This window comes from Chrysemys picta, chromosome 3, assembly GCF_011386835.1.
Source record: "Chrysemys picta bellii isolate R12L10 chromosome 3, ASM1138683v2, whole genome shotgun sequence".
Lineage (NCBI taxonomy): Eukaryota > Metazoa > Chordata > Testudines > Emydidae > Chrysemys > Chrysemys picta.
In genome coordinates this window covers 92,087,445-92,375,802 of record NC_088793.1, presented here as the reverse complement: position 1 = coordinate 92,375,802, position 288,358 = coordinate 92,087,445, and the positions used below count along the sequence as shown (strand labels likewise).

General features: G+C 42.9%; 2 protein-coding genes across 28 annotated transcripts; both read left to right on the top strand.

Moving 5' to 3' along the window:
* Window positions 1-25,956: 25,956 nt before the first annotated feature.
* Window positions 25,957-28,472, top strand: LOC135982329 (uncharacterized). The gene is made up of 2 exons (XM_065588405.1): window positions 25,957-26,926; window positions 27,921-28,472. The coding sequence occupies exons 1-2, from the start codon at window positions 26,350-26,352 to the stop codon at window positions 28,394-28,396; spliced, it is 1,053 nt and encodes a 350-aa protein (XP_065444477.1). The 5' UTR covers window positions 25,957-26,349; the 3' UTR covers window positions 28,397-28,472.
* Window positions 28,473-114,321: 85,849 nt separating this feature from the next.
* FAM184A (family with sequence similarity 184 member A) lies at window positions 114,322-275,423 on the top strand. Of its 27 annotated transcripts, none has more exons than XR_010599608.1 (20): window positions 114,322-114,649; window positions 168,673-169,527; window positions 179,478-179,613; window positions 182,714-182,895; window positions 183,968-184,165; window positions 187,950-188,072; window positions 197,506-197,667; window positions 199,527-199,648; window positions 199,844-199,994; window positions 214,449-214,490; window positions 228,543-228,755; window positions 231,328-231,481; window positions 243,928-244,055; window positions 250,253-250,437; window positions 250,906-251,052; window positions 263,581-263,693; window positions 267,487-267,591; window positions 273,130-273,329; window positions 274,295-274,388; window positions 275,072-275,423. XR_010599608.1 is itself a non-coding variant. In XM_065588415.1 (20 exons), exons 3-20 carry the CDS (start codon window positions 168,817-168,819, stop codon window positions 275,139-275,141), a joined length of 3,147 nt encoding a protein of 1,048 aa, XP_065444487.1. In that variant the 5' UTR covers window positions 114,372-114,649; window positions 137,788-137,829; window positions 168,673-168,816; the 3' UTR covers window positions 275,142-275,423. The 27 variants fall into 27 exon arrangements, 18 of the variants coding, with proteins under 18 accessions (XP_005280222.1, XP_065444478.1, XP_005280223.1 ...); XR_010599604.1 differs by having other exon boundaries at window positions 263,576-263,693; XM_065588415.1 differs by lacking the exon at window positions 274,295-274,388 and adding an exon at window positions 137,788-137,829 and having other exon boundaries at window positions 114,372-114,649; window positions 263,576-263,693.
* The last annotated feature ends 12,935 nt before the right edge of the window (window positions 275,424-288,358 follow it).

Below are 288,358 nucleotides of genomic sequence, written 5' to 3'. Positions count from 1 at the left end.
CCACAGATTCAATAGTCATGAGCTGTAATGAAGTCCCACTAATGAAGAACCTCACTACTTTTATTAAATGTATTACAGAACATTTACTAGCATGGTATGAAAGATTATAAATTAAAATAACTACATTTTGTCAAATAAGTGGACGAAGATGACTGTGATGCATTATTAATAACAATCATTTATGCTGTATCACACCATCAGTTTAGATAATTCTACAGACAAGTTCTCTCCCATGAAGGTTTTACATTTGTAGACAGATAAGACAAACGGAGGTGAGTCACTGGACAATTTCTAAACAAGGGGGAAAGCATAGGCAGATTATTGGTGAGAAGAACAAGGTGGGGAGTGTTCATGGAAAACATGTGTTTTAAAGGGGGATGTGAAGAAGAGAGAGTACAATTTGTGGACAAGGTGTGGAAAGATTTTTTCCAAGCTTCAGAATGAAATCAAGAAGCCATGAGTGAGGTAAAGAGAGGGCATAAAGACCACCAGTAAAAAGACAATTAGGAGAGCAGAGAAACAGAGAGGAGGAATAGTTTCTAGGGGACAAGTGTGTCTGTACCAAAACTAGTACACTTACAAGAAGCCTTGAGAAGAGGCTCAGAAACTGAGCTATCCTCAGAGATGGTTTCTCTAGTCCAGGATTGAAGCTTGCTGGCAGATGGAGAAACTTACACTGCTGCTGTTTTAAACAAGGGTGTTAATCCGACACCTCTCAGAAGCACTAACTTTGAAAAAAATGTCAGTAATAACTTGAGACAGTAGAAAATGTTTGGGTTTTGCTGCTTTCTTTGCTGCAAGTGACTATGGTGTCCTTAGCCTCTGTTTGCAGAGGGCAGAGATGGCTGGCAGGAGAGAGATCACTTGATCATTACCTGTTAGGTTCACTCCTCTGGGACACCTGGCATTGGTCACTGTCAGTAGACAGGATACTGGGCTGGATGGACCTTTGGTCTCACCCAGTATGGCCATTCTTATGTTCTTATGTAGGAGTAAAATTTTCTTTTTGTACCTTTTAGAAGATGAGGTCAGATGGGAGGCAGAGAATCATAGAATCATAGAATCATAGAATATCAGAGTTGGAAGGGACCTCAAGAGGTCATCTAGTCCAACCCCCTGCTCAAAGCAGGACCAATTCCCAGCTAAATCATCCCAGCCAGGGCTTTGTCAAGCCGGGCCTTAAAAACCTCCAAGGAAGGAGACTCCACCACCTCCCTAGGTAACGCATTCCAGTGTTTCACCACCCTCCTAGTGAAATAGTTTTTCCTGATATCCAACCTGGACCTCCCCCACCGCAACTTGAGACCATTGCTCCTTGTTCTGTCATCTGCCACCACTGAGAACAGCCGAGCTCCATCCTCTTTGGAACCCCCCTTCAGGTAGTTGAAGGCTGCTATCAAATCCCCCCTCATTCTTCTCTTCTGGAGACTAAACAATCCCAGTTCTCTCAGCCTCTCCTCATAAGTCATGTGCTCCAGACCCCTAATCATTTTTGTTGCCCTCCGCTGGACTCTTTCCAATTTTTCCACATCCTTCTTGTAGTGTGGGGCCCAAAACTGGACACAGTATTCCAGATGAGGCCTCACCAATAAAAGGTCATTGAGTCCAGCCCCCTGCCTTCACTAGCAGAACTAAGTACTTGTCCCAGATTCCTAAGTGGCCCCCTCAAGGATTGAACTCATAACCCTGGGTTTAGTAGGCCAATGCTCACACCACTGAGCTATCCCTCCCCCTAAGATATGCAACAGTTGGGAAGAGGGCACAAGTAGTTCCACACCCTGCACCATGCCTAACCAGACTCCTCGGGGGAGTATAGTTTCTGCTATTGGCTGGCATATGTATGTTCTCTCTGAATGGATTGGGTTGAGGGTAGAGCAATCACAAGCCAGATGCGGAGTCAGGATCTTGCTTTGTCCTCTGCACGGTTAGCAGAGCTGCTGCTCCAGCACCAGAAGTGCTCAGGAAGAGTTGCAAAATCATTCTTGCACAACTCTTCTTCCCTGACTCATATCATGTTGCATTTTACATGCACATTTATCTTACAGTGTTTTAAACAAAAAAACAGTGCATTGATGGAATTGCTTTCTCCACCTTGGGATGCCTGTCAAGGGGCTAATTACTCAGCTGCAAAGATACCATTTGGCAGCATCCCCAGGCACTTACAGAGCTGCCTCTGGGACTTGTGCTTAGATACAGCTTGGCCTTGTGCACTTCAGAGCCTGCTTAAACCCTGTTCTTCTTTTATTTCTCTTTGATGGTTAGAAATTTACATACTTTCTTCAAGCAAATCCCTAAGAGAGGTGCACACACAGACCTTTAAAAGGTTATGATAGAAAAGATTTCTCACAAGCCCTTATGGATGTTTTCAAGATATTCAAACTAGCTGCAGAGATGCTCATAAGCTGCCTAGGGTGCATCTACACTAGCAACAGTACATGTGTCGTGTGTGATTGTGCCATAACTCCCCTGTTGTACACACCTAAACCGCCAGAAGCACATGTCTGAAGGTGAGTAGAGGGCAAGTAAGCTGGCATGCCTCAAGAGTCAGGGTAAGAACACGCCTCATTTGTGGCACTACCCCAGAACCATGCCAGCTTTCAGCGTGGACAGGGGTTAAGGACAGGTACCAGGTCTCAAGTTTCAATAGTCCTCTGCCCTATTCCCACAATGCACTCAAACCTTTACTTCCAGACTCTTAATCTATAAGGGTTCCTGTCCCCCCATTTTCACTGGTAGTTGCTTGCAGCACTGACCACATCAGAACATCTTTCCACGGCACTCTTTAGAGATCAATACAAGTGACAATGGATCCTGCTCTGAGAGCACCACTTGGATTATCAGTGAGCTATACAATCCTCTGACTTCTCCTGGAATGGTAGGTACAGTGTGGCCCAAGAACCCCTCAATGCCAATTAGCAAAAGGTTCACTGTTGTGTAACAGCAACTTCTAATAGGCCTGACAAACTCACATCTTGCACACCCTTTTCATGGTATTTGTCTGAAATGATGTAATGTGAAGTTCCTAACAAAAGCTTGTTTACTGAACTTTATAATGCTCAGGTTTCTTCCAGACAGAGGTAAGATGTGTATCTCTGTTGAAATGTAAATTAAGCATTGTAAGCCAACACAATGGAAGCCCCATTTACATTTGAAGTCAAAAGGGGGATGGGAAATCAATGGGAGATGGGGAACAAGACACCAGAAAGTGAAGACACGGGGGTTGCCCTGTCACTGGATGCAGATAATGAACTTTGGGAAATGTAAGGAGAAGGCAAAAAGACAGCCTGTATCCTGCATCTGAGGAGGTAAATGGACAGCATGTTTACATTCATGAAAACTGAATCCCAACCAGCCTCGGTTGGAAATGCTGCCCAAAGGACATTTGCGGTGAGATAAGCTTCCTTAGATAGGCTAGCCTGCTCTGTTAAGTTTAATCTCTAGAAAGCATGTTATGATTTGAGCTGTAACCCTTCCATGTCCATTATTCTTACTCACTAGCTCTTAAAACTTCATCTTTAATAAACTTATGATTGTTTTCACTACAGCTATAAATCAGGGATGCGATGTTATCCAAGAAACTGATCCTGGGTTGAATCATTCAAGCTGGTGGGTATCCTGTTCCTATGGGGACAGCAGACCCAGTGTTACCATGAGTGTTCAGTGGATAAGGGGCTGAACGCTACCGGGGAATGCTTCAAAGGGGCTCAGGGGGTGGGTGCTCCTATTGTTGACCGGCAAAGTAAGGGCTGGCATAGCCCAGAGGAGATTGTTTGGGTGGCTAACAGACTGGAGTGGTCCGGGAGCTGGGACCCAGTTAAGCACCAGCAAGTTGCTCCCTCTCACTGGAGGCAGCGGGTAGCAAGGTGATGCACAGTTCTGGGCATCCTGAGAAACATGACAAACATACACCTGATACAGGTGGCTGGAGCAGGTGGGCATTCAGCAGACTCTAGTCTAGTGCCAGGAATACATCCAAGCTCCTGAGGCTCCTCTACAGGAAGGCTAAAGACTCAGTCACTTTGGAAGGGCTTGTCATGCATGCCCCTTCTATGAGGAACTTGACAGAGTGCTGTGAAGGACTCCCAGTACAGAACCTAAAGTGGCTTGTGAACCTCTCCTCAACCCCGCCAGCTTCATTGTCCAATGGGATGCTGATGAAGCCCAAGCAAGGATGCATCAGGGACCAGGGAGGAAGCCCAGAAAGACCCTGAGGATGAGGAGTATGTGATTCTGCACCTATACCCAAAGAAGCAGGTTGAGGAAGCCCCCTGATGAACCTGAGGAGGACCCCGAGCCTCGGTAGGAACAAGAACCTGAGACTGGTAAGTTACAATGGACCCCCAGCCTCCCCACCAATAACTCCTCTTGCTCTGGAACTAAATTCCTGATTTTAAGATTCCAGCGCATTTGAAGTACTCTGCACTGACTTTTCCTCCCTGCCTAGATAAGCCATGCATTGCTATGTCTGTGTGTTTGAACTACAGTGCTAAAGCCACAGCATTGTCATACCTCTTCCCCTTACCAAACTCTTCCAACTCCTCCCCCTCCATCCAGCCCCTGCTCCCCTTCACCCCCAAAATAGTCCCTGAGCAAGACATGGTTATAAATCAATAATTTTACTGATTTCTGATTAACCACGATTATGTATTTGGCTTCTAAAGCTATTTCTTAAAAACAGATTATTAATGAAAATCATTGTGCCCCTGGGTCTGTGCGTTTCTTGGCTGGCAATCAGGTAGGGAAGGTTCTGGTTGGGGATGGGACCATTGTAGAAAACTTAGTTGATTGTCTAAAGATAGTGACAGCTCTTCTGTTCCTTGGAAGATTAGAGTCTGTGTTTCTCCCACCCTGTCAATCTTAAATCCCCTTCCAAATGGGAGCCACACGGAATGGAAGGGGGGGTAGAAGGCATCCAGGAAGGGGAAGGAAACGAGACACAATTAAGGAACGCTTTAGTTGTCTGAAGAAAAGTTACTCACAGCAGTCCTTTCTTCCTTGGAAGATAACACAATTTTTACCATTCCTGTCCCTGGCCTCTACCTACATTGAGGCATATTGCACAAGTTGGGGATACAGAGATGGGCGAAGGATCCAGATGGCAGCTGTGCAAACACAGTATGACGTCCATTTGCAGTGGAGAGGCGATGGGCTTGTGGTGTGAGCTGAAGCTTCAGGGAACCAAATAAAGTTGTAGTGTCTTTCTTTCCCAGTCCATTTCATCATTTGTAGGCAGGCACAGAGTTAGGATTTTCTTGTAATGCTGGCCATCGGGGCTGAATGGTTCACATTTCCCTTTGCACAGAAACTCCAAATGCTAGTTGAGAATATAGTCATTTTCCAGTTGAAATGCCTCCCAGCCCTGTAAGTGTACTTTAGCAAATTTCTGGTGTAGCAGAAACTCCAGCTGAGTCTTGAAGTGCAAATCTCCTTGGTCCACCTTCACGGCTGATCAAGCCCTTCCATTCAGCAATATGTAGAGGGGTGACCATAAGCAGAAACCTTTCTCTGGCATCGATGGCCAGATCTCCTCCACAGGACTGGAAAGTCACCTCTCTTTTTCATTCTGGTACCTTGAAAACCACTAGTTCTCCAATTGTTGGCCAATTCTTTTAAAAAAGAAATTGCAAACTGGTAATATAGCCTCTAGAAGGATAGTCTAATAGTCACTTTCCTGGAATGCTGAAAAGTATCCAAATCATGGCCTTCCACTGCAAAGGTATGTTATGTGGGGGCATGTCTCAGCTGCTTCCAAAGGAAAAATACATATAATGCCACCCTTGTCTTTGAACTGGCAGGATCTTAGCTCTTCAGAGGGAACCATTCCATAAGGAGGGCAGGAGCAGCACCTCGCAGACAGCAAAGGATGCTGGTGGACCTGCTCATAGGGATAGACAGAGAGAACCAGGAGCAGTTTGAGTTCCTCAGGGCATGGGAGGATCAGGCGCCTCAGCAGGAAGAGACACTGATGAACCGGTTCATAGAGCAGGAGACACACCTTAGGAAATTCCCTAATGGAGAGGGTCATAGACCTGGTGGCCAAACGAGTTTGGAGTCCACCTGCTGCTGGAGCCACTGCATCTGTCCCTGAACTGCCACCACCATCTCGCCCTCTATCTGCTGCCGAGCCAGAGGATCCTGTTTTAAGGACCACCCCCAGCGACTGACCAGGAGGAGAACTTGGAGCCTGCAAGACTTCTGAGACCTCATCCTGAGCGACCCAGAGGGGGATGATGAGCCAGTGGGAGTTCAGGAACCCCACCTAGTGTCCACTTTCCAAACCCTTAGTCCCCGGTTTCCCCCTGTTATTTCCCCCCTTGTCAGGCGGTGGGCAAGAAGACAGGTGCGGAGACATTCACATTTGGGTGGTGTTCCCCATTGCATTCCATTTGTACAGACTTGTTTTTTTAAATATTTCAATTACATGTTCTATCTTATACGTTTAATAAATGTTATACTTTCCTTAACTTTTGGGTGGCCCCTCCTTCCTAAGTATGATGAACTGAAGAAGTTTTAAGGTTCGGGATTGGGCCCCCCGATTCACAGCACATTAAATCGAATGTTATATAACCAGCTAGTTCCATGATACTGCAAACACTTTTCTGTCTGTCCCCAGCCTCCACTTCAGGTTCAGAAATATTCGAAGTCCCAAGGCTACAAGGGAAGGCTGGGGACAGTGCAATTAGTGTTGTGCTACTAACTATTAGTTTTCAACACAGAAGTCGTCTAAAAGGGGCAGATGAATGTCTTTATGGCTTAGTTCATATACAGAAAATCAAAACACAATTATAGTAACAATACAGGCAATTGCAGCATGTACCATTGCCTTATGCGGAAACAGCACATCTCACGCCCCCACCCGACCTTAATCAGTTTCAATTATAATAGGGATTAGTGCTCTATAATGGCCACTGAGTGCAGTTAGCACTGCTGACAACAGTCAAAAAACAGACTGGTTGCAATCATTATACGAATAGCATTTGCCACATTGGCAGACAGTGCCAACAAGTTTTCAACCTACGAAATGCACACTCCATGCAGCTACTGAGATTGTAATTGAATGCCCTTTTTCCAGGCTCATTGATGTCAGGGTACATTTCATGAGCCAAGACAGGAAGAGGTATGCAAGGGTCCCACAAAATAATAGTCGGCACAGACACACGGTACAGAACAACCTCATTTCTGGGGAATAAAGTCCCTTCTTCCTCCTTCAAGTATAATCCTGATCTCCTCAGCACCCTGATGTCATGAACCTTTCCAGTGTTTCCCATGTTTGTATTCATGGATCTGCCTCTGTGGGCCACTAAGCTTTTGAGAGCAAGTGAATAGTACCCTTTTCGGTTCACATATTCATTTGCCCCTGGTGGTGGGGAAAGTACTGGAATGAAGGTGCCATTGACAGTCCCTGCACAGTTCAAAAGCCATGTCTTCTGAAATTGTTTCCAGAGGCAACACCTGGGGATAGATCAGAGTGTTAATTGCCTCACAAACCTGCACAACCAAGACCACAAGAGTGGACTTTCCAACCCTGGTTTGCAATTGACCTATAGCTGTCTGGTGTAGCCAGCTTCTACAAGGCAATAGCAACTCACTTCTGGACCAGTATGGCTTCCCCAGATCAAATGTTCTGGTTCTGAAGGTTTGGCGCATGCTCCTCCCACTGCTCCATGAAGGTCTGTTTCCTCATGTGGCTGTTCTGAAGCCCTTGCTGGCCATCCCAGGTTTCCAAAATGATGTGATCCCACCCTATCATCTTAGGTTTTCTGCACCAGAAGCACTGTCCACCCACAGACATACAGTGGCAATACCAGCATTCACCATACAAGCTGAATGACTTGTCACTGATCTTCAAGGTCAGCCATCTTCAACTTGTCAGAAAATTCTGCCCGAATTCCATCCGCCATCTGACCAATCACCTAGTCCACTGCATAACAAGAAGTGTCAGCCAAACTCCCATCCCAAGGAGTGTCAGCCAACCAGAATCAGCCCATTGCTCCATCTCTTCCACCCATTTTTCCAGGCATAACAGGGGAATGGTGATGTGGAACAGTAATCAGCAAATGTGTGAAGACTGGGGACAGTACCAATGACACACTGCAAAGCGGTTCATAGAGTGATGCACAGAACCGTGACTTACCGTTCCTGAGAGGGTAGCGTTAATGTTGTGTAACAATGGCAGCAGTATGAATGCAGGTATGTGCATGTACCCTGTGTTATACCCATGTCCAGCACAACACATGTGGACACTCAACATGGGATGGGGAGTGTCGGAGAAAAACTGAGTTCTCACTATTGAGTATGCACAATCCAGTACTCGGGTATGCACACCAGCATAGACATAACCTAAATCTAAACATGTTTTGTAAGTTGAGGCTGTATATAACAGCCCATGATGTAAAATGATTGATAGATTTAGTACCCTGCCTAGCATGATCAATGTGCATTTCAGTGAGTCCCATTTTCAAATAGATGTTTACAGAAACATATCAAACTGGTGTTTACAGATGTTACACGTGCTCTTCCCTAAATGATGTTACTTAGTGTTTGTAACATGATGAACTGATTAATAATACAAAGGCAGCATGCCACATCAACCTCTTCAGAGTAACAAAGAGGAGTATTTTAAAGAGGCATGAGCACATTCCAGTCTGCACAGCAACAGTGCCCACAGAATCAACAATCCCACTAAAGTGAAAAGTGAAACAGGGTGATCATTATACTAATTAGTAATAATAAAAACAATTAAACTTTGCCAGTTTGATGAATGCTACAGGCTTCAGCAGCACCAGTTTAGACCATAATACCCTGGCAGCTCCAAGATGATTGATTGTAAAGACTTTTTATTAACTGAACCGCCAATAAGCATAAATCAGTCTTGTTTCATGTCCTACTTATAAGAGCATAAAAATGCTGGAAGCTAACGGGTTAGGCAGAAGACGGATGTTTCTGATATAAAATCTGTTCACATCATTAAATAAATAGTTACTGCACTATGGAAACACAGGATTTTTCTGATAATCCCAAAGAATTATTATGATGCTTCCTCCACAACCTTCCAAAGTGAGGACTACCCATTTATCCCCATCTAACCCAGCAGTATGCTCCTTTTTCCGAAGTGCAGGGATTTAGCCTCTGGTTAAAGAGGTTGACTTGGTTACATATTTTCAAGGAACCGTAAGAAATCTTTGCATATTGATTATGTGATCCACTTTATCTTAAGCCCTTCTTTCTCTCTCTCCCCAGTGCCCCACCTCAAGAACACACACACACTTTTGAGTTCATTTTACATCTCTCCTTCACACCGGAGAACCAACCACCTGCAAAATAGATTTGCGCAAAAGCTTGTAGCTGCCATCTTACATATCCTCCCATTTCCCATACGCACCTCAAATCCTCAGGCAAGTTGGCCTAGTGACTCAGACAGTCTCCGCTGTCGCAAAAGAGAGGGAGTTTTTGGACAGTAGCACCATGCCATTTCAGACTATGATTCTGAGATTTTGTTCAACTGAGACAATGGAACAGCCCTGCGAGAGCCATTAGCTTAGAGTATTTCAAATGTTCCTGCTGACAATGGGGGAAAGGCTCAATTTTGGGGTATGTCTACACGGCCTGCTTGTTTTGGCAGCATGCAGTGTATGGACCTGCATAGCTCCCCCAGCATGGGTATAAATAGCAGTGCAGCTGGTGAGCACAGCTTGGTCGAGTGATGTAGCCATAGTCTTACACAGTAGCACACACACTCCTCCCTCACTATGTATTTGGAGTGTTAAGGGAATGGAAAACAGTGAGCGTTTGGGGCATAGTTCATTTTGTAGCTTTGTGAGTACATCAGTCCAGTTTATCATCCAAAGTATTACATTATAGGATCCCATCAATAACATTAGCCTTGTAATTCCACACCATGTAGAACTTGATCTGTTATCTTAGTTGTATTTTTAAACCCCTGGGATGTTTTGCTGTCTTCTGGATTGCATTTGAATCCTTTTTTTTACTCTCTGTCTTGGGCAGAGTTGAAGAATGAAATGTACTCATGGAACAAACACTATGTTGGATGTGGGAGCAGAGCTAACCAGAAGATTCTTATTCATCCATTAAAATAACACTTTATATTCTATGGTGCTTTTCATCTGGAGATCAAAGCAATTTACAAAGGTGGCCAAGTATGAGTCCCATATTTACAGATGAGGACACTACAACAGCAAGGGGAAATGATTTGCCCAAGGTCACACAGCGAGCCAGTGGAATCATTGGCACAGAGCCCAGATCGCTTGACTCCATCCTGTGCTCTAGTTACTAGACAATGTTGTTTTCTTATTGTAAAAGCTCCTAAGTTTTTAAAGTTCTTTCATAAATGACATGAGCCTAAGTGATTTCTATTGATTTCCTGTCACATTAAGTAGGAGACTAGTAGACTCACCATTTCTAAACATGCTATTAGTGTAAGGATTTGATATTTGTACTTACATTTTATCTATAATATAAAGAAATATGTATTGCTTACATCAGTGTCCAATGATAATTTCCTTTGTATTTATGCATGTCAGCTATGAAAATACATAAAGCTGTGACATAAGCTCTCAAGTGTTGAGGAGGATGCTGTCTTTACTGAGATGGGGGCAAATGATGGAAATGTAGGGACTGGGGCTGATATTTCTTAAATAAATACAATTGAAAATATCCCAAATTCTATGGAAGCTTTCTGGGGAATTCAGGTGTAGAGGCAACCCTGAGTACAGGTACTTCTCCCAGCACAGTACATGCAGGACAAGAGTCACGCTCTATCTACTCTGTCCCCTTTCTCCTACATGGACAGCAACCTGCTAGTAGACCCAGCACTCTCCTGAGGTGTTTGAGATGGGACCATCTGGAGTATGTAAGGTACCGGGGATGGTTCTTCAGTTTTTCTGAGGTCTTTCTGCAGAGCTGTTCAGCATATTTGGAGTTGTATGTAGTGGCTAGGGGGTTATAGATAAGTCTTCTGAGGATGTTTTGTTTGTTGCATACATTCAGGTAGTTACCAGTTAGTCTGGCTTCTTTCTTCAAATTGTAAAGTTTCCATTTTAAATGGCAAAATTCGATATCTTCCGTTGTTGTTTGCCGTGTTGTATTTTTTATTGAACCAACTTCTGTTGGTGGAAGGTACAAGCTTTTGAGCCACACACAGCTCTTCTTCGGGTCGTGAAATTGGGCCATTAAAAGATATTACCTCACCTACCTCGTCTCTCTCATATCCTGGGACCAACATGGCTACAGCAACACTGCAAACTGTGGAAGATATTGAGTCTTTTTAAGTCTAGTCCAATGCTTAAAGATGGATCAGCCAGGAGATGGGGAAGGGATGATTCAGACTGATACTGAGGTGGTGAACTGAGTTGACAGCCCAGATATATGTTGTTTAAATCGTTTACTGTGTTTGTAGAACATACATACAAATCACACAGCAGTTTGGACAGCGTCTGTCAGGGAAACTAACATCTGGTGGTTTGGACACAGCTGCTTTCTGGAGATCTGTAACTTGTGGACTCTGCTGATGCTTTCTCTCTTTGATGGCTATCCCTGACCAGAGACCTGTTGGAACTATGGCAATAATGTGACTGACTGTAAACTTGGAGGGAGTCTCTTGAATCTGTGTCCACAAAGCCTTATGATTATTTATATTGCAATAGTGTCCAAGATGTGCTAAGTGCATTCCAAATGCAAAGGAACACACAGGTACTGCCTTGAAGAGCTCACAGTTTAAAAAGACAACAAACTGGGAATTTTAAAAATAAACAAATAAAACTCTTTGATATATGTTCAGTAGATTGTTTCCCTGGCATATGACACCCTCCCAGAGTTCAACTCTTTTCTGGCCATTCAGAAACTATTACCATGTTATCATACATCTCCTGCAATAGCCAAAATAAACAAGCACTGTTTGAGGAGTTTATAAAGCAGGTGAATCAGTAATAACTACTTTGCCTATGCTAGACAGAAACATCAAAGGCATTATTTTATTTTATTTTATTTATTTACTAAAGCTCAATGGACTTTGATTCTCCATGTTTATAACCTATCATGACCCGAAATAATGATGAAGGACGTTGTCCCTTTCAGCTGCTGACTAGAAAGCCTGGGTTTAATAGAGAACCTGCAGCAGCCCAGATGAGGCTGGTAGCTTTTCAAAAGGATATCACTCAGAGATCCCACAGGGGATGAGACAAGTACTGCACAGCCCTGCTCAACCAGCTGGGCCATGAAGTGGCTTTTATTTCCCTGTGTGAGGGAGCAGCAAAGGCATAGGGAGGACAGATGCTGAAGGAATAGAAGGGACAAAAGGGTGGAGGGAAGGGGTTTCATAAAAAATAATTGAATTACTTTTAAATTAAACAAAATAAAAGAACAGATGTGAAGGGAGTTGAAGCTCCTCCTTGGATTGTGTCCCCTAAATTTTCCTGTACTCACATTCAGTTTGAATGTCACCTTACTTATTCATATTATCAAAACCACACTAACTAAGCAACAAAATACTCCAGGCATTTTATTGCTGGCAATTATTTACATAATGTGTGTTGTGATAGACCCAGACCAGTTGGGAACAGCAGAGTAGCAGAAGGGAGATATACTGGCCACTGGATAAATAGTTTTCTGTTCCCTGAGTGACCACAGCAGGGGCTGCTCCAGGCTAATAGACCACCTGACTCCAATTAACCTGCTAAGAGTCAGGTGAGGCAGTTAAGCACCTGACTCTAATTAAGGCCCCTCTGATGCTATAAAAGGGCTCACTCCAGTCAAATCAGGGAGCCAGAGGAGAGGAAGTGTGTGTTAGAGGAACTGGGAGCAAGAGGTGTGCAAAAAGCTGAGAGTGAGTAGGTGTACTGCTGGAGGACTGAGAAGTACAAGCGTTATCAGACATCAGGAGGAAGGTCCGGTGGTGAGGACAAAAGGTGTTGGGAGGAGACCATGGGGAAGTAACTCAGGGAGTTGTAGGTGTCATGCAACTGTACCAGGAGGCACTCTAAACAGCTGCAGTCTACAGGGCCCTGGGCTGGAACCTGGAGTAGAGGGCGGGCCCGGGTACCCCCCGAATCTCCCAACTCCTGATCAAACACAGGAGGAATTGACCTGGACTATAGCTTCTACCAGAGGGGAAGGTCTCTGGACTGTTTCCTGACCCACAGGGTGAATCTGTGAAGGGAGCAAATCCGCCAATAAGTGCAGGACCCACCAAGGTAGAGGAGGAACTATGTCACAACGTGTTATTGGGGGGTGGAGGGGAAGAAGGGGAGGAACTTATGACTTCAACCACCAAAGAGGTGACTAAATGCTGAGGAAACAACAGTTTGGATTTCTATAATATCTTGAATAACTGCTGCACTTCTATAGCACTTTCCATTGCAGGATCTCAAAGAACTGCTCCAAACACCAAGAAATGTACCCATATGAGCAATCATCAATATGAAGAGAGGTAAATATTGTTATCCCCACCTCACAGATAGGGGAAACTGAAAAACAGAGAGAGAACAAGTGACTTGCCCATGGTCACACAGCAAGTGATGTCAGAGTTGGGAAGAGCACTGAGCTCTGCTAATTCCCAGTTCTGTTTCTTAATGACAAGATGATGATTGTTGCTGTGGAATATGAATGCAAGGCTGGTTCAAGCTCAAAAGGAGGTTGTGCCTGGAGAGGTCGTATAGTCAAGCAGCTCAGGCACTAGGCTGGGACTCAGGAGATCTGGGGGCAGATCCTCAGCTGGTATAAATTGTCACAAATCCACTGATTTATATCAGATGAGGATCTGCCTCAGGGTTTTATTCCCTGCTTTGCTACTGACTGGGTGGGCAAGTCACTCTCTGTGCCTCTGTTTGCCCATCTGTGAAATGGGGGCCAAATACTATATTTGTCTGTCTTGTCTAATTAGATTACAAGCTTTTGGGGGCATGAACTCTCTCTGACTCTGGCCTGGTTTACACTAGGAAATTAAGTCAGTATAACTGTCGCTCAGAGGTATGAAAGATCCACACCCCTGAGTGACTCAGCTAAACCTATCCAACCCCCCAATGTAGACCGTACTAGACCCATGGAAAAATTCTCCTGTCAACCTCTCAGGGATGTGGAGTACCTACACCAACAGGAGAAGCTCTCCCATTGGCTTAGGTAGTGCTTTCAGTGAAGCAGTACAGTGGCACAGCTGTGACGTTTTAAGTGTAGACGAGCCCTTAGTGTTTGTGCTGCACAGTGCCTGGTACAATGGGCCTCTAATCTTGCCCGAGACATCTAGTATTACCATAATGCCAATTTTTTAAAAGGTTCAGCATTTGGATGCTTATCTGAGTGTTTGAGCTGCACAAATAGCAGGACAAGTCACTCCTACCTTCCTCACACAATCCCCTTGCCTCCAGGCTCTCCTCATACCTATGTTGTCATCTAGGCTGGGGGACAATAGCTGGAAGTTCTGGCAAGGCCTGTTGTGGCCCCTGCTCTCACTTTAGAATTGAATTCAGTGTTGAGGAAGGTCACTCACCACAAGAGAAATGTTTAAAAATTGCTAAGAGATGTGTTGGTCAGGACATCTTCATCATCCATATGAATTTACTAATGAGACAGCTCTATTTATGTGCCAAACCTATTTCTTAATTGTTTTCCTGCTAACAGGAAAACCCTGCCATCGCTGGAGCTTTGCCTACACGCTGCTGTCAGCCAGACATTTCCTGTCAAGCAGGGGTGACAATGCTGGCCTAACCCCAGCCCCTACAAGAATACACACAGGAATGATGAATACAGCATGGAGAGGGGAAGTTGGGCCCTTAGTGCAATGCTTTTCATGAGCTGAACTCTCCACTCACTATAAACATTAACATGACAGTAAATCAAAATGCTCAACCTTTTCCTAAATATTATTTGCTTAACACAGATCAGCCTGCATTTTAATCAGTAGCTCCACAGACAATTTCTGATTCTACATGTACTTTAGACAGGGTACCAAAGAGAAAAATCTGTAAACATAAACTGTCACACATTTTAAATACTCTGCCCCATTTGCAGTATTTATTATTCTAATAAAACTTGCCTTTCTGTTGGGATTGGAGGTGGTGTAATATTTCTATCTTCCACCCCCTTGACTGTCTTATCTATTTAGAGTGTAAGCTCCTTAGGTCAGGGACTAACTTTTATTGTGTGCACGTAAAGTACCTAGCCCCAAACATGGCCAAGGCTTGTAAAAGCTATTGCAACATAATTAATATAAATAACAATTACTTTCTCCATTTTTTTTTCTCCTGTGGGAGGGAACTATTTTATTGATCTGTCCCAGAGACTAATAGAACCAATAAGGTTTCAGAGAATTGCTAGGAAAAAATGCTGTTCATCCAACAGACCATTACTGATGATATGGTAGGACACTGCAATTATTTTGTCTTTGACACAATGGCTCCTAAAGGCCTGCTCCCCTGGACTCATTCTCACAAGTATTCCAGTTTCCTTCCTTTTTTAAAATCAATTTTTAATTGAAAACCTGATTTAAAAGCTGCATAAGTATAAACAGAATGGTGCTGTACAGACAGCAATATAATTACAGAGAAAGACTGGTCTTGTGGCTAAGGCAATGGATTGGAACACAGGAAATCTGAATGTAATTGGTTATAAAAGAGCATGATATTCCAGGAATGAAGAACCTCTATCAAAGCAGTTTTTGCAACAGTTAGAGGAGAATTTTAATCTAATTACCTGGAAGGGGTAAATCTGAAATGCTGTTTTAAGTTGTGTCACTAGACGCAATAAGGAATTAGAACAATTCAGCATGTATAACCTAACCTTGTTACAGTCTTGATTAGGAAAAAATGATTTGCAGGTCCCTTCACTACCTTTCTAATAATCCTTATATCTGGCTGAGCAGTACTCAGTGCAGATCCCACTTCTGCAATCCCCTACACTGCTAGATGCTGCTTTGGCCCTTGGAACAAATTAGAGCCACCCCAGGACTGCTTTGACTTTCATGAGATGTTAACGGTCCCCAGTTATGCCTCCCGAGGATTGCCAGAGCACAACACTAATCTGACCAAACCCCTGACATTCTTCTACGTCACCTGGTGATTTCCACCTGTGGGGAAATCTCAGCTTTCATCTGCATCTGACGAAGTGGGCATTCACCCACGAAAGCTTATGCTCCAATACATCTGTTAGTCTTAAAGCTGCCACAGGACTCTCTGTTGCTTTTTACAGATCCAGACTAACACGGCTACCCCTCTGATACTCAGCTTTCAAGTTAGGGAAGCATTATTGTCCCTGTAAGCCACCAGACTGGTGCAAAGGGGCTGTGTCAGAAGCCAATTATGCCCAGTGTTCCTTCCTTTCATAGGAGGTTTTTCAGACCTGTATATTCTTGACATAAACCCTTTCATAGGACTTTTGCCCCAAAACAGTATTTCCAATCTCCTTTGGTGACCTGCAAATTTATTCAGAGCTTGATTTATATGTGGCATAATATTTCATCTGCAGATATGGGAAAACTGGACATATTTCTCCTTGACACAGCTTGTATATTTTGTGGAGCTCTGAATATGCTGTTAATAAAGAGTTGTGATAAGACACATGGCCGCTGCTATGTAAAATTCTGAAAAGGCTGTTAGCACAACTGTTTGAGTTTATAGCATTGCTGTCAGTGGGGATGCAGGCAGACTTCTCTAGTGATATTTCAGGATCTTGTCCCACGTATAGAGTGTAACCCTCCTGAAAAAGTGTGCCTGTAATTTTCATGGGTCAGGTTTTGACTTGTCCATTACATTTTTACAACTAGAAGAAGTTTAAATCCATCTCTTTAAGTCTGATCCACTGCCCCTCAAAGGGCTTTTTTACCAGTTTGACAAGGCCCAGAAAGCTGTCAACCAAAAGTGGTTGAGGTTGGGGAAAGCAAGCTCTTTTCTACCTTTCATGTTCAAGAGGGTGGTACAATTCAAAGGGGGACACCTTTTAGGTCAAAGTAATTAATAATGTTTGAAGTTTAAAAAAAAAGTAACGAGGTGTGTAGTGAAATCATAAGCATAGAAAGATGGGATGGAGAAGTATCTTAATATTTATTCTCTCAGTGCAGCCAATATAAAGTTTATTAAGGTCACTTGCTACTTGATTTAACATGGCAATATAATTGGTTTATATATAAATCACATATCTTGGCAGTCAAAAAGTTTTCAGATTATCATTTCTTGAAATCAGAAATAGGCTAATCGAGGACAGAAAGTAAGTTCCTTTTTGACCTAACAAATTTCATAGACTCATAAACTGCATTTCCAGATGGGACCATCATGATCACCTGGTGTGACCTCTCCTCCGCATTGGAGGCCACAGAACCTCACCCACCCACTCCTCCATTAGGCCCATAATCTCTGGCTGAGTTACTGAAATTTTCAGATCTTAATTTAAAGACTTCAAGTTACAGAGAATCCATCACGGAAGGGTTGGCACTATTAATTCTATGTTCGGATAGAGCTACTCAAATCTTTTGGCACCATAACAGAATTGAAATAATCGCTTCTGGGTTTGTCAGAAATAAAATAATCTCATCTGCATGGATATACACACACACACACTGTGTTTTATAGTACCTGTTTTGATACCAGAAAGAGTGAGGAGAGTCTAGATTAAATGAAATAGTGGGCAGAGGATGAAAGTCAAACTTGCCTCGTGAATGAAATTAAATGTTCAGGTAGCTTCACCATTAACCAAAAATGATGAATGGGATGAGGCATACCTAGAGGTGCCCCAGGTTTAATGTTTTAAAGTCTTATGTTATGACTGTACAAGTGGAAAAGAAGGGGTCTTTTGAGTCTATAAATTTCCAATTAACAGTCGCCACTTGGTTGAATATTTCACAGTGTGAGCAATTTTCAATCTACAACATGGACTAGATCACTCAGACCAAATTGTAGCATTCATAGAATGAGAACCATGGAGAAAGCTAATTTCTGTCCTGCTTGAGCTTTGTCCAGTATAACTCACTGAGGTTCTGGAAGTGCTCCAGAATCTTTGGATTACCACCAGCAACTTGGACTCATGTATTTCTTGGCTGATAAAATCTAGAGGAGAGAGACAGTTTTTTGTTAATGCAGAAAATTGTCAGTTTTCTTTTTGAGATGCTAAATTTCCAGGATCTTTTAAAGAAGCTATTCTTAGGCTCATGCTGCAAAACCCATTTATTGATATTGAGAACTCTGACAATTATTGTCCTCTCTGGGTGGTTGTTTTTTTTTTTTTTTAAAGGAAGATAGTGAAATTTGTGCAGGAGACAACACTAATAACACTTGGTGCGCTCAGATTCTCTTGAGCCCTATTAATTTGATTTTAGTTCTCTTTATGGCAGAGAGAATGCACCTCCTCTCCTGTTGTTTAAAGAATTAGCATAGACCATCAGCTGCCTTTGAGTCCACAAGCTTTTGTTGACATGCCTGAAGGTCCTAGCATAGAGTTCCTTAAGTGCCTCTGCTCCTTTGTATCTTAAAAGATCCAGAAGGTAGTACTGGGAGACTGCTTTTCTGCCCTCAGTGGGTTTCTCCTGCAAGGTAATAGTGTTCTGTTTCATTATAGGTTCTGTATGTGAGTATGTCAGTGGCTATAAAGAGAGGTGTGAGTTGTGTTACCTTGCAGATAACAGCCAGTTCTTCTTCGAGTGATTGCTCATGTCCATTCCACGATAGGTGTGCATGCTCGCCACGTGCATCGGTGCTGGAAGTTTTTCCCCTAGCAGTACCAGCAGGGGAGTGCCCTGACCCCTATCGGCCCCTGGAGTGGCGCCTCTATGTCATGGCATAAAGGGCTCTGTGCACTCCCCTCCCCACCTCGGTTCCTTCTTGCTGCCAGTGAACGTGCATCAGAACTGCTCTGCTCCAGCTTGGCTGCAGCTTTCCTCATAGACTTTAAGGTCAGAAGGGACCATTATGATCATCTAGTCTGACGTTCTGCACAACGCAGGCCACAGAATCTCACCCACCCACTCCTGTAACAAACCCCTAACCTATGCCTGAGTTATTGAAGTCCTCAACTCCGTGGTTTAAAGACCTCAAGGTGCAGAGAATCCTCCAGCAAGTGACCCATGTCCCACGCTGCAGAGGAAGGCGAAAAACCTCCAAGGCCTCTGCCAATCTGCCCTGGAGGAAAATTCCTTCACGACCCCAAATATGGCGATCAGTTAAACCCTGAGCATGTGGGCAAGACTCACCAGCCAGCACCCAGGAAAGAATTCTCTGTAGTAACTCAGATCCCACCCCATCTAACATCCCATCACAGACCATTGGGCATATTTACCTGCTAATAATCAAAGACCAATTAATTGCCAAAATTAGGCTTTCCCATCATACCATCCCCTCCATAAACTTATCAAGCTTAATCTTGAAGCCAGATATGTCTTTTGTCCCCACTATTCCCGTTGGAAGGCTGTTCCAGAACTTCACTCCTAATGGTTAGAAACCTTCATCTAATTTCAAGTCTAAACTTCCTCTTGAACTCTTGTCCATTCATAGTTAGTAGTACCTGTAGTTAAAGTAGTTTAGATTAGTGTTAGTTTAATTTCGTGCGCCTGAGTCGGGGCGTGCCCCGGGCTTTAAGTCAGCAACACTTGCAGATGGCCGATGCCAGTGAGTGATCCGCACATGGACTGTTTACGTTGTCTGGGGGAAACCCATCTCAGTGATCACTGCAAGATTTGCAGATCTTTCAAGCCTTGGACCAAGAAGGAAAGGGACATTCGGCTCCAAGCAATTCTGATGGAGTCAGCGTTGACCCTGACTCCCATGCGCTGCTCCGAGTCGGCACTGGATACCGCGGTGTTGGTGCGCGGCGACCCTTCGGTGCCTTCCACCAGTCGGCACTGCTCCCCATCCACGGGGCATGCCAAGGAGGCTAAGAAGAGGCCTTCTCCGCTGAGACACCGGAACAAGACCGGGGGAGAGACTAGACCCACGTTGGGCAGTATTCAATCCCTGTCGGCTTCCAGGCCTCCGACTCAGGTTGAGTGGAGTAGCCCGGCCCACTTGGCGCAGGCTCCCCCGGATGTCCGGGTGCCCTCCACACTGGAGGCCCTGCAAGCGGCCTGGGACGTTATGTCTCTGCCAGTACCAGGGGCACCACCACAATTGGCTCCCCGGTCCAGAGGCAAGCCACTGCTTGGATCTCCGCAGTCACCGCCTAGTCGGTACTGTTCACGGTCGAGGGAATGTTCCCGACGCTGTTCGCCACTCAGTGACAGCTCGTGCGCAGTCCACGCCGGTCCCCGTCGACCCCCACCAGGTTGTCTGGCTGGGTTCCGACTGCCAGGGGTTCCAGGCACTGCTCCGCCTCGAGAGACTGTAGACCTCGTGAGGGGAGCAGGCCCCGTCGAGACCAGGACAGATGGCACCGGAGGTCCTCGTTTCCAAGAGACCACTGTAGCCCATCGCGATATGGGCACCGACACCATTCCCATTCTTCATCTCGCTCCAGGACCACGCCGCGGCACCGCTCCCGCAGCCCCAGGTGTTGATGGCCGGCACCTCGCCATCGCGGATCCGCTCACCGGAGCCAATCGTGGAGCAGCTGCTACTGGCAGTACTCCTCCTCCACGTCAGGATCGCAATCTCGTGGCCAGCACTGTTCCTGACACCACCGCTCCTCCCGGTCCTGGGACAGCAGCAAGTTGTACACCAGCCCGGCCTCCCTTCATAGTCGTCAGTCGATGGGACAGGCTAGTCAGCCTGAACAGCCTGCTCCGCCGGTGCCACAGCAGGGCTCCTTGGCCGGCACTGTGGTACCAATGGGCCCCGTGGCCCCTGACACAGCCCCCAGTGGAGACCGGCACTGTGGTACCAATGGGCCCCGTGGCCCCTGACACAGCCCCCAGTGGAGACCGGCACTGTGGTACCAATGGGCCCCGTGGCCCCTGACACAGCCCCCAGTGGAGGCTCGCTCAGTGGCCAGAGCCTTGGCGAGACCGTCGGCCTCCCTATCCCAGCCTCCCAGAAAGGAGTTGGTGGGGTGTGCATCTTCGGTTCCGCACTCAGAGGGTGACCAAGTGGTGGGACCTCCGGTACCAGTGGGTATGCAGAGTACCGCACCCCCATCCTCATCTCCCCCTGATGAGGTGATTACAGCCCCTCCTCCCCCTGTTCTGCAGAAGGACTCTAAGGCCCACCAGGAACTATTAAAAAGGGTGGCATTGAGCCTCAACCTTCAGGCCGAGGAGGTAAAGGAACCCTCGGACTCCCTCTTCAACGTCCTCTTGGCCTCGGCACGGGGCAGGGTAGCCCTCCCACCCCACAAAGGGGTGGCAAAAATTTCAAATGCCTTGTGACAAACCCCAGCTTCCTTGCCCCCCATCTCTAAGAGGGTGGAATGGAAGTACTTTGTGCCCGCTAAGGGGCATGAATACCTGTACACCCACCCTGAACCCAACTCCCTGTTGCTTGAGCTGGTCAACCACAAGGAGAGGCAGGGTCAACCAGCCCCTACTCCGAAAAATAAAGACTCAAAGAGGCTGGACTTATTTGGGAGAAAGGTTTATTAGTCCTCACGTTTCCACTTATGGGTGGCAAACCATCAGGCCCTCCTGGGTCGGTATGAGTTCAGTTTGTGGGGCTCCTTACCCAAGTTTAAGTACTCCCTCCGGGAGTGTGACAAGAAAGAGTTCAAGGCTCTGGTGGAGGAGGGTACAACAGCTGCCAGGGCAACCCTGCAGGCAGCGTCGGATGCCACGGATACGGCTGCAAGGTCTATGACCTCCGCGGTATCCATGAGGAGGGCATTGTGGCTCCTACTATCTGGGCTGTCCAGTGAGGCGCAGAACTCCTTGCAGGACCTTCCATTCAATGGCAAGGCCCTGTTTGCAGAACAGATGGACACGAAATTGCACGGCTTGAACGATTCCCGCACAATGCTTAAGACACTTGGATTCTATGTCCCGTCTCCAGCCAGGGCCAAGTTTAAGCCTCAGCAGGCTCCCATCCAGGCCACCCACTCTAACTATGAGCCCCCTTATAAAAAGTCAAGGAACTATAAGAAACGCTCCCAGAAGCAGTCCTGGTCTGCCTCCCAGCCTGGGCCCTCCAAGGGCAAACAGGTGGGGAAACGTCAGTTTTGACGGGACGCCCAGGGGTGACTTACCAGTTCATACCAGGGATCCACCCACAATAAAGCTTCCCTTCTCCAACCGGTTGTGTGCTTTTCTTCCAGAGTGGTCGTGGCTGACTTCAGACTGTTGGGTCCTCAATACCGTCTCCCAGGGCTACACCCTCCAGTTTTCCTCTACCCCGCCCAACCACCCTCTGTCCCTGTCCCTCCTGGGGGACCCCTCTCATGAGGCCCTGCTCGAGCAGGAGGTGGGGCAGCTCCTTGGCTTTGGAGCGGTGGAAGTGGTGCCAGCAGAGTTCAGACGCAAGGGGTACTACTCCCGCTATTTCCTTATCCCGAAGGCCAAAAGGGGGCTCAGGCCCATCCTGGATCTGTGATGCCTGAACCAGTACATGGTAAAGCTTAAGTTTCGCATGGTCTCTCTATCCTCCATCATCCCCTCCCTGGATCCTGGGGACTGGTATGCCACTTGATATGCAGGACACGTACTTCCACATATATATTCGAGGGATACAGGTGTTTCCTTTGTTTCACGGTTGGGCAGGAACACTACCAATTTACAGTCCTCGCATTTGGCCCGTCCACTTCTCCTAGGGTATTCACAAAGTGCATGTCTGTGGTGGCGACTTACCTCAGATGTCGTGGGGTTCAGATCTTCCCCTATCTCAATGACTGGCTGGTCAAGGACAGCTCCAGGTCGCAGATGCGGGATCACGTGGCGTGCCTCCTGTCCATGTGCGCCACCCTGGGCCTGTTGGTAAACGACACCAAGTCCACATTTGTCCCAGTGCAGTGCATAGATTTTATTGGGGAAGTCCTAGACACAACATCGACCAGGGTCTCCGTCCCACCAGACAGATTCAAGACCCTGAAAGGGCTCCTCGACACAGTCACAAGGTTTCCCGTGACCACAGCCAGAGCATGCCTCCAGCTCCTGGGTCACATGTTGGCATGCACATATGTGGTTCACCATGCCAGACTCAGGATGAGGCCCCTCCAGCTCTGGTTGGCTTTGATGTTCTCCCAGTCCAGAGACAGGATGAACAAAGTCCTCACTGTACCCGAGCCGGTGATCACCTCCCTACACCTCCCCACTGTACCCGAGCCGGTGATCACCTCCCCAGGGAACATGATCCATGGGGTCCCATTCAGGGGCAGGCCCCCTTCGGTGGAGCTGGTGTCCAACACGTCGGACCTGGGGTGGGGAGCCCATGTGGGGAACATTCAGATCCAAGGTCTGTGGTCCGTGCAGGACCTTGCCCTGCATATAAATGTCAAGGAGCTCAGGGCGGTCTGGCTGGCATACATAGCCTTCTCCTTGTACTTGGAGGGCAGAGTGGTCAAGGTTCTCATGCACAACACAGCCTCGATGTTTTACATCAACAGGCAAGGCGGGGCCCACTCCTCTGCCCTCTGCCAGGAAGCCTTCAGTCTGTGGGACTTCTGTATAGGCCACGACATTTGCCTACAAGCCCACCACTTACCGGGTGCCCGGAACTCGCGGGCTGATTACCTGAGCCGAGACGTTTCCTCTCAGCATGAGTGATCTTTACACCCAGAGGTGGTTCACAGGATTTTCCAAGAGTGGGGAACTCCCAGGTGGACCTGTTTGCGACTCAGCAGAACAGCCGGTGTCCCCGTTTCTGCTCCAGGGGGAGGGGAGTTGGGAGTGGATACCATATCCAATGCCTTCCTCCTATCCTGGTCAGGCCAGCTTCTCTATGCCTTCCCCCCAATTGGAAAGGTCTTAGAGAAGATAAAAACGGACAGGACCCGGGTCCTCCTGGTTGTCCTGGCATGGCCCAGGTAGCATTGGTACGGGACTCTTGCGAGCCTAGAAGTCACCCCGTCATGGCCATTGCCATGCTGCCCAGACCTGCTTTCCCAGGACCAGGGCCGCCTCCTCCACCCCAACCTAGCAGCACACCACCTCATAGCATGGCTGCTCAATGGTTTGGCCAGGAGGAAAGGACGTGCTCAGAAGGGGTTCAGTACATCCTCCTGGAAAGTAGGCAGCCCTCCATGCGTCGGGCCAACCTGGCAAAGTGGTCTCGGTTTTCCTGATGGGCAGCTGAGTGGGGCATTTCGCCCGTGGCTGCTCCAATCCAACTCATTTTAAACTACCTCCTTCACCTTAGAGCTCAAGGCCTAGTGCCCTCATCCGTCAAGGTGCACTTGGCGGCCATATCAGCCTTCAACCCGCCAGTGCAGGGGCAGACAGTATTCTCCCATGCTACGACTGGCCGATTCCTTAAGGGATTGGATCGTCTCTTCCCATATGTTAGACCCCCAGTCCCACAATGGGACCTGAACTTGGTGAACTTGAGATGTGTTGCTCATATCCATTCCACATCCCACCCTCCTTCCCCTCTGTCAGAGTTGTCTGTGAAGAAGGAACTGAGGGTGGGGGGAGCGCACAGTGCCCCTTATACCGTGCCATAGAGGTGCCACTCCAGGGGTTGCTAGGAGCACTCCCCATGGGTACTGCTAGGGGAAAAACGTCAGGCACCGGTGCACGTGGCAAGTACGCCCACCTATTGTGGAATGGACATGAGCAACACATCTAGAAGAACACCAGTTACGGAAAAGGTAACTGTCTTTTCTATGTCTTTATCTCACTGGACCTGCACATTACAAAGGGGGGATAAAGATTATGCCAGTTGTACAGGGAGGGAAACTGAGGCATGGAAATTCTATTCTCTGTAGGTTCTCATTCTGTGCTTATCAACACACTATTTGAGCACCTGCCAGTATATTAAGCATCTGTTACATGTTTGTTGTCTCATCCTTTTCCCAGGAGGAGAAATGCATGTGGTGGAATGTTTTATTTTGGAATTTTCTGTAAGGCACTTGGCCAAGGTTATAGAGTAAGACCTCCGCCACACTTTTTCCACACAGTGAGACCTGGATTACCAGAGATTTTTTCCTATACTTAAAACAGGTGATAGCTTTGGTATCTCAAATATCACTGTATGGTAGCTACATACATGCTAAGCATTATTAGAAAAATGTCATAATTACATAAGGTGTAATGTATTAAAGACCCAAGACCATCTTCTCAGATCCAATGTTCACCTGTGTATAAGTGGAGTACCTATGCAGCTAATTGGTTAATATGGTTTTGGTGTCACTAAATATGTCACAAAGTAAAGAGATAAAAAGCAATTACACAGGGGGGAAATCACCAAAATTATACCAGGCAAAGGGTAGTTATTTTTCACCCTCTTGTGAAACAGAACCAAAAATATGTACATTTAACTAGAACCAATTGTGTGTAAAATGTACACCAACACAACGTTATTGAAGTCTGTAGTGTTTGCTAAGCTAGTGAAAAGACTGATAACTCTATACTTCCACCCTCTGGTCACTCAAAGGTCTGCAAAGCCTCAGCAATTAATATTTCTGAAGAGTGACATTTGCCTTTTCCTCTCTCTTGAACGTCTTTTAGGATTGAAATCTGTGTGATACAAACAACTAATGAGATCCGTGTTTTGATACTTAATAGCAAGTGGCTTCTTCTCTTCAAGAGTTCACTAACCCTTGCTGAGTCTTCCTGTGTAGAAGTTACTTTCTCACTATTAATATGGATATTTGGGAAGCTGTTATGTAAGAGGCAACACTCATCCAGGGAACCATTCCCATTGAAATAAGCTTATGTGAATTCTTGGTGCATATAAAGCCCAGCAAGCTTCTGCACAAGAAAATGTCAAGCTGTCTCAACAAAAATATTCAGTTTTTAAATATAACCCTTCTGCCAGGTGGAATTGGCAGCAACAAGGCCAGGCTCGATATCTGGGGGTTCCTCTTAACAATACAAAACAGAATCAGCTCAAGCCCCTACCCGGTAATCTGAGAAAAGTTACTACCACCCTTGAGTGCCTCTAAGGCCTGGTCTACATTAGGCGTTTATGTCGAAGTTAGCGCCGTTAAATCGAATTAACCCTGCACCCGTCCACACTGCGATGCTATTTAGTTCGACATAGAGGTCTCTTTAATTCGACTTCTGTACTCCTCCCCGACGAGGGGAGTAGCGCTAAATTCGACATGGCCATGTTGAATTAGGCTAGGTGTGGATGGAAATCGACGCTAATAGCTCCGGGAGCTATCCCACAGTGCACCACTCTGTTGACGCTCTGGACAGCAGTGCGAGCTCGGATGCTCTGACCAGCCACACAGGAAAAGCCCCGGGAAAATTTGAATTTGAATTCCTTTTCCTGTCTGGCCAGTTTGAATCTCATTTCCTGTCTGGACATCGTGGCGAGCACAGCAGCACTGGCAACGATGCAGAGCTCTCCAGCAGTGATGGCCGTGCAGTCTGGGAATAGAAAGAGAGCCCCAGCATGGACTGATCGTGAAGTCTTGGATCTCATCGCTGTGTGGGGCGATGAGTCCGTGCTTTCCGAGCTGCGATCCAAAAGAAGGAATGCAAAGATCTACGAGAAGATCTCTAAAGACATGGCAGAGAGAGGATACAGCCGGGATGCAACGCAGTGCCGCGTGAAAATCAAGGAGCTGAGACAAGGCTACCAGAAGACCAAAGAGGCAAACGGACGCTCCGGATCCCATCCCCAGACATCCCGTTTCTACGAGGCACTGCATTCCATCCTCGGTGCTGCCGCCACCACTACCCCACCAGTGACCGTGGACTCTGAGGATGGGATACTGTCCACGGCCGGTTCCTCGGACATGTTAGGGGACGGGGAAGATGAGGAAGGAGATGAGGAGGGCGAGGCAGTCGGCAGCTCTCACAACGCTGATTTCCCCGACAGCCAGGATCTCTTCATCACCCTTACAGAGATCCCCTACGAAGCGTCCCCAGCCTTTACCCCGGACACAGAATCTGGTGAAGGATCAGCCAGTAAGTGTTGTAAACATCTAAACATTTATTTTTAACAAAACAGGAATATTAACAATTAAAAGAATGGGTTGTTCATGATTAGTGTGCCCTAGGCGCTTAACGGTTTAGTAATGGGCAGTGCAAGTTTTGAAAAGAAATCTAGCAATGTCCGGTTTTCAGTGATTGTCCTGCACAAGCCGCTCTACTGTTTATTCCCTGCTACTGCAGCTACAGTAAAATGCGGTCTATGTGTCCGGGGATAGAGCAGTAATCCTCCTGGGACATCTCGATGAAGCTCTCCTGGAGGTAACTTGAAAGCCGTTGCATGAGGTTCTTGGGGAGAGCGGCCTTATTGGGTCCTCCGAAGTACGACACGTTGCCGCGCCACGAGATTATCAAGTACTCGGGGATCATTGCTCTGCACAGCAGGGCGGCATACGGCCCTGGTCTTTGGAGGCTTTCCCGGAGCATTCTCTCTTTGTCGCTCTCGGAGATCCTCATCAGGGTGATGTCGGCCATGGTGACCTGCTTTTAATTAGGTAGGGGAATGTTAGTGTTGGGACTGCTTTCCCGTTCCTTTACAGAACTGTAACCGCTGGTTTGCAGCCACGCGGTGGAGGCGGGAGAGGGGCAGCCGAAAGGGATCGTTCCCGGGGACAGCCGCGAGGGGGTGGGACAGGGGCAGAGTTCCCGCTTGCTGGATTGCTGGCAGCAGGGACTGACATTGATTTAAATGTGAAATGAGGCCAGTGGTAATATAAAAGTTTTAAACTGCCACAAGTGTACGGCTTACCATGTCTGCCTGCAACAGAAATTCCGTTGTGCTGCCCCGCTTCTCAAATGTGCTGTGCAAGACCCCAGGCACTGAATGCGAAGGCCGAGAATTCGACCTTGTGCTGAGTGCGCATGTGAAAGGTGCTGTGCATGGTCTTGTTCACAGAGAAAGACTATGTTCTTTGTTCACAACTACATTTATCTTTCAGAGGAATTCACTCCCTTTTTCCCATTTCCACAGCCCCGTCTGCGACTGTCTCACAACCTAGCCTGGAATCACACTCCCAGAGGCTAGCGCGGATTAGGCGTAGGAAGAAGAGGACACGGGAGGACATGTTCTCTGAGCTTATGGCCTCTTCCCAAGCCCAGGCAGCACAGCAGACCCAGTGGCGGGAGAACTTGACCCGAATGCACCAAGCCAACATGGATCGGGAGGAGAGGTGGCGGCAGGAAGACCAGCAGGCGACTCAAACGCTGCTTGGACTACTGAGGGAGCAAACGGACACGCTCCGGCGCCTTGTGGATGTTCTGCAGGAACGGAGGCAGGAGGACAGAGCCCCGCTGCAGTCCATCTCTAACCACCCTCCCCCGCCACCAAGTCCCATACCCACCTCACCCAAAGTGCAAAGAAGGAGAGGCGGCAGAGTCCCTGCTAAGTCTCACTCCACCCCTGCAGAGAGCTCTAGTAGCAGAAGGCTCTCATTTCCCAAAATTTGAAAAGTTCTTTCCTTCCCGCCTGACACAAGCCCCCATCCAAGTTTCACCTCCCAATGCCATGTGTAGTTGATAATAAAAAATTTGTTTCTGTTAACTACTGTTTCAATCATGTTCTTTTGGAGGAGGAGGGGAAAGGGGGTTGGTAATTGGACAGGACAGTCTCCTTTGGCAGGGTACATAGTCGGGGGCAGGCACAGCAGCAGGGCACATACACAGTGCAGTGATGCAGTGACTAGTTGCCCCGGTTAGTCTGGGAGGTTGTTTTGATGTAATGTTGGGGGGGGGTGGGTTGCTCTGTGACTTTGTGGCGGGGGAGGGCAGTTACAGATCTTAAGCGCCGGTCCTTAGGCAGGATGACAGAGCCACACAGCATGGGATCTGTAACCGTCCTCCCCCTGCCACAAAGTCAAATAGACCCCCCATACACACAGTCCCGATCAGGAGGGTTGACAGGCTCCGTTGAAACAAGCATCCCACCGCAGCGGAGCCTGTCAATCCTTGAGTTTAGAAGCTGCATTCGCGTCACAACACTACACCCGCCCCGCACCACAGTCTGCGTCCCAGTTTTAAAAAATTCCCGCGAAAACAGTATTAAAGAAAACAGTGTGCTTTAACAAAGTATAACTATTTTTATTTCGACACGTGTGTTGGAGGGGGGGTGAAGGGGGTATGTAACTGGACAGGATAGTCAACATTAACTGGGTAAAGAAACGGGGGCAGGTTTAGCTTCTCAGTACACAAACTATAAAGTCACAGGTTACCCTGCTCACTCAGGAACTTTGCTTTCAAAGCCTCCCGGATGCACAGCGCTTCCCGCTGGTCTCTTCTAATCGCCCGGCTGTCTGGCTGTGAGTAATCACCAGCCAGGCTATTTTCCTCAACCTCCCACCCCGCCATAAAGGTCTCCCCCTTGCTCTCACAGAGATTGTGGAGCACACAGCAAGCTGCTATAACAATGGGGATATTGGTTTCGCTGAGATCACAGCGAGTCAGTAAGCTTCTCCATCTCCCCTTGAGACGGCCAAAAGCACACTCCACCACCATTCTGCACTTGCTCAGCCGGTAGTTGAAGAGTTCTTTTTCAGTGTCCAGGGCGCCAGTATAGGGCTTCATGAGCCAGGGCATTAGCGGGTAGGCTGGGTCCCCGAGGATGACTATAGGCATCTCCACATCCCCAACAGTTATTTTGTGGTCCGGGAAGTAAATACCTTGTTGCAGCCGTCTAAACAGACCAGAGTTCCTGAAAACACGAGCGTCATGAACCTTGCCCGGCCATCCCACGTAGATGTTGGTAAAACGTCCCCTGTGGTCCACCAGTGCTTGCAGCACCATGGAAAAGTAGCCCTTTCGGTTAATGTACTGGGTGGCCTGGTGGTCCGGTGCCAGGATAGGGATGTGAGTTCCATCTATGGCCCCACCGCAGTTTGGGAATCCCATCGCTGCGAAGCCATCTATGATCGCCTCCACGTTTCCCAGGGTCACTACCTTTGGCAGCAGTACATCAACGATTGCCTTGGCTACTTGCATCACAACAACCCCCACGGTAGATTTGCCCACCCCAAACTGGTTCGCGACTGACCGGTAGCTGTCTGGCGTTGCAAGCTTCCAGAGGGCTATGGCCACTCGCTTCTGTACACTCAGTGCAGCTCGCAACCGGGTGTCACTGCGCTTCAGGGCAGGGGACAGCAACTCACAAAGTTCCAGGAAAGTTCCCTTCCGCATGCGAAAGTTTCGCAGCCACTGGGATTCATCCCAGACCTGCAGCACTATGCGGTCCCACCACTCAGTGCTTGTTTCCCGTGCCCAGAATCGCCGTTCCACGGCATCAACATGACCCATTGCCACTGTGATGTCCTCGGCGCTGGGTCCCCTGCTTTCTGACAGGTCTGTGCTACTCTCAGACTTCAGGACATCACCGCGGTGCCGTAGCCTCCTCGCCTGACTTTTCTGCATCTGCCTCAGGGAAACCTTTATGATAAGCTGCGAGACGTTGAGAGCGGCCACAACTGCAGCGATGGTCGCAGCGGGCTCCATGCTCGGAGTACAGTGGCGTCCGCGCTGTCAATGACTGGAAAAGCGCGCGAACTGTTTTCCCGCCGGCGCTTTCAGGGAGGGAGGGCGGGAGTGATGGACGGATGACGACAGTTTCCCAAAAGCACCCTCGACTCATTTTGTTACCCAGAAGGCATTGCCGGCTACACCCAGAATTCCAATGGGCAGAGGGGACTGCGGGAACTGTGGGATAGCTGACCACAGTGCACCGCTTCGAATGTCGACGCTATCACCGTTAGTGTGGACGCACAAAGTCGAATTACTGTCCTTAGTGTGGACACACACGTTCGACTTTGCAATATCGATTACAAAAATTCGATGCAAGTAAAATCGAACTACTCTCGTAGTGTAGACAAGGCCTAAGAGGCAATACTTCCCCACTCTCAAGAATTGAGTCTGTATAACAAAAGAAAACTTTTATTAAAAGGGAAAGAGAACCAAGCATTAGTCTGGGAAAACACTACAACTACATTCAAAAGCATACAGCCATAAACAAACTTAACCCCACAGTGCATTGGGCAATGCCCTTTACCTCAGTTTCTCACTTTCCAGGGGAAAAGTCCAATGAATGAATGTCCCTTTAACACATCACTCCCCTCTTCCTCCACTGCACTCCACTCACTGTTGGCTGTCCTTCATTAGCGAGGACCCAGAGTTCAGATGTCTGTTCACAGGGGTTTCCCCCCAACTCTGAAAGGGAGAGGGGGTGTCTAGCAATGTCTCTGTGGTTGCTGGGCACCTCTGCAACTGGCTGTTTGCTGCTGCCTTTGATGCTTTTTTCTCCTGCCACTGGTCACTTGCTGTGACTGATTTTCTCTGCTGCCACGGGTCTCTGTGCTGCCATTATTGGATGCTCACTGCCACTTCTGCAGTCCCATGTTCTGAGGTTCCACCACTTAACGCAGGTCTTTCGTGATTTCAGCTCTTATGACTTCACCGAGTAGCAGGAAATCTCACTGCCAATACAGTCTATGCATTGTCTTTCATTTCACAGCTGTCCCTACACCAGGCCTAAGGGATAGCCTCTAGACCTGACTTTCAGTGACTGAACTCTAGTAATCACTGAACAGAAACAATGATTCTCACTTGAGTCTAAGCAGCTCTGTCTTTAAACACTGGAGAGGGGAAGGTTAAATGGTATCTAGACTCTTCAGGCTGAGTTCCTACCCCTTAGTGGGAACACCTGTCCCCACCTTCCATCTCCACTGGGATTTGGCATCTCTACACCCTGCTTAGCGAGTGAGGTTCAGTTTAGGGTGACACCCTCAATCATGACAGGCTAAGTACAGTTCTGCTGCCCTTTACTCATACAATAAGGATAGCATTTCATTACCTCTGTACTCAGTACAGTAACATCTCATTTAACGTCGTCCCGCTTAACATTGTTTCCATGTTATGTCCCTGCTCAATTAGGGAACATGCTCGTTTAAAGTTGTGCAATGCTCCCTTATAACGTCATTTGGCTGCCTGCTTGTAAGATTCTGTGGAAGAGCAGGGACTTTACAAGGGAGATTGCACAAATTCCCCTTCTCCATCTCCTCCCCCTCCCAGTGCTTCCCCCACTGCCAAACAGCTGTTTGGTGGCACTTAGGACTTTCTGGGAGGGAGGGGGAGGAGCAGGAAAGCACTGCGTCTCCACTCCTCTCCCTCCCTTCCAGAAAATCCTAAGCGCTGCCAAACAGCTGTTTGGCAGCGCTTAGACCTTTTTTGGGGGGGTGGGGGTGCTCCGGAGAGGAGGTGGAGTGGGGGTGGGAAGAGGTGGGCCTGGAGTGGAGCGGGGACAGGAAGAGGCAGGCCTGGAGCATTCCCGTCAAAGTCCGAGCCAGTTCTTCTCTGGGGAAGCTGCCGCTGCTGCTGCTTCAAAGGTGCTTCCTAGTGTCCTTGTCTGCAGCAGGCTGTGCCTGTGTGGGGTGAGCCAGGGGCACTTCCCAACCACAGTACAGTACTGTACAGTATATGTCTTTTGTCTGCCCCCCAAAAATTTCCTTGGAACCTAACCCCATGCATTTACATTAAATCTTATGGGAAAATTGGATTCATTTAACATTGTTTCACTTAAAGTTGCATTTTTCAGGAACATAACTACAATGTTACGTGAAGAGTTACTGTACTAAAGTGATTTGTAACCCAACAGCAGCCCAAAGTGATCATTTTGGCAAAGCAGCTCCATCAGGCTGTGCACCTAGGCATGGTGGGAGTGTCTCTGCAAACAGTCTGTCCTGAAGTCTTTCCCTCCAGCTCCTCACTAGATGTCGGGGGAGAGCTCATTCAGCCTCTGTTTACATAAATTAAAGAAACGTACACAGACTGGGACATTTTTATCATTGGCCGTTGCTTTGAAATCGTAGCTTTTACCTACAGTAGTGTGCACTTCAGCTATAACAATGTAGGAGAACAGATGTAAATGCAGTGCGTTTATACACACACATTTCAGAAAAGACAAAGTTGATTTATTTAGAGGCCAGCAGCATTATTCATCTTTTGGGCAATATGAGGCACTTTTACCTCATGCCCCACGGTCACAGGGCACTACCTCCAATACTTTGCAAGGTCTATCAACCTAGGGTGTGCAAGGTTGGAATGATGGCATTCCATATGGCAGTTCAGAGCATCTCCCTTGGGCTGGTACAGGAAGTTGGGAAGTAGATTTATTCTGTATGATGTCTGGACACTGTGATTTGGGCATGTTTTAAGAATATTTATTCCTTATTTCCACTGCCATTCCTTTTCAAGGTTTGTTGGTTTTCGCATAGCTCGGGCTCTTTTGCCACCATATGGGACTCAAATGAGCACTTAATCTAGCAGGAGAGCCAAAAAGCATCAGAGTTTAGGGCCATATGCTCCTTGCATCTGAAAAGGCAGAGAAAAAATATCATAGTAATCCAGTGGAAAGTATGTCTTGGGAAAAAGGCAGTTACCTGGTATCTTGAGCCCCTTCACCCACTCTGCGTGTGGCCCTTGTCCCTTCAGCTAAAGGTCAGGGTGTTGAACAGTCACTTTGTTTACCATGTTCCCCTCTCAAGAAATCAAACATTAGGACACGATAGGCAGCATAAATTATTACTGCTCCAAGCATGGTAACTTATATACACCCTGGTTAGGCCATAGAGTGTGTGATAGACCCAGACCAGTGTGGTACAGGAGTCAGGTAGAGGGCAAATATACTGGTCACTGGATGAGTAGTTTTCTGTTCCCTAAGTGACCAGAGCAGGGGCTGCACTAGAGTAATCAGGAACCTGCTAGAACCAGTTAAGGCAGGCAGGCTAATTAGGACACCTGGAGCCAATTAAGAAGAAGCTTCTAGAATCAATTAAGGCAGGCTAATCAGGGCACCTGGGTTTTAAAAAGGAGTTCATTTCAGTTTGTGGTGTGAGTGTGAGGAGCTCAGAGTGAGAGGGTGTGCTGCTGGAGGGCTGAGGAGCACAAGCGTTATCAGATACCAGAAGGAAGGTCCTGTGGTGAGAATAAGGAAGGTGTTTGGAGGCGGCCATGGGGAAGTAGCCCAAGGAGTTGTAGCTGTCATGCAGCTGTTACAGGAGGCACTATAGACAGCTGCAGTCCACAGGGCCCTGGCTGGAACCCGAAGTAGAGGGCGGGCCTGGGTTTCCCCCAAATCTCCCAATTGACCTGGACTGTGGGTTCTTCTAGAGGGGAAGGTCTCTGGGCTGTTCCCCAACCCACATAGTGAATCTCTGAGACCAAAAAATCCACCAGTAAGCGCAGGACCCATGAAGATACAGGAGGAACTTTGTCACAAGTGGCAGAGATAACAGCCATGCTGCTGGTGGAATAGGGGACCTGGATGAAGTGCAAACAGCCTGACTATTTCTCAAGAAATTTCCAAGCATTAAAAATATTCCTCTGTAGAGCAGTGAACTTATTTTGAAAGGATTTTACACTGTGCTAGTCAATGTAACAGAGTGTCTTGTTAAACCTAGCACTGGGCACATTGGAAATATCTAGATAGAAATCTATAAACTCCAAAGAAAAATTAATTTTTCAGGGTAAGATAATCTACTATAAGGCATTTGGATGCCTTTGGAAGCTAGCCTTCCACCATCCCCCCTCCCTTTGCGTGCTGCTATTTCTGTTCATTTTTAGCTTGGCTCCCACACAGCACTTATTTTGCCTTATGATGTTTGTAAGTCTTAAGTGCCCTTTTGCACTCATTAAGCTCTCAGCAGAAAACCACTGTAAGTATAAAATGAGTTAGAGTGCCAAAGGGTCTGGCAAGGAAAGAAAGTATAGTGTGAGTGCAAGGAAAACAGGAGGACATGTGTCGGCCTTTTCTTCACAGGGCAGAGGGAGTGTTAATAAATGGGCAAGGGGTCACTACACAATGCTAATGCAAAATGGCCTTGCCAACTGGTAGGCTCTTGGGGCGGGGGGGAGAAACACTGTTTGTGGGGGGTGAGACGCAGTTGTCTTAATTTATAAGGGTCACTTATGCTGGTGCTTGGGGCTTTATTTTTCACAAGCCAGGGCCAGAGTGGACTGCTGCACACACATGCACAAAATGGAGAAGGGTGAAGGGGAGGGTCTTCTGCAGAAAGGCGCTGCGTCTATGCAGACATTTTTGAAAGGCAGCGGAAAAACTGCACAGAATATAACAAGGAAAATGACACCACTTGGAAAACTTGATGCTATGGCCCTCCAAGAAGCTTTGCACAGATCACAGGCTGTGCATAAAGTGAGCATTAGTATGGACTACTATTGGCCTGGAAGATCTTCTGAGGACAAAAATCTTCAGTTTCTTATGCACTAAAGTCATATTTTTTTTTCTCTACCGGCATAACGTTAGTTTGCCCTTATGAAAGGCTGAACGTGCTGACAGATGGGCTGCACACACTGACCCTCTCTCAATTAGGGACATTAATGTTGCTTTTCTCCTGCTACTGCTCACCAGCAGCTTCACAATAATTCTATAGAATGCAACTGCCCCAGCAGACACATCCAGGCTCCCCTTTGGACCCCATACTCTCCCCTTCCTTTGTTTTTCTCTTTACAAATGTGTTCATTTTATAAATGAAAATGGGAAAAAAGACCAGTAATATTGAATACATGTTAGTAATGCCTCTCCCTCTGCCTTAACCTCAATTTCTTCCCTGGTTGCTTTCTCTCACAATACAAGCATATTCTGCTCTCCACTGTCCTCTAAAAGCTCTCCCTGTAGCCTCCAATACAACCTCATTTCTCTTCTGCCCTTTGCCCCTGAACTCAGTGAATGTGCTGTGTACAATCACTGCCTCAACTTTCTCTCCAACCCAACATTCAGTCCCCTCCAGTCCAGCTTTCAGCCTCTCCACTTTACTGAAACTCCTCTTGCTAAGGTCTTGAATGGCATCTTCCTGCTCAACGCTGAGACTCTGCTCTAGCCTCATTTTCCTTTATCTTGTGCTTTAGCTTTTGACAGTTATCCCATCTTTGTCCTCCAAATCTGGTCCTCCTTTGGCTTTCATGACTCCTATCCTCTTTTAGCCCTTTGACATGTCTGGTTGCTCCTTCAGTCTATCATTGGTGGGTTCTTTACCCCTCACACTTTCCTTGGTGTTCCTGCAAGGCTCCATCCGTGGCCCTCTTCTTTTTTCTCTCTCACTATACCCTTTCATTCGGTGATCTTATCTGTTCACCAAACTCAGCTACCACCTGACTAGTAAATCTATTTATCCATTCCTGACATGTAGTCCTCTATCCAGTCCTACATCTCACACTTCCTCTTGGATGTCCCATAGAAGGGTTTCAACTCAGCATGGATAAAACTGAACTCCTGAATTTATCTCTGAGGCCTTCTCCACATCCTCCCTTCTATTTGGCTGTTGACCCCACCACCCTTCTCCCTGACACTTAAGCCCAAATATCATCTTTGACTCCTCCTTCTCCTACACATCTAGACTGTGTCCAAATTCAGTTGCTTCTTCCTCCATAATGCTGCTAAAATCTCATTTTTTTCTCTCCCTACTCCCATCTCTAGCCTCCAAGACATCCACATGCCATCAGCCAACTTCTTTTCATCCGTACACAATGCAGTTGTTAAGCTCATTTTCCTGGCCTAATATTGAGACCCCGTCTCACCCCTTTGAAGTTCTTCACTGGCTCCTTCTTTGCTATCACATTAAATTCAAGATTCTTGTACTCAGCCTGAAGACCCATCAAACTTCACCCTTCACTACTTATCGCCTCTTGTCTCTCATTGCATCATTCCCTCCTTTACTCCAGTGACAACACCCCTGAATGCCCATTTGTCCACTTCTCCTGCCAACTAATGGTGTCTACATTGCTGAAAGTCAGCGATAGCTGATATTCAGTTACAAATTTTAAAACCCCTCACAGTTCAGTATAATCAATTTGTACTATTTCTAATCCATTTTACCATTTCATTTTATTACTGTTAGCCTTGTCCTCCCTCCCCATCTATTTCTTGTTGCAGTCACTTTCTGTGTCTTGTTGAAATTAAATTACATGTGCTTCCAGACAGGTGTAGCGTCTGTCTTTGTGTTTGTGTAGTGCCTCGCATGACAGGAAGACCAATTAAGACAGACAATCCTTCTGGGTGATTCTATACCAGGGGTCGGCAACCTTTCAGAAGTGGTGTGCCGAGTCTTCATTTATTCACTCTAATTTAAGGTTTCACGTGCCAGTAATACATTTTAACATTTTTAGAAGGTCTCTTTCTATAAGTCTATAATATATAACTAAACTATTGTTGTATGTAGAGAAAATAAGGTTTTTAAAATGTTTAAGAAGCTTCATTTAAAATTAAATTAAAACGCAGAGCCCCCCAGACCGGTGGCCAGGAGCCGGGCAGTGTGAGAGCCACTGAAAATCAGCTTGTGTGCCGCCTTCGGCACGCGTGCCATAGGTTGCCTACCCCTGTTCTATACCAAGAAGAATGGAAAGAATGTTTTGCAAGGGACATGTGGACACCAGGATGGTTAAAGACTGGATACATTTCTGAAGTTGGCGGATAAGGAGGCACTGGTGATGATGCATATCAGCACTAATGATACTGCGTCATGAGATAGCTCATAGATAAGGCCCTACGTGAATCGCTGGATGACTGTCAAATAGTTGTGGCTGAGTTGCAGACAAGACATGGAAAATAGTGGAAAAGTAATAATGGGCTTTTATTAATTGCGGTAATTTGAAAAGGCTAGAGAAGACCTATCTGTTTAAGAAAAAATTGCTGAAACAATATAACTCATGTATTATGTTATACCTGCTAATTTTTTTGATAACCAGACATTTTTTTGCAACTATATTACAGTCATTAATGCGCGGGGCTGACAGTGGGAGCCCCGGCCACCAGCCACCGGGAGCTGACAGCCAGGGCTCCTGTGTCAGCCCCGGGTAGATGGCAGCCAGGGTTCCCACTATCAGCCCTGAGTGGCTGACAAAATTGCGGTGGAAGCCTAATATTGTGAGCTCTGCAATTTCCACAATATCACAAATTAAGTAGGGCCTTACTCATAGATTATTAATTACCTCAGGGAGTTTGCAAGGGTGCAGAAGGAAAAGAATGTCTAAGTGAGCTTCTCAGAGATCTTTCCTGTCCCACGAGTGAAGGAAGATGGAAGATTCTGGAAGTGAACTGCTGGCTAGGTAAGTGATGTAAGGTAGAGGGTTTTGGTTTTGTGGTACATTGCTCCATCTTCTATGGGGAGAGGTGGCTATATAGTTTGAATGGCTTCCACCTCAGGGGAAGGAAAACTGATCTTTTCAGGGACAGGCAGGCTGGATTACTCATGAGGGTGTTAAACAAATAATGTTAAATGTAAAAAGAGGGAACAAATGATCACTCATTTAGCACAAAATCATGATGTTGAGAACAAAATTAATCAAGAAACTAAAAGATGTTAAGAGAAGTAATTCATTAATTGCCTATACACCAATGTTAGGAGCCAGAGTAACAAACAAAAGGAAATGGAATTGCTCTCTTATGACCATAAATTCAATCTGGTTGGTATTACTGAAACCAGGTGGCATGAATCATCTGACTGGAATGTTAAAATCAATGGTTATAACTTATTTAGGAAGGATTGAGTGGGCAAAAGGGGCGGGAGAGTGGCATTTTATGTCAAAAATGACATCATCTGTTTCTGACTCACTGATAATTTGGAAGCAAATGATCTTGAATGCTCATGGATCAATGTCTTAATAGAGAAAGCACAAGATGGGATATTATTTGGTGTCTGCTACACACTACCAAATCACATTAGGGAACAGGCTGACTGGCTCCTTAAGCACATATCTATAATGTCTAGGGGGAAAAACAGCATGATCATAGGGCACTTTAGCTGAGTGACGTATGCTGGAGATCTCATGCTGCCAGTACTAAAACACCCTTGGAATTTCTAACCATAACAGATGAAAATTTCCTAACTCAAAAAGTGTTGCACTCAACATGAGGGAACTTTATATTAGACCACATCTTGACTGAAAAAGAGGAATTGATTACAGAACTAAAAATAAGTGGTAGCTTAGGTACAAGTTGTGACCCAGTGTGCCTAGGGCAGCCCTCACTGGAAATGCAAAGGTCAGGGCAGGCTGCAAAAGGGAGAGCAGATACTCCCAAGAGTGGTGGGTAACACTGAAGTTAAACTCCCCAATCAGTCACAAACTGTGCTTCTGATCCCCACACTGGTTATCAAGAAGCAAAAACAGATCATACAGCCCCCTTATTGCATTCCAATTCTCTGGCTCCCAATCAGCACCTAAGTCCAGTACAGTGAGAAGTTATTTTAAAACTCTGCTCACATATACAAAATGGTCTTCTGATCCCAAAAGGTCAGCCATGTTACCAGGTTAATATGAGTTTGGATCTTACCCAAATACCATGCTGCCAGCCAATCCTTTAGTATCTAAAACTAAAGGTTTATTATAAAGAAAAAAGAAAGAACAAGAAGAGAGTTGTTAAATGGTAAAGCAATCATATACATACAAAGACTTCAAAGTCCATATCCCAGGTTCTTAGCAATATTGGTGTTTGCTGGCTTGAAAGTCCCTCTGGAACACATCCACAGTTTGGATGGGTCATTCAATCCTTTGTTCAGAGCTTCAGTTTGTAACAAAGTTCCTCCAGAGGTAAGAAGCAGGATTGAAGACAAGATGGAGATGATGCAGCTGCCCTTTATAGTCCCTTTGCCATGTGTTTGGTACTTCCTTTTTTCAAATATAAACTTCCCAGCACATGACATTGAAAGGCCTTAGAGTTCTCTCCATAGGCATGCTGACTCATAAGGTGTAGTTCTTGGCTCCTTTCAACAGGTTCATTGTACAGCTGATGTCCCTTGATAGACCATCAAGCAGGCCTAGTGCTGATGCCATTCTGTCTGGGGGTGTCACCCAGAAACACAGCACAGGTTTGGAAATACAGATATACCCTGCATAGCTATAACTCATAATACATAAAAACAAGATTATCATACTTTGCAAATCATAACCTTTTCACTGACACCTTACATGGCATATATGGTCAGTTTCCTTGCAATTTTACAATAATGGTATCAATGATAACATAAAGTGTTCCACATATTCCATACAGCATCACACAAGTGATCATGTTGACTTGATCGCATTTGTTATAGGCACAGAATAAAGTCCAAACCAATAGTATATATACTTGGTGTTTTAAAATGGCCAATTTTATAAAGCTGAAAACAATTATGAGCCAAATCTGTTGGGAGAAAGCAATTAATCAGAAACATTTAAATGATGAGTGGAAGTGGTTTAAGAATATCCTATATATAACCAAAAAGCCACAGCCTTGAGAAAGAAGATTGCATCAGCTAAAAAAACAACCTGGCTTAAAGAAGGGTAATCTAATTAATATCAATCAACATGGGTTTATAAAACTGGATCCTGTCAAACTAAGTTGGTGTCTTTTTTGGATAAGTTTATAAGTTTGGTTGATAAAGCTAATAGTGTTGACTTAATATACTTAGACTTCTGTAAAATATTTGACTTGGTACTGCATAACATTTTGATTAAAAAAAACTAGAGTGATACAAAACAAACTTGGCACACCTTATATGGATTAAAAAACAGCTACCCGATAGGTCTCAAAATGTAATTGTAAAACCATAATTGAGCAGGTGTGTTTCTAGTGTGGTCCTTGCAGTTCCTGGTCCTAAGCTATTTAACATTTTTATTAATGACCTTGAAGAAAACATAAAATCATCATTAATAAAGTTTGCAGATGACATTAAAATTGGAGGCATGACAAATAATGAAAAGGACAAGACACTGTTACAAAGCAACCAGAATTGATTGATAAACTGGGCACAAGCAAACAGTATGTGTTTAAATACAGCCAAAGGTAAAGCTATACATCTAGGAACAAAGACTGCAGTCCACACTTATAGGATGGAGGACTATCCTGGGAAGCAGTGACACTGAAAAAGACTCGGAGATCATGGTGGATAACAAGCTGAACATGATTCTCAGTGCAAGACTGTGGCCAAAAAGGCTAATTTAATATTTGGATGTATAAACAGGGGACTCTCCAATATGAGTGGGGAGGTTATTTTATATCCGTATTTGGCACTGGTCCAACCATTATTGGAATCCCGTTGTCTACAATTCAAGAAGGATGTTTGTAAATTGGAGGGGGTTCAGAGAAGAGCCACAAGTATAATGAAAGGATTAAAAAAATATGCTTTAAGATCATCTAATGAGAAACATTAGATAAGAGCTAGGGGGTATTTGACGGGGTGTCTGCCCAACACTGGCCCATGAGGGGTTAATAGAACCCTAGGGAGGCTGTACAGGAGGCAGACGATTAGAGAGGGGCTTCAAGGAGTAGCCAATCAGGGCTGGGCTGGCCCTTATAAGAACGGTTGCAGAGCAGAGCAGCTTCAGTCACTCCCTAAAGTTCAAGGAGCAAGAAGGACTAGTTGCCTTACAGGCTGAAAGCAGCAAGTACCCTGGCCAGAGTAGTGCTGCAGGCAATGACCCAGGGAGCTAAAGGAAGCTCCTGGCAGGCTGCAGGGATCTGCAGGCTGAGGTCCTGAGGCAAGGTCAAAGAGGGTGCTGGGTCTGTGGGGAAGCGGCACAGGGAAATCTACTGAGGATTTGGAGGGAGCACTACAAGCAGAAGTCTTCTACAGGGTCCCTGGGTTGGGACCTGGAGTAGTGGGTGAGTCTGGGACCCCTCCATCCCCACGCACCACTGAGAAAGTGGCTGGACTGAGGGACTGCAATATTGTCCCCTGGAAGTGGAGTACAGTTAGAGAGCTGTGTCCTGAAGAGGATGCCATGGTCCTTGGAGTGACATGCTTCCTGGAGCAGAAGAGACAGTGGCAAGACATCACCAGAAGTGGGTGTACTGGTGAGCAGAGTTAATCCCCAGGACAGCCAGCAGGAGGTGCCATAGTGGTGAGTCACACCCTGTCAAAGGGTATTATTTTTGTTCTTATTATAATGTTAAAGGAGCTCAATCTATTTAGCTTAACAAAGAGAAGGTTAAGGGGTGACTCCATCATAGTACGAACATGGGGCTCAAATATTTCATAATGGTCTCTTCTGGCCATCAGAGAAAGGCGTAACTAGATCCAAAGGCTGGAAGTTTATGCTAGACAAATTCAGACCGGAAATAATGTGCAAATTTTTAACTGTGACGGTAATTTGAACAATTTAGCAAAGGTTATGATGTATTCTTCATCACTGGCAATTTTAAAATCAAGAATGGATGTTTTTCTAAAAGATATGCTCAGTTCAAATTGGAATTAATTTGAGACTAAGCCTTCTCCCCCCCCCCCCTCCCCAAGGTCATCCAAGCAGAGGGAAAATGCTGCAGATGTAGCGTGGGTCACCCCTCCAGAGGTGTGTTGGCCTGCCACTGCTGTTGGCGTGCTGGAAGCGAAGCTCCATAGAAGTGTGGGAGGCCACCGGCACCCAGACTGTGGCCCCTTCCATGCTCTGCCATGCCCATGCTCTGCCTCTTCCCTGGAGGCCTTGCTTTCACTCCCCCTCTTCCCATGAGGCCTCCCCCTACCTGCCTGTGCTCCACCCTGCCCTGCTCAACCTTTTCCCCTGAAGCCCCGCCCTCATTCTGCCTCTTCCCCTGAGGCCCCACCACTTGCCTGAGGCAGGAAAAAGTGATGGGGCTGTGGGCCTGTGGTGGCAGGCCCTGTTCCAGGAAGAGGGCGGAGAGGAGCAAGCAGCAGGCAGGGGGAGTCCTCAGGGGAGGGGGTGGAGCGGAGTGTGTGGTGGGGGGTCCTCGGAAGAAGAGGCAGAGAGGAGCATGTGGTGGGAGGGCGGGACCTCAGCAAGGGGTGGAGGGGAACAGGTGGGAGGGGCCCTCTGGGAAAGGGACCCTCGGGGGAAGCGGGTGGGAGGGGCCCACATGGGAGTGGGAGGGGTTGTTGGCCCCCCTCCACACCTCTAGGGAGCTTCCAGCACTTGCATGTGAGCCTCATGGGCAATCTATAGTGTTACTGCAATACTAATAAGAATAATAAAGAATCTCAGATTCATTGCTTAGGAAGCTTATTATAGATTATAAATGACTTTTTGCTGTTAAGTGAATTTATTTTTCCTACTCAGGTGCATAAACTGCTCTTTCTCATTTCATATGCCAGTGCACAAGAAGTATTGCACTCATTATTCATTGACTCAGGCCCTAGATTCCAATTAGATTAATGTTGTTCTCACGTACGCAACAAATTTCAGCTCTGAATGACTGGAAAGGAGGAAAGTGCCTCTGATTGCCCAAGTTTTCTTGTAGGGGGTAAGTCTTTCCTGAAGGATACAATAATTGTGAACAATATATACTGGAAGATCTTATGGGCCTAGAACGCAGGCTTGCAGCACTGTGGTAGGTAGCATCTGTCATTACCTTCTGTTCCACCACCCACAACCTTCTTTAGGCACAGACTATGGGAAGTCCTGCCTCAAGGGGTCTGACAGGCAGCAGCCTCATGGCTCCTGATTGGCTCCCCACTCTATATAAAACTAAGGAGCAGGAAGTGTCGAAGCAACAGTGTAGATTTCCTATAGCTGCTATGACCATTCCTGCTCTTGATTTGGATTTTGCCTCCTGGCCTGGAGCCTGAAACCTGGCCTGGAGTCTCACCCTTGGTTGTAACCTAGCCAGGAACCTAACTATGAGCTCGTCTACTACTCCCAGTCTCAGGTTTGACCCTGCTCTGACCTTTGGTCCTGGCTGCACTTGTTAGGATTGAGGGCATTAGAGACTGAAAAGACCTCTATTGGGTTGTCTTCTCCATGCCCCTGTAACAATACAGGATTGTTTCCCAGATTCTCAAGGGCTTGATCTAGATTATAGATCACTTTCCTCAATGTGGAAGGCAGAATTATCAGTTGGATTCTCTTCTTTTCTTAATCCTCTCCCCTGTGGTTAACATTACATTTAAAGTTGTATATACAACCAATGTTAGATGTACGGAGTTCATAGAAGATTAGGGTTGGAAGAGACCTCAGGAGGTCATCTAGTCCAACCTCCTGCTCAAAGCAGGACAAACCCCAACTAAATCATTCCAGCTAGGGCTTTGTCAAGCTGGTCCTTAAAAACCTCTAAGGATGGTGATTTCACCACCATCCCTAGGTAACCCATTCCAGTGTGCTTCACCACTCTCCTAGTGAAATAGTTTTTCCTAATATCCAACCTAGACCTCCTCCACTGCAACTTGAGACCACTGCTCCTTTTTCTGTCATCTGCCACCACGGAGAACAGCCTAGCTCCATCCTCTTTGGAACCCCCCTTCAGGTAGTTGAAGTCTATCAAATACCCCTCACTCTTCTCTTCTGCAGACTAAATAAGCCCAGTTCCCTCAATAAGCATCTCCTCATAAGTCATGTGCTCCAGCCCCCTAATTATTTTCATTGCTTTCCGCTGGATTCTCTCCAATTTTTCCACATCCTTTTCGTAGTGGGGGGGCCCCAAAACTGGACACAATACTCCAGATGTGGTCTCACCAGTGCCTAATAGAGAGGAATAATCGCTTCCCTTGATCTGCTGGCAGTGCTCCTACTAATGCAACCCAATATGCTATTAGCCTTCTTGGCAACAAAGGCACACTGACTCATATCCAGCTTCTTGTCCACTGTAATCCCCAGGTCCTTTTCTGCTTAGCCAGTCAGTCCCCGGCCTGTAGCGGTGCATGAGATTCTTCCATCCTAAGTGCAGGACTCTGCACTTGTCCTTGTTGAACCTCATCATTTCTTTTGGCCTAATCCTCTGATTTGTCTAGGTCCCTCTGGACCCTATCCCTATCTTCCAGCGTATCTACTTCCCCCCCCCCCCAGTTTAGTGTAATCCACAAATTTGCTGAGGGTTCAATCCATCCCATTATCCAGATCATTACTGAAGATGTTGAACAAAACCAGCCCCACGGCTGACCCCCTGGGGCATGCCACTTGATACTGGCTGCCAAGTAGACATCGAGCCAACTAGACATTGATCTGTTGATCACTTCCCATTTAGCCCAATGATCTAGCCAGCTTTCTATCCACCTTATAGTCCATTCATCCAATCCAGACTTTTTTAACTTGCTGGCAAGAATACTGTGGGAGATTGTATCAAAAGCTTTGCTAAAGTCAAGATATATCACTTCCACCACTTCCCCATATCCACAGAGCCAATTATTTCATCAGAAAGGCAATCAGGTCGGTCAGTCATGACTTTCCCTTGGTGAATCCATGTTGACTATTCCTGATCACCTTCCTCTCCTCCAATTGCTTTAAAATGGATTCTGTATACTGTTACTGTATACTTGCATCTCCAAGCCTTACTGATATTCTTTTAGAGTTTCTTTTTTTCAAGCTGTCAATATACTATCCTTATAAGAAGGGGAAATCCTCTGACACCTCACCTCCATTTTCTTGTTTTTTTGAACACTTGGGCAATCCCTCTATATGTATCTGGGTAGTGGCTGACCTCAAAAGACATGCATTGTTTCCAGCAATCCTATTATATAATAGAATCCCCTTAAGTACAAGCAGGCTGATTGCCATGACAAGTTTATGGACAGTAAATCCTGCAATCACTATTTAGCAATAATACCAATTAAGCATCCAGGCTCATTTAACATGAAGTGACATTGCTGTTAGGCTAGAAATCTCCCTATGTCTCAAATCCACTCTCATTTCTTTTGCCATTGTTTAGAGGGATCTGCTCGCACCTATAGTTATTCTAGGTACACTTTACCACTTTAATTTCTCCTAGCAGTCATTAGTACCTGGCAGCACTGCAGAGGAGGCAGCAGCCTGACAGCTCTCTGTCAATACTAAGCATTGCCTAATGCACCCGATATTGGAGGCAATTTTATAGAGACGCCTGACATAATTTTTCAGTTTGCTGTCTACTGAATCAATTGCAGCTTCGTAATCAAGACAATAGCAGTAGAATGCAGTGCACAGAGTACATAAATGGGGTGGTGGTTTTGTGCTGTGAATCTGAATCTGAGAAAAGTAACAGTATTTTTTTCCTTAAAGCTATGGAAACACAGAAAAGCCTCTGGACTTGAACAGGTGGAAGCCAGTTTAAGTTTAATTGACACCTGCTGATGCTCTTGAAATGTTTAAGCCTCTGATGAAACTGGCAGGGAACTAGAGTGGGGCAAGGTTGCAACAACACTATTGTGACATTGAAAGGCATGATTGAGATTATGCACTTGTATAAGCACCGGAAGAAAATCTAGAACTGTGGGGTCTGTAGCTATGGAAATGGAAGGAGAAGTCCTATTGCATTCTTGTTACTGCACTTCAGAGATAAGCTTCTGCTACAGAGGCTGTTGTGAGGCAGCTGCCATTTTAAGTTTGCATTCAGATGAAGGAATGTTACACAACAAGTCAGTGTTCTGTTTGTAATGGAGGCTGCATGTTGGTCTTTTTGTTTACCTTACTCTTAATTATATCAAATAGATGGAGAAACACACATACTTATAGGCCTTGGCTACACTTGGCAATTCACAGCGCAGCCGCGGCAGAACTGTGAATTGCAAAGTGTAGCCGCGCTGCCAGCGCTGCAAGAGCTCTCTTGCAGCACTGTAAGTACTCCACCTCTCCGAAGGGAGTAGCGTGCAGCGCTGCGAGCGAGCGTGCAGCGCTGCAGGCGCTGATTACACTGGCGCTTTACTGCGCTGCACTCGCTGCGCTTGGGGGGGGGGGCGTTTTCACACCCCTGAGAGCAGCAAGTTGCAGCGCTGTACAGCTCCAGTGTAGCCAAGGCCTTATATGGGAAAATGTGACAGAGGCATGAAAAGGACAAACTGGGTAAGAACTACCCTTTGAACTTAATATTGATTACCGCATTATTCCTAAAATGTGCATTTCTCTAACTATGGTCTCCTTAGAGAGAAGAATTCAACCTCTTCCAGAGGAAGCCCAGACCTGTTAAGGAAATAGCTTTTCCTCTTTTGCTGAATCATTTTCACTCAGGACTCAGCCAAACCAACTTTTCATTGAAGTGGAAATGACATAGCAAAAAATAAACTTCAGCAGGCTGTGCCTTGACCATATACTCAAAACAAGGTTTAATGGAGCCTCTGCTCCCTGGCAGGTTGCAAATACACAGAAGAAAAGGAAGCAACAGTAACTGACTGGTTCATAGCAGTGTCTCAAGGCCCTGTTATGCTTTGTATAAATATTGTAAGGGCCAGTCCCTGCCCCAAGGAATTTATAATCTAAATAATCAAGACAGACAGGAAGTAGTAGTAGCCTGGGGAACTGAGGGATAAAGTCCCCAGTTCAGCAAGTTACACACATTTTTAAGCACCTTGCTGAAGTGTGAGCTATGACCCAGATCCTCAAAGTACTTAGGTGCCTAACTTCTACTGAAATCCTAGGACTTCCTTGAAATCAACAGAAATTAGGGACTTAACTTGGTCTAAGGTAGCAGTTCTCAAACTGTGGGTCAGGATCCCATTTTAATGGGGTCACCAGGGCTGGCTTAGACTTGCTGGGGCTCAGGTTACAGGGCTCAGGTTACAGGCTCTCTACCTGGGGCTGAAGCCCTTGGTCTTTGGCTTTGGCCCCCTGTCCGGGGTGTAGGGGCTCAGACTTTGCCCCCGCCCCACCTAGGGCAGCAGGGCTCAGGCAGGCTCAGGCTTCAGTCCCCCCTCTTGGGGTCATCTAGTAATTTTTGTTGTCAGAAGTGGGTTGTGGTGGAAGGAAGTTTGAGAACTTCTAAGGTCGCATACAAAAGCTATGGAAGAGTTGGGAACTGAATCCAAAATTCCTGAGTCCTAGGCTGGTGCCTTAACTACAAGATGATCCATCCTTCCTCCTTCCTTCCTAAATTACTTAAGATACAAAATGAAAAAAAGCTATTTGTATAGGAAAGTTATGGGAAACAATTGACCTTAATGTCAGCATTTTCTCCTCTCTTCCAAACACGGGTTTTCAGGGGACTTCTTGTTCAAAGGCTATCATCATGCTTGTAGATCATTAAAATGCCTTGTCAGTAATTTTGACTGTTGCATTTTGATGTGCTTTATTCAGTTTAAGGCCTGGGTATTTTTAATTGTTCCCCAATGGGGCAAGTTATAATGTATTCATCTATACTAATAGGTCAGTACATACAAGTGTCTTAAATAGCTCTGCAAGGTTTATTTGCACTTTAAAACAGTAATTCAGTTTGTTTACTACTTTGCTTGACCAAAGTCAGAACCTCTAATGGTATACTAATGTGCACAGATACTAAAGAGACATTCACACCGCAAGTTAACAGCCTTCATGTTGAAGTTCTACAGTCCTAGTGTCCTTCTCTGCTGAGATCTCTTTAGGGAAATAAAATTAGGCTTTAAAATACCTTGTGGAAATGTCTCCACAGCACCCAACTGTGATGTCACACAGTGATTGTCTTCACTTGAAGACAGAAAAGCAGGAACAAGTCTGAACAAGTCTAACTCCATAACCCCTTCTTCCCCCCCCCCCAAAAAAGCCTGTTTTAATGCAATCCACCTCACTGATAAAAATATTTTTAAAAGATCAGGAAATATAAGAAATGTCAGCATCATCTGTCTCTGGTTTTCTATGCTTTGCACATTTGTCACTCCTTCAAAATCCTTTGCAGTACCACTCTCTGCTCTTCAATGCCCACTTTACTGTTAAGAAGGAAAGAAAGCTAGTCAGGATCTCTTCTGCTTCCTCCTCACCTCCGTAATTCTACAGGGTGAGAGGTGTAAAATTAGCATGAAGCACAACAATTAACACAATTAACAATTTAATTGGACAAATTCCCAGGCAAAAATCCCCCCAAAGCTTCATTAAGTTGGTGTTAAAGTTATAAATATCAGTTACTTGGGGAAAAACAAACACTGCTGCTTCATACACAAACTGCCCAAGGAGGCTGGGGAGGAAAGGGAACAAAGAAGGTAGGGGTGCTCGGGGAGAAACTCTTATTGCTCCTGAGTCTCTGGGCAGAAGCACTAAAGCTCCTTTTTTGTTCAGCTTCCCTGATTTACCTCGGGGTAGTTGATGTATGCAGCTGCAGCAGCCACTTCTCAGTCAAGAACTACTGTGCTAGATAGCCCCACTGAACTGAGCAAGGGTTAGGCTTCTCCATGCAAAATGGTGTGGGATCTGCACCCATAATCAACATATGGTATGTTCTTACGCAACAACTCATCTTTGTTGGCTGCCTTTATTCAGCTTCCACTCAACGTACAGAGCCCTGAAACACTTGCTTCAAAACAAATCAACATAAACTTGGCCCAAGCTTCCTACTGAACTAGCAATTCCAGTCTTGGGGCAAGTCTAGACTACAAAATAAAGTCAACTTAAGTTACATTGACTTACAGCCACTGCAGTAATTGAATCGGTTTTACATGTCCACCCTATGCTCCCTGAGTCAGCGATGCACATCCTCACCAGGAGTGCTTGCACTGATTTAATTGTCAGTGTGGGGCATTGTGGGATGGCTTCTGAAAGGCAGAAACAGTCAATGTAAACAATGCAGTGTTGACCTAACTACATTGACCTAAGCACTACACCTCTCGCGAAGGTGGAGTTAAGTTGCTATAGTTGTTGAGTTACATCGGTGGGAGCTGCATTTTAGTGTATACATTTACAGAGTTAGGTCAATGCAAGCCACCTTACATCAACCTAAGACCAGGGCTTGTTCTTTAGCTTTCCCCCTTCAGGAAATCTGTCTTTTTGTCTGTGCTGAATGGGAAATAATGAGACCCACCTGGTCTGGATGGCCTGACTAAGTCAGCAGTCACACTCCTTCTCAACAGCTGTTGATCCTTTGTCCAGCTGAAGGAGTTGCCAACAAGAGGAAAGCATCTACAGGATTTCAAGGAGGCAAAAAGTGAGGCAAAATGCTGCTTTTCATAAAACCAACTGGGATGGTAGAACAGGCTCCGAAAACTGGGATACCCGCAAGTACTGAAAAATATAATCAATGAAAGGATCAACAGAGCGCGTCAGCTGCACAGATTTACCCATGTGGCAATCTCCCAATCCAGACAACCCTCAGCACCTCATTTGGTTCCATGTATCTTACACTCCATATCATGAGGAGAGTGTTACATGGGTGGGCATGTAGAGTGGATTTATTTGTGAAACATACTTTAGACTGCTATGTGGGCTGTTCTTCCTCTGACTTTCTCCCACTCTTATCTGCAGAATAGTCCAACTATGCCCTCTCCTGTTTCCCCCAGGTTAGAACTCAGAGCCATTTCCATTTAGTTTCCTGTATGCTGCTTCCACATCACTGCCAGGAGCTTATGAACTCTGCAGCAGTAACAAGGAAAATATTTTAATAATGAAATAACTCTACCAACAAATACTCTAAATCTAGTCACAGGCATTAATTCTTACCAAGATTAATGGCTGAGAATACATTTGGAGTTTCTAGGTGAAGTTGTGTAAAAGTTAATGAGCCAAAATATTTAGGCAAATATTCAAGAAATGAGCTCATTTCATTCAGTTTTAATCCTCCTATTTCCAAATACCATGCCTGATTTCCTCAACTTGCGCCCCTCTCCCACCCGGAAAAAACAACCTGTCATAAGATTATACCTGTGAAATTCCAGAAGGACTGGTTGAATTTTGATGAAGTTTAGGCAGGCAAAATGGTGGAAGACAAGCTTCTATCTTAACTAAGGATACATTAGTCTTTTCATAAAACAAAGGTTATGAAAACATGATCTTCTGTAGTCATTCCCTCACTCCTGCTGCAGGAGTATCTGCATAGTGTCAGCTGGTTGCAGTCAGTTACCCATCTATCTATCTGCCAGATTTCTGGAAAGGTCAAGTATGATGAGGGATGTCTCTAGTGCTCTTTCAAAACACTTCATTCCCACACAGAAAAGCGGATCGCTCTCTCACGTGACAGGCTAATTAATTCAGTCTTTTTAGCTGTGCTGAACTGTGACATTTATAATGTATTCTGAAAGGAAAATAAATATAATTTAATCCTTTTAAACACATCACCACTTCCCCTACCAAAATCATGTATTACACTGCTCTAGTCAGATGACGCTTCAAATTTAAATGTCCTGTTAGCATTTGGTACATATTTGTATTCTGTGTTTGTTTCACTTAAAGATGGCGCCAGTACAAGTGAGAAAAGAGCCTATATACTTTTTTTTTATTTTAAAAAGCATTACAACAATGGCCACAAACATTCCAGCAACACTATTGTAAGCTAGTATGTTATGGACAATTACTATAGCATTTCTTGCAAGTTAGGAATTTTTAGGATCTTCCTCCACCCCCAATATGGGAGGAAAATAGTGCATTGCCAACACCAGTGCTACCTCTTCCTCTGCCTACGCCTGTGGGAGCCCTAGTCAATCAGATAGGCACCCTGATCCTAGAGGCTTCAACTCAGGTCTTGGTCTTGACTTGCTGGGAATATGGGCCTGCATGTCAAGACTTTAAGACTGGCTCCCAAGAAAGCCAGGCAGAGGGATCCATTTGATGCGAGAGATGTCTGTTTATTGAGTCCTTCAGAAAGCAGGTAAGAGTGCTGCAGCAGGAGATGGCTGCTCACTGTAGCAACTTGGAGCATGAAGACATCATAGACAGGATGCACATGGAGACATCTGGGATGGGGGATGCTACTGACTAGAGAAGACTACAGAAGCATCCGAGGAGGAAGGAAAAGTGGCTGTGCTATGGGGAGAAGACTAGCTGCTGGCTACCTCAGGCAGTAGACAGTGCACCACCCCCACCCAGGTCCCCTGTCCATCACAGTCAAGAACCAGTATGCAGTACTGGCAACATGAGAAGAGGAGCAGATCGCAATGGCTGAGGAAGAGAAGCCACTTTCACCAAAGGCTGGGAAGCCCTTGGCCACCATATCCAATAGGTGGAGGCATAGGGTGGTGGGGATCAGGAGTTCCCTTCTAAGGGGGATGGAGACATCTATCCACCAACCTGACAGTGTCCTGAGAGATGTGCTGCCTGATATGACCCCACATCCAAGACATTATGGAAACACTGCTGAGGGTCATTCCCCCTACCCTATGCTGACCCTACCCTATGCTGCTCATCTTCATGGTCACTAATGCTACTGCCAGGTATGACCTTGAGCAGATCAGCAGTGGGAGGAGATCAGTAGGGCTCTGAAAGCAAGGGTGAAGAAGCTGAGGGTGCAGATTGTTCTTATCTATCCTGAAGCCATCAGCAGACACCAACACTCCAACCTAGTAAGGAGGGCTTTTATCTAGGATTAGAGATAGCAGATGATGAAAGCCTACAGATAGGTGACCTTAAGAAAGGGCTGGAAGTTGGGGTGGAGGGAATGGTAAATTATAGTAGGGTTACAGGTGCATCGAGAGAGACAATAGTAGGAAAATGTGCTCAACATCTTAGATGTGTATATACACAAATGCAAGGAGTATGGGGTATAAACAGGAAGACCTGGAAGTCATAGTACACATGTTTAAATTTTGACTTAATTAGCATCACTGAAACTCAGTGGGCAAAATCTCATGACTGGAAAATGGGCATAGAAGGGTATAGCTTGTTCAGGAAGGACAGGCCAATTAAAGGAGGAGGTATTGCACTATACATCAAGAATATACATACTTGCTCTAACCTCCAGAATGAGCTGAGAGGCAGACTAGTTGAAAAGCTCTGGGGGGAGGGAATGGGGGAAAACATCATAGTAGGGGTCTACTGTACACCACCAAATCAGGAGGAAGAGGTGCATGAGGTGCTTTTAGAACAACTAACAAAAATATCCAAATTACAGGAACTGTAATGGGGGACTCCAGCTACCCAGTTATTTGCTGGAAAAGTAAAACCAAAATCTTCAATAAGTTCTTGGAATGTATAGGGGAAAACTTACTGTTTCAGGAAGTGGAGAAAGTAACCAGATGACAGCCATTTTAGACTTGATTCTGACTTAGATGGAGAAATTGATTGAAAATCTGAAAATAGAAGGCAATTTAGGTGAAAGTGATCATGAAATGATAGATTTCCTTAAATTTAAGGAAAGGAAAGTGGTGAGAGCAGCAGAATAAGGAAATTAGACTTCAAAAAACAGACTTTAACAAACTCAGAGAATTGGTAGGTTAGGTCCCATAAGAAGAAAATCTAGGGGAAAAAGCTGTCCACGAGAGCTGGCAATTTCTCAAAGAAACAGCAAAATATCATGATGTGAAGGACAGATGGGAGGAATAGGAAAAAGGTCAATATAGTTCCATCAGGAGTCCTTTAATGATCTGATAATCAAAAAGGAATCCCACATATAGTGGAAACCTGGATAAATTGCTAAAGATGAATATAAAAGAACAGCACAAGCATGGAGGAACAAAATCGGAAAGACTAGGATACAAAATGAGTTAAACCTAGCCAGGGACATAAAAGGCAATGTGAAGAGTTACTTTAAATACATTAGGAGCAAGTAAAAGACAAAAGGAAGTATAGGTCTGCTGATTTGTGGGGAAGGAGATGACATCTAGAAGGCAAAGGTTTTTAATGTCTATTTTGCTTCAGTATTCATTAGAAAGGGTAGTTGTGACCAAGGGTATGTCTTCACTAGCAACATTGCCTTAAAGTGGCTGTGTACTTGTGGCACCAGCACTGGGAGAGAGCACTGTAAAAAAGCCACCTCCACGAGGCATGTAGCTACCAGTGCTGGGAGCGTGGCTACCAGTGGTGGTGCACTGTCTACGCTGCCACTTTACAGCGCTGAAACTTGCAGCTCTCAGGGGAGTGTTTTTTCACACCCCTGAGTGAGAAAGTTGCAGCGCTGTAAAGTGGCAGTGTAGACCAGGCCCAAGTACTTAACACAATATCAACAACAAATGGAAAGGACCTCAAGCCATAATTGGGAAAGAACAGGTTAAAGAATATTTAGATAAGTTAGATGTATTTAAGTTGGCAGGACCTGACAAAATTCACCCTAAGGTTCCTGAAGGAACTAGCTGAAAGTCTCAGAACCATTAGCAATCATCTCTGAAAACTCATGGAGGATTGGTGAAGTCCCTGAAGACTGGAGAAAGGCCAATGTACTTACCTTTAAAAAGGGGAATAAAGAAGATCTGAGGAATTATAAACCAGTCAACCTAACTTTGATACCTGGAAAGATACTGGGACAAATTATTACATTTCACTTTGTAAGCACCTAGAGGTTAATAGAGTAATAAGTAATAGACAACATAGATTTGTCAAGAACAAATCATGCAAAACAAACCTAATTTCTTTCTCTGACAGGTTTATTGGCCTAATGGATGAAGGGAACCAGTAATCATGATACATCCAGGTGCTCTTGGTTTGTTTTGTTTTGTTTTTTTGGACACAGCCCCACATAGCATTCTCATAAGCAAACTAGGGAAATGTGGTCTAGACAATATTACTAAAAGGTAAGTGCTTAACTTTGAGAATGTATCAATGGTTTGCTGTCAAACTGGGAGGACATATCTAGTGGGATTCCACAGGGGTCTTTCCTGGATCTGGTACTAGTCAACATTTTCATTAATGACTTAGATAACAGACTGGAGAGTATGTTTATAAAATCTGCAGATGACACTAAACTGGGCATGGTTGCAAACACTTTGGAGGACAGGATTCAAATTTAAAAGGACCTTGATAAAGTGGAAAATTGGTCTAAAATCAACAAGATGATATTCAATAATGACAAGTGCAATGTATGGCACCTAAGAAACAAAAATCAAATGCACAAATACAAAATGGGGAATACTGGCTGTAGCACTGCTGGAAAGGATCTGGGGGGTTATAATGGATCACATATTATATATGAATCAACAATGTGAGTGATGCATTTATGAAAGGCTAATATCAGTTTATTAACAGGAGTGTCATATGTAATACATGGGAGGTAATTGTCCCACTCTACATTGCACTGGTGAGGCCTTAGCTGGAGTATTCTGTCCAATTTTGGGTGCCTTACGTTAAGAAAGATGTGGACAAATTGGAGACAGTCCAGAGGAGAGCAGCAAAAATGATAAGTTTGAGAGAACTGACCAATGAGGAAATGTTAAAGGGCATGTTTAGTCTTGAGAAAAGAATACTGAAGGAGAATCTGAGACTAGTCTTCAAGTATGTTAAGGGCTGTCATAAAGAGGACAGTGATCAATTGTTCTCAGTGTCCCCTGAAGGTAAGATAAAAATAATTGGCTCAATCTACAGCAAGGGACATTTAGATTAGATATTAGGAAAAAATTTCAAATATAAGGGTAATTATGTACTGGAATATACTCCCAAGGGAGATTGTGGAGTGCCTGTCATTGGAATTTTTAAGAACAAGTGGACAAATGTCTATCAAGGATGGTCTAGGTATACTTGGTCCTAGCTCAGTGCAGGAGGTTGGACTACAGAATCTCTCAATGTCCCTTCCAGCCCTACATTTCTATGATTCTGTCACTGCAGAAGTGGAGGCCAGCTGCATATTCCTTTTAACCCTACTATTTATTTCAGTTTCTACCAGTGTATGTTTTCAAAGCTATCTTCACATGGGAAAAGGGTTAAAAATTACATTTAAAAAATAAGAAAACTGAGAGATTCCTTCATGGAACCTGAAAGTTATCCTGACAATCAAGTCAACGAGTGTTGCAGAGTATATTGTAGAGAAACGTATGGTCAAACATAGAGAAACTCTCAACATATAAAATACTCAGAATTAAGTGCAGATTCTTTGCCAAATGAAACCATGCTTAAACACAGACTAAATTATTGAGTCTGTTAAAGAAGGCAGCTTACTAGGATTTCAGGTTTTACAGTAACATGCTCAAAAGAGATTTGATTTTCAGCTTTGGCTGAAAGAGTCAAGGCATGTTGTAGTTTTACGTTCTCATTTAGATTCAGGAAAACACACCCAGGCCTTAATAACTCATTATCAGGCTGGGACTCTTATAGAGGCCTGGACTGGACAGAGGTGACTGGACTGTTAAGTGATTTTTCTACTTCAGATTCCATCTGCCTGTCAGATGAAGGGATCTCTGCAGACAGCCCTATCTGCCTCCTGTCAAAAACAACAAACAGAGTAATTCTTTATCTGAAGTTTGATCCAGATGAATGGCAACAGATGCCTTTCCCTGAGGCTGAATCAGGATATATACCTTTCACCCATTCACTATGTGACTCCTCATGTCAGGAGGCCATGACAGCTGTAGGGACTATGGAAAGATCATCGCTCCAAATCGTTCTGTTGATAAAACACATTTCTTTTTTCAGTGGGTCAGAACATCAAACATCCTTGGGGAATTCAGTCTTTAATATTAATGATCTGTCTTAATCTCCTTGGAGAGTCTGGGCACATCTGAGAGTAGAGGTGATTTGCTGCAACTTCTCAGCCAACTGCTCTGTAATTCACAGTCCTGTTTTGAAAGATACTGAAGTCTACTTTTCCCTTCAACATAAGGCACATTGGCCTTACCATCCAGCATGAGATTGTGCTCTAGGTCCTGGAGAGAAGTGCCACATCCATTAGGATGCCCTCTTGCAACAGTTGGCCTATGAGGCAGCACCTCTAAGATTAGGCTTTCATTGAATAGTCCTCACCCATGTAACAGGTTCTTGGGTTGGGCACAGGGCAGTTGTTGTTGTTAGCATTCAGTACAGAAGAGGGCCCCTTCCTGATCTGCTATGCCCTCCACCTGTCTGGATGGTTATTGGTGGAATGTAATAACGAATTTGCCATTTGTTTGGTTTGCAGGTTGTGTTTTGGTTTCACAGGACTGGAGATTTCCATGGGCGTCGTGAAGACTTTGAGGATTTTTGCAGTTTGTTGGCACAGGTGACTTAAGGACTCACTTGGTCTGTTTGTGTGGTACAATTTGACCTATCAGCACAGGCTTTGTTTGTTTTATTGATGTATTGTTTATTTCACATTATCACAACTCTGGGTAGTAGATCCTGGCAGCAAAGTTTGACTCTACTCTCACCAATTTTTAGAGGTGTAAGCATTGGTTTGGTGATTGGTTCTCCCAAAAACTGTAAAAGTCAGATGGTTTGGGAGAGCCCTTTCCCTATGAGTTGGGCCTCAAAACACCTTTCTAGGGGAAAAGGATTGGATTTGTGGCCAAGCCTGAAGCGTTCTGAGTATTGCCAAACTGAGAAGTTCAAAAATCATGAGTCAGACCCCAAAAATCCAAAGATTTTTGAACTCCCTGGCCATCGTGTGTGTGTGTGTGTGTGTGTGTGTGTGGCTAACTCTCCCATATTTATTGAATAAAGTGATTTGGGCCCTCTTCCAGGGTTCTTTCTGGCTGCCTTCTGATGCAAAGCTTTAAGCTTAAATCCAAACCCCCAAATTCTAATTCATTGTGTGTTTCGTCCATCCCTCAGCCCAGCAATTAATTATGCACCTCACCAGCCTCTACATCAGTTCTGCCACCTCTAAATGCCCACAATCTGCCTATCCCCACCATCCCCACCTCATCTTTCCTTCTCCTGCCATCAATGGGTTCTTTACCCTATCCCAGGCCTGAGGGACTGCAACAGGGTCCCCTCTCCCCATTTCAGGCTGTGGGGGGCAGCTCCTGGTGTTCTTCATAGCTCTCCTCCTTCCCAGTCCTGGTGTTGCAGGGATGGATGGGGAGGAAGGAGGAGCAGACAGCAGACTGACCCATTGCTCATAGGAGGGAAAGGTAGAGCCACCCTGAGCTGCTGGACTCTTTCTGCTCCCTTCTTTTCCCATCACCTGCCCTCCTCTGTGAATGGTGTCAGCTGCTCCTTCTCCCAATAAAAAGTCCCTTGGGTTCCTGAGGGGAGTGAGGAGAGCTGTGCATTCTTCCTGCACCAGCTCTCGTTGTCTGCTCTTCCCCAGGAGGTGGGCAAGTAGGAAGGAGCAGCCAATCAGAAAGGGGTTTCCCCAAGGTGGGAATGAAATTCTCTTAAGGGCTGGAGCTACTTGCATCATCATGAGACTGGCTCCAGCCCCAGACAAACTCCTGTGACTCACTAAGGAATTGCCAGAGTCGATACCACTACATCCTATGAGGTCAGAGGGGTTCCCTGGAAGTAAGCTGTTCTTGGTTGCAGGCCACCATAGCCCTTAAGAGTAATGGAAGTTCAGATAGCAGCTGCTCAAAACTTAGGCTCTAAGTCCTGACACTCTGGTGCTCAGGATTTAACTATCAAAAATGGTGAAGGCAGGTGACAGAGAGCATTGATAGCCTTCCCCCTTTCACTGTTGCCCTGAGAAGTTATCCTGTTAAAGAATGAATCAAGTTGCTACCACTTGGCTCAAAATTCCAGATGTCAGTATCTGTTGGCCCTGGCCATTCACAGTACCCTTTGAGTGCTATAAACCCTTTGGATACACCTACACTCTAATAAGACCCGTGGCACAGCCATGGCTGGCCCAGGTCAACTAAACCAAGCTTGTGGGACTCAGGCTGCAGTGTAGATGTTCGGGCTCAGGCTGGATCCAGGCTTTGAGACCCAGTGAACAGGGAGGGTCTCAGAGCCCAGGCTCCAGCCCAAGCCTGGACATCTACATTGCAATTTTTAGACCTGCAGCCCAAGTCCCACAAGTCCGAGTCTATTGACCAAGGCTCTGAGACTGGGGGCAGGTCTACACTAACCCCCCAATTCGAACTAAGATACGCAACTTCAGCTACGTGAATAACGTAGCTGAAGTTCGAAGTACCTTAGTTCGAACCTACCTCGGTCCAGACGCGGCAGGCAGGCTCCCCCGTTGACTTCGCGGTACTCCTCTCGCCGAGCTGGAGTACCGCAGTCAACGGCGAGCACTTCCGGGTTCGACTTATCTCGTCCAGACAAGACGCAATAAGTCGAACCCAGAAGTTCGATTTGCTTGCCGCCGAACTACTGGGTAGTGTAGACCTACCCTCAGTGTTGCAGGTTTTTATTGCAGTGGAGACATGATCTGAGACCAAAGAAGAGGCTCTCATGCGCTGTTTCCCAAACATCCCAGTTTCCCAAGCAAAGGGATGAAACATCTGCCTGTTAGATGAAAGGATTCAAAATACACTATTCAGTTCAGTTGTCTTTATGGAAGGATATTGGGGGGAGGGGGGAGAGAAATAGTTTGTACTGAATGTCTTGACTATTAAAAATAGTCTACTCAAATTTTATAGTAAGTTATTCGTGTAGTTTTACAGAAAGGGCTATCTTGGTAGCAGAAATTCTGTGTATTATTGAATGTACTTGTCATTAGTGATGAGATCACATAATAAACAATAATACTTTGCTTTAAAAGGACATTTTTCATCCAAGAATCTCAAAGCACTTTACAAGCATTAATTGCTAAAACCTCACCAAACATTTGTTATATAAGTATTATTGTCCCCATATTACAACTGGATAAAATGAGACACTAAAAAGAAGTTCTGTGACTTGCTCAAGGTTACAAAGCAAAACAATGGTATAGCTTGGACTATCAGATCTCCTGACTCTAACCACTAGCCTATACTCTTTCCTTTGCAGAGTACTTATCTAATTATCATGATTTGTTCCCAAGAGCAGGAAAGTGGGTTGAAAATCACTTTAAAGATGAGTTGCAATCACCCCATCTTCTGGCTGCCAGTAACCATCCCTGATTCCCTGCATAACATTGAAAAACCCTAAACCCCCAGACAATTTCCTAAAGCAGGATTGACCCTGGCTTACCATTTTTGATGTTGGGCTCAACACTGAAAACTATTTCCCATTAAACTTTTAAATTGCTGTGCTAAGCCTTCTTTGAAAAAGATGAGTTGGCAAAATAAAATCACTCTTGTTTCAGCTCTGCAACATCTGAATAAGTAACACTTTTCATTTGTCACAAAAATTATGACATTGCTTTTGTAACATTGCAAAAACAAGCTAGCAATTTAGATAGTGATTAAACTAAAGTAAATTGGTACACTTCATGCTGATGATTGTGATGTTATTCTTTTATTATGCTTGATACTTTAGGTACTCCTAATTGGGCAAAAGAGCATAAACAGTAATAGGAAGAAAGCAAACTGTTATTGGAAGCACCATATATGTGACTGGTATATTTCTAAATGTGAATGAAGTGTGTATGATTTTGTAAATCAGCTGAGGATCAGGCCCATCGTATTTATTCATTCAGTCAAGGCTTCCAGGGGAAAAATAAGGGCAGCAAAAAAGCTTATTGTGTTAGTATCTCTTTAAATCCACAAATTACCTTGTAAACGTGTTATATTAGATGAGTTGATGCTCCCAGCCAACCTTGAGAAATGGGTTTTAACTTCTCTTCTACAGTTCAAAAGGGGCATTTTAAGATTATGAAAACAGATGTTTCTCTTTCCCTTGCAGACTGTCTTAAAGAGCTCATTACAATGACACTGGTAGAGAAATTAACATTAGTTAACAGGAACTAATTGAAAAGGTGCAACAATGTCTGGCCACATCTAAAAGACCTTTATACATTGCAATTTAATTAAATGTACTCACATCCCTTACGTTCTTCTCTGTTTTATTTATTTATTTATTTTTCCCATGAAAGGGTTGCCTTATAGAACGTCTTAACATATTAAGGTATTTTAATGCAAGAATGAAGTCTACATTTATTTCCAAAATTTTGAATTCTGTGCACTATGAAGTCTGTCCTGCTGTATTGTTCTTCGCATATATTGATAGGTGGAAAATAATAAAAAAAGGTTAAGCTGTGATTGCTGTTGATCTGGTTTGAGTGTCCTACAGTATATCTACCTCTTTCTGGTACTAAAGTGCCCGGAAGCTATTCAATATTGTAGGTGTAGTCTCATTACAATTATCTATGCAAGGATTATTATTGCACAACTCTGTCATTCTGGCACAGACAGATATTAATGTCTCCCAGTTGTATACTAGGATGAATTCAGATTGTATACTTCAGTGGGAAAACCTATGGGAGGGATCCTGAGGGGAAGAAAATGATACCACAGCCTCAGTGCCAGGAATTACTACATATGTGACTGCCTCTGACTCTCAAACACACTCAAGCTGAATAAGGTTCCACAGACGTCTTATGAATAAATGATAATGCAGTTAAGGGCTAAACTAGCTTTTAAGTGGATTCCCTGCAGAGCTTTGAGGGTGTGACATTACATACATTTCCCCAGACCTTCCCCATACTGCCCCTCTCCTACCTCTTCCACATGCAGATTCCTGTGGTCCTAGGGAGTACTTTATGAATGCAGAGGTGGAGAAGGGCTATACTGTAAGATGTCTGATTCCACTTCCATGAAGGAAGGGAAGGGCTGTAGATAAAAGGTCCCCTCTATAGACGGACCCTGTTGAAATGAACCCTGCTGAGACTGCAAACAAGGGTGCCAATTGGGGTAGTGGTTTTTGTTGTGTGGACACTTATACACTAGAAACTGGACTCAAAGCATCAACTAATTTCACATAGATGACTGAAAAGCCATCAAATGGTGATCATTTTAGCTAATGCTTATTTGGGTTAGATGTGAAGCAGTATTTTAGGAATGGAAGAAATTGTCTCTTGTCATCTGACCAGTTTGGTCTTCTCATTCTAGTAGAATGAGAACACAATATCTGAGTCATAATAAGATATCTTTGGATCAACTTGCTCAGTAGCCTATTTTGAATTTGAAAGTCTTTTTCAGATACTAGGTTGTAGTATTTTAATTGGTTATGTAAACCTGGGTTAACATGAAGTTTCAACTGCAGGTGGCAGCAAACCCCTAAAGATCAATTTATATTTTGAACAAAGTAAAAGCCAGGCTAGGTTTACCATATCAAGAGTAAACAGAAATATATTAAAAAGCTATAGATCATGAGATGATTACATAGCAAATAGAAACACAGAGAACACATTTGTTAAAAACTAAACGGACATCTAATCCCAGATGTGTGATAAGCAATGACAGCTCCCTTAGAGAGGGTGGCAATCATTTGCAGGAATAGTCTCCAGCAAAGTGACATTGAGCACTGTATGTAAATTTTTCTCCTGTCATGCCCTCAGCAGATTACTGCATAGCTAGCAGCAAAAAAGAAGTCTGGTAAAACAGGGCATTTATATGTCCTTGCATAGTACACTAATGCAAGAACTGGCTGCTCCAAAACGTCAGAGCACTCTTGTTTAGGACGTTATTAACGCAGTTAGCAGAAATAATGAAGGCAAGCAGAATCCCAAATAAGGAAGTATGATTAACCTCTAAAAACTGTCAAAAGTAAAGGATGGTTTCATGAAAAATAATGGTGTGGAAATTAAAGGCAGCAAAGTGTGCTATGGAAGATTATCCACATCTGTTTTAAACAGGTGATGTGACAGGTGCATAAAACCTGGAATGAATGGGCTTAAAAGCCTAGCGCTGAATAAGAGAGGCACTACAAGTGGCTAAGCCCATTGCCAGTATTGGCAGAAAACCTAGCCACAAAAGGCAAGTGGGAATATCTGTGACACAGATATGGCAATTTCCTCCAATATCTTTGGGAGATCTTACTGTATTAAGTTGAGGTATCATTGTGAGCCAGGGATTGTACGTAATTCCATGGGGAGGGGGACTACAGCTCTCTGGGAACTAAGAATAGTGGAGGGTGATTAGGCAAACACACTCAGGTTGTAACACCTCCAGAGAGGTACCACCACTTGGAGAGGCTCACATATACTGGTTCAAACTGGATTCGCCAGAGACCAATGGACTAAGAAAGGACTTTTGGTTAAATAGATAAATTTAAACTGAGTCAGGGTCTTCATTTTGATCCAGCAAATGGACAGGACCTTCAGTCCAAGAGGTGTTGGAAAGACTTTAGCCTACTGAGGTCTCATAAGATTGATGGGTGAGCACAGGTAAGCTTTTCGCAGGCAAATACAAACTTTTAGTGTTTTTTCTTGTGGTAACTTATGACTGTTGGCAGTTACAGCTATTCTTCTGAGAGAAAGCGAAGTTCAGACACTGGCCTATTTAGACAGTCCAACTTGCTGGGGATATCACAGTGTAGAAAGGGAACTCTGCAGCCTAGAAAAACCCCAGTCAGGAGGGACAGAAAGATGGGTGTCTACCCAAGAGCAGTGATGGCTGAGGAGCTGGGTGCCCTCAAGGGACCATAGAGGGAGAATAAGGGTGCAGTTACCCTGCACTGTGACAGCCTGCACTCATCTGACAACACCCTGAGTGGGTAAAATCATGCTTAAATGTTATGTAACCCTTCTGCCCCTCTGAGTTGGCAGCAACAAGGGCCGGGTTCAGTATCTAGGGGTTCCATTTCAATAACGCAATACAAAACCGGCTCGAGCCCCCCCCCCCAGTGACCTGGGACAATTACATACCACCACCACCCCCCGGGCGCCTCTAGGAGGCAATACTTCCCCTCTCACAAGCAAGGAGTCTGAGTGTAGCAAAAGCCTTTTAATAAAGGAGGGAAACAATAGGGCATTATGTTGGGGAAACACCACAAACAGGATTCATAACACAAACCATGAGCAAAAGACCCACCTCCAAGTAAGTTTGGCAGTGTCCTTTTCCCCTCAGGGTCTTAAGTCCAATCACCCCAAAGTCCAACAACCCCAAAGTCTCTGTCCCTGGTCAGTGCCACCCCAGAGTTCAAAAGTTTATCTACAGAGTTTTAACCCCCCCCCAGCCTGGGTGGAAATGGGGGGGGGCACACAGGATGTTAAGGGGCACCTTACATGGTCCGAGGCTGATTGCCCCACCTCTCCATGGAGTTCTGCTGCAGCTTTTACCACGAATGGCTCCACTCTACCAGCCGCATCGCACCGCTCCACTCTGCTCCTCCAGCCATCCCCGCAAAAGGCGCTGCTCTGCTCCCTGTTCCATGGGCCGCTCCAACCGTCCCACAAACTGCTCAGCTCTGCCAGCCCCTCCACTCCACCAGCCGTCCCATGAACCGCTGCAACTGCCCCTGCAAATGGCTCAGCTCTGCGCCGCTCCAACCGTCCCACAAACTGCTTGGCTCGGTGAGCTGCTTAACAATATATCTTCAGGCTCCCCCACTGGTTAACACAGCACTCAGCTCAGCAATTTCAGCTTGTAGTAGGGGAGCCCCAGTGCTGGTGCACCATTGGCCCAAAGTGAATTCAATTCAGCAACTTCTAGCTAGACTCCTAATGGAAGTAAACTGAGCTCTGCTATTCAACGGGGGGGAGGGGAATAGTGCAATTGGTGTTCCAGGCCCTCAAAAGGGGCCCATGCTACCAGGTACATCTATCTGTCCCCAACATCTCCCAATTCACTGGGTTTTGTAACCCATGTCCCTTGTCTAGCGAGTGCTACTTAGTTACTGGTGACTCCCTCTGTCATACAACAGTTCCACTGGCCTTGATTCACAGAATCAGGGTAACAACACTTTATTCTTCCTGCCCCAATAACAGAGAAACTGGGATCCCACACCAGCCAAAGTAACCACTTTCAGTTGTTGTTGTCCCACGCTAGGCGGATGGGTGTGCATATGCAAACAAGATCAGCCTCTGAAGTTCTTTTCCACCCTCGCCATAATTCACCACCAGATGTCACGGTAGAGCTTATCCTGACTCTGCTTACAGTTACCACGTAAACTGGTAGTCTAAAAAAGAAGAGGTTTCAAATGAGGTCTCTCTGAGACAGGATGAAAAATGGTGCTCTTCCAGATTGTGCCTCGATGAAACCTGATAGTGTTTACTGGTGCTGAGCTTTGGAGAAAGCATGTCTCACTTGATAAATGTCCAGTTCTTTATTCCTTTATTATTCTGGCAGTATTTCCAATAGTAAAAATATCAACTCATAATTTATCACTGGTGCAAGTGACAACAAGGGTGCTGGAACAATTTGTATAGTAGGGTTTCTGAGAGCCATTGAACCAAACTGTAAACCCTGTATATGATAGAACCCACTTCAAGCCAGGGGATGCTGCCACATCCCAAGCACTGCTAGATCCAGCACCTTTGAGCGACAGTGGAAGATGTAGTATAACCAAGATCAGACAAGGTCATGTATTTTTAACCACCTGAGAAATTAACAAAGTAGAAGACAGGGCTCAGGCATTTTTATCACCATGTTACCAAACTCACCACCAGTGGTAGCAAGTATGGAAGATGTATTGCTCTCACGATTTTATCATGAGTGTCACTATATTGGTGATTTTCTTAAAGCCCTAGCTGCTGGAATCAAGAGATCACATAAGAATCTCAGCTTTCTTTTTTTTTTTAAGGAAGTTTTTGGCCTTCATGGTTGCGGAGAAAAGCTTGAAAATGTGATGCAAGTGGACCTGAAAAGTTCAGAAACCAACCAGAAGGCAAATAAAAAGAACTCGTAATTATTATTTTAAAACACTGTCATGATTTTAAGGCAGTCTCGTGAGGTTTATAGGCCTGACTCATGATTTTTGAATGCTTAAGGTTGGCAATACTGGGTGCCTGAGACATAAACAGTTGGTGGGGGGTCTGAGGCAGGAGTGACAAGCCAGGCAACTGACTTCAGACCCCAGGATAGCCTGTAAAGAACCAGGACAGCTTAATTTTATGAACTGAGCCCAGACAGGCAGTATTTGAGGGAAGGGAGCTGGTGGCAGGTGTACTACAGAGTAAGTCTTCTAGGAAGTGTAGCGATGCCATGCTTCCTGTACACTCTTAATGTAGTCTTTGGTTTCCTGTGACACACTTCCTGCTGTGGCAGATACAAGGCAGCCTAGAACAGGGCAGTCACGTGCTGCAGCTACTCAGCATAGTGGAAATTTTACCACCTCAGTTCTGTACATAGCTCTGATCATAATAAAGGTTTTATCTTTACAGTCTGCTCATCAGTGAAATACTAAATCATACCAAGAGTGGAAGACACAGCATGCTGGAAGACCCACTGAGAAAGGTAACAGTGCAATGGCTACTACACGGCTTGTGCTACTGCATGTAACTCCCCTACTAGCCATGAGAATCGGTATCATTTGGAGAATAGAAGAACCAACAGATTTCATTCACTCCTTAGTAAGTGTAGAGAAAAAAGGAGGACTATGACTGTATGTGGATCCTAAGGGGCTGAACAAAAACATAAAAAGAGAACACTTCCACTTGCCCACAAGAAGCGAACTATCTGTCTAAGAAGGCAGACACCAAATTCTTCAGCAAATTAGATGCATCGGTGGGATTTTAGCAGAGCCATGTGGACACTGAAAGCTCCAAGATATGCACTGTCAACACACCATTTGGCACATTCAACTTCTTAAGACTGCTTTTCAGAACACATTCAGCTCCAGAACTATACAACCATACAGTAAGCCAGATGGTAGAGAGTCTAGCAGGTGTGAAAGCATTCCTTGATGACATAGTAATTTGAGGCAGCACTGCCATTGAACATAAGAAACTACTGAGGAGAGTACTGGAAATTGCAAAAGCTAAAAACCTTAAATTGAATAAGGCCAAATGTCAATTTCAAACAACAGCAATAATGTACTTGGGAGAGAGACTGACTTCTAAGGAAATCCTGCCTGATGAATCAAAGATCCAAGCAATACTGAATATGCAGAGACCTGAAGATAACTAAGAAATTCAAAGCTGCGAGGCATGTATCAGCAAATTCATACCTAATTACACAGCTCGCAAAACTCACTTAAGACACCTCCACAAGGTCACAAAACGGCATGGATGCCAGGGCATGAAAGAGAGCTCAATGATTTAAAGCGCATTTGGACATCAGCTGCAGTGCAGCACATTTTTGATGCAATGAAAGATATCAAATGCTCCACAGATGCCTCAAAAGGAGCACTTGGAGCCATAGTATTACCATGTCATGGAAATGATTGGTTGCCAGTGTCATGCATCTAGAGCAGGGATCAGCAACCTTTGGCACACAGCCCATCAGGGAAATCTGCTGGCGGGCCGGGACGGTTTGTTTACCTGCAGCGTCCGCAGGTTCAGCTGATTGCAGCTCCCTCGGCCCGCGCCGCTTCCCGCAGCCCCCATTGGCCTGGAACAGTGAACCGCGGCCAGTGGGAGCTGCGATTGGCCGAACCTGCGGATGCTGCAGGTAAACAAACTGTCCCGGCCCACCAGCGGATTTCCCTGACAGGTTGCATGCCAAAGGTTGCCGATCCCTGATCTAGAGCTGTGACAGCTGCAGAGAACACATACACTCAAATTGAAAAAGAGACAGTAGGGCTAATCTACATGGCACCACATTCTGGACTACGGGTGTGTGATTGTAGACAATTCCAATGTGTTGCACTCTAACTGCCCTATGTAGGCTCTGCTTGTGCAAACTAAAAAGTATCTAGTGTGCATTAATATAGTCCTGCTGGAAACGAGACTCCATCAATGTGAACTAGGCACCATTTAATTTGTGCTAGCAGGGTCTACACAGAGCAGTTAGAGCACGATATGTTAGAGCACTCAATAGTTCACACCTACATACTTCAGACTGCAGTGCCACATAAATAAGCCCTAGGTCTGTCATATGGATGTACAAGATTTTGTTATTTTCTCTTATAGTCATAGCTTCAAAGCAAAAACTGATCACAAACCACTGATTGTGATATTTAAAAAAAAACTTGGAGAAGCACCACCAACGATACAGTGTCTGCTTTTGAAAATACAGAAGTATACTGTGACCCTGGAGTTCCAACCTGGTTACTACTTAGTAGTAGCAGACAACTAACAAAAACATATGCTCCATCTGATAATACATAGCCTGGTGATCTGGTACAAGCAGTAAACATGCGTGTAAACAGAATAAAAGTGTCACATGCTATATCTCCAGGCATATGGGATGAATTAGAGAAAGAAACAGCTAAAAACGAAATGCTGCAAACAGTGATAAAAGCAATAGATAAAGGAGAAAAGAAATCAAGATTTCCCACCGGTATATCCCACTATAAAAATGAGCTTTCAATGTTCTCTCAGGAGTGCTCTTGAAGGGGACACAGATCATGGTTCCCACAGTGTTGAGAAGGAAAATATTGAAATGGATACATGAAGGGCACATGGGAATGACCAAATTAAAAAAGTATGTCATGTAAGGTATCAATGTAAAAGTCACAATCTACCTAATATGATTATCCTGTTTATATGCATGAATCATCTTTGTGTCTGAAGTTCTGAATATTAACTATGTTCCATTATTTCAAATGTGTTTGCTCCTGGGGTAACACCCACAAGGTAATTTACATCCAGTCTGGCCAGCACATTGTGAATGAACTATTCAAGTTATGGCCCATTAAAGTTGATGGCCACAGAAGAAGCTTGTCCCCGCCCAGTGAGCCTTCTTGTGGACGCCTTAGCTAGAATATGGGTAATAGTTACTCCTGAGTCATCAAAGCATGCAAAGGCATGTGACTGGCTTATGTGACCCTGGACTCCAACTTGTGCCTGTAATTTTCCACAAACTAAAACTGAGAGCATCCCCTGCACATGAATGAAGATATAAAAGACCCTGGAAGCGTCTCCATTTTGTCTCTCTTTCCTGCTCTGATTTCTGGACTATGGGCTTACACTGAGGCCTTGGCTACACTTACCCGGTAGTTCGGCGGCGAGCGATCGAACTTCTGGGTTCGACTTATCGCGTCTAGTCTGGACGCGATAAGTCGAACCCGGAAGTGCTCGCCGTCGACTGCGGTACTCCTAGGGTGACCAGATCACCAAAGACAAATATCGGGACGCGGGGGGGGTGGTGGTGACGTGGGGGGGCGTGGCGGGGGGCGGGGCCAAAAAAAAAAAAAAACCCTTCCTCCGCAAGCGCTGGAGGGAGGCCCGGGAGACTCAGGGGAAGCGCGGGGCCGGGGTAGTGAGAGTCCGGCCTGGTCCCTTGCAGGCAGGACTCAGTTGGGTGGTAGGGCGAGGAGGGGGGCGGCCCGCGGGGCCAGGCGGTGGCTGTTCTCACCCCCGGCCAGCGGGACTCGGGAGCAGCCGCTGCTGCAGCTCCCACTGCCGTGGGGGAGGAAGCGGCCATGGCGCTCCGCGGCTGCGGCTCTGGCGCCCCCGAACCTCCCGAGCCGGGGCCTGCTGCGGGGACCCAGCAGCGTGCACGCTGCGCCCAGCCCAGCCCCTGGCCAGTCGCGTCTGGGCTGCTGCCCAGCTGGTGCTATCCCGCGGCAGCCCCGGAGTGGGGGCAGCAGGCCCCAGCCCCCCCATCCCGCAGGGGAACGAACGGGGCTGGGCTGCCGATGCCTCCGCCCCGGGGCCGCCGTGGGATAGCACCAGCTGGGCAGCAGCCCAGACACAACTGGCCAGGGGCTGGGCCCAGCGTACGCGCTGCTGGGTCCCTGCAGCAGGCCCCGGCTCGGGGGGTTCGGAGGCGCCGCAGCCGCGGAGCGCCATGGCCGCTTCCTCCCCCCGCGGCAGTGGGAGCTGCAGCAGCGGCTGCTCCCGAGTCCCGCTGCCCGGGGGGACAACAACAGCCGCCGCCTGGCCCCGCGGGCCGCCCCCCTCCTCTCCCTACCACCCAACTGAGTCCTGCCTGCAAGGGACCAGGCCGGACTCTTACTCACCCCGGCCCCGCGCTTCCCCTGCGTCTCCCGGGCCTCCCTCCAGCGCTTGCGGAGGGAGGGGGAATGGTGAGCCCGGGGAAGAGGCGGGGATTCGGGGAGGGAGCCAATCGGGGGAGGAGGGGGCGGAGTCGGGGCGGGGGGGGGGGGGGCGCGAGCACTTCCGGGCTCTAGGCTCCGGGGCATTTCCTTGTTTGTCCGGTTGTCCCGACCGCATGTCGGTCGGGACGCGGGACAAACAAGGAAATATCGGGACGGTCCCGATAAAATCGGGACGTCTGGTCACCCTAGGTACTCCAGCTCGGCGAGAGGAGTACCGCGGAGTCGACGGGGGAGCCTGCCTGCCGCGTGTGGACCGAGGTAAGTTCGAACTAAGGTACTTCGAACTTCAGCTACGTTATTCACGTAGCTGAAGTTCCGTACCTTAGTTCGAATTAGGGGGTTAGTGTAGACCTGGCCTAAGAGTATGTCTACACTGGAAACTTAAAAGTGCTGCCATGGGAACGCTTGGAGAGAGCTCTCCCAGCGCTCCTGGTAATCCACCTCCATGAGGCGATTAGCGCCGAGCACTGGGAGCCTGGCTCCCAGCACTCGGAACCTGTCTACACTAGCACATTAAAGCAGTCAGACTTGCTGCGCTCAGAGGGGTGATTTTTCACACCCCTGAGCCAGCAAGTTAGAGCACTATAAAAAGTAAGTGTAGACAAGCTCTTAAAGGAGCATTCTAACCAATAGACTGAAGACTTCCAGTCTTTTAGAAGTTACCAGAGACTTTACAAGCCAGCAGTTTAGTCCATCATGGCTTCAAACCTGATACAAGAACTTTGCAATGAGTTTGTTTTTGTTCTCCTTGACTATTTTTAACTCTCTCCTCCTTCTTTTATCTTATAAATAAACCTTTAGATATTAGATACTAAAGGATTAACAACAGCATGATTATTGGGTAAGATCTGAGTTATATATTGACCTTGCTATGTGGCTGATCTCTTGGGACTAGAAGGACACTTTGTTTGATTAAATTGGGTTTAAATAACCACTCATCATTAACTCCAGTGTCTGGGTGGAGAAATAAGGCAGCTTGGACTTCTTGTTAGCCAGTGCGGTGAGACAGAAGTTTACTTTTGTTTCTGGCTTGATATATGTAATGATAGAATAACCATCATTTTGGGGTTAGTTTACCCTATTTCTCAACAGTTTGTCCTGAATCTGGTAACCTCAGCTGTGACCCACTGAGGCATGGTGACAAACCTGAAGAGTTAAGTCAGGAAATTTTAAAAGGGAATCTCAAAAAGGGAAGATGTGCTATAGTGTAAGTTCTCCAGGAAGTGTAGAGATGCCATACTTCCTGTACGTTTTAGATGCAGTCTTTGGTTTCCTGGGAGTTAGGAAACACTTCCTACTGGAGCAGAAAAAAAGAAGCCTGGAACAGTGCAGTTGCAGGCTGCAGCTATGCAGAGTAGTAATAGTTTTGTTACTTCATTTCTGTACACAGATTCTGCTCATAATAAAGAATTTATCTTGAAACTGGTCTTCTCATCAGTAAGATCAGCAAGTCATATAATAGCATCAGGAGACATAGCTTTAGGGGTTGCTCTCTGCAGCTTAAGAGAGAGGACCCCATTTTGTGTCTCAGCCCATGACATCCAGTCATTTAGGAACACCTGGAAGTATACTGGAGCGGACAAGAGCCTCAGACTCTATATCCAGGAGGAGAGGACTTTCTGCCTTTCTCACCTGTTCAGCTAAAGGAATGCCAGGGAATGGTACACTGGGAACTGTTCCATTCAGGGAGAGGGCTGCCTTGCTGTGGGGCACCTTAACAGTGAATACTGGGTATACTTTACCTAGATAGGAAAGGGCTCTGAGAGGAGGAAAGTGTTGGTTACTGGGTGCACAGCAAGGTGAAGGCTCATCTGGAGCAAAAAAGGTGTATTGACATTACACTGCACACCAGCCACATTCAGGCCTACAATGTCTATTTGGTTATGTTAGTGGACAAACTTAATTCTATTCAGTCAGCCTTACAGTGCAGCACCTGTAGGCATACCCAGGCAAGCATTAATCTACATAAGAACGGCCATACTGGGTCATACCGAAAGTCCATCTAGCCTAGTATCCTGTCTTCCGACAGTGCCAAGTGCTTCAGAGGGAATGAACAGAACAGGTAATCATTAAGTAATTCATCCCCTGTTGCTCATTCCCAGCTTCTAGCTAGCAGAGCTAAAAATTAGCAGTGAAGATATGGCACCTTGGGCTTTAGCAAAGGCAAGAAACATAAGTATATACTCAGGGTCCTCAGCATGCATGTACAGCCCCAGCTGAAGTCTGTGTTGCCATATCTTCACATTATTTTTAGCTGTGCTAGCTAAACTAAGGCTAGCACAGATATGCCAGCCCATGCTGAAATCCCAGCTCTGATTGCAGTGTAGACTTACCCACAGAATTCTAACACAAAGAGGTGTGCGAAGACTCTGGGGGTTGCACCAACTGGCTTTTATACTCTGTGCAGGTCAGGTTACATTTAACTATTAGGGAGGGTTGACACACTGTACCCCTTCTGACAACCGGTACCTCATGTTCACCACTTTTATATAGTTATGAGTTGTTTTGTACAAAGTATGCCTTGTGAGGTATCATTTGAAAACTCATAATCTACTGAACATCATCGTCCTGTTAAAATGTATTTATAAACATTGTATGTGAAGCTATGAGATTTTTTAAAATGATTGTTACTGAAATATACTGTAGTTCTGGGTAATGCCCTCAGACCATTTTCTCAAAGACAAAGGCACACTGGCATGCCACCTAGGTGCTAAAAGGCCATTACCTGTTTAATCAGAGATTCATCAGCAGGCAAGATATAAAGAAAGTATTTACAATTCACCTGAAGGACAGCCGGCAGAGCACGTATGCAATGGAGTTGCTGACCTCATGACCCAGCAAGGACTTTTCTAATGAAAAGGGTCAGGATATAAGAAGGCGAAAAATGGCGTCTGGGCACCACTTCTTCCCCATTTCTACTCAGAGTAGCAAGACTGTTTGAAAGACAAAGAACCATCACTGAACTGGAGGGGGGAGAGCTGTTCCTAACTGGAAGGCTTTCCAGTTAGCATGGACTGCTGAATGTTTTTGCATGAGAGACACCTTTTTGCTTTCAAATCTTATTTAGCTTGGTAAAGTTTAGGAAATAGCATTTATCTTTTATTTCTTTTGTAACCAGTTCTGACTTTTATGCCTTTACCACTTATAATCATTTAAAATCTATCTTTCTCTAGTCAAGTTCAACTTGTTTTATTCTTTTATTTAAACCAGTGTGTTTTGATTGAAGTGTTTGGGGAATCTCTACTCGGGTTAACAAAGGCTGGTGCCTTTGATGGACTTTTAACGACCTTACACTGTTTGGGGGGGTCTTGAACAGTGCAAGATGCACATTCCTGGGGTGCAAGGCTGGGGCCAGGGTTGCTGCCATACCCCCTGTCTTGAAGTGGTTTCCATCATATACAGGGTTTATAGTTTGGTTCAATGGCTCTCAGCACCCCCATAATACAAATGGTTCCAGAACCCCTGGCTGGGTCTGTGGAATTTGTGAGTGTTGTCCTGTATGTAGTTCATGAGTGTCTGGGAGAGCATTCATGTAACTTTGCTAGGAGTGACTCTACATGCTAATGGCTATCTTTGAGCAGAACCTGGAGAAGCTGCTTGTCACTAGCAAAGCAGTGTAAAAGGCATTCTGGGTTGGCAATTTAAAGGGACATATTGGGTCAACAGTCTAGACTGTACCTTGGGGGATGTCGCAGGAGGTTACTTTTATTTGTGGGAGAGCCTAGTGAGGATTTAACCTGTTCATTCATGTATTTGTTTCCATTATTTTCAGAGATCAAAAATCATGAGTCAGACCCCCCAAAACCATAAGATTGGCCCAAACAATCATGAGAGTTTTTAAAAAGGCTATATTGGGGTTTGATCTTTCTTTTGATTTTTGAACTTCCCCTGTTCTTCCTGTGTGCGTCTGACAATTAGTGTTGCCCAAATTTATTGGGTAGGGTGATTTGGGGCCCTGCTAAAGGAGCTCTCACACCCACATCTGCCCATCTCCTTCCCAGCAATTAATTTTGCATCCACACAGTCCCCACTCCCATCACTTTGGCCTCTATCAGTTCAGCACTCTAGTTTAGAACCCCATCAGTTGACTCCTCTCAATGCCTCTCAGTTGACTGTGCCAGTCCCAGCCCCACAGTTCTGCTCCCCATCAATTCAACCCCACCTCCTTCAGTTCAACCACCTCAATGTCTACCCCCTAATTCAGATCCCCCACTCGTTCTGCCACCATCAGCTCTGCCCCCCCAGCTGTCCCCCAATTCAGCTCTCCCCAAGCCTCATTTCTGCTTCTCCTGGGATTCTTCACCCCCTCTCCCAGATCTGGGGGGCTGAAGTGGGGCACTTTCTCCCCTTTTCAGGCTGTGGGGGACAGCTTCAGAGGCTCTTCACCCGCTCTTCCCTTTTCCATGATGTGTGCTGCAGGGTGGGAGAGGGTGGAAGCAGAGTCACTGACCTGTCCTCCATTGTTCACAGGAGAGGAGGAGCAGGCAGAGCTGCCCTCAGCAGCTGGGCTCTTTAGCAACCTCCGTCCTTCACCCATCCTGTGAGAATTGTTTTGGGTTGCAATGGAGAATAGGAGGGGGAGAAAGCTCTGTCTGCAGCAGCTCTGATTGGTTATTCTGCCTCAGGAGGTAGGCAAGTGGAGCAGGCATCAAAACAGAGGGCTCAAATTCACTAGAGGACTGGACCTTCTTGTGTTATTGTGCAAGCCCCATTGAAATTCATGTCACTTTTGGAAAAATTGCAAGGGCTGGCAACACTGTTCTCCTTGCCATTCCCTTTCCCCTCAACTTCTATTTTTGCTACTTACTTTTCCCTGATAAAGTGTTTGTTTCCTTTTAAACGTGGTTGGTGTTTGAGCCTGTTTTATTCAAAATGAACTAGAAGTCATAGGGACTGTATATGAATTTATTCACTCAGCCACTGACTGGAGGCACCATGCACTGAAAATCCAGTTTCGCTCCAGGAACTAGTAAGCTCTAAGAGCTAATGCCTGCCATCAGACCTAGGAGCACAACGAATCCAGGGCCCATTGTTTCTAAGATGGGTCCTGGAGCTCCTGAGGAGGGACAAATGGGGCTGTACCACAGCAGGGGACCAGACATACCCCTAGCTATGGCTACAGGCCTCAGAACAGATTTTCCATTGCCTCCATGCACCTTGTGTAGTCATTTTATGCTGGTGCAAAATATGTGCAAAGTGGAGGTAAGTTGTTATCATTCTATGATAGTTTTACATCCATTTTGTTCTCACTATATCTTGGTGTAATGGCTGTATGTGGTGCAGGGCAATGAAGAATCTGGCACCTCTTCTTGTCTCTTATGGTTGTCTGTGAACCAACAACCGGCCAAGATAATGACACATAATAGCTAACTCAGACCTCAAATAAATGTACCGTTAAGAGAAAAATTAGAGTGTTAAAATTGTCAAGTAGCCAGACCTGGAAAAGGAATGAGGCCATTGAATACAAAGGTATTTATTTGAATGTCCAAGAACTTCAAATTAATTTGCAATGCATCACTCTGACATTCTGAACGTGGAAATACTTGAAATCAACAATTCTGCCTTCAGGGTAGTTTTACAATTCCTATGAGATATTCCTCCTCTCATGGCATGAAGGAGCTAGAATTATACATTCATTAATAATGGCACATCTATTTGCAGCCTTGCAGGATCTTCTTACTTTGGCATATGTGTCTTCTTACAGAGGAAAATAGAAGGTTAAGTGCAGACGGCTTTATATTACAGCCACAGCTGAGGAACTAGAAACTGAAACATGTACATGAGATATTTGATCTATTATTCTGCCACCTGTACCCACAGTAAACTCATAGTCTTTCAAGGTCATTGTATAATACTGCAGGTACAGTTAGATATAGATGTCTAGTAGTGGGTTACTGAAAAGGATGAGTGAAAAATAATGAAAATCTGCCAGTGTTCATAGGAAATGCCTCAAGGAATTTAAGAATTGTACTCTGTAGCACATGTCTGCTTGCACCCATGATTGCAACAACAAAGCAAATTGTGAAGAACAACTGTTTGTGCATCCCATTGTTGTTTAGTAACTGTGTGGTGCTTTACTAAAAAGCCTACATAGCTAGGGTCTGGGGATCTGTGGCTGAAATGTCTTATAACAAAAGTTCAATTGGAATAGGTGGAAGGAAGCTGCCACTGCTAGTTGTACTCCCACAAACTACAGGAACAAGAGAAGCAAGTATTTAAGTGCTCCGACATTTCTGCTAATTCCAATGAAAGCAGGAAAACAAGCTGTTTTCAGATGGGTTCATTTGGTAGACCAGGGATCGGCAACCTTTGGCACATGGCCCGCCAGGGTAAGCACCCTGGCGGGCCGGGCCAGTTTGTTTACCTGCTGCGTCCTGGCCTGACCCTGGCAGGATGCGTGCCAAAGGTTGCCGATCCCTGTGGTAGACCATTGACAGAGTCTTGGTCATTGTGAAGACTAATGACTGCCAGTGTTTCCACTACATTTACAGAATGGTGGGGAGGGGAGTGTTGATCACAGTGACTATATTTCCGCAACTATGGGGACAACAAGAGCTGAGGAAACTTCTGCAGATGCATGAAGCCATATTATTTAATATGTACATTACAGGAGCTAGAGGCCCAGAGCAAGACAGAAGCCCCATTATGCTAGGTGGACAAATATATAAAGACAAGGGTGAAATTTGGCCTGACTGAAGTTAGTGGCAAAACTCCCACTGAATTCACTCGGGGGAGGATTTTACCCTAAGTCCCTATCCCACGGCTTTTCCTCTCTCTTCTGTTGTTCCAACAGCCAGTGGAATGCTTCAGTGATGCTCCTGAAACAGGAGAGGGAATGGAATGCTGGAACTGGAAGATGCCATGGCAGTTAGAACTGACAGTTGGGGGCTAACATGATAGTTGGCAATTTTTCCATGACTGATGGGAAGAGCCGTTCCCAAAGGCTCCCCGTGGAAGAAGAAAAAAAGCTGCTGATGTTAGGTTACAAGTTAGCAAGAGTCCCCATTTTCTGTTACCAGTGGTGTGAAAAATGAGAGGGAGAGAATACATCTATTTATACACTGCAGTAGTGAGTGTGTTATAGGAAGTATGTTATCAGGAAGCAGGAGGTATCAACAGAACTTGCATGCTGCTGACTTCTCATTGGTATCTTTGTATGTAGGAGTCCAGTCTCTAGTTACCCTGACATTGTACATCCCAGAAGCAACCTGTCCTGCACCCTGAATAATGTAAAGATTAGAGCGGCATGGGAAATACTTTTCCTGTTGCATGAAAATTTTCATACTACATAAAAAAATTTCCTGTCCCAAATTGGGATGAAAAGTAAAAATCTCAGGAAAAAAAATAATTTCATGTCAATCGAAACTTTTCATTTTGATTTTGACCATTTTAAAATGTTTGTTGTGATCATTAGCTTAAATTTTGAAATAAAAAATCATTTTGAACAGGAAAACTAGAACTTTTTGTTCTGAAAATGTCAGTACAAAATGTTTCTAAACTTTTTTTGAAAAATTTTCAAGCTAACCCTTTCCTACTAAAAGGTTTGGCTTGGACGAATTGGCATTATCTGAAGAAAAAAAGATTTTATTCAAAAATTGTTGAGCAGCTGCCTTAAAGATTACTTAAGGGGGGGAAAGAGCTGGGACACAGCATTTGAACTGGATTGGGGAGTGATGGAGTGCTCTGTCCCTCCCACACCTATTAGTCATATAGCCTACAGCCACCCAATTTGAGTGCTAACATTGCAGAGATTCAAAAGCCTTCTTTACCCACAACTAGAGTAAAGGCATTGAATCACAGAATCATAGAATCTCAGGGTTGGAAGGGACCTCAGGAGGTCATCTAATCCAACCCCCTGCTCAAAGCAGGACCAATTCCCAACTAAATCATCCCAGCCAGGGCTTTGTCAAGCCGGGCCTTAAAAACCTCCCAGGAAGGAGATTCCACCACCTCCCTAGGTAAAGCATTCCAGTGCTTCACCACCCTCCTAGTGAAATAGTGTTTCCTAATATCCAACCTAGACCTCCCCCACTGCAACTTGAGACCATTGCTCCTTGTTCTGTCATCTGCCACCACTGAGAACAGCCGAGCTCCATTCTCTTTGGAACCCCCCCTCAGGTAGTTGAAAGCAGCTATCAAATCCCCCCTCATTCTTCTCTTCTGGAGACTAAACAATCCCAGTTCCCTCAGCCTCTCCTCATAAGTCATGTGCTCCAGACCCCTAATCATTTTTGTTGCCCTCCACTGGACTCTTTCCAATATTTCCACATCCTTCTTGTAGTGTGGGGCCCAAAACTGGACACAGTACTCCAGATGAGGCCTCACCAATGTCGAATAAAGGGGAACGATCATGTTCCTCGATCTGCTGGCAATGCCCCTACTTATACAGCCCAAAATGCCATTAGCCTTCTTGGCAACAAGAGCACACTGTTGACTCATATCCAGCTTCTCGTCCACTGTGACCCCTAGGTCCTTTTCTGCAGAACTGCTACCTAGTCATTCGGTCCCTGGTCTGTAGCAGTGCATAGGATTCTTCCATCTTAAGTGCAGGACTCTGCACTTGTCCTTGTTGAACCTCATCAGGTTTTTTTTGGCCCAATACTCTAATTTGTCTAGGTCCCTCTGTATCTGATCCCTACCCTCCAGCGTATCTACCACGCCTCCCAGTTTAGTGTCATCTGCAAACTTGCTGAGAGTGTAGTCCACACCATCCTCCAGATCATTAATAAAGATATTAAACAAAACTGGCCCCAGGACCGACCCTTGGGGCACTCCACTTGAAACTGGCTGCCAACTAAACATGGAGCCATTGATCACTACCCGTTGTGCCCGACGATCTAGCCAGCTTTCTATCCACCTTACAGTCCATTCATCCAGCCCATACTTCTTTAACTTGGTGGCAAGAATACTGTGGGAGATCGTATCAAAAGCTTTGCTACTCAAATACTTGTACACAGGCTCCATTGCTGTTCATTACTTCATATTTGTTGTCCACTGTGCTTCCTTGATCAGTAAAGGGGGATTTCCTTTTTAATTAAATTATTTGATTAAAATAATCTATTGCTGAGCCTAGTATAAGGTAACTTATAGACACACCAGTCCTAGGAGGCAGTGAAATAAATCTGTTCAAATTACTATGCATTCACAATCCTTCTCCCTGCTGACATTCAGATTTTTTGTATCTATTTGGACAACCCGTGCCTATGAGTCCTTGAAAGGAAAGGAGAGGAAAGGAAAGGATTGATAGTTGCAATGCATCCTTTCCTTTGTGTGGGAGGGCTGTATATGTCTGTGGTACTTTACATACCACAAATCTCAGAACTGCAGGAATGACAATGTTATGTGTATGTGCACATTTTGGCTGAACTGTTGAGTAAAGAGCTATGATTCTGCCACAGAGTCATGGAGGTCACGGATTCCATAACTTTCCAGGACCTCTGTGACTTCTGGGGTAGGGCTAGAGCAGTTGTCAGCCCCAGGGCTGTCAAACAACTTACTGGTGGCCAAACCCAGGGCCACCGAACAGCTGACCAGCGGTCAGCTCTGGGCAGCAGTCCCTGGCCGCTGGAGCAGCACCTGGGGCTGGGGCAGCAATCTGCCCCGGCCACAGGAGCAGTGGCAGGGCTGGAGCAGCTGCAAGCACTGGCAGTGCTGTCTTTGCGTCCCATCCCCCCCAGGGTATTTTTAGTAAAAGTCAGGGGCAGGTCGCAGGGTTCCATGAATTTTTGTTTATTGCCCATGATCTGTCCCTGACTGTTACTAAAAATATTCGTGACAGAATCTTAACCTTAGCTATAACTAGGTTTGTTTTACTCATTGTGCAGCATAAGAAGACTGCTTTAAGTAGGCTGACCAGATCACCCAGGTCAAATATCGGGACGCGGGGGAGGGGGGGGGGGGGGGGGGACGTGGCATGACGGGGGGGGGGCAAAAAAAAAGTGGCAGAGCAAAAAAACAACCACCACCTCTCCACAAGCACTGGAGGGAGGCCCCGGAGACACAGGGGGACAGGGGGAGTGCGGGGCCGGGGTGAGTCAGAGTCCGGCCTGGCCCCGAGCGCAGGCAGGACTCAGTCGGGTGGTAGGGAGAGTAGGGGGGTGGCCCGCGGGGCCAGGCAGCGACTGTTCTCCCCATCTGGGCAGCAGGACTTGGGAGCAGCCGCTGCTGCAGCTCCAACTGCCACGGGGGAAGGAAGCGGCCATGGTGCTTGGCGGCTGCGGCTCTGGCGCCCGGGCCCGAACCCCCCGAGCCCGGGCCTGTTGCGGGGACCCAGCAGGGCGCATGCTGCGCCCAGCCCCTGGCCAGTCACGTCTGGGCTGCTGCCCAGCTGGTGCAATCCCATGGCAGCCCCGGGGTGGAGGCATCGGCAGCCCAGCCCCGTTTGTTCCCCTGCGGGACCCGAGCAGGACGGGGGGCTGGAGCCTGCTGCCCCCACTCCGGGGCCACCCGCGGGATTGCACCAGCTGGGCATCCCTGCTGGGTCCCCACAACAGGCCCGGGCTCGGGGGTTTGGGCCCGGGCGCCAGAGCCACAACCGCCGAGCGCTATGGCTGCTTCCTCCCCCCACGGCAGTGGGAGCTGCAGCAGCGGCTGCTCCCGAGTCCCGATGCCCGGGGTGGAGAACAGCCGCCTGGCACTACGGGCCGCCCCCCTCCTCTCCCTACCGCCCGACTGAGTCCTGCCTGCGCTTGGGGCCAGGCTGGACTCTCACTCACCCCGGCCCCACGCTCCCCCTGCGTCTCCGGGGCCTTCCTCCAGTGCTTGTGGAGGGAGTAGGAATGGCGAGCCTGGGGAAGAGGCGGGGATTTGGGGAGGGAGCCAATGGGGGAAGGCAGTGAGGGAGTTGGGGCGGGGGGGGGGCGAGCACTTCTGGGCTCCGGAGCATTTGCTTGTTTGTTCAGTGTCCCGACCTAACATCGGTCGGGACGCGGGACAAACAAGCAAATATCGGGACAGTCCCGATAAAATTGGGACGTTTGGTCACCCTAGCTTTAAGACATGTTTTTAGTAATTTAGCTTATGCTTTTATCACTGCTCTGGTCTCATATGATGTCTTATTTTACAGTTTTCAAGATGCTGCTGGTTACAGCTCTGAGGTTATTCAGGAAGCATTCGAGGTGACTGAGTATATACCTGTTGTCAAACCTTCATAGTGAGTGCTGATGAAACTTCAGACATGGTTTTTTTACAGCCTATCATGGTCACAGATCTTTTGTCTTTCCTCTTCTTCCCAGGTTCTATGCTATAGCAGCAATGACCTTTTCCATGCATGTCTAAATATTGCCTTCAAAGTGCTAGGGGCCAGAGCACAGAGCAATGTGACTCCTTGGATGTAATACTCCTCCAGAGGGTATTCACTGGGTTGATGTGCTTAGCATTTTTAAAAATAACTTAATGTATTTGGTTTAGAAATGCTTTCTCTAAGCTGGTTTGGACCCCAACTGCATACACAAATATTCCCAGACAAAAACTAGGTTAAAATGGAGTTAAGATTGAGAGTACATACCAGTAATTTAGGGTAAACTACATTACATGGATGCTGTTATTATTCTAAAAGCAAGTATTAAAAACTCAGGAATTTCACACAACTTCAAATTTAAAGAAATCCAGTAAAATGTTGTATGTGGTCCAGAATCCTAAATTAATGGCTGATGAGTAACATCACCCTTGCTAATGATAAAGAACTACATCTAACAGTCTGAGAAAAGCTAAAGTGTAAAAGAGAGAGAGAGAGAGAGAGAGGTGTTTTAGAATATGTGCAAATAAACCTGTAAAGGAAAACTAGATGTTCGTAAATCTAAATATTAACTAAAAAGTCAACAGCATGTTTTCTCCCATGCATAATAGAATAGAACGTTGTAAAATATTTTTGTATTGATAAGATGCCTTACAATAATCTGTGATATTAATTATATCACCTGGATCGATCGGTCTTCAGCTATCATTAAGACTGTGCCGATCACAACACGTCCGCCATTTTTCTCGCACTCTTGCCTTTCTTCTCCATGTTCGTCGGAAACATTTAACAATGTCATCTTCCCATCTTCTTGAAGGCCAACTGGGTGGTCTTTTCTGTTCTCGCGGGTACCACTCAGCAATGATTGCGGTCCACCTATTGTCTGTGAGCCGTGCTGTGTGGCCCACCCACTGCATCTTGTTATATCTGCTTTCCATGACAATATCTTTCACACCGTTCTTTGATCATTTCATTTGGGATGCGATCCAGAAGGGAAATTCCCAACATAGCTCATTCCATTGCCCTTTCAGCTACCAACAGCCGCTGCTCTTCTCTCTTTGTCAGTGTCCACGTTTCACTGCCATACAGTGTGGCAGGCAGCACTCTTTTGAATTGAAGATATTTGTACGTGTGGTCTTGTCGATTTTTCCTTTGAGAACGTCCTTGATGGAACTAAACGCACACCATCCTGCCTGAATCCTTCACGAGATTTCTCCATTTAGGTCTTGGTGAATATTAACTTCCTGGCCCAAATATATGTACTGTTCCACTTCTTCAATTTCTTCTCTTGTTACCATTATTCGGGCTTTTCGTAAGACGTCTAATTGCATGTATTTCATTTTGCAGCGGTTCATTTTCAGACCAACCTGAATGCTTTTCTTGTCGAGTCTTCATAGCATGCTCTGCAGTTGGTTGGTGCATAATTATATGTTGTTGTCGTAGAGCAAAATATTGGGGCTTTTAATATAAAGATAAACTAATTTGTTGATAACCTTATATAAGTATTAAAAGGGAGGATGCAAACATAAAAGATAAGGCAATAGAGAAGAACTGAGACATTATAGGATCTGAATCCCAGTAGGTATTCATACTCTTCTGGTAAAAGTTCTGTTCATCCCATCTGGTCTATCTTTCCTCACTTGTTAATCTAATTCAGGCAATAAGTCACTCAATTCCTCTTAATTACTTTATTTAGGTTCTGTAGAGGATGAATCTATGTTTTAAAAAAAAATGCTAAATCTAATTCTAATCACTATATGTATTTGTTAATTTAAACAAATCAGAAACTAGCAAAGCTTCCTTGTGGAGACACAGCATATACCAGCAAAAGGAGGTGTTTTGCCAATATAGTTAAACCACATCCCCTAACAACATCAGCTACACCAGCAAAAGGACTAAAGGGAGGGGGAGAGGAGGGATAGGCCACCTGGAGGAGGTGGCAGGGGAAATGAGGGGGGGATTAGGGGAGTCAGCTATCAAGCTCATATTCTCCCTTTCTGTATGTATGCCAGGATCTGGGGGAACCCTGCCCCTCTGAGAGGGCTTGAGCTCCTCTCCCTTCCTGCCATATGAATCAGGAGCTGAAAGGGCCCTGTCCTTCTGGGTAGAACGGGTCTCCCCTTTATACTGGGATTCTGCCTCTTCCTCAGTGGCTTGCGGCAACTGGATGCTTTAGCTTGCATATATGCATTGGCTAGATCAGCAGCTTTTTTCATAGAATCCAGGGGTTTATCCGAGATTACTTGTCTGATTTCCTCAGAAAGGGTGCTCAGGAACTGTTCCTGGGCAAAGAAATCAAACAACTGGTCATAATTCTTTGCCCCTTGGCCCATTTTCTCATCAAATCATACAATTTATACACATATTCCATATGACTTGTCTTGTCATTCATTCCAAGAATGAATTTTATTCTATACACTTTAGGGGTAATTTGAAACCTTTGTAATACAGCTCTTTTATACTCAGGATATTTTAAAGCCTCTTCAATTGGCATTTAATTGAATACATGTAAAGCTTTACCAGAGAGTTTTGCAATCATTGTGGGGACTTTCTTGTCCTCTGAAATTTTATGTACTTCACATAGCCTTTCAAAAGTGGTACGGTATTCAATACACTCTGCTTCCTTATATGCAGGGCACAATTTATCCCAGCTTGGGGGAGGAGCCCTTGGGTAGGATTGATTATTTCTTGGGGATTGTCCACCCATAGTTCCCACATCTTGATTTCATATTGATGTTTCTTTTTGTTCTCTTTCCATTGTCAGGGACCATGGGTCTCAAATCTTAGTCCACAGGACTCTTAAGAGATAGGCAGTCCCAGCCTACCACCTGCTGCTAGAATAGCAGCTGAACTCTAGCAGAGGACTCCAGTCCTGGGATCTGATTGGTGGAACCCTGGGGGTCCTGATTGGTCCCCAGCCTCTATTTAACCCAAGCACAGGAAGAGGAAATTGTCCATGATAATAGGAGCTTCCTTCATTGGACTGTTTCCTCTATTATACCTGCTCCAACTGATGATTTCCTGGTAGGGTTGCCAATCCTCCAGGAATTACAGATGAATCTTTAATTAAAGAGTATGTCATGTGATGAAATCTCCAGGAATTTGTCCAACCAAAGTTAGCAACCCTATCTCCTGGTAACCTGATCCTGCTTGCCTCCTGACATGTGATTTTCAATTTGCCCTCTGGTCTGTTTTGGACTCTGACCTCCTTGTATCAGACCTGGCCTGTCTCCTGTTCTAACCACTAGGTCAGACTGCCCATATCCTGTCTGTGATACCCATTCATGTTGGATTTGAAGGGTTTCCAGCTGGAATTTCTCTCTCTAGCTGCATCCATTCTGGGCCCACTTTTAAGCTAGATCTGTTTCCTCATGATGCTGTAGACTCTGGGACCTCAGATGGGTCCTAATACACTGCCTGCCCTCCATGTGTTTTGCCATAATCCATGAGGCCATTTTTTGACTCATTTGGCTTTTTGGCAGCAAAGGATATGCAGCAATCTGAACATAATTCTTCTGTTTTCCAGTGCATTTGTCATGTGTTTCTTTGCTCCTCTTGCCCAGGCTTCTGTCTCTCACCCTAAATAAACAAACAGAAAACAACAAACCTTTCTTTTCACTGTTTGCAGACTTCACATGTGAGAATCACTTAAAACTGTTACACCAGTGCTTAAAGTATAATCTCAGTTAAAATAACAAGCTTTATATAAATCCTGCTTTGACTATGCCTCTGTCATATTCTGGGGTGCAATCCAGACCAGTGAGGAGTTATGTCACTGCCTGCCCATAACCTTGGGCTCCTCACAATGCTTTGCTGTTCTAGCTCTCAACCTGCGCTGCTCCCAACCAGCCTACCAGTCATACCATGAGCATCTGTGTGCTAGATGGTTCAGTAGCTCTCACCTCAGCTACAGCCCCAATCTGACTTTCACCAGTCTGTGTTACTATTTGCAGGGTGACCCCAACAGACCCCCAGTCCTGGATTTTCCCCAAAACTCGTGTTTTGCAATGTCCAGCCCTCTCCTGGACAGTTCAGAGATGGAGGTTCATTGCCTCTTTTAAGGAGTCACCAATAAATATTCACCAGTTTGTTACTTTATGTGGAGTTACCAAACAGTGCACACAGCACTGGATTGGTTTAGATTAAAAATAAAACAAGATTTTAAGTGAATTGAAGTATATGAGATAGTTAGAAATGGTTACCAGCAAATAAAAGTTAAAACATGCATCTAAAACTTAATCTAGCAGTGCTGATTCAAAGCTTTGTTTAAGATGGGCATTCTCACCCACAGTTTTCCAGCAGGATGGTGAGTGACCCTCTTGTCACGTTATTGATTTAAACTGGGACCATATAGAACACGGTTGCAACCAAAGTCCTGTAGTGGCACCAAATCTTGTATAAAAGGGGGTCAAATAAGGTGTCTAAGACAAGGTTATGGTTTGTTGGTTATGATTATGCTGTCTATATGTGTGTATCAATTTTGTAGTTGAAGTTATGAATATTGGCTCAATACTGTCTGTATTTCAAACTTATGCTATGCTTCTGGGAAACTTCCCAGACAAATTGGTGTTAGCTCTGCCTAGCCTGCTTGATGGCCCATTAAGGACCATCAGCTATACAACTGACCCATTGAGAGAAGGCAAATACGCCTTGCAACTCAGCAAAGTATGCAGGGACTGGTCCATGTGACTCCAGACTCCATTTTGCTGTAATTTTCCACAGTAAGGACAAAGAGATGTTCTTATACCTGGAAAAGACTATAAAAGGCTGAGGCCTCTCCTCCATCTTGTCTTCAATTCTGCTTCAGAACTCTGGAGGGACTTTGCTATGAATGGAAGCTCTATACAAAGAACTGATGACCCATCCCAGCTGTGGATGTACTCCAGAGACTTGATTTTAAACCTGCAGTTTATTCTATCACTGCTACAAGCCTGAACCAAGAACTTTGCCATTACTGTATGTAATTGATTCCATTTAACCAATTCTAGCTCTCATCTCTATCTTTTTCCTTTTATGAATAAACCTTTAGATTTTAGATTCTAAAGGATTGGCAACAGCGTGATTTGTGGGTAAGATCTGATTTGTATATTGACCTGGGTCTGGGGCTTGATCCTTTGGGATCAGGAGAACCTTTTTTCTTTTAAGGGGGTATTGATTTTCATAACCATTTGTCCACATAACGAGTGGCACTGGTGGTGATACTGGGAAACTGGAGTGTCTAAGGGAATTGCTTGTGTGACTTGTGGTTAGCCAGGTTTGCCTTAGAGGTGGAAAAACCTCAGCCTTGGGCTGTAACTGCCCTGTTTTAAGCGATTTGTCCTGAATTGGCACTCTCAGTTGGGTCCCGCCAGAACCGCACCGTTACACCTCTCCTCAGTCAAACTTCTCCCAGAGGCCCACGGTTCTGGTGCTTTTGTCTTGTTAGGTGAAAGAGAGAAGTGAGAGTTTTCTGCTCCTTTTATAGTCCAGTGAACCTCTGAAGTGAATTCTTCTGAAGGTTAACCCTCAAAATAAAGTTTATGCAAACAATGAGGAAGGTGGCATGGAATCTGGGGAAGGAGGTTCCATATTCTTTCTTCCCCCACTTGTGTTTGCTAAAATGCAAATTATTCTGTTTCCTGCCATTCCTTTCCTTGTTATCTTGAGGACCTTGTTTACTTATATAAATTATTTTGTTTAGGATAGACCTGTTTAACAACCAGGCCTGTCTGGTTACACATTCTAATAACATCATGCAGGGGAATTTTTAACTTTACATATAAGGCTACATACATTTTACCATTGTATTATTGACCAGCAAATCATTAGTTTTCAAATGATACCTCACAAGGCATAGTTCATACAAAGTTTATTACAATAATATATAGGGTGTGAATACAGAGGTGCTTTCAGTTACAGTGACCTACCTCTGTCTCTGAGTCTAGTAAACTATCTCTCTGTGGAGTCTCTTCCATCCCTGTAGGGTTGGCCTCCAGATGGTTCTCTCTTTCTCCATTCTGTGATCTCTGTATCTCTGTAGGCCATCTCTGCGTGTTGTATGTACTGGCTTATAAGTGTCTCCTGTTTTTTTGGATCACTTGTTTCTCTTGTGTAGTCACCTCATACGGCCTGCCACTGCATGCCCCTCACAACCTCTTTAGTCCACTCCTTTTGATGTCTCTGTAATAGCTGGATCCTCACAGGAGTGCCCGTCTCCAGGGCTTGTAGGTCCTTGGCTGACCTGTCGTACTCTAGTGTCTTCTGTCTTTACTCATTGGCCATCTTCTCTCAGCAGTGTCTCCATCCTTCTGGCTGCAATAGGTCTCCCCTCACTGGTAGCAGGGTTTTGGTCCTTTGTCACAAAGTGCCTGTGCTGGAGTGTTTTGGCACTGCTGTGATGATCCCATGTGCCTCATATTGCTGTATGACAAAAAGGTTAGCAAGGGGTCTGAATGAGAAGAAACACCTTGTGTAACAGTTACTTAGCAGTTTTCACAGCTGATTCCACTTCACCATTACTCTGTGGGTATACTTGGGAAGAGGTATGGTTCAAAATTCCTTGAAACTTCCATTGTTATGCTGTATGTATGCAAAAAGATTGATAATCAGTGTTTGCTTGTAGTCTTGCAAATTGTTCTAATATAGAAAAACACATGAGATTGACAGGTAACAAAGTACATTTTTAAAAATGCTATGGGAATAGTTTCCATAGGAAAGAGGTGGAAGCTCTATGGTTTCAATGGTTTGCAAGAAAACTGGACACAGAAATTACACAAACTGTACAGCACAATCTTCTGCATTTGCAGGGGAGAATCTAGATTATATTAAAAGATAACTCAATCTCCATTTTCTATAATTTAACTAAATAAAAAGCACCCCTTTATGTCCTTGCACTACAGAATACATCTTTAAACATATGAACACATACCATTTCACAAATAATACAACACAATTATACTTTTGTCTGTAACCTTAAATACATGTTTAGCATTTTGTATTTCATTTTTCTATACTTACACTAAATTCATTTTCTTAATGGTCCAATATATCTTAGGCTTTGTATCTAAATTCTATTGTTTCAAAGTATGTATTTAAAGTTGTCAAAATCCATGTATGATAGGGTATATACCCTCCACAGCGGTGACAAAAGGGTTAAAGTGGTGTAAGAGGTCAATTAACCTACCAGGCTGCATTTGAAGGGTGGTTGGGCCTAACTGGAGATCAGACCCAGCTAGGGAGGGGCTCGGTCTTCATAAAGGAAGGAGCAAAGGAGGTGGCCAGAGAAGAGACCTGCGTGAGAGGTAGCTTTCTCTCTGGATCTGAGAGAAGTCTGGGAGGCTCAGCCCTGAGCTGAAACCCTGACTGGACACAAGAGCTAAGCAGGGACTGCAGTTTTCCTTAGGTGCAATTCAGGGGATGAGGCAGTGAACTATGAAACTAAGTTGCATATTTAGGTGACCTATATTTGAGAGCAAATGTTTGCTCGTATTCTTTCTCTATCCTTCCTCTCTAATATGTTGTGAGCTTTTGATGTAAGTGACTTTCATGAACTCTGTCTGGCACACAAAGTAGTAAATAATACTGAAAGATGTTACATGCGTGTATCTAAGGTTTCAGAAGAAGTTGTATTATTTAAATAGTATGTGAATGTATAATTAAATAGTGCATGATAATATAGACCAGGGATCGGCAACCTTTGGCACGTGGCTCATCAGGGAAATCCGCTGGTTTGGCTGATCCCACTGGCCGCAGTTCGCCATTCCAGGCCAATGGAGGCTGCGGGAAGCGGCGTGGGCCGAGGGATGTGCTGGATCTAACTGCTGTTTTTGGTTTCCATTTAAAAGTATTCTCCAGCTGCCACTGCTTTTTAAATTTGGAAATAACCCTAAACTATTTGGCAGCACTGGAACTTTGAAGAGGGGTAATATGGAAATAGAAGAAGTTTACCTAGAGAGCGTTTACACCAGATTTGGCTCAGAAACAGTGCTGAGTGCTGCCTTTCACTCCTTTTCTAGGGAGGAATTAAATTTTGGCTAGCTTGTGTCCCCAGGTTTTTGGATTGTATCTGGTGAAGTTGGCTGCAGCCATGGTGCTTGCTGAGGGTGTACAAAGGACTGACGCTGCTGGTATTTAAGTGAGAGGCTTGTGTTTTTGTTCTTCTTCGAGTGATTGCACATGTGCATTCCACTCTAGGTGTGTGCATGCCCTGAGCACAGTCACCAGAAATTTTTCCCTCAGTGGTACCCGTCGTGGGGGCTTGAGCACCCTCTGGTGCTGCATGCTCATAGCGCCGGTATAAAGCGTCCAGCTGACCCCGTGCCCACTCAGTTCCTTCTTACCACCTGTGATGGTCCCTGGAGGTTTGGCAAGCTCTCTCAATGGTCTTCTCTTTTGTATATTTGTACATAGTTAGTTAGTTGTAAATAGTTTTATTCAGTTTTAGTGTAAGTTTGTAATTTACTGAGTTAGCAGGGTTTTCATCTGTTACCTGGTGCTGAGGCATGCCTCAGTCAGCAGGCTTCAAGCCCTGTGCCTCCTGCAAGAAGGCTATGCCCCTGAGTGATCTGCACTCAAGCTGCCTGAAGAGCCTGGGAGAAGCTCACATGGGGGGCTGATGCCAGATACACAGAGACTTTAAGCCTTGCAAGAAGAAGGACAAGAAGGCCAGGCTGAAGTTTTTGCTCATGGAGGCAGCGCTGAGACCTACCTCCAACTGAGTCAGGTCGGTCTGACTCAGCACAGAGTGCCTCAGCATCAATAAGGATTGCTTCTCCTACCATATCTGAGTCCCAGCACCTCTCACCATCCCCAGTGCCTAGGAAAAGGCACAAGAAACAGTCTGCCAAGAGGGGACAATCCCTGGCATCGAAGATGGCCAGGCTGGGGATCAGAGTAGAGTGCAAACTAAATCAGGGCACTCCTCTGACTCAGTACTGCAGAAGTCAGCACTGGTGACTCTGACACCTACGCAGGCATTGTCGAGTCCGGTACCATATAAGTCTAGGTCTGCAATATAGCGTGATACTGACACTATTTCAGTGCTGACCACGTTGGAGGCATTTGCTGCAGCCAGAGACCTTCTATCACTGTTAGTATCAGTATCACCAGCAGTGCAAGAGTCGGCAGTATTGGTACCGGCAGTCAGGAGGGAACACATTTGTTCTGGTCATCCTTCAGTACTGCCAAAAGAGAAACTGACTATGCTGACCTTGGTGCAGGTACTTTCACTGTGACACTGGTCTCCAACACTAGAGGGAACTGCTCCTCCATGGTCACCAGATAGAGACTCGTTGTCTTCTGAGTTGGATGTCGAGTCTTACTACTCTCTCGAGAAGTCATCCCTGCTATTCCCTCAGGTATTCCTACCTTCCATGGACCCGGGCACATGGTCGAGTGCCTAGTCAAGTCATCTCTTGGGGCCTATGCTGGACCAGTGGCCCTTTTGTGGGGTTTTCCTCTAGGTGGTTCTATTCTGTGGCCTTGGAACAAAGTGCATCACCATCTACTCAAGCTGCAACAGTTCTGGACTCTGGTACCAAGCCTGGCAGAGAACTTCAGGAGTCAGCTCAACAGGATTCTGCCAAGGCAGAAACAGAGGAAGAGTGTCCACAACTGGTGCTGGCCTCTTCCTAATCCTTCCTTGACAAGGCTGTTTCAGGAGCCAGTGTGTAACCTCCCCTGGATGACTATCAAGCTCATCAAGAATTGTTGAAAAAGGTGGCCTTAAATTTGTGCATACAGGTGGAAGCAGTGAAAGCGTCCTCCCACAGCCTAGTTGACATTATAGCCACTGCGAGCCCTTCAAGAGTGGCCCTCCCTCTCAATAAGGCCATTATGGACCCTGTTAAAGCCTTGTAGCAGATCCCCCGCATCCCTCCCCTCCACATCAAAAAAGGCTGAGCGAAAGTACTTTGTTCCTGCCCAAGGTTATGAGTTCTTGTATGCCTATCCTGCACCCCCTGGAATCCCTGGTAGTATCCATTGCCAATGAAAGAGAAAGGCAGGGACTTCAGAGTACAACCCCAAAAGCAAAGGACTACAAGAAATTGGATTTGTTTGGTAGAAAAGTTTATTCTACTGGGGAGTTACAACTAAGGATTGCAAACCAGATATGGGCAGATATGATTTCAACTTGTGGGACTCCATGCAGAAGTTCAAGGACTTGCTCCACAAGAGGCCAGGCAAGAATTCTCCTCACTGATGGATGAACAAAAATCAGTAGCAAGGGCCTCGTTGCAAGCGGCTTTGGATGCGGCTGACTTGGTGGCCAGGTCCATGGCTTCAGCAGTGGCTGTGCGCAGGAGTTCATGGCTTCTGTCCCTGGATCTGTTCCATAGGTTCGTCAGGTCCTACTAGGTAGTAGGAACAGGGCTGCCCGGGAGGGGGGGGGGGGGCAAGTGGGGCAATTTGCCTTACGTCCCGGCCCCCGCAGGTGCCCCACGAGAGTTTTTCGGGGCCCCTGGAGCAGGGTCCTTCATTCCGGGATACGCCGCCAAAGTGCCCCGAAGACCCGCGGTGGGGGGGTCCTTCCGCCCTGGGCCCCCTGCCGCCAAAGACCCCAGGCCTCCTGAATCCTCTGGGCGGCCCTGAGTAGGAAACCCTACACCAGGACTACTTACCTTTCAAAGTGGAAGAGGTTTTCTGTCTGGGCATCCCAACACAGGGTCTCACCCACACAGTCATCCTTACAAAAAATTCTCAAGTGTCTATTACACCTGAAGCAGTAAGGCTTAGCTATCTCCTCTATCAAGGTTCACCTTGCAGCAATCTCAGACTTCCACCCCTGGGTGGATAACCAGTCCGTGTCTTCAAATGACGTGTCTGTCCGATTCCTGAAGGGTCTAGAAACACTATATCCTCAAGTAAGAGAGCCTCTTCCGCGTGGGACCAGAACTTGCTCTTATCAAAGCTCATGGAACCTCCATTTGAACTATTGGCAATATGGTCCTTGTACCTCTCCTGAAAAGTGATTGTCTTAGTGGCCATCTCTTTGGTCAGAAGGGTCTCGGAGCTCCGTGCCCTCACATCAGAGCCTCCATACACAGTCTTCTTTAAAGATAAGGTTCATTTACATCTTTACCCCAGATTGCTCCTGAAAGTGGTTTTGCCTGATTGCTATGAAATTGCAATCTTCCTTCCTGTCTTTTACCCTCCCTGCATGCAAATAGGGAGGAACAGCGCCTCCACTCATTGGACATGAGCCCTAGCTTTCTACATAGAGAGGATTACATCATTCTGAAAGTCCACCCAACAATTCGTAGCGGTAGCTGACAAGATGAAGGGTCTCCCAATCTCTTCACAGACAATTTAATCCTGGATCACTTCATGCATTTGTACTTATTACAGTGAAGCAGATGTTCCACCTCCGCTATCCTGACTGCTCATTCCACAAGGTTGCAAGCATCCTCAGCAGTATTCCTAGCACAGATCCCTATTCAGGACATTTGTAAAGCAGTGACCTGGTCATCGGTTATCCTCCCATTATTCCATCACTCAACAGTCCAGAGATGATGCCAAATTTGGCTGAGCTGTCCTGCAGTCAGTGTGTCCATGAATTCCGATCCCTCTATCTATTCAACTGCTTGGGAGTCACTCCCAAGTGGAATGCACATGTGCAATCAGCCAAAGATTCAACAAGGACAAGTGCAGAGTCCTGCACTTAGGAAGGAAGAATCCCATGCACTGCTACAGACTAGGGACCGAGTGGCTAGGCAGCAGTTCTGCAGAAAAGGACCTAGGGGTTACGGTGGACGAGAAGCTGGATATGAGTCAACAGTGTGCCCTTGTTGCCAAGAAGGCTAATGGCATTTTGGGCTGTATAAGTAGGAGCATAGCCAGCAGATTGAGGGATGTGATCATTCCCCTCTATTCGCCATTAGTGAGGATTCATCTGGAGTACTGTGTCCAGTTTTGGGCCCCAAACTACAAGAAGGATGTGGAAACATTGGAAAGAGTCCGGCGGAGGGCAACAAAAATGATTACGGGGGCTGGAGCACGTGACCTATGAAGAGATGCTGAGGGAACTGGGATTCTTTAGTCTGCAGAAGAGAAGAATGAGGGGGGATTTGATAGCTGCTTTCAACTACCTGAAAGGGGGTTCCAAAGAGGATGGATCTAGCCTGTTCTCAGTGGTACCAGATAATAGAACAAGGAGTAATGGTCTCAAGTTGCAGTGGGGGAGGTTTAGATTGGATATTATAAAAAACTTTTTCACTAGGAGGGTGGTGAAGCACTGGAGTGGGTGACCTAGGGAGGTGATGGAATCTTCTTCCTTAGAGGTTTTTAAGGTCAAGCTTGACAAAGCCCTGGCTGGGATGATTTAGTTGGGGATTAGGTCCTGCTTTGAGCAAGGGGTTGGACTAGATGACCTCCTGAGGTCCCTTCCAACTCTGATATTTTATGATTCTATGATTTTATGTGCCTGGTGGGATGCAGGTCATAGTAATGCTAAAATAACATGTGTGCATATACAACTAAGATGTGCACGTGTGCATATATTAAATGCTACAACAGCCAAATACTCATACATAAACCTCATTATTAAAAGAGATGTTACCTTAATGCAAATCACTTTAGAACTCTCTAAGATATTGGTAGCCAAAACAGTTACTTTTGTAAATCATTTGTCTTTGACAATTACTGAACTGATGGAGATGTACCAAAATATTTGCCATTATTGACTACTAAGAATAAAAACTATTGATTTCATTGCTTATTTGTGCAATAATTAAAGTAGTTAAATATTAGGATTCCAACTAGGGCTGTCAAGCAATTAAAAAAATTAATCATGCAATTAAAAAAATAATTGTGCGATTAATCTCACTGTTAAACAATAATAGAATACCATTTATTTAAATATTTTGGATGTTTTCTACATTTTCAAATATATTGATTTCCATTACAACACAGAATACAAAGTGTACAATGCTAACTTTATATTTATTTTTATTACAAGTATTTGCACTGTAAAAAAACAAAAGAAATAGTATTTTTCACTTCACCTAATACAATTACTATAGTGAAATCTCTTTATCATGAAAGTTGAACTTACAAATGTAGAATTATGTACAAAAAAACTTGCATTCAAAAATAAAACAACGTAAAATTTTAGAGCTCGCAACTCCATTAAGTCCTACTTCTTGTTCAGCCAATCGCTCAGACAAACAAGTTTGTTTACATTTGCAGGAGATAATGCTGCCCACTTCTTGTTTAAATGTCACCTGAAAGTGAGAACAGGCGTTCTCATGGCACTGTTGTAGCCAGCGTCCCAAGATATTTATGTGCCAGATGTGCTAGAGATTCATATGTCCCTTCATGCTTCAACCACCATTCCAGGGGACATGCGTCTATGCTGATGACAGGTTCTGCTCGATAACAATTCAAAGCAATGCGGACTGATGCATGTTCATTTTCATTATCTAAGTCAGATGCCACCAGCAGAAGGTTGATTTTTCTATTTTGGTGGTTCAGGTTCCGTAGTTTCCGCATCAGAGTGTTGCTCTTTTAAGACTTCTGAAAGCATGTTCCACATCTCGTCCCTCTCTGATTTTGGAAGGCACTTCAGATTCTTAAACCTTGGGTCAGGTGCTGTAACTATCTTTAGAAATCTCACATTGGTACGTTCTTTGCGTTTTGTCAAACCTGCAGCAAAAGTGTTCTCAAAATGAACAACATGTGCTGTTTCATCCCATGGCACATCACATGGCCATATCACATCCCATGGCACATTACAGTGTTAACATTTCAGAGGGAGGTTTTTAAAGGCACAAGTCACAGTTTGGAACCCAACTTATTGAGGTTTTTCAGTGTGAGTTGTGCATTTAACTGCCTTGTGCCTTTGAAAATTTCCCCTTATATTTCTTATTTTTTATTTAGTTTAGGTGCACACCAAGGAAAAACATACAGTAATTTGTTTCAAATATATTCATTTTGTGCCCTCTTTCTGCTCCTAAGTGGAAGTTTGTCTTTATTTTTAATTACATGGTTTTGATCAATCTTACAAATGCTCTGAAAAGACAGAAATTCTTACTACTTAGGGCACATGCACCTTACTTCATAATGCAAGAGGCTGAGAGAAAATACTCCATTTTTTCCTTAAAGCTATACTGTGAATTGTCATTGAATTTACCTTCCTTTAAAGGATAAGTTTTTCAGCCTGAACATGTTCAATTTCTAAGGTCTCTATAATTAATACTGAGCTACATTTTAACCAAATTGATTACAAATGGCATCAAGTAGAAATTTTCATAATATTTTCCCACTTTCGTCTTGACTAGTACAAATAAGACAGATGAGAAGATTTGGGAAAGCTGCTAAATTTTAGTATAATAATAATCATTAATAATTAATTAATTATGTGTCTTAAAGCTGTACAGCTACAGCCTGGTCATTTTATCTTCAAGAATGCTATCAGGGAATAGAATGCTTATTGTAAAATCTTTGGAGCAGGCACTGTTTTCCTATATGTGTGTGTACCAGGACCTTTCTGAGCCCTTAATTGAAGGTACAGGATTGTTGAATATTTAACTTTATATTTTATCCAACAATTTCTCAAGATATCTGAGTTGAATATGTTTAGAGTTCTAATCTAAACAGAGTTCTAATCTAATTGCTTTCTTTGCATTCAGGTGTCATTTCCTTGGAATTTATGATGCCACAAATCTACTAGTTCTCCGGTCTTCCAGGAAAAACATGGTAGCTAGGAAGTGAGTTTCTAATGAAATATCTATCTCTACAATGCTGGGTTCATCTTTACAAAGCTATGTCCTATCCATAATATCTTAATTGTTCTTGTAAATCTCTCAATTCATACTCTGTGAAGGTCAGACAGGTATTGAGTAACTTTAATGGTTTCTAACTACACAAAAGAAATCACCACAGAAAGGAAATACATTATTTAATTGACTACTGATTAGGCATTTTAAAAATTCCTAGCAGTGAACATTAATCATTCAAAAATTTCAAATTAAAAAAGATGCTCAAATATAGTTGAAATAGGTGTTGAAATATTCTGTGTGACTCTCAATGGTGTATTCCACCATTACAAGGCTCTTAAAAATCCCTTACTATTAAGTCTATGCTAGCTTTTCTCCACACTTCATTAAATCGAATTATAATTTATTTCCCTTACTATAACACCTTCTTAAAATACTAAAAAGACATAACTCCTAGAGAAGCTGTTACACAGAAGGCACTGTGCACAGAGTCACTTATATGGAAATAACTAAAGCACTTCTGTTCTGTGATAAAGGTTAACAATGATTAGTTGCAGTCTGTTTTCATTAACTGGAAGAAGAAAAGTGGCATAGCAATATTAAGAAAATTAGTTATAATGTTCTAATCTGGAAATCAATATGCAGCTGGGTGTGAGCACACTTAGTACAATTTTGTGTTTCAGCAGTCATGACAAATTATCTTCATCTGTTTTAAGGTAGAGCTGTTTCTATCTTTACTCAATTTAGTAACTGCACCAGTTTTAGGAAAGCTTTATATAAAACTACTAGAGATGCCCTTTCATTCTGAAAATGTCAAATGAAGTTCAACAGTATTAATTAAGTCACTCTCTCCTTCTCCCTCCTCCCCCAGCCCAGTGTCTTACTGTCATTTTAATGGCTAAGATGCTACTGAGTTTTTAATATACCTTATTTAAATGGAAGCCCCTCAATCTCCAGAGTTGTCAAGATAGTCACTTTAAAACTAATCAAGTAAAAATTGTTGCAAAAGCTTATTTATTTAGATTTGAATAATAAAATACAAAGTTTTCGTTACCCTGACACACATTACAACCGAAAATAATCCCAGCAGCATTAAATAATTTGAAAAGGAACTCTGCCAGCCTGCCACCAACAAAAAAAGCTCCTTTCCACTCTTTTATCAGTCTCAGAAACACACCAAAGTTGGGCTATTTCAGTAAGTGAGTTCCAGAGTCCTGGAGCCTCAGAAAGAATGCCAGGCCAGCAGCTGCCTCTCTTTTATAATGTGGAAGACCCAGCAGGAACACTTCTCTGACTGCAGCTGTGGCAGTATGGCACCAGCTTCAGTCACCAAATGGTTTTAATGTGTAGCCCTATAGAAAGCACATTGCAATTGTCTAATCACAAGGCAACAAAAGTATGGATAACAATGGCAAAGTTAATATCTGAAAGGAAAGATCTCAAACTGCTAGCCAAAAATATCTTGATCTTAACCAAAACCTTACTTTTCTACCATAGAAGCAGACAGCCTACCCTAATCTGATCAGTCATGTACTCAAAATAACAACGGTGGAAGAGATCAGTATTATAATGTCCTACCTTATCAATGGTGGAGGAGATCAGTATTATAATGTCCTACCTAATCCATTAGGGATTTGGCCTTTTGGTGGAACAGGACTTCCCACAGAGCTCTCTGGAGCCATTCTGGTTCCATTAATCTCCCAGGGCAGACCACCTAAACATCCCTCCACCCCAACAGAAGAGATGAGCCCCCAGCCTCAAAGTGAAAAGAGGTCCATGACATAGGTTTAAGATCCAATTTCCTAACCTCCAGTCCTAATACAACAACTAAGTTCAACATGTAGCCAGCTGTATGAGTTGAGCCAGTAACTGTATGGGCTAAGCCCATGATCATCAGTGGCCAGGAAATCCTGAGCCAAGTCAGAAGATGCATTATCCATATTTCAGAGTAACAGCCGTGTTAGTCTGTATCCGCAAAAAGAAGAACAGGAGTACTTGTGGCACCTTAGAGACTAACAAATTTATTAGAGCATAAGCTTTCGTGGACTACAGCCCACTTCTTCGGATGCATATAGAATGGAACACATATTGAGGAGATATATATACACACATACAGAGAGCATAAACAGGTGGGAGTTTATTGATAATTGGGTAACAATTATCCATATTGTTACCCAATACGTATAGGTTATATACAAACACCAACATTAACAGGTATTATGTGTATGGTATTAATATGGTATAATTGGGTATACAAACCCCAGACTGGGCCTGAAGGGCTTAAAAGGCAAAAGTGGGCCCACTCCTCTGAGCTTGTTGAGCATGCTCCAACTGGAGGAGCAGGTTAAAAGGAGCTTGGAAGCCCAGGCAAAGGGGTGGTGGACAGGCTGCAGGAGAGAGGAATCCTCCTCCAGGAAGCCAGACAGGAGGTTGTGTCTAAGAGGGGACTATAGAGCAGGTAAGGCCCACAGGCACCCAATAACCATCATCCCCTTTGAGAACCAGCAGGTCCTGCAGGGCCCTGCTCCTGTGGGCTCTTCTTGTTAAGTGATTGACTGTTTGGACTATAGGGGCCACACTCAAAACTGAAGGGATATATAGGTAGGAAGTGGCTTAGGGCACCAGACTTAGACTCACTGTAGGAAGGACGCTGCTGGTGTTGTTTCCCACAGCGCCCTGGGCGGGGACCTGGTGGAGAGGGAGGTCCTCAGTCCGCCTACCATCCCCTTAAAGGCCAACGCCCATATGCAGGTGGGGACCGAAGACTTCCAGCTTAGGGTCAGGAATAGGCACCTCTACTACCCTGATAGAAGGCAAGAGGCCTGAATTTGGGTGTGCTAGCCACTAGGATGCCTGGCCCTCCGAGCAACCTATTATACATGGTATAGAATGTGGTCACCATAGTTTCCCAGGCCTGAAAGTAGGCCAGAGGAGAGCGTGGGGGGAGAGGCAGAAATGTATTTTGAGAAGTTGCTGAAGTTGTTCCTGGAAAACCAGCAAAAGCAGGTAGCCCAGCAACAGCAGACCCAATTGCTCCACCAGCTTACTGCCCAGCAACTGATTAAAGAAATTGTAGCACAGCAGCATGAGGAGCAACAGTGGCTCATCCAATAGATGGCAACACTCCTACAGCCGGCTGGGGCAGCAGCAAGTCTCACCATGCAAAGCAGAGTTACAGCCCCAGTGCCATCCATCCTGGTGAAACTGACAAAGATGGGGCCACGATGAGCCAAAGGCATTCCTTATCATGTTTGAGAGGGTCACTGCTGTGGCTCGACAGAAAGCTGGGCCACCCTATTGGCCCTCTACTTGACGGGCCTGAACCAGACTGCATTCCAACCATAAAACACATGGAGACATTTCCCTTCTTCAGTTTCCAGCCCTCTAAGGAGTCCAGGATTCCCCTTCCTGCACATGGTTTTTCCTCCAAATCATGGAATCTCTCTCCCCCTCTTCTGTAGACAGTTTTCTTCTTCCTTTGTGGGTCCTGCAGCTAAAAAGGACTCCTTTGCCACGAGAGTATGTTCCTGTCCCCTTCCCAAGCTTCCTTTGTCTCTGTGATTCCGAGTTTCTCTCAGGCTCTATGTTTTTTAAGACTTAGGCCATGTATACACTACACCAGGGGTTGGCAACCTTTCAGAAGTGGTGTGCCGAGTCTTCATTTATTCATTCTAATTTAAGGTTTTGCGTGCCAGTAATACATTTTAACATTTTTAGAAGGTCTCTTTCTATAAGTCTATAATATATAACTAAAGTATTGTTGTATGTAAAGTAAATAAGGTTTTTTAAATGTTTAAGAAGCTTCATTTAAAATTAAATTAAAATGCAGAGCCCCCCGGACTGGTGGCGAGGACCCCCTGCACTACCCCACGCTACACAATTAAGTCAACATAAGGCAGCTTACGTCGACCTAACTATGGAGGTATACACACTGCAATGCTCCTCCCACCGATTTAACTCTCCTGCTACACAGACATAATAAAACCACCTCGACGAGAGGTATAGCATTTAGGGTGACGTAGTTAGAGAGATGCAGTGTCAGTGTAGACCAGGGGTCGGCAACCTTTCAGAAGTGGTCTGCTGAGTCTTCATTTATTCACTCTAATTTAAGGTTTCGCGTGCCAGTCATACATTTTAATGTTTTTAGAGGGTCTCTTTCTATAAGTCTATAATATATAACTAAACTATTGTTGTATGTAAAGTAAATAAGGTTTTTAAAACATTTAAGAAGCTTCATTTAAAATTAAATTAAAATGCAGAGCCCCCCGGACCGGTGGCCAGGACCCGGGCAGTGTGAGTGTCACTGAAAATCAGCTCGTGTGCCGCCTTTTGCATGTGTGCCATAGGTTGCCTACCCCTGGTGTAGACACTGTGTCAGTGTTAACACCTGGCCTCTTTTTGTTCCCCTCTTTGAGGATTTTCTATTCTTCAAAACCCAGCCCCTACCTCCTACCCTAACAGAGAGGTTGGAAAATAGTGGCTTTATCTAGGCTGCAGTTACTCTTTTGTTTGATCCAGGTAAGATCTATTCAGGTCCTAACAGTCTTTAATGATTAGCAGATTCATGGACAGACATGTCCATGCCACTCCCCTGTCTCCTTAGCACAAGGCGTATGAGGCAGTACAGAGTAAACGAAAGTCATAAGGATACAGATAGTTCATAAAATCAAACTGGAATTCGTAAATTGTTCATAGACAAATCATCACATCTCTTCCTTCTTCAAAAAAAAGTGGAGTTGGGGTACCTCTCAAGTAGCAGAGCGGGAGTTCTCACATCCCTCTCTGTGATTAATACTTACTGATTTCAAGCTTCATACATTCATTCCACAAACAGTCCCAATATACCAATATAGTTTCATCAAAAGATTATAAGTCAGTTCCCATTTATATCATATAAATCTCATTCCTCATTATCTCACAGGAGGGGCACATAGGGGCAGAGTTCATGGGTGTTCCCACTATGCTCTTGTCACTTGTGTCAGTGGAGGTGTCCACAGTTGGTGCTCTAGTGCCAACAGAGAGAGCAGTGCACTGTGGGTAGCTATCCCACTGTGCAAATTGCCACCTTCTTCCTCTAGGAGTTCTGGGAATGGATCACAGTGCATCATGAGGGCAGGATCACGGCCCCGTGATGCAGTTTTCTCCGTCCCATAATTCTAAGGGCTTCCAGCTACATTTCATGCTGTTGTTCAACTGTCCCTGTAAACTTTGCACCTGACATCTCTGCCTGAAAGCATAGGTCCTGCACTACTCACCAGTCTTGTGATATGTGTTATGAACACAACGCGACAGATCCTGCAGTATTTCATGAGCTGTGAATCTAACAGGAATCCGTTGTACTTGCCCTGCTGTGTGCCATGGAAAGAAACAATTCAAGATTGATGTTGGCATTCATGGAGCAGTTGCACAGTGGACCGTTGCTATTGGGATTGGGAAACAAGTACTGAGTGGTTGGATCGGATTGTGAAGCAGGTATGGGATGCCAAGCAGTGGCTGCAGAACTTTTTATGGGCAAAGCCACCTTTCTTGAACTCTGTGCGGAGCTCACCCCTGCCCTGCCGCACAACGACACCAGAATGAGAGGTGCCCTCATGCTGGAAAAGCATGTGGCAATCTCTGTGTGGAAGCTGGCAGCTCCAGACTGCTACCGGTCAGTCATGCATCAGTGTGGAATTGGGAAGTTTGCGGGGATGCCAGTGTGCAGGGCCATTAATCACCTCCTGCTGAAGGACTGTGACTGTGGGCAATGTGCCGGAAATAGTGGATGGCTTTGTACCAACAGAATTCCCTAACTGCGGTGGGGGGATAGATGGCACGCATATCCCAATTTTGGCCCCAGACCGTCTTGCAATGAAGTACATCAAGAGAAAGGGCTACTTCTCTATGGTATTGCAGGTGCTGGTGGATCACTTGGATCGTTTCACTGACATCAATGCGGGGTGGTCAGGGAAGGTGCATTACGCACACATCTTCAGGAACACTAGCCTGTATAGAAAGCTGCATGCAGGGACTTTCTTTCCAGACCAGAAGATTCCAAAAGGGCATGTGGAAATGCCCACAGTGATCCTGGGAGACCCAGCCTACCCTTTACTCCCATAACTCATGAAGCCATAAACCAGAAACCTTGACAGCAGCAAGGAGCTTTTCAACAAGAGGCTCATCAGGTGTTTGGCAGATTAAAGGGTCACTGGCACTGCCTTTTTGTCAGGCTAGACCCAATGAGGAAAATATCCCCATGGTCATAGCAATCTGCTATGCTCTGCATAATATTTGTGAAGCCAAGGGGGAAAAGTTTCCCCAGTAATGGAGCATTGAGGTAGATCACCTTTTTTTGAGCAGCCAGACACCAGGGCTATTTGAGAGGCTCAATGGGGGGCTATTCAAATCAGGGAGGCTTTGAAACAGCATTTTGACAATCAGCCCCAGTAGTGTGTCTTTCTGGTAATGAGCCAGGCATTGTTTACTTGCCACCTTAAATGACCCCTGTAATGATTCCTGCCTGAGCATTAATTGTAGTCTGCAAATGTGCCGATTGCTGTGGTGTATGAATGTCTTCTGTAACCATCCTGTAACCATCCTGTATAGATCACAAATAAAGAATCACTACATTTTTTTTAAACAGCAATACGTAGATTAACATTTCTTACAAGGGACATGACAGTAAGCAGCACTCTCTGAAGTGAGGATTTCACAACTGTGTGTAAGTCCAGCTGTTGTTATGGAAAATGTCCCTGGGGTGGAGTACAAGGGGTCCTGCAAAGGGCGAGGAATGTGTGTGTGGGTGTTTGGGGAGGGCAAGGAAGGCAGTTTTGTATAGGCTGGAGGGGGAGTCGAGCATGCATGTGTTCCACCTGCAGCGCAATCAGGGACCTGAGCATCTCTGATTGGTCCTCCATGAGCTTTCCATCCACTTCTACCTCTGACTCCTCTCCTGGCTATCTATTTCTAGTTTTTCATTTATTGTCTCTCTCCACGCTCTATGCTCACTATTGGCCTGATCTGACAATTGCAGCACTTTGCAAAACATGTCCTCCTTACTCACCTCCTTATCTGATGGAAGAGCTGGCCCTCAAGGGCACATCTGCAGAAGCAAAAGAAACAACACACAGAGTCAGTATTATGTGTGCATTCACAGTCTTGAATCATTAAAGTTACATACACCTCTTTCTCACTGTCCCTTGGCAAACACAGCACAGCCAGAGCACTAGACATGGTGAGATTGGCCTGGGAGTGGAGTGGTGCAAGAGGGGACAAAGTTTCTGGGTGGTTTCAGAAGGGGATCAGTACAAACACCTAGGGACACTATTCTGAATACTGGCACTATTTTCCAAAGGCGGAGGTGATTGAAGAAGAAATCATACTACTGAGGGTAACTGAAGATGCAAGCCTTAGGGGCAGGGTGATCTGGGCGCCCGCCCAGGGTGCCATAGTCAGAGGGAGTTGTGGCAAGGGGTTCGGGCTCCCCCTCACTGCCTGTGGGGTGCAACCCGGTGCGGCAGGAGCACACACCTCCCTGCTCCAGAGTGGAGGCCCCATGGTCACTGCCCCGCCTGGTTTTCCAGCCTGGCTCCTAGTCCTGCCTCCACACTCTGCGAGCCGGCGGGCTCTTCTCCCCTCCACCCCCCTGAGTGAATGAGGGAGCCCAACTGAGGGGGGATGAGCTGAGCTGTATTGGGCTTATAAGGGCAGGAAGCTGATAGCAGAGAGGGCTGTAGACTGCAGTTTCACCCTGGGAAATGGGAGGTTAGTTTGTGGCTATAAAGGCAAGTAGCCTACAGTTATAGGGTTACCATATCTCTCAAATAAAAAAAGAGGACCCTCCACGGGCCATGGCCCCGCCCATTTCCCCACCCCTAGCCCCGCCCCAACTCCGCCCCTTCCCCCGCCCTAACTCCGCTCCCTCCTCCCTCCCACTCCCAGCCAGGGGGAAAGGGCTGCCCCAGTGCTACCAGCTTCACGGTTTGCCGGGCAGCCCCCAGACCCTGCGCCCCCAGCCGGCGCTTCCCCAGCGCAGCTGGAGCCTGGGAGGGGAAGCGCCCAGCCGGGGGCGCAGGGTCTGGAGGCTGCCCAGCAAACCGTGAAGCCAATAGCGCTCGGGCTTTGGGCAGCCCCTATGCCTCCGGACCCTGCGCCCCCAGCCGGGCACTTCCCCTCCGGGGCTCCGGCGGCTCTGCGTAACTTACACTGTATAAGTTACACAGAGCCGAAGAGGAGCAGAGCCCCTGCAGCTGGAGGCTCTGCTCCTCTTAGGCTCTAAGAGCCGGGCTGCCCCAGCGCTACCGGCTTCGGGCAGCCCCCGTGCCTCCGGACCCTGCGCCGCCGGAGCCCGGGAGGGGAAGTGCCCGGCTGGGGGCGCAGGGTCCGGAGGCAAGGGGGCTGCCCGAAGCCGGTAGCTCTCGGGCAGCCCGGTTCTTAAACAGAGCCTCCAGCGGCTGCAGCTCTGTGTAACTGACACTGTGTCAGTTACACACAGCCCAGGGGGCTGGAGGCTTTGCTCCTCTTTGGCTCTGTGTAACTGACACTGGGTCAGTTACACAGAGCCCAGGGGGCTGGAGGCTCCAGCCGCCCCGCTCTGTTTAAGAGCCGGGCTGCCCAAGCGCTACCGGCTTCGGGCAGCCCCCGTGCCTCCAGATCCTGCACCCCCAGCCGGGCACTTCCCGTCCCGGGCTCCGGCGGCGCAGGGTCTCCAGGCACGGGGCTGCCCGAAGCCGGTAGCTCTGGGGCAGCCCGGCTCTTAAACAGAGCCTCCAGCGGCTGGGGCTCTGTGTAACTGACACTGTGTCAGTTACACACAGCCCCGGCGGCTGGAGGCTCCAGCCGCCCCTGCTCTATTTAGGAGCCGGGCTGCCCGAGCGCTACCAGCTTCGGGCAGCCCCGTGCCTGGAGACCCTGCGCCGCCGGAGCCCGGGACGGGAAGTGCCCGGCTGGGGGTGCAGGATCTGGAGGCACGGGGGCTGCCCGAAGCCGGTAGCGCTCGGGCAGCCCGGCTCTTAAACAGAGCGGGGGCGGCTGGAGCCTCCAGCCGCCGGGGCTGTGTGTAACTGACACAGTGTCAGTTACACAGAGCCGCAGCCGCTGGAGGCTCTGTTTAAGAACCGGGCTGCCCGAGCGCTACCGGCTTCGGGCAGCCCCCCTGCCTCCAGACCCTGCACCCCCAGCCGGGCACTTCCCCTCCCGGGCTCCGGCGGCGCAGGGTCTGGAGGCACGGGGCTGCCCGAAGCCGGTAGCGTTCAGGCAGCCCGGCTCTTAAACAGAGCCGCCATTTTCCCGGACATGTTCGGCTTTTTGGCAATTCCCCCCGGACGGGGGTTTGACTGCCGAAAAGCCGGACATGTCCGGGAAAAAGAGGACTTATGGTAACCCTATACAGTTACTTCCTAGGAGGAGGGAGTTTGCAGATGGCAAACCCAGAGAGTCAGGGGAAGAGCCAAAAGGTAAGGAAGTCTGGAACAGACCTTGGCTGCTGACTAGAGGGTCCCTGAGCTGGAACCCGGAGTAGAGAATGGCCCCAGGTTCCCCTACCAGTCACTGGGGAAGTGCACAGACAAGGCAGAGGAAAGAAGACTGCCTGGGACAGTCCCCCAAAAGACTTTGGTACCCTAGAAGGAGTAAACTCATATAGTGACCTAGCCAGAGGGCCAAGTTATGATGAAAGAACAACTGGAGTCACAGAGACAGTGAGAGAATGGCAGTAGAGCATGCAGCTAGCAGCAGAAGGGGGCCCTGGACCTGGAAGGAGCTAATTCCCAGAGTGGCCAGGAGGAGGAGTGAATGGACCCCGTGAGGGACTGTGACAGGAAAACTGTTCTCCAACTATTTTATATATTTGATGTAAAGCAGGGTGGACTTTTGTACTGAGTGAGAACATGAGGACAGAAAGAGAGGAACGATTATTCAAATCATAGACAAATTTCTTCTGCTTTCCATGGCATTTTTCCTTTGCTTTTTGTGTTTTTGATATCACAGTTATGGGTATGGCTTAAAAACCTGAATATAAAATATCAACTTTTCTTTTGGAAAAGGCCAAATGCAATCAGTGTTTAAACTATTCTATAGAAAAATGATACATTTTTGACAATTGTTTCCACAGATTATGCCTCCAGTGAGTCAGTTTGTGTACAAACATCTGCACATCTAGCTGTAAACATACATTGCTCCTTTTAATGTCAGACCTGCAGTTCACAGAAAATGTCTGTATTAACTTGTATGTTTTCGAGATCCACATAGAAATCTCAGCACCAAGGATTAAGCTCAGCATCAGCAATTAGTTCTTAACTTTAAAATAGGGCACTGTGGGTTTATTCAGTAATGATGTTCTATCGGGTTTGTTAAGATCAGGATATTAATGTATGAAGGACAGAAATGTTTAAGCTTTATGGTTATTTTTAAAAGTTTTACAGTGTGCTTATAAATAGTGGAGTGTAATTTTATGAAAATGGTAACACTTGCATACAAAACAAAGAGCCATGGCATGTTATGAAAAGCTACCATTTAGTAAATAGAAGTGAAATAAACAGAAATTGTCTTCTCTTTAAGATTCAACATATCTTATTGGTATTTTACAAATAAATAGTTATTTTATTGAAACATTTACCAAAAATAAGAATTAAGGCACACTGCTGGAACTCTGACCCCTCTGCACGACAGTGACATGCAGAGGCATCACCAAGAACACTCAGATGAAGGAATCCTGATTGGCCAGCAGGTGAAATTTGTCTGTATATTGGGAGTGGTGAGCATAAGAGACTTGTTTGGTATAAGTATTCTGTGTGTATTGCTAATAAATAGATGTTTAGAGCACAACTGTGTAAGGCTCTTTCCCTGGGAAAAGGTTCTGCGGTTCCGTAGAGCCCTGAGCCCCGAGGGAAAGGGTGGGTACTTAAATTGACTAGGTTTCTTCCTGAGCCCCCTGGATAAGAATAGGTGCCTTACGCCCTGAGTCTTCAGAAGGGAGAGCGGGGATGTTTAATTTGATTGGATGAAGCCTTGAGTCCTCGGGGTGTATAGGCGGGGTGCCCTAAATTGACTGGGTCACCTTGAGCCCTCAGTAGGGTAGGCAGGGTTTCCTAAATTGACCGGGTAACAGCAGGGAGGATCTAGTGAGAAGCCAGATGTCCAGAAACCAGAGAAGCTGGGTTAAGCACAGGCTGTAGGGAAGCAACTCAAGTGGCTCAGAGGGAGGAAGTGGCAGAAGGAAACAGCAATGCATTTGAAGGCATGGACTTGGCTGCTCAATGCAAGGTGTCTGGGTTGAAACCCAGAATAAAGGGTGGGACTGAGTTCCCCTATCAGCCCCACAGAACAGGGACAAGACCACCATCAGGATTATGGAGCCCAGGATGGAGTTGAAGATCAACCTCAAGGACGGGCTGAAGAATAGCCCAAGAGGGGGCAGAAGGAGCTCTTGTGTTAGGACAAGTTGAGACTTTTAGTGGTACTTTTGTTATCCCAGGAGGGGTGAACACATATCAATACCTGTCTTGTTGGCTGAGGCAGAAGAAGAGAGACCACTGAAGTCCTGGCTTGACTTGGTTGAAGGTGCTAGAGGAGAGTGAGTCTGCTACACCATATCTAGCTATGAGAATGAGCTAATTGTTACTAATATCTATGAATATGTCAGCCTATAAAGTAAACACACCCCAATATTATGTGGGTGCAGGGCCGGCTCCAGGGTTTTGGCCGCCCCAAGCAGCCAAACCAAAAAAAAAAAAAAAAGCCGCAATCGTGATCTGCGGCGGCAATTCGGCAGAAGGTCCTTCGCTCCGAGCAGGAGTGAGGGACCGTCCGCCGAATTGCCACCAAACAGCTGGACATGCCACCCCTCTCCGAAGTGGCCGCCCCAAACACCTGCTTGGTAAGCTGGTGCCTGGAGCCGGCCCTGTGTGGGTGAGGAAATTAAGTTTGAACATGGAAGATTGGGCACATACTGCTTAGACTCTATAACAGGAGCAAACCACTATGTTTAGTGTTAGTTGTATGTTGGTTTTTCTTAGGTCTTTCTTGGCTTCGTCTATAGCTTTCTAACTCTCTAATTTCTCTTAAATTTTTCATCTCCACTTGAGCCTTGAGGAATCTGGGCCATCAGACTCTTTTGACAAGCCAGAAAATGGTCCTTTGTCTCTCACCACTAGGTTCTCAAGGAAGGGTGTGAGCCTGTTAATCTAGGAAGTGCTTATAAAAGATACCACCTGTACCTCTAGATCAGTACTATTTTCTTTTAATTCTGGGTTTGGAACTTTGATTACTTTTCCATTTATGTTAATAAATGTTAATAAAAGTCACTAAGGCTGTATTTTATTCTAGCATGAGTGTCCTTGTCATACATCCTGAGGGTCTTTGCAAGACTCCGTGTAGCCTGATTCTGGGGCAAGGATACTATTATCTTCTGGTCAGATCAATTGGTGAGCCTATAACCTATATTATATAAGCAATAATAATGATGCCTATGGCCTGATTTTAGGGGATTATTTGAAAACTCATAATCTGTTGAATATTAGCCTGTTGAAATGTGTGTAACAACACTGCATGTAAAATTGAGATTTTGCTATATGATTGTTACTGAAATATTGTAGTTCTGGGTAACGTCCACAAACCATTTTCTCGGACACAAAGACACACATGCCAGCAAGGTGCTAAAGGGCCATTACCTGCTTAGCTGGCCATTCACCAGCAGGAGGAAAGTATAAATAAGAAATTTACATTTCATCCCAGAGATGGTTTGAATCTCACATATATACAGGACTGTTTGTCTACACCCCTTTGGGTGTGGGTCTGTGTGTGTACCTCAAAGAGAGGAGGAGGATATAAAAATAAGTGACTGACCTCCACATCACCTATTTCTTCCTCCATCTCTCTGCTCACGGCATCAACGCATATCTGAAGAACACTGAACTGGGGAAGGGGTTTCTGGCTGAAAGAAAATCCAGCCTGTGAACTGTTACAGCTTATGGTGAGAGGCACTTTGCTTTTTAGCTCATTTAGGTATTAGTTTGTGGTTTTATCTTTTTTTATTTCTTTTGTAACCAATTCTGACTTGTAGCTTATAGTTGCTTGCCTCTATATTTTTTTCTTGTGGGTTTCTTATTTTTTTATGGGTTTGATTATTTGTTTTACTATAATAGGTTATATTAGAGTATTTTGGATGTAATGCAAGGGACCTACAAGCCACATCCTGTATGTTGAGCTAAGGCAAAGCTAGCGTGTGTGTTTAGGACAGGGGTCTCAAACTCAAATGACCACGGGGGCCACATGAGGACTAGTACATTGGCACGAGGGCCGCATTTACTGACACCTCCCCCTCGCCACCCTCGGCCCCGCCCCCACTGCACGCCTTCCATGAGGGCCTGCCCCTGCTCTGCCTTTTCCCACCTCTTCCCTGCCCCCATTCCAACCTCTTCCCTGGAATCCCCACCCCAACTCAGTCCCCTCCCTGCCCCAGGGGGTGCAGGAGGGGTGCAGCAGGGGCTCAGGGCAGGGGGTCGGGGTGCAGGAGGGGTGAGGGGTGCAGCAGGGGACTCAGGGCACGGGGTCGGGCGTCAGGGTGCAGGAGAGGTGTGGGGTGCAGCGGGGGTTCAGGGCAGGGGGTTGGGGTACAAGAGGGGTGCAGGGTGCGGCGGGGGCTCAGGGCAGAGGGTTGGGGTGCAGGAGGGGTGCAGCAGGGGGCTCAGGGCAGTGGGTCAGGGTGCAGGAGGGGTGCAGGTTGCGGCAGGGGGTCGGGCATCGGGGTGCAGGAGGGATGTGGGGTGCAGCAGGGGGCTCAGGGCAGGGGGTTCGGCTGCAGGAGGGGTTTGGGGGGCGGGATCCGGCCCGACGCGCACCGGGAGCAGGCAGGCTCCCTGCCTGCCCTGCCCCCGCGCCACTCCGGGAAGCTGCCGGAACCTGGGGAAGGAGGGGCGCAGGAGTGTGTGTGGCTGTTGCTTCAGGCACCACCCCCAGCAGCTCCCATTGGCCGGGAATGGGGAACCGCGGCCAATGGGAGCTGCTGGGGGCGGTGCCTGCCATGCCCCCGGTGCACGTCGGGCCGGAGCCACTCTAGGTAAACGCTGGGGGAGGGCAGGGGGCCACGAGGAGCTCGCGGGCCGCAGAAAATAACCCCACGGGCCATGTGTTTGAGACCCCTGGTTTAGGACATTTCACCTAGATAGGTGGTGATGAGCTAAAGCATAAGGACCATGTATGGTTGCAACCTTTAACATAGATAAAGAATGTGTTGAAGCAGGGTAGTAAGGGGGGCTACCTACGTTCAGACTCTCTTTAAACTTAACAGGTACACCACAACTTGGAAGAATTGAAATAACCGGTTAGGACAGAAATTACAAATGCAAGAATAATCGAATGTCATTAATATGTATGTATATGTCATCCATATGTTCAAGCATACCAGCCCATAGAGTAAGTGTACCCCAACATTTCAGTGGGTGAGAAAACCACGTTTGGTCATAGGAGTGTTCATGCTCTTTAAGAGGGGTGACTCGCCATGCCAAGCTGGCTTCTTCGTTCTTAGTTCTTTATGATCTTTTGTTTATTGGTCTGTTAGTTTTCAAGTGTACATTTTAAGTGAGTTAATTAAGTAAAAGTCTAAGTTAGCTTTTTATAGTCTTCTATAGTCCTCCCACTCAAGAATTGAGGAACCTCGACCTGAATCTCTTGGCATGCTAGAGGCAAGGCTGGTCCTTTGTCTCTTACCACCAGGTAATCAAGAAAGGATATCAGTATATTAATCAAAAGCTTTGTACATAATATTACATATCTCTAGAACAATATTATTGCCTTTGTAATTCCTGATTATTTTACCATTTGATTACTATTCCATTTATCTCAATAAAAGTTCTCAAGGCTACACTTGTCTCAGTGTGAGTGTCTTTGTGATACATCACAAGGGTCCTTGCAAACTCTGTAGCCTGATTCTGGCACAAGAACCTTATCTTCTGATCAGATTAATTGGCGAGCTTATAACCCATATCTAAAATATTAACCTCCTAAAACCAGGCAACAGGCTTATGCCTTATCACTTGTAATTACTTAAAATCTATCTCTAGTTAATAAACTTGTTTTTATCTAAACCAGCATATTTAGATTGAAGTGTTTGGGAATCTATACTTAAGATGACAAGGCTGGTGCATAATCACCACACAGTGTTGGAATGACGGACTTACTATGAGCTTACACTGTCCAGGAGAATATTGAGCAGTGCAAGATGTACTTAGGCCTACTTACTGCGGTGTCTTCACTGCAGTGAGTCGACTGCTGCCACTCCCACGTCGACTCTGCCTGTGCCTCTCGTGTCAGTGGAGAACAGGAGTTGACGGGAGAGCGCTCGGGGGTTGATTTATCACATCTAGACTTGACGCGATAAATTGACCCCCGCTGGATCGATCGCTGCTCGCCGATCCGGCAGGTAGTGGAGACATACCCTGTGAGAGACAGCCTACTGCCCTCCTTCAGTTCACTCTTCCATTCCAGAGATGGAGGTAGCTGGGCTAAGTTGAGCTTACCAAAACTTGCAACAAGAGGATAAAGTTTAGGTGAGACCAGATACCTATATACATTTGTCTTAACCTTTTTCTCTGTTTGCACTGTACTTTTGGATAAATAAACAATATGCTTGTTTTGATTTAAACTGCGTTGAGTCATTTTAATCAGCTCCTAGACACAGACTCCTGAACAGTTTTCTTGCAGGTGCCAAATGCAGTTTGGCCTGTTATGTTTTACATGGTGGGAAACAGAGTAACCCACTTATTAAGTGCCTGAATGGTAAAACTATGGGTTTCCACCCTTGAAAGAGGTGAAGGAAGCCAGGCCTGTCACCTGAAGGGTGCATTTGAGAGAAATTGCAGTGGGGCCTAAAGTGCAACTTGTCCTGTAACGATGACATTGTTAAAGAGATTGAATAGCCCTGGCCTGAAAAAAGATTTTTCTCGACCATCACTGGAATTTACTCCCTGAGAAGATGATTCTCCACTTGCCACTACTATTTAAGATTTATGGGTTAGCACGTTTAATCACTTTCACAAGTGCTGCATTGATTTTGTTCAGTACTACTATTTTAATCAGAATGTTGTGCGATACTTAGACAAATACTGTACCAGACCTAGGTCTGATGGCAGCCCTGTTAATTTTTATGAGCTACCCTGTTAAGATTTATCAAGTACAGTAACTCCCCACTTAACGTCCTCTCGCTTAATGTTGTTTCAATCTTACGTCCCTGCTCAATTACAGAACATGCTCCATTTAAAGTTGTGCAATGCTTCACTATAACATCATTTGGCTGCCTGCTTTGTCCACAGCTGGCAGCCCCCCTACGCCCTCCCCACAGTGCCTCCCGCCCGCTGGCAGACCCCACGGATCAGCACCTTCCCCCTCCTCCTGCCCATGGCAACCAGCTGGCTTGTGGTGTTCAGGATGGAGGGAGGGGGAGCCTGCGCACCGGGTCCTCGCTCCTCCCCCCTCCCTCCTGAATGCTGCAAGCCAGCTGATTGCCGCAGGCAGGAGGCAGGGGAGGGAGGGGGGAGGCGAGGACACCACGTGTGGAGTAAAGGGGGGGGAGAGAAGAGGCAGGTTAGGGGTTGGAGCTTGGGGGAAAGGGGTGTATGAGCGGGCCAAGGGTTGAGCCCCCTGCCCCTGGTGCTTGCAGAGTAGGGGAAGCTGCCACTGCTGCTGCGCAACGTGCTTCTCCTAGCCTACAGCACCTTCAGCCTCCTTGCCTGCCTCATTGTCTGCAGTGCCAGTGGGCTGTGCCTGTGTGGGGTAAGGTGGGGGCACCTTCCAACTATAGTACTGTACTGTACTGTATGGCAAAAAAAAATTCCCTGAAACCTAACCCCCCCATTTACATTCATTCTTATGGGGAAATTGGATTCACCTAACATCGTTTCACTTCAAGTCGTATTTTTCAGGAAAAAGCGACAAAGAGTCCTGTGGCACCTTATAGACTAACAGCCATATTGGAGCATAAGCTATTGTTGGTGAATACCCACTTCGTCAGACACAGGTATAAATATGCAGGCAAGAATCAGTCTAGAGATAACGAGGTTAGTTCAATCAGGGAGGATGAGACCCTCTTCTAGCAGTTGAGGTGTGAACACCAAGGGAGGAGAAACTGCTTTTGTAGTTGGCTAGCCATTCACAGTCTTTGTTTAATCCTGAGCTGATGGTGTTAAATTTGCAAATTAACTGAAATTCAGCAGTTTCTCTCTGGAGTCTGGTCCAGAAATGTTTTTGCTGCAGGATGGCTACCTTTAAATCTGCTATTCTGTGTCCATAGCAGAGGGGCATTGCTGGCACATGATGGCGTATATTACATTCGTGGACGTGCAGGTGAATGAACCGGTGATGTTGTGGCTGATCTGGTTAGGTCCTGTGATGGTGTCGCTGGTGTAAATATGTGGGCAGAGTTGGCATTGAGGTTTGTTGCATGGATTGGTTCCTGAGTTAGAGTTACTATGGTGCAGTGTGTGGTTGCTGGTGAGAATATGCTTAAGGTTGGCGGGTTGTCTGTGGGAGAGGACTGGCCTGCCTCCCAAGGCCTGTGAAAGCGGGGAATCGTTGTCCGGGATGGGTTGTAGATCACTGATGATGTGTTGGAGAGCTTTTAGCTGAGGACTGTAGGTGATGGTCAGTGGAGTTCTGTTGGTTTCTTTCTTGGGCTTGTCTTGCAGCAGGAGGCTTCTGGGTACACATCTGGCTCTGTTGATTTGTTTCCTTATTTCCTCATGCGGGTATCGAAGTTTTGAGAATGCTTGGTGAAGATCTTGTAGGTATTAGTCTCTGTCTGAGGGGTTGGAGCAAATGCGGTTATACCTCAGTACTTGCCTGTAGACGATGGATCGTGTGGTGTGTCCGGGATGGAAGCTGGAGGCATGAAGGTAGGCATAGCGGTCGGTGGGTTTTCAGTATAGGGTGGTGGTAACGTTGCCGTCACTTATTTGTACCATTGTGTCTAAGAAGTGGACCTCCTGTGTAGATTGGTCCAGGCTGAGTTTGATGGTGGGGTGGAAGCTGTTGAAATCGTGGAGGAATTCTTCCAGAGTCTCCTTCCCATGGGTCCAGATGATGAAGATGTCATCAATGTAGCGTAGGTAGAGCGTGGACGACAGCTGAGGAAGCGTTGTTCCGGGTCAGCCATAAAAATGTTGGCATATTTTTCAGGAACATAAGTACAACGTTAAGTGAGGAGTTACTGTAGTAAGATATGCTCTCCTCTAGCAACCTGTCTGCCACTGTAAGAGGTATAGGACTCTTTACAAGGAAAAAGAACTGGAAAGTTATTTCTATCTGAAGACTGGGAGAGTGGGGCCCGGTTCCTGCCTTTGCGTGTTACTGCCCTCTAAAGACTCACATAAGCAGCTCCCCGAAGGAAGAAGGAGTGGCTCTGTGGCCAGTAACTGCTGGAGATAGGCTGGGGCAGTTGCAGAACTTTTGATCGCGTAGTGGCAGCACCGTGCAGAACCACGTGCAGCAGTGGGAGAGGAAAAAGAACAAGGTGGGAATAAGAAGAGCGCCACCTGCTGCTGGAAAGGTACGGGAGCAAGTGAGCGAAGCAGTTGCGGAAGGGGGCGGGGGAGTACGCCGCCAGTTACGCACCTGCTACTCGGGAACAGCGCCTAGCGCGCACCAGCAGCCATGAAGACTGGGGGACACTGCATATGCACCTGCGGGGGGGGGGGGGGGGGGAGTTTTCCAGCTGATACGCATGCGCATGGCTCAGGTTGCTTAAAACCTGTGAAGGCTGGGATTGACAGGGCCAGCAGTGAGCAGCCGGAAGTGACGACGTTGTTCAGCGTAAACAGTTTAGCCGGAGCCTGGTAACCGAGTGGCGGCTGCAGCAACAGTCACCGGCTCCTCCGCGCGGCCGGGCGGGGCGAAGCGGCAGCTCTGCTTGGGCTGGGCGAGCCGCGGCCGGAGCCCCCCGCTCCCGAGGGTAGCGTTGTCAGGGGGCCTTGCTGCCAGCCCGGCACGGGGCGAGGGAAGCGGCGGCGTGCCCCTCTTGCTGCCCCGGTGCGCAGATTCTCCCCCGCCCGGGGGGGCGCGTCCCTGCCTTCACCCGCACCTAGCGGAGGGGGCGGATGGTGTGAGGGAGGCGGGACCGGGGTCACCGCCGCGGGGGGCTGGAGGAGGACGCTCCGCCCGTGACCCGGGCAGCGGGTGCGGGCAGGGCGCCGCGGCATCGCCCCGCCACCCCCCCGGTCGCTTTCCTGGAAAGCGGAGCGGGAGGGGTAGCGGGGTCTCGCTGTGAAGATGGCGACCCCCGGGATGAACTGGCAGCAGCATTACTACGGCGGCGGCGGCTCCTCAGCCAGCGCTGGGAAATTCGCCGCGTCCAGTTCCCAGCCGGGGCTCAGCGTGGAATACAGCCAGGATCTGCACCTCAAAATGAGCAAGAAAATAGCCCAGCTCACCAAGGTAAGCGTCCCTCCCCCCAACTCTCCAACCGTGTCGTGTCTCCTGCTGCGCGCTGCTCTCCGGGTGAAAGAAGGAGCTCGCTCAGCGCTCTCTCCTCTCCTACAAGCCACATTCTTCCGCCTGAGAGGGGCAAAACTGGCTTCCAGTTCCCATTTAGATGGAGATCTTCCGTGATTAAAACCTGGCGGATTAGTCCCTTTAAAAGCTGCATGTGGATTGGCTGCGCTGCCCCTATTGCAGTGATACCTCAATTCCCCAGGGTGGAATCCACAACGTGTTTTTCACCGACTATATAATGAGATTCATGCCGGTTTTGACGTCTGTTGACGGTGAAATCCTAAAGCAAAGGATGACAGCCAGCGAGACAAATAGTTTCAGTTACAAAACATGATATTAAAAATGCGTTGGAAAGCTATAAAGTGAGTCCATTTAACTGTGCTCGTGTACATAGTTTTTCTGTATAACTGTCTGTGTTTAGGGAAACTGACACTGACTGTATTTTGTATTTATACTCTAAAATTTATAGGTTTTTAAAAAAAACTTCATTTACATAAGAGGTGAACAAGTCCTTCTAGGTAATTTAAAAAAAAAAAAAAGTAAACTTGGCAGTAGCTTTGCTCTCTATTAAGAACTTATTTTTAGTATACCAGTAGGTTATTTTGAGTGTCCCTTGACAATGAATTAACTTGAGGGGAGAGGGAAGAAGGAAAAATATTAGTTTTGTCTCACTGATTTAACAGCCTTCTTGACAGGATCCTAAGCCCTGTAAGATAGGGTGACCAGATGTCCCGATTTTATAGGGACAGTCCTGATTTTTGGGTCTTTTTCTTATATAGGTTCCTATTACCCCCCACCCCCTGTCCTGATTTTTCACATTTACTGTCTGGTCACCCTACTGTAAGATGATACTGTACATACATTTTGTTAAAAGCTGATATATTAAAGAAACATTGTCAAGGTTAGTAGACTGAAGGGTGACAGACTCTACTGTAGTTGTGATTTGCATATTCAGAATAACTTTTTACAAATGCATGATTCAATTCTGTAATTTTCCTTGGTTTGAAAAAGAATCACAATTCATAAAACACAAACAGCTTTGCATGAGGGAAATACACAGTGCGTGTTGGAGGGTAAGTAATTGGTAATGAGCCGTTTCAAGCTTCATGTAGCTTATATTTAAACAAGAAGTTAAAAAATCCATAAATAATAAACATATTGGTATCCTTCAAATATCTGCTAAACTGGAAGAAGAAAACATTTCATCTCAGTTCGGCTTGTTTGCTGAACAGAAATAGAGAATTTTTTGGTAGGAAGTTTATGGTGGTCATGCAGGCCATACCAAATTGTCTGTGTATTTAGTTTGAATGAAATAAAGGCAAATATTTACCAGAGTCAGTTAATGTAGACAGCAAAAAAGAATTATTTTGACAAGTCAGATTTTCTTTCTTTTCTAGTTATTGACCTGATTCTTGCTCACATTGACCTCAGTTAGAGAGTGAAATACAGTTCAAACCAGTCAAATAACGGCTATAGTTAAGCTTATTTTTGACATAGCTCACTTAAAACTTAAATTGTGGTTTAAAACTAAGATAATACAATTAGTAGTTTTTTATCTTTGGTCACCATGTATGAAGAGTGTCCAGGTGACACTTAAATTGGCTTACAACACTTTTAGGAATTTAAGTTGTGATATGTATGTGGGAATATTTGTACAGACTAATTCCCATTTGTGTACAGTTTTAGGTTTATTTCCTTTTCTTATTTCAGTAGTTTGCATAGCGTTTAATTGTCATCAGAAGCATATTTAATTTCCATATTAAAATAGATGCATGGTCTTTTGAGTTCTATGTCATTGAGCATATGCTATACATTCTGAGGTACTCAAAGCACTAAAGTAGCTCTGCATTCAGGGATTTTATGCAGGTAAATATTCAGAAATCTGGTGTATTGTAGTCTTACCCTTAATATCTTTCAATACAGTAGTTTATCAAAACTAATGCTTCAGTTTATTTTAAGGTTCATGTTGCTATAAGATGAACCCAATAATACATTATATATGTAGTCTTCTTATTTCCAAGGATCCCAGAACATTTTATAAAGCGAAGTACAGTATGTGGGTCACCCTTCAGGTTGTGTATTTGAAAAAGGTTGGTTTAATTTACAGGTTAATGGCTTGTCTATACAGAGAATTTATCAATGGCAAGTTGGGATTCAAATCTGCAGACTGGCTTGCCTTGCTCTGACCATGTGGACCCTGCTTTTGTACACTAAAAGTTCAGAGTGCAGAATCGTTAGTGCACAGTAGCAGGATCCACATAGCTATGTAGTGTGCGGCAAGCTATTGCGGTGTAAACACGGTGTAAACCAACTTGCACGTACTCTCTGTATAGGCAAGCCCAACAGCCCCAGAGCTGCAAGGATTTGTGTGTGAACCTTTACAGGGTCAGTGTTCATATTTGTTTCCTGGCAATACTGTGAGGTTCTACTGGCCTTTTTGGTAATAGACTCTTGTTCCAGAGTGGAAGTTTTGCAGGGGATTGAGTTGTAGAGTAGAGGAACTCACAGAAATTGACTTGTCGCGAGCCCCGTGTCACTGGAGTAAACCAGGAGGGCTCAAGGCTAGAGTACCTCTGCCTCACTGCTGGTACGATAATGGTAAGAGCTGTGATCAGTTTCTTAGGTAGCAAGGTTCCACATCTTTTAGGGCTGTAGGTCAAAAACACCTTAAACTCCATCCATAAGCTTCTTGACAACCAGTGCAAACTATGGAACACTGAGATTATTATTATTTGTAGTAGTATTTCAGCACCTTGGAGCTCCAGGTATGGACCAGGACCCCATTAAGCTAGGTGCTGTACATCCACAGAACAGACTGTCCCTGACCCAAAGAGCTTATAATTTAAGTAGTTTTTCTGTAAGGTGAAAAGACACATTGAACTGTTGTACGGCTTGCATCTGAGAATATGCAGACATGTTTGTATGTGACTGAAGATATAATTTTAAGGTCACTTGGACCTTTTGTTAAAACTTCAAGACAGAGCCAGAAAATTATCTTAAATTGTAATCCAGGTGTTCAGGCAATTTTAGGGCTAGGACTGCCATGCATACATCACTACAGGATAACAGTAACTTGTGTTTTTTATTCAGTGTCTGAATAAAAGCAAGTTCCAAGCAAACTAATACTTTTTTTTTTTTTCCTCCACAGCAAGCAGTGATTTCATACTGCTTTGATATTCAGGCATGCAGTTGGTCAAATGTACATATGCAATCGCATATAATCACAGATTATTTCTTGATGGCATGCTTTAATTTTGTTGTCAGATACTATTTTATCTTCTAAACTGGTACACAGATCTTCTGAAGTGCCTAGAAATAAGGAGCTTAAGCCAAATAGGAAGGACTAAAATTGCTTCAGCCACAATTTACCACAAATCTGCATGATGTGGGGCAAGGTCTTTTTTTTTAAGAGTTGCATTTGTTACTACTATCTGACCTATGTTTTCCCCTTACATATTTTTGATATTAAGTATTTCAGAATTTTCAAGATATTGGTACGCTAACTTAGGTACTTTTGAAGATGTTAGCTTTCTCTAAGTGTAAGATTTTGCAGGGGCAGAACTAGAATCTGGGTCTGTGGGATGGCTCACACCTCCATACTGCTGCCATGCAGCCATGAAAGGGCCACATGCATTACCACATAGACCCTATGGAGATAAGCATCACAGTACCACCTCAGAAGTTCGGACTCACAATTTTAGTCATGGCCCTTGATTGGTCCATGCACCCTACTTAAGTTCAGGAAGATTCCGGGATATGTCAGTGCAATGAGGTAGACCAGCCAGCTGTACCATCAGACCTGCATCTTGGCTTACTCTTTGACTTCTGACCCCAGCTCGGACCCTTGGCTTCAGTACTTGGAGTCTGACTCCTGCTTTGCCCCATGACTTGGGTACTTGAATTCTGACTGCAGACCCTGGCCTTGCTGCTTGGATCCCACCCCCTATTATTGGTACTAGGACCCTGACCCCAGGTCCTAAACTCAGGCTACTGCTTTTGGTCTCCTGCCCCTTTTGGCACCAGCCCTGATCATTAGGCCTGACTGCCCTAGCCTTGACACTAAGCAGCTTCAAAAGTGCCTAAAAGTGACCTAGAACCTGAAGCTGATGTTCTTAATGCAATGTATTAGTATCTTATTCTTGTGTGTTTTTTGTCTCAGGATCACCCTGTTGTGATAGGCCTTCTATAGAGACATAGAAGGAAACAGTTCCTCCCTTGAGGAGTCTGCAGTATAAGAATTGAGTAGTTCTAAATAAAGACTTCTGTTAGTGGATTACTGTTTCAGTTGCTTCTTCTTCTTCTTCTTCTTTTTTTTTTAACTGCATCATCAGAGTCCTTCCTTCAAATGCTTTAACACATGAAGCAGGAATCTCAAAGATCTTGATTTTATATTTACCTTATGAATTACGTGCATCCCTGTGGAGAAAATACTTTCATCCTTCACTATTATGGTTGGAGCTACAAATTGCATTTGGACAAAAACAAAATCCAAATAATTAGCACAGGGGTCGGCAACGTTCGGCACGCGGCTCGCCAGGGTAAGTACCCTGGTGGGCCGGGACAGTTTATTTACCTGCTGATGCAGCAGGTTCGGCCGATCACGGCCCCCACTGGTCGCGGTTCGCTGTCCCGGGCCAGTGGGGGTGGCGAGAAGCCGTGGCCAGCACATTGCTTGCCCGCGCCGCTTCTCGCTGCCCCCATTGGCCCGGGACGGCGTTCCGTGGCCAGTGGGGGCCGCGATCGGCCGAACCTGCCGCGTCAGCAGGTACATAAACTGTCCCGGCCCACCAGGGTACTTACCCTGGTGAGCCGTGTGCTGAACGTTGCCGACCCCTGAATTAGCATTAGCTGAGTCATAGGTAGTTTAGTCGACTGAAATAAGTAGACTAGATAATTGGACGAAAACCATCTGTTTGTACTTCCGTGGGGAGACTTTAGTGTTGCAGATTTCTTGAAGTGGAAAGTTTAGACAGCTATCAGTTTACAGGTTAATGGGAACCTACCCTGAGAGTTGTATTATGTAAACAGAAGCAATTAGCACTGTTTCAGACAAGCTTGTTGTTCAAAAATAAATAAAAAAGCATCTTGGTGTCAACTACCAGTTAAAATGGTATGAAAGTTGGTCAACGCTCCCTAAATGTCAGGTTTAAATTTTCCCATTCTAGGCTTCTTTGTGCTTGGCTAAGTGGCTGATGTGAAGTTAAAATATTCAGCTGGCAACAACATCTTTTCGTGGAAGAACAGTAAACTCTCTCTTCCTAAACAATTAGAATTCCTTTCTGTCTCTGTCAACCAGACTAAATATTGCCAAAACTTTTTTAGTAATCCATTTTTCCTTCACTGACCTGTTGGTGGGAAAAGGGTTAGGATTCAAGAGCCCAACACTTGATAGTGGCACAAAAGTAGGCTCATGGAACTTCTTTAATACAGGAAGCATTACTTTTGTGGTGGTGGTTGTTGTTGTTGTTGGAGTGTGGAGTAAGTGGAGAGAATTTAGATATTGGTATCCTGATCATTCTGTCCTCAGACCAGTATTTAAATCGTTAGTTTTCTTTTGACCTAATAAACTGTTAACTTCAGCACTAAAGTTGTTTTTAAGACATGTTAATCTTTAAGGGTGCCTGGAAGGAAGCTGGATTAGAAATGGACAATAAAGAAAACCTGTGGTGGTGTGTTTTTGCTAAGAAAGAATGGCAGGCTTTGGTCCAAACATTTCCACATAGGTATGGTGGTATGTTTTTGCCTTTAACCAGTGGTTTGTGCCAGATAACTTCACTGAGCATAAGACACTTGGAAATAAAACTTGACTATCAGTGGAACCCTTTCAAATCATGAGACTTGACTCTTAGTTTCTGGTAGCTGTAACTTAAATGGTATGCTATAAAAACAATGAGAGAACAGGGCTTTGTTAAAAGTGAGGTTAGTCTCTGCAGTGGCCTTTATGAAACATACATTTCATATTCTAAGATTGAAGTTAGAAATGTAAGACTCTATCCAGAAGTAGTCTGTAGTTTCTATGACCTTTCCTTTTGTACCTGTCCTGAAAGGTCAAAAGACTACCTGAATGAAATACTAAATTCTGATTTCTGTCTGTGATTCCAAGTGTGTCAAATGCTTCTTCCCTACCCCTTCAGTTAATGCATTAAGAATTAAATATTTAATCTTTGGGAAAGCTTTTCTCTTTGCTGTACAACAGCCATAAGTATGAGAAAGCTGTTTCATTATTACATGTCCTATGTTAATTCTGAAAATGCTGTTCTGTGACTCTCTAGATTGATTTATTTATTCCAAATATAATACTGGACTTCTGCATAGTGTAACACTTACCTGTAAACATTTCTGGAATTGCTGTGCTGTAAGGTAAACTATAAATGCCCCAAAACCAGCAAGGAGGGAGGGTCTCAGAGCCCAGTCTGGAGCCCAAGCCTGAATGTCTACACTGCTATTTTTAGCCCCACAGTGTGTGCCTGAGTCAGTTGACCCCAGGTCTGAAACTTGCTTTTGTGGATCTTTTTTCGGTGTGTAGATGTACCCATAATTTCTCTATTCAGCTCCAGTGAGACTCCATATGGGTTATGTGTCCAGGGCTGGACCTTCAATCCTGGTTAGATATTGACAAACTGCAGGGAGCTCAAAGATATAGAAAAATGCTAAGAGCCATAGGGATTGAGTGAGTAGCATTGCCCAGTAGATAGGTCTCCAGAATCCAATTTCCTGAGTTATGTTCTCAACTCTGACACTGACCTGCCTGAATTTTGCCAACTCACTTCATTTTTCTATCTTTTTTTTTTCTCCGCCCTTTTCCTGTCTTATTTATTTAGATGGCAAGTTTTGGGGGCCGGGACTCACTCACCATCTATTGTACAGTTCCTAGCACAATGGGGCCCTGATCTCTCTTGGGGCTCTAAGTATTAACAGTATTTGTAATCCATGTAATATCCTTCCTAATGAAACAGACAATTCACACAGAAGGCTTAAACTGGGAAGGGAATAGCTCTATTTACTACCACTGTACAGGATGCTTTCTTGTGAGAGTAGATGCCTCATGGTCAAAGCTACATCCCCCATCTTGTCAGATCATACTTGATACTTGCAAAGTAGCTTAATTGTCTGTCAAACTATTATATATTTCCAGTACCAATTCTATTCTACTTTGACTCTGTTTGCAGTAATAGCAAGTATTGTTGTCTCATTCCCTTCCTTCAATCAAGGAACTAAGACCTACTGAAAGCCTGCTCATATAGGACTAAAAGAGAAACCTCTACCCCTTGAAATGGGGGAGGAATTGGAAACCTCCAGACTAGTGTTGTCTTACTTAGAAATATCTTACAGAATTCTCAAATTGCTGTATTGTTCAAATTACTATTTTTTTGTTAACTACCATCCCACTGTAGTTTGGCTTTTAATAGTGTTTTCTAAGAAAATGTTTTAAATCACTTTGAACTTTTTAAACAAACTTATGTCTATACACTAGTGTGCATTAAAATAGCAGTTGTTCAGCATTCCAATATAATCCTAGAATTGCAAGTGTGGGACAAAAATTTGGAGGATAGGAATTCATAAGAGAACAGATTTGAACATCAATACCACATGGATAGGTCTTGAATAATAAAATGGGAGCGTTTAAATGATTTGATACTTTCGCAAAAAGGGCAGTGTTAGTGTCTTTGTGTTCTTGAACACTAAATACTGAACATATTAAAGATTTCCCTGCAGTGTGTGGGGTTTTAAATTTTTTTATCAGTATTTTCCAAAGTATGGTGCATGCTCTTATGAGGGGTGTGAAGGACTAGTGAGGTGTGTCCATGCCCACCTGCCTGCCCCGCTCACAAATGTTCTCCAGAGTCTTAGCTTTCCTTTTTTTCAAGTTGATGTGTAGCTGTTTCGGTTGTGAAGAAAATATTTAAAATTTGACCCAGGGTAACCAATTCACTAATGTTTAATCTGAGTTTGCAGAGAGCCTGAAATAATATCTCTGAGATGTGAAGTATCCCATTCATTTCAATGGAAGTTAACTTGGATGCCAATAATACTTTAAATGTCAGCTTCAACTATTTCATTCATCAAAAAACATCAGGAAGATCTTTGGAAGATGTACACAATTCTGCACTGCATTGTTACTCATTTTGGTTCCACACCTACGAGGAGGAGGCGGCAGGTCCTGCCACCATCTTTTGAACACATGAAGTTTTGAGCTGGGATACTGCATAGCAGGGCCATTTAACATGTTGATGTCTTAAATATTGCCATCCAAGTAATACTATTTTGATAATTTAAAAAATATTAAAATAATGTTATGTTTTACTTTTAGATAATGAAATAACTTGTTCAAATATTTGATACCTAATATTGAATGCCATTTCTTAAAATACAACTAAATTTCACTTTATTGAACTGTAACACACAGTGTTGAAAAGGGGCATGGGTTAATTTCTGGGGGCTCAACTTTCAAAAGTTTTGGCTATTCTGCTCTATAAGATATGTAATGACAATTTCATTGCAGTATACTGAATAAATCATTCTATTTTCTTTCTACTGTGCATTACAGCCTTTTTTTAAAATGAGAAATCTTTTGTTAAGAGATGTGCTTGGGCTTTCTAAGGTATAGATATAGCATTTCTTATCTTAGGCCTGGTCTACACAATGGGGGTAAGTCGGCCTAAGTTATGCAACTCCAGCTACGTGAATAACATAGCTGGAGTTGATGTAGCTTTGGTCGACTTACTGCGGTGTCAATGTTGCACTGGGTCAACGGGAGAAATTCTCCTGTCGACTTACCTTATGCTTCGGGTTCCAGTGGAGTACAGGAGTTGATGGGAGAGTGATCTGCAGTCAATTTAGCAGGTCTTCACTAGAGCTGCTAAATCAACCCCGGTACACAGATCGCTGCAGCATCGATCCCTGGTAAGTGTAGACATACCTTTTAGCCTGGTCTACGCTACACAGTGTACAACATTACAGCCTTGTCCCACTGATGTAAGTGCCCTGCTACATCGATGACATAATTCCACCTCCACAAGAGGCGTAGCACTTACACCGGTGTAGTTAGGCAACTCAGTGTCTGTAGATGCTGCTTTACTTACCTTCTTGACAACCTTAACTATAGGTTCTCTTTATTTTAAATTTCCTTGATGATTTGGGGGGAGGGAGGGGGGGGAGAGAGAGAGAGAGAGTGTGTGTATGTGTACACACACACACACAAAATAATGTAAGCACTGAAGCCAATATATCTTACTTTGAACTTTTTTGAAGTAAGGTGTGTAATGGGATGCTTGGCTACAGCCTTACATACAGAATTGCTGGTGAAGGTTCTAACAAAGTCCATAGTTTTGCCTCTGTACTGCTTGAAACAAGTCCATAAAGGAGCATCAAAAAACCTACTGGATAGAAGAATTAGTGACTTGGCACTAGGTAGCTAAAACAACATGATGTTTCTAATGAGAGTCAAACAACTTTTCTGTCGGTGACTGATAATTCACTTTGGGGACTTACCAAACAGGTGTTTATGCTTTCTAAATGCCTTGCAAAACCCAATATGTACACCCACGAAAGTAGAATACTGTCAGTTCTGAAGTCAAATTGGGCATGGCTCCTGAGCTACCCTCACACTTCTCCCTGCTCGCTGGAAGGACAACATGGAGAAACATACATTGTTGCTCGGTTTCAGAGTGGTAGCAGTGTTAATCTGTATCAGCAAAAACAACAAGGAGTGTGGGTAGAGAGAATTGCAGCCTTTGGAGCTTTCATAAGATGTGCAATCAGAAGAATGGCAAATGTAGAAATTAATTATTGAAAAATATCTGTTTCAGAATTATAGCCAACCTTCGATTGCACTGCTGTGCTGGCTCAGTCTAACGCTAACTGATGTGGATTTGCCTCTTTTAATTAACTAGTATTCGGAGAAAGGGAACCCATGTTTTAATATGCAACTTCAGAGGAATCTGTCAGTGTGGATTTAGTATGCCTTTTTGAACTGTAGAGACTGTCTTTTATTTAGTTCATGTGGGAGAACATACAAAGCAGAGGTGATGCATATTGCAAGGTGTTCAGTTTTGTCCATCAAACTGGCTTCTTAGTTTGGCAACTTTAAAATCCCTAGAGCTTCATCAAATTAAAGAGAGATCTGTTATGACAGCTGGATGTAATAGCCAGAAGGTGGTCATAAGTCTTGAACGTCACATTGTGGGCACAATTTCACAGTACCAATTTTATAGAACAGCTTTGTTTTACTTTGGCCGCAGAAGTGGTGGTCATCTTAGTCTGGTACTCAAGTATAGCACAGTGCCACTGGACTGGCTGACAGCAGCAGGTATTTAACCAGGACCTTGGATCTGTAAGCATTAGCTGCTTCTGCTTGAGCTAAAGAATCCAGGTTCTCTAACTCAAAGGCTATAGGAATTTGATAAATCTCAGTGCATGGACTATCCACTAGAGGGATAGACACAAGGTATTTGTGGACTACGTGATGTAGATAAAATACTTGTTTTCCAGGCTTGATTAAGTCTAGCTATAGTTCCCTTTCCATGACCTCTATAAAGCACGTTCCACTAGTCCCTACTGCTGCTTTCAATACAGATTAGATAATTCCTAATCAAATCCCCACTTTTATGATCTCTCCGTGCTATAATAACCAACAGTTCACAAGATAAATCCAAGAACTAGTGGGACTCTCGTCTTGCTTGCCAAATTTACACTCCCACCCTGAAACCCTGCTCTCCTTTACAGTGTTACCATCTCCGGCCTGGTCTGCACTACAAAGTTAGGTAAACCTAAGTCAATTTGTTTTGACATAGTTTTGCATGTGTCTGCACCTAAATTAGACTCCCAGCAATGTAAGCATCCCATTTCATTGATGCAATAACACCAACTGCCTGAATGACACAGCCATTTTTGATCAACTTTCATTGACCTAGTGTAAGGGCTGGTCTACACTGGGGGGGGCAGGGGGGGGCGTCGATCCAAGATACGCAATTTCAGCTACGCGAATAGCGTAGCTGAAGTCGAAGTATCTTGGATCGAATTACTTGGGGTCCACACAGCGCAGGATCGACGGCCGTGGCCCCCCCGTCGACTGCACTACCACCACTCGCTCTGGTGGATCGACGGCCGTGGCCCCCCTGTCGACTGCACTACCACCACTCGCTCTGGTGGAGTTCTGCAGTCGACGGTAAGCGCGTTCGGGGATCGATATATCACGTCTTAACGATATGCGATATATCGACCCCGGATAAATCGATTGCTACCTGCCGATATGGCAGGTAGTGAAAACATACTCTAAGTGTAGACGTTTTACCTGTTGGCCCTAACAGTCCTCCAGCAGCTGTCCCACAATGCCCCATCCCCTCTACAATAGTTCCTCAAGTCAGTTTTGAACTCGCCTGCCCCTTTAAAACCTGCAGCATGTTTTTGAAATGCTTTTTCCTGATTGCCCACCTTTGCAAGCATCCGACCATGCCAGTTTCTTGCACAGAGAGCTACTAGATGTGCTCCTGCCTGCAGAACGAAGGAAGTCATGGATCTCTGCTGGCTGTGGGGAGAAGAGACTGTATAAGCTCAGCTAAGGAGCAGCTGATGAAATACAGATATCTATGTGCAGATTGCACAGGGGGTGATAAAACTGGGGTACAACAGGGATGAGCAGCAATGCCATGAGAAAGTGAAGGAACTTTGGCAGGCATATCAGAAGGCAAGGGAGGGCAACAACCAATCTGGGGCTGTCTCCGCAGACCTGCTGCTTCTAAACAAACTGCATGGCATAATTGGCGGGAACCCACCAGGACCATGAGTATGACTGTGGCGACTTTGTGAGAGCCTGGCATAGAGTCCCATGCAGTTCACTGTTTGTGTGTGTGTGTGTTGGGGGGGAATTATGGGGAGCAGGAACGGGGATCGGGGGAGACTTAAACCATGTGGTGAGCCAGGAGCCATTTGAAACTCCACCGGAGTCAAGCCAGGCCTGCCAGGCAAGCACAGATGAGCCACGGTGACAAAGGTGAAGGGAGTTCAAGTAAGTGTATACATGCATTATTCCTCATAAATATTTCTTACCTTTTTGTTGCCCAAAATCTCCTCTTTTTCCTTCCCTTTCCCCCACCTTTCTTTTATATTTAAAAATAGCTCCCATCCCATGCGTTTAGAGAACAAAGCTATCAACTTTTGACTCTTCCATTTTACAGGTAAAATATTAGAAAAAATTTAAAAAATAGTATGGCAGTCTGCGTTACACAGTCTAGATCAAATCACTGTACTGTGCTTGAATGAAAGTAGAAGAAGTAGGCATCTGCTTTTCCTTTCTTTGGCTTGTTGGGCTAGGTGAGGGAATATTCTGCATGAAGAGTACTTTGTTTATCTGAACACAAATGTGACTCTTCTATACTCATGAATCATCTCAATGAAACTCTGCAGTCCTTTCCCAAACATTTTGAGGGTTGGGGCGTTGCTTCTTGACATTGCCATGTCACTCTGCGATGAGTTCACTGGCACCATTACAATGACCAGGCTAGCAGCTTCTCTTGTCCTGGGTTGCCTCAGGAAGCCAGTAGCAGCTGTGTTCTCTGGACCTTTGTCACTTTCAGGTGTGAGATCAGCCAAAACCACCACTGCCTGTGAAAATATTGGCAATAGTCACAGCACTTTCCTTATAATCATACTCCGTGTCTAAATCTTCCTGCAACAATTCCGCTCCACCCTCTCCCTGCTCTTTTGAGTTGCAAAGCAGTGCTGTAACAAGGTGCTCCAAAACTAAAGAGACAACTAGCTTTTCTTATTAAAGGCTTGTATGGGAATAATGTAAAAAAGTTGAGGTTTTCCCTTTCTGTTGTGACTGTAAAGTTATTGCTATATCTGTCTGTTTTAATCAGCAGCCTCTGCCATGGTGGTCTTGAGATGTTCCCCCTCCATGCTTACTGAATGTCTGACCCTGATCAGGTGGTGAAGGAAGCACACCAGGGAAAAGATGTTTGGCCACAACGTCCAGTTCTGTACAGCAGCTTTCCATGAACATGAGGATTAGAGGGGCTGCCTCTGACAACTCAGGGCGGGGCAGGAGGATCTGCATACTCCCTAAGATCCAATTCTTATGAACTCTTTGAGTTGGAGGATCAAAGGCCTCCAACAGACCCCAGGCTAAGATTTAGGCGCACTTTTTGTGGTATCTCCCACCTTGACCTCCAGGTCCCTATGCATACAACATGCCCCCATAGCCCTATTGGAATCCATGGGTATTGCATCATGAAGGCGAGCCCTCTGCACTTCTGTCCAGCGGTGGGACTACCTGACCTGTTCCTTCTCTGGAAGGGTTACAATTGTTTAAGTGAGTATATTGGGGAATTATCAGACAAAGAATTTCTTCCCAGGAAGGAAAATAGGATGGCAGCTGGCATAGTATCATAATCCCCAGCATATTAGTGGGGACATCCATGTAATCTGAGCCAGATGACTATAAGAACCTTCAAGACTTGGGCTGCACGAAGTAGCAGAGTCTCTTAAAATACTGCTTGAGGTGTTGTAAGGAAGTGCTTGCAAGCTCTTAGATGCACACCATACATCCATGGCTGGTCACCTAGTGCTACCTATCAGTGAAGCCTTGTTAGAGTGGCTAAGGACACTGGCAAGCTCCAGTATAAGTTGCACCAACCTTGAGGAAGGCAGCTAAAAGGTAGCAGATACCATCGATTGAATTTGAATACACATATACCACCCTGTGCCAATCTTCTCTGTGCCAGATTCCTTTGTGTTAGTGATATCCCATGAGAGAAGCAAATATTAGCAAATGAAAATGACTAGAGACTAGAGAGGATTAGACTAGAGAGCTGAAATGATTCAATTTTATTAAGCAGGAACAGCCATTCCTCAACCCCATTGGAATTAAGGATTGGTAACTACCAAGCACTGTTAACAAGAAGACTGTTTAATCTGTCATAACATCTCAGATTTTGCTGACAATCTACCTCAAGAATCTAAGGAGGTGTTCAAGTCTCTGATTCTACCAGAGCTCAGGCAGGAGCTGCAGCTTCCCTGAGGAGAATACCCATCTCAAAAACATGCGGAGCAGTAGCTTGGGGTTCAGTCTCTATATTTTATGAAATGTTATTCTCTAGTTTAAGCATTGAAATATGATACTTCTGTTGGCAGAGCTGTGCTGCAGGCTTTGCGTAGGTAGATTAGGCGCACCGACCACCATTGGACCAGGTGGCTGCTTGTGAGTCACCAAGAGTGGCATATATACATGGATGATCAAAGAAGAAATGGTCACTTATCTTATGGAAACGGTGGTTCTTTGAGATGTTGTCCGTATATATTGCATGATCTGCCTTCCTGACCTGCTACTATGGAGACCTTTTAACACCTGGATTTTGTATTGATAAAGAAACTGAGGGGTGGCTTTGCCCAGTCTGCCCATTATACCCTTGGTACAAGCACAAGGCTACTGAGAGGACATGCACAGCCCAAACAGACATTGCTGGCCAAAAAATTCTGATCTCAAGCGCACCATGAGTGCCTAGTTCTTACATAGCAATTTATTTTTAGATCTCCAAGATCTTTACAAAGGAGGTAAGTGTTATCCCCATTTTAGAGATGGGGAGACAGACACTGAGAGGGAGGTGACTTGTCCAATTTTGTCCATTAGGTCAGTGGCAGAGCTGGAAATTGACCCCAGGTCTCCTGAATTCCAGTCCAGTGCTCTATCCAGTAGGCTATATTGCCTTAATATCTCAAAGAACCACCGTTACTTTAAGGTAAGTAACAGTTACTTCCTCTCTTCAGTTCCTTAAAGCCTACTTTTAGGTAGCTTTTCTTCCGCTAATCATGTTGCTTTCCCCCTAAATTATTGGCTTGTGTTTGTCTTGTCTACTTTGGATCCTGTCTACACTATAAAAGCAATCCATTGTTGATAATTAAGTATGCGATTCTGTCACAGAGGTCATGGATTCTGTGACATTTCAGGACCTCCGTGACTATTTCTGCAGCAGCAGAGCTGGAGCAGCTGTCAGTCCCAGGGCCACTGGAACAGCAGCCCCAGGCCTCAAGCTGCAGCCAGGGTTGGGTCAGCCCCCTTGGGGCTGGAGCAGCAGTGGTCAGCCCCTGCCCTAGGATCAGCTGGCTGGCAGTCGGTCCACTTGGCTGCCGGAGCAGCTGGCCAGCAGTCGGTTGGTCCCCAGGCAGCACTCCAACTGTTAGTCTGCCCCTCTCCCCCGGGTATTTTTAGTAAAAGTCAGGGACAGGTCATGGGCTTCCATGGATTTTTGTTTATTGCCCCCAATCTGACCCTGACTTTTACTAAAAATATCTGACAGAATCTTAACCTTATTGATAATGGTTGTCAACAAACAGATGCAGGTGAATACAAGTTAGCTGCAAGTGTAAACAGGGACAAGCTACATTCAGCACCGTTTCAGAAATTGCTGTATGGAGTTTGACTAACTTGCATGTCCTGCATTTCTGCTAATTGAGATACTCTCTCTGAATTGCATTTGGTATTGAACCCAAGGATCAGGGAGTGTGGATCTATTTTTCCTTTAGCATGGGGACCCCAGGAATGGATCTAGTTGCACTAACCTGAACAAGAAACTACAGGTCTTTTCTGGCAGCAGAAAGTTTTAGTGACAGTGCTATCCCCACACTTTCTCAATAGTGTCTCTCAGTCCTGCTGCAGACGGTGCTGGCAGATCCCAGGAAGCTTTGTCATGATTTTATGAATATCCCACAAGAAGAGGAGGCTTTTTAATTGGGGGTGAGGGTGTTCAGTAATGTCAAGAGGACAAAGGGCTGTAGAGACAGTAGTCAACCTTTAAATTAGTTCATGACAGGTAGAAATTGCTGCCAAACTGATATATAGAATGTGTGTCTAAGCCAGATTCAAACAAGTTATGGTAATCCAGTAGTTTGGAGTCATGGGGCATTTAAGGAATCCCTGGGGGCCTGATACTGCAACCTTTACTGTTTAGGTAGTAATAAGTCCTTTTGGTGGACTGCTTCCGAGAAATCAAAAGGACTTGGGTATAGCTATGGCTCGGAAGGCTTGCTGTTAGATGTTCATGCCACATCTTGTACTATCAGAGGTAGAACACCTTAAACTGTGAATCTCAGCTATATTTCAATACAAGATATATGGCTGCCTTACATATGACTCCCAGACACATTCATAAAGCATTAATGCTTAATTTCCCTTTGCTACAGAGCCTGAACAGATAACCCTAACTACAGTACCGTGCATGAAACTTTTGTATTGACTGTGTCTTGATAGCTTCATATTTAGCTAGAGCCTAGTGACCAGGGTGGATTGATTTTAAATCCTCAAGCAGCAAACCTTGATTAAAATAATTGATTTTAATCTTGTTTTGCATTTTTACTTTAGTTATTTTCCAAAGAGAGATTTTTCCTCATTGGATAACCATTCAAACATTTTTATATGCAACTCAGTATAGCCTTTACATTACTTTTGGTGTTGCTTCTTGCTAACAGGGAGAATATATCTTCTTTCCTTTATCGGCTGGTCTACACTACACAGTTAGGTCGACATAAGGCGACCTAGTTATGCCAGTGTCTATATTACAGTGTTCCTCCCGATGATGTAAGTGCCCTACTACAGCGACATAATAACTCCCACCTCCACGAGAGGCGTAAGGCTTTTGTTGGTATAGTTAAGGCGATACAGTGTCTAGGTAGACAGTGCATCCCTTACATCAGCTGTCATGTCAATTTCATAGCTCCTGAAATTTCCTGCCATGAAATTGACAAGAAAGCCAGGCAGCTAAAGCCAAGCTGCCCTCCGGCCCCCTGGAGAGCTGGGCGGCTCCAGACCCGCCTCTCTGCTGGAAGCCAGGCAACCTTGACAATTTTGTGGCTCGGTGAGCCATGAAGTTGTCAAGGCTGCCTGGCTTCTGGTCGGGAGTAGGTGGTGGGGATGGATCCAAGAACCCGGGGAGCTGGATCCCCCAGGAGTGATAAGCCCTTGCTTTCACTGCCCCCTGTGGGGCACAGGGAGTGGAGTGGGGGCAGCCAGGCTCTTGGTAGGAAGCTGCAAGGTCCTTCAAGATTTTAGAACAGGCAGATCTCATCCCACTCACACACCTAGTTTTTATTCATGGATTAGAATAGGAAACAGGGGTTCCTGCTTTTTCATCATCCAGTTGGTTTCCTAACTTTGAATAAAATAGTCATTGAATTGAACCAGGGTGGATTTGATTTAAATCATTAGTCAGGAAGACTTGATTTTAATCATGGATTTCTACATAAAAGTGCACTCCTGTTGGTTGTTATAACCTTAATACATATTCTTCACAACTCCGAGATGTAGGTTTCATTTTTAGAAGGTACACACCATACATTAAAAATAAATAAATAAATAAATCGACTATGTCAGCCAGGGCAACATGAGAAATTTAAAATATTGGCTTCTGCAGGTAACTCGGTCGTCTTCACCTTCATTTTCCAGTTTGTTCATAATCTGGAAAAGAAAAACAAGCTTTCCAGCTTTTTCAGGTCCCAAACAATTTCTCACTTTGGAATGAATTAGTTTAAAGGAAGAAAATATTCTTTCTACACTGGCAGAAGAAGCTACTGCTGTTAAAAGTGAGATTATCACTTCAACAGTCTCTGAATCCAAGTGCTTAAGTGACTTCCACCAGTTCACTGATGTGACTTTCTTTAAAACATCATCAGCAAACGTATATTTCTTGAATGGTTCACCATTAGCTCTGAAGTTTATTATAGTTGGCATTATGGAGGGATGATTGCTGGATGTCCATGTCATAGCCAACTCCTCTTCTTCAGCAGTTAAGATTTGACAGTGGTACCGAGTATTGAGAATAATTGCCAGAAAATGATCTGGAGATAGTGCTTGTCCCATTTTTTTTTTTTTTTTTTTAATGCTTGTAATTTAACTCTGTCATTGCATATTTCTCTTTTTAAGATCTCATTCAGTTCCTTCCAAATTTCAACAGCTATTTCCCTGCATTTTATTCAAGGCTTCAGAAATAGGCTTCTTGGGTACTCAGCATGTGTTCAACATTTCTCTTAAGCCCAATGTTGAGAACTTTGGCTGTGACAGTGCCATCTATTTTTTCACAATTTTGTTCACAAACTGTCATCAGATTAGGCCAGTTCTTGATATAGTGCTCAAAACAGTCCACTACTGAGTTCCATCCTACATCTTGTGGGAGAGTTAGCTTGGTTCCTCCCACTTTTTCAGAGCAGCTGCTGCAAAATGGTTGTTTTACAGAAGTATTTTGCAATTTCAACAACATTAGCCTTTATTTTTGGAACACTGAAGTCTTTGGGTAGGAGGTGCATCACATGAGGACTGCAATCATATGTTATTAGCTTGGGACTCTTCTAAATAATTTCTTCTCATCTTGGATACGTTTGCAGCATTGTCTGTGACCAAGCTGCGTACTAGACATTTGAATTTTTTTGCAGTTTGTTATAGCTTTTACTGCTTCTTCTTGTAAGTATTCTTCTGTATGTTCATTTCCTGATGTATCAGTTGTTTCTGTAAATAAGACATTCCCTTCTTCTGTTGTCACACAAGCACATACAACAGGATCATTGTGGACATTACTCCACCCATCAAGACTCAGATTAACAATTTTACCCTCTACACCTTTTGCACGCTGCTTAGTTTCTCTTTCATACACTTTATCCAGCAATTTGCCTGTGACATCTGCTCTGTTGGGTGGACTGTATCCTGGTCTTAATGACTGAACTATGTTAATGAAGTGTGGGTTCTTAATCATACGGAAAGGAGAGTTTGTTTCATAAATAAACAGGCAATTTTTCATCAATTACCTCTTTTTGTAATCTGCTGGTTCTTATCACAAACTTATCTATGGTTGTTTCTGGATGATGGAGATTTTTTTTTTCTTTTTACCACAGGTGATATACTGTGGTCATGTGACATACATGACTGAAACACTCTCATTGGCAGGTAACTCTAAAACTATAGAAAATGATGGTGATCTTGAAGGTGGATAGTCTTCAGAATCCTGTATGTTGAGGATGGATTCTCCTAAACAAAATAAGTCAATGTAGTTATTTAATTATTATTATCATACTGCTCATTTAGTATTACTCATTGCATTCACTGACACTCAGTACTATTTTAAAGGTGAAATTGTAAAAGGAAGATCTGGCTATTTCAGCTATTTATTTTTTATCACAACTGCATCTAAAATGATAGTACCATAAACTAACAACTATATTTTTTTGCTCAAACATGAGAATTCAAGAATAGTCCAGAAGGAAGACAGGCAGTCTTAAGAAAGAAGTATGAAATAAAAAAAGTTTACCAACCTGAAGATCCGGCATGTTCAGACATGTTTCTTTCATCATCTTCAATGCAGCTTCCTCCTGAGAAGGAACACTTCTCATGATGTTTCATTCGGGCAACCAGGCCTTGCATTTCTTTGTTGTGCTGTTTGCATTTTGCACGCATGCCCGTCTTACCCACAGGTAGAGGAACTTTATTAAAATATTCACAAACTGGGTCTCTTTTGCGGCCTGCTGCCATTATAGTTTTTCCCTTCTAGTGAGAGAATGGTATGGTAGATCTCAAATCAGTGAAGGCTACACTCAGGAAGACCTCAAGACTTCTGGAATATGTGCTCAAACAGTTTCACTTTTGTTTCTATTGCCTGTCCCTCCCTTCTGACATTTATCTCCAGACTCCTCCTTGTCCAGATCTATTCTGCCCCCAACAATCTTCTATTCTTTGAACTTTTTGAAACTTTGCACTTTCAGAGAGAGGTAAGGGATTGACTCTGTGTACACAAATTTGCAGAGGGACAATAGGGTTGAGGTCTGTTATTTCTCACCTCTATATATTTATTTAAAAATATTTTTGCTGTTCCCAAGCATATTATCTCTGGAGACACAAATCCACCATTTGAGAACTGCAAAACTAAGCATCTATGATGTTATCTTCTAGACTGAGCACTGAGTCCCATTGGGTAGATAGAAAGATTAACCTAAATAATCTATACAGAAGCCCATGGAACTCCATAAGATTAGGTCCCTAATCCATGAACTACTGGCACTCATTTACAAAACTTTCCTTAAACATTACATGAATATATTATCTCATACTATAGAATTAGAATTTATATCCTTATTTCATGATGAGATGCATTATAGCTCAAGATATCTTTATCTTAGGTTTTTCCTCAAAAAGCATTTTATCAAAAAAATTCGATTTTAATAAAAAAATCTTTTTTTAATCATTGATTTTTATCCACCCTGAATTGAACTAGTTGAATACTCTCTGCACCTACAGAAGAGGCTACTTCTGCCAAAAGCTGGTTTAGTACAGCAACAAACTCTGGTTCCAGGTGCTTGCTTAGTGGGTTCTGCCAATTCAGTGGTTTGATGATTTTTTTTTTTTTTTTTTTTTAAACTTGGCAGAAACCATGTACTGTACTGCCTCATATTTTTTAATTTAATTTGATTTTAATAGATTACAGTAAATGTAGGTGTCAGGACAATTGCAGCTGTATTCCCCTTCTGTGGTGCAGCAAGGGCACCCATTCTCAGGCTTCCAGCTACCCTGTCCATTGCTGCTCCTGGATGGAGAGACGCACCTGAACAGTTCCTTGCCTTCATTGTGTTGTCCCCAGCAAAAGACAGTCTGCCTAAGCAGGTCTGCTTCTTCTTCGAGTGGCGTCCCGGCGGGTGCTCTGATTTAGGTGATTTGTGCGCCCTGAGCCTCTAGTTGGAGAATTTTGACAGCAGTACCTGCCTGGGCCACACATGCATTTTCCCCATCTCATGCCTGCAGTGGCAGTTAACTAATGCTGTGCAGCCCCCTCCACCCTCCAGTTCCTTCTCAACTGCCCTTGCTCCGAGTCAGAGCTCCAGCAGTGTGCTTGCTTGCTTTACTTCAGACTTAGTTTAGTTAGCTTAATCAAGTATTTTAGTATAGTTAGCTTAGTTGGTTAAGAACCTTTATTTTGTTTTCTTCCCCCCCCCCACCCCTTTTTTTTAAGGAGGAACTAGGGGATGGGGTGGAGAGGCGCCCTGCACTAGTTAACTGCCACTGCAGAGGCAAGACAGGGAGAGCACATGTGCGGACCGGGGCTCGCATCTCAAAGAACCTCAGTTACTGCACAAGTGAGTACACACAAGGTGAGTAAACCTCTCTTCTTCACTCTTCTGTCCTCAAAGATGGAACACAGAATAATTGCCTCAGTTGTAAGTTACCACAGCTTTTTTTCTGAGCAAGCATATTTTATTCTTAAAGTAAAAGCACTACAAAGAACACATTTTAAAAACAATAAAAGAACCCACATGCATGATGATGATAAGCTTACAAGAGATCATCACCACCGACATGATCTCTGGCAAGAGCAGTCCTTCAAAACCTCATATTGGGCTTTCTCTCTGGTTTCAAGTTCATCACACTCTGCACAGAATGAGAGCATTCATGAAAAGTGTAGTCCATTGTTTATACAATTTGGGAGTCTTTGATTTGGCTTTTTCGAGAGCAGGTAATCAGTAGACAATGAGTTTCTCTCCCCAGTGCATTGCTTCAGAAGGATGGGCTCAGAGGTGGGTCGTTCACATGCCCATCACTCAAGTATTTCCTAGGAATTCCACTTCACACATTTTGTTCCAAAAATCTTTTGAAGTTACTGGATCCGAAGAAGTGGGCTGTAGTCCACGAAAGCTTATGCTCTAATAAATTTGTTAGTCTCTAAGGTGCCACAAGTACTCCTGTTCTTTTTGCGGATACAGACTAACAAGGCTGCTACGCTGAAACCTGAAATTTGAAGTTACTAATACTTCCAAGAAATTGCATTAGTAAGGGCACGCCTTCACTGGCCATGTTAAGCACTTTAACACGGCTTGTGTAGTCGCGGCACAGTGCTGGGAGAAAAACCCCACCTCTTTAAAAAACAAACAAACAAAAAAAACCACCTCCACAAGGGACGTAGCTACCAGTGCTGGTGCACTGTCTATACTGGCACATTACAGCGCTGAAACTTGCAGTACTTAGGGACAGTGTTTTTTTTCACACCCCGAGCGAGAAAGTTGCAGCGCTGTAAAATGCCAGTGTAGACAAGTTCTTAGTCTAGAGAAGTTACATACAGTTTAATTTTTAGTACAATGGATCCCAGAGATATTAAATTTAGGGTTTTGTCTATGACTTGGTAAGAAATTGCCATAATTGTCGCAGTGTTAACATAGGTGGTCCTAATTTCAAATTTAATTTTTAAAAGGTGAGTTTTTAATAATAAATCTGTTTGATTTAAATTAAATACATCTGATTTTTAAAATCCATTTTTATCCACAAATAAATTGAGAAACTGTTTTTAAATTTTGTAGAAGACTGATTGCTGTAGCAGAATCTACATTGTGTGACATGAATTACAAAATTTTGAGATTATTCTTGGAATTTTTTTAAACCGTGTTTGTTTGTTTTTTTTGTTTTTTTGCGTGTGTGATTTGTTTTGATTGTGTTAAATAATTCTCAATATATAGTCCTGAATATTGTAGCATGCACTGCTACAATACACAGGACTATATATGGAGAATTTTAAAGACAATCAAAACAAATGGAGGTAGCAGGAGCACTTTAAAATTGTCTTGTTACTGGTGGAAGTGGAGAATTTAATAGAACTAATATATCAAGGAATGAAATGAAACTTGTCAGTTCAATTCAGAATACGACATGAGTAAACCTAAAATGTCAAGTTACACAAATATAAAACAGAGACTTGCACAGCATAGACCTCTGTAAATTCCTCAAGGCAATAAACCTTAATCAAGCTAAGAATATTTTCTCTAATGTCACCTCACTCATAATTGTGCAGTAACAATTCTGCCTTTCTTATAATTGCACATCTGCAAAATTGTCTCTTTTTACTAAATTAGTTTTGCTTTTGAATATGATTCCTGCCTTTTAATTTTCACTACTGAATAATCAAAAATCTCTTGCTCCTCAACAGAATTTTAAAAATTGAGGAAGGGTAACAGACTGAATAACTTATAAATGTCTTTCTACTGATCTGTGTCCCTTCCCCCATCATGTTGGCTATAAAAGATATTTCCTTTCTCCCTTCTTTTTATTGTTTGTATGATTGTAGTGCCTAGGAACTTCGTCATGGACCCGGAGCTCATTGAATTAGGTACTGTACAAACACTGAACAAAAAGACAGACCTTGAAAAAGTGATGTTAATAATATGTGCCAATGTAGTACTTCTGAGAGTGTTACAGATTTATATTAACATTAAGTAACAAAACAATGTTTTGATTCTTGCGGTTATTTCATTGGAGTGAAAGCTGTGAATACTGTACAACTACTGATATATGAATTTATACCTAGATCCTGCAATTTGAAATGTGTGTTAATCTACAGGTCTCTATCATGTAAGGTAATGGGAAATTTTCCCAGTGGACCACCACATCCTGTCCTACCTTTTTTTTGTCTATAAACGTAATGCTCAGCCTGAGGTGGAACTCTGATTGGAGAGCAGTGTGATATGAGCAGAAGTGACTGAGCCACCTGAAGGCCTTCTTAAAAAAAAAAAAAGAATTCTTTTGAGATTATGGGAGCAAAGCCATATTAAAAAGAGCAGAAGCTTAGTGATCAGTCCTTAGTTTGAACTTCAATTGCATTCTTGATAAAATGTGGGTAAATGCCTATGAAAAAGAGAGGATAAGGTTACTTACAGGGTAGTGTGGTGCCTCATAAAATATTTTAGCACTATTATCTCTATTTAAAGACCACAGACAGACTTTTTTTTACTGTTTCCTTTAAGGAAGAAACATGGATATACACCTCTACCCCAATATAACACTGTTCTCGGGAGCCAAAAAATCTTACCGCGTTATAGGTGAAACAGCGTTCTATCGAACTTGCTTTGATCTGCCGGAGGGCACAACCTTGCCCCTCCTCCCTCCCCCCGGAGCACTGCTTTACCGCGTTATGTTCGAATTCGTGTTATCGGGTCGCGTTATATCAGGGTAGAGGTGTAGTAAGATTGACTCTGTTTTTCTGCTCATCATTTGGTTGCAGATCCCAAAATGGTAGCACAACAATACACCCTTAGAAATTATTAACAGCATATTAATACTTCCACAATGTTTTGGTTTTCAGGATTTTCCACAAAATTTTAAGGAACAATGGGGCCAAGTCAAGAAACTATCTCAATGTGTACCTCCAATATGGGAGAAGTGTGGGAAAACTTAAATATGTTTTAAAGGGATACTTCTCTTATTTTGAATGTCTCATTTTTGAAAATTCCATTTTCTGATAAATATCCTGTAGTGTCCTGAATTTAAAAAAATGAAATCCTTAATTATTTTTAAGACTTTTCTCTTATAGTTCTATCACTCACGTGGAGGGGGCTCGCAAGGACTTAGGCAAACCCCTTTCACATAACTTCATATCCACAAAGGAGAAATTTGGCACCTTTAAGTTTCCCCCCTATTTCCTTACAAACATAGATTTGAAAATATCTTCCAACCCTAGTAATTTATTTATATCTGCCACTGATTTCCACATCTGCCATTAGGTTCTAGGAGATACTTAACGATATCTGTTTACCAAATATTTTAGGGTACAAGACAGTTTATTTGGAATGTAACTAAAGAATAAACTTGCTTACTCTCTCTTCAAAATCCTTAGGCCAGCCTATGCACAGTGATGTAATGATGGCGGAAAGACTTTAGTTGTGTTCAAGGTGTGGATGGGGAAATTGTTCTGTAGGCCTGATTAAAAAATTAAGGATGGCTATGCTTATTTAAAATTTTCAGACCTCCCTGAGGCAGGGACTTAGCCAGCTATACTTGTTAGGGTGCTCCAAGAGTACACCTGCTATTTTTTGGGTAGCTACTTCAGTGGCAACTCCTTACTTGTGTGCCTTGAGAGCTTCCAAGAGCACATAGGGTTCACACCTTTTACAGCCTGCTACCCCATCCTTCATGCCAGTGCACAAGGAGAAAGAGAGGACAGGTTGTTGCTGCAGTGAGTGGGAATCCTGCTCTATGCCGATTTCTCCAGATAGTTCCTACCTGCTCATCTTCATGCATGAGATTGAAAGTCAAGTACTGGGAGGGCCCAGGCCATTCTCCCCACAACTCCACTGTCCCCCAAAACCAGCTTGGGAAGATTGTTAGAAGACTCACGCAATCATCTCAAATATCAAAGTATCATTCTGCAATCCAGTCACCCCAGCCTGTCACTAGAGAGGGAACCACTCACCATCCCACAGCCATAAGCTGCAATATGATCCCTCTTCCACCACTGCTGCTAGTAGAGGCTGCAGGATACCTGCTTGCTGCTGCCATCACCAGTGCCTCTACTATGAGGAAAAGCTGATAAGTATGTTAATGACATAAAACTCCATGAACTTCTGGGAAAGGGGAATCAAGGGAGATAAAGATGGGTAGGAGCAAAAGATTGATGCTAGTGGCAATGGAAAAAATATTAAGATGAATTTTTCAGGGGTCAGTTGGAGGGTATTCCATCAAGGGAGCATCACCTGTATCACTGATTATAGTGGACACTTTTTGATGGTCTTCTTGCTGAAATTTTGGTAGCAGTTAGTTGTTTTTTTAAGGCTCAGTATCAGGGGAGAGATTTACATAATGAATAACTGATTACAAGTTAAACTGACTACACAAATGCTGTCAAATCAATAAAATAAACTAAAAGGAGGGGGAAGGCAATTTCCCCCACTGATTTATTTTAGTTATAGTTAGTGTTAGGTGTTACTTGGATGTACATCTTCTGACAGAAGTGTGATTTTTCAAGTTGATAGTATCACGGAAATTTTTTACTTTGATTTTACTGTAGACTAAGTTAACAAGGGCAAAGATGCTGTTAGGGAAAATGCTTTATTTAATTTTCCGTCCTTTTAATATTCCATTTATCTTTTAGGACTTTTGGCACAACATTAATCTCTCTTTCAATGTGTGGCAGGCTAATATTTGGCATACTAGCTTTGGTCTCCAGTATGATCTTTTCAAACAAAGTGGTTTTTTTTCTGGACTTGACTACAATAATTTAACTTAATTTTTATAAAACATGCACTTTCCTGCACAGTAAGAGAAATTTAAAAATAATGGTCACCCAGGATGATAAGATAACCTTTGTTACCTTTCACTAGCTGTTTGAAATCTTTAAAAAGTTGCTGTGGAGTTAAACCTGGAGGTGGGAGTAGAAGGATAGAAGAGTAAAAATGTGACTGCAATTTTTTTCAAACTTTGAGTGGTAAGGGATATAGTGAAGTTACAAGTGGTGCCAATTAAGTATGTGAAATACTTTTGAAGGACAAATTAAAAAATCATGTTGAGATTTACAGCCTCAAGCAGTTTCAGTTGACTCACTCTGATGTTTAATCAGATTTATTTTATAATCTAGTACAGATTACTACAAAAATTTCACCATTAAGAAATATTTCTCTGATTCTTAGGAACAGCAGAACATTTATAGTACAGATGTGATTATGTCAGTGACTTAGCTTAGTAAGTAATTTCCATAGTGCTGTAAATGTCTGGCTGATTTTTCTTTTGTATTAAGAAAATGTAGGCAGAAAGATGAAGATTTGTTTCACTAGCTACTTTACCAAATTGAAGAAAAATTACCTTAAGGTAAATCAGAATTAGCTTGAGTTACAGCAAACAAGTGGCTTTATTTAATAATAATAATAATAATAATAAAAAAAAAGCGGAGTTTAATGCTTGGAAGTAGACATACTTGTTACATGGAGCACCTACCTCTTTTTCCCCTTCGTGCTTCTGGCTATAACTTCACAAGTTAAGAATCCACAGCTCCAGCTCTCCACACAGACAGAGAACATTGTGGGAACCTATTACTTTTCTAGCAATAAACAATCTTTTGTGAGTGTGCGATTACATTCTATATCTATATATGAAATAAAAAATATGCTATTTTAAACTGAGACTTGCTACTCATGATTTGTAGCTTTTTCTGGTAGCATTTTGCAGTGTATTAAGCTGAAATGCACAAAGGTGCTTTTAGGGCGCAGTAAGTGTCCTCACGGGGAATTAGTGCAGAGTAGATTGTATGCTGTACACCTTAGCTTGCTGACACTAACTTCCTGAGTAGACCTGCCCTCAGAAGCAATCTGAAAAATGTGGTGATACCTCTTCTGGTCAGTATTTACCACTACTGGAGAAATACCAGATTAATCAACTGTGATCATTGTCACCAATGTAAATATCATTCCAGATCATGTATTTAAGAAGTTGAGGTTGGGAGGGAAAAAAAAAGTAAAATATCATAGGCTGCAAGTACCTAAAGCAGTTTGGTATGGGATTTACCTTTGACTTTCTGAAACCTTTATTGACTTGTTCGTAATGCTGTGTTGATCAGAACTCCAATAATCTAGCATTATTTTTTTTAAATCATCTATTTTATCCCCCAGTAAACAATACAGCCTGGGAAACTTTTAAGAAACATGTTTTATCAGGACAGTAATATGAATTTAGGAGAGTTGATCAGTATTAAAGAATGTTTATAGTTTGACTACTTTGCTAGAATTGTGAGTACTGTGAATTACTTTAAAAATGAATGTTCATGCTCAGATGGACTTTAAGAACATTTGAATAAAAGTTGTTTAGGTAAATATAAATTTAAATAAATTTTGAAGTTCACGTCTGCAACATCTACATGGAGGAGTTACAGTGCAACACTCTGGTGCATGCTACAATGTATATTCTCATAGTTCAAACTGCGAGGCAGAGTAGACATGTCCATGGTTTTGTTATAATGTATTTAAAATGTTATACATCTGTTATTCAGTGATCTAAAGATAATTGGTCAAATTGTCTACCCCCCTCCACCTTTTTGCTGCCTCTCAACCATCCCTACAAATGTTTGTGAGGCTTTATTGACCAAACAGTCATTTCTGTGGGCTTCATTTTTCCTTTGTCCAGCATTCCCATCTGCTGTTAGTTTTTAGATTGTGGTTCCCATTTTAGAGGCTTGCTGATTCCATGGGTGATATTTTGTCAGGAGATGGTTTTTTGTCATACAGAATTGATTTTTTTTTTTTTTAAATCATCAACTTTTATCCAGTGTCAGATTTTTAAGTTTAAACTGGATTTTATTTATTTTTGTTCTTAAGAATAACCCGATTTAAATTTGAAATGGACAACTATATTTCCTATATCTAGTAAAATTTAAATTAAATAAAAAAAATTAAGCAGGACATATTTGTTGCTGAAGTTTTAAAGAAGTCAAACCACTGAGCTGGTGACTAAGCACCTGAAACCGGAGTTTCAGTGAGAATGTTTTCTTCATTTTAAGTATCAGAGGGGTAGCCGTGTTAGTCTGAATCTGTAAAAAGCAACAGAGGGTCCTGTGGCACCTTTGAGACTAACAGAAGTACTGGGAGCATAAGCTTTCGTGGGTAAGAACCTCACTTCTTGCATCTGAAGAAGTGAGGTTCTTACCCACGAAAGCTTATGCTTCCAGTACTTCTGTTAGTCTCAAAGGTGCCACAGGACCCTCTGTTGCTTTCTTCATTTTAGTTTATTCAGCTTGTTCAATTTAACAACTAGTTCATTCAGAGTTGAGAAACCAATTGGGAGTTGATAAAGCAGCCAGGCTTGTTTTCCTCTTCCAATCTAAGAATTAAAAACTAGGTGTGAGAGGATGATATCTACTTGTTATAAAATCTTGAAGGACTTGGTGACCAGAAGTAACTATATTCAGTAACTATAAATACTATTTCCTTTGTTTAATAAATGTTAGTTTTAAATGCAAAACATGTTTCGATACACTTTTTTGTTATGTATCCAGCACATTTAAAGTAGTCATCTGTAACTAATGAAAAAAAATGCTGTTTTTGCACATTTTAAATTGAATTCCAGTTTCTATCCTGATAAATCTTGACACAAATCACAAATAAAAAATGAATCATCCAGTAAATAAAAATGCATCATTCACTATTTTCTAATATAAAAATAAAAATTGAGAATCTGAATAAATCTGTTATATAATTGCTTAAATAAATGTGTATATAATATATCCTCCTAGTTTACAAAAAGAATTACCAAATTTTGTGTAAAAGCTATATTTAGTTAAAACATATTTATTCTCAGTGGTTACAGTCTCTAAGAATTGACTTTACTGTTTAGTTATTTTACTAAAGAACAAATTCAAAACAGAATTAAAATAGATTTAAATCAAGGTTTCCTGCCTGGTGATTTTAAATCATAATTAAAATTGGTGAATTAAATCAATCTATGCTGCTGTCATATGATTGTTAGATTCCATTTTTTTGTCATTGTCGCTCCCTAACTCGCTTATTCAGGTTTATTATTATTATTAACATCAGTACACTTTGCACTTTTGTATCTAGCATTCTTCTGGAAATTATTATATGCTCCCTTAAATTGTTTTTGCTGGCTGTATTTGGACCCAAACAATTTACAGAACTCTGTCATTAAGGAAAGGATGTGTTGGCACATTCAGAATTCAGTTATACAGTTCATGTATCTTTTTTGTGTGTGTTTGTTTTCTTATTTTGCTTAATTGACTTTGCATTACAGTTTCCATTCCAACCCTTGTGAGTCATGGTATAATCCTCTCTACTGCAGAAAGATGAAGAGGCACATGGTTTGGTTTGGGGCAAACTATTTCTGCACTCTCCTAAATTGATTTGGTACATACAGTTGTTTGTTTTTCATTTGTCTTCCATAGCATCTACCTGTTGCAACTCTTTTCCAAGAGAAGTCATGGTCCTTGCTTCAAAGATATTACAGTCTAACGTCCAGTAAGCATGAGAGGTCTATTTGAAGTCCATAAAACTTAGACAAACACTTAAACATGTTTAACTTTTAGGCCTTTATCCTACAAATAGACAAAGGGAAGGAGAAGGGGATGTAAGTAAAGCAGTCATGATGATAGTTGTCCATATTAGACTGTAAGGTATTTTTAATAAAGGAAATAGATTATCTTCGATTACCCACTGCCTTATCATAATCAGCCAGTTAGTTTCTTGTAGAAACTACAATTTAGTCTTTGAGGTGAATTTTGACTGGCTTTGAAGGAAGATTTGTACTGCTGGCAGCAGCTAAAAGTATGAATAGTAGGGAGGGAAAAGAGGGTTCTGTTAGTATAATATTTCTATTTAGTGCCCATCACCTGTGATATTTAAATGCACAATATCAAGGAGGATAAAAGCACAGGTATAGTAATTTCTAATTTACTAATTCATAAAACAGATTGTTCTCAGGGGTATCACAAAACTTACATACCGGTCATAGTGGGTTCAGTATAGATGTTCAGCAGGAAGTATCTGCAAAGGGCTGATTTGGGGGGAGCAGCAGAAAACGAAAATTCTGGCTTTAACATTTTTCAGAAAGTGTGTTGAACTGTAGGTAGAAACAGAAGATTGATCGTGCCCTTGGCTTGAATGAATCCTAATAAATTCCTTTGATAACATTGCCTTGTAAATATTTCATGTTAAATAGAAAAAGTGAATCCATTGCTAGCAGTGTATTTGGTTTAGGTTTGTTTTTATAATGTAACCAAGAACAACAATTCAGTATCTTCTTTCGCACTGGAGCTTAAAATTAAAAAAAAAAGAGAGAAAACAATCTTTTAGGCAGAGGAAGTAGTGTGCATAAAGACCAAACTGAAAAGTATAGGAAATTCTGTAATTTTTTTTCAAAATGAGGTTTCAAATTAAATGTATTCTCACCCTGACGATGTAATGGAGACTAAAACTCTGGAGTATTATCTTTTCATATTGCTAAGAAAAGAGTTTTAAGCACATTCACGGTATGAAGGGCCAGAATTTACAGAACAGCATCTGTGCGCATACAGTGCGGCACGAAGGCAGATTCTTCTCTGCATGATAGTTATTTTCAGAGAACTAACTGCATACTTAGGCAAACTGAAAATTTCTTCAGATAAGAATTGTGGGCATATACAGATTTTGACTGTACACACAAACACAATTTTTTAAGGGGGGCTCTTAGATTCAACTATACAGTTTCCTTCTCCCTTTCAAAAATTCTACATGCACATGTCTGTTTGGTTACAACACTGTGTGTGTACACACACATATTTGTTTCTAAAAAGACTCTTGAAAATTTTACCCAAAATGTGTCATTTGTCTTGTTTAGTTTCTTTTACCAATAGTGCACGAACAACAAAATGTAATGTTATGAAACATACTCTGTGTTACAGCATAACTGACTCTACATGCCAAACACACTAAGATTGGATTTATAAGAACTAAACCAGTAATCACTGACATTTTTCTACAAGTTTCTTATTGGCAAATAACTAGTGAAGTGTTTATTTTCCAATATTGCTATTTTTGTGTGATCGGGGGAGGCTGGGGAATTTTACAGATATCTATGGAACAGTTTTGCATTATAGATTTAGAACTTTTTTTGGTTGATATTAATTATTTCCTGGAGCCTCCCAGGGCCGCTCCCCAGTATGCTATAAAAACTCCAGGGCCCAGTTGGGGTGGAGCCAGTTCAGGGCTCCTAGGGTTACCATATCTCATAAATAAAAAAAGAGGACCCTCGACGGGCCATGGCCCCGCCCATTTCCCCACCCCCTAGCCCCGCCCCAACTCCGCCCCTTCCCCCACCCTAACTCCGCCCCCTCCCACTCCCAGCCAGGGGGAAAGGGCTGCCCCAGTGCTACCAGCATCACGGTTTCCCGGGCAGCCCCCAGACCCTGCGCCCCCAGCCGGCGCTTCCCCAGCGCAGCTGGAGCCCGGGAGGGGAAGCGCCCAGCCGGGGGCGCAGGGTCTGGAGGCTGCCCAGCAAACCGTGAAGCCGGTAGCGCTCGGGCTTTGGGCAGCCCCTATGCCTCCGGACCCTGTGCCCCCAGCCGGGCACTTCCCCTCCGGGGCTCCGGCGGCTCTGCGTAACTTACACTGTATAAGTTACACAGAGCTGAAGAGGAGCAGAGCCCCCGCAGCTGGAGGCTCTGCTCCTCTTAGGCTCTGTTTAAGAGCCGGGCTGCCCCAGCGCTACCGGCTTTGGGCAGCCCCCGTGCCTCCGGACCCTGCGCCGCCGGAGCCCGGGAGGGGAAGTGCCTGGCTGGGGGCACAGGGTCCGGAGGCAAGGGGGCTGCCCGAAGCCGGTAGCTCTCGGGCAGCCCGGTTCTTAAACAGAGCCTCCAGCGGCTGAGCCCCGGCGGCTGGAGGCTTTTCTCCTCTTTGGCTCTGTGTAACTGACACTGTGTCAGTTACACAGAGCCCCGGCGGCTGGAGGCTCCAGCGGCTGGAGGCTCCAGCCGCCCCGGCTCTGTTTAAGAGCCGGGCTGCCCAAGCGCTACCGGCTTCGGGCAGCCCCCGTGCCTCCAGACCCTGCGCCCCCAGCCGGGCACTTCCCCTCCCGGGCTCCGGCGGCGCAGGGTCTGGAGGCACGGGGCTGCCCGAAGCCGGTAGCGTTCAGGCAGCCCGGCTCTTAAACAGAGCCGCCATTTTCCCGGACATGTTCGGTTTTTTGGCAATTCCCCCCGGACGGGGGTTTGACTGCCGAAAAACCGGACATGTCCGGGAAAAAGAGGACGTATGGTAACCCTAAGGGCTCCAGGCTTCAGCCGTTGGTCTCGGAGCGGCGGGGAGCTTAGGGCTTCTGCCTTGTGGCAGGGTGGTGGGGCTAGGGGCTTCTGCCCTGCGGGGCAGCAGGGCTCCAGGCTTCAGCTGCAGGGAGGGGGGATTCAGGGCTTTAGCCCCACAGTGGGGCTTGGGGCTTTAAGCCCCGCGGATTTAAAAATATTTACTGGAGCTCTGATCCAGACAGCTCTGGCTGAATTTAGGCCCTGCGTATAATGCATATCTACAAGTACCTTCTTAGGCACTAAGTTAAATTATTATTGTTTAGAGGTGTAGGGAAGGATTTAAAAAAAAAAAAGTTACTGACTTTCATTCTAACCAGAAAAAGCTTAAAGAAGGGGTTGAGGTGTAACTTTTCATTTCAGATACAGCAGTTGGCCACAGAGTAACACTAGTTTACTCCAGAACTGCTAATTGAAGAGTACTTTCATCAGTAGATTTGCACTTTAAAATATTAATTTTTTAATTTATCAAATGTTTTTTTTTAAAGGAGAGAGCCTTTAGTTCAATTTGTTTTACAACTGTAGGCCTGGCTTGACGTAAGTAGATATGGATGAGGCTTCATTTCTTGGGAGTTAGGATTAGGGAGGTTAGTGGATCAGCAGGCTGGAAACAAAATGTCAGTGCTAACTAAAATAGGTAAATGGATCAGTAAGCTAAGAGACAGAATGTCTCTAGTAGCTAAGATAAGGGGGGGGGGGAAACACCCAGGGAATCATTTACGATGGACAAGTTAACAGTAGGCAAAATAAGACTGAAATGTAAGATGAGGTTAAGAATAAGTCATTCATGGACCGTTTGTGGTCAGAACATGCTGTACAGGAATTGATTCCTACAAAGTAACCAAGACAATCCCAAAACCTGTAATGCAATGTTTAGTAAATCCAGTGTCATGTGTAAATGTATATAGAGGAAGTTGTTTTTTGTGTAACTTTGGATGTGTGGTATGCCCTATACCTACCCCCTACATTTGAGTCTGTTCTACTTAGCATAGCGTTGCTGTATGCCAAATAAAGGTACCCGAGTGGTGAAATCTGGAGTCAAACTAAGTTCTTGAAAAACCGTGTGGAAAGACATCTCCGAGGGAATCTTAACAACACTACTAGTGAAAACATGGAAATAGGGAAGGATTTTCTGTGTGGAGTATAACATTACAGAAAAGTTTTTCTCTAGTATCCCATGGGTGCTTCACTTCAGGTGCATATTTGTCCCGCGCACCTTTGGTCAGAGACTTTCATTAGCAATGTCTGTTCAGCCCACACCTGCACTGCAGATACACCTCTACCCCCATATAACACGAATTTGAATATAATGCGGTAAAGCAGTGCTCCAGGGGGGCAGGGCTGTGCACTCTGGCGGATCAAAGCAAGTTCGATATAACGCGATTTCACCTATAACGCGGTAAGATGTTTTGGCTCCCGAGGACAGCGTTATATCTGGGTAGAGGTGTAGTCTCACCCTCACTGAGGCTATATCAGGCTGTGCGGGTAAACTGCCCTCAGGTCCTTCTCCTCCACCTCAGCCTGACACTGTGTCTGCACTGTGCCTCAGCTGCTTGCTGAGTTAATTCTATTTAGTTTAGTTAGTTACTGGCTATTGAAAAATGTTTCCCTTTTCTTTGGGGAAATCCTCCCTGTGAGGGGCATGCCCGGTTCATCAGGGTTTAAATGTTGCCTCATTTTCAGAGAAGCTATCCCAGTCAGTGACAAACATTCTGAATGCATTCACTGCCCAGGAGAGTCCCATGTCCTGCAGAAATGTAACTTCTGTTTAGCCCTCAAATTCAAGGCACAGAAGAACCATGAAATCAAGCTGTGACTATTAAGGAGGGAGCACTCCCTTCGCCCTGCTTCAGAGCCAGGTCAGGAGAACTTCCCCTATACATCAGCCCCTGGAGGTCTGTAGTGCCCTTTCAACCTTAGCACAATACTCTCCTAGAAAGGAAAAAGCCTCAGAAGCCTCATCTGAAGATCCTAAAAGGAGGAGCTCTAATTTCCCTTTTAAGGCACCCACCTCAAAAAATCACTCTCTGACCATGTCAACAACCTCAGAGACTTTGTTTTTGAGGCTTGGTAGTCCATACCATAGCGGCGAAGGGCTCCTCGGGTATCAGCAAAGCAAGAAAATAGCTCAGCTCCAAGAGCACACATAGGACTGAGAAGACTCTGGTACCATCTAGCGGAGATGGTCAGTGCAAACACAGAATATCAATACAGTTTGTCTTAACTCCTCTTCCATTCCTCTTATCGAGCTCTTCAGTTCCATGTAAGACAGCTTCCATCTACATCAGCACTGCCTGTGCAGTGCTCAGAACCATTGGTACTGCAGGGACAAGCATACTGGTCTGTCAGTATCACAATCTCATTCAGTGCCACAAGTCCACTTGGTGCTAAAAGACAAGGCATCAGTGACTGCTGAACCAGAGTCTCCATTGCTGGTAGGTACTGAGCATCTCTCAATATTGAGAACCTCAGTCACTGGACTCTTATTCATCCCCAGTACCATCACCTCCCTTTTCAGTTGTAGAGGAAGAAAAGGATGATGATGGGGGAACTTCCTTCAGTACCACCGATCTCCGTTCAGGGCTCTCCTATGAACCCATATAAAAGACCCCTTTCTCAAAGAGACAGGAAAAATGTCCAGGGACCTCATCACTTCTTGTGGGGGCAACTCTGGATGCCACCCCCTTCCCCTTATGGTCTTCAGTGGTCATATTGGAATCCTATATTGCAGCTTATTGCTGGCAGTTCGGCGGGCCCCGTACCCTCTCCCATCGGGATAATAGGGAGACTCAGGCTTCTCCTCCCCAGCAACAGGAGGAAATGTTTGAGGATCAAGAGACTAGGGCAGATAAAGAAGCTACCTCTCAGACTACCATCACGTCGTCCTCCCCAGATGAGGCAGTAATGCCTTCTTCTCTATCTGTGGCTGATTGATTGATTTTTTGGCAGTTTCAAGACCTCGTTAAACAGATTGCAGACTCTCTACAGATACCTCTTGAGAAGGTCAAAGAATCCCAGTACAAGCTGTTGGATATTTTTCACACTGCAACACCATCCAGAGTTGCACTTCTTATCACCGAGCCTCTGCTGAAACCTGTAAAAACTATTTGGCAAACCCCAGCTACAGTAACATCCATGTGTAAGAGAGACGATGATGATATGTTCCGACCAAGGACTCTGAGTTCCTATTTTCTCTCACTCCATCCTACTCTCTGATGCGGTGAACAAACAAGGCAAACAACACTATCCATCCTGTATGACAGAGACCAGAAGTGTCTGGTCCACCTTGGGAGAAAATCTTACTCATCGGTAAGCCTACAATTCTGCATTATGAATTACCAGGCGCTGATGGCCAAATATAACTTTACAAATTATTCAAAATTTGGCTCCTTTATTCAACATCTTCCTTCAGACCAAAGGGAACAATTTCAGGCTGCCATTGCTGAGGCACAGTTACTGGCTAGGACATCTCTTCAGGAATTGGACATCGATGCTGCAGATAGCACAGCCCATTCCATCGCCACTGCTGTGGAGATGAACTACGCCCCCTGGCTACAGTTATCTGGTTTCCCCAGAGAAGTTCAGAATACAGTAGAGGATCTCTTGTTTGATGAGCTGAAGTTGTTCACAGAGAATACCTATCAGTTATTGAATACTCTTAAAGACTCCAGGGCTACATTGCATTCGTTAAGCATCTGTATTCCTGCTAACAGAAGAAAAGTCAGTAGATCACAAATAGCTCAAAAATCCTCCCCAATGCAATTATCTGGTTTTCAGAGACTGATGCAACCTCCTAGAAAGAGACATAGGTACCAGAGAAAAAGATCCTTCATCTTTGAAACTTTAGTTTTGATGGGATGGTGGTGGGTTTGGACCCTCCCTTCTCTTTATTTTGTCAGCTACAATGATTTGCCCACCTCCCTGCATTTGGGGACTGACTCTTCCAATTCTATATCTCCTCTGACAACTGGGTGCTAGAAATAATATCATTGGGCTACCCTATCCATTCTACCTATCTCCTCCTCATTCCCCTTCTCTGCCCTCTTCAGGGACCCTTCTCATAAATTCCTACTATGACAGAAGATAACCCCCCTTTTTGTTTAGGATCACTAGAGTCAGTCCCTGCTGAGCAAGGAGGAAGGGGCTTCTACTTGAGGCACTTCCTTGTGTCAAAGAAAAATGGAGGGTGGAGACCAAACTTAGACCCAAGACTCATAAACAAATTTATGAGATCTCAAAAGTTCAGAATGGTGACTCTGGCAGCTATAATTCCTTCTACGGATTCAGGGGATTTGTTTTTGGCCCTCGAACTTCAAGATGCATATTTCCATATAGCAATATGCCCATCCCACAAAAGGTTCCTGCATTTTGTCAAAGGCCAGGATCATTTTCAGTATCTGGTACTCCCTTTTGGTCTCTCTTTGGCTCCAAAAGAGTTTTCAAAAGTTCTGTCGGAGGTAGTTGCCTGCCTGCATTGTCAGTTGATCACAGTATTCCTCTACCTCAAGGGTCAATTGTACAAAGTGTTATCTGCCACATGAAAGGTACTTTTTGTTCTTGGATTTGAGTCTTCAAGTGAACCCTGGAAAATCCACACTGACTCCAGTTCAGAACATATAATTTATAGGGGCATCCAGGGCCTTCCTTCCCATGAACAGATTTACGACTCTATCCGTTCTTCTTGGAGTGCTTGCTCGTGTCCATTCTAATGTAGGTATGCATGTGCCGCATGCACCATTGCTGGAAAGTCTTTCCCTAGTGGTATCCATCCGGTTGGCTTTGGTGCCCCCTGAAGTGGCACCTTCATGGCACGATATTTAGGAACCTGCTGCCCCCTCAGTTCCTTCTTACCAATAACTCTGACAAAAGGGTAGGAGGGCGGGTTCTGGACATGAGCAACACATCCTGAAGAACAAGGGTTACGGAAAGGTTTGTAACAGTGTCTGAGTCCCTGGTTTTTAGTGTCCAACAGAGTTATGAATTTAAGTTCCAAGGCTTGCCTTTTGAATATGTTGTTCAAGTTAAGGAGGACAAGTACTGAGAGGTCAGATATGGAGTGACTGCTTTGTGAAATGTGTTTGTGCACAGGTGATAGGATGTTCTTGTCTTTTATTAACAACTAAACCATTCCTGACAGGTGTTTGTCTAATCTGTTCTTAAAAACCTCCAATGCCAAGGATTCCAGTCTCCTTAGGCAGTTTGTTCCAGTGCTTAACTATCCTGACAGTTAAGAAGTTTTTCCTAATGTCCAACCTAAGCCTTTCTTGCTGCAATTTAAGCCCATTGCTTCTTGTCCTGTCCTCAAAGGTTAAAGAGAACAATTTTTGACCCTTTTCCTCGTAACAACCTTTTATGTGCTTGAAAACTGTTATGTCCTATGCCCCTCCCCCCATCTTCTCTTCTGTAGATATAAACAAACCTAATTTTTTCAGTCTTTCCTCCATGGATCATGCTTTCTCGACCTGTAAATATTTATATTGCTCTCCTCTGGACTATAGTACCGCCTCGCTTAACATTGTAGTTATGTTCCTGAAAAATGCTACCTTAAGCGAAACGATGTTAAGCAAATCCAATTTCCCCATAAGAATTAATGTAAATGGGGGCAGGGGGGGTTAGGGTCCAGGAAAATTTTTTTCACCCCACACACACACACAGTTTTAAACAAACAATTTAATACTGTACATAGCAATGATAATGATCGTGAAACTTGGTTGAGGTGGTGGAGTGAGTCAGAGGGTGAGATATTTCCCAGGGAATGCCTTACTGCTAAATGATGAACTAGCACTCGGCTGAGCCCTCAAGGGTTAACACGTTGTTAATGTAGCATCACACTCTACAAGGCAGCACAAATGGAGGGAGGGGAGACAGCATGGCAGGGAGAGACAGAGACATACACCTGGTGTGAGAGAGAGAGAGAGACGCCCATTGCCCCTCTAAGTACGCTGACCCCACAGTAAGTAGATTAGCAAATTGAGACAGCAGCTGATGCCAGCAAGCTCCCTCAGTCCTGAGCCCTGTAGTGTCATCCCCCCCATGGAGATAAGGTACAGGAGATTGGGGGGGAGGGTACAGGAGCAGGGGGGAGAAGGACACCCTGACATTAACACCCCTCTTCCCCCGTCCTCTGCACAGCAAGCAGGAAGCTTCCAGGAGCAGCTCCAAGGCAGAGGGCAGGAGCAGCACACAGCAGTGGGGAGAGGGACAGCTGAGCTGCCCAGCAATTGATAGCCTGCTGGGCGGCCGCCACACAGGGAACTTAGAGGAGCAGGGAGCTGATGGGGGGCTGCCAATCCACCCTAGTTTCAAGCACCCACCAACTAGCTCCAACAGGCTACTCTTTCTGCAAGCAGTGGACAAAGCAGGCGGCTGCCAAACAACGTTATAAGGGAGCATTGCGCAACTTTAAACGAGCATGTTCCCTAATTGATCAGCAACATAACAATGAAACAATGTTAACCGGGACAACTTTAAGGGAGGAGTTACTGTATCTCCAATTTGTCCACATCTTTCTTGAAATGTGGTGCCCAGAACTAGACACAGTAGGCCTTACCAACACGGATTAGAGTGGAAGAATTACTTCTTGTGTCTCGTTTATATTGCTCCTGCTAATACATCCCAGAATGATGATCTCCTTTGCAACAGTGTTATACTATTGACTCATATTTAGCTTATGATCCACTGTAACCCGCAGTACTCCTTCCTAGGCAGTCCTTTCCCATTTTGTATATGTGCAATTGATTGTTCCTGCCTAAGTGGAGTACTTCGCATTCGTTTTACTGAATTTCATCCTCTTTACTTCAGACCATTTCTCCAGTTTGTCCAGATCATTTTGAATTTTAATCCTATCCTCCAAAGGACTTGCAACCCCTCCCAGCGTGATATTGTCCACAAACTTTATGTATACTTCTTATGTCATTATCTAAATAATTTATGAAGATATTGAAAGAACTGGACCCAGGACCAATCGCTGTAGGACCCCACTCAATATGCCCTTCCACTTTGACTGTGAACCACTGATAAGTACTTTTTGGTAATGGTTTTCCAACCAGTTATGCAGCCCCCTTATAGTAGCTCCATCTAGGTTGTATTTCCCTAGTTTGTTTATGAGAAGTTCATGCGGGACAGTATCAAAAGCCTTAGTAAAGTCAAGATATACCACATCTACCGCTTCCACCATCCACAAGGCTTGTTACCCTATCAAAGAGAGCTATTAGGTTGGTTTGACATGATTTGTTCTTGACAAATCTATGTTAATTGTTACTTATCACCTTATCTTCTAGGTGTTTGCAAATTGATTATTTGATTATTTGCGCCATTATCTTTCCAGGTGCTGAAGTTAAGATGAAAGGTCTGTAACTCCCTGGATTGTCCTTATTTCCCTCTTTATAGATTGGTACTATTTTTTGCCCTCTTCCAGTCCTCTGGAATCTCTCCCGTCATCTGAGTTTTTGAAGATAATTGCTCAGATTTCTCCTCAGTCAGCTCCTGGAAGCTGCAGACTCCTCTTACATTGTGTACACTGCAACTTGTTGGCACACTCGCTCTGCAGCAAACACAGTGCAGCAAGGTGGTAGGGGCTGACAGGAGCATGGTATGCAAGTGCCACCTCCCTCACCACATGGGCAGGAGAAGGCCATTAGAGGCAACCTGAATTTGAGAGAGTCTGGTTGTTTTCTGACCTGATCTGAATCTGACACTTGTAATCTGGTCCTGTCAGATTGCAGGGTTGTATTTAGAGGGGTAGAGAGAAGGTTGTGGTGGTGGTGTTATTTTCGGGAGGGGGGGGGGAGGAGGCGCTGAGGCAGTTACCTTAATTTTGTATTTTCTGCTTTTCAGCGGTTTAAGGTTATTTACTCTTCACATTCTGGAAGGGCACAAGGCATCGTCCTTAACTCTGGATTAAGAAAGTTTTGGGGCAATTAATATCCACTCAGAATACTACTACAACGATCAGTTACCTGGCTTTTCACTTAACCTCTGGATTGGTCTGCTAGCTTAACCACATCACTTGCCTCTGGATTGGTCTGCTAGCTCCATATTCTTCATTGCATCAAATGCAAACTACTTTTCTTGACTTTTAAGGCCCTTCAAGGCCTATCCCCACCCTACCTATCATTTTTTAAATTGTATTAAAATGTCAAGACCTGCCTGAGTTCTGCAAGTGATGCCAGCCTCCTGACAATTTTTAAAATTTTCCAACAAGCACCTTGATGCTTTCTTCTATGCCACATCTTATATGTGGGAAGAGCTTCCTGTAAATATCTGCAAGACTTCCTTCAAATTCATTGTCTTCCATCAAATTTCTCTTTAAAACTCCCTTTCGCAGGATACCTACAGAAAACTCAACAGTGATTAGACAGATGGTTTAATGCAATATATAAAGCCATAGAACTGATTACTAGATGTCTAAGAATGAATGAAACTCTTGTAGAATTTTGTCTAAATATATTCTTGCTCTCTCTTAGATCTGGTAAGGTATGAATTTGAGTCATTCACCTGTTCCTGGGGTTCAGAAGTTTAGTTTAAGTGGATACATAATTCCAAACAGTACTACAATAAGCACTTAGAGAATAAAGAACAGAAGATAGCTACACCTCTACCTCGATATAACGCGACCTGATGTCACATGAATTCGGATATAATGCGGTAAAACAGTGCTCCGGGGGGCGGGGCTGTGCACTCCAGCGGATCAAAGCAAGTTTGATATAACGTGGTTTCACCTATAATGCAGTAAGATTTTTTGGCTCCTGAGGACAGCGTTATATAGGGGTAGAAGTGTATTAATATATAGTAGGAGAGTGTTGGTGAACTTGTGTGAGCTTGCCTGTTGTGTTTAATAAAATTAAAAAAAAAAAAAAAAAAAAAGGTAGTTGTGAGTTGCTATCTTTAGACTCTAAAGTTTAGAGTGAACATGTCACTGATCTTCCCCTTTCTTTCTTCTTCCCTATTCTTTCCTCTCTCAGTCCTCCATCCTCAAAGCTGGCTCAATCATCCCCGAAAGGCCAGAATTGTATTGGGAATATATGTCAGTAGAAATGACACTGCCTGCCCATTGGTTCACACTTGCTGGTGGTTCCAGCACTATATCCACTCTCTATACCACATATATATTTTGATTAATTTAAAAAAAAATCTTTGAGCACACACACAGTACTTGAAAATTAATTTTTGTTACCATTCTAAAGCCCTGATATCCAAGTTAAACATTTTTAAGGTATAGAACAGTCAATATACTAGCTAATATACATGAGAAATAGTAGCTTAAAAAAAAAAAGTATCCCATTTTAAAAGAAAAAAGAACAAAACAAATCTATTAAGCATAACTAGTCTGCAACATTTAAAAAAAAAAAATTTTTAGGTTTTTCGATTAAAAGAGAAAATACCCAAAATGTTGTTCACTGTATGCAGTAGAAAACGGGACAGGATGTAGGAAGAAATGAATTCAAAGATGTAGGTGTGGATGAAGTCGAAGAGGATTTTAAAGATGAGAATGAAAAACGTGAACTGAATGCTTAAAAACAAATACATATAAGACAGAGGGGAGGGATGTAATCACAGAGTAGTGGGAGAAGAATATATCATTCTTTTGAACAGCTGGAAGGTGGGAGTCAAAGGACAGGGAGAAGATGATGACAAGTTACTGTAGTAGAGGTGGGAAATTACAAGAAGCAATTTTAGTAGTGATGATCGAGAGGAAACTGCTAGTTTCAGAAATTCTGAAGTTGCTGGGTGGGGTGATAGCAGGATTTAGCAAGGACTGATTTTCCCAAAGTGGGTGAAGCTACCTTTCTCAGTGCCATCTAGAGGAACTGGGCCCATTTGCAAGGAAAGTGCATGCTACACCTTCTTCAAGGATGGCAAAGTGGCTGTATTCTGTGGATCTCTCACAGTCCACCGAAGCATTAGTAACTTCAAGTATTACAGAATCATTAATCCGAATCTAAAAAAATCATGAGATTGGCTTAGAATCATGTGGTGTTATCTAACAATAAATGTTGGGTTATTTGCCTTCTGGGCCTTGGCCATTTAGAATCAAATCCTGACCCTATTGAAGTCAGTGGCATTTTTGCTATTGACTTCAATGGGTCCAGGATTTCTCCCACTTTTTTAAGCTTTTCACCACAACTATGAGAGCTAAAAGCTTGCTATTTTTTCAAATGAAAGCTAAAAGTCTTGAATAATCATAGGAATCCAGGAGCTAGGGCTTTAGGAAAAACACCAAATAGTTTGAGACTCTTCATAAAATCATGGGAGTTGGCAACACTGCCGCCCCTGCTGGTGGGATCTATGATAAAAGTACTGCCTGTGCTTTTTTTCTGGATCTATTAGATTTGTAACATGTTAATGTAATAGTTTTAGTTTAATTTTTTGCTGTTTATACTTAGCTACGTTAATCACTTCTTATGAACTATAAATAGCATCTTGGCTTGAAGGGTTAATATAAATAAGAATGTCTGAGTAATATAACAAACATGAACTCTAGTGAGAAATTTAGTAATTCGAGAGAATAACTTAAATGACCTGCTCTTCGTCAAAGCATTTTTAAAAAAAATCTTCTAGATTACTTCATCTTATAATTTGTAATATGGGAAAAACAGTGACTCCCTGACGTACTGTGATTTACAGACAACATTTTAGAAAGTAACTGGCATCAACAATAGCTTTAAAAAAATTGTTATGAAAACGTGCTAACATTTACTTCAGGGTCTTCCAAACCTCACTAGACTAATTAATACCTTATCACAACCTTCCCCAGCCTACCTAATGGAAATAATGTTTTTGGTCTATTAAGAGTGTGTGTGTGTGTAAGGGTACGTCTATACTTACCTCCGGGTCTAGCGGTAAGCGATCGATCTTCTGGGATCGATCCCGGAAGTGCTCGTCGTCGACGCTGGTACTCCTGCTCCGCGAGAGGAGTACGTGGAGTCGACGTGGGAGCCTGCCTGCCGCGTGTGGACCCGCGGTAAGTTCGAACTAAGATACTTCACGTAGCTGAAGTTGCGTATCTTAGTTCAAAGTGGGGGGTTAGTGTGGACCAGCCCTAAGTGTGTGTGTGTAAGGTTTGGATACCAGCAGAGAAATTTAGCACTCTACTGCAGAACAGTCTTCAGACTAAAGGGAAATGATCAACAGACTGATAGAGGAGCAGCAGTTTCTCATTATACAGTTTGACTAGACAAAGCAGTCCCACAAATTAATTTCAAGGCTAGTTCACCTCTTCTGTTTGATTTGTCTTGCAGATAATCCATTCCAATAAATTCAATATAATTTCAGCATCAAGAAAGCATTCCATAGATATCATTCAGTTCAATTTCCAATCTGAGTGTAGCAATTATGAAAAAGATCTCAAAGTCCTTATTCAGTTTTCACTCAGCTCTTACCAAAATTTGCACTGACTTCATAGTAAGTTTTGCTTGACCTCAGGATTTGGCCATTTGTAGATATGAATAAAGTTTTACTGGGGAAAATGTAAAATTAATTTAAAATGATAGACACTATTAACAACAGACTCTAAGGACCATATCACACCCTCCACATCTACTAGCGGAAGGCACAGAAAATCCATTCTAAGCATGCAGTAGTAAGAAGAGCCACCTCTGTAGCATTATTCTAGTGCATAGTTGAGGAGACTCCATCATTGTACCCTCTAATTTTTTATATCCATGCGCAGAATGAATTTTGTTATGTGCACCGATATGGAGGTGATGTGTGGCAGGGGTTTGGTGCGTGGGAGGGGGCTCTGGGCTGGGGCAGAGGATTGGGGTGCAGTGGGGGCCGAGGGGTTTGGCTGCAGGCCCTAGGGTACAGGGGTTTGGGGTACAGGATGGGACTCAGGGCTGGGGCAGAGCATTGTGGTACGGGGGGCGGGAGGATGAGGGCTCCAGCTAGGGGTGTGGGCTCTGGGGTGGGGCTAAGAATGAGGAGTTTGGGGTGCAGGCTGCCATGGGACTGGAGCCAGCTCTCTTCCCGCGGGCGGCAGCAGCAGCTCCCAGGCCGGGGAGAGGCGCCTCTCCCCGCCAGCAGCAGCTCCCAGGGCTGGGGGGAGAGGCGCCTCTCCCCGCCAGCAGCAGCTCCCAGGGCTGGGGGGAGAGGCCTGCAGCAGCCCTGCACACCCCAACTTGCTCCCCTCCTAGCCCACCCCCATACCTCTCTCCTCTCCAGGCTCCTGTGGCTGCACAACTGCGTGGCCCTTTATAGCCTGCTGCGCAGCCGTGCAGCTTAGAGGGAACTTAGCTCCCCATATTTAGGAGAGGAAAGGATTGGGGATGAGTGGGAGGCAATATCATACCCCTGGTCCTACATACATTGGTGGGTATTATGAAATTAATGTAGCCATCTTCGCCCTTCCATGCCCTTCCATGTTGTGGAACTTTCCCTTGGGGTAAAAATAGGTTCAGGAATCAGTAGCCATCAGGGCACAGCTGGTGTGCCGAGAGGAGCTGGCATGGAACCCCAGTGCTGCCTCCAATCTTTTGAGATGCTTTTGGGGGCTTGGACATAGGATGTGAGAGGAGCAAAGTCACAACTCACAGTGGAAGAGTGTATTAATAACTCTCTACAAGGGGAACTTTGTGAAGTTCCATGTTCTCCTTAAAGGAGACCGTATACTGTATCCCTAAACTAACTTGTGTATCTTGTACATGTAATTGCAAAACTGTTTTTATTTCACTTTCCCCACATTTGCAGGCTTGCTGATCTAGCTTCAGCTATTATAATAGTTTAGAGATTAACTTTAGAACTTCTACCATCAATAAATATTGTTAGCTTGTTTAAGTCATAATGTATTTACAGAATACATTAGATCTCCTTTTTAGCTGGGAAGGGTAAATGGGAGAGTACAACTCTCCCAAGTAACAAAAACAGATGGCTACTGTGACTTTTGTTTAACCACCTAAATCTAAGCAAAGTAATATCCATGTCACTGTTACTTTCTAGCAAAATAATTATGAATTCTTGTGAATAATTTTTTGCATATATAAAATGAAAAAGTACAGTGATACAGAATTACTTTCAAATCTGCCTGTTTTAGCTAAACTTTAACCTGTAGAAACACTGTTTTTTATTTTGATATGTGCTTTAATGTCTAAGCATGCTGAAAATGTGTTGATTAAAGAATAAATTTAGCTTAGTGTCCATTAAAGTCTCACCGAGATTTCCCTCTCCTTCCCCCACAATAGAAAATTTAGAAGACCACCAAGCCCCTCTTATGAAAAAGCCTACAGTATCCACATTCTGTCCTCTGCTGCACATGGTTATCTCCTATTGAACTCCATGGGAGTTGAGTGGATATAACAGTGCAGAATTTTGTCCTGTGTAAACTGGCTTTATAGCATTTCCTGAAAATCATTAAGCTCTGGTTCTATTGGACCAGCATGGGGAGTGAATTCCAAAGCTGAGTCCTTTTACTGAAAATATCTTGCCGCCAGTTCCCAAATATTTTTTAAATGTGGGGATTGTTAATACAAGTGTATCATCTTTTCTCAATGGTGAAGTAAGCACGTGAGTAGAAGGGTATTCTCTTCATTAAAAATTGGTAGACTAGTTCTTCATTTATTTTTAGAAGAATTGGAGCCAACAGCCTGGGATCTTCTGAATGGTTATTAATTTGACATTAGAATCCTTTCAATTTTTATGGCCTAATTTTTGAAACTTGAGCATGTTATCCAGTGTTGTTACTTGGAACAATTCATGCTTATTACATTCTTTTTTTTAATATAGGTTAAGAGGAACTATTGTTTTTCTCTGTGGAAAAGGTAGAGCACAGAGCCTGAAGGGTGCAAGACACACACACACACACACACACACACACACAGACAGCTTAGCCAAAGAAAGGCCTCCTTTTTATGATAGGACATTAACTTGCAATTACCAGAAATATTCATGACAACAAACTGGAGATTAATTATATTCATACTTAAGAACATATCATTAAATTTTAAAAAATCTAAAATCTTAACACAATCTTCCATAGCCCCCTCTAAAAAAAGATCCTGACACTCTTGTAGCCTATAAAATTCCAAATACACTCTGTGGTTGGCTTTTTGGGAAAGGGAGAGGGATATCCTGCTTAATTAAGATAATGGAACTGTCAGGGGTGAAGGGTGTTATGAATGTCTTGTGTAACATTTCTCCATTTTTTAGTGCTTTGGAAGTTTTCTCGGGGGGGGGGGGGGGGAGGGAATGAGAGTCAAGACAAAACCTCAATGGCATGACATGACATGAGAAACGTGAAGTTCACCAGGGACAAGGAAATCATCTTTGCTCCCCACCGATCCACCTTCAATAATTTCCCCTTTCAATTCAAACACTAGGCAGATTTATTTTGTTTTATATATTAAAAATTATACATAAAATAACACACTTGGGGGATTTTGTGCTTAAATACTAATGATTAAAAATTGGTTACCTGATCAAAAACATATGCTATTATCCTCATGAATGTAGGGCAATATACAGTATATTGAAATTAGTGACATGTAACGTGCAGCTTAAAAATGTCACCATTCTCACAGCCCTTGCAAGGTGAAACTGGTTCTGGTTCCTCTACCCCCTGAGTTTCTGACAGGGCAAAGAACTGGCAAGATCCTTCCATCTCCCACAGGTGAGAAGAACTAGATGGCAAACTGGCCCCAGCTTTTGCTTCTACCTATGAGAGGGGAGCAAGGACTCAATACTTTGCCTACTCTTTCTCAAAGGCTGTCCTGTCCTCAGATAGTATACTACAGCAATTGATAAACATTTATGATTGTACCAAATCTCAACATGGTTTGAAGGAAGCAATTGCACCTATATATGCTAATGACAGTGAACCAAGCCATAGTATTTACTGTGCTAGTCAATTGAACTCATGAGTCTTGGGACTTGATATAGTGCCCTTTTATTAAAGCTGATATTATGTTGATCTACTAGTGCTCAGTGTAACACTATGACCTGAGGCTGCCGTGTTTCATGTGTAGATGTTACTGGGAGACACTAGGCTGCTTGAAAAGAACTCTTATTTTTTATTTCTGTTGCTGTAGCTCATGGGGTTAAGAATAGATTCATGACGTTTACTTATGGGTTATTTTTTCTTCACCTGGCCTTCTTTCTTCATCTTGCTCATTATTTTGGGAAGGCCATGTCAGGTTTAAATTTATGTCTGAAGGAAATTAGATTAGTGTTCGTTATTAACTATTTTGCAATGGAGTTACACAGTCAGGGGCCCTCTGAAGAGAACATTCTATCCCTGACTCTTGTAATTATCACCCTTGTCAGTGGTAATTCCATGGTAACCAGTAAGTATAGCTGTCATTTAGGGAGACATGGTTCCTGAGATAGCTGGGGCCCCAATCCATTTAGGGCTTGGAAAATCATGACCAGGACCTTGAATTTGAACTGGTGTTCTGTGGAAGGTCAGTGTAATGATCTGAACAGTAGTGTGATGTGTTTCCTTCATCCTGTGTTATTTAGTAAGTGGGCTGCTGTTTGTTGTGCCAGCTGGATTTTCATCAAAAGCTCCTACTTTCATTCCCAAGTATATAGTGTATTAAGTAGTTAAGCCTAGAGAATATGAAAGTATGGATCATTGTTGCCAAGTCTGTATCCATCAGGGTTCATTGAAGCCTCTTGACTAGCCAGTTTTCCTGGCCACTGTGTTTTTGGGATATTCAATAACAGAAAGGTTAAATGATATGGAGAGTGTGTGGGGTGGAGATGGGGGTCTTGAAGGGCACCACAGATGAGTGCTCTGGAGTCTGAGCTTTTTCTGATAGTGGGTTGAGAGGAGAATCTGAGAGAGTTCAAACAGTTTCCTTCCACCCCTGGCAAAACCTCATATTTAACCATGTTGAATGCTGTTGAGAGATCCAGCAATAAGAATATGAATGGTGACTCCACCAGTGCTAGAACAACAACATCCACTAGTGCAGTAGTTCTCAATCTATTTACCATTGTGGGCCACGTGCAATACTACCTGACCCTGAGGATGTCACATGGGCCGCAGCTGTGTGCTGATTGGGCCACAGGTTGAGAACCAATGCACTAGTGTCATTTCTGTGGCACATCAGTATAAAAAATCCTGGTAATGATGAGACCAAGATACTGGCAGACGTCAGGCATAGTTGGAGGTTTTTTCTCTAGTTTTGTAATTACCTTGCTCAAGCTCCCATTATTGAGCACTGGGAAGTAGTTAACAAAGTCAGTTGCATGAAATAATTGAACTGGTTGGACTACAACATGTTTTAGAGAGAATGATAAGTTGCCTTTTTCAAAAGAGTCATTGATGATGTATATTAGTAGCTGGCCCAGGTGCTCATTCACAAGGCAGAAAAGGCAGGCATCAGATACACATGCGGTGATTTGGACTTGCCTTAGGGACTTCCTGATGAGTAAAATGGTCAGGCTGAGAATGGTGGTGGTCTGATGGTGATGTTGTGCGTTGGCTCTGATGGTTGTGCTGTACTGAAAGTATCTCTGATTCTGAGGATCTTTTCTGCAAAGTACATTGCAGTTAATTACAGCAGTAAATACTGGAGATAAGAATGGACAGGAGGCACTCCAAGTTAAGACATTTTATTATTTCAGTTGTCTTCTGTGAGACTTTGTATGCAGAAGCTTGTTAGAAACAAAGTAGATACAGTAACTCCTAACTTTAACCTCTTCTCGGTACACGTTGTTTTGTCATTACATCACTGATCTATTAGAGAACTTACTCATTTAAAGTTGTGCAATGTTTGCTTATAACGTTGTTTGGCTGTGGGGGCTTGGAACAGGGGGGCTGCCGGCCCACCCTTATCAGTTCCCCTCCACCACGCCCAGCACCTCCCACCTGCCGGTGGCCCCACAGATCAGCAACTCCGCTCCCCGTGCCTCCCGCCCACCGCAATCAGCTGTTTGGCGGCGTTCAGGAGGCTGGGCGGGGGAGGAGTGAGGACGCGGCACACTCGAGGGGAACGGGTGGAGCGGGGAGGGAAGAGATGGGGCAGGAAGGGGCGGGGGTGGGGCCTTGAGGGAAGGGGTGGAGTGGGGGCAGGCCTGTGTCAGAGCCGGGGGCTGAGCACCCCCCCAGCACATTGGAAAGAACAGCAAGAGGAGCAGCTGGATGATCCACCCTCTTTCACCCTCTTACTCCACCACCTCAACCAAGCTTCACAATCATCATTGCTGAGTACAGTATTAAATGGTTTGTTTAAAATTGTTTAAAACTTATAAGGTATACGTATATAATGTCTTTTGTCTGGGGGGAAAAATTCCCTGGAACCTAGCCCCCACTATTTACATCAATTTTTATGGGGAAATTGGATTCGCTTAACATCATTTCACTTAAAGTTGCATTTTTCAAGAACATAACTATAATGTTAAGTGAGGAATTACTGTACATCTCTAATGAGTGTGAAAAGTAGTGTCTTACTATTTTAGGCATTGTGTCTGAGTGGAGATCCAGTCAGTTAATGCTCACAATAGTGGGGAGTACTGTTCTGCAATTGAGATAGTGTTATGGTAATAAAGTGCATGTTACTGAAATATAGATATGAAATCCTCCATGAAAGGATTATATTATTATTTATTTGCATTCCAGTAGTACCTAGAAGTACTAACCAAGATTGCAAGGCACTGACATATGCACAATAAGAGTCTCTGCACCCAAGAACTTACATACAATCTGGATAGACAAGGCAGAAATGGGGCACCAATTAAAAATAGGGAAACCAACCTGCTGAATGTGGGGCAGGCCCTCACGGATTAGTGATTCCTCAGTAACAGAGCAGATACAAAAGAATTTTATTAGTATGTGTGTTTGGAGGCAGAAATTAAGATATATTCGAGACAGTCAGGAAACAGCTCATATGCTGAGAGACTATTAGAAATAGAAGCTCTCGGCTTAAAGTGCTGGACAAAGCCCTGTGTCAGCTAAGGTTCTAAAAGTTGAATTACCTACATACAGCTTTGCTGTCATATTTATCATTTTATTCAAGATGAGCAGGACCTGTATACATATTCTATCTAAAATAGACTAGAAGGAAATACTGTGAATCTATGTCACTAATTTCTCTCCCAACATAGGAGTTACCTGCTGTAAACCCCCAAACCCTATGTACTGCTTGCATGCAGAACAATATTAATAGTGTATGTAATGATGCTCCCTCTGGCGGGACACAACTGAGAGTATCAATTCAGGACAAATTGCTTAGAGCAGGGCAGTTACAGCCCCAGGCTGTTGGTTCTCCACCTCTTCAGCACACCAAACCAGCCAAACAGAAGACTTCGTTCTCACCAAACTGGCTAACCATAAGTCATACAGGCAGTTCCCTTAGACACTCCAGTTTTCCAGTATCACCACCAGTGCCACCTGTTATGGGGACGAATGGTTATGAAAACCAATACCCCAGTAAAAGAAAAAAGGTTCTCTCGATCCCAAAGGACCAAGCCCCAGACCCAGGTCAATATACAAATCAGATCTTACTCACAAATGACATTGTTGCCAATCCTTTAGAATCTAAAGGTTTATTTATAAAAAGAAAGAAATATAGATGAGAGTTAGAATTGGTTAAATGGAATCAACTATATTCAGTAATGGCAAAGTTCTTGGTTCAGGCTTGTAGCAGTGATGGAATAAACTGCAGGTTCAAATCAAGTCCCTGGAGTACATCCACAGCTGGGATGGGTCATTCAGTCCTTTGTTCAGAGCTTCAGTTTGTAGCAAGGTTCCTCCAGAAGTAAGAAGCAGGATTGAAGATAAAATGGAGGGGTTTCCATGGCCTTTTATAGTCTCTGCCCTGTGGAAGAACACCCCTTTATTCTTACTGTGGAAAATCACTGCAGCAAGATGGAATTTGGAGTCGCGTGGGCGAGTCACATGTGCATGCATGACTCAGTTTGCAGGCTGAAGCCATTGTTTACATGTTAGTTTGAACGTTCCCAGGAAAGCTCAGATGTGGATTGGCGTCTCCCAACGTTCATTGTCAGTTAAGTGTTTCTTGACTGGGCACTTACTGAGAATAGTCCTTTCTCAAGAAGCTGACCAAATGCTTCAGAGATTACTTAGAATCAAAACACAGTGAGATAGAAGTACATAGCCAATATTCATAACTTCAACTACAAAAATGATACACACATACAGATAACATAATCATAACCAGCAAATCCTAACCTTTCCATTGACACCTTACTGGACCTCCTTTGTACAAGATTTGGTGCAACTATAGGACCTTGGTTGCAACAGTGATGTATACGGTCACAGTTCATGTCAATAATGTCACAGTGTAATATGAGAAAGCATATAAATCTTAAAAGTATTATCTCTTCTTTTTAAATTCATTAATAAAGCATGTGCAAATATCTGTTTAAAAATTAACTAGAAATTAGTTGAAAAGACAGGGTGAAATAATCGTTCTTTTTAAACAACTCTTCCTTATGACAAATGTAAATCTTGAAAATATTTCCCCTGACTTCTTCCCCTCCCCTCCATTCCACTTGACACTGTTTTTCCCCCTTTTGTTTTGAATGAAACTGACATAGATGTTGTTTACATCTTGATAGTGAAGTGGTGCATTTTTGTGTTATTTTTTAAATCAAGTAAATAAAGCCTCTAGAATTCAAATTCTAGAATTTTTAGAATTCAAAGGATTTCTCCCTATATTACAGAGGTCCAAACCATGAACCTGTTTCTGCACATGTAGACCTGGCTAGAGCTTTGTGATTTGGGTGGGCTCCAAATCACATGTTGCTTCAATCCAGGGGGAAAGGCCCCCCTGTTCTTTGACTGGAATTGCTCTGAGCCCACTGAGACCCTCCCTAACCTAGAAGCTGAATATGGACTGTCCCTCACTGTTACCATGCAGAGTCTTATTTGGGATGCTGTAAGTTCCTTCTGCACAGAGAGAGAAGGGCAGGCTTTATTTGCATGAGTTCCTTGCCTCTTCCTTGGCCTCTGGACTCCACTTTCACTTGGTTCATTTTTGACCACTTCCAATATAACTGTTACTTGGAAAGAAAAAGAGTTTGTCTGTGTTGTGGATCGGTGTCCTTTCTTGCCTCTTCTCTTCGTGTCTCTTGATTCTTCCAACCAGGGCCGGCTCTGGCTTTTTTGCCGCCCCAGGCAAAAAAGCCGCCGGCCGCCGCCCCCCCGCCCCTGCGGGGGGGGGGGGGGGGAGGAGGAGGGCGGCCGGAGCCCCGGGGGGAGGACGGCGAGCCCCGGCGGGGGCTCCGCTCTCCCCCCGGCGACCAGAGCGCAGGGGGCAGGGCGGCGAGAGGGCGGTGAGCCCCAGCCAGGGCTTGCTGCTCTCCCCCCGGTGGCCGGGGGGAGGGCGCCGGGGGGGAGGGCGGCCAGAGCGCCGGGGGGAGGGCGGCGAGCCCGGCCGTGGCCCCGCTCTCCCCGGGGGCCGGAGCACCGCGCCGCCCCCCTCCAGGTGCCGCCCCAAGCACAAGCTTGGTGGGCTGGTGCCTGGAGCCGGCCCTGCTTCCAACCATGCTTCGTAAATGTCCCTTACACAGCTACATTATTTGGGCTTAAGTGTAAATGTTTATTTAATATTTAATGCAGATTGTTTCAAAACTGTGTACTTGATTTGTAACTATTAACACTATTACTAGAGCTGGTTTAAAAAAAAAAATTCCATCAGAACTTTTCTGTCAGAAAATACTGATTCGACAGAATTGAAATGCTCCATAGGAATGTATCAATTCTGTCAAAACTTATGATGGAAACCAGGAAGGCTGGCCTGCCTGGTTTTCTGCCAGCCTGCCTGGCTCCCTAGGTGGCATGCCGCCTGTTGGGTTTGCCAACTGGGCAGCTAGCAAAGTCTCAAACCTGTGCAGCCAGGGAGCTGGCAAATCTGGAGAGCCCAGCAGCACACCCACCAAGCAGGGAGCTGGCAAGGAGCCGAGCAGCTCGCCTGCCTGCCAAGCAGCAGCATTTGGTGTGTCCTAAATTTCAGTCCTGTGAAAAATTTGGACTTTTCAACTTGATAAAGGAGAATTTGTTTTTCAAAATCTTGACGTTTTACAAGGGACAGAAATTCCATTTCGCAGTCAGCTCTACTGTTTACATGATATGCACTACTCTCTAGCAGAAAAATTCTTATCCAAATTGCAAATCTTTTATATTAATATTTGGGTGTTTTGGGGTATATCAACTATTCCTTGTCTTCTGCAGTACTTGTGTATGACAACGCCAAGTGAATATTCACCAGCAGAATCACAGTACAAGAAGCACAGCAATGCTGTTTAACTCAAATGTATAAAACTACTGTAATATCTGGTACAAAAGGCCTATGACGTCTCATTCCTAAAAATGTATGGTGCTCTATTTGTGTCATGAATGTGTATGACTATTTGTGATAGCGTGTCAAAATGGTTAGAGATTATTTTTTGATTTAGCAATAAGTCTGAATATACCTTTAATAAAATTCTGTTTTAAACTTGCAGGTAATATATGCTTTAAACACTAAGAATGATGAACATGAAGCTGCTATTCAAGCCCTCAAGGATGCTCATGAAGAAGAAATCCAACAAATTCTTGCAGAAACAAGAGAGAAGCTCTTACAGTATAAGAGTAAAGTTGCTGAAGAAATGGATCTTAAGAGAAAGATCCAGGTTTTGGAAGAGTCATTGGAAGATCATAAAAAGATGAAACATCAAGCCTTGACAGAATTTGAAGCTTACAAGGACAGAGTTGAAGATATGCAGCTTTGTGCAGAAGCCCAGCATGTCCAGCGTGTAGTAACTATGTCAAGAGAAGTAGAAGAGATTAGAAAGAAGTTTGAGGAGAGGCTACGAAGCTTTGTACAATTGCAAGTACAGTTTGAGAAAGACAAACGCTTAGCTCTGGAAGACTTGAGAGCAGCACACAGATTGGAGATTCAAGAACTTATGAAAACTCAGCAGAATCAGAATGCTACTTTAAGTAAGGGTCAAGAGAAGCTAGAGGAGTTGCACAGGTTGGAACTGGAAGATTTAAACAGCAAAGTTGAAGAGCTAAGACTGGAGAGGAAAAAACTCATTGAGGAGTATGAAGGCAAACTCAGCAAAGCTCAATCCTTTTATGAACATGAACTTGATGCTTTGAAAAGATCTCAGCTCTTTACAGCTGAAAGCCTGCATGCTTGCAAAGAGAAAGAAGTGGAGCTAAGAAGAGAGTTTCAAAGCCAAGAAGCTGTTTTACGGAAGAACCTTGGGAAACTGAAGACTGAATTGCAGATGGTACAGGATGAAGCGGGTAGTCTGCGAGAAAAATGCCAAAAGCTTCAGGTAGCTCTCAGTACAGCAGAAAACACTGTTCAGGTGAGACTGACCACACGTCATTCTTTTAAGTTCAATGTGTTTAGTAGAAATTAAGCTAACCTAAAATTATATACAGCAGTGGCAAATCATTAGCATGTATGTAGGACCCTACCAAATTCACAGTCCATTTTGGTCAATTTCACGGTCAGAGGATTTTAAAAATCATAAATGTCATGATTTCAGATATTTAAATCTGAAATTTCACAGTGTTGTAGTTGTAGGGAGTCCTGACCCAAAAAGGAGTTTGAGAGGGGGGTGTAGCAAGGTTATTGTAGGTGCGGGGTTGCAGTGCTGCTGGTGGTGGCGTTACCATCAGAGGGTATCAGCACTGTCCGCAGCAGCACAGAAGTAAAGGTGGCAATACTGCGACAATCCCTCCCAACAAAAAATAACCTTGCAACCCCCCTACAACTCCCTTTTGGGTCAGGATCCCAATTTGAGAAATGCTGGTCTCCCCCATCAAATCTGTATAGAATAGGGTAAAAGCACACACAAGTCCAGATTTCACAGGGCAGAGACCAGATTTCACGCTCCATGACACGTTTTTCATGGCTGTGAATTTGTTAGGGCCCTACGCGTATGTTAGCTTTGAAAGTTAAGCTTTTGTCACCAGTACTTGGCTGGCTGTCCACCTTTCAGCTGTTTTACTGATGTTCTACTCCCCGGTATTATGGTATAGGAATTGAAGTGCTGAAAGTTTCGTTGCAGATTAGAGAGTACACAGTCAAATGAGCACTGAGCAGTGGCTCTCCCTCAGAGCTCACCATATTAGAATCCAACTTCACCTTTTATTTGTTTTTAAAAGGGTGGGTGACTGGCTCCAGGGCAAGGTAGGAATGAGGTGGTCAGTAGCTAAGTACAACTGAGGTCTGATTCTGGTATACTGGTATCCTTGCTAGAAAAGTTTGGGAAACACTGATTTAGAGTGTACAGTGTGTTCAAACACTTACACATATGAGTAACCTCACACAAGTGATTGGTCTTGTAAATATTCTATATTGGTGTATAGTTGGGCTATGAAGAAAATATTTCCATTTTGCTACATTATATTTGTCACTGCAGTTATTTGTGCCAGCTGTTATCTAGTAATTAATTTAAAATATGTTGAACAAATACATAATATTGTACAAAGAAAATGGGAAAGGACACTCTTTGGTATGATGATGAGACCTATTAATCAACTTTTCCTACGTATACTTCTTGGACACATACAAGAGGCATTCACAAGTAATGTCTCAAATACTGTACACATTTTCAGAGAGTTGCCCTAATGTTGTTTTCTAAAGTTGCTCTAAAATAGGATCTGAAGCCCCAGAAACATAAAGCAGGCATTTGGGGACCAGAGGGGTTGAAAGCTTTCCTTCTATGATGGAAGGAGGCGTAGAGTTTTGTAGATTGGGACTAGAAGAAATGATTCTATGGGACTCTATTTGCCCTTTGGTAGCTTTATTGAGGACTTCCCCCTTTAAGTGTGATCAACTTGTAGAAGAGATCAGTCAGCTTATATTTGCATTCATCTCAACATTCAGCCCCCAAAGCCAGGTGTATCCATTCTGCACTGTAGCCCACATGGAAAATATGAAGGATCTTAGGGTAAATGTGAGAACATCAAAGGTGTGAGCTGGCCTAGGTGAAATCTGAAAGGAGACCTAAACTTTTATGGTCTGGTTCAAGAAGAGGTCTCTCAGGTCCATTTACAGGGTGCAAGACACACAGACAGCATGAATAGAGATTCTGAAGGCAACCACTGTGAGCTCATAAACCTTATGAAAAGCCAGATCTGCCATTTTATCAGTGGAGTCCTAGGGGGATAAAACAGAATGGAAGAATGGCTTTTTAGATGCAGATTGTGGTGGGGCGCATTTGAGTCCACCCTATGGACAGATAATATTCTGTTGGGGTAATCAAAGAGACTGGGTTCTGCTTTGCCATGCAATCTGGGTTAGTGGATCTCCTTCCAGACATGACAGCCCACTTGCTGAGGCTGGGTCTACACTACCCGCCTGAATCAGCGGGTAGAAATCGACCTCTCGGGGATCGATTAATCGCGTCCCGTTGGGACGCGACAATCGATCCCCGAATCGACGCTCTTACTCCACCAGTGGAGGTGGGAGTAAGCGCCGTCGACGGGAAGCCGCAGAGGTCGATTTTGCCACCGTCCCTACAGCGGGGTAAGTCGGCTGCGATACGTCGAATTCAGCTACGCTATTCGCGTGGCTGAATTTGCGTATCTTAAATCGACCCCCCCCTGTAGTGTAGATGTAGCCTAAGCTTCTCCCATATTTTACAGGTACTGGCTCCCTAGGACTCTGCCCTACTTTTTCCCCATTGAGACCCCCTGATCTCTGCATAAGACTTGGATGCGGAGTGAAGAATTGTCTCTTAGTTTTCCTCTGCCTAGGATTCTTGGCTGATGCGGAGTTTGGAGTCTCAGCTTTTTCCATCTTCTCCTTTCTCCTTTTTTTGTTTAAAAGGCCTAAGAGAAAAGAAGCATGGGGAATTAGAAGAACCTTGGACTTGCTGGGCAAGGAGACTGAGACTGGGATGAGAAGCCTGAATGGAGACAGGGGCAGGGACAGGTTGCCAGGGCAGAAGGGGTCAAATCTGGGGGAATTGGGCAAAAGGATCTGTGATCACTAGCACACACTCCCCTCTAATTCCTGGAATGGAACCAAAGAATACTGAATCTCACTAATCTTCTGATGTCAGCAAATATCAGTGAAACCCACTGAGAAAGTGTGTGTCTCATTCCCCTCTATGAAGTTGTCTGCTGTCCCAGAATCCACCAGTGTCTTCTGTGGCGGAATTCGTTAGGGCTCCCCTGGAACATGGAGGTGGACCTAGACCTTAAGGTGCAGGGAATGTTAACCATGCCTGGGGCATGCCTCAGTGAGGAGTAGGAGAGCGTTACCTCAGGGTTTGTCCAGGTCAACCCCTTCTACTGGGCCTCGGCATGGTAGTTTCCCAAATTGCAACATATTGGAGCTCAGGTTGGGCAGTAGGATCCCCTACTGCCAGATCCCCCACAATAGAAGCACAGCCTGTGGCAACGATGGTGCTCTTTTTCCTTAGGTGGGCACTATCCAGCTGGATGGGGTCAGGTTGTACACAGATATCGAGGGGCGCTGGCCAGCTGGTAATGCAGACCCCTTCTTTTCCTCACGTCGTTCATACAACTTATTGTTAATGCATATGACTAGGTCAATGAAGGCATCTAGTTTGGTTTGGGCATCCATACAGACTAGTTCATCCTTAACCTCCTTGTGTAGCCCCCATCAGAACTGGTAGAGGTGGACCGCTTCATTCCATTCAGTGTTGGAGACCAGATGTCAAAAGTGGGCGGCACAGGAGGAGGCCAGTCCATGCCCCTGCTGTAGTTTGCACAGGGTCGTCTCTACCCAGTGGGCACAATGGGGATTGTCAAATATTGCAGAGAATGCTTGGAGAAAGGCATCCCAGTTCAACAGCATTGGATTTGCTCGTTCGAGTAGGGTTCTACTTTTGCTTGATCAGTGGGATAGGACTGGGGGCAGAGCAGAAACAGCAGGTGGCATTGGTTAACAACCCCCCAGAATTATTGGCTGTCCCCATTAAGACATTCTGGGAGGAGTACTGAGGGGATTGGGTCCTGGCTGCAGTGCGTGCCCTTATTGCGGCATTCTCTGCTGGGCCGCCTGCTCTCGTAGCATCTGGTTGTGTGTGGCATGCTGTGCTAGTTGGACCCATAGTGCCGGGTTTTCCTCATGGAGGTGGGTGGATTGCCTTCACAGAGCTTGTTTTTCTGTTGTGAGCTGTGATAATTGGGCTCGAAGTGTAGGGAGATCCTCCTGGGAGTAGTCATCCCATTCAGGCATCTCCAGTACTCTCTGGGACAGGCTGGACAGGGAGTGGCTCACTGTCTCCATGTTCCCCCAGGGTAGGTCTTCGTCACAGGCTAGGGTGGTCCAGGAAAACTGTTAGGGTTCCAACAAGGGCATTCAGGGCCAAGGGTCAGAGCAGGTCCAAATCTGAGGCTGGGAGTAGCAGAAGAGTTCATAGTCAGGTCCAGGTCAGTGTTGATACCAAGGGTCTGAGTCCAAGTCAGGAGGCAAAGTCCAGTTGAGGTCAAGCCAGGAATTTAAGAGCAAGGAGCAGGAGTAGTTGTGGCAGCTACAGAAGATCCATGCTGTTGTCCAGACACTTCCTGAAATGCCCCTTGGGCTTATATAAGGCAGGGAGCCAACTAGGAGCCATGGAACTGCCGTCTGTCAGACCCTTGAGGTGGAACTTCCAGTGGTCTGTATCCGCAGCAGATCATAGGAAGAGCCCAGATCACTGATATTGAGAAGTACTGAAAGATAATTTCCCCCAGTACTGATTCATCTCCCAGAGCCTACGTACCCTCCTTTCACATTTTAGACGGCGACTTACTGTCTGGTACTGACGCTGTTTACACACAGACTCTTTGAGGTACCGAACAATGTTTTCAGGTTGTCCCAATACAACATTCTCTGATGCTGCCTCACAAGTCTCCCTTTCTAACATTGGTACCAATGCAAGTACAGGTCTCTTGCCAGAGCCTGGTATTGACCCAACCACTGGTACCAGCACCACTTGCCTCCTCAGGGATACAGGGGATGATGCCTCATCAGATTCGGCGGTGTCTGTAAAAGGTTCCTCTTCCTTCCAAACTCCCTCTTTCAAGGTTCATGCTGAAGGAGAAGCTCCTAGCAGGAAGCACACCTGGCTATCTTGGCAAGGACAGCCTTCAAGTCCTGTCCCCTTTCCCTTATGTCCCACCACAATGGGCTTATTGGAACCCATGAGCTCTATATGGCAATCTTTACAACAGGGTAACATCTCAAAAGAGGACTCGTCAGGAGCATCAGCCACACCTGCAGGCCCTGCTCCACAGGTACACCTCTCAGAGCAGAAGTCAGTAGAAAAGGAAGAAATGATATCCTCCTACAAGACCTCCTTCTCACCAGATGAGGGTGTCATGGCTTCCCCACCATCTTACCCTGATAAGCCTTTCAAGACTGTATTAAAAGGTTAGAGGACACATTACAAATTCCATTGGAGGACATACAGTAAGCCTAACATTCTTTGTTGGATATCCTTCATACACCTCCTTGGGGCATGATTGCCTTGCCCCTCAATAAGGCTAAGATTTAGTCATGGGTATTTTTAGTAAAAGTCATGGACAGGTCACAGGCAGTAAACAAAAATTCACGGCCCTGTGACCTGTCCATGACTTGTACTGTATACTCCTGACTAAATCTTGGGGGTCTCTAGGGGCACTGCTGGTGCTAGGGCAGGGTGCACCAGAGCACCCACTGGTGTTGGGGGGGAACTCCAGGGCACCCGCTGCTGCTCTGGGGCACCTGCTGGAGCTGGGGGGGGAAGGGTGGGGACTCAAGGGTGCTTGTTGGTAATGGGGAGTGATGCTCTGGGGCATCCACTGGTGCTCGGGGAGAGAGGGGGCCCGGTACCACTGCTCACGGGGCAGCCCAGTACCGCTGTCGCTGCTGCTCACTGCAGGAGTAAGGATCTATCAGTTCCAACTTGGTTCCGATGTGTAAACCAAAAGACAGGCATCTACTGTTATTACCTTCAACATTGAGCTCAAACTCTGTGCCCATATCCTGTAGGGATCCAACATCCACGGTGAACAAGGACGTATCGGATCTGACGGCCCCAACCACCAGTTCACCCCAGGGAGGTCTGAAGTCTACGTCTCCCTGGAGAACATTTTTGCACTTCTTTATCCTCAACCTCCTCTTCTCAAGTTCAACCTTATTTAAAGACATCATTACACTGGAGGAAGATACCACCTTGAGGACATGGGGCCACTCTCCTCTTACATCCTGAACCTGAGTACCCATTCATGCAGGCCCCAGATGAGCATTTATCCCCACATAGACTTTCCAAGTACCAGTGGTTCCTAGTGCCATGGAGTTTGCCCCAACCAGTTGACACTTTGTAGTGATGTTGCTGGGGCCCCTGGGACCCTTTCTCTAGGCACTTCTTTATCCTCAACCTCCTCTTCTCAAGTTCAACCTTATTTAAAGACATCATTACACTGGAGGAAGATACCACCTTGAGGACATGGGGCCACTCTCCTCTTACATCCTGAACCTGAGTACCCATTCATCGGTACCATTGGTTCCACCTGATGATTGAAAACCAAATTTCTCATAACATGCAGGCCCCAGATGAGCATTTATCCCCACATAGACTTTCCAAGTACCAGTGGTTCCTAGTGCCATGGAGTTTGCCCCAACCAGTTGACACTTTGTAGTGATGTTGCTGGGGCCCCTGGGACCCTTTCTCTAGGCACCCCAGATCCATGTATGGACCTTGTCTACCCTCTCCAAGCCGACACGAAATGGCTCTACTTGAAAGTGGAGCTGGATGCAACAGTTCCAGCAGCTATTTTATCGTCTTCCCCAGATGAGGCAGTTATCCCATCTTCACCATCTCCACTGATTGTCACAGGCAAAATCAGGAGTTCTTTACAAGGAGCGATGTCCGAGCTCCAGATCCAGCTCAAAGAGGTTCAAGATTTTTAGCAAAAACTCCTAGACTTATTATAATTCTCAGGTCCAATGAGGCCATGATGGAGACAGCCAGGGAGTGTGGCACAGTCCCACCCCAAAAAAGGCTGCCCGGATAGCAAGGGCCGTGCCCGTGACTCTGGTCTATAGGCCATACAGCCCCAAGACCAGAGGCAACCCTACAGACTCAGCCATGGGGCTGTAATGTGCCCCTCCCCCACCCCAAAAGGGTGAGGGGTGTACTCGCCCCGCAACACTTCCACTCATCCAGTCCCAACATATCCAAGTAATGTCAGACGATACGACTGTCTTCTATGTAAACAAATAAGAGGAACAAGATCCTTTCTCCTGTGTGTAGAGACAGTCAACTTCTGAAAATGATGTATCAGAAACCACGTAACCCTCTCAGCAGTGTACCTACTAGGTGCGAGAACTCCCTAACAGACAGAATCCGCAGACCTTTTTCCACAGACCATGAATGGGAGATTCATGATTCCATCCTAAATGAGATCTTCACACAGTTGGGAATGCTGTCTTGGACCTCTTTGTCTCACAAGCAAACGCAATTCCCCCATCCACAGCTCCAGAACAGCGCTAGGTCAAGGCGTGAAGAATGACGCCCTTCTACCCTGGACAGACCATCTCAGATGTGCCTTCTTGCCCATCCCACTAAGACCACAAGTGCTGTGAAAGATTTGTCAAGACAAGGCTCAAGTTATCCTCATTGCACCCAACTGTCCAAGATAGTTCTGGTTCTCGGACCTCTGGAGGATTTGAACCTGTCCGACTATCAACATCTGATCATTTCTGGATCTTCTGGTGCAACACAACAATGTAACTAGGCACCCCAATGCAGGATCTTTACAACTCAAGGCCTGATATTTGGATAGGGATTGAATGTAGAATGCACATGTTCACTAGTGGTCCAATCTATCCTCATTCAAAGCAGGAAGGATTCTATTAGGAGATGTTATTCAGCCAAATGGAAACATTTTTCCTCTTTGGAAATAATGTACTATTTTGACAGTCAGCTAGAATTCCCTGTTACTTTAGATTACCGACTCACCCTGAAGACATTGTGCTTCTCAATCAGTTCCCTATGGATCCACCTCATGGTAATCAGCACTCTTCATCCTCCAGGTGAGGGCCATACTACCTTTACTCATGCAGTGACAGCTAGATTCCTGAAGGGACTTGTTAGTCTGACCACTGGTGGGAAACTTCTAACACCACAATGGGATCTCAGTCTCATCCTTTCAGTTCTCAGCAGACCTCCCTTTGAAGCATTAGGCACCTGTTTTAAGTTCCCATCTCTTGATGAAGGTTGTCTTCCTAAGTGCTGTTACATCAGCCAGAAGGATGAGTGAGCTGGGAGCGCTCATGGCAGATCCATCATATACCATTTTTCAAAAAAGAGAGAATCTCTCTTTGTTTCCACCTGAAATTGATCCCTAAAGTAATTTCAGACTTTCACATGAATCAAACCATCCAGTCTTTTTTTTTTTTTTTTTTTCAAAATCTTGTGCATCTGATATGGAGAGAAGATTTCACTCCCTAGATACCCAACAGGCACTGGGATTCTACCTACAGAGAACGAAAGCAATTACAAAGACACCCCAGAGGGGGTGAGAGCCCATTCCACCAGAGCACAAGCAGCCTCTGCGGCATCTCTGTACGACGTACTCTTAATAGATACATGTAGGGTGGCTATATACAGTTCCATCTACATCTTTACAAAACATTATGCATTGGTCCATACTTTTTTACAGATACAGGTGTAGGGACGTCAATATTATGGACATCCATACCATCTGCATCCTTGCACCCATCTCCTGACTGACTACAGCTTATTAATCTCTCACATGTTGAATACATATAGGGACCATGACTTGAAGAAGAACTGGAGGTTACTTACCAGGAACTGGAGGTTCTTTGGGATGTGTGATCCTTTTCTGTATTCCACTACCAGCCCTCTGTCCCCTCAGCTGTGGATCATGACCAGGTTCACGGTAGAAGAAGGAACTGGAGAAACATCAGTCCGCACTGCCCATTATATCCTCGGTTCAGAGCATGAGGAGAACAACTGCAAATATGAAGACCAACGGATGCTGCTTACTAAAATCTCCAAGCTCAAGTGCATGGTGTGCATGCATACTCATGTGTGGAATACAAATGGAGACCCCATATTCCAAAGAACTTCCAGTCACAGGTGAGTAACCTCCATTTAAGTAACTTGAGTTCTTTGAAATCTGTGTCCCTAAGGGTGCTCCAATACCTGCCCTCCTTCCCCTCTGCGTTGGAGTGTCTCGCTGGACTTTCATAGTAGAGAAGGAACTGGAGTGGCAGCGGGTCTGCCCCTCCCTATATACCATCATACCACAGCACAAGAGTGTTTAGGGTGCAGTCATGGACCTGTGGATGCAGCTGATGAAAATCTTTGATCACAGGCGCACACACATGCTGGTGTGGAGCACCCATAGTGGGTCACATATCGAAGAACTCAAATTACTGTGCAAGGTAAATAACCTCTCCATATGGGACCATACATTTAAAGACTGTATCATAATGCTTATGTACAAGTGGGCTGGATTAAGTTTGCACAGGCTCATGAATTCTGGCACTTTCTAACTTCTGAGTGCCTAATTTTGTGACCTTATTAATGTTCTAACAAAGGTTTTTTTTATATTTATTACGATTAGTGTATAAAATATTTATATACTTCCACATAGTTACCTGGTATTGGTAAAATGAATATATCTGAACAGTGTAGTATTTCATCTTGCCTAGTGCTATATGGCTATGTAATGAAAGATCCTCTCATAATCCATATGCGTAAGGGGATAAAGTTATGGTTGTGATGGAAACCATAATTGGTTTCTGTGATTTACAGTTTCTATTTTAAGATTACATTAACATTGTTTTTTTATTATTTCCACCGAAAATCTCTTTAAACGACACGTATATGTGGGTTTCCTCCCGCTCCACCCCCACAATTTATTTTGGAAATTATTTTTTATGACTGTCAACTAGCGTGGCCTCAGCCTTGAAAAGGGGAAAATATACATTTTGTATGCATAATACGTAATGACTGATTAAATCACACTGATCTTATTTGATTGTGGATCTAAATGTGGATTACAGAGGCAATAATAAAAAAACAGTAATCATATGCTTATATATTGGTTTGTTAAATTTGATACAAGATCAAGTACACTTTAAAGAAATAGCAAGCTTGCTTCATAACACTCAGTGTTAGTATGTGTGTTATTTTATGTATAAGATCTTGTTTTGTGTATGAATAATAAGCCTTATAAGCTGAAATGTCATCTGTATTTATACTTTAAATTCGTGCTTGTTAAATTTAACAGCATTATTATGTAGTGTTAATGAATATTATGTTGTTTGTTTCCTTAGGTGCTTCAAAAACAGCTAGATGACGTCAAGGAGGAGGAGATATCATTGTTAAGCAAACACAAGGAGGTGGAAAGTGAGCTAGCAGCTGCTAGGGAACGCTTACAGCAGCAGGCCACAGATCTTGTACTTAAAGCCAGTATGTATATCCATAACTCTGTATGTAAATGAGTCTCAAATATTAATTCAGGATGATACTATTATTTTTTCTATTTTAAATTATACAGATCTAGAGCGTCTGTGAAGAGTTTTGCATTGTCCCTAAAAAGTTCTGAAAGTCTTTCTTGTTTTTTTTTTAAATTATGTTATGTGTATTGTAGTTAGATTTATATTTGCTTTACAAGCCTTCATACTATTTTCAAATATGTTTTGAAAGTAATTGACTTTTATTAAGTGGCCTAATTCTTGACAAAGGCAGTTTTTCATTAAAATGTCAGATTATTGTACCTTTTAGGAAAGTGTATACTGGATTTGTTTGACAATAAAGACCAAAAAGTCCCAAGAAGAGGCTCTTCGAGGCTAGGTACAAGCAGGGGAGGTATGTTTATACATGTCACACAGTTTCAGGGTAACTTCACCTATTTTCCCCCCCTCCCTCCACATCATGATCCACTCTAGGTGTGCCCAGTCAGATCTCAGGTGTCCAACCATCACTTGTCTCTGGTAGGGACCACTGTCCCACTCGTTTCCTTTCCAGGGGTTTTAAGGCTGCACAGCCTTATCGCCTTACTCTGCGATATCCTCAGCAAGTCAGTCTGCCTAATAGCTGGTGCCTGTGCCTTGCTTTCTCTGAGGTTTAAGAACAGAGTATTGCCAGCAATTACAAGTTACCACACAGCTCTTTCTAAGCAAGCTCATTTATTCTTAAGGTAAAAGCATCACAGGGAAAACATAATAAAAACAATTAACAGATTTAAATACACACTAAACATACGAGGAGGCACCCATCAGTCTTATAGGGCTCTAGTAGCCCAAAGTCTTTCCAACCTTTCCACAAGGTTTGGGCCCCCCCTTGGACAGAATATCCTTACTGTTTGCTGGATTAGAAAGAAGGCCTTGAGTCATTTTAAAACCAGTCTGAAAATCCCAGTTTGAGCCAGTATATACATACCTCCCTTGGGGGTGGTACCTCTCTGTTTACAACCTAAGTTATTCACCGTACTCACCCCCTACTAGTTTTGGTTCCTGGTGGAGCTATGGTGACCCTTCCCTCCTGGAGTTGCATACAATTCTTGGTCCATAGTGATACATAAACATAGTATGGTGTGGTCCACAAAGATATTGCATTGGGTTGCAATATCTATCACAATATCATTTGTGAAAATATTAATAAAATCATTGTGGAATCTTGAGAGTAGCCAGATGCAAATCCTGTCCTACAAATGGTCACAAAATCTTAGTAGTAAATGAGATCTTCTGTCTTTGGAGCTATCCAGACATAGACTTATTTGCAAGCAGATACAATTCATATTGCCCAAGGTTTTGTTCAAGAACTGGAGTAGAAATCCAATCCATATCAGATGCATTTCTGCTTGACTGGGAAATAGGTCTCCTTTATGCCTTCCCCCATTTATTCTCTCTCAAAGAGTCATAAGAAAAATAAGACAGATAAAGCAAGAATAACCTTGATTGCCATAGCACAGGTGAGACAACCAACGTTTCCAGATCTTCTTCATCTGTTCAGAGGGAACTATCGGTCTCTTCCACTAACATGGAAGATCTACTGACCCAACAGAACAGATGGATTTACCAGCTGGACCCCACTCCCTGCACTTGACAGCATGGACCATAGGATTGTGACAGACCTAGAAAAGTCCCCCTCTCTTGAATTTTCTTGTCTGGATAAATTCCAGAAAACAGTCAACTCTCAGATGCTATGATTTCAAATGGAAAAGATTTTTAATCTGGGCCAATACTAACAATATGGATTCAGAAACATCTTCTGAATACTCCGTACTTGAATACCTACTTCATTTAAAGTGATTAGAACTCTTTCTATATTATTCTTGAAAGTTCACTTAGCAGCCATTTCTGCACACCATGCATTTATTGATAATAAGACTAAATTCACACATGACACAGCCAAGAGGTTCATGAAAGAAATAGTAAACGTTTTCCTCCAATAAAGAGGTAAATCTGACTTGGGATCTTAACCTACTTACTCCACTATTTACTGGTATTTACTCCATTCATGAAACCCCCTTTGAGCCAGTGGGGTTACTTAATTCTCCTTTCAATCAAAACCGCCTTTATTACAGCAAGCACATCTGCTAGAATTTATAAGCAAGTTACAGATCCTCATGCTGACCCACCATTCACTGTCTTTCACAGGGGAAAAAGTCCTCCATCTGCATCCTAAATTCCCTCCCAAAGTCATAATAGACTTTAACCTAACTCAGATCAATAACTTAGCAGTATTCTTTTCTAGACCTCATTCTCTTTCAGATGAGGTAAAGCTTCATGCCTTAACTGCCAAGAAGTCACTAAAAGGTTTTATTTCATTTGGGGATACTACTAATAAAGGAAACATAATTACAACATTTGTCTAAATGGGTTAGGCTTTGTACAGAGAAAAGCTGTTTTGTATAGTAGAAAGCTACAAACAAAGCTCTGCCCCTCTTCCCAGGGAAAATATGGTTTCCATGGCATGCATCAAGCTTATCCCGATTTTAGAAACATGAAGAGCTAAAACCTGGAGCTCTAGTCACACTTTCACAAAGCATTACTCACTAGATCTAGCATCCCGGTCAGATGTTCAGTTTGGTAATACAGTACTACAATTATTATTCAATTAGGACTCTGCATCTCAACTTACAGATATTGTGGTACTTCTTTTCTAACTATCCCATGAGTGGGAATGTGCTGAGGCCATTTGAAAAATAAATGAAGATTATTCACCAGTAACCAGAATTATTTGAGATGGACTCTGCACATACACACTTTCCTCCTCCTCATTTTTTTCTTTGGAGTGCTAATTTAAACTTTGAACCTTGAAGAGGCGGTGGAAGGAACCAAGGTGACCAGATCCTCATGCCCCCTTTTTATACCCTTGCCCTCCAAACGTTCAGGAACAGTGAGGGAGGGGGCATGAGAGCACTGCTGCAAGAAGGTTCCACTGTCAGAGCTGCATTACTGGACATCACTTGGGTGGGCATGTGCAGAGTCCATTTGTAAGAGTTCGGGTTACAGGTGAATAATCTTCATGTCTGAGATTTTAAATGGTTGTTTTCTTTTTGTAGGTCACATTGGAATTCTTCAAGCTACACAGATGACACAGGAAGTTACAATAAGAGATTTAGAATCAGAAAAATCTAGATTAAAAGAGAAACTATCTCAGCTGGAAGAGGAAAGAAATCTATTGCAGAGCAAAACACAAAGTCTGGATGAAAGACAAAGGCAGCAGATTCTGGCACTGGAAAAGGTAAAAACAAAACAAAACACCACACCACAATTCTTTCTATTTTAGAACAACAAAATAGAAGCCTTAGAATTCTAACTGGAAATATTAATGAATTCTGAAATATCTTAACTCTTTTAAAAGACTGGAGTGTCTGACTGTATGGAGCAGTGATAGCACATTATACTGCCCTGTGAGACACGTATGGTACTGCAAACTTTTCAAGTTACTAATGTAGATCGTGTGCATTGGAGAGTTGAAGGTGGTAGTTTCAGCTGAGATGAAGACAGAGAGGCGGCAGGCGCAATGTTATCCAAACTGATTTCTGGCATCTGTTGTGCTTGATTCTTGAAGCAGATTGCCAATAATCTTCCTAAGTGTCTCATCTCCCAGAGTGCCCCCGTAAGGTGGGAAAGGGGCTGAGTTCAAGGAAAAATTGAAAATCAGTAAGCCTTGAGAATGTACATGCAGGTACCCAATATGCCCATGACAGGGCAAATATAGCAAACTAAAACTTGAGCTATTGTATAATGATTCTTTAATTGTTTCTTCCTGTTCCCACCAGTTAAGATCATGATGATGAGATAGATTACATATAAAGTAATGGAGTCCAGAAAAACGTACTGGTTTAAACGATGTTATGTTGTTTGAACAACCTTCCTTTTGACTTTTGTCTTGAGAGGGCATCATAATAAGGAATTTCCTCCTTGCCTCACTACACACCAGCACTAGTTCAAAACTAAAATAAGAAAGAAAAAGAACTGATACCCAAAACCATGTTTGCAGCTCAGAGAATAATGAATTGGAAATTGCCTCTAGATCTGAAATTTTTTTACATGATAAAATAGAGAAAAAAAAGAGACAATAGATTTTAACTTCTTATACTTAGTCTATAATTGAAACATCTTTCTAAGTATAGTTTAAAGATCTGGTTTAAGGGTATTTATTCTATGCTACATGTATATAAAGTATAATTGTTTTTGAGTATTTGTGTAAAACTTCTCTAGTTTTTCCTTTTTTTCTTTTTCTCCTTACTGAAATAGACAAACACTTAAGAATAGGTAATTTGGAATTTTTTGTTGTCTGGCTTTTACAGAAGGTAAATGAAGCAAGGGAAACACAACGAGAGTATTATGAGAAAGAGCTGATAAAGCTGCAAACCAGATTGGAAGGGGAGGCTGCACTGTTAAATGAGGCTCATTCTAAGACCTTGGAAGAATTGGCATGGAAACATCACACTGCGATTGAGGCTGCACACAGCAATGCTACCAAGGAAAAGAAAAAGCTGCAACTGGTAAGTTAGGAAGAAAACAAACCATGTTCCAAATAAGAAAGGGTGTTGAGCCAAACTATGAGAAAATGGTACATGCATATGGATAGCATGTATTAATGTCCTTATTTCATTCTTTTATCCCTTATTCTCCTAAGAGGGCTTGACTCTGGTACATTTGTATTTGTAAAGAATAACAAAGAGCATTAGAGTGCTCTGGGATCCTTTTATATACAACCACTGCAATTCCTAAATGAAATATGGACAAGTTGAGGGTGATATAGCAGTCCTAGTTGTGTTAGCTAACTTGCTTGTTGATTTTAAATACATGTATACAACAAAGCCATAGTTGCACCTTTATGGTTAGGAAAATAGTATATTAAAGATTCCTCTTCAAACTTTTGTGGAAAAGTGAACACGTACTTTTGACAAGGTGCAGGAGCACTATGTGTTGCCCATTGAACACATAGTTAATTTCAGGATAGCTTCCCCCTGACTTGCACAAGTGCTTGGGGAAAGAACTATGGGCCTAATCCATAAATCAGTGAAGTCACTGAGAGTCTTTCCATAGCCTCAGTGAGATGTAGATCTAGCTGTTTAGCAGTGGCTGCATGCCACACAGTGGAAGGAAAATGCCTTTTGATAGAACTCCAGATCTAGAGTTGTAGGACTGGGTTGAACTTCAAGCTAAACAGTTTTTGCTGCTGCATTATTGCTTCGTTAAAATATATTTCTTTGTTATGAACACTAATACTTAAGGAGAATAATTTCTGACTGAAACTGTTTTCCTTTTTTATTGAGAATTTCGAATATTTTTCAATGCCTACCTGTTCTGTATTGTCTATGGATTTGGCCAATTAAAATATTTGTAGGCCTTATAGGTGGATTATTTTTGTAGATTTTCTCAACTGTGCTTTGCTCCCATCTGCTTTCAGTGTTGGTTTTTTTGTACTTGTTTTGTTTGTTTGTTTGTTGGTCTCATACATTATTTTAGTTTTGATTTTGGAAGGTGTGCAGAATATATGGGGGTTCTTAAAATATTTTCACCAAGTCATTATATTGGCATAGAAAAGACCTTTGTTTGTTAGCATGCATTTGTTGACATGGGGAAGGTGGATTTGACTCCCTGGGAATAGAGAAATGAGAGAAATGTTAATGAGCTATGGAGCCTTTAAGCTGTAGGTCAGCAATGGGAATCCAACAAAGATAGGTTGTTGCTGAAAGTTGTAGACATCTAATGGTTGTTTAAGTAGCCTTTGCGAAATGAGAGAGACAGGGTAGCTGAGGAAATATCTTTTATTGGGCCAGCTTGTTGGTGGAAGGTACAAGCTTTCAAGCTTCATGGAGCTCTTCTTCTGGTCTGGGGAAGGTAACCACGGTGTCTAAGCAAAATATAAGTTAGGATAGATTGTTAAGCATAAGGAGTTGACGCATGCTGTAGGAGACCATTTAAAATGAAGTGGGCAACTAGGGGTTAAAACTGTCATAATGAGTCATAAAAATAGTGTCTCTGAGTCCATAGTTTTTAGTGTCTAGCAGAGTTATGAATTTAAGTTCCCACTCTTGCCTTTTGAAGGTGTTGAACAGGTTTCCTTTGAAGATGAGGAAGGAGAGGTCAGATATGGAGTGATTGCTTTGCTTTGTGAAAAGTGTACACCCATGGGTGATAGGGTGTTTTTGTCTTTTATTGTTTTCTGTGTGAATTCTTTCGAGAGCATGGTGATTGCCTGGTTTCACCCACACAGTTACTGTTGGGGCATTGATTCAACAGAGACACTGGTTTCATGGCTCATTACAACAATTTGTTACAGACCCTGCCGCCTGCAAACCCTTAATTGCCCACTTCATTTTAAGTAGTCTCCTATAGCATGTGTAAACTCCTTATACTTCCCAGTCTGACCCAACTTATATTTAGCTTAGACACTCTGATTACCTTCCCCACACCTGAAGAACTCTATGAAGCTTGAAAGCTTGTACTTTTCATCAACAGAAGTTGGTCCATTCCTCACTTACCACATATCACAAATATCAACCTTCATTGTGGGCTGACTTATTTGGGAACCTCGGCAGAGGATAGGGACTGAGTCAGAATAGAGACTGAACTACTCCCTAGTAAATATTACCTGTCTCAAGTCTAACATGAGACAGGAAGTCCCTGCTGATGGCTTTGCAAAGATATACTGTGCTGTTGGACTCCAACAGTTGGAGGGATAGGGGAAGGAAGACCCTGAGTATACTTTTGTGGAGAAAATAGGAAGATAGTGTAAGGAAGTAAAAGACAAGAAGATGAGGAAAAAGGAGTGACAGTAGGGTGAGGGGTGGTATATGTATTGAAAGGTTTATTTTTTAACATACTAAAAGATACACGTATATGTATCTTTTAGTATGTTATAGGCAGAGCTCATAGCACCTATATTTTATATCACCTGGCATCGTTTTCAGTTGCTAATAACTTTGCCAAACTTCAGTCATTAAAGGTGAAATTTTCCATGCTGGGTGTCTACCTAAGGCTGATTTTTTTTTTTTTAAAGTATCAGGGGGAAAAAAAATCAACCAATTCTGAGAATCAGATTGGGAAAAATGTATTGTTGCCCATATTAAAAAAAGAGGAAAAAAAGTTAAAACGGTTTTCTTGAAAAGCTCTAGCATCTTCATGCTTAGGGAAGAAGGGCTGGAAAATTATCAGAGATGTTGCCCTAGTATCAGGGATGTGCCTTTTGTTATTCCAATGAAAAGATGTCAAATTTGGACAAGTTATCATTTATATAAGCCTTTGAAAAATCACAATTGGCACATGTTCAGTAGAGATTGGCTAGGATTTTGCCGCTAAATTCTTCAGATACCATCTGCACAGAGCATGCTCCATCCCAGGGATGCTGGACTCTCTTTGCAATGGCTGCTGCTAGCTTCTGTGACCAATGTGGTGCTGGGCATCAGAACAGAGAGCAAAAAGACAGTCTCCCCGGTGCTCTCAATACCACTCTCCCTCACCCCCTGCCTCCCAAGCAGCACAAATTCCAGCACAAACATATATGGCTTAGGTTTATGAAACAGTGATGTAAGTCACAGATTGGCAGATGCAGAAAGGCACACATGCAATTTATTATTTATTATTATTATTTCATTTTCTAATATTTGTGTTACTGTACAAGCTGGGGCCTCTGATTAAAATCAGGGCCTTCTCAGGCTAAATGCTGTATAAACATGGATATAGTTGGAGTACCTCCCCCTCAAAAAGTGCACTCTAATAATGTAAGCAAAGTATGAGGGGGAGGGGTGAAACATAGACCATCAAATATATACATTTTCATTACATGAATACAATTTTAGATGTGTAGGTGTATTTGCTGGTTTTTTAGTTTTATAATGACATAAAAATTATTGACTTTCCCCAACTTCAGCTCAGCTGCCTATCTGACCCCTCTGCATAGCCATTAAGGTTTTACTGCTTCCTTTTATGCATGTTATATAGAAATTAAATACTATGTTATCAAATTTAAAACTCATGTTTGATACAACTTAAGGTCCCTGCGTTGGTAGAGCCCACGTATATGCAAGATTGAGAGTCTACATTTTTGAATGCTTTGGGCTAATTACAAAAGGAGATTTTACATACTATTATTTTTATCTTATCAACAAGGGATGTGGACTAGAAAGTACACAAAAAAGCCATGATCTCCATAATAACGGGCAAAACTTACCCCTATTATAATTCCTTAGAGAGAAGAGTTCTTTCTAGGAGTTAAAAGCTGTAATGACTACTAAGAATGGATGTAATTTTTCTGTTTTGTTGTTCTGTTTTCTTAAGGAGTTGGAGCAGCAATTTGAAAAGGAGAAACTACATCTGGAAGGGGATAAGAATCAGCTTAGACAGCAGTTGGAAAATATGAGGGAAGAACTGACAACAAAGCTGACTTCGGCCAATCAGGAGGCAAGAATTTTCTTAGTCAAATCAGCTCACTGTCATATGCATTAGCCCACATTTAATCAGTAACGATAGCTTATTCAACTGATTTTATGAATCGGATATTAGACTGGTCCCAAGCTGTGGGGCCTTTTTTTAGCTCAGTGTCTATTTAACGTGAGTATTCCCAAAATATAATTCACTTGACCACTGTCAAAGTATGATTTTTTTTCTTTTACAGTATATTTTCCTACAAATTAGTGTAGCGAAAGGAAAGAAAACTATGATGTAAACAGCTCCATTTATCTCTAATCTGCTCATGTGCAAATCAAGTACAGTACTTACTAAATTTCCATGCACAAAATACTTCAAGAGGTAATTAAAGAGAAAAGAACAATCTTTTTGGTAACCCAAATTTCTTTATAATTTGTTTACTGTAAACTGTGGCTAATTTCACAACATGCAGATCCTTTTTAACGTTTCCTGGAAAAGAAGAATTTAACTCTTATTTCCAATAATAAAATTATCCATTATGATACAATATATAGTAATGTATTCCAGGCTACCTTAATATAATTTTAGTTTGTATTTAAAATGTGACAAATTGGTGGTTTCAGTCAATTTCTTAGTGAGTTAAGTGTCTGGCTTTATATCCAACCAAGGCTTGGCAGAGAAACTCCCAGAGATGGTTCTTTCAGGTCAGACATATTACATTGTTGCATCAGTATATGGAATTTTTTGCCCTGTGTCAGCAAAATACTTAAGTACATTCTTAAGTCCCATTGACCTCACTGTTCAATGGGATTTATGTGCTTTGCTGAATAGGGATGGACTTATGTATGTGCGCAAAGGCTTTGCTGAATTAGAACTTTGCACCGTTATTTCTCATGTTCTATCAATTCTATGGATCAGAGAAGATGTCTCTCTAATTCTGACAGTCTGCAACATCAAAAAACACTAAATTTGCTGTTTAAAAAAAAACAGAACTGATTACTTTTTTATGACAGTACAGGATGCAGAATTATAAACTTGTATATTAAACATGTATATTTAGCTATATCTTTCTCCATACATCTGGTACATATTCAGCCCCTTTTGAATCCCCCATCTTCAAAGCTCATCAATACTGCTGTTTAATCAGTGATAAATGTCACTATTGAACAGTGCTTGTCATTGCTGGATACGCCTGAACTCTGGCATTACTGAACAGTTATGGGAATGAGTATCTTGGCCAGTAGTTCAAGCCTTTTGAGATTGGGAATGGAAGCTTGATCTCTCTCTTGCCAGTTTGAAGGAGTACCAGAATGCCACTGACCTGGCTGCTTTAATTTTTTTCTCAGTATAAAAATAATTTTCAAGTTGCTAACATAATCACTTGTGGTATTTGTTTATTGTGCCACTTCAGTAGAAAGCCTCCTTATCTCCCTTTTGTGCTCCTAGGGGAGCACTTTCATGCTATCATTCCAATTTAGTTTTCTTGTTCCTGTTTTTAAGCTTGGAAAATAGCTCAGTAACATAAGCTAAAACCTTCTATATTAAATTTAATTCTTACATTTTTTGCTAATGTGCTCATATCCCAAGGTCAACTAAGTAGAGCTGAAGGAGCTGAACATTTTATTTAGGGAGAATTCACCTTCATTATCCAGCTGCTACCAAACAGGGAATATAACATTTCAAAACAGATTATCATTCTTTATTTAGAAAACACAAGTCCAATCCACTAGAGTAGCTAGTTTACTTTACTTTATTCTAGGTTTTCCTTTCTTGTCTTGACTTAGTAAGTACAAGAGACTGGTGCTCTGCTTACAACAATAATTTACTTCTAGACTTTCATAGGCAAAACTGGGAAAGGGTTTTTAAGAGGTACAATACTGTATTTATTTTCTGTAATTAGTACAACACTGAATATTCACTGATGCAGAAGAAACTTTCTTGTGAAATGCCAGTTACATCCTTTTATTTTGTCTCTAACATTCCTGTTAATATGTTTACGTTTTTTAATAATATTTTGTCTCTTTACCTAAAAGGAAGTATATATTTATTACCCTTTCTCTTCATAATGCCATCTGTCTGTTAGTCATGGCCAAAGATAGCAACTCACTCATGACCCTAGAATGTTCATAAAGACGGGCAATGTGGGTGAAGCAATGTCTTCTTTTGGACCAATTTCTGTTGGTGAAAGAGACAAGCTTTCAAACTTACAGAGAGATCTTCTTCAGGTCTGGGCTCTGTGCAAGAAGAGCTCTGTGTAAAATCATAAGCTTGTCTCTTTCACCCACTGAAGTTGATCCAATAAAAGATATTACCTCACCTACTTTGTCGCTTTATTGTCCTGAGACCAATATGGCTACAACACTGCAAACATAGAGATCACACGCAGTTCCAGGTTATTGAAGTGTTACAGTTTCATCATATATCTGTGTGCTACAGAGTGTGAAAACTCGTTGATAAAGAAGTGTTGAAATGTGAAGGTGGTAAGCAGCAACGTATATATTTACAGCAGGAACAACCGGCGTACCAGATTAGAAATTGGTGTAGAATCAAGTAATGCAGTACCTTGAAAAAGCTTATTATAAGAGAGCTCCATAATTTCAAAACACCATCATTTGTAACACACAATTCATTGATAAGCAATTATCTTTTGATAGCTTTGAATAATTTAGGACCTACTTGGAGGAAAAAAGAGATCATCATGTGACTACATTTGTATCTAGTATTGTAGAGGTGCCAAATAATTAACTTTTGTGTCACCATTTCAGTTATAAACCAGTATTGTCAGGGGTTTCCGAGAAAGTAGTAAAAAGTTGTTTCAAACTGAACTTTACAAACCAGGTATGCAATATATCAGAAGCCAGTGTATCATTATACAGTACTTTAAATTTTTTGTATTTAATGTTTCCTGCGGAATAGTTGAGAAACAGAGTTGGTCTTACTGTTTTTGAGCAGCGCTGCAAAATAGTAGTGTGCCATTCATCCCTCTGCAAAATATAAACAATTTATTTCCTCCATGGTAACACTATTATACCCAAGCAGAACTATGGATTTTGGGTAGAGTTAGGGAAATATTTATTTGAAATACACTCTGAACTTAGCTGACTCTTTTTGTGTGTCTGTGTGTAGAAGTGGAGCCCTGCTGATTGTTCCTTCAGCATTAGCTACTGTCTTATTTCAGTTCATATTGGTTTAGTGTTTCAAGGATATCTTTGCAATGAAAATGGAAACTTTTTTTTTTTAATTAAAGTTGAGATTCACATGTATCCCCAAATCAGAGGGCCCATTGTCACAGGCTTTGTGAGGTTGAAACACTAGTGCTCTACAGAAAATCAGAAATATTTTGCATCTATCAATTAGATAATTTGTTAAAATAGGAGAGAAATAAAAGAAGAAATATACTTGTTTTTGGATGTTTTCAGAAATTGCTTGCTGTTTTCTAACATGATCTTTGCCATTTTTAGCAGCTAGTCACAACTGATCCTCTTTGTATCTTTTATTTCATAATGTTTATAAAGAGACCAAATTATTGACAATTAAAAATAAGCTACGGTGTATAAAAAGTAATATATGTTAGAAAAGGAGAGAGAGAATGCGAGAAGAGAAACAGCTCTTTTGGTTTTGCCTCTTGCATAATAAAGTATATGTGCATTTTTGTTTTAATGTTTTATTTCTTTAGCTTCAGCTCCATCAGTATTAACTGAAGAGATTTCTCCATTGCTTCTGACTGACAGGTAGCTTTACCAATGAAAATAAGGCCTTCTGGTACCTCCTGTTTCTGCTCTTTACTCATCTCAGCACTTGTCTTTCTCTTTCTGCTTTTTTTTTTTTTTTTGGACTGCCTCAAATAGAGTAGCACTTAAGTTCTTTAATTTTTTATTCATCTTCCTTGTTTCTCAATTTAATTTTCTTAGCTGCATCTCTAAGGGATGACTGAAATAAAGAAGATAATGGGCAAGAAAGCAAGTAAGCAGAAAAACCATAGCCTTATAGTTTGAGCTTATCCTTGGCCACCTTGGAAACACTTTTTACTTCCTGCCTCAAGGCCCTGTGTAGCCCTCAAGGATCTGGGCAGATAACCGATTCCTTACCCAGAATCTGAGGCAAAGTGAATATTATGACAAGGAGGCCCCAGCGAAGAAGCTGATGATACTTTTTTTTAACCAATGGTCCAGGGCAGACTAATGCAGTTTTCCTGTTATATTAGGCTTTTAAAAGAAGTCCTGTCCCACCAAGAGGGATAACAGTTATAGTGTTCTTCAACTATAGATCTCAAAGTGTTGTACAAAGGTGAATATGTATTTTATATTTGGAGAAACTAAGGCACAGAGAGGTGAAGTTACTTACTGTGTGACACTGAATAAGTCAGTGCACCTTTCTGTGCCTCAGTCTCTCCATCTGTAAACTAGGGGTAATGATACATCTGTGTAATTGGTTTACCAGCTTTGATAGTAGTGCTGCTCTAGACTCTCGGTCGTTGCCTGTCAGTGCCTGTAGAGTTGGTTCCAGAAGATACCTGTAGTTGGAAACATAAGGGACAGAAAGTAGTTTTTCATCAGCGACATCTTAATCAGGGATCCCTGAATGTTTGCTTTTTTCTGAAAGGGCTAAGAGATCATTTTCACAACTATAAATATTGACTGGACTCAAGAGCAAGAGCACTAAACTGTTTCCATAGTGCTAATATAGTTCCTGAGTTTGTGCTTTGTTGCTTGAATTGCAACCAGAGGGCAGTGTTGAAACTACAGTAAGCAAAGTTTAATTATTCAGATTGAAATTTCTCTAGGATACCAAGGTTAATGCTGTGCCTCTTGCAAAAATTGCTTTGGGATTTTGTAAGGACAACTGATATTCAGGGCTTCAGTTTTACATTATTTTCAAAAGATGACAGGCACTTTCAGTAACATCTTTATCACCATGTTTGATCATTGGTTTGTTATTGCCTCGGAGGAAAAATTGCCTCAGAATGAATCAAAAGTGCCATCTCCTGTGACATCTAGGTTTCCTTGGAGATTTCTATCCAGTTGCGAATTAGACAAAACTCTGTTTAGCTAATACATCATCACTCATCATTCTGTTTTTGATTAACACTTTTTTTCCAGCTAACTAATTCAATAGTGTTTTTATTATTCCTGAGACAAGGTGGGTGAGGAAATATCTTTTACTGGACCAATTTCTGTTGGTGAGAGAGACAAGCTTTTGAGCCACACAGAGCACTTGTACAGGTATGAGAAAGAAACTTCCACCTTTCATTTTGCTGTGACACTGGGACAGATTGTTTAGCATAAGTAGTTAGTATGTGTTGTAATCAACCATTCAAGGTAGAGTGGCCTATTAACACCTCTGCAGTCATAGGACAAAAAGAGGGGGTTAATTGGTTATAGATTGTTGTAATAAGCCATAAATACAGTGTTTATGTTCAGTCCATGATTTTTTAGTATCTAGCAGAGTAATGAATATAAGCCCCCACGCTCATCTTTTGAAAGAATTGTGCAGGATTCCTTTGAGGATGCGGACTGATAGGTCGCTTTGTGAAAAGTGTTCACCCATAGGTGAATAGGGTGTTTTTGTCTTTTATCGTTTTCCTGTGTGAGTTCATTTGAGATCATAGTGATTGTCTGGTTTCACTCACGTAGTTGTTGGGGCATTTAGTGCACTGGATGAGGTATACCACAGGTTGTAATAGGCATATGTAGGATCTATGGATCTTGGAAGGTGTGTTTGGGGTGGGGGATTGTTGATTGACATGGCTGCAACTACACATCATTATTCCTGGCATTCTTGGACTTGGCTGGCTTTTAGTTTTTCCTCTGTTTCAATTTATAATACATATTTAATAAAAATAATAACTAAGGAAACAAAGAGACAAAGAAGCAAAGAAAGACCCAGAACAGGAGGAGCTGAGGTGCCTTCTTTTCATTGGTACTGCTGCCTGTGTATCGACATTTATGAGAAAAATCTAGATAGGATATGGAAGTCCAGAAAACAAATTACTAATAACTGATCATCTTTTCCTCTTTAATGTTGAGGAAAAATACCAATAACTGTTGGTAATATTAGTAATTAAAACATGTAAATATATATCTTAATTCTGTGCCCCAAATATTGAAACCAAGTTTACTTATATTTGTAAAATAAATATTTGTGGACTACTATGTCACATTGCTCAGGGTTAACGATTGCATACAATAACTCTTCACTTAACATAGTTATGTTCCTGAAAAATGCTACTTTAAGCGAAACGATGTTAAGCGAATCCAATTTCCCCATAAGAATTAATGTAAATGAGTGGGTTAGGTTCCAGGGAATTTTTTTTCACCAGACAAAAGACACATACACATACACATACACACACACAGAGTATACGTTTTAAACAACCAATTTAATACTGGTACACAGTGATGATTATTGGGAAGCTTGGTTGAGGTGGAGGAGTCAGAGGGCGGGATATTTCCCTTACTGCTAAATGATGAACTAGCAATTGGCTGAGCCCTCAAGGGTTAACTCTCTCACTCTGCAAGGCAGCAAGAATGGAGGGAGATATGCACATTTCCCTTAAGTACACTGCCTTGTTAATTAGATCAGCTTGCTGAGACCGCAGCTACTGCAAGCTCCCTCGATCCTGAGCCCTGCTCTATGGAAGATGGGGTAAGCGGGGTGGGAGGGGGACATCCTGACATTAGCCCCCCTCTCCCTTCCCTCCCCCCGGCATAGCAAGTAGGAGTCTTGGGGAGCAGCTCCAAGGCAGAGGGCAGGAGCAGCACTTGGCAGTGGGGGGAGGGACACAGCTGAACTCCAGGCAGCTGCTGCACAGGGAACTTAGGGGAGCAGGGAGCTGATAGGTGATACTGATAGGGGGCTGCCGGACCACCCTGGTTCCAAGCCCCCACCAGCTAGCTGCAAGGGGTTGCTCTTCCTGCAAGCAGTAGAGAAAGCAGGCAGCTGCCAAACGACGTTAGAAGGGAGCATTACACAACTTTAAACGAGCATGTTCCCTAATTGATCAGCAACATAACAACGAAACAATGTTAACCAGGACGACTTTTGTCAAGGTTCCTTCCCCACTCTGAACTCTAGAGTACAGATGTGGCGGATCTGCATGAGAACCTCTAAACTGAATTACCAGCTTAGATCTGGTTTTGCTGCCACCACTCCCAAGTGCTAACTCCCTTCCCTGGGTAGCCTTGAGAGACTTCTTCACTCACCAATTCCTGGTGAGTCCAGATCCAATCCCCTTGGAAAAGGAAAAATCAATCAGGTTCTTAAAAAGAAGGCTTTTAATTAAAGAAAGAAAGGTAAAAATCATCTCTGTAAAATCAAGATGGAAAATAACTTTACAGGGTAATTAGATTCAAAGAGCCCAGAGGAACCCCCTCTAGCCTTAGGTTCAAAGTTAAAGCAAACAGAGGTAAACCCTCTAGCAAAAGGTACATTTACAAGTTGAGAAAACAAAGATAAACCTAACACACCTTGCCTGGCTGTTACTTACAGGTCTGAAATATGACAGACTTGTTCAGAAGATTTGGAGAGCATGGATTGATGTCTGGTCCCTCTTAGTTCCAAGAGCGAACACCCCCAAAACAAAGAGCACAAACAAAAGCCTTCCCCACACCAAGATTTGAAAGTATCTTGTCCCCTTATTGGTCCTTTGGGTCAGGTGTCAGCCAGGTTACCTGAGCTTCTTAACCATTTACAGGTAAAAGGATTTTGGAGTCTCTGGCCAGGAGGGATTTTATAATACTGTACACAGGAGAGCTGTTACCCTTCCCTTTATAGTTATGACAACTTTAAGTGAGGAGTTACTGTACTTTGTACTGTATACTTGAAATGGAGGAATTCTTAAGGTCACCATTAGATCCTTTTCTCTTTAATTTCTTGACTTCTAACAATTTGAAGTTTATTCAAATGAAGAATTTAATGTAACATTCTTGTAGTGTGTTAGAGGGTTTTTTGTATTAAAATGTGTCCTAATTAATGGTTAAAATACATCAAGTAAGGGTGTGGAATTCCCTGTGTCTGTTGCGTGGTCAGGGGCTTTTCTGAGCGGTTCACTTAGTCTTCCATCACTTTTATTCCTTTAGCTGCTCTTTTTGCTGTAGCGTAAGTTCCTCTTGGTGATTCTTCTGTTCCCCAACCTTCCACTCAGCTTCTGCTCAGACCCTGGGGCCAGAATCAAGTTTCACCCTTTCCCTCTGTCTTTGCTAGCCTTTTGACAGGGGATGAAAGTCCCATTGGCATTTCACCTGTTCCCTGCTGCCCCCGCTCATGATTGTTGCTGCTTCTACGGGGGCTCTCCTAAGTACTTCACCTGCTAATCCTTTCCTCCCGCCCTCCTTGTTGCACCTACCACTGGGGCCAACATGTCCCGTGCTGTTCTCTCACTCTGCTGTCTAAAGCTGCCAGGTCCCAGGGATCCCCTTGGTGTCATGTTTTCAATTCAGTCTTTTTTGCCTTAACTTCCTTTATACAACAGCATTGAACTATGACACCGTGCTAACAAAAAGTGAGACCAGGCTCAAGAGGAGTAGAAGACCTGCTATGCTTTCATAGTGAGAAGGAGGACTGGGAGACTAGCAACAGTCAAATGGGGGAGGAGAGGGAAGGAATGAGCTAGCACCCAGAGAACAAGACCATATTTGGTCAAAATGAGAGTTGGGGACAGGCAGAACCTGATTGCAGGTGCAAAGTGGCCCAGGCAATACCAACGCCCAATCCATTTTTCATGTGTTCTTACCTCAATTCTTTGCTACGTATCCCTAGTTCAGTCCCTAAATTCCACACCCCATTTCAGAGCACCGCTACTTCTTCCACTCTTAACTGCTTGTTTGGGTGCCACCCTGGCAGTCTGCCCCCCAAAACACACTAATATGAGCCTCTCCTATTTGTATTCTGTAAAATTCCTCACAAAATGTTTCAAAGTGCACCTTTTCCTTTAAAGGTGTTCAGTTAATCATACAAATATTGTAAATTTAAATACGTAGGAGGAATTCTGCCTGTCATTACATGAAAATAGTCATATTAAAGAGAAAATAGGTTGCACACAAAAAAATCTGATTTACAAGGAAGAGAATAGTATTCACTAAAGTAAAACCCTTAGGCTATGTATACATAGGGATCAAAAATCCGTGACTCGCCCTGGCTTGTGGGGCTCTGACTCCAGGGTTGAAAAATTGCTGTGTAGATGCTCAGGCCCACGCTGAAGCCTGAGCTCCGAGACCCTGCAAGGGAGGAGGATCCTGGATCCTGATCCCCAGCCTGAACCCAAATGTCTGCACAGTGATTTTTTTTTTTTTTAGCCCCTCAGCCTGAGCCCTGCCAGCCTGAGTCAGCTGACCTGGGCCAGCTTTTGCCATGCAGTGGGTCTTTTATGCTTGTGTAGACGTATCCTTGGAGTGAAAGATATGAGGCTGATTTTGTTTGGTTGCCATTAGTAATAATTATGAAAATATTGTATTTCTTTATATTGTAGGTGTGTCGTTTACAAGACCTAGTAAGAAAAAGTGAACAGGGCCTTGGTACTGCAGAAGGACACATCTCCAATCTTCAGGAAACCCAGGAAATACTCCAAAAAGAACTAGAGTTAACCAGAGCAAGGCTGAGAGAGACCACGGATTCATTGTATAATGTTGAGGTAACCACATGATAGGGAAAGCAAATGATTTAAAACACAATTAATGTTTTCTGACTGTTTTTTTAAATGTCAAGACCTGGTTTAATGGATATATTAAACAAGTGGCTTCAAAAAAGTTGATTTTTTTTTTCATTTCAAATCTTAGGACATAAAAATTAGATATGAATATTTTAAGAGGGTCATTTCTGTTATTAATTGAGTGTTGCTACAAATACATCTTTCTCTAGCTAATTGAAATTATACTGTAAACAACTCTGAGTAGCTTTATTAGAGCTAGAATTTTGTGTTTAACTCTTGTTGGTTTTCACTTCATGTGGCTCAAACCATGAAATAATGAACATCTAATTGACATGTCATTTTTAAAAGTTTTCTTTTTAAAAGTGGAAGATATCCTTAAAAGACTGAGTAAGAAAGTTTCAGAAAGCAAATGAGCAAAGGTTCACAATTATTGTAGAGAGAATCAAGGTGTTAAGAATATTCTTCTCTTGAAACTAAATTCAACAAAAAACAGTTATAATGTTTGGTGAACCTCTGACTTAGTCTGCAATATAAACATATAATTTGTTTTTGTTGTTTTGTGAACTGGATTTGCATCTTAAATTATGTGTGTGCGTATGTATGTGAAAAGACTCCTTGCCCCCTCAGTTAATTTCCTTATAAAAACCTACTGAGGCGTCACAGAAATGTAGGCTATTTAGAGACCAATTTGCTTATTGTGTACTGTCATATTTTCTTTCTACTAATTTTTATTGAAAAGGAAAACAGCATTTTCAGCTTTTATTTGGTTTTGTTATTTATTCCCTACCTAAAATCATAATTCCCTATTTGTCATGTCATATGTGGTTGCTATGGAAAATATCCTTTACATAGAAAATCATTTAGGCAAATACTTAACTTTAAATGTGAATAATCCCATCCCCTATTCGGCAAAATGCTTGTCTTTGCCAGGGCCCAATGTAAAAGATTAAAAGATTCAATGTACAGGTTGCTAGATTAGTACTAGCATCTTTTTTGTTCCAACTTGTAACTTTCAGATAACCACTGTGCATTCAGAAAGAATAAGCATCTGAAATTTAAATGTTCACATTTAAGAAATGGTTAATACTAGCAATTGTCTCAGCAGGTTTTAGAATGTATTGGTTAGAGAAGGGCGAATACTGCAAAAAATGTCCCACGAATATTCATTTAAAAAAAACAAAAACCCTCTGATACTCTCCACATGCTTTATGAGTTGGCTTTTCATAAATAAAGCAAATACTGCTGGCAGGAATGTTTATTGTAACTATGAAGTTTAAGCAAATATTTCAAAATGTTCATAAAAAATGAATTTTGAATTCCTGATTACAAGTGTCCACCACAAAAACTTTATTATAATTATGCCTTGCCAGGCAAGGAACAGAAAAACATACCATGTGAACTTTGTATCTGATCAAAACAGCTCAAATTTTGAATTGCAAGTGCTGAATGCTTGCAGCCAACCGCTCGCATATGATACACACAAACAAACATTACTTGCATAAATGATTCCTTGAAAAATTTCAAATACGTAATAAATTAAAAAAAATATTTTGTCAGAAATGTAATGACAAAAGCATAATTCAGATAGATCAAATATTTGTGGAACTGAAAATAGCAATGAAAACCGTCTTCATTAGGAGTCCGATTTTTGAATTATTTTATTCATTATTTTATACTTTAATCATGTTAAAATAAGGCACCTGTAAACAGGTGTTTAATGACCAAAAATGTCAATTCTAGTTGTATACACTGGCAGGAATTTTATTTTGATTCAGAGAAAGATTTCTGTTCAAAATATTTTTTTGCAGCTGCTGAGTCTCTTATAAAGTTTGTATTTTCAGGAGGAACTAGAACAGGAGAGACAGCAGCATGAAGCAAAGATTTCTGCCATGAGGGAAGAGGAGAAGATGAAAGTTGACAGAATGGCTCGTGATCTAGAAATAAAATGGACAGAAAATCTTCGGCAAGTGTTTTTTCTTTGTTTTAAATAGGAAAGAAAAGCATGCATTAAATGCAACAAGTCATTATTAATGCAATGTACAGCAAAGATTTTTGTAATTATATAAGCATTTCAAATTCACTTCTCAATAAATACTTCTTAATTTTTATTTTTATGAAAGGCTAGATCATGTTTTAGTTATGTTACTTTTGCTTTCAGACAGGAATGTAGTAAACTTCGTGAAGAGTTGAGGCTTCAGCATGAAGAGGATAAAAAGGCAGCCATGACTCAGCTCTTGCAACTGAAAGAACGCGAAAAAAATGCTGCCAGGGATGGATGGCAAAAGAAGGTGGAAGATCTTTTAGACCAGGTAACTAGAATGGCTAGTTCAGTATCAGAGGAATGTTATAATTTGGATTTAGGCTGCTGATGGTTTATTACTGACTAATTGTATGAAAGCAGTATAAAACTTGTTTCTAGGAGTAATTTGGATGATGGTAACTCATTACAGGTTACTCAAAAATAACAATACTGATTAATGACAAATTTTTTCTTACTCATTAAAATGATGAGAGAGAGTATATACTCTTGTGTTACTGAACATGAAGAAACTGTTTTGTTATCCCCGCTCTGTGGATTTCTGCCTCTCTACCTATTAATGTTTCTTGTTGTAGGTATTTATGTATTGTGACAGACCCAGACCAGTGGGGTACAGGAGTCTGGTAGAGGGCAAATATGCTGGTCACTGGATGAGTAGTTTTCTGTTCCTTGAGTAACCAGAGCAGGGGCTGCACTAGAGTAATCAGGAACCTGCTAGAACCAGTTAAGGCAGGCAGGCTAATTAGGACACCTGGAGCCAATTAAGAAGAAGCAGCTAGAATCAATTAAGGCAGGCTAATCAGGGCACCTGAGTTTTAAAAAGGAGCTCACTTCAGTTTGTGGTGTGAGTGTGAGGAGCTGGGAGCAAGAGGCGCAAGGAGCTGAGAGTGAGAGGGTGTGCTGCTGGAGGACTGAGGAGCACAAGCATTATCAGACACCAGGAGGAAGGTCCTGTGGTGAGAATAAGGAAGGTATTTGGAGGAGGCCATGGGGAAGTAGCCCAGGGAGTTGTAGCGGTCATGCAGCTGTTACAGGAGGCACGATAGACAGCTGCAGTCCACAGGGCCCTGGGCTGGAACCCGGCGTAGAGGGCGGGCCCGGGTTCCCCCCAAACCTCCGAATTGACCTGGACTGTGGGTTCTTCCAGAGGGGAAGGTCTCTGGGCTGTTCCCCAATCCACATGGTGAATCTCTGAGGCAAGAAAATCCACCAATAAGCGCAGGACCCACCAAGATAGAGGAGGAACTTTGTCACAGTATGTTATATTGCTTAGTTAGATTTGTAATTATTTGAAGGTATCATACATGTTTACATTGCTGGTACAGTAGAAACCATTAAAAAAGTCAAAATTTGCCAATTACCAGTATCACCACACATTTACTACAGCTATCTCCTGCCCTAAATATAGAGGGAAACTATAGTAATCTCAGATACTACCGTGTGGTAATCTTTGTAGATGCTGCCTTTTTAATTGCAGCTACTGTGTGTATTCATGCTAATATTTACTATAATACAGTGCTTCCCCCTTTTAATCATTCACACAAATTCTTTGTTTTATACTTTCTTGCAATGCCAGTAGAGAAGTAGCATTGATTTGATTGACTACTTGGATGAAAAATAAGGATAAGAGAAGGCCAAACATAATTTTAATGACAGAAAGGAATAGCTTTTTGGAAATTATTTAGTAAACATATGTTATTTTTGTGCCTGTATTGTGACTGCTTCAGCCATGGCTTCAAATTTGAGAGCTCAAAAACTTAAGTGTGCAGCTTTGTGCTCACAATTAATTATGGGTGTGTATGTTAGTATTTCCCCATCTAATTACCTGATTTTACACACTGTAGGAAAGTTAAGTTTGTAAATGCTATCATTTGTGCCCATAAAGGTGGAGGCTTCTGAAAATCTTTACCTAAATTACTTTTTACAACTTGAATGTAATCAAGGACTTTTGTTTCTCATTTTTAAGTTCATTCTCATTTTGAGTAGTATTATTTTCAAAGACTCATTTTATTCCCATTTTTTCAGCTTGTAAATGGCATATTCTTAGTTACATTCCCAAAAGGAGCTCAATTTAAAAAGTGATACATCGGCCAAAACATGCTAAACTTTGTGGGGGGTTTTTTTGTGTGTTTATAAAAAACTTTAATTATGTTTGATACTTAACAAAATGTGTTGTATTTAGGGCTGTCAATTAAATCACAGTTAACTCATGCAATTAACTTAGAAAAATGTATCGCGATTAAAAAAATTAATTGTGATTAATCACAGATTTAATTGCACTGTTAAACGATAGAATACCAATTGAAATTTATTACATATTTTTGGATGTTTTTCTACATTTTCAAATATATTGATTTCAGTTACAACACAGAATACAAAGTGTACAATGCTCAATTTATATTACTTTTGATTACAAATATTTGCACTGTAAAAATGACAGAGAAAAGAAATATTTTTCAATTCCCCTAATACAAGTACTGTAGTGCAACCTCTTTATCATGAAAGTGCAACTTACAAATGTAGATTTTTTTTTTTGTTACATAACCGCACTCCGTAACAAAGCAATGTAAAACTTCAGAGCCTACAAGTCCACTCAGTCCTACTTCTTGTTCAGCCAATCGCTAAAAGAAACAAAATTGTTTACATTTACAGGAGATCCTGCTGCCCGCTTCTTATTTACAGTGTCACCTGAAAGTGAGAACAAACGTTCACATGGCACTTTTGTAGCCGGCATTGCATGGTATTTACGTGCCAGATATGCTAAACATTCATATGCCTCTTCATGCTTCAACCACTTTCCAGAGGACATGCTTCCATGCCGATAACACTTTAAAAAAAAAAGTGTTAATTAAATTTGTGACTGAGCTCCTGGGAGGAGAATTGTATGTCTCCTGCTCCATGGTTTTACCCACATTCTGCCATATATTTTGTGTTATGGTAGTCTCGGAAGATGATCCAGAACATGTTGTTTGATTTAAGAACACTTTCACTGCAGATTTCACAAAACACAAAAAAGGTACCAATGTGAGATTTCTAAAGATAGCAACAGTATTCGACCCAAGGTTTAGGAATCTGAAGTGCCTTCGAAAATCTAAGAGGGATGAGGTGTGGAGTATGCTTTCAGAAGTCTTAAAAGAGCAACACTCTGATGCAGAAACTACAGAACCCGAACCACCAAAAAAGAAAATCAACCTTCTGCTGGTGGCATCTTAATTAGATGATGAAAATGAACATGCGTCAGTCCACGCTGCTTTGGATCGTTATCAAGCAGAACCCATCATCAGCATGGACGCATGTCTTCTGGAATGGTGGCTGAAGCATGAAGGAACATGAATCTTTAGCGCATTTGGCACATAAATAGCTTGCGACGCCGGCTACGACGTCATGCAAACCCCTGTTCTCACTTTCAGGTGACATTGTGAACAAGAAGCGGGCAGCATTATCTCCTGCAAATGTAAACAAACTTGTTTCTCTTAGTGATTGGCTGAACAAAGAAGTAGGACTGAGTGGACTTGTAGGCTCTAAAGTTTTACAAGGTTTTATTTTTGAATGCAGGTATTTTTGGTACATAATTCTACATTTGTAAGTTCAATTTTCATGATAAAGAGATTACACTACAGTATTTTTATTAGGTGATTTGAAAAGTACTATTTCTTTTGTTTTTTACAGTGCAAATATTTGTAATAAAAAAATAACATGAAGTGAGAACTGTACACTTTGTATTGTGTTGTAATTTAAATAAATATATTTGGAAATGTAGAAAACATCCACAAATATTTAAATAAATGATATTCTATTGTTTAACAGCACAATTAATCACGATTAATTTTTTTAATCACATGATTAATTGTGATTAATTTTTTTAATCGCTTGATAGCCTAGTTGTAATAAAGCTTGCCTGTTTTTCTGGAGTGTAAAAATACCAGTTTATGACTGTTGGAAATGAGCATGTACTTTTGGGATTTTTTTTCTTTTCCTGAATAAGATTTTGGAACAGAGAAATCCAGAAAAATAATGGTAAAAGGGAAGAGAGGTTATTCTCAGGGTAAGAAGAGAATTGTGGGCGTAGGAGACAACTTGTGTATGTTAAAATGCTTATTCTCTCTTTTACGTTCATTCACCTGTGCCCAGCTACACAAAATAAGAGTTACACCATACTATGACAGCGTGTGGAGATAGATGACTAATTAGAAGCTAAAACAATGCAAAAGACATTTTCCATTTTTCTTCACTTGTTGTTTTTTCATAAACAGATCCTCAGTTGGGATTCTTGTGTGCTATTGACTCTATTCTAGTAAAGTCTGACCTTGCTGGGGGATTTTATGGACTGTGATCTTGTCTGGAGGGTTTAGTTCTTCATATTGAGCATTCAGTGTTTTTTACTTTTGGCTCTGACAGCTTTGCTTTAGTTTTCTGCATCCCATACTCTCACCTTGAAATGGATTAAGTATTTTCATCTTGTTTCTCTGTGATTGGCAAAGGGATTTTGCTGTAGCTCTGTGTAGCTTTTTTCTGATTCTGTCAGTCTTCTTTCTGTAGTTCTAATAATCATCTACTTTTGACCGTTTTAGGTGATTTCAGTATGTAAAGCTAACAAATAATAAGAAGGAAGATCTCTTCATACAAGTGCTCTGTGTGTGAAGTGATAGTGTAGGCCACTTTAATAAGTTGTTTGTATTTCTGGAATGAAGTTGGACCTAACCTTATGTTAAATGACCTTAAGAAGTCAGTCCATGTCTAAAAAATGGGCAAATGTTGAGGTAACTACATATTTCAGGCTTTTGGTAGCTAATTTTATTATAGTGTGGCTGGAGGTACTCGGTCATGTTTGATTGGTTTTTTTTTTTCTAAAATGGCTGTAATTGTTCTGAATCTGTTGTTTATAATTGTTTTTTAATGAGAGGCGGGCTTTGGTTTCTGGCCTTCAAGAAAAAAGGTTGGTTTGTTTTTTGTTTTGAGCAAAGATTTGGGTCACAGCCATTTTGCTTCCTCCTACCTCAATTGTGTACTGCAATTCCCTGCTTGGAAATGATAAGGCTGTTTTTATAGATGTTAAGGGACCTGATTGTCATTACCATTTACCACTCAGGAGTGTAAATGGGTTTTTAAGGAGGATGTAAAGTCCTTTCACGCTGCTAGAATGGTGTGAAGGAGCCTTAGGCTTGGCCCACACTATGGGGTTAGGTCGAATTTAGCTGCGTTAGGTCAATTTTTAAAATGAATGCGTCCTCACAACCAACCCCTTCCGTCGACCTAAAAGGCTCTTAAAATTGATTTCTGTACTCCTCCCTGATGAGGGGAGTAGCACTAAAATCGACTTTGGGTCGAATTTGGGGTAGTGCGGACGCAAATTGAGGGTATTGGCCTCCGGGAGCTATCCCAGAGTGCTCCATTGTGACCGCTCTGGACAGCACTTTGAACTCCGATGCACTAGCCAGGTACACAGGAAAAGCCCCGAGAACTTTTGAATTTCATTTCCTGTTTGGTCAGTGTGGCGAATTCAGCAGCACCAGTGACCATGCAGTCCCCCCCAGAATTGTAGAATGTTTCTACGCTCCCCCTATCATCTCTGTCCCTGAAGAAAACATGTCATCACAAGTGCATTTTTCAAGCTCATGCAGTCCTCCTGCACTGATAGGGCACAGCTTAATGCATGGAGATATTCAGTGGCAGAGGCCAGGAACGAATTATGTGAGCATGAAGGGCAGAGGCAGGACACGATGCTGAGGCTAATGGGGGAGCAAATAGACATGATGAAGCATCTGTTGGAGCTGCAGGAAAGCCAACAAGAGCACAGACCCCAGCTGCATCCACTGTATAACCGCCTACCCTCCTCCCCATGTTCCATAGTCTCCTCACCCAGACGCCTAAGAACGCGGGGCGGGGAGGCTCCGAGCACCCAGACACTCCACTCCAGAGGATGGCTCAAGCCACAGAAGGCTGTCATTCAAACAGTTTGATTTTTAGTGTGGCTACAATAAGCAATTTGGCCTTGTCCTTCCCTCCTCTCTCACCTCACCCTGGCTACCTTGTCCATTATCTCATTTTTTTTAATTAAGAAAGAATGCATGGTTTCAAAACAATACTTACTTTATTTCAAAGGGGGGAGGGTGGTTGGCTTATAGGGAATTAAAATCAACAAAGGGGGCGGGTTTGCATCCAGGAGAAACACACAGAACTATCACACCGAAGCCTGGCCAGTCCATGAAATTGGTTTTCAAAGCCTCTCTGATGCGCAGCATGCCTTGCTGTGCTCTTCTAATTGCCCTGGTATCTGGCTGCTCAAAATCAGACGCCAGGCGATTTGCCTCAACCTCCCACCCCACCATAAACATCTCCCCCTTACTCTCCCCAATATTATGGAGCACACAGCAAGAAGCAATAACAATGGGAATGTTGGTTGCACTGAGGTAACCCAGGAAAAAAGGCGCAAAACAATTGTCTGCCATTGCTTTCACGTAGGGAGGGGCGACTGACGACATGTACCCAAAACCACCCGTGACAATGTTTTTGCCCCATCAGGCATTGGGAGCTTAACCCAGAATTCTAATGGGCGGCGGAGACTGCAGGAACTGTGGGATAGCTACCCACGGTGCACCACTCCGTAAGTCGATGCTAGCCACAGTAGTGAGGATGCACTCCGCCGACTTAATGCGCTTAGTGTGGACATACACAATTGACTGTATAAAATCAATTTCTAAAAATCGACTTCTATAAAATCAACCTAATTTCATGTGTTAGACATACCCTTAATGTACATGAGAATTAGGCTCAGTGGTCTCCATACTGAACTTTGATTTTTGGATGACCCTGTTGAGCTGTTTTCAATCTCAAAGCCAGAAAATCAAAGCTTAGGATGTATACCTTAACTTTGGTAATAGCAATCCTATCCCTTTAGTATTTTCTGTCATCTGTAGATCTGAAGGAGATGTATTTCTACATCTGTGTCTGGATATCTGTACTTTGCAACTAGCTATCCTTTCGATACCACAAGAGGTACTTCTAGTACAGGGCCCTTCCTTTTGATCTCTTGACCTTGCTGAGGGTTATTACCATGGTTTTAGTGGTTTTGGTTGTGGCCTTTTGAGAACAGAGAATCTACATTTATCTGTTCCTGGACAACTCACTAATTAGATCTCCCTCAGGGTAGTAAGCAATCCAGGATACAGGGAAAGTGAATAGCTTTCCTACAGAAAAAAGGATTTGTGATAAACAAAGAAAAGAATGTCCTGATCTCAGCTCAAAGGGTGTAACATCAGAGGGTCATACTCAACTCAACCAAAGACAGTATCTTAATCTCAGAAGAGAGAGAAAGGAAGATTGCGGGTATGATAGATCTGCTAGCACCAACATGCTAATATCATGATTGGAAAACATACAGTGGGTCCACTTCAACACTTCAGCTATTATTGCAGTAATTAATAATAATAATAATTAATCATTAAAATAATAGTAGTAATAATAGAGACTCCAACCAATATCGGAGCGCCATTGTGCTAGGCACTGTACAGACATGTAGTAAGAGACAGCCCTTGCTACAAAGATTTAAATATACCAGATAGACAAATCACAGAGAGGTGAAGTGACTTTCCTAAGGTCGTCTAGCAGGTTAGTGGTCGTGCAAGGAATGGAACCTATATTTCCTCAATCTCAGTCCGGTATCTTATCTAATGGCCCACACAGCCTTTCAAACCTGCAGACACTAGAGAGATTCCACATCCTCTCGCAGCCATCAATCTCTGCCAAACTAAGCATCAGAGTGAGTGTTCCAGACTCTCTAATTTGATCCCTACAGACTCAAATGGACTATCCTATGTCAGAACCAGAAAGGATCTTTGTCATAAATAATGCCAGTCTGCACAGATGGGGAGCACATCTGAAATCCCAAATGCCACAGTATGTTTGGTTCCAGGCAGAAATAAAGAAGAAGCAGTGATCCAGCTCACCTCATTGCATTTCTAAATGACGGTACACTACAAGTATTGTTCACATCTTTACCAACAACACCACACAATGATGTACCTGAATTAAAAGGTGGGAACAAGTACCACTGCTCATCACAGGAAGACACACACACCTCTTATCTGCCAGAAAATCATGTCTGGTGTGCTCATGCGCTTCACATCAAAGAAAAGACAAACATTGCATACTGATTTAATAGGGAAGATACATACCCTAGGAAATGGAGCCTGTATGCACAGGCATACAAGATAACTCAAAGATTCAAAATTGTTTCAGCTAATTATTTTGCCTTAAGAGCCAAGAGGGAAAAAAAATGAGTTTAATTTTCGTAAGACCAAAAGTATACAGAAGTAGGGGCAATATATGCTCTAACTGGCTCCAGGTTTTTTGTATACCTATATGCTCATTCCACTCCTGAAAAAAACAGAAAATAGCACCAGAGAAATACTATTGGCTCCCATCTGGCTATGGAAGCTATGGTTTTCAGACCTCACTTAGATGTGGATTTTGGTTCTACTGTCACTTCCACAAATTCTCAACCTTCTAAATCAGGAACCAGTTACCTATCTGATTCCTCATTTCTTATGTTTAACACTCTGAAAACATAGTAAATAACTAAGCTTTTTGACATCTTTAGTGATAGTTAAAGACATCCTGCTTTTTTCCTGAATATTGTTGGTGATGTATGAGCCAGAAAGAATACAGTTTGAACTTCTGGAACTGGTAGTTTAAAACAATAACAGCATTGTTTACTTGTAAACTGAGTAATTGTGCCCCGAAAGTCATATATAGACAATAAACATGAATTTCACTTCAAGATGTATTTCATATTTGCCATCACATACACAATGTAGAAGCGAATTGCTTACATACCAGTTTTTCTCTCCTCTTGGTAATAAATTGTTAGGAACATAGGAATTGCCATACTGAATCAGGCCTGTGGCCCATCAAGTCCATACATATCTTGTCTCCAATAGAGGCCAGCACCAAGAGCTTCAGAGAAAGCATGCAAGAAATCCTCCAATAGGCAGATGTGGTCTAATCTGTTATCCATTAAAGTTTTTTGTCCTAACTCCTAAAAGTTAAGGATGCCCCAAAGCATGAAGTTTTATATTTCTTCCAAAACTTGTTTTAGCATTTGCTATTACAACTCTGAATATTCTCTTAGCTACTGCATATTTTCATTGTATTAATATCCAGTCTCTCTTGCTAAATTCTTGGCCTCAGCAAGATCCAGTGGCAATGAGTTCCACTGTCTAGTTATCAATTTGTAGAATTATCAATTCCCCCCACCCCATCCCACCCCCTGCTTTCAATTTCACGGAATTCCCCCTTGTTGTTCTACTATGAGACAGGGAGAAAAGATCTTGATCTACCCTCTCTAGAGGCTTGCTGTATAGACAAGCCTTAGACCTTTCATGATTTTTTTTTTAATACTTTTATCATGTCCCCTTTTAATCATCTAGTTGTTTAAGGTAAACAATCCTAATCTTTTCTATTGCTTCATGTGAGCTTTTCCATGACCCTACTCATTCTTGTTGTCTTTCTCTGAACTTCCTCTAATTCCGCCATATCCATTTTGAGTTCACACAATATTCTACGTGAGGGTGACCCATATAATGACATCATAATATTTTCTGTATTATTCTCCATCCCATTCATTGTGTGGCCTACCATTTGTTTGCTTTTTTGACTGCAGCTGCACATTGATCTTGATTGAGCTGTTCACAGCGACACCGATTTATTTTTTCCTGAATTGATACTCTTAATTTAGAATCCCGTAAGGTATATCAGTAGTTTAAATTTTTCTCTCCAATGTCCTCTGCTTTGCATTTAACATTGATGTTCATCTCCTGTTGTGTTGCTCATTCACCTAGCTTGGTTAGCGATCTCTGAAGTTTCTCACAGTCTTCTCAAGGCTTCACTAACCTAAATAATTGTCATCTGCAATTTTTTCCACAATTTGTATCTGTTAGAGCCGGCTGGAAGAAAACAATGCTGTTTCACAAAACATTTTGAGGTTTTGAAATGAAAACATGAGAGAGCATATGCAGAAAACACACTCTATCTCTGTAACCTGAGGGATAAGCCTGCCTGATTCAGAGTAGGGACTTGACTTGGGTCTCCCGAACAACAGGCTAGTACCAAAACCACCAGGGTCACAGAATCCATCCTAGACCCAAGAATCCTTCCTGACATAATTGCTATTGAATCTGGTGTTTCTGTGAAACATTTTGGTTTCAACAAAATGGAATTTTTCGATTGGAAAAATGTTTTGTCAAAAATATTTTGACCAGCTCTAATAAATATAGTAAACAATATTAGAACTGTGTTTTTGTCGACTTTTCTCTTTCCAGTATAGGGTGCATGTTATGTTATGTTGTTTTAGCTTCTGTCACTTTTCAACTTCCACAAAGAAGAGATTGTAGCATAAATATTCATAGATTTTAAGGCTAGAAAGGACCATTAGATAACTTAAAAAGGCATCCTGTATGACATAAGCCATAGAACTCACCCAGTTATCTCTCTAATGAACTTGTGGTTAACTAAAGTCTGTAGACCTCCAGTTTTGATTTGAAGACATAAAAGATGGAGAATCCATCACTTCCCGAGATCGCTTGGTCTCTTTGTTAAAGCATTTGTACTTTATTTCTAAGTTGAGTTTGTCTGGCTTTAACTTCCAGTGGTTGGTTCTTGTTATCCCTTTTCCTGGTAGGTTAAAGAGCCCTTTAAGTAACTGTTTCTTTCTCCCAATGTAGGTACTTATACACCATAATTCAATCATTTATTAATCTTCTTTTTGATAAATTAAACAGATTGAGTTCCTTCAGTCTCTCACTGTAAGGCATTTTTTCCAACCCTCAAGTCTTTTTAGGGCTTTTCTCTTCACCCTCTCCAATTTTTCCACATCCTTTTTAAAATGTGGATGACAAAACTGAATGCAGTGTCTTAGTATTGATCTTGTCAAAGCTGTATACAGGTGGTAAAATCACCTCCATACTCCTACTCATTACTCCCCTGTTTATACATCCAAGGATCGCATTAGCCTTTTTAACCACAGTCTCTCACTGGGAGTTCATTGTCAATTGATTGTTCACTATGACACCTAAATCCTTTTCAGAGTCACTACTTTCCAGGATAGCTCCTCATTCTGTAGGTATGACCTACATTCCTTGTGTCACAGATATGGTCGAGCTCCTCTCTCTTGGACACTCACCAGACTGTTGTGAGGGGATCCAAACCCTGAATCTCCATGTGCCTTATGCCTACAGAGTCCAGAAGCTCCCCCCTCTAACTCCTCCTTTTGAGATCTGAGACCTCATGGTCCAACTGCCTCACCTCTCAGATTCCCCCATAACGTATGCACACCCTTCCCAGAACTGCACCTTGTGAGCTCTGAAGGTTCACAAGTTAACTCTTCAGAGGCACGCAGACATCCTTTGCACAGGAGTCTAAAACACAGTTACCCTTTACTTGAGAGAAAGCACAAGAGAGTATAGATCAGAGGTGGGCAAACTACGGCCCGCAAGACCTTCTTGCCCGGCCCCCAAGCTCTTGGCCCGGGAGGCTAGCCCCTGCCGCTGTTCCTCCTCCCCCGCAGCCTCAGCTCACTGCGCCACCGGTGCAATGCTCTGGGCGGTAGCGCAGCTGCAGAGCCACGGCCTGACCCGGTGCTCTGTGCTGCGCGGTGGCATGGCTGGCTCCAGCCAGGCGGCACAGCTGCCTGTCCTCGTGCTCTGGGTGGTGCAGCTGTAGCACTGCCAGCCACTGGTGTGGGGCGGGGGCCGGGCCACGCCTGGCTGTTTGGGGAGGCACAGCCGCCCCTAACCAGCCCTCCATACAATTTTGGAAACCCGATGTGCCCCTCAGGCCAAAAAGTTTACCTGCCCCTGGTATAGATCATTTAGAAAACAGCAAACACTGTGAATCCAGTGCACTTCACTCTAGTTCATCCTTCCTTTGGGAATCCTTGGGGACCCTGTGTGTTCAGGTAGGCAGGGTTTTCCCCCATGCTTCATCCAGCTCCTGCAGAAGACGGGTTGAGCTGGTGAAAATGGTTGAAGACCCCCAAGTAGAGTAGCTCATACAGTCTTATAATGATCCAGTCCCTCTGTCAGATGACTTTGTTGCCAGACCATCTCCCCCTAACAAACCAGTTCTCCTGGGTGGGAGCCAGCCTATGCTCTAAGATGTTTGTATATGATTAGAGGACCATTCCTGAGTTGTTAACCATCTTTTGTTAGCCCTGTATCACTACTTCTTAGAATTTCAGTACAATATGGAGGTAAAAGGACAGCAGAGAAGGCACAGGACTGCTCATTCTAAATGGAGTTTGCAGCTTGTTAAAGTACATATAGAGAGTTCATAATCTCATGCAGAATTCATAATTTGTGCAGACAGTTCCCACAAATAGTCACAGTAGGACCTTGCATTTGGCTGTTTTAAAATGTACTTTGTTTGTATGGGCCCAGCTTACCAAGCAATGCAGATCACTCTGTATGACTGCTCTGTTGTCATTGTTCATCACTCTGCCAATATTTGTGTCACCCTCTAATTTTCTCAGCAGTGAGTTTATATTTACTTATGGATCATTGCTAAAAATGTTGAATAATGATGGGCCGAGAACCAATCCCTGCAGAATCCCACATGAACCCCTAGTTAATGATGATTTCCCCATTAACTAATATTTAGATCTGTCATCTACCCTGTCCGAAATCCATTTGTGTGCTTTATTGATACTGCATAGTACCACATGACATTCTAATTAAGATTACCACTAAGTCGGATGCCTTATAAAAGTCTTTTACATCTATGCAGTTATATTTATCAACCAAGCTTGTTTTCTCCTCAAAGAATGAAATCAGGTTTGTTTGCCGAGACCTATTTTCCATAAAACCATATTGACAGGCATTAATTATATTCCCATCCTTTAATTCTTTATTTATGGAATAGCTGATATGGGCTTCAGTTATTTTACCAAGGATTGATAGCGGGCTAACCGACCTATAAGTACCTGCTTTTGAATACTGGCATTACATTAGCACTCTTCCAGTCTTTTGGGGTTTCCCCAGTATTTCAAGATTTATTAAAAATCAGTGGATAAGAGATTTCTTCCTCCATGTCTATTAGGACTCATAGGGCTTTTCTTTTCACTACTGGGGTAAGTCGACCTAAGTTACGCTACTTCAACGTAGCTGGAGTCAATGTAGCTTAGGTCAACTTACCATAGTGTCTTCACTGGTACTTGAATGCTGCTCCTTAAGCTTTTAGTCATGGGACAGAACCCAGCATGATTGTAGGCCAAATAAGAAATTTTACCTGGAATTTCTTTCCCATTTCTTAGGACATTGCTAGTTTATCACTTTCAGCTAAGTATCAGAAATATATTGTTAATTATTCATATTACAGTAATGCTTAGAGGCCTCAATCAAAATTAGGGCCTAACTGTACTAGGGACTGAACAGACACATAATAAGACACAGTTCTTGCCCCTAGGAGTTTACAGTCTTAAACAGACGAGACAGACAAAAGATAGGGGAGGAGGCCCAGAAAGCTGAAGTGATTTGCCCACAATTGTACAGCAGAGCTAAGGATAGAACCTAGATCTCCTAAGCCCTAGTCTGGTGCCGTATTCACTGAACCATGCTGCCTCTCACTGTTGCTAGAAATAGTAGTTTGCTGTACAGAAATGTGTTTCCTGCAATTTGAATAAAACAACAAGAGGCTTTCTCTTTTTCCTGTTTGTAGATTTAGGCTGTGGAAAGATATTTTTCCTCTTTTTTTATGTTCTGTCAAAGTATTGTCCAAAATTTCTGTAATGAAGACATCAAGGCAGTCAAGGTGGTCCAAAAAATCTGTTGTCATTGAGAAATCCATCTATTTGAATGACATAAGTGACAAATGGAGTCTGAATCAGACAGTTTCCAGTTATGAAGATACCCATCATTCATTTTTTGATTATCATATTGAGCACATATATTAGCTGATATATATGATCAAATAATATTGATATAATGCATCTACATACCAGTATATGTTTATGTATATCTGCAGTTTTTCATTAGTAATTGATGTAAGGTGGTGATACAGTAAGTAATTTTGCCCTGGACTGTTACATGAAAACCAGTCTCTTTTGTAAGGATTCTTAATCCTTAAATTTCAGAAAACAAAAAATTCCACTGTGCTTTAATAGAAGTATCACTTTATTAAGGACTAAATGTGTTCTCAGTATTAAAACAGATAAGACTGTGAAATTTCCTCTTGATATTATAAGGCTACTAACTAAAAAAATGCATACAGATGAACACTGACTGCAATGTTCAAAGTGTAATTCTGATTGATGATAAATGCAAAAAGTCAGTATATACTTGATAGCCTTTTCTAAAGTACATTAGCTAAAGCTGAGAGCAGATAAATGCATCAATTTGTTAAATGCAAAAATGGTTCAGTTACATAAGAGGAACATTATATTACACTGAAAGGGATACTGATATCCTGGATATTTGAAATATGAGATAGGAAATGAAACAGTTTTTCACCTCATGAGTATGCTACCTTGTGTTCTGTGTTCAGTGATTTTGCAGTAAGTCATTGCAAAATTTTTTGTCTGTCTAATTTTTTTTCCAAACAGTTTTCAACTTATTTTTCCCTGGTCAAATTATAATTAATGTTCTGTGTTTTACTCTCCCTTCTTTATCCCTTTTTCTTTTACTTAGTTGATTTCTGAATGTTTCCCTTTATTCCTGTGATCTTTTCTTCATAGCGGCACTGTCTCGGTGAAGCTTTGCATAAATCTATCAGCAATGTAAGTGAGCTACACTTACAACTTGTACACAAGGGCATGCTTGCACTTCTAAACTTGCATACCTTACAATGTTGCTTTAAAGCTTTAAACTCTGAAGTAAAATACATGATGATATTAGAGATGAGGATATGTATGCATCTGGTTAATAAAAGCTTCTGTGCTGCATCCATTCATTTGTATAAGTGCACATATCATCTGACATCAAACGCTACATAATTTCTGCAGCATTTTTTATTATGTTAAAGCAATCTTGCAGGCAATATATTTGCACATTGTGAAGCTTTTTATAAAGCATGAAGTTAATGATGCTATATTATAGTTTGCTGTTTGTAATACAAATCTTAATTGCAGTTTGATTACTAAATTTTCTTCTATTATTTATATCTTTCAATTTTTAATCTCTTGAAAGACCTAGGGCTTGTCTATACTTACCACGCTGGTTCGGCGGCAGGCAATCAAACTTCTGGGTTCGATTTATCGCGTCTTGTCTGGACGCGATAAATCGAACTCAGAAGTGCTCCCCGTCGACTCCGGTAATCCTGCTCGCCGCGAGGAGTACGCGGAGTCGACGGGGGAGCCTGCCTGCCGGGTCTGGACCGCGGTAAGTTCGAAGTAAGGTACGTCGACTTCAGCTACGTTATTCACGTAGCTGAAGTTGCGTACCTTACTTTGATTTGGGGGTTTAGTGTAGACCAAGCCCTAGTTGACAAGATTGCAAGTTCAAAGTACTATGTATATCTTTGTGTTCAAGGAGTTATCTGTGTTTTGTCTTGCATCCTCAGTATAGGGAGAAACCAAACGGGAAGCTAGAAGATTCTGTTACTGTAAAGATAGGCAAAGAGAGACACGCTTACTTTCATAAATGTGCTTTTAGCATATATAAATACATCGTGAATCATTCAAATATTTATTTATAAAATGTATATATGTATGCTTAAAACCCCTTTATTGAAATATGCTATTGTTTCTTTTGCTATTTGAGGCAATTTAAACAAAAGAAAACGTCACATATACTGTATAGAAAACCTATATTTTTATTAGTTTCCCATATGTGAATTGTTTGTTGTTATGTAGAAAGAAGAAAAGAATGGATATTTCAGAATTATCAGACTAATTCACAGCAGTGGAACAATTGCTGTCACCAGAGGGTGGTATTGTAAATTATCGTAATTTACATCTATAATGTCGATACGTATGTGAACAGGTTTTGATAGTGACTGATCTGATTATAGTGACTATAGCAGTCCTTTAATAATAACACCTATAGTTAAATCCATACCTTTTGCAAACATGTGGTGTTTTGTATAATAGATAATACTATTATATTTCACCAGAGGTAAATACGTTTCAAAGCTTTACAGAATCATGTATTTTGTAGAAAGTGCACACTTAACTGAACTCCATAGGTTGGCATCACAGAATATAACATCACCAATGTACTACAAGATAGGAAGTTGCTCAGGGAAAGAATTTGCAGACTTCAGCAGTGCATGGTTACCTGAAAATAAGTAGAGTATTATAGGTAGAGCTGGTAGCTAAGCCTATAAGTAAGGTTGCCTAATACTTTCCATAATATAAAATCCTGTTTTCAGCTGTTTATCATTTTGCCAAACTTTAACTGATTAGGCTGAAATTTTTGATACCAGATGTCTGCCTCAGGTTAATTTTTTTTATTTTTAAGTTTCAGCTAAAACGAGTCAGCCATTTCCAAGAATGAGATTAGGGGAACATGTATTGTTTTGTCCATAGTAACAAAAAAAAAATGCTACACCCTATTCATTGGGAAGCTCTAGTGCTTCCATGCTTTGGAGTAGGGACTTGAAATTTAGCAGGGGGGTCACACTGGTGTCAGAAATGGGCTTTTTGCCATCTCCATAAATATCTGCCCAAATGTGGCCAAGATGAATGATTCTGAAAATCTCCCTTCACACACACTCAATAGAAACTTGTTAGAGTCTGGCAGCTAAATTTGCTGAAGCTTCCATCTTCACGGATGTGTTCCATCCCAGGGCTGCATGGACTGAGCATGATTTCCCCACAGTAGTTCCTTCCTCCCAGCAGCTGGAGACTGCTGTGGCACTGGGCACCAGATCTAAGAACAGGGAGACTCTCTCCTGTGTTGTTAGTGCTCCTGCTGCTGACCAGAGGAGGAGAAGGAAGAAACAGTGCGACTGGGATGCAGGGAGTTGAGAATAGAGGGAAAAGGGGCCAGGAATTTGAGAAGGGGAGGGGCAGAGGGAAAGCAGCATAAGAGCTGTTAGGGGAGATGTGGATAAGAGCAGAGGGGAAGAGGGCAGCGGCCAGGTGGTGAATTGTGGTGGTGGGGAAGCAGAGGGGAAGGGGAAGTTAGACCCAGGGGTGGTGGGTCAGAGCAGAAGGGTAGAACGTAGTTAGGGTGGAGGGGACTGGTTAGATGCAGAGTTGGAGCAGGAACTGAGGAGTAGGTGTGGCATGAATAGACATAGAGAGGAGAAGGAAGACAGGGGCCAAGGATGGGTGTGGAGTGGACAGGAGCCGAGATAGGGGGTGAATGGGAATGGGGGGAAGGATATGGAGGCAGCAGCTGGGGTGGGGTGGATATGAGCGGGGGCGGGGAGTCAGGAGTCAGGATGGGGTACATAGGAGCAGAAAGGGAGTGGGCAGGAGCCATGTTTGGGGGAAATAGATACAGAGGTGGGGGTTGGAGGCAGCAGTGCAGGATGTTGTAAATATATGAGGAGGACAACACGAATGGGAGGGAGGAGTAGGGTGGATAGAAACAATGGGGAGGAGTGACAGGTGCCAGGATGGTGAATAAGAGCAGAAAGAGGAGCAATAGCCAGTGTTGGAGAAGATAGGTGCAGAAGGGGAAGTGACAGGAGCCAGGGTGGGGTGGGAAGGGGATGAGACAATAGCTGGGGTTGGGGTGGATAGAAACAGAGGGGGAAGGGAACAAGAGAGGTGGCAGAGGGGGGTTAGGAGCAGAGTGGGGACAGGGCAGAAGGGTTTATAATCACTGAAGCACACTCTCCTGTAGAAACTCAGATTTAACCCAGAATTCCCAAGTCTCAGCATTCCTCTACTGTCAGCAAATATCTGTGAAACCCATGGGCAAAATCTGTGTCGGACAGGACCGGCTCAAGGCACCAGCCCACCAAGCTTGTGCTTGGGGCGGCACGGTGCTCCAGCTCCAGCCACCCTCCTCCCGGCACTCTGGCCGGTCAGGGAGAGCGGCCCACGGCCCGGCTCGGCGCCCTCCCCTGCCGCACTGGGGGGGGGGGGGGAGGGTTTTTTGCCTTGGGCGGCAAAAAAGCCAGAGCCGGCCCTGGTGTCGGATTACCCCCTTGTGCTTTGTCAAAATAAAGGATAACAGCTTACTACTGCTACCAGTTATTCTGTAGCTGAAGTGATAGACACCTGTGCTGTAGATCTAAAGATTTCAATCCTACTGATGACCTGTGTACAGGTCAGTATGGTTCCACATGATGGAATTTGTTTTTTCCAGTTTGCTTCCCCCCCGCCCCCTCAAAATCTAGGGAATTGCATCTGAAAACCTATATTAGACGGGTTAGAAGTCAAGCATTCAAAAGTTAGGAAATGCCTATTAAGGCTGCCTGTGCAACCTTAATTTGGCGACCATGTATGTATACATTATGATACAGTCTTTAATTACATGATCACATACTACTTCTACAGAACCCCTGCCTGCCTCATTCCACGCACAGGATGAATCATGCTTTGAAGATGAGTTAGGGTTGTGTAGTGAATGAGGCTGTTGTCAGTAGGACCCCTGCCTCACTTGTTGCATAAGTTGAGTAGTGAATGAGGGGTAGAATTGCAGGAAGAAAGAGAATGGTCTCATGGTTAAGGCAGCTGAATGCTGCGTTGGAGAATTGTTTCTTCACCTACCTCTGCCACAGAATTCCTATGTGATGCTTGAAATGTCACTTAAGCCAAACTTTCTCTCCAAGTAGTATCCCTAGAGGTGCTCCTCCTGTGCCTTTGATTAGAGATTTCTCATAGCAGTTTCCATTCAGCCCTCACATGAGTGTTAGTCAGTCTTGTGCCCCATGCTGTTGCACAGCACTGCGTGGGCAAACCACACTCAGTTCCTTCTTAACTGTCTCAGCCTGGGGTGGAGCTCTGGCAGTTATCCCATTCAGATTTCCTCAACTGTATTCTCTCTTCTTATTAACAATTACACCTCTACCGCTATATAACGCGACCCAATATAACACGAATTCGGATATAATGCTGTAAAGCAGCACTCCGGTGGATCAAAGCAAGTTTGATATAACGCGGTTTCACCTATAACGCAATAAGATTTTTTTGGCTTCCGAGGACAGCATTATATCGAGGTAGAGGTATGGTCATAGTGTTAGTTTTAGTTCCATAGTTAGTAAATAGTACTAATGTAGCTTCTTTTCTTTACAAGAGAAAATAATTTTTATTGTATTTGGATAGGTACTGGTTAGTTATTAGTTCTTACTGGGAGGTTATGTCTGGTTCCCCTGGCTTCAAACATCTGGCATGTTGGGAGGTGATCCTGGTCAGCGATGGGCAATCCCACTGCTCCGTTGCCTCAGAAAATTACAGAAGTGCAACTTTTGTCTGTCACTGAAATCAAGAGCCAGAAAAAACACAAATAAAGCTTTGTCTCCTCATGTTGGAGAGCTCTCTACACCCAGCTTCTAAACCGGGCCAAGGGACTTCCCCGTATGTCGGTCTCCAAGCAAGTCTGCTGCCTCTACAACATTGGAGCCCCACACCTCCAGGGCCTCCAAGAAAAAGATGCAGGAGTCCTCTCATAAGCCCTCAAAGGAACATTCCCCTGGCTCACCAGGTAGAGAATGTACTTCTAAAAAGCTGAAGTCATCGGTATCTCCAGCCACCCTGGCAGCACCAGCTCTTCAATCAGGTGTCCTTCAGGCTGCTGATTCCTGGGCTACCCAGGGCATGGCTAGGCTGCAAGATGGCTAGGCTGCGATCAGTACCGAGAATGCCTGAACTTTGCTCAGTACAGAAGGTTTCACTTCAAATCTCTCCAGGTGCTCCACCATTCCTTAGTGAGCTTCAGGAAAGGGATTCTGATGAAGACCTTGCCTTGGTGTCTGAAGTGTCAGTTCAGGGTTTTCCCCCTTACGCCTACAGAGGACCCTTTCCATAAGCCTCCACTGAAGCGGCAACTGTTCGCAGCATATATTTGCGCAACTGAGTCTACAGCTCAATACCCAGAAATCAACCTTGAGTCCCATACAACATCTGGAGTTTATTGGGGCCAAACTCAACGCACTGCAAGTGAGAGCATTCCTCCAGCTACAGATTCAACACCCTGACAAGTCTCATAGGCAGGTCAGGCCAGCCCACAAATACTGGCCAGGAATTGCCTCCAGCTTCTCAGGCACATGACGGCATATACATTTGTGACCCCACATGCCTGATTTTACATGAGATGTTTAGATATGGCTCATATTTGTTTATTCTTTGAACAAGTACGGGCTAAACAAGCCACTGCCAATGCCCTCCAGGGTCAGACACTTCCTGGACTGATGGAAAGAACCATCCAGCATCCATGCAGGCATCCCTTTCACGCAACCCCCATCAACACTGATTCGAACAACAGACACCTTTCTAATAGGCTGGAGAACCCACCTAAATGACCGCAAGGCACGTGGTCTCCCACAGAATTGGTTCTCCATATCAATCTTTTAGAACTAAGAGCTGTCAGAAATGCCTGTGCATACTTTCTCCCACTCGTCAAAGATACTCATGGCGGACAATATAGCATGCATGTTTTACGTAAATCGCCATGGGGGCACCAGATCTCCCTCCCTGTGCATGGAAGCACTGAAACTTTGGAATTGGTGCATCCACCACAATGTGCTCATTTCAGCTGCTTACCTGCAAGGGGTACAAAATGTGATAGCAGACAGCCTCAGGTGGAATTTCTCATATGACCACAAATGGGAGATGAATCCAGCAGTGCTTCACGGCATATTCAGCAGATGGGGAACCCCAACAATAGACCTGTTTGCTATTACAAGAAATGTCTCTGCTACTGCTACAGAGCCGGACTGGGGAAACAGTCTTTGGAAACGCTCTCCGCTTTCCAAATGGCAGGGAGCTGCTATACGCCTTTCCTCCATCCCGCTTAAGGATACAGCAAGAGAAAGCGAAAGTAATACTGATTTACCCCCTACTGGCCAAGGCAAGTGTGGTACCCATCTCTTGCACAACTGGCAGTATGTCCTCCAATTCCTCTTTGACCCATTTCTCACCTGCTCTCCCAAAATGACAAACGGATCCTTCACCCCAACCTACGGATCCTTCACCCCAACCTACGGATCCTCCAGCTCCAGGCTTGGCTTCTTCGTGGTTCCAACACTTGGAGAGTGAATGATTCAAGGAGGTGAAAGTGGTGTTACTGCACTGTAGGACGTAGACGACTCATCGCACTTACCTACAGAAGTGAAAATGATTCCAAATTTGATCCCCACCATGCTGATGGCGGGCAACCCCACCACCAACAGGGCTCTGGCTTGGGACCCAGAGGAGAGGGCGAGACTGGATCGCCATATCCTGGCCACCTCCCATCCTGAGGTGGTAGTCCAGCTCACCAGCACTACTGACTCTGGCCACTAGGCTGCACTGCCTTGATACTAAGGGTCATATTGCTGACACTGGCCGCTAGACCATACTGCTCTGATAGCAAGGGCCGAGCTATTGACCCTGGCCACTAGGCCATACTGCCCTGATAGCAAGGGCTGGGCTACTGACTACGTCACACACAACCCAAGGCAAGTGGCTGCCGTGCAAGAGGCAATGTTACACATCAGCCTCCTGGAACTCAGAGCAGTCAGGAATGCCTGTCTCCGGTTCCTGCTCTTAATCGGGGAAAGATCAACATAAAGATCATGACAGACAATATATCATGCATGCTTTTTATTAATTGCCGAGGAGTAGGATCCCCCTCCTTCTTTGGAATTGGGGCATATGCAACAGGATCATCATCACAAAGGAGTTCAAAACATGACCACGGTTGCGATCAGCAGACAGTTCTTCCAAGACCACAAGTGGGAAATAGACCTGGTGTATTACACCACATATTTCATCAATGGAGCACCCCTAAGATATATTTGTTTGCCACATAGTTAAACAAGAAATGCACCTACTTCTGCTCAAGGAACAGACTGGGTCACCAATCCCTGGGGGATGCTTTTCACCTTCAGTGGTCATCAACTTTCCTGTATGCATTCCTGCCAACTCCCCTAGTAGCCAAAGTTATTCTCAAAATAAAGAAATACAAAGCCAGAATCATCCTAATAGGTCTAACCTGGCCCAGGCAAACGTGTTTTTTTTCCTTACCTGGTACAGCTGGCCACTTGCTCTCCAATCACTCACCATGCTGCTCCTCATCTCTCCCAGGAAGGCAGGAAGATTCTTTATCCCAATCTTGCTGTCTTTCATCTCAAAGCATGGCTGGTCAATGGCTCACAGGATTAGAGACAGCTTGCCCAGAGCATGTAAAAAGAGTGCTTTTACACATCAGGAAATAATCTACTTGCTGCATGTATTCTCAAAAATGGACACGGTTTGCCAGTTGGTGTGACCACAGGCAGGTTTCATGGATGACTGCATCACTTCCGAATAGGCTGATTACACCCTAACCTTGAAAACCTCGGGACTATCAATGAGCTCCATCAGAGTCCACCTGGCAGCCATCACGGCTTGTCACCCTGCAATAGAGGGCTATTCCATATTTGCCCACCCCACCACAGTGAGATTCTTCAGAGGGCTTGGAAATCTCTATCCACCAGTCCAATACCCTACTCCAGTATGGGACCTCGATGTGGTCCTTAAATGCCTCACAAGACCATCCTTCAAACCACTGGCTTACCCGATGGTTGGAGAAATGGGTGCCCTGATGGCAATACCCTCACTTAACAGTATTTTTTAAGGACAGGGTCATGATGAGGCTCCACCATAAATTCTTACCTAAGATTTCTTCTGAACTCCATATCAATCAGCCCATTCACCTTGCCTGTCTTCCATCTCAAACTGCATCTAGATCGCGAGGAGGCACTGCTGCACACCCTTGATGTCAGGAGAGCCCTGGCCTTCTATCTAGCTAGGACAAAACCCTTCAGGAAGACTCACAAGTTCTTGATCTCACTAGCAAATAGGTCAAAAGGCGGCAATCTCTAACCAGAGGCTTTCCAAGTGGATATCAGGCTGTATTAACTCTTGTTATGAGTCTCACAATACTCAACCACCTTTGAATATATGCACTCATTCTACAAGGTCTCTTGCCACTTTTAGGGCTTCCTCAAGAACATGCCCAATATTGAAATCTGTAAAGCCACTACGTGTGCTTCCATACATACATTCACCAAACACTACGCTATAACTCATGACTCTGCTTCTGATACTGTATTCGGCTTGGCTGTACTTTTCTCTGTACTGGACTTGACTCTGAAGCCCCCTCCACCTTAGAGGGAACTGCTCAGTAGTCACCTAGAGTGGAGCATCAGTAGGGACACTACTCGAAGAAGAAGAAGAAGAAGAAGAAATGGTTACTTATTCCGTGCAGTAACTGTGGTTCTTTGAGATGTCTGTCCTTTGGAGTCCTCTGCTTTGGAGTTTCACCGTAGAGAAGGAACTGAGGGCAGTTTGCCCACACAGTGCTATGTAGCAATGCCACAGGGTACGAGACTGACTAACACGCATGTCCGAACCAAATGGACACTGCTGTGAGAAATCTCCAGTCAAAGGCACAGGGGGTGCTAGCACACTTAGAGTGCAGCACCCGTAGGGGAACACATCTTGAAGAACCACAGTAATTGCGCAGGGTGAGTAATCATTTATTTTCACAGGTGACCACTAATTGTGTGTGCCTTCTTTTCTGAGTGCCCAACTTAAGCCTTTGGGGCAGAGTACTCACAACTGCAACTGAAGTCAATGGGAACTGTACTTTGAACATATAAAGTGCTATATAATAAGGACCCTGAGAAAATTGTTTTCATACACTGAGGTGAAATTGTGAAATTAGCCCAGCCCTGCAATTTTTCCCACAAGAAGGACGCTGAAGTGGGCATCTGTGTATGCCATTCTTATGTTCATTGCATCTTTTGGGTTCCCCTCCCTCCAACCTGCTGCTCTAACAGTGGGGTAGCCAATGAGTATGCATTGTCCCTCAGGACTGCTCTCCCATTGGCGCTACATCTGCACCCCGAGGCACCATCCCTTGCTGCATATTAACAAGCCCAGAAGACGCGAGTGGAAGTATTGCATGGAGATGGTTTCCAAAGAGCCTAGTAAAAGAACGAGGGAGCAGCAGCTTCTTGTCAACTCCCGCCACACTGGTTTGACCCATGCTCACCTGCCGGCTACCCCAGGGAGGTAGACCTGTTAGACCCAACTACCCCCTCTGCGACCTCATGGAACAGATACTGGGCAGAGGGGGATACCTGGGTGCAAGTAAAAGGGGGGGGCTGGGAAGATGAGACGGTGGAGGGGGAGCAGCTGAAGGGGTGGGGCTAAGTTGAGAGCCTATGGGTGGGAAGGAGGTTTGAGGGACCGGAGTTGGAACCAGGGACTGAGGTGGCGGGATAAGTGGAGGAGGAGGGGTGGGTATGAGGGGCTGGGAGGGACAACACTTTGTGAGGGAGTATGTGTATGAACTTCACAGAGTGCAAGACAAGAGCACATGGATGCTCGCTTCTGCCTTCCAGCTGCTGTAAAAATTGCTGCAGTTCTGGAGGGACCAGCAGCCAGTTTTCTGAGAGGCACAATAGCCAGCACCACAGCTTGGAACAGAAGCAGCTGCAGCCTCGGGAGAGAGGCAGAAGCATGTGTTCTAAGCGGCAATGGCATGCTGTCTACTGTGCCTTGCGTAAAACAGGCCCCTGAGTGCCCCCTGAACTGCTGTAATTTTCCAACAGTGAGGAGGTGGAAGTGGGCATCTGTGCACACCAGTTTCCTGCTGTTGGAAAAATTGCAGCAGTTGTTGTGGGGACTTGGCGTCTGGTTTTATGCAGAGGAATGCAACATTGATCTTTCACAGACTGCATTCTGTGTGTATCCTAGGAAAATCACTGCTTAACCCATGACACTGCCGTGATTTTTTTTTCTTCCAAATCTGCAGTTTTCTCAGGGCCCTCTATATAATGCTAAGTATTCTGAAAAATCTGATCCTAGGAATCCCACATTGGGCACCCAAAACTAGTGGACACTTTTTACCTTAATCTCTCTGTGCCTCAGTTCCTCATCTGTAAAATGGGGATAGTAATATATCACCTTGCGTCCCAGGAGTGTTGAGAAAATAAATTCATAAATATGTGTGAAGCACTGAGGTACTGCTGTGTTGTGTGCCATTGAAAAGACCAAGGGGAAATTTAAAAAAATTTATTCAGGGTTTGAATAGTATGTGGTGACTAAGGCATGAGGTTGCACATTGAATAATGAGGGTGAAACAAAATATTGAATAGCTGCTCATTCAATGAGCACTGTCCATCCTGTTCACAGAAGGAGGCCGGGATCTATGGAAAAAAATAGTATGTGATGTAAAGACTGTATCATAATGCATACTCACGGGGGGGCTGAATTAAGGTTGTATAGGCAACCTTAATTCAGGTATTCCCTAACTTTTAATTCCTTCAACCTTAACGTTCTTTTAACAAAGGTTTGTAGGTGTAAATTTTATATTTAAGCTAATAGGAGCTGTTAGGTTTCTCAGAACTTGAAAATCAAGTAATTTAGGTGTCTACATTTAGATTTCTATTTTTTAAAATCTTATTTTAAATTAAAAGGAGATAGCAAAGCAAGATCTAGAGAAAAGAAAGCTAAAAAGAATGCTGATACATACTTAGAAATCGGAATGGAACAAGTAATCAGTTTCACACATACAGAATGGGAAGAGACTGTCTAGGAAGGAGTACGGCAGAAAGGGATCTAGGGGTTATAGTGGACCACAAGCTAAATATGAGTCAACAGTGTGATGCTGTTGCAAAAAAAGCAAACATGATTCTGGGATGTATTAACAGGTGTGTTGTGAGCAAGACACGAGAAGTCATTCTTCCGCTCTACTCTGCTCTGGTTAGGCCTCAGCTGGAGTATTGTGTCCAGTTCTGGGCACCGCATTTTAAAAAAGATGTGGAGAAATTGGAAAGGGTCCAGAGAAGAGCAACAAGAATGATTAAAGGTCTTGAGAACATGACCTATGAAGGAAGGCTGAAAGAATTGGGTTTGTTTAGTTTGGAAAAGAGAAGACTGAGAGGGGACATGATAGCAGTTTTCAGGTATTTAAAAGTGTTGCCGGCACAGGGGCCCGAGGACAGCAACAGTGAGGTTCGTTGCCCGGAGTGCTTCGCGCCAATAAACATACCGGGGTGGAGAAACAATCAAAGTTTATTTGAGATCTCAAAGTGGTGCAAGGAGACAGGCAAGTCTCAAATCGAGCACACCAGCAGAAACAGTTTCTCTCTTCTTTATACATTTTACAACTAAGCCCCCCCTCTCTCCCCCTCTCTCCCACCCCTCCTCTACTCCCCCTCCCCTCTCTACCAAAGGCATGTTCATACATTTAAGCAACTAAATCATTCTAGGGCTATAAATCTAGCTTGTTAGTAACTTCTCTCTAAACAGTTATTTGGTCCTGTTTACCCTTAGTTTATTACCCCTTCCCCAGCTAGAAACATGCAAACCTCATCATTATTGTTTGGTACCTGAAATGAGCAAGGTCGTAATTGCTAACTAGCTATTTACACATTCCAATTCCTGTCCTTGGTTGTTAAGGTCGATCAGAGTTAAACATGGAAGGACAGAGTTTAAACATGGAAGAACTCTGGCTCAGGCAGGCATAGTAACCCCAACAAAAGGGTGTCATAAGGAGGAGGGAGAAAACTTGTTCACCTTAGTCTCTAAGGATAGAACCAGAAGCAATGGGTTTAAACTGCAGCAAGGGAGGTCTAGGTTGGACATTAGGAAAAAGTTCCTAACTGTCAGGGTGGTTAAACACTGGAATAAATTGCCTAGGGAGGTTGTGGAATCTCCATCTCTGGAGATATTTAAGAGTAGGTTAGATAAATGTCTATCAGGGATGGTCTAGACAGTATTTGGTCCTGCCATGCGGGCAGGGGACTGGACTCGATGACCTCTCGAGGTCCCTTCCAGTCCTAGAATCTATGAATCTATAAGTAATGTATATGTTACCTACTACTTTGCATTGCACATATAATACCTTGCTTTTTAAAATTACGGTAAAGGAAATGAAAGTGATTCATTTTGCATTGCTTTGCTGATGTACACTGTTTAAAACATATTTTTCATGCTTATTATATGCTCTGACATTAAGAAATTCTTTTAATTTACTTCATACAGGAAGTAAAGTAAAAACAATTAATGTTAGTGTACACAAAGAGTTTTTCATGCATAGTTTAGATTACGAAATTTAATATGATCTTTCAGCTATAGCTAAATCTCCTTTAAAAGGCATTTGAAGTAAAATATTACTGTCAAAGCATACTTACAGGATAGTGTGTGTTTGTATGTGTGTATATATATACTCAACGACTTTTAAAGGCAACCAGTCATGCTCATTTCACTCAAACTTAATTTGCTTGTTTTATTTAAGTGCTAATTTTACTTTAAATGTAGCTTCTTCCCTTACAAATCTACTTTAGCTTTGTACTTGTGATAGAATAATTTCAGCAATAATATAAATGTTGCAAATTTCACACAGTTATCCTTTGCATGCTACTCTTAATTTTATTTTATGCTGTGAGCTTTAATTCATTGCAGAATAGCACAGAGTACGTTGATGTATTGCTATGACTTTAGCATTTATTTCATAATTAATCTTGGCATGTGCACAATTAAATGACACTATCAGTTTTTTCATCAGTTTTATGTGATGAAAGGTTTACCCTCTGAGGCTTAGAAATATTTTTTTCGATACTAATTTAAATACTTTGCCGTTTGGCAATTGTATTTTTTCCTCCTGTGTGATCAATGGAGCAAAATTCATTTTTGTAACAAACTTCCAGTTTATTCTTGTTCCCCAAGCTGGCAGGTGCTGAGGGTGCCTTGTCAGCAACCCTTCTGTCCAATTAAGGAGTTGTGTTATGTGGATCCAAATGGAATCCCGTCAGTCCAGTCTTCTTTGTCTGGAAGGATGATGGCTAAGCTATTGGACATGAAGATTGGGGTATAAAGTTACAGTTGAGATAAAGGATCATGGAGCTCCCTTATGGACTACAGGAAATCATATTCTACTCAGATATGTTTGTTTGTTCACTAACATCATTGTTCATGTCAACAATTTTCCAGAAAAAAATATACATTTGATAGTTTAATTGCTGTGGTGTTAGTTAAGAGACAGCAGAAGAACCACAAAACATTCTAATTTTATAGATCTAACAAAAGTAGTGAGATATTTTAACTTAGTTGCAGTAGAGTGCTACATTTTTAAAAACAGACAGTTACCTATAATTTAGGACCATAGAAATTAGAGATGGAAAAGATTTACATTTCTTGGTCTTGTAATCCATTTCTTTTGCCAGTCAGGATTTTCCCTACATAACCTTGATGATCTTCTCCACAGAATTTATTAATTTTAATATATCCAGTGTTGGACCTCAGACTTTGATAGTGTCATTTTAATTTTTTCTTTATTAAAGATCTGGAAGAGCATTTTGGTAACATGTAATTCATTTATGAAACATCAAATACCTTATAAGTAGTGGTGTTTTAGGGATGTATCTTAAAGTGGGAGCCCTCACAAAATCTCTTTACTCTAATTCTTGTACTTCTGAGGTAAACTATATAACACAATTCACTAGTTATAAGTTACTGTTTCTCTCTTGTGTTTTATGTTCTGGATAGTTCCATGATATTTGGTTATAATCAGTAGATATGTTATCTGAATTTCAGATTAAGAAATGTGATGTTTAGAAGTATGTTCTAGAAATTTCATATATAAAGTTCATATGAAATATTTACTTCTTTTGAAAGCATTTTTTCCTGATTTGACATTTGTATTTATGATTTACTGATGTTTGCTATTCTGTGGATTAGATCTCCTTGCTGAAACAGAATCTGGAGATGCAGCTTTCCCAGTCTCAGAGCTCCTTGCAACTGCTACAGGTGCAGTTTAGTCAGGAGCGACAAAGGCTTACCCAGGAGCTTGAGGAACTGGAAGAAGAGCATCAGCAAAGGCATGAATCCCTGAAGGAAGCGCATATACTTGCATTTCAAAACATGGAACAAACAAAAGAACAAAAACAAAAGGCATGTTCATATGGATATTTCAGACAAGTGTATAGGGTACATCACGGAAACATGATTAAACATACCAATATACAAAATATTGAGAGAATTAGTAAAAAAAATTCTTTGCATTATTTCTTATTTCTTTTTTCAAGAGATGTAACTTACATTAGTAATATGATTACTACAGTTAAATATTATGCAGGCAAATTGAATAACTTCCTTTATAATATAGACATTACCTAGTAGAAGTTTAGCACCCTGTTCTGTCTTCTGGCATCATGTTAGTATATTTAATCATTATCAACATCACCTACATATTTTTGTCCAATAATCTGATTCTGAGGGGTTTTTTAAAAGTTCCTACTACACTATAGTTCATGTTGTTATATGTAATAACTTTCTTTGTACTTTCCAGGACATCCAATATAGCTCTTCTTTTAATTTGTTACATTATATTTCTGAAATGTGGTCACCGCATCTCAAAAAAGATATATTGGAGTTGTAAAAGGTTCAGAAAAGGACAACAAAAATTATTAGGGGTATAGAATGGCTTCCATATGAGGAGCGATTAATAAGACTGGGACTTTTCAGCTTGGAAAAGAGACGACAAAGGGGGGATATGATAGAGGTCTATAAAATCATGACTGGTGTGGAGAAAGTAAATAAGGAAGTGTTGTTTACTCCTTCTCATAACACGAGAACTAGGGGTTATCAAATGAAATTAATAGGCAGCAGGTTTAAAACAAACAAAAGGAAGTATTTTTTCACACAATGGACAGTCAGTCTGTGGAACTCCTTGCCAGAGGATGATGTGAAGGTCAAGCCTGTAACAGGGTTCAAAAAAGAACTAGATAAGTTCATGGAGGATAGGTCCATCAATGGCTATTAGCCAGGATGGGCGGGGATGGTGTCTCTAGCCTCTGTTTGCCAGTAGCTGAGAATGGGTGACAGGGGATGGATCACTTGATGATTACCTGTTCTGTTCTTTCCCTCTGGGGCATCTGGCATTGGCCACTGTCGGAAGACAGGATACTGGGCTAGATCGACTCTGGTCTGACCCAGTATGGCTGTTCTTATGAAAAAACTTCTCACACCACTTCTCAGAATTTGCTAGAGTCCTTTTGAAATTTGTTTCTTCACACTTGTGTACATCATATGCTTCCTTATTTTGTCTACTGTCTAAGGCCCTGAACCTGCAGTGTTTGTCCATGGGCATACCACCGTTCCTGCTTAGAGCCCCATTTACTTTGTTGGGGCTCCATGTGAGATCAGGCGTCTTCTCATGAGCAATGTTAAGTAAGATCAGGGCTGAAAGTTGTAACATTACTTCTGTTACAAATCCTTTTAAGCCTATTCTGACACCCTTGCTCAAATTGAGTACAGTAGAACCTCAGAGTTATGAACACCAGACTTACTAACAGACCAGTCAACCACACAACTCATTTGGAACCGGAAGTACCAAATCAGGCAGCAGCAGAGACAGAAAAAAAAACAAAAAACCAAATACAGTACAGTACTGTGTTAAATGTAAACTATGAAAATAAAAGGGAAAGCAGCATTTTTCTTCTGCATAGTAAAGTTTCAACGCTGTATTAAGTCAATGTTCAGTTGTAAACTTTTGAAAGAACAACCATAATGTTTTGTTCAGAGTTACAAACATTTCAGAGTTATGAGCAACCTCCATTCCCAAGGTGATCGTAACGTTGAGTAGTACCTAACTTTACATGTAGTGCTGTTCATTTCAGTGGGATAATCTGTACAGCAGAGTGCTGCCTAATTTGAGAAAGGATGGCAGAATCTAGACAAGTAGTTCTCAAACTTTTGTACTGGTGACCCCTTCCACATAGCAAGCCTCTGAGTGTGACTCCCCTTATAAATTAAAAAACACTTTTTAATATATTTAACCCCATTATAAATGCTGGATGCAGAGCGGGGTTTGGGGTGGAGACCGACAGCTCGCAACCCCCCCCATGTCGTAACTTCACGACCCCCTGAGGGGTCCCAACCCCCAGTTTGAGAACCCCTGATCTAGACATTTGTGATTTTAAAAAGAATTTTCAGAACTGAAAATATGCATCTATGTCCTCAACCTGGGCATTATTTTTTTCATAGTATTTAAAAGGTGATAAAGCATTTTTTTCTTTTACCCACTGTAAGCTCAGAAATGATTGTGATTTCATACTTCATTTTGTTCACACCTGGATCAAAACCACCCAAACAATAAATAACTTTAGAAACTTAAACTTAGGGTGTAAATGGTCCTTGTATCCTGCCATTGTTCCATGCACAAATTGGGAGTAGATTATGGTCCTTACTCTTTATACTCAAAAGTACTGGTAATCACCAGTGATGGGAAAGAATAAGAAAGAAGTCCTCTGTGGCACTTTAATTTGGGGAAGTAGAATAAAGATTACATTTTTAATGATGGCTTGAGTATGTCATTGGCTTTTTTAAATGATAAATGGAGGTATTTTTAATAATACATGCATTTTTTTGTCATTTAAAAAAATCCTTTCTGTTAGTTCATTGTTAAATATTTTATGCATTGTTTTAGTTTGTGTAAAAAAAATTCTCCTTTTGGATTTCATAGGAACTAGAAGAGCATTTACAACAAAAACATTCAGAAGAACTTCAGACACTGAAAGAAGCACACAAACAAGCTATGGAAGGTTTCAAATTGGAAATGGAACAGGAACTTCAGACTCTTCGATTTGAGCTGGAAGATGAAGGGAAAGCTATGCTAGGTATACTATTTTCAAGCTAGTGTAAATTGCATCAGAAGATATGATTACTATTTGCATAATTAATATAACTGTAGACATCATAAAGCACTTTCCACAAACTTCATAGCACTATAAGTGAAAAATAGTATAAAACTAAGGATGACATTATGAATAAAGAGGGTAAATAATTTAAATAAATATAAAGTCGTAGAGTGGGATTTTCAAAAGCATTCAGCATTGGCCTACAGGAATTTGATTTCAATGAGAGCAGGTAGATCAGCTGAGCCTTTGGAAAATCCCAGTATTAAGTATTCTAGAATGATGTATCAGCAACCAGAATTTCATGATGGAGAAGGTTTCAGAAAGTACCAATGAAATAGAACAACTAGAATAGTTTCAGCATATACATGTAACAATGGTAAAAATGAAGAGACTAAGGATCCATCTGTACTGCAAAAACATTTTAGTCAGGTGACTCAATAAGTACTATTTGCTAATTACTATGTATATTACTAATCTATAGTGTATTACAAATCAATCTGATTTGTAGAATAGACAGACCCTTAACTAGAGAGGTCCATAGTTTTAGCCTGGTTAAGGAATGTGGTTACTAAAAAATCAGCTTGTACATGACTGGGTTCCTTGACTTTTATTTTTGGCATATAGATGAGTATCATTTTATTTATTTTTGAGCCCCTATGAATGTGCTAGGCACTGCACAAAACAAAAAATCCTCAAAGAATGCACAATCTAAATTCAATACAACAGAACAAGTGAGGATCATAAACTGATGAGAAGGTGAGAGGAAGGACAAAGGGTGACAATCATGCAATTTACTCCATAACATACACACACTTGATAGTTCTGAGTTGTTTGTTTTTTAATTTAAGGAACCTTTCCCCTCTCTCACTTTCAACTGGTGAGATGGCAGGAATTAACTTCTAGAAGGAATTTGAATGAGGCAAGTTAGGTGGCTTGGTGAATAGACTTGTGGGAAAGAACTGGACACTTAAGGTGCTGTGGAAGAAGACAGAGATGCCTGTGAGATGAGGTGATTAAGGGAATACTGAAGCTGGTGTCATTGGTGGAGCAGAGGGATGGGGGAAATGCAAAAAAGTGGCTAGATTGTACAGGTGGGCAAAGGTTGCATGATGGTAGGACCTTGAAGACAAAGACAAGAAGATTGAAATGAAATGCTGTTCAGTGGCTCCCCAGTGAGTGATTCAAAGAGGCGAAATGATATATTCAGAGCAAGATGAGATTCAGAAGAGAAGGAAGATGGGGGAGATATTTTTGGCAGTGATATTTTGGCTTGACTGGAGGGTGAGGGGCAGGTGACAAGGGTAGTATGAAAAAAGACATGAAGAGGAGACTGCAAGAGTCAAAGCAGGAAGTAACAAATACAGAGAAGTGATTTGCCTATTAGGACAAAAAGGAAAGGGCAGATTTTAGAAATATTATGAAGGGGAAATCAACCTGGATAGCAGTAAGAAGAAGAGGAAGGATTCAAAGATTATCCCTCAGTTTAAGGGCCTTGGTAACAAGGAGCATTGTGGTGTTGTCAACTGCAGCAGAGAATGGGGGAAGTGGGCCTTAAAAACAAATCAAAAATTGTGATTATGTACATAGTTGCAAGATGTCATTTTGGTATAAGATGGCATTTTTCTGGTAGTTTCTGGTTAGGTCACACTTTATCCATGTCACATAATGACTAAGCAAAAATATCACTGTATATGTAGAAATGCTTGTCAATTATGCACCAGCAGCATGTCTCACCTGAACTCACTACTTTCATTCTGCCTTGTGCGCTACCATTTTCATTCCTTCTTTTAGTAGTGGTTGTTTCCTGTTCCCTTAATTGAAATGTTTCCTTACTAGTTCAGCATCTTTTCCAGTTAGTTTAGCTTAATCTTTCCACCTGAAAAATCAAAGAAAACAATCCTCTAGCTACTCCACTTTTGATGAGGCAGTGCATCTCAGCAGTGTTGGGTCTCCCTGTCCATCTTGCTTACACTTCTCTAAGTCATTGTTGTAGCAGTCATAGTCCAGAGTTAATCTTGGTCCATCAACCTCATGCTTCCCAGCTGGTGAAGAGCCTATGCTCAGAGATCTCCCATCCAAATAGAGTTGCTTGTTATCTTTTTTCTGGCAGATCTCTCTTTTCAAACTGTGTTGTTTTTTTGTGAATTTTGTGAATTTTGGGCTTTGGGGTTTTTGTTTTTGTTTTTGCTGTTGCTGGCTTGCCCTTTGTGATGGCTTAATTCCAGCTTTCTACATCTGTGTTCCTCATTATGTCAAAACTAATAACCCATTGCAGTGAAAAGAAAGGGCCCAATATTAAATATTTTCAGCACATTATCAAAGTCAGGTTACCTCTGACTCTAGTCTTCTCACACAGACAAATCTCCTGTAGACTTAGTTAATGTTGGCTCCACAACACTAGCCGGAATATTCTTTCTGATCCTGGAAGGCAGGGTATCAGGGATAATGCCAATTTCAACTTCTTGGACAAGCTAAAGTAAGAGCCTCCAGACACCTTTCATGAAAGGACCTATCTGCTTGTTGCAGGAATTTGACAAAATGTCTCACATTATTCCCACCCCTTTCCCTCAGCCCTAACAAAAAGTGGAGAGGATTTGGTCTTCATGGTTGAAGAGGGGAATCTGGACAATGCCTTTCTTCAGTTGCACCCTTCTTTTATGGTTCTTCAGAGCAGTACTGGGGCAGTCCCAGACACCTGTTTTTCCCACTCTGCTACAAACAGAGACAATTTGTGAGCACACAAAGCAAAACTGTTGTCTTGTCCACTGAAAGTGAACTTAGCAATGATCTGTTGCTTCAACCAATCCAGCAACTGAGTATTTTTGTGAACCAATCCAAGAGTTTCCTCTTAATCCTGCACAGTCTCATGCACCTTGGAATGCTCTCCCAGATCCACAAAGGGATAGTATTCATCTTGACAAAAGGTCTGTCTACACTAGAGCTGGAAGGTGTAAATTCCAGCTCAAGGAGTCATATTTGTGCTAGCTCTGATCAAGCTAGCAAGCTAAAAATAGAAGTGTAGCTACTGCAGCCTGAGCAGCATGAGGGACTAGCTACCCTGAGTACAATCCTGTCTAAGACGCTAGATGTGTACTTGGGTTGGCTACCTCATCCCACCACTTGCATCACTACAGCCCCACTTCTATTTTTAGTGCACTAGTTCGGTCAGAACTAGTGTGGGTATGTCTCCTTGAGCTGAGTTAATACCTTCCACCTCTAGTTTGGACATACTTTAAAAAGTATTGCAAACAGAAAGCTGCAATCAAGGAATTTGTGGTGCAGTTAGCTGCACCACATCACTAATCAGTAGGCTTTCTACATTCTTTTAAGGTACCCTTGGAAAAATTGACTTGACCTAGAGTTTAAACTGACCTCAGAGCCATGAACCTCACTTTGAATCTGTGAATATTAAAGTTCTGGTTTTGGCTGCTATTGTTTAAACTAGATAGGTCAGTGAACTGTTTTTTTCTCATCAGCCCTTTTAGAAGAGGGATATTGGTAAATTGGAGAGAATTCAGAGAAGAGCCACAAGATTAAAGGATTGGAAAACATGCCTTATAGTGATTGACTGAAGGAGCTTGTTTTCCTTAGTAAAGAGAAGGGAAAGAGATGATGTGATCAGTTTGTAAGTACCCTACAGAAATTTGGTAGTGCAGCAATTTGATAGTAGATTCTTCAGTCTAGCAGACAAAGGTATAACCAGATCCATTGACTGGAAGTTGAAACTAGACAAATTCAGACTGGAAATAGGCATACAATTTTAACAGGTAGGGTAATTATTGGAACAATTTACCCAGGGTCATGGAGAATTCTCCATCACTGGCAATTTTTAAATCCATATTGGATGTTTTTCTAAAAGATATGTTCTAGTTAAAATAGGAATTACTTGGGGAAGTTCTTTGGCCTGTGTTATACAAGGGATCGGACTAGATGATCTCAGTGGTTCCTTCTGTCCTAAGAATCTGTACTGTCATCTATAATAGGGTTACCATATCTCATAAATAAAAAAAGAGGACCCTCCACGGGCCCTGGCCCCGCCCATTTCCCCACCCCTAGCCCCGCCCGAACTCCGCCCCTTCCCCACCCTAACTCCGCCCCCTCCTCCCTTCCACGGGGAAAGGGCTGCCCCAGTGCTACCGGCTTCAGGGTTTGCCGGGCAGCCCCCAGACCCTGCGCCCCCAGCCGGCGCTTCCCCAGCGCAGCTGGAGCCTGGGAGGGGAAGCGCCCAGCCGGGGGCGCAGGGTCTGGAGGCTGCCCAGCAAACCGTGAAGCCGGTAGCGCTCGGGCTTTGGGCAGCCCCTATGCCTCCGGACCCTGCGCCCCCAGCCGGGCACTTCCCCTCCCGGGCTCCGGTGGCGCAGGGTCTGGAGGCACGGGAGCTGCCCGAAGCCGGTAGCGCTGGAGCAGCCCGGCTCTTAAACAGAGCCAAAGAGTCGGGGAGGAGCAGAGCCGCCATTTTCCCGGACATGTTCGGCTTTTTGGCAATTCCCCCCGGACGGGGGTTTGACTGCCGAAAAGCCGGACATGTCCGGGAAAAAGAGGACGTATGGTAACCCTAATCTATAAACACACATGTTTTTACATACTACATCTTCTTTCATGTAAAATCAGATTTTCTGTCCTTTTTTTTGGCCCTCTTTTTTAACAAGATAGAGAATCAGCAATATTGCTACATATCAAAAGAGCAATAAAATATTATCTTAACAGAATCCAAGAATTTGAATTAGATGAATGTCTGTTTTTCTGATTTGAGGGTCCCAAAAAGAGTTTTAAAGTTTCCAGAGTTCGCTGGCCTAGATGGATTAAGCACAAAAGAAGCTCCTAATGCAGATGGTCAACCCCATCTGATAGGGATTAAATATAATCTGATTAGATCAACTGCCACTTAGGGTATGTCTTCATTGCAGAGTTAACCTAAACTTGAACTCTTAGCCCAAAACCCTCTCCCGTTCTCTCTCTCTCTCTCTCTCTCTCTCTCTCTCTCTCTCTCTCTCACACACACACACACACACACACACACACACACACACACACACACACACACACACACACACACACACACACACACACACACACACTTTTATCTTTGGTGATACATTACCAGTGTGGGTATTCAGACTTATGGGTAGACAAAGGCGAACTGAGGTGGCGACCACAGGTGCCAGACTGTGGGGGGGCACCACTAGGACCCCGAGTGTAGAAAATTGTATCTGCTGCTGGTGCATATGTATTCTCTCTGCTCTAGATGCACAAAGATGGTGGAGTGCTGTACTGGAGAAAGGAAGGCACAACAAACCTAACAGGCAGGCAGGAGAAGAGGTGAGAGGGAATAACAGAAAGCTGCAGGGACAGAGAGGAGGAGCAGCCTCTTATGTACCTCTCTAGCACCCCCAGGAGCCTGGACTGATTAACACCAGCTTCTCAGGGAGATTCCTGTTTCCTGCTGCTTCCCTGAACCCACTTGAGGAGAACAGGCAGTCAACTGAAGTAGTAGGAGCCAGTTAGGCCCTTAAGACGCTGATATCTTCTCTCACTCAGGCCCTGCTACTAGCCTGCTTATTTGTCCCCTTCAATTGAGTGTTGAGAGCCACTATAGCTGGCACAGAATAGCAGTCATGAGTGAAAGAAGAAAACGCCCCTCTGGGGCAGCATTCAGAAAAAGAAAGCAAGCAAAGGAAGCTTGTCTATCTAAACAGGAGGGAGCTCTCCTGAGATACATAGACACAAATGTTCACAGTGAGCCTTCCGCCCCCAGTGAGGATGTGAGTGGTGAGGAGATGCCTGATCTTCCAGTTAGTCAGAGTGCAGGTGACTTGGCAGCTACTGCAGCATCCATACCTCCAACTCAAATGGAAGTAACCATGCACATTCCTGAAGAAAAGTGTAGATCAGAGAAGAGTGTGGTAGAGGCGCAAGAAACAGCTGCTGCTGAGTTTAGTTCCTTAAGTCTACATGATCCAGGACTGTGAACCCACTTGAGCAGTAGCCTGAGGGACTTCCTTGTACCGCATGGGCCACAGCAAGTGAAAAACTTCATGTTCCCCAAAGACAATGAAAATAGAAGTTTCCATCCAACACATTACTGGCGTGAAATCCCCAATGGTGACAAAGTGGAGAGGCCATAGTTTGTGTACTCAAAAACCCAGAACGCTGCATACTGTTTTTGTTGCAAACTCTTCCAGGCTAATGTACCAGCCACATTGGGTTCTACAGGAACAAAGGACTGGAAAAATCTGGCTAGAAATCTGGCATGCCATGAGAAGGCAGCAAATCACCAGAGAGCATTCCATAGATGGAAAGAGCTTGAGATGAGACTAAGGTTAAAGGCCACCATAGATGATCAGCATCGAGAGAAGATTGCATCAGAGTCTCTTTGCTGGCAAAATGTTCTGAAAAGACTCATTGCCATTGTAAGAATGCTTGCTATCCAAAACTTAGCACTGCGTGGCACTTCAGATCAGCTGTATGTGCCAAACAGTGGAAACTTCCTTAAAACTGTAGAGCTGATGGCTGAGTTTGATGCTGTACTCCAGGAGCATCTAAGAAGAGTCACCACCCAAGAAATGTACACACACCACTACCTTGGAAAAACCATTCAAAATGAGATCATACAGTTACTGGCAACAAAAGTCAAACAGAAGATTGTGGCAGATCTGAAGTCAGCAAGATATTACTCTGTTACTCTGGACTGCACACCTGACATCAGCCATACGGAACAAATTACTTTAATGGTGTGTTTTGTAATAATAACAGAACCTAGTGAAAATGTCCCTGCAATGGTGACTGTCAGAGAGCATTTTCTAGAATTTATTGACATTGATGATACTACAGGAGCTGGTATGACATGTGCTTCTTAAAAAGCTGGAAGATACGGGAATTGCGATAGCTGACATGAGAGGTCAGGGCTATGATAATGGTGCCAACATGAGAGGAAAGAACAGAGAAGTGCAGACACGGATCCGAGAGTTAAACCCTCGAGCTTTTTTTGTCCCATGCAGTTCTCATTCATTGAACTTGGTGGTCAATGAATGCAGCATCAGCTTCTAGTGAGGTTGCTGATTTTTTTTAATGTAATTCAAAGCATCTATGTATTTTTTTCTGCATCAACTCATCAATGGCAAATTTTGAAGCAACATCTGGGAACATCCTCTCTGACACTGAAACCACTGAGTGCCACACGATGGGAAAGTCGAGTGGAGGCGATAAAGCCTATCAAACACCAAATTGGGAAGATAGATGATGCCATAGTTGCCATTATGGAGAATAATGTTATGACAGGAACTGTTCATGGGAGAACAGTGATAGAGGGAAATGGAATCGCCAGAAACCTCCATAACTTCAAATTTCTGTGTTGTGGCATGACATACTGTTTGAAATAAATGTTGTAAGCAAGAGACTCCAAGGTGTTGACCTTGATATATCTGGAGCAATGGAACAACCGGACAAAGCAAAGTCATACTTACAGTCTTACCGGTCAGATGAGGGATTTCAAAACGTTCTGAAGAGTGCACAGAAGTTGGCAGAAGAACTTCACACTGAAGCTATCTTCCCACCCATTCAAGAATACAAGAGTCACCAAAGAAGAAGACATTTTGATTATGAGGCATGGGATAATCCCATAAGAAACCCCAAACAACAATTCAAAGTTGAATTCTTTAACCAGATGCTAGATTGTGCAATACAGTCAGTTAAAGAACGTTTCATGCAGCTTAAGGAACACAGCAGTATATTTGGGATGTTGTATGATATTCCCAAACTCCTCACTATACCTGAAGAAGACCTACACCTGCAATGCAGGACACTAGAAACAGTGTTGACACATGATAACACATGCAATATTGATGCGAGTGATTTAGGTGATGAACTGAAAGCCCTTTTAAGATACATTTCAGCAGGATCAACTCCAAAGGCTGTTCTGGAATATATGTGCACAAATAAGATGACCACTCCTTTCCAAATGCTTTTGTTGCTCTGCGCATACTTCTAATACTTCCTGTAACAGTTGCCAGAGGAGAACACAGCTTCTCCAAGCTGAAGTTAATAAAAACACATCTACGCTCCACAATGACACAGGAGAGGCTGGTTGGTCTTGCAGCCATCTCAATAGAGCATGAGCTGGCCCCGACTGTGGACCTTCAGCAGGAAGCAGTTCAACTCTTTGCAACCAAGAAGGCACTGAAAGCACCACTTTGATTATTCAAACAGATAAAAATGTCAGTGTTTACTATGCAGACAAGAAAAGTTACATTTGCTGTTCAGGCATTTGAAAGTTAAGTGTTACTTAAAATTGTTGAACAAGGCATTTTAAGTTGTTAGTTCTTCTTTATTGAGGTAGATAGCAGAACTGTACCATGAGAGGAGTAGAACAGGAAGAAGGCAGAATTGAGACCTTTCAAAGTTTTCAAAATGTTGTGGGCCAGCCCTGTCCAGCTGGGAATCACACTTTCCATTTGCAGTGTAGACTTACCTTAGGGGCCTAATCCAAAGCCTACTGAAGGAAATGGAAAGATTCACATTTACTTCAGTGGGCATTGGATGAAGGTCTAAATGGCAAAAATGTGAACAGCAAAAGATCAAATGAATCTCATATTTCCTGACAAATGGCAGTTTATATAGGATAGATGAACGTTGATACCAACAAGGATGCCATTATAGTAATCAAGCAGGAAAAGCACCAAAGCGTGTACTAGAGCTTGTTGTGTCAGCTATTAACCACAGCGTCTCAAAATGTTTAATAAATGAAGTTGACACACGTCTTAGCAGTAAAATCAACTTCAGATTGAATGACAAATCTGAGTTGAAGATTACATCCAAATTCCATACAGCGGAGGCTAGGATGGTACAAAATTAGCTTTCTTCAAAATAGAAGGACTTCTGAATGGAAAGGCAAGTGACATGGCTGAAAAATAGAATTTCACCCTTACCCAATATTTATAAGAGTTTAACATACATCCAGTTAGAGCTGTCACTCAGGATATCTCAACACTGCAGCTGCCAGCATGCTTCCCAGCTAAGGTCGACAGACACGCACTAACTCTGCTCCAGCTAGGGTACTGAAAATACAGTGTAGTCAGCTTGGGTTTTCTGCCCAAATACAGTACACATGAAATCTTAGGTTTGTATCTCAATGATCTTCAGCAAGTCCAGTTCCTAACTGGCCTGGCCAGTTTTAATCCTGCATTGCCAGTTGCAATGTACCAGGCAAGGGGGAGGGGTAACTTGTTTCACTTAAATTACAAGCAGAAAAAAACATACCATATTGTGACTGGCAACTGTTGCTGCCTGTATGTGCGGTTGTGCATGCCTGTGGCCGTTTCCACTATGGTGCCCAAGTCACAAGGCCTCTGGGAGCACTGCTAATGCACCACTCTGCATACAAGGCCCTCAGTATGCCCAATCGGCAGCTTGATGCCAGAAAGCAGGACTGACCCAAGACTCATGCGCAGTGAGGTGTAAGCAGCAGGGGCCCAGGGACATTGGTTCCTGAGAGCTTGGGAGGGGACAGTAGGGGAGTTGCCTGGGCTGGGAGGGAGTGGGTGTAGGGGCTTATGGGCCAGGGGGACCAGGTTGATGGGAGAAGAGAACCGGGGAGGGAAGGAGAGGGCATCTGGGAGGGGAAGAGAAGGGTCAGGCCAGTTGAGGGTGGTACCTGGAAGGGGAAGAGGTGGGTCAGGCTTGTGGGGGGAGCAGTTGCTGATTTTTCTGCTTCTCAGAGGTGACAACTGTATTTGGGCCCCGACCAGCTTCGAGCTGGCCCCCATTCCCATCATGGCCATGGTGGTGAGAGCCACATAAGAATAGGGGGTTCTGGGAGGGGTCCAGTTTTTTCGGGTCTCTTTTCAGGGTTCAGCTCATCCTTTGCACATTCTTCCTCTTTGCTGGTGTTGGTATCATGAGCCATCAGAGCCACAGTGTCCTCTTTGGGGTCTTGGTAGCGAGCCATCATGGCACCCAAGTCCTCACTTCTTCCCAGGGGAAAAAGAACCAGCTTTCCTGCTCACTCAGCTGTTGAAGCCCAATCCCACAATCAGTTCTCAGTCGTTCCTGTATTTGTATTGATTTGAATCAAACTTGTGTCCAAAGCCAGCAGAAAGACGGTGCCCTTTTCCCGAAGGAACTGGTAAAGTTACTCCCTTAGTCCTGCCTCTTTTTCAGAAAGCAGCAAAAGTATGTCTCACTCAGGAGGCTCAGATATCCAGTATGCTAATATACTTTCTCTTTTCTGATCTGTATCATCTCCAGCAAATTCCATTTTCATCAGAAACCCTTTCCCTTATAGATGCGGAGAGACAGCTGGGCACAGTCAAGTTAATTTCTAGGTCACTTTTCATAAATACCTCCTTGTGATTAGCCTATTTAGCAAATGTTTCCCAGAACAAAAAAAGAGAGAGTAAGTGGGTATTAGATTTCTTAAAAAAAACAAATTGTTATGTGTATTTAAATTAAATAGTCTAGATCTATTAATATTAATATATTTCATATTAGATTTTTCAGTCTTCTCTGATCTAATATTAATAATAAAATGGAGATGTTCTCATATTTACTCATTGCATATCACATGCTCTTCTAGTTTAAGGAAGGTTTCCCCCCAATTTCCATAGATCACGGCTCCAAAATTCTTTAATCTGGTCCTGATGTGCAGCTCAAGCAAGCTCAATATAGAAGAGTTCAAACATTTTTTTTTTCTAACTTTCAGTGATGCAACTCCAAATTGGGATCTGAAAGTCAGTTTGTGTTCCTTTCTTATCAGTCTCAATCACTAGTTTTGAGGATTCTGCCGTTCAAACTATGCCTTCTATTAACATCTGTGCAACCTCATTGTCTTTAAATGATGCCCTCAATTACATCTGTGCGAGTTCATTGAAGGTTAATGGGGTTGCACAGATGTGACCAAAGGTGTAATTTAACCTCCAGAATCTTTATTCCTGGTGATAATTAAGGCTACAATTTAGTCATGGGTATTTTTAGTAGAAGTCTTGGATAGGTCACAAGCAACAAACAAAAATTCACGGTCTGCGACCTGTCCATGACATGTACTATATACCCCTGACTAAATCTTAGCTAGTGCGGGGGGGAACGCTGCTCTGAGGGGCGGGGGGAGGGGTGCTGCTCTGGGCAGGGGGTGGGGGGTGAAGGCCACTGCTCTGGTGGAGCCACCGAGGCCAGTGGCACCAGCTGCCGGGGGCCAATGAGCAGTGGCTGCTCTAGCTGCCCCAAGGGCTGCCCACCCGCCGCTGCTCGGGCAGTCCTCAGAGCCACCCTCACTGGCTGCTGCTCGTGTGGTCCCTGGGGTCAGCTGCCCAGGGGCTGCCTGAGAAGCAGTCGGTGCAGCTGACCCTAGAATCGCTCCAGCAGCAGCTGGCTGTGGGGCCGCCCATCCACTGCTGCTCAGGTGGTCCCTGGGGCTAGTTGCACTCGCGGCTGCTCTGGCAGGCCCCGGAGCTGCTCGAGCAGTAGCTGGTGTGGCTGGCCCCAGGACTGCTCTGTGCAGCTGGCCCCAGAGCCACCTGAGTAGCTGGCCCCCGGGCCAACTACTTGGGCAGCCCTGGGGTCAGCCACACCAGCTGTTGCAGAAGTCATGGAGGTCACAGAAACGCACGGAATTCTGCTTGCCCACTCAAGAGGTTGAAGAGCTTTTTTTTCAATGTGCAATTAAAATGTCATTAACTGGGGTGGTTTTTTCCATTATCAGTCATGGTAAAAGAGAGACAAGTAGGTTTTGTGCCTAGACTGGTAAACTTCAATGGCAATTTTGCGAGTAGTAAAACATAGTTTGTCACTCAGGTTTCAGAGTAGCAGCCATGTTAGTCTGTATCCGCAAAAAGAACAGGAGTACTTGTGGCACCTTAGAGACTAACAAATTTATTAGAGCATAAGCTTTCGTGGACTACAGCCCACTTCTTTGGATGCATATGCATAGGTCACAAGCAACAAACAAAGAAGAAGTGGGCTGTAGTCCACGAAAGCTTATGCTCTAATAAATTTGTTAGTCTCTAAGGTGCCACAAGTACTCCTGTTCTTCTTTTTGTCACTCAGGTAAGCAGACATGACTCTGAATGTGCAGAGGGAACAGATGTGTTGTATAAGATCCCATTTTTACATAAGTATTTTTCAGACTAGAACACACTTTAAAAACAAGCACACTGAGTCACCAGTACAATTTCCTGCAGCACGTGGGTTTTCTAGTATTGAACAAGTCTGACTTTGCTTAAGATAGAAGATAGATGATGTGACAGCTCAAGGTGTAGGGTTGCAAACCTAAAATCAGCTTGATATGGTCGACATAGATTTTATGTTAATTTATACAAGTAATTTTCTATCTCTCTGTTTATTAGGTGAGCAGTAATATTTTATCAGAGTTGATTATGTTAATTAACAATAATGTTTACAAAATAAACTTTTTTCCTTTTAATCATGGTAACTAGCTTCTTTGCGCTCAGAGTTAAATCATCAACATGCAGCAGCAATTGACCAACTAAGGCACAACCATCAACAAGAATTGGTAGCTGCTAAAATGGAACTTGAAAGAAGTATAGAACTCAGCAGACGACAGGTAAATAAGCATTAATGGTAACTGGATGTAAAATTGCATATTTAGAATTTGTTTTGTGTTAACTGGAGAGCATAACTGTACTATAAATGCATATTGAGGACTTTAATCTTTGAAAGGCAGTCAGAGTTGAAGACAGTGCTCCTTCATCAGTTTATCTAATCTGCTACCCCTTTTCCTTCTCCCTTCCCTCATCAACAAACCTAACTGGGAGTCTTAAACTAGCCCCCAATTCAAGTCTATAAACTAAATTTCAGATTCAAAATTGTCCAGCCATTTTGAGGGCACAGTGACTGGACTCAGAGGGGGAAAGTGTTATTTCCTGTTAAAGTTAATCTGCTAGACTTTCTTTTAGCCATACTTCAAGGCTAAAACACTGTTTCTTTTGTGGAGCCACTGTTGCCCTAGGACAGGGGTCTCCAAACTTTGAGACGAGGGCCATATTAGATTTTTGAAGGGGCTTCAAAATATGCAAAATCGTTAAAAAAAACAACACTACACTACTGTGTTAGTGTTGCATTAAATTCTAAATCAGGTATAAAAGTTAATCGATGCCGGTACTGTGAAATCACACACAATATTTGTCAATACATTAAAAATCATTTCACATAATTTTTTTTATTTTATTTCTAAAAACTCACACATTTGTATCATACAAATACTGTTTGGTTCTATTAGTGCTGTAGTTAAAATTTAACCATTATGAAATTGTTAATTTCCATCTTCTTTACTCCATTTATTGGAGATGTAATTAAGCATCTGGCTTGTATTTTTACTCTAAGGCAGGGGTCCATGCTTGCTCGGCTGCAGCAACAACTCTCCCCTAAGTTGGCTCCCCTTTTGTGGGGACACTGGCTCCTGGGGGCACTCACTCCTCCGCACAGTTCAGCTGAGCTATTGCCAACCCCACACACACACACGTGCGAGCTGCTGCCGGCAGCCCCTCTCTCCCCCTGCCTTCTCCCTGTACCTGCTCGGCTGCAGCAACGACGCTCCCCTAAGTTGGCTCCCCTTTTCAGGGGACACTGGCTCCCAGAGGCACTCACCCCTCTGCACGGCTCAGCTGTGCTGCCGCCCCACGTGAGCTGTTGCCGGCGGCCCCTTCCCCTGCCTGCTCGACTGCCTACTCAGCTGTTCGCTTCTCCCCTGTTGGTTGGAGGGCCTGACAAATGGAAGCCCCGGGCCAGATCTGGCCCGCGGGCAGTAGTTTGGAGACCCCTGCCCTAGGAGCCTAAATTTAGGTGCCATGGAAAACCAAAAACTCCCACTAAGCTGGCACCTAACTCTGTAGACACTTAAAGTCCCTAGAGGCCTATGTTTCTGCTAGTGGGCATGTGCACAGCCACCTCACTCTAGGTGGCTGGGCACCTATCTTCTGCCTAAATTCTAGCAGGTTCCTCAAACTAGGCAATGCCATGCCTCTCTTGCCTGTGGAGCCTGATCCTGTTGGTGTTCTCAAAGTACACTGAAACCCATATAAAATTGCCAGAGGAGGAGGTAGAGATAGTGATGCTATGCTTGTTATAACTTTTAGCCCAGTGATTAGGGTAGTCACCCAGAATGTGGGAGTCCCAGATTGAATTCACCCTTCTATCTGATGTAAATAAGGGTTTAAACTTGAATCCCTCACCTGCCATGCTAGTGCACTAGCCACAGAGCAAGGGGGTATTCTGGGACAAGTCTCTTTGTCTCTCCTGTTGAATCTGTTCCATTGTGTATAAATAATTAAATATGAATTGAAGCAGAGCGAATGGACCAGGGTCTCCTACATCCCAGGTGAATCCTTAACCGTTGTGATTCTGAATCATTCTCTCTCTCTCTCTCTCTCCCCCACCTTTTCCTTTGCCAGTTTTTGTGAAAAAGAGCTTAGGTACCTAAGTCCAGGAGAGGGTCCACAACTGTGAATCCTGAGTGGAGAAAGACACCTCCCTTTGGCCTGGAGTTAGGCACCTAAGTCCTTCTGAGGGGTGGAACTTAAGCCCTCCTTAACATCTCCCATTGGTTAGTTTAGGAGGCTCCCCACTCAGTGTGCTGGCTTTTTGGGATCCCATTCTTAGGTTCCTGTCTCCCCCCATGCATTATATAGGTTCCCTAGGCGCCCAATTCTGGGCTGGGGATTCCACTGGTTGGCAAGGTGCCTTTCAACAGCGGTTTATGATTCAGCCACTTTATCTTTCACTTAATAAATTAGGAGCCCAGTTCAGATTTTTCAGTAGTAGCAATCCAAAGTGACTGTTCAGCCTCAACTTCTTGTTCAAATTAAAAACAGACTCCTGGGAATGGGAGGAGAATTATTATTATTTATTTATAGCAGTTGCACCCAAAGGCTGCAATCAGGATTACTTGTCAAAAACATAGGAAGACACAGTCCTCTCACCTAAAAGCAGGTCTGTTTTTAGAAATGTTTTGGACGAAGAAACAGCAGGAGTTAGAGCCTTCATGTGTAGGGCAAGGAAGAAAGAGTCAGAGACGACTCCCACTTTACAGGCCTGAAGAATAGGGAAAATGCTATTAGTGCTGTCAACAGTAAAAGAGAATGGGAGGAAAGATGAACAGGTAGTTTGGCCATATTTAATTTAAGGAGATGGTGAGACACTGAGGCAAGGCCGACGAGGTGGGGGAGGAAGCCTGTACAAATTACCGGGGCCCGGCTTCTCCCCCCCCCCCTCCCCCCCGGCCCCCTGTCGGCCTTGTTTAGCCAGTCCGTCCTTGCTGGGGGGCCTGAAAAAAAATTTTCACCAGGGCCCGAACCCACTCTCGGCGGCCCTGCACCCAGGAGGAGATGTCAGAGGTATAGGATGAAGTACAAGATGGGGGATTGATCCTTCAAGGTGCTGATCACTCTGGCCCCAGTCAAGCAGAGCATTTAAACACATGCATAGTTCCACTGAAGTCAAAGCACCAGCCAGGATTGAAGGCAGGATGCATTGAAATAAATCAAGAGAGGAATGGTAGATTTCTTATTCATTAGAGTAAAGATAGTATCTGAAGCCATCTGAGTTGACAAATGGAAAAAATGAAAAAATTATGAGACTGAGTTACAACTAAAACTAAAATAGTAGGCAAAGATTTTATAAGTTTTTTCCATACTATTTTCTCGTCTCTTCCATCTTGGAACTATTTTTTTTATAGGGGAAGGAATCCTTGCATAAAACCCCTGTGTATGGAGGTGAAGGAGGGAGTTAATTTAAAATGCGGTAGTAGAATAATGGTGTATTTCTTGGATGGCTTCAGCCTTGTACCTCACAATACTCCTAAGATATTCTCCTAATGCAAACCTTGTGGTGGCTTATTGCTGTATTCTTGTACAACTACAAATGGAGAAAACATAGCCAAGATCAGCCAAACAAGATGGATGTTAATGGTAAACATTTTCCACACTGACCAGAATCCTTGCCATAACCATTTACTTACCAGATTGAGTCCTGCAAAGCACTTCTGCATGTGCTTAACTTGAAAGCATGTGAGTAATCCCATTGAATCCCATTAGGATTTGCTAGGTAAAGGAAGGCATTTTTATGGGGTGTCCACATAATTAATGAAAGTCAATGGGACTACTCACATACTTAAATTTAAAAACATGATTAAATGTTACACTGTAGTGCGTCTTAGTGAGGAAAAATTAAAAATGAGTGCGACAACAGTTCCGGTGTAAAAGCATATGTTGTGTTCTTTGAATATATGTTGGTGTGGATCCCATTGTACATACACATGTGTTTGAGATTGGAATCTTTTGAATAGCAGTATCCATCAGGGCCACATATGCATGCTGTTCCTCCTCGTGCTCCCATACAAGTTTACATAGGGTGGGGTCGCTGTGACCCTCCCTCTATCCCCTCTAACTGCCCATGGCAGCGACAGAACCTGGTGAGTGTCTGTCGCATTAGTTCTTAGCTTTTTCTAAATTTTCTCAAACTCATAAAATCTTCAGATCTCTTCAGAGTCACAGATGTTCAACTGCCATGAATGATATCAATCTATCTGGGTTGTAGCATATGGGGAAAGATTCTAGGAAGAACCCATTACCAAACAGAGACTCTTACACTGGATAGGAGATGAATGGATTATTGTTTAATTTTAGCTAAGAAACCAGTACACACTGGCTTAAAGAGCCGCTCTACGAAAGTCACCTCAACGTCAGTGGCCTAGCTTAGACAGGTTCCCTTGATAGCGATGTGCAAAGCAGCAACTTGAAATTCAGTGCATACTTTCACCAGGCACTGTTCTTTGGACTTAACATCAAATTCCAGTGCCCAGTATGGCAGTAATGGTGTCCAAGAGGGCGATGCTACAGTTCATATTTAGCTCAGACCTCCTCATTTACTCACTGCTTGCTAATCTCTCACAAGTGAAAGTGCATGAAGACCCTTGAAGAAGAAAGAGAAGTTAAGTACTGGGAATTATTGTTCTGTGAGAGTCACCTCTGCGTTGACGCTACTTTCCTGTCTTCCCCTGTACCTTAGAGTTCAATATAATGTCAGGACTCTGTGGTTTGAAAAAGGAATGGAGGTGGTTCAGAGGTGCATTCCCTTATGGACATACAATAGGCTGATAACATCACCGTCAGATGAAATTCCTTGTGCATCCCATGATGGACACTGCTTTTCAAGGCAGTTCCGCAGCTCAAGACCAGGGACACCATATCCGACAAATATGAATGCACAGAGGTGACTCTTGAAGAACAACTGTAAATAAGAACATTAACGTTGTCCAGGCAACTTTAATTCTGCCCTCATACGTATGCTTTATGGTACAGTCTTTAATTACATGATTGCATATTATTTTTCTCTGCAGGACCCATGTCTCATTCAGTCTACAGGATGAACAGTGCTCAGTGCAAGAGGCAGTTCAATATTGATTTTTACAGTCATTGTTCTTTGTTGTCCCATGCCTCAAACATCACATATCGTCTAACTTCTCTAGAGAATGGACAGGATGCCAGTCTCATTCTTTGCACAACATTAACTCATTCAATTTCCAGTCCTTGTGCAGAATGAGAAAACTGTACTATAGAAAATATAGTAATTAAAGACTGTATTATAATGCATGCACACAAGAAGAAAGAGTTAAAGTTGTTAAGGCAATCTTAACTTTCTCATTTACCACTACATAAGTTTAAGTGCCTTTCTGAATAGATAGGGGTTGTATGCTGAATCAGGGCTTCACTTATTCCATATGCACTTCCATTGATCATATGGAAGGCATCATTCACTCAAATTTGCCCCCCCACTCCTGTCCCCATCATGATGGGGGGTGGCTATGCCAAACCTGAGTGATGCTTTGACCCTTGTGAGCCAGGTCACCATGGCTGGATCAGGAAGCTGGGCCCAGCCCCATGGGACAGGGACTTCTGCTGCAGGATGAGTGCAGGGTGGGCTTGCTCTCCACCACCCCCAACCATGTCCCCAGGGCATTTCCTCAGCACCTGTCTGGCATTAGGACTGAGATGCCAGGGCAGAGTGTGCTGCTGCAGGTTGTTAGTGTCCCCTCAGTGGGGAAAAGAGGTAGCCGAGGACAAGAAGGATGCTGGCCTATGATTTTTTCATCCCCCACATGAATTTGGACTCCGGACGGGTTGCAAAAAAAACCCGAATTTCAGCTGGTGGGTTGCTTTACTAAAAGACCAAAGATCTATGTCCATGCCATGTATCAGATTTCTACCACTTCACATTTAGATGCTAGAGCAGTTCAAAACAAGTTGCAAACGTTTTTTATAATTACAAAAGTGTATTTTTCACTCTCCTCATCCTTGAAAATCACTGAGCTTTTTCTTGAACTGTATTAAAAATAAATAATTCCAAGGCTAAGAACAAACATGCTAAACTTTAGCCAAAAAAAGTAAAACTATCTTTTTTTAGAATGAAACAGTTTGTATAACCTTAACTATAGGTGATTCCTCTCCTACAGCATGCTGAATAGATAGAATATATAGAATTCTTTCACAGGTATGTGGGTGAGAGAGTCTTTTTTTCTACTCTCACACAATAGAAAACATTATTGATCTCCAGTTTCCTTTATCGGGATTTTGATAAGGACTTTTTAAACTTATACTCTATACTTAAACACTGTTAAATGGTAAATAAAAAAAATCTAAAACAAAAGGAAAAGTAAGCTATGTTATAAACTTCCAGAGACAAGTATTTTGCATCTGAAACAGGAGTATATTAAAGTATTCTTTGTTCTTGATATTTGTTTATCAGGAGAAGGAATTTTTGTGCCGAGTATCAGATCTACAGGATGAACTCAAACATCGCGACCATCATATATCTGAATTGGACAAGGAGGTTCTGACTCTGCATGAGAATATAAGTGCCCTAACCAAGGAACTGGAGTTTAAGGGGAAAGAGGTTCTCAGAATACGCAGTGAATCCAACCAACAGATTAGGTATGAATTTTTCTATTATAAACTACAATATTTTCCTATTTATTAATCTCAACTGCTAATGTTTGTCAGAGATACTTGACCCTTTGTGGGTTGTTAGTTTAGATATTTAGTCATGTGATACTGTATATCATTTAGCCTCTGCCAGGAGGTAATATAAGTAGATATTATTATATGGTTCAGCTGTAATTTTAATAACATATTTTGGCCAACTTTAATTAAAGTCCCCTTAAGTGTTTTTTAAAACTCATTGTGTTTATTTAAAAAAAAAGCATTAAAGGAGATGACTTTTCAGTGAAATAAGCTTGAAGCATAGAGAAAAGTCAGTAGTACGATTTGATGATTCAGTAACTGCTGACAGTGTTGTTTGGTGTTGTACAAAAAGCCATTTCAAACCTGGCAGAAAATCGTGATGAACAAAGCAGACTGATGTTAGAATAACTTTTTTTTAACCAAAAATGAATTAAACAGGATACATGAGCAAGATTTAAGCAAGAAACATGAGAAAGAGCTGGATGTCATGACAGCAGACCACATCAGAGAGAAACAAAGCATACTCGCAGATTTTAATAAGACCCAAGAGCTACTCAAGGAAATTAATTCAGCTTTACAAGTTTCGTAAGTTTCATTACATTAAAAAAATCATATGTGGCTGAGTTTTGAGTGAAAAGTGATTCATTAAGATATCCAGTAAGTTATCAAGTATCCTTGGAGAGAGAGACATATGGAAAAACCACCCCCAAATATGGGGCCTAATCCTGCATTCCTTATGCACTCAAAATTCCCATTGACTTCAGTGGGAGTCTTGAGTGTAATCAGACCCAAAGATACAGGGTAGAAAAGACAAAATAGTTCTTAATAAATTGGACGGAACATGTTATTTAAAAGATTATATTGTTGCTATACATTACTGTACATAAGTGAGGAAAATAAAATTGTTTAAATAAAGCTATAAATACCATAGATCATGTTCACTTCCAAAATATTGACTATTGTAAAAGATGAGGGTAAGACATTGTTCAATAATTATGTTTAGCTTTTATTAAAATCCAATAAAGATTTCCACGTGAACAGGAAGATTTCTGTTTGACCTTTTAAAAATGGGTGAAAACTTTTTCTTTTTCTTTCACCACAGGAAGCTCATACATTTTTCTAATAACTTAGGCCAGGCAGGGAGCCATTTCTCTGAGCAACACAGAATATCTCTTTACAAGAGTTAAAACAGCATATGCTAGGGTTACCATACGTCCGGATTTCCCCGACATGTCCGGCTTTTTGGTGCTCAAATCCCCATCCGGGGGGAATTTCCAAAGAGCCGGACATGTCCGGGGAAATAGGGAGGCATAAGCCAGGGTCCACCCAGCACGATCCGCCAGGTCCGCAGCGCAGCCCAGCTGCCCCAGCTACAATGCTCAGGAGGGGCTTGGGCTTCCCTCGCGGGCGGGGACCCCCCCGGCCACTGGGGGACCTTTCCTGTGGCCCCATTGCCCCACACAGCTCGGAACCCGGCGCCGCGAGAGCTGTTTCCCGCGGAAACAGACAGGCCGGGGAACGTGCTCGGCGGCAGGAAGGAAGCTGCGGCCGGGGCTGTAGGGACCTGCGCTGCCGAGCGTCTGAAGTCCTCAGCAGGCAGAGGCTGCCGGGTGAGCGGGGAAGGAGGGCAGGCGGGGGCATAGAGGCTGCAGGGGCAGGGGGCTGCAGGGCGAGTGGGGAGCAGGGGGAACAGAGGCCGCAGGGGTGGAGGGTGCAGGGGCTGCAGGGCGAGGAGGAGCAGTGCAGGCAGGGACATAGAGGCGGCAGGGCAGGCGGGGGGGTGCAGGGGCTGCAGGGAGAGTGGGGAGCAGGGGTCTCAGAGACTGCAGGGGCGGGGGGGTGCAGGGGCAGGGCAGGCAGGGGGCGCAGAGGCTGCAGGGGCAGGGGGTGCAGGGAGAGGAGGAGCAGTGCAGGCAGGGGCATAGAGGCTGCAGGGGCAGGGCAGGCGGGGGGTGCAGGGGCTGCAGGGGCTGCAGGGTGAGTGGGGAGCAGGGGTCACAGAGGCGGCAGGGCAGGCGGGGGGCGCAGAGGCTGCAGGGCGAGTGGGGAGCAGGGAAGCACTTAGCAACACCAACCAAGATCAGAGCAGGAGGGAGAAGGGGGAATGCAGGGTGCTCAGAGGAGGGGGAAGAGTTGGGGCAGGGGCTTTGGGGAAGGGGCGGGGCTGGGGCGGAGTTGGGGCGGGGCCGGGGGTGGGAAAGGGGTGGAGTTGGGGCAGGGGCAGGCCCCCGTGGAGTGTCCTCTTTTTTCAGTGTTGAAATATGGTAACCCTAGCATATCCATATCTCTTTTAATATATATCCAGGCCATGTGACTCCCATATACAAAGGGTAAATTTACAGGCCTAACTATACTGGTATAATTATAACACTATACGACCCTGTGAGGTGAGTGTCCCAGAGCCCGAACATTTATATAGCAACTAAACAGTCCCTTAGCCTGAGCCAGCTGTCACGGCCAGCCGCAGATGTCTAATTGCAGTAAGACATACCCTAAGGGCTCTTTTACACAGCTACAGAAGCAGCATAAAAAGCATGTAGGAATGGAGGCCTCCTTATGTGTACAATAGTACCTTCAGTAAATAGGCATTATATCATATCTCAGCCATAACATACTTTTAAGTATGCAGAAGACTAGGAGATTATTAATTAAAGATATTAATTAAAATATATCCTATTATATTTTGCACAGAAGCAGAAATTTATTTGGGAGAAATTTATTTCCAAATGTAATCCTCAGTTTCAACACATACCTCCTCAATGAAGAGAACTAGGGTGACCAGATGTCTGGATTTTATAGGGACAGTCGCGATTTTTGGGTCTTTTCTTTTCTTATATAGGCTCCTATTACCTCCCATTCCCATCCTGATTTTTCACATTTGCTGTCTGGTCATCCTAAAGAGAACTCAAACTTCAGAAATATTTTTATTGCACTTGCAAAGAAAGGTTTTTATAGTTGTGGATAATTAATTAATAATGAGCAACTGATGTCAGGGCAAAGAACACCCTCTAACTGTGTGTAATAAATTTAAAAAACTGTTCCTTCATATGTAGCAAACTCCAAATAAATTAAGATTGAACTCCCCATTGCCCTTCTAAATTAATAGCAGCAAATAGTGTATTCCTTGTTTGTAAGTATTTATAATAGTGACAATTAAGAATCTTAAGCTATCACCTAAATATATGTGTTCAGCATCTTTCAGGTTGGTATGGCTCAATTGCATATGTTTTACTATACTTGAGGTTTATGATCTAAGCCAAACAGCAGAGAATCTACTTTAAAAAGAAAAGTATAAAGGTGTGGAGAGGAATTGGGTAGCACTGTGTGTCAGAGATTATGTTCTGGCAACATTAAAGAATATAAAGAGAGAGTGAATTCAGCTAGAAAAGACTGAGAAAGTTGATAGTCTTTAAAATATTAATAATACTTAGCTCTTCTAAAACACCTTTCATCCATAGATTTCAAAGTGTTGTACAAAAGAAGTAAGCATCATTTATGTCCACTTTACAGGCATGGGTCAAAGGTCACTGGGCATAGAACTGAGGTGTATATGTCAAAATGGACAAATCCTGCAGAAAGGCAAAGACATTGCTAGAAAGTCAAACAACTTTGCAGGAAAAATTACAAGGGATACAATAGTATACATATGCCTGTTATCATAATCTGAGAACAATATATCTGAAGAAGGCACAATAACATCAGGAAGGAGAAGTAACCACCACTTCAGGATCACAGAAGGAATATTACACAGACCATTAGATATAATAAATCAACAGGAATAAACAGGATTCATTCTAGCATACTAAGGGAATTAAGTAAGAAACTGACATAGCTCTTATCAAGTTACTTTGAAATGTTGATTATCATTAGGAGGGTACTTGAAGACAGATGTTATGCTTGTTCTTGAATAAATTAATAGACGGGAAACAGGAAAAACTAGACTAAATAGACTGAATTCAATTTTAGAAAATATTTTAGAGTCATTAATAAGGGATGAGCTGGTGAGTTTCTTATCAGAGAGTGGTCAGCACATGGATTTACAGGTTGAAAGTAAAACCTGTTTCAGACTAATCTGATAGACATTTTTCAAAGGAGGGACAGAAAAAAATCAGATTTATTTGTGTTGCAGCAAGACATTTGCAAAAGGATATTTGAACAAAAAAAATCAAGCACAATATGCTAAGTAAATGCTGGATAGGAAACATGCTCATGAAAATTGAACAGTGAATATTCAGTCCACGTATTCATAAATGATCTGGAAAAGGGGGTGAACAGTGTAGTGACAAATTTGCAGTTGATACAAAACTACGCAAGACAGTTAAGTGCAAAGCAGACTCTGAAGAGTTACAAAGGGATCTCACTCAACTGGGTGACTGGACAACAAAATGGTAGATGAAAGTAATGTACACTGGAAAAAATAATTCCAATTTATTTATACCAAATGATGGGGTCTAAATTAGCTGTTTCTACTCAGGAAAGAGATTTTGAAGTCATTGTGGATAGTTCTTTGATCTGCTCAATGTACAGCGGCAGTCAAAAAAGCTAACAGAATGTTAGAAACAATTAGGAAAGGGATAGATAATAAAGCAGAAAATATCATAATCCCAATATATAAATCCATATATAAATCCCCACCTTGAATACTACGTGCAGTTCTGGTTGCCCCATCTGAAAAAAGTTATATTAGAATTGGAAAAGGTACAGAGAAGGCAATAAAAATTATCAGGGGTATGGAACAGCTTCCATACAATGAGAGATTAAGAAGAGTGGGTTTGTTCATCTTAGAAAAAAAGACTACTAGGGAGGAATATGATAGAGGTCTATAAAATCATGGTGTGTAGAATGTGAATAGGGAAGTGTTATTTATCATAACACAAGAACTAGGGGTCACCAGATGAGATTAATAGGCAGCAGGTTTAAAAGGAAGTGCTTCTTCACACAACACATAGTCTGCCCATGAAACTCAGTGCCAGGGGATGTTGTGAAGGTCAAAAGTATAACTGGGTTCAAGAAAGAATTAGATAAGTTTATAGAGAATTGGTCCATCAAAGGCTAATAGCCAAGATAATCGGGGATGCAACTCTATTGCTCTAGGTGTCCTTAAATTTCCAACTGCTAGAAACTGGGACTGGACAATGGGATGGATCACTTGAGATTGCCCTGTTCTCATCATTCCCCCTGAAGCATCTGGCAGTGGCTACTGTCAGGAGACAGGATACCGAGCTAGATGGACCATTGATCTGACCCAGTATGGCCACTCTTGTGTTCAGGGAAGGTTTGCGAACTGAACAAATAACCTCAGCCCACATTCACCCAATTTCCATAAGTATGAGCTGAAGTTCCAAGGATCTAATAACACTGGTCTACAATTTTTGAGAAGTCGTCTGCTTCAGAGATAAAATGTGCTATTTATTATGTATTTTGATGTGCTGAATTCAAATATGACAATTAAAACAACTGATTGGCTACTGTTTCTAAGATATTTAAGTTTTTACATTTTATGTCTATGTATATTGTGTAGATAATAGAGTTTTAATCATAAATTGTAAACCTAGGTCTTTTCATGTGTTTATGGTTGCTTTACATGAGAATATTTCACCTGTCCTGTTTATGTAACACTTTAAAAATCACCAAAAGGGTTATATAAATAAAATTTATTATGAAACAAAAGGCAAAAAATTATTCTGTACATAGTTTAGTCCTATTCAGTGTCTACTCGGCGCTTCTTGGCTTGTCTCTTCTATTCATTAAATCAAGCATCTCTTGTCACTGTCCACCAATAGTCTGCAAGCATTGATGGGCTACATTTGCCCTGATAGTTTCTCCATTGTTGCAATGTCCTGGTGAAATCGCTCGCCGTGCTCATCGCTCACTGCTCCGCAGTTCGGTGGAAAAAAATCTAGATGAGAGTGCAAAAAATGTATCTTTAGTGACATGTTGCAACCAAGGCTTTTGTATGCCTTGAGGAGGTTTTCCACCAACAACCTGCAGTTGTCTGCCTTGTTGTTTCCGAGAAAATTTATTGCCACTAACTGGAAGGCTTTCCATGCCGTCTTTTCCTTGCCACGCAGTGCATGGTCAAATGCATCATCTCGAAATAGTTCACGAATCTGAGGACCAACAAAGACACCTTCCTTTATCTTAGCTTCACTTAACCTTGGAAATTTTTCATGGAGGTACTTGAAAGCTGCTTGTGTTTTGTCAATGGCCTTGACAAAGTTCTTCATCAGACCCAGCTTGATGTGTAAGGGTGGTAACAAAATCTTCCTTGATTCAACAAGTGGTGGATGCTGAACACTTTTCCTCCCAAGCTCCAATGACTGTCAGAGTAGCCAATCTTTCTTGATGTAATGGGAATCTCTTACACGACTATCCCATTCGCAGAGAAAACAGCAGTACTTTGTGTATCCAGTCTGCAGACCAAACAAGAGAGCAACAACCTTTAAATCGCCACAAAGCTGCCACTGATGTTAGTCATAGTTTATGCACCTCAAAAGTTGTTTCATGGTGTCATAGGTTTCCTTCACATGGACTGCATGACCAACTGGAATTGATGGCAAAACATTGCCATTATGCAGTAAAACAGCTTTAAGACTCGTCTTCGATGAATCAATGAACAGTCTCCACTCATCTGGATCGTGAACGAGGTTGAGGGCTGCCATCACGCCATCGATGCTGTTGCAGGCTACAAGATCACCTTCCATGAAGAAGAATGGGACAAGATCCTTTTGACGGTCACGGAACATGGAAACCCTAACATCACCTGCCAGGAGATTCCACTGCTGTAGTCTGGAGCCCAACAGCTCTGCCTTACTCTTGGGTAGTTCCAAATCCCTGATAAGGTCATTCAGTTCACCTTGTGTTATGAGGTGTGGTTCAGAGGAGGAGGATGGGAGAAAATGTGGGTCCTGTGACATTGATGGTTCAGGACCAGAAGTTTCATCCTCTTCCTCTTCCTCGTCTGACTCAAGTGAGAATGCTTCTGGTGCATCAGGAACCGGCAGTCCTTCTCCGTGGGGTACTGGGCGTATAGCTGATGGAATGTTTGGATAATGCACAGTCCACTTTTTCTTCTTTGACACATCTCTCCCAACTGGAGGCACCATGCAGAAGTAACAATTGCTGGTATGATCTGTTGGCTCTCTCCAAATCATTGGCACTGCAAAAGGCATAGATTTCCTTTTCCTGTTCAACCACTGGCGAAGATTTGTTGCACAAGTGTTGCAGCATATGTGTGGGGCCTACCTCTTGTTCCAATCTCCAATTTTGCAGCCAAAATAAAGGTGATAGGCTCTCTTAACCATAGTGGTTATACTGCACTTTTGTGATGCAAAAGTCACTTCACCATAAACATAGCAGAAGTTATCTGCACTGTTCACACAAGTATGAGGCATCTCTGCTCACTTTGGCTAAACAGAGATGTGTCCCTTTGCAAAATCAAACACTGACAAATAAGAGAGCACGACACTGTATGATTTGTAGAGCTGATATAGGGCAATTTGTTCAGCAGAGTGATGTAAGCTTCGTTCTGATTGCATCATCCATGACTTCTTGGAATAACATGATGCAATTCATATCATGTATGACGCAATACCAGCTTCAGATTGCATCATTCATTGTTTTGCCTAAAAAGCAAGTACTGTCCAAACCCAGGCATAGATTTATTCATAGATCCAGTCAAAGATGTATTTTAGTCATTTCTGGTTTAAATTTAGATCCCTTCCCTTTAGAACTCACTTATCCTCCGCCATTCCCAAGTCAAGGGTCATATATACTGACCCAATAGCATATCTTGAAAACTAGAGCTAATCAACAATTTTAAGCATCATTTTTGTTCTCAGTGACCCAGAATTAGTAAAGTTTGACTTCATTTATTTCAGAAGCATTTTGGCTGTAGAGCATTGTAATTGTTGAGGGGTAGGAGCAGCAGAGGTGCAAACGCAGACCTTTGTGGAAGAGCAGTATCTGGGGACTGGACTGTGAGGGGACCGCTGTGGATGGCACCCAAATGGAGGTTTGAGTTAAAGCTCAAGGGCTCCTGTAAATCCAGATGCCTAGGTTCTATTTACAAACTGAATCCTGCAGGTTTAGCACAGCACTAATGCAGAGCTATAGTGAATAGAAACAAGTGGGGTATTCCCGAGACTATTTTTGCTCAATATCTTTATACATTACTTACTGCTGTAAGGCAGTAGAAAAAGCATGATCTCTAGAGATGACCGTAGGTGCAGAATTCTGGTCAAGATTACAAACCATCCTCCCCAAAAGTTAGAGGGTATTTGGATCCAGATTTTGTTTCAGGCTGCTCTCCACTGATAACTAAATTCCTGTTGGTACCGAAACATGAACTGGAGATATATTTGAGAACACAGAATGGAAGGAAGATTTAAATATATTTGAGAAATGGATTAATGTGAAGTCTGTTGCAAGTGGAATTTAATGTTCCAAAATTTAAGCTCATGCATTGTGTACTTCAGAAGAAAATATAGGAGAATAAGTTATATCAAATGGTCCAGAGCTAGAGTGATCTAGTGAGGAAAAGGATTTAGGAACTGTAATAATTTGAAAGTTGGGGCACCATTTCTGGTAGCCACAATGAAAGGAAAAAGATTATTAGATTATAGAAATGGGAATAAATTGTAAAGCAAAGGATGTGATTCAACTATATAAAGCTATAACAAGGATATATTATGAATGGTATGCGCAGTTTTGGTCACCAAAGGATATCCATATTTTAGAAGATGTATGAAGGAAGACAACATCACTAATTTAGGATAAAGACGGAAAGTCCTATAAAGAACTGAATTAAGCCTATGCAGTCTGAAAAAAATGAAATTGTGTTGTGGTTTGGGAATGGGCAGGGACCAGGACTGTTGTGCCTCTATTCGTGCTGTTACTCCCACCCCTTCTCTGCATCTCCCCCCCCCCCCCCACCCATGGGAGTGCTGTTCTCCCCCTATCTGAGCACCAAATGCCCCCCATCTCGCCACCATGTCTGAATACTGGACATCCCCATGTCCCTGCTGAACAGCAGAGAGCCCCTGAATCTGGGATCAGAGCCCCCTTTGACTGTCAGCACCTCCATCCCTGCCCTCCCATCAGAGCCAGGCATGGGGCTATGGAGGCAAATCACAACTTCAAGGGATCCATGACACAAGCCATTGGGGTTAGTGCCAAATCATGGTGTACCTAAAGAGGGCACGAAGACCTGTAGGAAAACAACTGTTAATAATGCACAATAAGCACCAAGTCACCATTCAGCTGGGCTCTCCACCCACTACCTTAGCCTCAGGGATAGAGTTGCCTCTTTACCTGTACCCCTCCGCCTTACTCGGGATGGAAACAGCCCACGGATCTGCTAAGAGCAGAGTTTGACTCCAGAGTATACAGTTTTCAAATCCTGCTTCGCTTACCCAGCCCTCATAAGGATCTGCCATGATTGCAGTCCCTGTGCTCACGTGAGAACAGGGCATACCCCTTCCAAAGAGGGTGGAAAAGATGTGGGGCCATGTGGGCTGAACAAACCAAAGGGAAGTGGGAGGGACCATCCTTTTAGGTGCATGGCCCAAGTGTACACTAGGGTAGGATTATGCAACCTCCTGGGGCAATGCAGCTCTGCTCCACTCTGAACACAGAGACAAGCCTTAAATACATGACATAGTCCTTAAATTGCTGTTTTCTGATCAAGATGGAAAAAGTAGGCCCATGGGCCTTTCCATCCAAATTTCCGGAGATAATCTTACCCCAGGGTCCCAGCTGTTGCTAGCTTAGACTCTGGTAGGTAGATTTCGAGGCAAAAAGTCTACTGGGAGGAGGTTCTGGAGACTAAAAGTTGCCACAGCTTATCTTATTCTGGGAGCACTGAAGTGAGCTAGCATGGTCCCAAAAGTGGGCAACACTAGCCAGTAATAAGTTGTGGTGAGAGTAACCAGGGGACATGCCAATTCATGCCTTTACTCTCAGCAGCTTCCTCCAGCAAACTTATGTGGAGGCCATGGGGAGATTTTAAAATTGGTCCTATATAACAGGTTTCCCCCCAAGAGGGCAGCAGTAAAAAAGCCACCTCACTTCTCTGAAGTGCAGTCTCCTGTGAACCACAGAGGTCCATGCTGGCAAATAAACATGTAATTTTCACCTCCCTGCACCAGCTTTAATGAACCTACCCTTGTATGTTTGAGATGCTGAAAATACAATAATAATTATATACAAAAATAATGTATATCTATTTCATATTTGCCATTAAAATAGAAATATCAGGCAAGATTTTTTGCTACAGCTGAGCTTTTCTTAGATGCACCGAGGTGGGAACCATTGGGGAGCCAGTTATGGCTCCCTAATCCTGAGCTGTTTGGCCCATGCTCAAGTTGAAGACCTGTGAGGTAGCTGTTCTGCTTTACACCACTGGTATAAGGCCCCTAGGCCAGTGGAGCGTCAGGTGGAGTGCTCTGTGCCATAACCCCACTCCCAGGATGTCACTTCTCTCCCCTGACATTGTGGGGGCAGCTGGCGAAGGAGATATCTATGCCAAAGGGGAAGCCTCCTTCTCAAGGATTTCTCTACTAGCTATCTCCAGCTGCTTTAAGTCCACTTTGCCCCACTGAGTGCAGTGCATAATAGACTTATGTGAACTGGAGAATCTGGCTCATGTAACTTTGAGGGGTAGTATTAATTAGCTTCTCTGATTTGGATTGTTTGGATTACATGTACTTCTTTGATATACATAGAAAATGGCTCCCTGAGATGTCTGAAAATAGGGTGGCAGCTGTGCATAAGTGTGTATTATACTTTGGGGATTTGTCTACAATAGCTTATCCTAGCAGAAAATGTATACACAAAATTAAACCCACTGAGTGTATTTCCATTCTGCTGAATCAAAAGCTTTTTCTGCATCTGAAGATGCAATTGTATTGTCCAAATTTTCAGTATTTTGTTAAAATATTTTATAAGATCACTAAACTACATGGGGATTATTTGGGGGGCATAAATAAAGCTTGGTTTGCAAGCACTAGTTTTTCAAATGCTCACTGTAGTCTTGGCTGTCTCATCTTGTGAGAATTTTATTATCTGAATTTGAAGGCAATGGATTTCTGATTGTCTCAGAAAGAAGTGTTTCAGAAAGTACTAGCTTTCTGCAGACCAAAATATGCATGGCCTTTTGCACTATGGAGCTCCCACATAGCTATGCATGGTGGCAGACCAAAGACCAATAAACTGCTTGGTGGGGTGGGAGAACCCCAGTGTATTATATGGAGAGTTGTAAATAAAGTTTCTTCCTCCCATGTATTGCTACTCCCTGTTCTGGTGTCCTCAATCCCATTTCCTCACCCCAAGGTCATGCATTCATTCCATGTTAGTTGCTATATCTCCAGTCAACTGCTTGATTTAGTAATAAGGCCTTCACTTCCTTCATTGTTGGAGAAGCTTCACCAATTGGAAGTATCAGAGGGGTAGCCGGGTTAGTCTGAATCTGTAAAAAGCAACAGAGGGTCCTGTGGCACCTTTAAGACTAACGGAAGTATTGGGAGCATAAGCTTTCGTGGGTAAGAACCTCACTTCTTCAGGTGCCACAGGACCCTCTGTTGCTTTTTACCAATTGGAAGAGATCTCTATGCCCGCATCATCACCAAAGGGTAAACCATAAGGAAGCTATCACCTTGTTTGAACAAGATGACTTATTTAAACTTTTTCCTCAAATCATTTAGTGAGGGATAAACAGTCTCATGCTAAGACATAGAAAAAGGCATAGAATATGCTCAGTTCATCAACTAACATCGTTCTCATGAACCTGAGACTTAGGCAGTCACGTAAGGCCAAAGTCAAAATTACATACCTGCTTCTGAAGGGAAAATACTGTTGAAATGAGAAAGGATCTGTAGCTTAGGAAGCCATGTAGAATTAGATTTGGACTGACTAAATACCTTAAATTGTAATTTTTCCCTTTTTGCTAAACTTGTTAAATTCTCTGTATTTGTGCTGAAACTCAAGGCAGTAACCTACATGAAAGTTGGATTTGGCAGATGCATATTGCAAGTAACTTTCTAGTGGGCAATATTTAGCATCATGAATTTGATGTCTGTTAGGAATTTCAGCATAATGTCATAGTGACAAATAGTATTTTGAGGCTATCTTCTGAAAACTCTTTCAAAAGTTTTTTTCTTCATATCTTCCTAAAAATTCAAGAATCCTTGTGCTAATTCTCCTACAACTGTTCTCTAAATTGGCGTGCTTATTTCAGTTCTCTCCTTTAATGCTTTCCCACTGTGATTCAAGTTTCCTCATATTTTTCTCAACTTAATCAACTGTTACTTTCCTCTTTAAATGCTAATATCCAGATGTTTATTGTTTGTCTCTTACAGCTGGTTCCTTTATTTCCATCTCTCATGGTGCTAAATTGGTTTTGCGGCGAGGAATTAGTTACAGATTAGTCTTCACCATTTTTGGATATCTTTGCCCCACTGTCCTCCACATGAGCTGAGGAAGATGGTGCCAGCCTTGTCTCTTTCTTTTCTCTCTTTCTTCAGTACCACTTCCGTACACCTCTGTACAGTCTAGTGATCTATTAAATGAAACATTGTATTTTTATTATTTTTCTCATTCCTCAGAATAAATCTAGCTGAGCTGCATATTGCCAGCTTCACAAAATTCAAGTTAAGATAATATTGGATACTAAAGTTTAGTCTCTGTACAGCACATAAGAACCGCTCTTATCTACAACATCCCGTGATTCCACTGCATATATTTTTTGTTTGCTCAGAGGGCCTGATTTTCAGCCTAGCCTATACCAGGCCTTTTATTTAGTGCCCAATGTTTGCATGCACAAAAAGTATGATGAGTTTTCAAAATCTTGCCCAAAATGTTGTTTGTTATAGCAAAGATGGTAGTTCATGTTGAAGTTCAGATTAACTAAAACCTCTTTAACCAGTAATTTTGGTTGATTTTAAAATAAAAATGTTAATGTATAAGGGGTAAAGCAAATTATTGTCTTACTGTTTATTTTTTATAACCCATTGAATTACTTATTCTACTTATCCACAGTATGATTATATTCATTTTGAATTTAATTCTGGACTACATTAAGTTAAAGGTGGTGTCTTTCTCTCCTATGAAGTTTAGAAGAAATGGAAGAGAAATACCAAAACAGGGAATCAAGACCAGAAGATTTACAGCTTATCGCAGAGTTGAAAGACCTGATTGCAGAGAGGGACCAACTCATAAAGAAACTGATTGTAAGACTTTTTGTGCTCTTTCTGGTATTAATATATTAACAGATATAAGTATTAGTCTAATTTCTTGAAAAACCTTGATTAAAATGGATTTAAGGCCTCAGTTCTGCTTACACTTATGCATATGCTTAACTTTATTGCAGTAGTCCCATTGACTTAACTGGAAATACAGTAGTAAAGTTAAGCACATGCCTAAAGGTTTGTAGGACCAAGCTTAATATTGTAAATATATATAAAAATGTAAATTGCAAAAAAAAAAAAATTCAAAATTACAATATTCTATTAAAATTACAATATTCTCTTAAAGAGTAAGTGCCTGAAAGCCAGAAAATTCAAAGTTAAGGTTACTTAAGTAGAATAAAACATATATGCATTGGAAAATATGGGAATACAGAATTAAGGAATCCCAAATAACTTTACTTCCACCTTTGTATCTGTACCATCCTGTAGGTGCCCTCAATGTAAGGTAGCTATATTCCCATGGCTAGATGGTATGTTGAAAAATGGACAGGAAGTCTGGTAACTGAGTGTATGTTAAACCCTGTATACACTGGTGTTTTGCCTGCATCTGTGGACATCTCAAACCATATTGACCTTGGCTTTTGCAAAAGAGTATGCAAATGATAACCGTAAGTAATACTAGGATTAAAAAATCTGCAGGCCCAGGAAGCTCAACCACTGAGGAAAATGAAATATTAAAATCATGTGAGAGTTTTCTGTTAGGAAGAGGGGAAGGGAGTTAAATATTATAGGTCTTGGGGTATATATGAAGTGTAACAATAATATTTTTCACTTGTATAGTGCCTTCCATCTGAGGATCTCAATGTACATGCTTTATAAACAACAAGTAAATTAGCTTTACAACACCTCTGTAAAGCAGGTAAGTACTATTATCTCCATTGTACAGCTAAAGAAATTGAGACACAGCAATTGAGACCAGCTTAAAATCTAAGTCTCCCGACACTCAATTCTGTGCCTTAACCATAAGACCATTCATTATTCTTCTCTCCAGAGGCAAAATGTTGGTGTTGCTGTTTGTCAAGGGAAGGTGAACTAGACACTAGTCTCCAGTTGAGTAGGTAACACATATACAGTATAATGAATAGGTGGTGCATACATTCGTATGTTGAACATGTTACGGTGTGATAGGAATATGTGGTTCCAATTGTCATATGTAAACAGACTGTCTTATGATTTTGAGTGGATGATTAGCAGGGATATGAGGGCAGACTTAAGGTTGTTTGGAGTACCATAACTATATTTCCATACTTTCCAATATTTTCAGTAGGAAGAACTAAGTGTAACTGAATTTCCTGGCTTTCAGATATGTGTGTTTCTTAAAACCACAACATTACATTATGTTTCTTTCTCTGAAGTTATTCAGGGCTTAACAAACGTGTTCTGGAATTTCCTTTGATGTTGTGTCTTTTTCCTTCAAAGAATAGCTGAATGACACCACACTGTACGTTTTTAGGTTGGAAGATCATCACTAGCAGAACCAAAGCTTCAAAGCAATGGCTAGTTCTAAGATTACCACCTTTCAGCTAGCTAAACAACTGAGATAAATGCCACATCCATTTTGGGCTGGATCCATTGGACTGAGGAAAGAGAGATGTGGGTGGCAGAGGGAGGAATGTGAAAATGTAAGGTGTCTGAGCATGCTGAGTGATGTAGCGAAAGATATGGGTACCTTTGCTAATAAGACAGAGAATATTGGAAAGGGCAGGTGTTTTTCCCCTTTCCCCAATAACCTTTTATTGTGGAGCACTAGTTTCACTAACTCAGGTTTATTGAGACTTATGCTCTACTTGTTCCTTTCACATCTATGTGGCCTCTGCTGTTCTGCACACAGTAATAATGTGGTGGATGAGGAGAATTTCAGTTATGTTTCTTTTTGAAAAATCCACATACTAAATTCCCCGAAGCTCAGTTTTATTGACCTTGAAGATAGAGGAGTAAGCTAACCCTGCCCAGATTTGAACCTGTGACTCTAGGAAAATTAGATATTTCAAATCAGATGTTTAAATCACTAAGACAAATCCTTCATCAGAGCATGAATATTCCATTATAACTTCTCACATTTTGTTTCTAAACCTGCTTCTCTTTCAGTGAAAAATACTACCAAACATCCACTCCCTTAATTCTTCCCATTCCATCTCAGTTTATGTATTCTTGAGAGTCTCCTAGTTTCCCACCCATTCCTGACTATGTAGAAAGCATCCCATAGAAGCAAAGTGAATTTCCTGTAGTAGTTTACTAGAGAAGGACTGGACTGGGAGTCAGGAGTCTTTGGTTCTAAACCAGCTTTTATAATTGCTTGCTATGTGACCTTGGACAGGTCTGTTAAACTTTCTGAATTCTGTAAAACGGATAATATATAGGAATGTTGTGAGACAGCTAAATAATGGGATTCTCCTGTCTGGCTGAGCTGCTTTTGGCACAATAGTGTGGCTGTAAATGGGGTTGGTCTGGTCTTCAGCATAATTGTGAGGTTCATCGTCTGGCCCATTGAAGTGCTATATACTGAACGTGCACAATATTGTTAAGATGAGAATAAAATATAGGAGTTTTTGGCTCCCAGTCTTGTAATGTGCTAAAAACCATATGACCTCAGGAGAGTTAAGGATACCATCACCATTTTCTTCAAGAAAATATTTGTACTGTACCAATGAATTTAGAGGAAGAGGAAGACATAAGTTGTCCTTGTGGTGCTTATATTTTTAACACCAGACAGTTCTTTGCTGAACTTTACTAAGTTTGTCAGACTCTTGACAAATTTTACAAAGTTTAGTGGATCTTAAGTCTGCAGCAGCCTGATGGAATGTTTGATGCTCCTAATTCAGCAACGAATAGCTTAAAAAAATTAAAAAGCAGGTTTTTTTTAAATCATAGACATTCAAGAACTTGAAGAAACCAATCTGAAGTTTTTATGTCAAGCTACCTCTGAGATATTTCATGACAAAATAGCATTAAGTCCTAAATATAAGCCATATCTACTTTTCCCAACTTCCATATCTCAGAAATGGCTTGTCCAATTTACCTTACTTTTGGCACCAAAAAAAAAAAAAAGAAAAAGGAAAAGTTCCTCTGGTCATAGACTATACATACAAGATTTAAATCGGACAGGACCTTACACAGGATTTTAGACAGGTGAGGATGGGGACAAATCAGCTTAATAAGGGGAAATTGGTTACAACCAAACAACTACTCTGAACCTTCACAGCTCAAAGTACTCGTTGCTGAATTAGGAACATCAGAATATTCTGTCAGGCTGCTAATAGCCTTATTTGGGGAGTTGTAGACACTCAGCATATCATAGGATTGGGGCCTCTCTCAGCAATTCCGTAGGGATGATGTGTGCATTAGTTAAAAGTTCATACAACATTTTGAAAATGTAAAGCATTTGAAATTAGTGGCACTTGAGAAGGATCACTCCTCAGCCTTTTTACTGCAGCTTCACTGATGGGGACATCTTTGACCAAGGCCACACAGGAGGATAGTGGCAGAACAAAGATCAAGCATTGTGGGTCCCTGCCTATCCACAGTCCACTAAACCATGCTGTCTCTCAAGTGTAAAATGTACACAACAGAAACTCATTAATGTAAATTATTTAGTGTTTCTTTAATTGTATATAAGATCATACATAAATACATTTTAAATAATGGATTGATTGGAATATATAGGAATACAGGTTTAGAACTGAATGTGTTTGAAACAGTATTATATACATATCTTGCCATTAGCTAATGGAAAATGCATAAAGAGAAGTTTGTATTTCTTGTTCTTCTTTATTAGGATGACAAAAAATTCTATCAACTAGAACTAGTCAACAGAGAGACAAACTTCAACAAAGTGTTTAATGCAAGCCCTAATGTCGGAGTTATTAATCCACTGGTGAAGGTAGGCTTCACAGGCTTTATTGCTAAAATGGAAAAGAAATCTGTGTTAATACGTAGTGTAAAAAAAAGAAAAGAAAGAAAGAGAGAAACATGATAGTCTCTATATTTTGTCAGATGTGTTCAAAACACTGAATATAGTTCATTGCTAGCCTGTATTCTATTTATTATTATTTATTTGTATTATGGTAGTACTTAGGGACCCAAACTGAGATTGTGCTCCACTGTGCTGGCTACTGTGAAAACATAGCAAAAGATAGTCCCTGCCCTAAAAAGCTTAAAATCTAAATAGATAAGATAGACAACAGATATAGGGGGAAGGATTATAACATACAAGTAAAGTGAGCAGCAATGGTCTGAAAATGTCATGTTAGTTCCGGAGAGAGACAAGGTGGGTGAGGTAATATTTTTTATTGGACTATCTTCTGTTGGTGAGAGAGACAAGCTTTCAAGTTTACATAGAGCTTTTCTTCAGGTCTGGGAAACATCAGAGTGTGGCCACTAAATACAAGATCTGACACAAGTGGCTATTCACCCACGAAAGCTTATGCTCCAATACATCTGTTAGTCTTAAAGGTGCCATAGGACACTCTGTTGCTTTTTACAGATCCAGACTAACACGGCTATCCCTCTGATACTAAATACAAGATTGTTTAGCATAAGTAGTTAACCCATACTTCAGAGGACCATTCAAGGAGAAGTGGCTCGTTAACACCCCTCCAGTCATGGGGGTTGGGGGGAGAAAAGGGAGGAAAGGCAGCTGTGGATGGTTGTTAGTGGGTTATACATTGTTGTAATAAGCCAAAACACTGCATTCATGGAGTTAAATCAGTCTCTTACCTTAACTAACCTTTTTAAGGGTTCACATCAGATCATATAAGAACATTTCCCTGTCTCTCCCCCATATACCTTCTGTCAGTTACCTGGTCCCTCATATTTTGCAGGGCCCAGTAGCTCTGTAAAGCTCTTTTGTGAGCTAGGTCCCGCAGCACTGCTGCATTAAAATCGGTCTCACAGTAAACTCTGGAGTGCTCTGTGTGGGGAAAACTCAACATGTGAGAAATTTAAATAAAATGGTAACCTAGGCCTAAAAGAGACAATATCAGAACTGTGGACACCTAAACCAGATAAAGGTGAGGTCTCCACTTAAAGGAGCATGTAGAAATACAGACACTGCATGCCCAACTAACAGAGGTGCAAATAGCAAGATAGATGGTAAAGCATGGCTTAGGTGAGTAGAGTGCCCTACAAGGGCTCTCTACATGCCAATCTGTGCCTCCCACATCTACACTGCCATTTTTAGCAGCGTAGTGTCCCATTCCTGGAGCCTTTCCCCACTGTGTCCCTGTCAGAGCTTTTTTCTGTGATATGTAGCTTACAGGCACCCTACACACTGCCAGAAGATAAAGGCTTGGGAGTGTAGCTCCAAAAGTTTTGGAAGATTTTCTCAACTAATTGTCTTTAAACCTTTGAGGTTTAACTATGAATGTTAGCTGGTGTGGGTTTTTTTTTGTTTTGGTTTGGGATTGTTGGTGTTTGTTTTTTTGTTTGGTTTTTGTTTTTTGTCATTTTGATTTATGAAGCACTTACGCAAACTTCTGCAGCCTCAGATCATCAGACTGATCACTCACAAATATTTGGACATGTACTTCTATCAATTATACCTTTTAAGATCAGAGCCATAATCCATAAACCAGCCTTAAGAATTCAAAGATTTCTAGAACTTGGATTTTGTATAATTACTTAGCAATGTTTTAGATTTTAATTATCTTACATTATATTAGTTTTCTAGTTTAAATTAAATACAAACTTTATAAAACCATTTTCTTTAGCTCATCAGGAATAATTGTGACCTTATCCATTTAAAAAAAAACCCACCATACTAAGCTATGCTGATGGCATACCAACAGTGTAGAGTGCTAGCACAGAAGATATCCATGGGTTAAGAAGCAACTTGGGAATTCATAACTAAGGGCCTGACCCAGTGTACATTGCAGTCAAGGGAAGGATGCCTACTGACTGGAGTAGAAATAGGATCAGGCCGTAAAATTTGCAGAAGTGATTTGTTGGAAGATGAGCCACGGGGAAAATATTTCGGGAGATGCTTGTTTCCTCTTGGCCAGACTAAACAGCAGCATTAAAACTTATTGAAACTGAACATACTGTAAATTCTACTTTTACTGGAATAGAGATAATGGAATAAATAATCAACAAAAAAGGAAGGTCAGACTGAGGGAGACAACCTAAAATGAAGGGGGGAAATAACAGCTAATATTGTATTAATAAAATATAGCTGTGGTCAGTCAAAATAGCAACATGAAGATTCAAGTGGCATTAGTTTGTTTTTCTTCTGTCTCATGCATCTTTATTTGACTTATTCATGTGTTTCTCTTCATAATAATAACCAAATGATCAAGATCTGGGAAGTGCTACATTCAGCATAGTGGAGATAACATTGTGAAAGTATTTATGTATTTAGTTTTGACTGCATTTTAAGTTTTAATTAAATAAATTAGTATGTAATGGAAATCCCACATTCCCAGTACTGCTAGATATATTTTCCCCACTTTTCTTGAAGCTACTTTACACTAGATGTGAAAAAAATTCTTTGATTTCCCCTCCTCAAAATCTAACCTCCTTCCCCCACTCCAATATTTTTCTGTGGCAGTTTTTGTTTCATCAACCTTCTATTATAAAATGACTGGATTCAGTACGGTTAATTATTAAAGGGGTAGCCGTGTTAGTCTGGATCTGTAAAAGCAGCAAAGATGAGGTGTTACCTCAACTGATAGAAGAGGGCCTCATCCTCCCTGATTGAACTAACCTCGTTATCTCTAGCATGACTCACTCTTGCTTGCATATTTATACCTGCCTCTGGAAATTTCCACTACATGCATCCGAAGAAGTGGGTATTCACCCACGAAAGCTCATGCTCCTATAAGTCTGTTAGTCTTTAAGGTGCCACCAGACTCCTTGTTGTTTTTGTAGATAGACTAACAAGCTACCCCCTGATCCTATCCCACTATACAGCAGCTGTTCTAGTGTGAACTAGGTGAGTGTGCTGTCCATTTGCACCTGTAGACATTGACATATGTTGATAGGAACAGGGGCAGAAAAAAAGCCCAACATATAAGGATGAAAAACCTGAGCATTTTCCATCAACTGTAGTGTAAGAGCTTCAGTGGGCAAAAAGCCAAAGAGTTTTGAGTGGGTGATGTCAGTGAGAGAGAACAGCAGTCCTTGGGTAGTTAAAGACCAACACCTCAATTAGTAATGACTTTGTCTCCCCTTGCCAAAATATTTTGGCCTCTCTTGCTCTGAGAGCATTGGATTTTTGTTTGTTTTTCAAGTACATGTTACTAGAGAACAGTTTTAGAGGGAAAAGGAGACTCTTAGGTCAGGAATTGTAAATGGCTCTCTGGGCTTTGAACATTGAGGCATGATTAGGTAGAACCACTGCAGCACAATTGACAGCTTCTTAAATGTATGCCGTAGATCTCTGTAGTACTCTATGGTCACGTTAGCTGGGATTCTATAGTGTTTTGAGTGAATTTAATGAAAGTTCCAAATGTCACTTTGTATCTCTAGAATGCACTGTTTGCAAAATTCCAGAAACCTAGTTTATTATATGTATTTTACAAGGGAAACTATTTTACTTTTCCTGAGCACTTGGATGTAGGGAATATACTCAGGGAAATTTAAAGATAATACATAAGAAAAAGCTGCCAGAAAAAAAATGACCCATGAAGCACAAAGCTTTAATACAATATAATTTCTTTTGTACCACTACTAAAATACTTTACAGACAAATCCCTGATACTTTCACTAATCTGTTTTATCACACACATAGTGTTTTCTTGGTTTTTTCAGCAGAGACTGCCTGAGGAGGTAAAGCGGGACAGTCTTAATTTAATCCTTCTCAACAGAAGACCTTTCCCCCTTATACTTAAAAAGGGACTTTACTGTTCCCTCTATCAAGACTGTGGTTTATACTGACCTTTATTCAAGTGGGAGGGGGAGAGAAACGCTGAGAGTAACCCCCTTTGGAACATATTGGCTCAGTGTGGTTGTTTCAGGCTGATCTATGGAGGTGTTTTCTCTGAACATTGAATGTGCTGCATTAGCAGCACCTGCAGCTGCCAACCAGGTAAGAGGCCAGAATTCAAACCTAGGTCTCTCATCTGACAGTACAGGACACTATCAATAGGGCAATGTGGGCATCTACAATTCAACTCTTTTCCATACCTGAACTCATCGTTCCTTTATTTCAAATGCAGTTCTGCTCTGAAGAGTATGTTACAATTTTATGACAGAGTTACAGGTGCATTTGTCTTTCAGGGACGCCATATCAAATGTGCACACTTTACAAGTAACCAGACTTTTTTTTAAGTGCTTTAGGTGGGGTTCTATAGATAGATAGATAGATAGATAGATAGTATTCGTGAGAAAAAATGAACTCAGTTTCAATTTGAAATCAAGTGGAGTATATTTTTAATGATAACCTTTTTACTATGTAAATAGGAAGTACATGATCCAGAAGTAATGAAGAGATATTTAATATGGTATGCCTCATTAGGCCATTTTGCTGTAAAAACTTTTAAGATTTGAACCTTCCATATATTTAGAAGTTCTAGAGAATCAGCGAGTAGGAGATAAAGCTAGTACTGGCATGGCAGATAGTAGATAATCATTCATTTTACATGGTAATAAGTTACTGATACTAAAAAATCAATATTACAATAACTCTCATCTATCTCTTTGAGTCACTTGAAGTACTGTCAGCTGAAGTTGAAAGATACTTCAAACTGAAAAGTTGATTTAGTTGTGCCATCTAGTGGCTAGAAATATTCTACTTAGAGCTAAAAGGTTGTGCTTTTTTCTCTTTCTGGCAAGGAACTGAAATACAGTATAGGATCAGTTATATCCTTCATAATAATGTAATAACACCCATTGATTTGGGGGTCATCAGTGCTTTAATAAAAGAATGTACCTTAATTGCAGATTTTCTAAGTTTCTGGTCAAAGACAAAAGCTAATTGTTTACCAAACTATACTTAAATGGCAAAGTGAAACTTATTGAACAGATTTATCTTTCCCTCCAATGAATTTGCTGTATTGCATTTGATAGCACAACTATTTCACTAATCCAGAGAATGTGTTTAAGTAGAAATGAAGGATAGCAGACTGAAGTATAATTTTGTAGAGAACTAGCTACCTCCCCATCTCCTTTCAATAAAATATCTTATTCTGTACATTCAATCCATCAGAATAATATACATATTGACTGCTGAGCTAGGCCTGAATTCCTTAGTAAATTTGCTTAAATATTTAATTTTCCTTTGAGAATTTATGGTATTCAGCATTGTTCAAGGAATACAATAGAGGTGCAATTATAGAAACTATTCCACTTCCCTCCAAAACTTGCTTCCCATCCAAAAAAAATAAAATAAAGAAAAAAGCTATAAAGGAACCTTCTTATCTACCAATCTCCTCATCTGTCCTGGTGCAAGGAGCCTTCCTTACATTTGTTGTTTTTAATGCAGCAAAAGAAGAAGAATGATAAATCAACAAACAGGTTTGTGAGTGTTCCCAATCTAAGTGCTCTGGAATCTAGCGGAGTGGGCAATGGACATCCTAACCGCCTGGATCCCATTCCTAATTCACCCATCCACGATATTGAGTTCAACAGCAGCAAACCACTTCCACAGCCAATACCACCCAAAGAGCCCAAGACGTTTTTGAGGTGAGCACTGACTCACCAGTCCTTTTTTTCTTAACTCATAGAAATTTTGCATTCCTATTTAGATGAAAATCCCACTTGCTTTATTAACACTTTGAGTACAAATATTACTGTGGAATTTTTACGCTCTGTTTGTAACCTCTTTACAGTATTCCTTTTTATTGTAGAGCCAGTTGAAATGTGAAATATTTTTTGACCTTTTTATAAGTCTTGAACCCTCAACTTTTAAAACCTTTTAATATTTCTTAATATGATTCATGTGCTTCCAATTGTTTACATTTTATGAACAATTGTTTTAAATGTTTGTGTGATTTACTAGTTGTCCTTTGGGAACTGTTTTTAAAACATAGGGATTTTTTTATTCATTTTTGTGTGATGACTTTTATATGACAAAATTGTTTTCTGTGGTACGTTGATTTTTTTTTTTTTTTTGGTCCTTTTCCTCATTTCTGTCAAATTTTTTCATAAACATTAGTTTAGTACAGAAATAGGAAATATGCATGGTTGGGTGTTTTAATGCTGCCTTTCCAGAAATAGAAATTAGCATTAAAATCTCCAGGATTAGTTCTTTGAAAGGGATGGTAGAGTGAATTACACTATTAATTTAACAAATGAATTAAGAGGGAAGACTCAGGTCTTTAGGCTTTAGGTGCTTGGATCCTGAGTGCACTGCAGAAGTGGTGTTCTCTATCTGTAGAATTGCTTGCTATCCTATTCCTACAACACATTTTATTTCCAAATCAAAGCAATGGCATAAGTGTCAGTTGGACAAGCAGTTGTTTCCCTTCCCTTATGATTTACATGGGTAAATCTGACACAATTCTGACAAGTGTTAAAAGTAGAAGTGGGAAATTATAGAATTAAAAATAAATAAGTAGTAACATTCTGTTTTAAGAAAATATACTTTTGTTAAATACATTGTGTTGCTTATTTTTCCCTGTGCATGTGATATGCATGCGTCTTCTCAGACGTCAGTAACATGCATGTGCATGAATTCATGGATTGTGATGCTGGAGTTTCCATTGCAAATTGTTTCGTGCCTTGTATTACCCCAGTAAAACGGTAGGATTATTTTGTTCTTAATTTTTGTTGTCCAAAGAATTTTGATCTAGCATTAAAATTACATACATTTTTCTTGTTAATAATTCTACTGAATTAGCATGTTTTAGGGGGGGGGAAACTTGTTTGCCATGCACCAATTTCCTTGTTCCTAGTATATAATTAATGTCTTTTAAATTGTGTGCATGAAATGATACAAATAATATTTCGGTTTGATTTATGTAAAATATTAAAATAGTATGTATTTTTGTTTAGTTACTGACTAGTCTTTGTTAAGCACATGTCTAAGAATGTGATGCTTGCATCATACTTCTGAAAACTATCTTTCCTAGAAGAAAAGGATGCTAAAAGAGGACCCTCCAAAGTTCCCCCCCCAACAAAAAATTTTTATCCAAAAAAAGTTAACTTTATGATTTTAATTAATATTATCTCCAAATATTTTTCCACCTTACGATGTGGCTTCTTAATTTGTCTGTGCTGCTGATGCTCTCCAATGGAGTGGATGATCACAGATATTGCAAAGGGACATTAAACTAGACTATATACTACAGTATGTGATATTTGATTTATGAAAAGATATTTGGATCATTTGTGTTGCGTATTGTATTCTCTGTGCCTTTTCCAGACGTTTTGCACTCTTTATTTTGGTGTTGGGTTAAATTTTTTTTTTCTTTTTATGAATTTAGCCCTCCTCAGACTGAAGCTTCACCAGATCCACAACGCCAGGAATGGTTTGCCCGATACTTCACATTCTGAGAGAGAATTTTTTTTTGTGGCATAGCGTGGTGTGGATTGTTTATAAGAGCATGTCTTTAAGTAAACCCTATGTGAACAAGCTTTCCTGTACTATGTCAAACACTGTGAATGAGAAAGTATTTGTCTCTCTGATTTGAAAATGCACTGTATTTCATGTGGTATTTGTTGGAATCACTTGACATGATACTATATAATGTGCGTAATTATATCAATTATTTTTATTTAAAATGGAAGAGTCTTTAAACTTTGTAATTATTACATAATAAATTTTGGTAGAACAAACATAAGGCTTTCCCCATTTTTCCTATAAATACATTTTCTTTGGTTGCAGGAAGGCTCCCCCTCCTCCCAAAGCAATGTACTGCATGGTTATAATAAATCAAAATAATCTTTCAATGATAAATAAAATGAAATAAAAAATATCAGACTAGGGCAAGGTATGTTTAATCCATCCCAAATTTATTTTGTAGCACTTTAAAAATTGTCCTCTTACTAACATTTAAAGTGGTGAATATGAAATAAATCAGACATAGTTTAACTTCTGGCCTTCAGAACTGAGTGACTTTGACAAGACCATAAAAAAACTTAGCGTTTTCTTTTTTGCTAACTTCTTACCTACTGCTAATTAGACTCTGCACTCTAGAAATAACTACTACATTTGACGTTGAGTTTCACCAGAACCTGCCTTCATGAATTACCTGTTTATTTTATGAATATCTACAAAGGCAAATGATCTTTGGAACATTTGGGATACTAAACTAAGAATCATTAAAGGAAATCTGCATTTTGAGGACATCCTCCTTCAGGCAGAATATAGGCTTTAAAAGTAACCCTATACACACAATTGTATGCAAATATTTTATTAAAGGCATAATGCCTAGCTGTCTAACATAAAATTCCAACCTAACTTTATTAAAGCTCAACCGTATCCAATTGTCTACATGAAGGAAATTTCTTTTTTACCTTTTGACATGAATCCATGGACTACTTGGCTTTTTCAGGTAGTAAGCCTGATTCTCTAGTCCGTTATACTGGTGTGACACCAGTGTTACTTCATTGCCAGACAACTCCTATAACAGACTGGAGAATCCAGCCTACTGTCTTTGAATTATCAAAAAATATAAATAATAAAGATTATCACAAAATAATTAACACTGGTAGTCTCAGGGAGAAAAATACCTTTGTTTTATGAATGTATTTTAAATCTGAAACTCTCTTTAAAAACAGCAAGGGACTATTTTGATTTATTATTTAAATAAGGTTTTAATCAGCACATACAAAAGCACATAGATCTTCATTATTTCTTCTGAAGCCCTGACTATATCCTATTTCCCTTTATATACAAACAAATATCTAGTAAAAGATGCTCTTGCTAATTATAATAAGTTTTATATGTAGTATATATATAAATGAACAATTTGTATGTTTTCATATAAAATATTCTAAATGAAATTTTTGAAAACATCTCTTCTATAACTCACCTTGAAAATTTCATGCTGCCATAGTGTAAAGTAAACAGCAGATTCTGTGTAGTTGGTGGACTCAACTGTAAGTATATGCAACTTTTTAATTTTAAAAGAAAGCCATATTGGGCCAAAATGTTAGATTTCTTGGCTGTTACCTGAAATAAAACACACTAGATCATTTTGCTATAACATTCTGAAGTGAGTGTTGTATTTTTTCTTCTCTGCCTTGCCAGTGTTGTTAAAAGGACACTGCTTCTTTGCCAACCCAGTACCTCATTGATTAGAGCGTTAAGTTGCGTAATCATACATTTTTGCTTATGGAATTTATAGATATAAACTATAAATAAAACCAACTAAACTCCACTTCAGATTTTTCCTGTTCATGCATTTTTTGCTCTCTTTAGTAAATGGTGTATTGGTTGCCTCTGCCATTGGGCATCAGCTTTCCAGTGGTGAGGAGAACAAACTCAAGAAACCATCAGTTCCAGAGTCCTTTAAGGTCAGCAGATTTCCAACTGACAAACAAGTGTGTCCTGACAAAACCTGTCAAATCCCAAAGAGCCCAGGAAGACTGAAAAGTTTCTGCTAAATGGTATCCAAAATGCTTGATGCAAACTCAAGAAACCATCAGTTCCAGAGTCCTTTAAGGTCAGCAGATTTCCAACTGACAAACAAGTGTGTCCTGACAAAACCTGTCAAATCCCAAAGAACCCAGGAAGACTGAAAAGTTTCTGCTAAATGGTATCCAGAATGCTTGATGCAAACTTTATTCCACATTATTTTGACTGTCAAGCTTGCATGTTAGATTCACATAGGAACCTGCATTACCAGATTAGATCATTGTTCCATCTAGACTTCTGTCCTACTTCTTTTAGTTTGTGATGCTTTAGAGAGAGAGAGAGAAAAATCCTTAATGCTGCTGGCTAAGAGCCTAGTCCTGCAAACCCTTTCTCTCACATGTAGTCTTTCCTCACATAGCCTTCTCATCCTCATATTAGTTCCATGGGAATACTCTTATGAGGGTAAATTCCTTCTTAGCTCCCATGAGTGACATTTTAGGATTCTGATGCGTGAGATTAGTTTATCTATATCCTTGTAGCTTGTCCAAATATAAATGTTGTTAATGGTAATACAATTGACTATCCCTTTTGTTGTTACATAACAACCCCAAACTTTCTTGAAAAAATTGTATCAACATTAAATATTCAAATAAATTAACAAGTAGTAAAGTACATAGGCAAACTCAGAGACACTTTAACACTTATATGCTTGGTCAAAAGCATAGCAAAACTATGGTTTAGTCAATATTACACTTCTCCAGAGAGAGTGGCATGATAAGGGAATAAAGTTCAGTGATGAACTGAATTTGACATAAATGTGTAAAATGTAAAAAAAATTTGCAAAATGTAAAAAAAAATCCCATGAACGATCATAAGGTTGTCTTAAAATTCAGCCACAGGGCCACATTCTCTTCTTCAAGCTGGACACTTTTTTCACTCTTGTGGTACAAAAGGGCTAGAAAACTGGTGGATATCCCCAGTTGGCAGAAAACTATTGTGGCTCAGTCTTCCACCAGCCCCCTTGTAACCTCCCAGCAGAGGGGACATGGGCGTGTGGGTCGCGGCAGCTCTGGTCAGCAGTGCTGACCGGGCCGTTAAAAGTCCCGTCAGCGGTGTTGCCTGGCTAACGCAGGTTAGTCCCTACCTGTTCTGACACTGCGCTGCGCCCCAGAAGCGGCCAGCAGCCGGTCTGGCTCCTAGGTGGGGGAGGGCAGCAGCATGGGGCTCCGTGCGCTGCCCCCATCAAAGCACCGGCTCTGCACTCCCATTGACCGGGAACCTGCACCCTAAACCCCTCACCCCCAGCCCAGAGCCTGCACCCCCAGCCCAGAGCCCTGATCCCCTCCCCCCCAACCCCCTGCACCAGCCCTACCCCCCCCAATCCTGAGCCCCCCCCAGCACTCCAAGTCCCTCATCCCTGGCCCCACCCCAGAGCCCTGACCCTTATCCCGCTCTCCAACCCCCTGCCCCAGCCCAGAGCCCCTCCCACACCTTGAACCCCTCACTCCAACCCTCTGCCCCCGCCCTGAGCCCCTCCCACACCCCAAATCCTTCATCCCCAGCTCCGTTGGGTCGTGGGCATCAACAATTTTCTTCAACTGGATTGCCAGAAAAAAAGTTTGAATACCACTGCTCTATTCTCCCCCTGGGCGCCATAGCCAGCTAGTGTACTTTAAAATATCCCCAAGGCCATTCAAATTATGCTGGGCCCAGGGTTGGCACAGAACAAGCCCTGGGATTAGCTGACTCCTTTCCCCCACATCCTTTAAGCTGCCCTTAGCAGATATTGGACATAGCTGAGAATTTGTCCACAGTTCAGTATTTGCTTTGGTGACTTGTAGTGATAACAGATTCCACAAGTTGATTATATATGCTGTATAAAGAAATATTTTTGTGTTCTATATTTACTGATTTAATTTGTTCTTTTATCCCTCATGTTCTGTTATTATGGGACAAATAGCTTAAACAGATCAGTTTTCACTATTTTCTTCATTTATATGATTATTTTCACATTCATTTACAAGTATAAATAAACCTTAATTTTGAGGAAATCTTGGGACACCCAAAACATAAAATCAGGAACATGTAAAAGCTGAAGAAAGTATACAAAAGCATTTTTACATTCACATTTTTTAAGATCAGTGTTTACTTGTTCATCAGTTAAATCCTATTTAACTCTGCTTTCCAAGGTAAATAATGCTAGTCTTAGTTTCTCATTTTATATAAACTTCTAGCCATCTTTGTTTCCATTCTTAAGGGATGATATAATTTTCTTCATTGTTAGGTTGGAATTTTATGTTAGACAGCTAGGCATTATGCCTTTTGTCATGTGCTGACCATTATTTCCTGCATTTTGAGGTTAGAGCAACAGCTGGGTGAAGTTTTTTGAGAAAAATAGCTTATTCACTAAAAAATACGGTTTACGGTCAACTGAAACTATTTGCAAATTTGACAGACATTTAATTAATAGTATCAGCCAAAAATAGTTTTTAGGGCTAGATTTTCTCTTACCTGCCATTCATAGAAGAACTAGTGCTGGTGCCATTGAAGGCCCCACCCCGTTGTTAGAGCACTCACTTGGTACGTGGGAAACCTAGATTCAAGCCCCCAGCCCCATTCAGAGCAGGGAGTTGAACATGGATCTCTCAAATCCACTAACCACTGGGTTATAGGCTATTCTGGGGTGAGTCTAAAACTTTCCTGTTGAATCTGTTCTACTTTGTATTAAATAATTAGTGATTGGCCCAGAGAGAGAGAATGATGCCATAGCCTGCTGCTGAAGGGACTCTCATGGATTCTAGTCCCTGCTGCAATTAATGCTTATTTATATAAAGTCAAACAGCTTCAACAGGAGAGTCTGAGACAACTGCACCCCAGAATATTTTATGGTCCAGTGGTTGGGGCACTTTCCTGGAATGGGGGAGACCCAACTTCTAAGTCAAGCAGAGAAGAGATTTGAACCCAGTTCCCTGACATCCCAGGTGAGTGCTTTAACACTGGGGCTATAGTGTATAATCAACTTGTCTGCCTGCTATAGTTTTGTGAATGCTGTTTCCAAATTTTCTTTTCTTTTAATGTTAAAAAAAACCAGTAAAATAATGGCAGAAGACTAAATGTTTCATTTTGAGTTGATCCAAAACCTTTTTTTTTTTTTTTTGATTTTTTTCGTTGAGAAAAATTTATTATCCACACAGATGCCAGGGGTCTGTTTTGATGGTTTAAACTTGAAGACTGATTGAACCAAAAAGTGCTCCCAGAGTCCTCAAAGGAAGTTTTGGTTCATCTAACTGACGACTCTAGGATTTTGACTTACAGGGTGTACTGCAAAGCTCATTTGTTCACCGAGGCAACTGAAGAGATGGGAGCTTGATGGGATAATTGTTGATGGGGGATGCAGGTTTGGTTAGGAAGTTTTGCTGGAGCTTTTGCTTAGGGTTGCTGTTGGTTTTGTCGTATTGTTATTTTTCAAAATGTCAAAAGTATCCAGAATAGTAGCTGGACACCTTCTTATGTTACTTATAAATAATAATAATAATAATAAATTGATAAGTGTAGGATAACCAAACCTTTTTTCCTTATAGGAGCTGTTGATTTGCCCCCATTAGGTTATATTTACTCAAGCATTATATTATTACTCTTTCCTTAATCAAACTCTCAATCAGTTTTCCTAGGATTTCAGTTAACTACTTTTTTGAAGTTTGGCACTGCAATAATTCCTGTTTTATTTGAAGATATTTGCAGACAAAAGCTTTAAAATGGAGTTCAGGTTAAGAGGAAAGAAAAAACAACTCTTTCCTTCTCTGAAAGACAAAATCTTCACTGACTGGTGTTCTTTTCTCCAAACCACCAAAAACAAAGTTTGGAAATCAAAGCATCACTTTAATTTAAAAAAAAAAGTGCATTTGCTGGGCCTAATTTGCATAAGTGCATGTGTAATTATATGCACAAATATACATAACTAATTTGCCTTTCAATTTACTGTGATTTATGCATACACAAAGCCATTTGTGCATTTTATGATAACTGCATGCACAAATTAGGAAACTGCACACACGCACTTGTGCATGCACAACTAAGCATGTTCATTTTTGAAAATCAGGTAACCAGTGTCACCCCTGCAGCCTTAATTCTGTCTCTGTATCACCATCTTTTGAATGTGAACTTAGGAACAATATAATTCTTTAAAAGTACAAGGTTTTATATTACCAGTAAATCCTGAAATTAAAAACGTCTCTTAGCAGACATTTTAATCTGAATTTTACTTGTTATACACTATTATATTGTATCATTATTATTTATGTATACTGTATTATATCATTATTATTTATGTATACTGAACTCAAAACGTATTAGGGCTTTACAAAGCAAATAAATACTTGGCAAAGGCCCTTCTCCAAAGAGTTTTCAACCTAATTTTACATGTGACATAACAGAAGAGGCAGTAGTAAGGAGGGACAACTTTACTGTAAGTCTTACACTCCAATCCTGCACTGAGCTCACCTGGAGTATCAATTAGTCTCACAGAAAAATTGGTACTGGGCCTATCACCATGACAATTTGGTGGTTATTTGCAGAATTGAACACAACATAGAAGGAGCAACAAGAGGGAGCATTAATACAATTAAAAACACTTCTGTCGGAAATATTTTTATCTATGTTGATAGGAAACAAACATATCAACCAAAAGCTAAGGCAATAACAAATAGGTCTAGCATCGTTCCCTAAAGCTCACTAAAATCTGACTCTATTCCTAAAGTGAAAGCTCATGGAGATAACTAGGTTGGATTGTCCTGACAAAATGAATACAGAATTGGAATAGAGTGCTGATATTTAGGCTGTTTTAAGTGGATAGTACTACTGTTTGTATTAAGTATTTTCCGCTCCCCACTTTCTTCCTGCCCTTAACTATGAAGGGTCAGATATACCAAGCAAAAATGAAGAGCAAGCCTTATTTATACCCTACTTGGGTGAGAACCTATTTTCCAATCTCAGCTGTAGGGGGCTGGATTGAGCTGAGCTGGTTGGAACCTTCCTTTTATGTTTGGGGGTGAGATTCACGCCGTGGAGGATTGGAAACTGCCCTATGGATGGTCCAGGAGCCTGCATGGCTAGTATGGAAAGGGAGACGTCAGGGAGGTCTATTGTGAGATATTTTGTTTACCTATTTCCATAGCATATGGTTGGAATGCAACTGGTTAGTATCTCCATCCTATTAAGGTCTTTAGACCTAATGTAAATTGGGTTGAGGAAATTACCAGTGAAGGTGAGTATTGTATATGATGGGAAACCAATGAAGTTGACTGGTAGGGATGGTATGTGAAAGTTTCTTCAGTAATCCCTTTTCTAGATCCCATGAGTTGGGTCACCACTCTCAACTTGCAGGATGCTTACTGCCATGTGTTTATTCATCCTGCTTACCAAAGCATCTGCATTTTATTACCTTTATTACTAGTTTAGAGTCCTATTATTTGGCTTGTGAACAATTCCAAGGATTTTTACCAAATGTCTTTCAGTGGTAGCAACTTATCAGAAGTGACGAGTGATAAAAGGCCACTCACTGCAGCAAGTCACAAATGACATTCAAACAGTCCTCCATCCATTCTCCTGGGTAGGCCTGAGGACTAGCTAAAACAAATCTACGCTCATCCCTGTTCAATCAGTAAAGATTACGGAGCAATACTGGAATATTGGAATCCACATCAGCATACCATCCCCAAAGAAAGTTTGGCACAATGTCATCTCATTTCCAATCTTCATTCTCAGCCAAGAATTTCAGTGAGAATCTGCCTAGGCGTGCTATGACACACAGCTGCTTGTACTTAGGTCCCCCACCTCCTTTAGGACTATGCCTTTGCCCTCTTGAAATCTGTTTACCAACTGGTTAGACACAGCATGGACTTACCTATAGGGTCCCTCCACAAGTGCTGACATTTCTGTTTTGGTGGACAGAAACTCAAAATGTCAGCTAAGCTGTAATGTTTCAATTGTCTTGCCCCCGCCAAAGACTCTTGTTACAGATTGTCCCAGCATGACTGAGGTGCACATCTAGACAAACTTCAAACACAGAGACTGTGGTCAAGGACAGAGTTGGACATAATTGTACTAGAACTCAGAGCTGTTCACTTAGCCTGAAAGACTTTTGTACCTTTCCTGCAAGTCACAATCATCCAAATCCTGGCAGACAGTATTACAGGAATGCATTACATAAACTGATTCGAAGAAGCAAAATCATCCCCCTTATGCCAGGAAACTATCTACTTGGAGGCCTGGTGCACCCTTTATCAGATCAATCTAACAGCCCTACACCTGATAGGCAGCCAAAAAAATGTAGTGGATAAGATCAACAAGAAGGGCTCCTCTATGCACAAATGGACTCTCAAAGATTTGGTTCTTTTTAAAATGGGAGATCCTCACTATAGACTTCTTTGCTACCAATGTCCAGGCACAGTACCTTATATCTTCCTCCCAGGGAGGAGAGGGTCCAAGCTCTCTGGCAGATGTATTCCTGATCCAGCAGGAAAGAGACCTCCTATATGCTTTTTCTCCATCCCAGAGGGGAAATTTCCACTGCTCTCAGGAAGATACAACAGCATAAAGCTGAGGTGATGATGATAGCTCTGTGCTGGGCTTATCAGTTCTGGTAATCCAACTTGTTGCACCTGTCAAACCAACCATTTCCTCTTCCACTTCCAAACCAGCGAGACATTTCACAGAACCAAGGTATCTGGTTACATCTTGACCCAATTTTTCTACATCTGATAGCATAGAGGCTAGTTGAATAAATTCTGCTATCAGTGGTAGCACAGGACATTTTGATCCAGAACAGAAAGGCTTCTACAAGATTGACATACAAAGCTAAGTGCAAGTGTTTTTCATTGGGTTCCATTCAGAGACACCTTCAACCTTTGGAATCTTCTGCTCCTGTTAGCTTGGATTATTTACTGTCTTTGAAACACTCCGGTCTATTGATTAGTTCTATTAGAGAGCACTAAACTGCTATCTCTGCCTATCATCCCTAGCCTCTGTTTGCCAGAAGCTGGGAATGAGCGACAGGATGGATCACTTGATGATTACCTGCTCTGTTCATTCCCTCTGGGGCATCTGGCATTGGCCACTGTCAGAAGACAAGATACTGGGCTAGATGGACCTTTGGTCTGACCCAGTAGGGCCATTCTTATGTTCTTATGTTGAGGGTAAATAATTTTTTCCCCATCCCACTGTATCAGTGTTTCTAAGAGCCTGTTTCATGTTGTTCCACCCAGTCAAGGACTCCTTTCCTAGAGGGAACTTGAATGTGGTTTTTCTATCATTGATTAAACCTCTTTTGAACCCATGTCGTCATGTTCATTATACCACTTTTCTATTAAGACAGCATTTTTGGTGGCTATTATTTTGGCTCAGAGTGGATGTAATCCAGGCTTTGATGGCAGGCCTTATATAAATTATATTCCACAAGGAAAAGATTACTTAGACCATATCCAACATTTTTATTAAAGTGGTTTTGGATTTTCGTATTATTCAGTTTATTATTCAGCCTATGTTTCTTTTCCTAAATCTTACAACTCTCTTGGAGCAGTTATGCTTCATACACTCAATGTTTTTTCTTTTTACCTGTTTAGAACAAAAACCGCTTCTTAAATCATCAAGGCTTTTTGTGATTTTTGGAGACAAACCTAAGGGGTTGGCTATTTCCTCACAGAGGCTCTGGGATGGGGTCTATCAGGCCTTTGCTGCCTGACAGACATCCTATACTTTACCTATGTCAGAAGCTGCGGCCATGAAAGACTCGATATGTCACCATCAAGAATACCTAGTCATCAATTGGGCTGTAGAGGTAATACATTATCTTTCAAGGATTCTCTTTGACCTAATACTGGAGCATGCACTCCTTAAATGGTGCAATGACAAACACTAATCCTCCCATTATTCAAGGGTATATGATACTGCACGCACATGCCTTTTGTGTCTGACATTGACCAGATACACAGAAATAGAATACAGACTTCTCTTCCCAGATGGTGGGATTATTGCAAAAGGGAGAGATCGGACCCTAAGGCCCATTCTGCAGGTGAAGGTGTGTGCTGGAATCTATCAGGCAGTCTCTGCTCCCTGTGAAGGTGTTTTTGCCCTGACACACCCCTGCTCAGGCCAGGTTGCCAACAAGACATAATCCTTCAGAGCCCTAAAAGGGTCTCAGGAGCCAGGAAGCCAGTTAAGAAGGCTTGCCTGTGTCTTCTCAGAGCAGTTTGGGGGTGAGACTGGGACAGAGAATTCCTACACATTAAACAAACTACCTCCTTACTCTTGGATTAAGGAATACACTGTTACAGCTCAAACAACATCTATAACATGCTTATGGGGAGTCCCTCTTTCAAAAATTTGTAGGGTAACTACTTGGAGTTCTATTGATACATTCCCCATTAATACTCCATTGTGGCAGCTTATAGATCAGACGTCCAGTTTGGCAGGGCTGTCCTGGAGTCATTATTTAGATAGGGGTCCTATCATCCTTCTCCAGTAGGGGGTGACTGCTAGCCATTCATTGGAATCCATATGTACAAATACTTCAATAAAAATGATTATTTATAGGGCTGTCAAGCAATTAAAAAAATTAATCGTGATGAATCACGCAATTAAAAAAATTAATCACAATTAATCACAATATTCATAACAGAATACCATTTCTTTAAATATTTTGAATGTTTTCTACATTTTCAAATATATTGATTTCAATTACAACACAGAATACAAAGTGTAAAGTGCTCACTTTATTTATTTTGATTACAAATATTTGCACTGTAAAAAACAAAAAAAATAGTATTTTCCAATTCCCCTAATACAAGTACTATAGTGGAATCTCTTTATCATGAAAATTGAACTTACAAATGTAGCATTATGTACAAAAAATAACTGCATTCAAAAATAAAATATAAAACTTTAGAGCCTACAAGTCCACTCAGTCCTACTTCTTATTCAGCCAATTGCTCAGACAAACAAGTTTGTTTACATTTGCAGGAGATAATGCTGCCCATTTGTTGTTCACGGTGTCACCTGAAGTATGCCCATTCATGCTTCAAACACCATTCCAGAGGCCATGTGTCCATGCTGATGACAGGTTCTGCTCGATAAGTATCCAAACCAGTGCAGACCGACGCATGTTCATTTTCATCATCTGAGTCAGATGCCACCAGCAGAAGGTTGATTATTTTATTTTATTTTTTTGGTGGTTCAAGTTCTGTAGTTTCCACATTAGTGTTGCTCTTTTAAGACTTCTGATGGGATGCTGCACACCTCATCCCTCTTCGATTTTGGAAGGTACTTCAGACTCTTAAACCTTGGGTCAAGTGCTGTAGCTATCTTTAGAAATCTCATATTGGTACCTTTACGTTTTGTCAAAGTGAAAGTGTTCTTAAAACAAACAACATATATGCTAGGCCGTCATCTGAGACTGCTATAACATGAAATATATGGCAAAATGATGGTAAAACAGAACAGGAGACATACAGTTCTCCCCCAAGGAGTTAACTCATACAAATTTAACTAATGCATTATTTTTTTAACGAGCGTCATCAGCATGGAAGCATGTCCTCTGCAATGGTGGCCGAAGCATGAAGCAGCATACAAATGTCCAGCACATAAATACCTTGCTTTCAGGTGACTGTAGATAAGAAGTGGGCAGCATTATTTCCCATAAATGTGAAAAAACTTGTTTCTCTTAGCGATTGGCTGAACAAGATGTAGGACTGAGTTGACTTGTAGGCTCTGAAGTTTTACATTGTTTTGTTTTTGAGTGCAGTTATGTAACAAAAAAATCTACATTTGTAAGTTTCACTTTCACGGTAAAGAGATTGCACTACAGTACTTGTATAAGGTGAATTGAAAAACACTATTTCTTTTGTTTCTCATTTTTACAATGCAAATATTTGTAATAAAAATAATATAAAGTTAGCCCTGTAAACGCTGTATTCTGTGTTGTAATTGAAATTATATTTGAAAATGTAGAAAAACATCCAAAATATTTAATAAATTTTAATTGGTATTCTATTGTTTAACAGTGTGATTAAAATTGCGATTAATCATGATTTTTAATCGCAATTAAATTTTTGAGTTAATCATGTGGGTTAACTGCAATTAATTGACAGCCCTTTTATTTACCTTTTAATAACTATGGTTCTTCAAGGTGCTTTTGTCCTCACAGATCTTATGATCCACTCACCTTCCCTACTGATTTGAAATCTTTTAATAGTAGAATTCTATTTTGATGAAGGAACTGAGTGGTGATTGGAGCTGCTCTGCCCTTTATGGCCTCACAGAGGGGCCATGCAGTGCACATGCACAGCCCCAGTGGACTCTGAGCTCATGCACATGGGGCAAACATAGTGGGATCTGTGTGGACAAAAGCTTCTTCAAGAACGTGTTATGGTAAGGTAAATAACTTATTAAATTTCTGTGTACATAGGTTTGGTTTGTATCTTTATTCCAAATTACCTGCATGGAAGAGAGGGCTAGCAGTACAACAATCCATTGCCACCTCATGCAGTGCTTCCCCAGTGACTTGCACAGGTAACAGTGAGAGATAAAAAGGCATCTTTTAAAAAGTGGAAGTCAAATCCTAGTGAGGTAAATAGAAAGGAGCATAAACACTGCCAAATTATGTGTAAAAATGTAATAAGAAAAGCCAAAAAGGAGTTTGAAGAACAGCTGGCCAAAAACTCAAAAAGTAATAATGAAATGTTTAAGTACATCAGAAGCAGAAAGCCTGCTAAACAACCAGTGGGACCCCTGGACGATCGAGATACAAAAGGAGCACTTAAAGACCATAAAGTCATTGCAGAGAAACTAAATGAATTCTTTGTTTCAGTCTTCACGGCTGAGGATGTTAGGGAGATTCCCAAACCTGAGCCGTCCTTTGTAGGTGACAAATCTGAGGAACTGTGACAGATTCAAGTGTCACTAGAGGAGGTTTTGGAATTAATTGATAAACTTAACAGTAACAAGTCACCAGGACCAGATGGGATTCACCAAGATTTCTGAAAGAACTCAAATGTGAAATTGCAGAACTATTAACTATGGTTTGTAACCTGTCCTTTAAATCAGCTTCTGTACCCAATGACTGAAAGATAGCTAATGTAACGCCAATATTTAAAAAAGGCTCTAGAGGTGATCCCGACAATTACAGACCGGTAAGTCT

Bases quoted from the DNA above. Each gene is read 5' to 3' on its own strand.
- LOC135982329 (XM_065588405.1), top strand. From the start codon at position 26,350: ATGCAGAGCTCTCCAGCAGTGATGGCCGTGCAGTCTGGGAATAGAAAG. The intron at 26,927-27,920 runs GTAAGTGTTGTA...CCATTTCCACAG, and splicing joins ATCTGGTGAAGGATCAGCCA to CCCCGTCTGCGACTGTCTCA.
- FAM184A (XM_005280165.5), top strand. From the start codon at position 114,485: ATGGCGACCCCCGGGATGAACTGGCAGCAGCATTACTACGGCGGCGGC. The intron at 182,896-183,967 runs GTAAAAACAAAA...TGGCTTTTACAG, and splicing joins AGATTCTGGCACTGGAAAAG to AAGGTAAATGAAGCAAGGGA. The intron at 197,668-199,526 runs GTAACCACATGA...TTGTATTTTCAG, and splicing joins ATTCATTGTATAATGTTGAG to GAGGAACTAGAACAGGAGAG.